The sequence below is a fragment of the Zonotrichia leucophrys genome, chromosome 2 (genome assembly GCF_028769735.1).
Source record: "Zonotrichia leucophrys gambelii isolate GWCS_2022_RI chromosome 2, RI_Zleu_2.0, whole genome shotgun sequence".
Taxonomy (NCBI): domain Eukaryota; kingdom Metazoa; phylum Chordata; class Aves; order Passeriformes; family Passerellidae; genus Zonotrichia; species Zonotrichia leucophrys.
Window position 1 is genome coordinate 135,574,254 of NC_088171.1, and position 234,125 is coordinate 135,808,378.

Consider the following 234,125-nt stretch of genomic DNA (forward strand, 5'->3'; position numbering starts at 1 on the left):
CTTGAAGTACAGGCACAAAGTACTCAGACATTTTCAGAAGTAAGCTCTTTACTCTTGACCTTAAGGATGCTTCAGGGTATCTATAAAAGCTGTCAAATGTAATAGGCCTGTTTGAATATTCTGATTGAGGGGTGTGGTTTTTGTTAGTAAGCCTTTTATGTCATTGTGGAACTCTTCCTCCTAGGCAAGGGCAGAATATTTTCCAGCATGAATTCTCCAATCTTCCTAACTTCCTAACTGTGTGCAAAGATTAGTAAGGGCTTTGATATGACAAACTAGAGGTAAATAAGGCAATTATACTTCATCCTTGTAAGAAAAACAGTGATTATTGTTGCACTAGGCTGCACTTCAGACTTTTTTGAAAAGAGTATCTGCATCATACCAAGGAGTTACTCTGAGTGGTGCCCACTGATATTTGCTATTTCACTGCTACTGCAGTAATAGTCATGGCTTATAATCCAACACATAAAGAGTTCAGTAATAATGAACAATGAAATGCCTTTTATTATCCTAGCTTGGAACTGCTAACCCAGAGCACACTGGTAACCATCTGGATCTAGAGACTTTGGCCCTCCGAGCAGTGGTGATTGTACATCCTCCCCAGATTGTCACAGGCACAGATCCTGGTCACTGTCATTGGAGGAGAACATGGTTTTGCCTGTGGAAAGTAGTTGAGAATATAAATAATTCTCTTTGGGTCTTCACATTTGCCTGGTGCTGGCTTGATGTCTTTCCCTCAATTCTAGTGATGCCAAGAAACTCTCTATATAGTCCACCAATCTAGACTTGCAAAATGTTTTTGATTTACTCAGAACTGAGATTAATGTAATGCTTGTGTTCAGGTGCATTCTCTGAAGACATGAATAATGAACCAGTTCACTACTGCACAACCCAGGTACAAAATGAAACAGACCTCATTTGTTAGTAGACGTTACTGGTTAATTTTAGTAAATATGCTCAACTGAAATGGAGAAATAAGGATTAAATGTATAATAATGAAGAATCACAGATCAGGAAATGCCTATGAGAAGTCTCAAGCCCATCAATCCTGGCAGCTTGTATAGTCAATCAGCATCTGCCAATTTCTCAAACACCCCATGTGGACAGAGGAAAGATTTCTCATCTATTCAAAATACAGATTCCTCCAGGACAGCACAACTGTAATAAAAGGAATATGACAAAAAATTAGAAGCCATTAAATTTAGTCCCATCTCAAACAGCAATGTCCTCTGAGGAGCTGTGGTTGTCAGTCCCAGGCCACTGTTCACATTGCTGCAGCCTTGCAGAGAGTACAGCACCCTATTCTCTACCTCACAGGACTGTGTTAAAGATGAATGATATGATTCTTGCAAACTGTTATTCATCAAAACAGCCACACAAGTGCTAAATGTTAGCTAACTACTCATTACAGGAACATCTTTATTGAAGGGGTAAATCTGGTCTATTCTGGGTGTCTCCATTACAGAACATCACCAACTTTTTTCATTATTTTCTTGCAGAGAAGTAGGTGGTAAGCAGCATGCTGGATGGAACAAACAGCAGATCAAGCACACACAACAACCTGAAATTTGAGTTAATACTTGTCAGTTTGTGTCCCTAAACACTGGTGTTTGTAAAGTTACTTTCACTATTCAATCTTCTTCCATGTGCTTCTGGCTGGGCATTCCAGCTTTAACCACATGTTTTTTGTAAAGGTTCTCTACAGAAATTACAGCAAAGTATTTTAAGGCATTAGACATGGAACATATTTTTCTAACCTTGCATCATTATACTGTTTTTGAGAGGGGCGATGAATCTAGTGTTTCAATTATAGGTCTTACACACACAATTGGGCAACAAGCCAACAATTTTCATCTGTGTATTCCAAGACCAATACCATTTGTTTAGCTATAAATTTGTTTAGCTATGCATTCAGAGATGCTGAATGCATTGTATTTTTACTTTTCTGAGCTCATTAAAGGTCTGACAATGTCTTTGACAATATCTTTGAGTATAATAAAATAATAAATTGCAATCTTGTAAAAAATACCAAAAAATATTTATTATGGTAAAATAACCGATAATATACCCAAGCCACAAAGAAATACAAAGAATTTCACTTCAATAGCTGGATGCATAGTCCATGAAGTCAAGCAATCCTTACCCAACACAATTTCTGAGAGTTTAAGCACTCTCATGTGGGCTAGCAATGATCTAACCAAGTCTCCTTGTTTCATCGTAGACAGACAACACCTTCATTAAGCCCTTCTGGATTTATCAGCTTTGACAGCAGTCTTTTGCTTTTGGCAATATTATGACTTTTCTTTTCTGGGTGGTAGTACACAGACTAAAATCTAATAACACTGGCTACTAAACATCCTGTCATACTGAAATACAGACATTCAGGATGTGCTTTTCCACAATAGGTTTATATTTTATATAGTCAGTCATGCTTATATACAGATCCCAATGGCAAGAGTGAAGATAAATATGAGCCATTTTGTATTACAAGAGTTCTGCTTGTTTTCAGAAAAATGATACATTAGAAACTGATGTCTTTGCTTCAACAGTCACCACTATAGCTTTTGTGCCTCCATGAAGGCAAGACTTCTTCCTGTGGAAGGAAACCTCCTTATGGATTACAGATAGAAGCTGTATTTTATATCATTCAAACAGAAAACAACTCTTAGCACTGACTCAGAAAGACTAAGATTTGCTAGACAGTCAAATATTCAGTGAGTCACTTCTATGGCAGAAGAACTGAAGCTTTCATTTCTGTAGTACAATGGGGAGGAAAGAGGAGTTCAACGGACCAGTGATACACTGTAGCAGAGAGAAATTTGTGCTGTGTAGGATGAAATGATTGCAAGACCTTCCTCTGCTTCCAAACTGCTGCTGGAAAGCTAAGTGTTCTAGCACAAAAGCCTAGCCTAACCAAGAATTTAAGCACATGAAGGATTTGAAGTTCATCACCAAAACCTTTGTTTCAGCTGGAGTGCTTATACTTTTACACTTTTTAGACACAGTTCAGGTAAATAACATCTTACTTAGTCCAGACATTGGAGGTTTTTTAAAATAGCAGTTGTCTGTTTTTAAAGTCGCATAAAGCTTTGCATTTGAAGAAACTATGCATTTATTTTAAAAATTAGTGTAACTTGGTCTTGTTACTGAATTAACTTACCAGATGTTCTTTGGGTGTGCTGGGGGAGACTTGGGAGAATCAAGGCTGAGCTTCTCTGTTTAGTCTATGGATGTCTCAGCAAGGCACTCTTTGTTCTCTGACAACTCTAGCAGATGGTAGAAACTGCCTGTCCTTTGTGAGACAGCATTAACCATACTTCTGAAAAGCCTTGGCATTGCTCATAGTCCTCCTTCTTCTCTGGTGCTTCCCTCTGTTATCCATGTGTTGGCAGTAAAAGGCAGGACGCATTTGCTGGCTCTCTGTGAAAAGAAAGATCTCCCATGCCCCTTCTCTTAGTCAGGGCTTGAACCCTTGCATATTTGCAGACTTTGAAAACTCTCTACACACAGAGTAAGATTCACACAGAAGAGACACAGCCATTCTTCCTCAAGTTTTTATGTTAACACGTGAATATTTGTAAACAATAAATAAAACAGCTCTGAAAACACTCCTGAGAATACTAAGGTTGCTTTTACTAGACAAAGGATTCTGGTTTTTTCACCAACCCATCTGCCTTCTTCAGAATTTACAGCACAATCTAGAGATTAAATCATCATCTATAAGCATGTAAATAAAATCAACATAACTTGGTGACATTTAATTGCAATGTGTTTGCTATATATAATAAGTAAACAGTCCTTCAGCAATTGCAGCGTCATTAAAGGAAAAGTATCTGTTCCAGAAAGTTTAAAAGATTGCTCTGAAATAATTGAAGACAATACTGTTTTTTTAAGATTTGTTTTTCTTTCTGTACTTACTACATGATATGTGATCTCTGAATGGTAATGCACTTTGGAATGGAAAAACCTCAACAGTTTAAGTTAGGCCTTTGGGAAGCATTAGCTAATTATAGTTTTTATAATCCACTTCATTTAGATCTAGTCTCCTGTTTGTAATAACTCAGATCATCCCCATCTTGCAACATCCCACACCATCACTTACTGGATACTCTTTTATTCTATAAATATACATGTCTGAACTCTCAATTTTATTAGTTTATCTTAACAAAGTGATAAGTTTTGGACTGTTGGCTGTTTCACTTTATTCACATGATGGTTTTCACCACAGATTAAAATTCAGAGAACAGCCATTATCTATGTATGTTCTAATCCAAATTAATGAACTATAAAAATCATTGCACTTCCATGTTCAAAATTCCTAAGGCAATGCTTACATCTCTGACTCATTCTTCTTGTCATTAATTCTGGACATATTCTCTATACAGCACAATCTAACATTCCTGAATCTGTTCATAGAAAATAAATAGAATAAACAGGAATTCAGTAGTCTTATCTAGTGTTCCAATATTTTTTATAGTGACAAATAAGTATTTTATAACATTCCAGTCACAGAACCATAAAAAGACTCAGATTAGAAGGGACCTGAGATAATTAGAAAGGACCTGAGTCCAACCTCCTGCAGAAATAACAACCTCAAAATATCTCACACGTATTTCAGAATTGCAATGTGTTTGTTATATATAAGTAGCTATATATAATATTATATATATACTGTTATATATAAGAAAATAGTTTCCATTATTTTTACTTTGCATAAGAGCTGCTTTCATAACTAATTCTTAAAATGCTTGCTAAAATTTGATTTCACTTACTGCTATAAAATTGGGAAAGAAGTAGAAGAACCAGTGTTTTCAGTAGTCTCTGGATGAAATACACTTTCAAACTGGTTGGCCATGTAAAAAGAAATGTGTAGGGATTAATGTATATGAACAATTAATGTATATTATATGCTGATGTTTAATAAGATATATGCTGATGTTTAATAAGAGTAAAACAGCGAGGGAAAATAACATATCTGAAGTCCAAAGTCTTGAATTAGACAAGATTAACCTTCCTGCAAGGACAGCAAGTTTTAGTGCAAAGACAACAATAACTTCACATGACCAACTAAAAAAACATTGCGAGCAGTACTTCTGTAAGAAAAACAGTGGACCCAAATTCAGTGGTTGCTGTATATGGCAGAGACCAATACAAAGATGAGAAAAAGAAGGGTCATCCTTCATATAAAATTAGTATCTCCATCAAAGTACAGAAGGATTAATGTAAAGGGCAGAAACAATTTGTTTCTGCCATAGATCAAAGCTACAATAACCTTGTTCTGTGTATACACATGAGAGGTACTCAAGGTGTACAAGTGAGGCAGCCACAAGCTAGAACTCTGATCTCACCAGGTTGTCCTATCATACATTTCATTTCTATCTTTCCACATCTTCCGATCCAGTCTGGTCCCATATTATTCTACACAGATACTTTCCTATAAATCCTCCATTTCTTGTTTGCATCTTACAGCCTCCTCTTCACTTTTTTTTTTTTTTTTGGTTAAGTTTCTAAAACACAGAAGCCAAAATATCTTTATTTAGATCTGTTTTCTTGTCACTTCAAAAAGCTGTCAAAGATTGATGTTATTGAGATCATCTGAGTGGTTTTAATCTTCCACTAAAGAAACACAAGGGTATAGTCCTTTCAAATAAGAGTGGGAATTTTTCAAGACACTGTTACTGGGAAGCATGAAATTGGGGTAAACTGCAAAGAAACAGACAGAATATTAATTCTTCACAAAGGCAAATTTTTTTTTTTTTTTTTTTAAGATTTTTTAACCATTTGTCCTGTCAGGAAAGGATGTTCTTCAGAGCAGAAGTGAAATGGTGGGGCGAGTCCTTCATGGTCTCCCACATTCCTGCTCTGTCAGCCTGCAATGGGATGGACAATGGCCAGGGAGATGGTAAGGGAGAGGGAGATTTTTTCAAGATTTCTTCTTTTCTGAATAGTTAGGAGCATGAATGTGCAGGAGTGTCATTATGCACCTGTCTCCATTCAGAAACACTTTTGCTTTCTGTCTGTTGTCAAACTGAGATCAACTCCTTGGCTGCTTGCCCCCATCTTAAGTCTGTTCACGTTGTTTCAGGTTTTCAAGGCCATCTCTGAGAAGAAAACAGATGAAAAAACTTACTTTAAACTGAAAGGAGGCCTGCAGCCTGCTCTGTTGACCTGGGACTCACACAATACACTCTGATGCTTTGGCAGTATACCAGAGTTTATTTTTTTGTACTTCTGTGAGAGGAGTAGGATAACTAGGTAGTACAAAGTGTGTTTTCATGGTAGCAGGGAGCATGGAATATGCTAAACTGCAGCAGAAACTCAGGGAAACTGGGCAAGCATGCCATATTTTTTGACATTTTGAGACACATCACAGTTTTACCAGAAATTTGCAAAAGCAGATGTTCATTTAAGAATAGAAAAAGATATCATGATTAATAGATTAAAAACAATTTATTCTGCCTCCTGTTTAGGAAGGGAAATCACAAAGATAGGGAGTAGGCATCACAAAGCTCACTCATATCCCAGTGGGATGCCAGCACTGTTGAAGATGGTTATGGAATATGTATGATTTCTTGCAAAAACCTTGTTCAATTTCTCCACAATTTTTATTAAATCTTGATCATTTCTTACATTCTCATACTTCAGTTTACACACTAGAATTTCCCAATTGGGATTCTTGTTAGTTGCACATCTATAAGAACTCTACACAGGGCTAAGGTGGAGGGGGTTTTAGTGCAGATACAGAAATGGAGTGTCTGTAGGTGACAGAGCTGTTCTAATGTCTCTGGGGTACTTGTGAGTTCTGTGACATTCCCAAAGCTATTTCTGGTTCTTAACAAATATGATTATTGGGTTTCATATGCAGTAGATTTCAAACATGCCCTAATGAAAAAGGAAAGGTACCCACAAGTCACATTGTGCCAGGCTGTCCATGCACCATCAAACAAGTGGATGCACTTATCATAGAAACATCAAATCACAGTGTTGGAAGGGAACCTTAAAGATCATCTACTTCCAATCCCTGTGCAATGAGCAGGGATATTTTCATCTAGATCATATTTCTCAGAGCTCTGTCCAACCTTAAGTTGAATCTTTCCAGGGATGGGGCATCCACCACCTCTCTGGGCATTCTGTGACAGTTTTTCAGCACTCTCTTTGTAAAGAACTTCTTCCGTTTGTCTCATCTGAATCCACCATCTTTTACCTATAACATTACCCATTGTCTTACTCCTACATGCCCTACAAAAGAGTTTATCCCCATCTTTCTTATAGGCCTCCTTAAAGTACTGAATAGCTGTAGTGAGGTCTCCCTGGAGCCATCTCTTCTCCAGGCTGAAAAAGCACAACTCTTTCAGCCTTTCTTCATAGGAGAGGTGTTCCAGCTCTCTACTCATTTTTGTGACTCCCCTGTGTTAGACTTGCTCCCACAGATCCATGTCCTCCATGTGCTGGTGTTCCTAGTGCTGTACTCCAGACTCCAGGTGGGATCTCACAAGGGCAGAGGGGTAAAATCACCTCCCTGCTGGCCAATCTGATGCAGCACAGGATATGGTTGGTTTTCCGGGCTGTAAGCGCACATTGCTGAGACATTTCCAGCTTCTCATCCACCAGCAGCCCTAAGCCTTTCTTGGCAAGGCTGCTCTCAGTCCTTCATACCCCAGTTTATATAATCCTAGGGTTTGGCCTGACTCAGGCACAGGACATTGCAGTTTGCCTTGTTGAACCTCTTGAGGTTTTTGTGGGCTGGCTTCTCAAGCTTGTCCAGGTCCCTCTGGGTGGCATTCCATCCCTCAGATGTGTTAACCCTACCAATCAGCTTGGTGCCGTTTGCAAACTTGTTGAGGGTGCACTTGATCCCTTAACCCATGTCACTGTTAAAAATCATGAAACTGTACTTGTCCCCATTTGGACCACCTGTTTTTTACTGACATCAGGATGTTGAATCCTTGACCATTGCCCTCTGGATGGTACCATAGTTCCACCAATTCCTCACTCAGCAAATAGCACACCCACCAAATCCATCTCTCTCCAATTGAGAGTCGGATGCTGTGGGGCACTGTCCCCAAGGCCTTATAGAAGTCCAGACAGGTGACATCCATGGCTCCCCCCTTGTCCACTGGTGTAGCCAACTCCATCACAGAAGGCCACTATGTTTGTCAGGTGAGACTTGCCCTTGGTGCAGCCATGCTGGAGGTTGTGATTCGCCTCTCTGTCCTCCATGCAGCAAAGCTGCCATGAAGGTCTGTTCCATTATACTCCCAGGTGGTGGGGCTGAAAAGACAGTTCCCAGGATCCTCCTTTATGCCCTTTAGGAAAATGGGTGTGATGTTTCCATTTTCCAGTCACTTAGGACTTCACTTGACTGCCATGATTTTTCATATATCATGGAGAGTGGCTTGGCAGCTACATCAGCCAATTCCCTCAGGACTCTGGGATTTATTTCAATATCCCATAGACTACTGTATGTTCAGGTTCCTCAAGTGGTCACAACCCTGATCTCTAACCATGAGAAGGATTTTACTCCTCTAGTTCCTGTCTTGCAGTTTGTATACTTCTACAACTTGCACTATGCTTGCGGAGTTTAATGTGGAACAAAACAAGAGAGAACACTGCCTGTGTAATAAAATCTTAGAATAGAAATCAGCTAAACTACCACTGTGATGCATAAATATGTTTATTTGCATAGGTACAAATCTGCATTTTACATTTGTAACAAAACTTTAATGCATTGCTTGTGAAGGTGTGTTTCCAGCAGTTCAGTAGCTCAAAGAGAAAAATAGTTTAGAATAGTAGCAAACAGTTGAAACTGAAATTATGATTTTCCCCCTTGTTCCATTGTTATTAAGACTTCTATTTGAGAAATTGTGAAAGAAGTACTGTATCCCTCACTGGCTCATAGATTTTATCCTTTGTGACTATCACCAATGTGGACAGTAAAATTAAAAGGTATGGCAAATTACAGGCAGAATAATCAGCCAGTAATATAGACAAATAAGCTTTGAGTGAGGTTTTAAGCAGTATTGGATAAAAAAAAGGTTCAACAATAAAAAAAAGAACAATAACCTTTCCAGTAACCACATATTTTTGGTTTTGTACTTTTGTTTTGATAGAAGAGTTAGTACTTTTTTCTACCCACTGTTTCAGAAGAAATCATGAATTTTAATGGTTTGTCACTGAGAAAAGAAAAAAAAATCCATCTCAAAATTTCTGTTGCTCCTGTTTTTCACTGATGAATCTCTCAGGTGACGAGAAACAAAAAATATTCTTATCCACCAGATGCAATTTGCAATAAAAACTGAGTTAAATATTCTGTGGCATTTTGACAAAAATTTTCATATCACAAAAATGTTTTGGACAACAAATTTACCCTATAAAAATAGTTATGTTAGAAGATGTTTTAGAACTGTTCCATTTTATCCATGTTTTAGGTCAAAAGTATTCAGACTGCAGCATATTGCTATTCCTTCACTGTGCTCAAGCCAACAGCAGAGGGCACAGCTCCCCACTGAAATTCTCCAAGCTGGAAATAGCGTGACTCTGCCTTACTCTGATTAAAATATATTCTCTCAGGAACAACGTTTTGATTAAAACAATGCAGTTTCAACAGTCAGTGACAACTCTGAAAGAAGGCATTTCTCTTGCTATTTATTCAACAGTCAGTTCTGTACAAAATAATGAGATTTAGTTAATGCCTAATGCAACTTCCAGAATAAATGCTGTCACAAATCACTGAAGTGTCATAGAATTATGGATTGGTTTGGAAAGAACTTTAAAGATCATCCAGTTCCAGCCCTTGGGACTGGTGGTCTTTAATACATGAGCATGGGCAGGGAACCTTCTACTAGACCAGGTTGCTCAGGGCCACATCCAACACTTGGTCTTGAACACTTCCAGACATTCAAAACCTTTTTGGATAACCTGTTCCAGTGCCTCACCACCCTGACAGTACTTCCTAATACCTAATACAAACCTACCCTCTCTTAGTTAACAGCCATTCCCTTTGTCCTGTCACCACACACCCTTGTAAAAAAGAACTAAAATTTTTGGAACTACAAAAATTGAATACATTTGGTTACCTTAGACAAATATCTGGTCCATGCATACAGTACCACAGATACAGCTCAAATAGATTCTCAAGCAATAGCAGTGACATATATATATATGTGTGTGTGTGTGTGTGTGTGTGTAGTTATGTATGTAAGTACATACATACCTGGCAAAACTCTGTTCAAACTCATCCGCAATTCCAGCTGAAGTGTGCAAATCATGAACATGTGTCATTCAAGCAACAATTTTCAGCAAACTTCTGACACACAAATATGATTTTCAACTTCAGGTCCAAAATGGATTCTTTTAAATGTGACAAACAACCAAGAAGGACAAGCCTGCTTGGTGAAAACCCCTAATGTAGGGAAGGTAAAATATACCAACATAACAGTCTATCTTTCTCTTTTGTAGGTTATATCTATAAATCTGTGAGTCTATTGCCACTTTATATGATGTTTTCATGTTAAGACACAAAGTTAAAAGGAAAAGACAAAAACATAAAACTACCCTGTCATTTCTAATATTGTTTAATGCTTTGTCAGTATAATATACTGCAAAATATTTTTTGTTATAATTTCCTGTCCACCTACAAATCTCTTCTGTTATCTAAACATACATATTAGTTGCAATTTAATATATTCCCTCAATTTGAGGTGCATGATGACAGCAATGAAGTTTTATTGTTATTTGCTTGAAAATATGGACTAATATTCCTGGTACCCAGTTACAAGAAAAGATTATGAATACTTCAGTATTTGGGCACAAGTTTATTCCTTGCTTCAGACTTTGGCTGTTCTTTTAATTGGGACAGGGAGTTACAGGCTGCAGTTCTATTTATTGTATATATATTGATGTGCTATATTTCACAACTTAAAATATGCTCAGTTAGCATTAAAAGCCTAAAACTATAGGCCATAGCAGATGAAATTCCCCAGTTAAGAAGACACTTTCCCTGACAGAGGCGCCAGGTTTGATCCTACCCACAATAGCCAGCTGTGCACACACAAAGTGAGCTGTATTCTGACATTAGCAAAGCCCAGTGCATGCAGCAGGTGTGGGGTAATATGAGACAACAGCTCTTCCATAACCATCAGGGCCCTATCTCACACCTTTATGCTGTAGACCAATGTTTACTATGACTTATTTTATTTTTAAGGCGATCCTTATCTCCTGCACCAGGATGGCCAGAGCTTCCTCAGATCAAGCAGTGACTGGTTGCTTGAAAGCACCCTCCTGTTTCACCCCAGAACTTTCATGACTTTGCAACTTTTCCGCACTGGTTACAATAGCTGTACGGGAAGACTGTCTAATACAATATTTAATTGTGACCAGACCATTGCAAATAACAGTATCTCAATTCTCTGTAAATGTTAAATAAAAAAGGTCACTACAAGAGCTAATGAAATATTTAGCAAGAATGTTTGCAGAGTTTTTTTCACAAATCAATACACTATTGAGATATGTAGTATCTGAAAATCAAAAAATGAAAAAAGAATTTCAATGTAAATATGATAATAGAATTAATATAATATTTTTCAGAAGAGCTTTCTGGGTTTTTTCCTGACTAGCATCCTTAAAATAAGACTATTTTTCATTCATTTCTATACTGTGTTAATTTTAAACTTCATACTCTCAAATAGCATCAGTAGGTGTCCTGCTGTGCATAAAATCAAACACATCTATAATGTTTTGCAGGTTCAGAGTTTTAGACATTAAAATTTTGCACACATTCACTCAGAAAGCCAGGGATCCACTTCTATTTATACTGTGAAGGCTTTGCCAAGGCTATCACATTTCATTAATCCCAGTTTCCTGGAAGGGTGCTAACAATTTCCCTGCAGAGGGGGGTAGCCTAAAATGTGTAGACAATAATCAGTGGTTGATGGAATACAGGGTTGTGATTTAAGAAGTGTATTAACATTCATTATCCTCAGCCTTTCTATGCCCTGTTCTGCTGGAACATTATTTGTGGTTTCTGTCTCAGCAATTTAGTCCCATAAGTTTTAATGTATTGGAAAAACATGACAACATCTGGACTACAAGAGCAGTGGAAGAATGCATAAGAGCCACAAAAATAAACTGCTTTAAAGCATACTATTTTAACTTAAATTTTTTTACAAATTGCTTCCATCCTTACGGCAATTTACAAAAACCTCTCCTTTTGGAAAAAAGATTTCAGTGCTCTTTGCGTTCAGGTATTTCCTCCTAGTGTGAAGTTGCTGTAGAAAAAGCCTTGAAATGAGTTTTGTCAGCTAGATAAGGGATCTGAAAGAGGTCGCCCAAATGGAAAGAGCTGTGCAACAAGCAGTAAGCTTTCAGCCATCCTTTCTAAGCTGCATTTCTTAGGACTTTCTTTTAAGTCAAAGTTAATTTCTTTGCCATCTGGAGAAAGGCTTATTGCACAGCCACACTGTAACTTCAAGAATTAAAAAAATTGAGAAGTCTATTCAAAAAAACACAGGGCTCTTTTTCTTTGAATCCTGGCTCTTGGACTTTGCATGAGGTCAAGAGATCCTTCATAACATTAAACTTACTCCCTGCATTCATACAGAAGAAAAATGAAAAGGAGTTGACAGACAGTTTTTTATTTAAAGTTCTAAAAATCAGAAAATCAGAATTAATTTTCTTTAATTAAGAAATACTTGTAATTAAATATTTTAACAACAGTGATAGGATCATGGCTAAAAGCTGAAGTGCACTTAAGGATGTGAAAGAGAAAACAGTAATGGCAGGAATCATAAGCCAGTTGTGTTGGGTTTCAAGAAGCAAAGCAGTTGTTGTGTCAGTCACACACAAGCTGCTGCATTAAACCAGTCTAGAATTACTTTGTAGCCAGGCTGATGTGACAGTGAAAAGGTCACAGTTCCGAAATCTTGGCTCCTCTTCCCAGAGATCATTTTACCAAATGTCTGCCATCCTCACCTCGTACAGAAAGAATATTTTTCATAGTCATAAAATTGACATTGATTATCTGATCAAGCAAAAGAAACTGTGACAATATTTCTAAATTAAATTCCCATTGCATCTGTATAACAAGATAATGTTTATATTTTCTTTGGTATTATTCCTAAAACTTCATTCCTTTCTCAGAAAAATCAAAATTACCTTGCCCCACTCTTCTGTATTCTTTGTCACTGAATTTCTTTATATTATATTCTCCATCTATCATGCTGTAATGCACCATCGGTTTCATACAAACCATAAATACATTTTCAAATCTCTCTGGGTTAGTCCCATCTAACTAGTCACTTTCTTTTCCAGTAGTTCAGCTGATAGTTCTTGACTGCAGGCAGAAGGTCTTTGATAACTACATATAACTCCATATATACAGTTATAGATAGATACATAACTATAGAACTTTGATAAGTCTATATAATTAGCTCACAGTAACAAACATAGTCTACAGATAACTGATGGCAGACAAGAAACTGAGGGATCTCTCTCGCCCTGCCATGAGTGTGAACAATTGCAGATGATTTGGTGCTCTAGCTCTCTTAGAAGTGAAGGAAATTTTCTCCTCTATTATTATCAGGAGCAATGATAATTGAAATCAGATCTGGCCAAAAGTCAAAATTTCTGTTCTGCAAGATGCACATTCTGTTTCAAAATAGCTGATATCATTTTAGTAATCTGACTTGGATCAGAGACTAAGCAGTTGAAGCTGTCTTTCAGCTGACATTTAGTGGTGTTAATTTTTCTTTGAACATTTTCTATTGTGATGAAACATAATTTCTGAACAACCCCCCAAAAAAAGAACAGAAAAATGCAATCCACCTATGACTGAGAGGTACCTGAAATTTGTCATATCCCTAATCATCACTGCAACAAGTTTTACAGGTTAGAACACAACTTGCACAATGGGGCCTGAAATTCCTGACGTCAGCTGCGGACATCTGCAAAGCCAGATATCAGTTGTTTCCCATTACTGAGAACGGCCTGTGAGAAAAACAGGAAAATGTCAACAGGTTCCAGTTTTGCAACTCAGGATGACAAGGCAAGTTTACATAATCTATGATAAATTTTATTTTATATAGAAATAATTACTCCATACACTCTGTTCAAATGTTTACAAATATGGATAATGCCACAACCACTTAACTACACTGCAACATTTATCAAGCATAAGGTCCCAAAAATGAAATCCTGCTTTGAAGTATGCATGAGACAGAGTTTAGCCAGGAAAAATACCATATGTGTTAGCAGAACCTACCTTTAAAACTGACAGGTATCAATCCCCAAAAGATTGCATTGAACTTACCCAGCAGTATAAAAATGGCATGAGATCATTCCCAAAACATCTGAAGCTGGTAGGACTTGGTAGGTTTTGGACCTTCTTTCTAATTAAGAGCATTGCTGGTTGTATTACTGTAGTATTTAATAATATATTGACCATTTTCTTTAACACAGATTGTTGTTTACCACCACTAAGAGCTACGCAGATTGACTATTTTTTAGTGATTTTTCAAAATCAGTATTCTAAAATCTTCAAATAAATTTCTTAAATCACTGGCATGGATTTAAAAAAAGGCTGAGCATCCACTGCTTTCTTTGTAGTCTTCATTTTTATATCATAATTATCCTTTGGGTTATTTAGTGTAAAGGTCTTTCGACAGTACATGAACAGTTAGAATGATTTGTATTTTAATTTGGCATCTAACTCACGTCTATTTTAATATTTGTACTGAATCAAAAAGTAAAGATTTTCTGTAAATAAAGATAAGGAAACCACACTGTTTCCTTATTACAACTCTATTACAACCTCTTATCATAGTTTCTCATGCCGTTCTGGAGTCATGTGAAATCAATAAAGGCTGGTTAGAAAATGCTAATATCTTTACTGTTTGAGCAGACATATAAAAACCATTACTTAAGCTAGAAATTCAGAACAAATTCAAATCAGAGATCTTTTCTTAACAATTTTCATTGGCACCAGTAGCATTTTTTAAAAGAGAACAGCACCTTGCAAGGAGAAAAAAAGGCAAGTTTGAGCTGCAGTTATCAAGGCAAGAATGGTAAAAGTAATCTTTAAAAGAAAACTAAATTTTTTAATGATATATTTATTTATTTTAATTGTAACAATAATAAGTTACATGGATTATATATCAAGTATCTTTATTATGTATACAGCTCTATGAGAAAGTGACATCGATTTAGTACTGGTACAGAATTAGAAGCAGAAAACTTCAATTACTTATTTTTCCTGGGACCTGAGCACTCAGACATGTTATACTCTATTGTCAGTGGAGACCTTCAGTCTCCTACAGATACTAAAACTAAATATGTTAAAGAAAAGATCTTCTGTGCATCACTTGGAAACCTTCCAGATGCAAAGAGATCATCGGTGTTGGAATTTCATTCCACATGAAATTTAAGGATAAAGACAACCCCTCCAGTTAGTAAAAAGGGGACCTGAAAAGGGGGATACAAGATTTCTTTTTTCATTCTCTTTTTAAAAAATTTATATAGAAAGACTATTTACTTTTCAGGAGTACTTCTATAGATTAGGAAATGCTTTCTAATTCTGTTACACTAGTTGGCAACACCTTTTAAATGTCAGAGAAGATCCAAATTATGTTCTTTAAGACTAGGACATGTTGGCAAGTGTTCTTGTGTCAATGGTAAAAGGTAATTTCCCAGTAGGAAACCTCCAGGATATTCACTGGTTTGGGGAGGGGAACATAGGAGGAGACTTTTTAAAGATAGTTACTCAATAGTGCCTTTTTTTTTTTAATCTACAGCTGGAGGTTTATACATATGCAAAAGTTACACTATTAACCCCTAAGAAAACACTCTGGACCAAGGGGTTTTTTTCCCTTTGGAGAGTCTTATTACCTTGATAGCAAAGGAGATTTCTTTCTGCAGATGTGTGATGTTGCAAATGCAACTCCAGCTACATATTTCTAAGCATCATGCACAATTACAGGTGCCTATCACTACAGTGGAGATCAATACACTTTTATGTGCTTGTAGGGAAGGAATTAATGGTAATAACCAATAAGCAATGTCAGTAACATCTGAGTACACCTGGGGCAGCTCTTACTCTAAATTCAGAAAACATCAAATACCTATAAATGTTACCTCTGTGAAGAAACAGACCTCTAAACCACTGTCATACTCTCTGGAGTAGAAGACGTATTCACATATATTTCACCTGAATTTGGAAACAGTGTCAAAGAGATTTTCAGATTTACTCTGACTGATGCACTCATATACATACCCAGAATTAAAACCTTCAATGACTTTGTCTTAACTGCATAAACTGTCAGGGTTTTTTTCTCTGGATACTTAAAAATAATCTCATGTAAAAAATGTGAATAGAGAGAAAACTGCTTGCACAGTATAAAAATCTTTGAAATCTATAACTTGGCTCTCAGAAAGACTTTATTGATTGATAAAGTTTTTACCATACTTCATGCAAGGCTGACTGGAGGACCCCTTTCTGGATCATAAATGTTGCAGCAGTTTCATTTCCATTCCAAACTAATGAGCAAGGCTCAGAGCACACAGTGGATGGAAGGAAATATGCTTCAGAGGCAATGAAAGAAAAGACAAAGTCAAGTTTTTAAGGTCTGTTCACATATATCGTCCATAGGGGGGAAAAAAAAAGCATTTTCAGATAGCTTTGGTAGTTATTTTATTTTCCAAAAGCAATACCATCCCTGCATGTGCATCGATGACCTTGCCAAAACAAATTGGGCTATGTTGACTGTGCTTATTAAGCTAAATTTAAATAATCTAATCCATATTTAAATAGTGAAATAGGGCTGTAAGGTACAGGTATAAAAGTAAATAACCTCTGGTAAATGTTTTAAAGGTCACTGTACAAGTACATTGAGCTTGATACTACATCATCTGCTTTTCAGAGAGCCTGACCACCCAATGCCCCACTATAACTGGAGCTGGAGCTCCTCAAAGCTACAAGCATGCTGATCACTGCAAGGTGGTTGTGTTTGTTGGTTTGGTCCTCCTGGCTTTTCAAGGAGAGCAAAAAAGAAGGCAACACAGAAGAAATTAATGAAGCAAAGAGGGGGGAAAAGTTATCTAGAAAGGGCTCCAGCAGCTGTTCCAGTACATTAAATGTATCTTCAGATAATGAAGCAAGGTCTGTTTTACAAAAATTTAAAACCATCTCTAAAATAACAGGTTTTGTTTTCCAGGGCTTTAAAGTCCTGCTAATAGTCATCAGCATACAGAAATTATTAATGTTCTTTCTATGTAATATTATCTTTGGCAGCTTTTTAGATTTTATGAACATTCCAACATGAGAAACTAAAGACATGGATTATACATTTTTTATCCAGGATTAGGAACACACAGCCAGGACCATCTCCCTTTTCTCTTGCCAGAGTGATCAAGTTATCTCACTTGATACAGCCAAGATAAGAAAGAGGTGTCCCCTTAGAATTGCTTTCAGTTGTAAAGAGATAGTGCACTTCAGCTGTGTATAAGCAGTGCATGATTAAGTGTTTAATAATTTGTTTTGAATCAATAGTTTAAAGTATGTTAAAACAATAAAGATATTAAGTTGAAAATATAGCAATTCTGATTTAAAATTAAATGGAATTAGAAACAAAAAGGGATTGAAATCAGAATGTTAAGATTTTGTCTATTACATGATAATTCCCATGTTCTGTTTCTATATTTTAGAATCTCCTTGTATTTTAAGAAGATTTTATATTTTCTCTTGTGATGTTGCTGAAACATTATACAAGCAATCCAGCACTAGTCTATTGCCATTACTAAGAATTGCTAAGCATATTCATAGGTGAGATTGCATTTAAAGAAATTCTTATGCTTTCCAAACTGAAAGTTCATATTCCACAGGAAAAAAAGGGGGGGAAAAAAAGCTCAAGATACAATAATACAATATACAACACTAGACTAAACACAATTCCTTTAAACTCTATGACATTCATGGCCATACCATCAATATTTTGCAGTAAATGGGACTATTGTGGGCAAATATGACACCATGTGTAGCAAAGTGGTTACACTCCTCAAAATGCTATTTATGTGCTACATTTTTAAAGGCATGCACTGCAAACTGTTAGCAGCAGAGTTAGAAAAATGTCTGTCTTTTGTAAGCTGTGTTTGTCCACATCTCTGTGTACTTACCCCTAAATCGTCTTCAGGAATCCCTGCAGTTCTGCCCACCCAAGGCAAAGCCTGAGTGAGTCCTGACAATGCCAGGGCAATTCAGCTGACCACCATAAATCTGCAAGCATTCACAAGCACATTCTCAGTTTCCTCAGACCCTAAGAGTGCAGAGTGGCTTTCTATTTCTCACTGATTGTGGCATTCCTTTGTAATAGAACCAGCAAAATTGATCCTGTTAATTGGTTTTTAGCTTTATCTCATTCACTGGAAGGCAGACAAGAATTTGAATGCAGCTGAGGCTTTCAACAAGCTGGATAGCTTGGCAATTGTCACTGTTTTCCTGGAGGCTGGTTACTGACATAATGAAAAAAAAAATCTTTCTCTTCCATTTCCTTATCAAAGCTGCAATGATGAGGACTAGAAAAAATACACCTTCGTGTTAAGCAGGTGGAGTTGATTGACTCTTATGCTGATACAGCAAATATTTCCACCTTTGCCCATGCTTCCAGATGGATGTTTTACCCAAATGCACATTTGAACCACATACCCCTCAAGAAGAGCTGTATTTTAAAACACGGATGCTAGTGAACTTGTGTTGTTTCATTTACTTTTGTAACAAGAAATGTTTACACCTTTCATGTTTGTTTTCCACCTTATTTACAACAATATGGACTTTCTCAGACAGACTCCACAAGAACAACATAAAGCATTAGGAAAGAAATTAGATTTCTAGTCAACACTGCTATGTAATTGATGTGTTTTTTGTTTGAAATGAAGTACCTGCCTTAAATTATGGCAGCAAACATCATGTGTTAGGGTTTTGCAGCATGTGTTGCTACAGACAGAACTGCTTCTTTTACATTTGCATGCCTCTGACTATATGGCCATGGTGTAAACATTTACAGGTCTTCACACTTCCCCTATAAACTACAGAGAAATTTCAAATTCCTGTTCCAAACATATTCAAAAGCTGAATTGTTTTAAATAGAAAATAGCACCTCTGCTGCAATAAGCTTCATGCAGTGAGCCATACTCACAGGACCACCTTTTCAGCTAACCAGTGTATGTAGCCAGCAACTGGATCACCAATGCCTTGGTCAGAGACTTGCTACCACAATGTAGTAGCACAGGTATATCAGAACCTGTGAAATTAATGAAATTATGTTATATCTGGTTGGCTTGTGTAGCATTGCTGCCCTGTGCCATTAGCTTGTTAAGCATGATGACAGAAGTCAATAATAACTTAATTCAATGTTATGCATTTGTAAAAAACACAATGGAATCATACTGTGCCCTGTCTTTATTCCATTCCAAAACAGGTACTATTTTATGAATGATTTTTCATATGAAACAGATTTTGAGATATCACAAGTAATTTACACCTGGAAAAAAAAGAAAAGGAGAGATCATTTAGTCTTATTCTCCAGGCTTGGAATTAAAGAAAAAAAATTGTTAATTGAAAATGCAGAAGAGAGAGCACAAACTGCAGATAAGCACATAGCAGCTGAAATGCAATAATTCAGCTTAGCCTTAGACCTCCACCTTGATGAAGGAATATTTCCCTTTTGTCAAAAAAAGTGTATTTTCCTAATAATATCAATCTCTGATGCAGAATCATGAACAAAATGGGAGCTCATCCATGAACATGGGAATGAGGAACTCAGTATTCATAAATATTCTCCACTTCTGTACTAATTAAGAGGCAGACAAGTAACATTCAGTCAGCTATTCCTGCAATCCTCATCCTATTACCTTATTAAGCAAAGCTAGTAAAATACCTCTTTCTGTTTGTAAGAAAACATAATAAAAACAGTTATGAAGAGACCCATAATTCTCTGGTAACTGATATCTTCTTTATGAGCAATCCTGAAACCACAGTGCTTTACTCTGTCTTGCAGCAGCATCATCCCTTTAACTGCCATGAACCAAAGAATGATCATTTTCACTCCTCTCAGTTCTTCAGAAAAAAAGCTGATGGTGCTTGTGGGAAAAATGAGAACAGGACACAGGTATATAATTTTGCCTGGTTTCAAAGCAATTACCTTCCTAATGATGGCAAAAAAATTAAACTTCACAAAGAGATCACAAGTGGAACGCCATTGACAAATGGGAACAAATTTGTTAGGCAGAACAGCAGCTTTCTATACAGAACCGTTTAATTTATAACCCCTTTAAAAATGTCTCTAACTGGCTATGTCCTGTAATTTCTCAGATTTAGAGTGGACCTGAGCTGCAGAGCTGTGGGTTCAATCATTTGAAAACCTTTGCATGCGTGCACAAGGGTGACAGGAAGTAGGTAGCTGCACCTACTGGTTTGTCTCAGGTTAATTTCCAACTTAAAGACTTCACCTTTCATCCTTAAGTGTAACTCCTTCAGAAATGACCTTTTATAAAATACAAGTGCAAACATTAGGTAGAAACAATTTTGAAAATCAAATAGACCTGATTATGACAAAGAAAATGAATAAGTGATTGACAGCCTAGGAAATAGTAAGGAAAAGGAAATGTCCTTAATTTGATCAAGAAAAGGCAAGCTAATTTCACAAAATGTCCAGACTTTGACTCACAGAGTAGAATATTTATGAGAATAAATCTCTTATTTATAAGAGATAAAGTCTCTTATCTTTACAGCAAAGAAGGATGATAAAATACAAACAGGATTGCAGTTTAGCTATCACTATATTGACATCTAATGGGACTTACTGGCAATATAAAAGAGTAAAAGAGATGGAAAGGAAGATTACCCAGTGTAGTAATTTGAATGGGAGAGGAGAGGAGAGGAGAGGAGAGGAGAGGAGAGGAGAGGAGAGGAGAGGAGAGGAGAGGAGAGGAGAGGAGAGGAGAGGAGAGGAGAGGAGAGGAGAGGAGAGGAGAGGAGAGGAGAGGAGAGGAGAGGAGAGGAGAGGAGAGGAGAGGAGAGGAGCTGGAAAAATACCACCAGGATTCCCAGTATATGACTCCCTGTGTTATAGTAATGCATTTTAGCTTCCTTGCAGGCCTTATTGAAGTTTTTCTGCATTAGCAGAAAGCTCAGAAAAAAACGTTGGGGTTTTTTTTTTTTTTTTTTTGACTGTTTAAGTCATTAAGTCTTTTGTAATGCTCTGAGGTAACCAAGTAAAAACTGCGGCCTGAAATGAGCACTCCCCTTACCACCAATGTATTGCCAGCTGATGATCCCCTTTCAGATATCCATTATCTTCATCTCCCATTTTTTCTTTGGAAAGTTACTGCTCAAATTTGACAAATCTGTAAAATCTAGAAGCTGGAACATCTTAGAATCATAGAATGGCCTGGGTTGGAAGGGATATTAAAGATCATCTATTTCCAAATCCCCTGCCATGGCCAGGGACACTTTCCACTAGACCAGGTTGCTTAGAGCCCCATGCAACATGGCCTTGAACACTTCCCAGGATATCCATTATGTCTCTGATACCCATTGAGTTGGGTGATGTGTAACTTCTGCTTAATTTTCTCATACACATACACACACCAGGGTGGAAATCTAAGACTGAGCTGAGAAAAGTCCTAGACCAGACATAGCAGGGCAGGGGAGTAGCATATATCTGCCAAAACTCTGTCACACAGCCATGGTGACCCAGGCCAGGCCCACAACACTGAATTCAGCCACAGCTGAGCCTGCAGGGCCCACCCTGTGGAGACCAGTGCTGACTTTGTCAGCACCAGGTGAGACAGTTTCCTAAGCACCATTTTTGACCCTTTGATCACAAAAGCATCAGCTACTCACAGAAAACCCGGCGGCACAAGGATGTGCCTTTCTGAGGCCATAGATGTGATGTGTGGTGGTGATTTGGCCTTATTGCCACGAAGGAATCTTATTGCCACTGGAGTCTTTGGCAAACTGCTCATTAGCCTCAGCTGAACAGGATAAAGAAGCAAATGGGGCCAAAAGATTGCAAAAGTCTGGCATGACTAATGCAATTAAATATTAGGTGAATTTGGGACATTCAGCATCCAGAGCAATGCTATAATATGAATCGCTAATGGTTGGAACTGCTGGTATTAGAGGACTTTTCCAATGTAAATGATTCTCTGACTCTAATATGAAAGATCAAGACATGCACTGCCAATACTTTTAGAAGTGGTACCTCAGAGGATATCTTCTCCTGCCCTGCTGTAAGCTCAATCCTTCAGCTGGAGGGTGTTAACCAGGAGACAGCTGAGGCCTGGGGCAATCTGGTCATCTGGGCTGTCCCTTGAAACCAAACTGCTTCCTCACGATAAGAAGATACTAACCCTTGGCACCCCTGCAACGTGACACCAGGAAATGTTTAGATTTACCCTTTAAAAATGTGTTAGGACAGATTTGGTAGTAGTGGCGCAAAAAGCTGTCAACAACTGATGTGATAGAACCACCCCTGTCTTATCAGGAGGTTCCCCATGAGGAAGAGCAAGGAGGGGACATCCACAGCCCTTTCTGTGCATGTGATCAGGCTTCCCTGCACTCCTCAGGGGAGGCCAGATCTGCACATCCCCTCTGTCCCTCACCAAACTGTGTGCTCTTGCATTGATCTGCGCCATTGTGAAGTGTGGTCTAACAGCCTCTCAAGATCCTTTATTCTTAATTATCTTCATGGAATTATCCAGGTTGTTTCTGCTACATATTTTGGAGTTATGGTCCCATGGATCCATTGTGTCTTCTGTCTGTAAAAATGCACATATTTAAGAGAAATGCCTGAAAACAGCCACCATCAGCTATTCTGAGTGCTTTTAGCCCTTGAACAAGTCCTGCAGGGTTAACGTTAAGGCAGGATTTCCCAAGGCTGTCAGCCAACAATCTGGTGCTTTGCATTTCTTTTACATATCTTGCAACAAACTTTGTAGCATGAATTCTTTTATTATTGGGTCAAGAGAGAGAAAGGTTCCAGGGATAGTCTCCAGACAGCTTTAGATAACTATTGCAAAGGAAAACTCCACCAAGACCTACAGAATTGTTTCCTATTTCACTCACTGTGCCCTGCTTCACCTCCTAGGTTCCCCTGGCATGAACGTTGCTGTCCTATCCTGTGATCTTTTAGTTCTACTTCCAAGCATTTGCTGTAGACATATTTCTTTCCTCAACTGACATTTTAACTCATTTGAGAATATCTGATTGATGAGAGAGAGGTGGAGAACAGATACTTGGCTCAAGCAGTTGCATGACCAGACCTTTATGTACAGGAGATCAAGCTCTAGTTATACTTCTGAAATCTCATTTCTGTGGTACTACAGCAAGTTGTGTCAGTTGTGAAAGGAACATAGCTGGAATTCAAATAAATTATTCAACAGTATTATAATTATAAAGGACTATATAATAAGACTTAATTGTATTAAAGGCTGTGACATATATTGTGCTCTTACTCATGTTCTTCTATGTATCTGCAAACATACAGGGATATAGTTATTCCAGCGAGAGGGTTAGACTAATAATAAGACTCAGCAGCTACTCCTGAGCTCTTGTTCTTAAAGGTTATGCCTTAAAAATCTCTAAACACCATAACAGAATTGATCCATAGGGCTGGAGCATCTGTTAATTCAGAGATCTTCTAGGTAGCCAGTACTTCAAGGAAATTAAAAGCTTCTTTTTAAATGGCTAAACAAGGAGTTAAGTATCCAGTTGAAAGTACTAACATAATGTGAATCCTGCAAAACTACAAAGAAAAGTGGTGAAAAGTTAGAAACAGAAAGGGATTTCTGCACAAGACTCCCATCCTAGACATGGCTCAGTCCCCTGGAGCAGACCTACCATTAAAATACAGCTTTCTAAAAGCACCTTTCAGTGCTCTCTCTAAAACCGGTATGTGACTTGTCCTGGCATATAGTCAACTCCCTCTAAATATCCAGTTTTCCATGCTGCAAACCTTTGCCCAAAGAGAAAGAAGAGGGGACTCAATTTCTAATCCTTGGTCTCACCCTCATGCTCCTGGCTCAGAGCACAGGAACAGCTGGTTCTAGTTTGACTGCATACCTCACAAAGACAGAGGGTAAACAGCATTCACATAAGTGCTGGCTTCTGTGACACAAAAGTCACAAAAATCTGAAATTTCTGATGAAAGACAGTATGGATGACCACATGCAAGACAACAGTGAATGGGACAAGCATTAACACACCATTTTGCAAACAAGGAAAGGCACAAGAAAACGTACAACAGGTTCCAGAAGATGCATTTTGGCACCTGTAATGAAAGTTAGGATGAATGCCAGTGGCTAAATTCAGTAGAGAACTCCAGAAAGGAGACACCAGGCTGTCTCTCTCATTTATGAGACATCTAAATACTGCTGTTGTGCAGGAATGCCATGCACTGCTCACACAGCAGCCAGCTTGTGGAGACCCAAGTGCCCAGACAGACTGGGGACAAGGTGTCACACAGCCACTCCAGGGGGATTTAGAAAGAGGAGAGGTGGTGGTGAAGTCCTGGGTCACACTGCTGTACATGGCACCCTAAGCACATGTCAGAAATGTTAGTTCCCAGAAATTTTAGTTAGTTAGTGCCCATACTAACAGCTGGAGAATGAAGGTTTTGGCCATGGTCAAGTGGAAGCTCCCCAGTGTGGTTTTGGCAAATGTCAGCAAGAGCACTCTGCAAGAGAGCCTAAATTCACTAAACCAAGTGAGATGATGGTTTCTAATAGATTGTATGGAATAAAATATGCAGAAAATTCAGCTGCACAAACTCAGGACATGTTATGGCCCTTATTTCCAGGACCAGAAAGTGAGTCCTGACTTTTTTTTTACAGGGTTCTATTTACCCTGAGAGGCACAGATAATAAGTTCCCTGCAAGGCACAGCAGACATGCTTGATTCTGCTCTGAAAAAGCCAGGAGTGTTGGTAGCTAGCACATTAATTCAAGAAGTAGGTGGCTCTTCCCTGCTGAGCCTGAGGCATCCCTGTTGCCCTTGCAAGAGCCTTGATGGGCAGCCTTTGAAACAGCTACACTGTTTATTAACAGGAACTGTTAAAACCCTGTCTTTTTGTCAGTCAAGACACTGATGTAACTTGGTAGTACTTACATGGTGTGATTTCATGCCTTGCTGTAAACTCAAAAAAAGTGTCAGCAAACAAAAATATGCAACTAATTATAGTTATTTTTAGCCATCTAGCATCTCTTTTGGTTAGTGCTTTTATTTTTGGCCTAAATAGCTTTTCCACAGCCAAATGAGTAACACTTAGTGCCAGTGAGAAGCATTAGCTCATGTGTGTTCCATGCCTACCACAGTGCTAGGGAAAAGTGCCAGGAACTGGAAGTGAAGCACATCTTAGTACTAAAAGATGTGCAGGCTGAAGTTGTCCCAGGCTGGGATGGCTACTGATTCTAAAGGGCTTTAAGCCATAAAAGAAAATTAGTTCACTATAGAAATAAATAAATAACAGTATGTAAAGCACAACTAAACTGGAATATACACTCTTCCGGAATATTCTTTCTTCCGGAAAACTAAATGGAGCTTTCTCTATTACAATAATAAGCTGTTCAGTCAGTCATGTTTTCCTCCTGCATGAAATACTGGATGCAAGATGCAAGAGACCTTAGTTGAGTTGTTTTGGTTTTTTTTTTAAATCTCAACCCAGTTCAGCAGGAACTTAGTGGGAATGCCTCTACAGGCACCTCTGAACAGTGCTGGGATGCAATGCACCAGTCACTAGGGAAAGCTAGTGCACAATCATGGGACTTCTGTATTATTAATGCAATATCCCTCCTAAGCAGCATGTTTACCCAAGTGCTGTTCAGCCCTGATATCCTGGGTGTTCCCACTTGGCCATGGCTGCACTGCAGGGGCAGATTGCTGGATTACATCCTGATTGCCATAACCCAGAGGAGGGGCCATGTAGGCTGTGTATACCCTCTGTATGCTGACACAAAGGAGGAAATCCAGAGCAGTATAAATGACAGATATGCAAATAAATTAAACAAAGAGATGCAGCCAAGGACACATTTGGCTTTCTGGGCTGTGGGTTCACATTGCCAGCTCACATCCAGCCTCTCATGGCCCTAAATCATTCTCGGCCAAGCCGCTCTTGATGTGTTCATCCCCAGCCTGTGTTGATACTAAAGGTATCAACCTGCCCTGACACAGGTGCAGCACCTTGCACTTGATCTTACTGAGCCTTGTGAGATTCCTATGGGCCCACTTCTTCAGCTTCTTCAGGTCCCTCTGGGTGGCATCCCATCCTACAGCTGTGTCAACAGCACCGCTCAGCTTGGTGTCATTCACAAACTTACCGAGGGTGCACTTGATGTCACTGTGTCATTGCTGGAGTCATTACTAAACAGTACTGGTCCCAGTATAGGCACTCAGGGACACCACTTGTCACCAATGTCCATCAGGAGATTCAGCCATTGACCAATACCCTCTGCATGATATGTGAGCTATTTTTCATCCACTGAACAGTCCACCCATCCCATCAATCCCTCTCCAATTTAGAGTGAAAGGTGTTGTGTGGGACTGTGTCAAAGGTACTACAGAAGTCCAGATAGACGACATCCATGGCTCCTCCCTAGTTCACTGATGTAGTCACTTCAACCTAGAAGAACACTACTTAGTGAGGCAGGATTTGCCCTTGGTGAAGCCATGCTGGGCATCTCAAATTGCCTCCCTGTCCTCCCTGTGCCTCAGAGGATTTCTTCCATGATCTTCCTAGAACAAAGGTGAGGCTGACAGGTCAGTAGTTCCTGGGGTGCTCCTTTCTACCCTTTTAAAAAATGGGTGCAATCTTTCATTTTTTCCAGACACCAGAGACTTCACCTGACTGATGTGACTTTTGAAATACCAAAAAGCTCTTTTAACACACATTTACATTCACATTTACAGTGTGCTTGTGTGAACCAAGGAGAGTGCCTAGAGTCCCTAAAGTGGTATTTAAATATCTCATAACTGAAAGAGACAGGTAGAGAAGCCCTTTCTGGAACCTCACGCAGAGAGTGAAGCAACAATGGTGCCATAGCTGAAATGAGCACCACCATTCATCTGACTCAGAAAACTGAAGCAGAATCTGGTTTAAATAACTGATCAGATTTTCCATATGAATCTTCACTGAACCTTTTTTAAAAAACCCCACAACTGGTTAATGATGATTACCTATGTTCAGCTGTATTTACTGTATGTATGAATTTGTCCTTGCCCAGAGCTTGCAGCCAGAATTTAAGGCACTGGCATAGTCTGCCCTGCTGCCCATGATTTGCCCAATGGCTATCCATGGGCTCAGGGATGTCCAGCAAAGCCAGATTGTGCCAGACCTACAGAGCCTGCTTGGTGTTGCTGATGTGGCTGTGCACCATCCAGGCTCTCTGCACACAAATGACTGATTTCTTTTTTTATTTTAATTCTTGGGGAAATTTCTGGCACGTGGCTTTAGGCATGTGTGAAACTATGTAACAGCAATTGCTTATAGGAAACAGGGGAGCATTTAAATGCATAGGTTCACCTAATTATGTTTGGGTTTTTTGAATCTGAGTATCTTTTGTTATGCAATTTTTTTTTTCACAATCTTTTTTAAGAAAGGAAGTAAATCACTATCAACAGAACATCCTTAATACATGAGTTATATTGCACACTCTTCTTTCACAGGCTGAGCCTTCAGGACAGCATGGGTCTCATTCAGAATGTGTGTCAGTGGGCAGGTGACCATTGCCTTACTCACAGTGACATCTATTGGCAAAAGCCATGTGCAAAGGGCCTCTTTTCCTATTAGAAGGCTTTTAGAGTACCTCTTTTATCTTTAGCATTTTTCTTTATCTTCTCCAAATCTCACCACTCAGTTTTTCCCAGTCAGTTCAGAATTTTAGATTACTTACTACAGCTTAGTCTGTTATCATTTTCTCTAACACAATATCCCTGTTCTCAATCAATCATTCATTTATTTCTGTCAGGGGAAGATTTTATATCATCAGCACCATTTGCCAGTTTATTAATGAAAACATAAACTATCAAAAAAGTTGAAGCTTCAACAGGCCAAAGGGAAAACATAAATCAAAAAAAATTCTCAGAAAAACACCAAGAATGACTGGGTTAACTTTTTTCCTCAAAATCACCACAGTGCTGCAAAGAAAGAAGAAACATTGAGGCCACATCTTTGTCTGTTGTACATATAACTGTAGAAAGGAAAAGAATGGAAGCAGTGTTGACATTTAAACAGCTGATACTTCATTCAAAATATTTACAAACCAGAGAAAGAAAAATAATTTAATCAGATATTCACAAAACATATATTTTTTTCTACCTGTTGCATGCAACCTGTATGATTTTCATCTGATGAATGAAACTGTCAATAGTATCTACAAATTATTCAAATTTATCTACCCAAGTATGTGGGTGAAATTTGATAAAATAGAAACAGACACAGAAATTGACAGTGCAGCATATCATCTCTGTTAATCAGAGGCCAAGAATCTTTGTTTTCACATCACAATCCAGTAGTCTCCTGTCAGAGACATTCCCTCTCCTCAAATTCTGCTGCACAGGAGAAGAGACACAGATCACACATGCAAATGTTTCACCACAGTAAAAACTTGTGCTTGGCATAAATGATGGAGAGGTTGATAGAAACAGGGAAAAACCCCATGAATTTAGAAACATTTTTGTTTAAGCATTTCAGTATTATCTCCTGTCTCACAAAAACAGCAGACACACAGAGAAGGTCCCCTGTCACTGAGTCAGCTACTTCACAAATAAGATACACAGAAATAACAGCATCTAAGAGATTAAATCACAGACCAAATCTCTGTATTGTGCATCTATAGCTAGAAAGCAAGATCAGATTGGGTGGGAGAACAAAAAAATGTAACAGGTAACAGCTAGGTCAGAAGCTAGTTGCAGTCCACTTAGTCACAGAGTGATAAGGGAAATTGTCACCATGGTTTTTTTAGACTAATTATTAGAGAGTAAAAGAAAGAAGCTACATCTCTTGAGCAAGATTCCTCTGGTATTCATACTTTCATACTGAGCTTACAACCTAAAGGTGCTCCAAGTTTTTCAATTATTTGCAGCTTTTAACATCTGAAGATTTATCTCATAATCTGTCCCTTGCCTATTTAAAGCTACAAGAATCTAAATCCAGAATTTCCTTTCCATTAAGTTTATAGAAACTGTATAACATACCTATTTAATTGATGTTATTTTATTCATATGCCATATTCCACTTTTTTCTTTTCTGTGATATTTATTATTTGATGACTTGGGGGTTTTTTTTCATCAAATTCATTCTTAGAATTCCTTTAGGTCACATTTCATGTCTGGAAGCAACTGAGAGACAAATCTCTAAACCAGCAGAGAAAACATAGGTATATAGCAAATGGGTGTATGGCATCAAACAGATGTCTGGTGTATCTTCAGCCCACTGTACTCCAGAAGGGAAGAGTGCTACTTCTCAGGTTTTTGTTTGACATAAAGAAAATTCCCAGCTGATGTTAAACATGTGCAACATTAAAAACATAATGAGAATGATGGCAAATGCTATTAGCATAACAGAGCAGACTGCTTCCCTCCTGTGCCAAAACCAGCAGAGCTGACCCCAGGGCTCTGCTGTGGCTTATTTAATTCTGAGAATAAGTTTATGGGTGATCAACCTTCCAGCAGTCCACAATTCTTGACAGCTACTATTTCCAGCAAATACACTCTATTTTTTTTTGGTCACTGAGCATTTCGTTCTTCTTAATATAAAGGCTCCAAGTGTGTCAGAGAGTTAAGAGTTGATCAAAGGGACATGTGGCTGCAGGGGTTTTGGGGGTGATGACATATTTCAGCCTCAGTTGCTGTAGAGGACAATGTGGAGTTCATACTTGAGATAAGATTCTCTGGGAGCACACTGAGTAGTCTGCTTGAGGTTCGTTGTAGCTTGGGCACACAGGAAATTAGTGACTGAGGTGCAACCAAGGGCTCAGAGCTGAGACTGTGTCCAAATTCTCACTTTACGGTTGTAGGGGATGGATAACCTGAGAAGCTGTTCCCAAAGGATTTCAGGTAACCTGAGAAGCCGTTCCCAAAGGATTTCAGGTAACTGAGCATTTCTACTCTTTTTCAGATGTCACCACTAACTTTCAGCTAGGCCAATCTAACATGAACATGGCATCTCCACAAAAGGGGAATTACTTGAACAATGACTTCCTCTAAGACTTATTAGCATAACTATAAAAATCATCAATAGTTCAAAAATGCACTATCAGAAACTTGAAGAATGGATTGCATGTCTTACCACTACCAAAAATATTTTATTTGGAACAAAAAGACATACCTAATACTACACTACCCAAAGACAGACTTCAAATGATGGGTGGCAATTTTTTCCAAACCCAAAGCTGCAGCTGTTAATTATAAAAGTATAGACTTCTCTGTAAAACTTTAGGTTCTTCAATAGAAAATACAAGACACATTCATAAAATCCATATTTTATTTTGATAAAACCCTTATAAATATAAAAGAATTAATCAACTCCACTGTTTACAATATGTAAGAAATATGTAAAACTTCTGTTTACAATAGGAAGAAGTAGTCTTATTCCTTTCTCTTCTGAGACCAACAAATCCTTTGTATCCTTCCTGCAATTTGTAAATACAGAATTTTTTCCACATTCTGTAGCTACTCACATAACAGGGAAACATATGAGATCCAATCTTAAGTCTAAAAAAGGGAGTGAAAACATACACTCTCACTTTTCTTTTTAGTGCTGCTAAATGCCTTTTTTTTTCTTCAATGGTCTGTTTGTGTTCTTTTCTTCAGAAAATATTCAAAAGGCATTGGGAGGCCTTGCAGAATATAATAGCTATATTCTGGGGAGGAGAAAACAAAGAATTCCACATATCTTCAACTAAGATAAAATACCTATATGTCTATATCTAATTTATTGTTCTAAAACAGCATATAAAGTCAATCCCAATTGTGATTTCCCTCATGTTTGTTCATCTAAGATCAAATGACCCATTGAGGTAAAAGGCAGAGCATATAAAACCTATTTAAAAATTAATTAAAGGAGAGCAGTTATGGAAGATGAATTTGTCAGAAGTACTACAGAGATTGGTGTTAGTTGCTGCCAGTAAAACCTCTAGCTGCCTCTTTCAGGTATCACTCACTGGATTTCACTATATAGTTCTCACAGTTTCAGAGTAAATCTAATTCTATCCTAAGCTACACCCTATGACATGTTCATTAATAAAAATATTTGGTGTAAAAACCCCAATTATATTCAGATAAAAAAGGGTCCTGAGAGAAACACTGGCTCAAGTCAACTTATAGAGACAGAAGTTTCAACATATAGCTACCGAGGGCTGAGCTTTTTATTAGATGGTGACTTGATTCCCATTTCTTTGGCTGTCTCTGACTATTCTCTTTGGTCTTGGAATATAAGTGCAACCACTGAAGTTCACCTATGACAGCAGAACATCAGCCAGCACCTTGACACATTCTATACCTGGCAGTACTGTGCTGCACAGTGAGAGGAGAGGTAAGCAGCATGTGGTTCACACTGCAGCGTGCAATGGTCTGCAACAACAGCTACCCCTGCCTCTTGATTTTAAGGGGCAAAAGTGTGATGCTACATGGATATAGTGTAATAATCCCTTATGTTTCACCAAGTGCAACAAACTGGATTTAGGCACAAACAGCTCCCTCTATGCCCTTCCACCTTCAGGACAATTTCATCTTGTGACATTGTGAAATTCAGGAATACCTAATCTACTGACATAATCTTGCAATATACAAAATCTTTACTATTTGCTTTTTAAAAAACTATCAATCAGTACATGATTACTGCTATGAAGCAGCCAGAATAACAGGATCATATAAATATCTGTCTTACTTAAATGCTGCTAGTCATTACTACTTTTTGTAGGAACGTAAATATGGTATTGCAGAAGTCAGCAATGAAATTACATCATCCTTGAAACTTTTTTTCCTTGAGAACTGCAATGTGAGGTTTATAAAGAAGCTAAATGTTATGTTAGAGACCAGAGGAATAATCCCAGAACATCCAAATTGTCAATGATACCAAGGATCATGTTCAGTAATTTGGTGGCAAAATTTGGGCAACTCCTTCACCATTTTTTTAGCAGTGACCTCTGTGTATGCAATGCTGATGGCTCAGTACTTCCAAGACAATGCACTCAAACCCAGTCAGACCTGCTAACATCAATGAACCTGTGACAATTCCAGACATACATGTGTGAGAAATGACTGCATGGAAACCACTGATAAAACAACACCTATTGGTTAAAAACAACTCACAAAAAGAAATTAAACATCACAAAGTATATTAACTATTAAAATGAATTTGGTCTTTGGTTTCAGAGGGAGCCTACTCTGGATTTACTCCTTCAATTCCTTCTGACTTCTCGTCCCCTCAGGGGCTGGGGAGGCCGGAAGTTTCTCAGCAAGCAGCAGGCGACCTCATCCTCAGCAGTGCTCAGGAGGCTGCGGAATTTGGCCAGCTGTAACCAAAAAACACATCAGGTTCAGCCGAAAACCCTCATGCAAATACTCATGAAAAAGCATGTAAATAATAAAGACACTTGTCACTTTTTTCCACCTGAAAGAACAGAACTGTATTTTATTAAGTCATGGGGAAATGGCAATTTCACCATTTCTATCCTTGTAAATGAATAGGGGGATTACTACTGAGAAAATATCCCAAAATACATGAAACCGTGCATAAGGATTACTTGTTTCCTTTATTCACACTTTGTCTTCCACAACCTGATCTAAACTAGGGGGTGTTTATACCTTTTTAGCTGGATTTCATAGTTTGGAGATTCTGAAATATTTTTTGCCAAAAGATAAGATTATGTTTCTTTATCATACAAACATTCTGTGTATGTTTCCTTCTTCAAAGAGGATATTCACAATTAACCTGGAATTGCAGGTGTGGTGCTACAGAAAGCTTCTGCCACTAGCACTTACTCAAACCAAAAGAGACTCTAAATTCTTTCCTTGTGAAGAACTTATTCATAACTTCCAGGACAATCACTTACTCATAACTCAGCATATGCTGATCTCAGCAGAAACCCCATCAGAGCTCCATGTCTAAACCTTGGAAAATCTGAGGATGATTTCTGACCTAAGTATAGAATTTTGTTTAATTCCTAATCTTTACAATAGTTACTATTTCTATATATCACTTTACTTCCCTCCTAGGTTACCAATGGTAGGACAGCACCAAAACCATTCCATTATAATACAGCATTTAGTCGTAATGGCACATTGCATCATAATGACATTAAGAGCAAAAAATATCAATTCTACCTGGCTTCACCCCATTCTGAAGCTAACGTTTGTATTCAGGGTCCTGTAAGTTTTTAAATAGCTTAAAAGCTATTTTAAATTTCTTTCAACCTGAAAAGTGCAACAAAAAGTCTGTAGTAAACTCTAAAGCCCTAAAGAAATCCAAACTTGAGGAATAAAATTAAATGGCAGAACAATATCCGTCAGGTGCTGACTGAACAATGACAATGGTGGACATTAGTGGAAACACTTTAGCTGCATGCATGTTTATATGACAAGAATATAGCAATTTCTACTTCAATACGTAAGATATAGCTAAAGTTTATGAAAAATTACTAACAAAGGATCACTATACTGGACACTTTCCCACACCATGTTCCTGAGCCTGTTACATGGCTGTTTGTATGCAGCATTTCACATTTTAGAATGTATTTATTACAGATTTGCCCAAATAGGAGGCTTTTAACCTGAGAAATGGCTTATCTTTGGAAAGTTGATACCTTAACACAAGTTTCCAATCCTAGATCCAAACAGTTGCAGCAAGCCTTACAAAACCAGAATGAGGGGAGTAAGGAAGAGATATAGGTGAGAAAAATACACACATTGAGCAAATAAATTCCTTCCAATCAGTTGTAAACAGAAATTTGAGGTTTCTCAACCAGCAACCCATTCAGGGAACTGTCTTAACACTTATAGCAAAGACTGAAGTCACCATTTCTGCTATGTGTTCTCTACTCAGAAATACTTTACACCTAAGAGGATCAGCCCGCTGGGTGTCACTGTTGCCAAGTTAAGATACAGCATGAAGCTTTTACAAGAATTGCAAACAGACCCTTTTTTGTGGAATCACAGCTTTCCTAAAACCCCAACTTATCACACAAGTATTCCCTCTACATAAATTCATCAAGTTTTATGTATTTAGAATGGAAGAAGACATTTACTACTTGTCTGCCAGATAAAAATGCCAAAGATGAGGTTTGAGCTGGATATAAAAATAATTAAATCAACTGGAATTCCAGAATTTCTAAGCATCATCTGAACTCTTTTTTTAGGTTCCATATGGATTATTTTTGTTTCTTAATTGTTAGTGTATGCAGATTGTTTTTAAAAATTAATAATAATAGCTGTTACAGCAAGAAAGGCAACTAGTCAGAAAAAATTTGATAGACAAATTTTGACTTTTGAAAATCTTGTAACATCTGCAGTGCCACCCATAATATTGGGTGGCATTTACAATTTCCATTCTTACAAAAGCAACACTCCTATAGCAGTGAAAAATCCAAAGATACCTGTTCAGAACAAACACTTATGGGCTCTCTCAGAACAATCCAGATGACACTCTCAAGAAGAGGTGGAACAGTGAGAGAGCCAAAGTAAGTCCAGTAGTCCAGGGACTTGGGAAGCAGACAGCTGGGATCAAAGTTTGTGAATAGTGCTTTTTTTCCCTGGAAAGAAATAAAAGAAAAATACCAGGGCAATATTATTTAAAAGCAAGAGGCCAAGGTAAATAATGCCAAAGGAGATAGAGCTTGTTCCACTATCAGGTGGGCTGGCAGCATCTTGGCTGATGACAGGAGGTCCTCATCACCGCCCTTCTGATGAGGTCTTACCTCAGAGACAGCTTTGCTGTGACTTTCCTTGATGCCAGCAGGACACCATGAGAGGTGTCATGTTAGAACAGGCTCCCCTAAGTTACAGATGACCATGAGATGGAAGTGGTGGGGAAAAGACAAAAGATGTTAGACTGTCAACATGGTCTCTGTGGGGCTGGCAGAGTAACCCCACAGGTTACTGCCACTTGCTTCCCTCCTCACTCCTCCAAGGAATTACTTCTGTTTCCCCCTGTACTGGACACCAGACCACAGATGTCTGTCTGAACATCATGTTGGGAGTCTGGCTAATTTCTCTTGCACAAGCAATAGGTTATTTCTCACCCTGTACCTCAGCAAAACAAGGAAGGAAGTATTTTCCTCATCTTTTTTATAGCTTTCCATAAAGTATGTTTTTCCCCTGTTACTATCTTCATAGCAACAGATATATCAGAGACTGGGTTCTGTGAGGAATTAGCTGTTTCCTCTGATCTTTTGCTGTGTAAAAACTATGTTTTGTCTACTTAGTTTCAACTTAAACAGAATGCACATAAACTGACTCAAATCAGGTATCAATCATTGGGGATAAGGAAACATGAAGATACAGGGAGTAGCAGCCAGGTTTCAAAAAATAAAAAACCTGACCAACAAAGCAACTACCAATATTAGCTAGTATTCTTTTAGAAGCACTTGCTCACCTTGATTCTGATGGTGTCCAAGCGGTCAGTAATCTTGTTCAGCTGAGGGTTGCATTCACCAATCTATTAACACCAAAGAAAAAACAAACACTGGAGCTCCAGAGAAAAGCAATAAAAATTAATAAAAAAGCAAATGCATAATGAAACTGCTTTATATAACTGGAGTGACTGAAAGATCTGATGCATCTTCTGTACAAGCCCGTGACTAGCTGGTCCTTAGAAATAATACTGGTCATAAAGAAGATTCACTCCCTTGCTAATAGTATTCTGGCTACTCATAGTAATTACTTCAGCCACAAAAGAATTACAAACTTTTCTCTACAGGGGTATAGAAATTATTTATCTTTCATGTTTTAATATGTGGGACATTAGAAGTTACAGACTGACATCAGAAATTTAAACTGCTTATAACATTGAAAACAATGTTCTTACGTGAGAACATTCCAAACTGAATTTGTGTGCTAAGAAATCCAGTGACACTTCCTTTGAGTCATTGTAATGCAAACTGGAAAGACGGAATTACTGAACTGCTGAAGCAGTTCTTTGCAACTGTGGCACGGAATGGCTCTCTGACTGTGCCAGCACCAGTACTAGCTGTTCTCAGGAAGCTCTGTCAGCCACCAGAAACCACAGAATTCACCAAAGCCCTGTCCTTTGCCATAGATTGTGAGAATTCCCCATCTGCTTCTTCATACAGAATTCAGTGAAGCTGTTGCACAAATCTAATCTTAGAACAGGGAGAGAAGGCAAAAAAGGTATAAAATAATTATTAGGAAATTCTCCAGTTTCTGGCTCTGCATTATTTAATTATTATTTTCTAGAAGAAATTATCAGCTCAGAAACATTAAAAAACCATTTAAATCAAGCTGTCCCCCTAAATGAACATGTTAGTCAAGAACAAGTTACTGGGATCCAAATGGGGGCAGCTGAATTAAGTTCCACATCTAATATTGTTTGGGCTTGCCCACTAGGCACACTGAAGAGTTTGACTGTCTTGAAAAATCTATTAAGCTGATATTTTTATTCTTAAAGGAAGTACAGCTTTCTATATTGGCAGGTAAACATTACGAAGGAAATAAATATAAAACAAGTTTCTCTTTAGTGATGCTTACACAAACCACCACTGTTATCTCTTTGGGCTTATAATGCAGATTTATTATGAGGGCTGAAGCATTCTCTTCTTACCTTCAGAAATACAGCCATAACTGCTAATCCATCTGACTGACAAGCTGCTTCAACAAAACTGGAATACTTCTCTGCATTCCAATGGACCACATGAAGCTGGAAAGCAAAAGACACAGACAGCATCAACGCTCACTGAACTTAAGTAGTGGCAAATAAATATTACAACTTTACTGGGTTTGACACTCTATTTCACTCTTTTGTATGCAGAATCATTCAGTGTTTTAAATGCAGATAATTAATGAAATCAGTAAATATGTAGTTCACACAAATGGCAAAAGCATTTCCAGTGGCTAAGATTATTAAAAATTTAGTAGCAATCGGCATACCACAGTGCCTGTCAAATTGCTGTTGGGTCCCCAGAGTTTGAACTGAGAAGTTAAGACAAAAAAAAAAGCGCCAATGATTATATAACTGGAAGTTTAAAATCTATTTTTAGTACAGCTGATTTTAAAAAGTGATTGGAATTCATGAGGATGTCATTATTATTTTACTCTTTTTCTTTAATCAAGCTTTCAGCAGCATTAATCATCCACATAAATAGCTAGAAAATAGGCAAATACACATAAAACTTGCACTGACCCCTTTTCCCTTGTTTAGCTTAAGGGAACATCAGCATTTCATTTTTGACACTTTTCAGAGGTTATTTTCTATGACTACTAGTAGTGATGCCCTTACAAGCAGCTTGATTATCTCAGATTTGAGCATTTGCATTTCCAACATGCATTATTCTGGAAGTGTCCCATAATATTTGCCTAAGAAGCTTAAACACCACCCAGCCAGGAGGGAAGAGGAAAAGCTTGTGATGTCTATTTCCATGCTACTTAGGTTTAAAAATTAGGTTTCCTAATTCCTGACCACTCTTCATTACGGGAGCTCCTGGTTCCCAAGAAGTTCCAGGTTGTTCCAGACTTGAGCAATGGTCTGGCTGCCAAACTGGAGAGAGCACACTCACACAGCACTTAGGTCTGACTGTTTCACAAACATTAATTACTTTCACGAATCCTCAATGGATTAGTAAATCTTATTACACATAATTTTTAGTTAAAGATGCTCAGAAGCATGGCATGAGACTGGCTTTTCTAAAATTGGTGACCATCTTTTCAGATTTTGAACTTCAAGAATGAGGAAAAGCAACTCATTGAATGACTTAAACTGGGACAAACCCATGAAAAAAAGGACTTCCTTTTGGAATACAGCATGTACAGGACAAGTAAAGTAAGAACAATTTAGGAAAACTGAAATCTGCTTTAAAAGATTTCCACATGAAGCAACATGGCTGCATGGCTGAAATATGGACCTAGAAGTATGAAGATTTTTATTCTAAATATCAATCCTTGCTTAACTTCTATAAGTTTTAATTTTCCATATCTATAAAATGGAACTCTTACTTGGTCTTACTTGACATCAATATTTTAAGCATTTGGGTTTTAAAGTGCTGAAACATTACTTGCAGCAAGTAAGGAATCCCACTGTCATCAATAATAATACGTGTACAGCTATGATGACACCCATGCTGTCTCACAGCTTTAGAAATCCTTGAAGGAAAGTTGCTACGATTATTATAATAATCACTAAGCCAGGAGGAGAACACAGTCCACTAAACCTTTCTCAAGTGCATTAATATCCTGGAGTTCAGTGTCTGCACTGCTCCCTATTATAAATTCACAAACCTATGTTGAACAACCTTTAAGCAATTACATTTTTTCATACACAAAAAGGAAACAGATACTCTCAGTCAGAAATTACCTTTATTGTGGATTTGGGAAAAAAAAAAAAAAAAACACCATCAAAAACAACCCAACAAAGAGCAAAAAGGAAAATTCCCACAGCTACTAAAAGCCCACTCCCTCATAGCTTTGCCAAAAAAAACCCCCAGAAGGTAACCCACCAAAAACCAGAGCCCCTAAACAGAGTGTGAAACACTTCTGGGTACAGACCCGTTCTCAATGGCTTGTGACTTCTCTAAGGAATGTATCCTGTCTTACCACCGTGGTGTCACCGCAGCTTGTGAAGAGACCTTGATCAGCCTGTATGTTGTCACAGAGAATGGAGCCATGGGTCTCTTCTGCTTCCTGGAGGGCTTAAGGGGCAAACCTTGCAGTCGTCTTTACCTGTACATGAATTCTTTCTTCAATTCAGTCGATGCTTTTTCTTCAAACCTTGCACATCTTCCTTACAAAGGTGAGCACTGAAAACATCTTCATGTCTCCTTCTCAGGTATTTTCTTTTGTGTGAACAATATTCAGAAGCCTTGGTTTTAATTCTGAGTTTCTTATCCCAAAGCCAAAGTGACATCTAGAGAGCTTCTTGTGGAGGGTTACCCAACCAACAGGTAACAGAAAGGCCTTTAGAATGGCTAGAAATTCAGAGATATTTTCTCCTTCCATTTGGTTTCTTAGATGGGAAACATGTATTTTCTCAGCTAGAAATTTGGGTTTGGTACTTAATGGTTTTAAAGCACCTCTATTAATTCTTTATATTCCATCTCACCTGGTTCCTGCGGAAAACATAAGCCTTTAAACACTGCAAATGTCACTTTTCCCCATTAGTGTTAGAAAATTGATTTTTTTTCCTGACCAGTATCTCTTATAGCATTTCCCGAAAAATCTGATCACACCACAGTGCATACATTACATTTATTTCTTCTGTAGTATTATGCCTTTTATTTGGCCATTTATTTTTATACTTTTTACTTTTTAACCCCAGAAAACTCTGACACTGTCTGAATCACATGTTTTTAAAGATCTCAGTCTCCTGAAAATATTCCATGGTACTTCCATTTGCAAAGAGGAATGTCATACTGAGAACTTCCTCCTGCAGATTACTCAAATACAAAGGAGACAGAGCAGGAGTGAATGCTCTATGCCAGAGCAGATGGTGCACTTCTCCCTTTGGCACCACCTCCACTGAAGCACAATCCCCACAGACAGCAGGCATCCCACAGATATTAAACCATGGTTCTCAAAGTCATAACCACCACATTGCTAAGACAAAATGCAACATTCCTATGTCTTGCATAAACTTTACAATACATAGGCCCCAAATCCAATAATTCTGTGGTTTGTCATTGAAGATGACTTTGAAAATATTCTCCAAGGAGGAAACAATGAAAGACAAAGTTTAAAATAACTCTTGAACATTAAGTCTCGCTCTTATCGAGCTCTTGTCTTCTGTACTCCTTTTTTAATCCTCTGCAAAGCTTTCAAAGAGGTTCTCCTTTGAGAAAGGACCAAACAAGCAACACTTCAGGAAGACCACTTTTCAATAAAATGAGGGGAAGATGAAAAGCAGGAAGAGGAAGGGCAACATTACTCTTGTAATGGAAAACTGGTCACAAGCTTAGAGGTACAGATGACTCCATGTAAAGCCTTACCTCTGCCGCATACTTCATCCCATCCACCGTGTGCTCAGAGCCAGCTTCATCATTGGACCCCCAGTGGAAGTGGATCTGGCGCAGCCTGTAGGTCCCGCTGAGTGGCCCCCCAGTCAGCACTAGAAAACCAAACAGAGGAAAAGGCTTCACTGAGAGAATGGAGTCTCTATCCATATCCTCTAACCTCACACCAGACTTCAGTCTTCGGACACTCCTCTGCTCGTGCTCATAAGTTGTCTCAGACGGCTTTCCATTTCTTGGAAGTGCTACAGAAACCCTCACCTGTCGAGGATATGACTATGAAAATTGCATTTATGGGCAGATTAGTGCGTTATGGCCCACTAAAGGGTATGCTGTTATTGTCAAGGTTGGATATTTCTCTGAGAATGGGAAAATACTTCTATTTTTCAACACTCAAGAGTTTCCTCTCTTGATTATATTCAGAAGAATCACTATGAAATTAATCTCAAAATATAGGTTTTATGAATAAGGAGCATGATCATAAAAAATTAATGTCAGCAGAATTTATTTTAATCTTTGAAATTTGGTGGAAAATAGGAGGAGCTTAAATTTTCAGGGCTCTTTCCTTCATTTGCAACTAGATGCAGTTATATCAGATTGAAGTCTGAGGAAAAGGAGTTTATATCAACATAAATAAAATTAAGCCAATGCTACATGTGCATTACACAACTGCAATATTACTGACAATTAGCCAGGGCTGGAAAGCATATCCTATGAGGAGCAGCTATGTACTTTGGGTTTTTCTAGTTTTGAGAAAAGGAGGCTGAGGGGTGTCCTCACTGCTCTTTGCTTCTGTGGAGGGCAAGCAGAGAGGGAGCTGCAGGTCTCTTGTCTCAAGTATCCAGTGACAGGACTCATGGGTAAGGCTCAAAGCTGTTCCAGGGAAGATTTAAACTGGATGCTAGGAAGCATTTCTTTACCATGATGATGGTCAAACACTGAAACAAGCTTCTTAGAAAGGCTGTCAAAGCCCCAGGCATATCAGAGTTTAAGAGGCATTTGGACAATGCCCTTAACAACATCCTTTAACTTTTGGTTAGCCCTGAACTGTTCAGGCAGTTGGACAACATGATCATTGAAGGTCCCTTCCAACTGAAAGAATTCTCTTCTCTTCTCTTCTCCTCTACTCTACTCTACTCTACTCTACTCTACTCTACTCTACTCTACTCTACTCTACTCTACTCTATTCTATTATTTCTATTTCTATTCTGTTCTGTTCTAATTCTATTCAAACTAACATGCATATGGGTGGGTTTTTCATTATTTTGCTTTTGCAACCACTCACAATTTTCTTGTCAGACTTAGAATCAAAATATCTCCTCACAGAGCCGGGAATGTGAATTACACCCAGAGACACTCCTTATTCACAACAAAACAAATCACTCCACTCGCCCAGCTCTGTATGTCCTCCAAGTGTTTGGGATTCAGTCTGGAATAGTTTACTGGCTCATTACAGAAATTTTAAGGGGAAATGAGGGGAGATTTAACCAGATGTATTTTAAATTAAGAGCAGAAGGGATGACAATAGCGATTTTTTCTCTTCTAGGTTTAGTGCAAAACCTACACTTTCTTAGGAACAAAATCAACCAAATAAAGATGAAAGAAGAATTTTTAAGTTGCCTATTTGCTAACACAAGTAGCTTGGATAATGAAAAAGAACTGGGACTGTTTATTCTGGGGAAAAATATTTAACTTCCTTAAAGCTTCAACTCAAAAAACATGCGTTTACATAGCCTATAAACTTAGCAAACAGAGGAGATGGGGCAGTGGCAGTTTAAAATTCTTTCTTTTAAGGACTGTAAACTTCAATGCAAATGATCCTAGAAAACTGTAAAGATCAGTGTTCTAACTGGCTGAGGAAAAACTATTATGTAGAAACGCACCAGCATGAAATATTTATGCTGAAAACTGTGGAAAATGGCCTGTTGATCTATTTGTGCCGCATCACACAGTGATGGTAAAACCATTTAATTTCAACAGTAATTAAGGAAGAGGGTACTCAGAAGTTTTTAAGGCAAATATCAGTGTCTTGAATTTTTAAAAATATTGGAAGAAGATCAATAGAGCAATTTCAAAGAATGGAGCTAATGTGGTACCAAACAGCATAAACAGACTTACACAAACAGTTACAGACTTCAAAGCCCAGTTCCAATGTTGACCAAAGTGAGGAAATAGTTCATACGGGAGTCAGTTAATAATGCATTAGAAGATGCTAATGTATTTAGTACCAATTAATTTGATTTTGTTTTCATGAAACCAACACATGGCAGGAGTTCTTACTTCACAGAGATGCCCCAGAAGCCAAATTTGGGCCCTAGAAAATTCAGTATTTTTTGAGCAATGACCTGAAAGAAAACAAAAACAATACTGATAAAGTTTGTCAGCGACAAATACTAGGGGAAATAGTGAATTACTCAGTTTATGTTTGTGGAAGAATCTGGTCCATGCATAGAAGAATGGAGTCTAGTGAAGGAGACTGGATATTCCATCTGTTAATTATCTGATCAACATCTGTCAGTGCTTTGACACAATATGAACTACATCCATGGAGATACAACCCGGGGAAAGCAGTGAGAGGAGGATCGCATTACCATTGCTTTGGTACCAGGAGAAGCCTAGAGAAACATTGCCCAGGCCCTGTCACTTCATGAAAGGAGTTAAGAGAGTGGAAGAGGTTCTTGGTGTATTCACATTCATTAACTTTTTTTTCTTTTAAACTCTGAGGGTAATTAACAATTAGAACAACTTACCAAAGGCTGTGGTAGGTTCAGCATCGCTGGAAAATTTGAAATCAAGATTGTGTATTTTTCTAAGAGAGGTGCTTTAGTTCACCAGCATCTGCTAGGCTCGAAGCAGAGATTAATTCTGGGAAGTTCTGCAGCATCTGACACAAGGTCAGACTGATCATTGATGGTCAGCTGGTGGCTTTCAGGCAACATCCAATGTTGACAGAAAGTTTAAACCTAAGACTGTTCAGGAAACAAAAACATGATGCTGTCTTCATCTATGTCTCTCCCTCTTGCCACTATGAGATAGTAAGTCCACAGGACTAGGGAGTCATCAAAAAATTAGTCTCTCTCTGGCTTTGATGCTTATGAAAGCACTATGGCCTTGAATCCTCAGCTAAGCCTCACACAGCCACAAAATTATTTTATTGCTTGAAGATTCTGCACTCCTACAGCTTGAAGAGGTGCACGCTACCTTGCCCAAAATCCAAGAGAAGGTTTCAAAGATGAAGACAGTAACATTACAAAGACTATAATACATCAGAGAACTTCTAAATAAGAATTATTGTTTGCAAAAAAAGAAGCTACATACTCCTGGAAAAGACTTGGGCAATAATACTTTTCAGAGAAGAAAAGGGGTTACTTGGGATCTATTTCACTTGTTCTGTATTCGCTCTTATTGTCATAAGAAGGCCGAGTATAGGTGATAAAAAGGGGAAAAACATATAACCAAACCTGCAGCTAAATTCACATAAGAGATTTGAGTGATTCAGTTGGAATGAACCTGTAATGAGACACAAAGGATTCATCTGCAGTGAGAAAGAGAGAGCAGCATTTGAAAAATTGTACACAACACTGTTCAAACAGGGAGCTGGCACGATCCAGCTGGTGCGGGTGGATCAAACCATTCCTGTAAGTAGGGAATCCCAACACTTTCTGAGAAACACAACCTCGAACTTGTGTCCAAATATGTTCCCACTCTGCATCATGCTGAAAGGCAGGGAAAAAGGGATCTCTCATCCAGAGAAGCAAAGCCTTACTGTTTATTAGGAGTTCACAACCAGCAGTGAGACGTGTCCAGGCTGTAGGCATTCTATTTAGGAATTGGTGGAGAAAGTTACAGTGCAAGAGTAAAGGAACAAACCTGATTTGTTTACGGTGTCATCAAACTCCACACTGGTGGAGTGCCCGTTGTTAAGGATGATTTTAGCAGAAGCTGGATCATAACTGGGATTTAGAGGACGGAGGGAGGGATCATACTTGGTTTCCTCAGTTTTGATGTCGATGGGTGACTGACGGTCTCCATTAGCGACAGGAAAAACCTCCTTCCAGTGGGCAGGCCCTGCAATGCATTGGAGGAGAAGTCTAAATTGCTGACAGCAACCTTATTGTTATGAAAGAAAACTCTACTTGAATTGTCCTCATCTGCATCTTTTAAATTCAAAAAGGATGCATCAGGAAAACACAGATAAAACATTCAGCTACTTTTGCTGCATCATATTGCAATAGCAGTTCTCCAGACCCCTCCATGTACCTTGCATGCACCTTTAAACAAGGCCACAGTATGTAGATAATTATTCCCAGGTAAGACTCAGCTATGCACAAGACACAACAAACGCTCACTCAAATCAGGCATCCTGTATCCAATGGGCACTATGCCCCAGTAAATTTTTGACATGCCATTTTTGCCAAATATCATGTCTCATTGTGTCTTCAAGGATTGCCTCTTTTCTAGGCAGAAATTTTTATGCCTTATTCATTTACTGCAAAAGACCTGAGAACACATCTTGCACCCATCACTCTGAATGAGATGGAGAGATGTCAAAAAATGCTGAGTGGTTCCTGGAGCCTGATGGCAGTGCCTGGAACCTAAACACACTGCTGCACCTCTGATCATCTCCTCCCAGCCCACCAACTGTGCACACCAGCTGTCACAAAGAAGAGAGACTGCCACCCTCTAATCATGAAGTGTCCATGCACACAGGCACACATACACACACACACTAGTTTAGCACTGCCAAAATCAAATAACAGGAACACTCAGGACAGTGGTGCCTGCATGAGGTTTGTGTTTCTACTGCCTTCAGCTGATGAGAGTAGATCTTCCAGACACAGAGCCATTGACCCAACTTAGGTAGAAATTATAGGACTAAAGAAACTGTTAATCAATACCAGTCATCTCAACCTTCCTCTCTCCAAGCAGGCTAAGCCAACTTTTCAGCCAAACCTGAAAAGTTAATAAATCAATAATATGGATATGAGAAAATAGCAAATAACATCCTAAAACAGTAAGAAAAGCTTCACTGATGTGTGAGTTATCTGTTGTTACCTACTAAGCATCAGAGAGTTCCCAATAATTCACAATTAGAGTATATGTGCCATTGTTTAACTATATTTGGATAAGAGGGTAAAGAAAAATATGAACATCCTGGAGAATATATTCTATAAAGACAGAAAATAAGGTTTAAGATGGAAAGGAGGGGACAGCAAGGGGAAAGAAGAAAGGAAAAACAGAAAGGTGAAAGTCTGCAGGGCAAACGATCTTTCAGTATTAAGAAGAACACAAAACTTGTTTTTCCCCCAGGCTTATAATGGGTAAAAAGCATAATAAATCAATTGAGAGACTGGATATATGAAATACTTAATATGAGCATCAGAACCTGGTCAAATAAAATCTGCATCACTGGAAATCCTCTTAACTAACTCCCTATACTGAAGATAACTGACCTCAGTGCAAAAATTGGGTTTGGGTCTTTCTGCATGGCTTAGCACTTAAATAAAAATGAAGACAAAAAAGGACGAAAATGTACGATGCAGTGGTTAACAGCCTAACATCAAAAGCTGTTAGGTATTTTTCTTTCCTTGACTTCAGTAGAAGCGAAACTCACAGGTGCTAAAAGCACCCATGCACCCCGGCAGTAAATCAAGGAGGAAGCGCCCACAGCGCCGGGGGCTGCAGCTCGCACAGCACCTGGGCAGAGAATGATTCGCCTCTGAGCAGCGCTGAAAAACAGAAGGGAAAAACTTTTAAAGAATAGCCTAAGACTTAAACCTCAGAAAAAAGGCCTTCAGTCCTGATTTTAAAAAAAGTACTTTTTTAAATTACTTCATTAACTAAACTCAATAAAGAAATAGATTGTAAGGCAGAAGATAAAAATCCTACTGGTTTGAAACATAACACTGTTTAAACTTAATTCCTCTCAGTTCACAAATGGTCATCAAAGCTATTCAATATCCTAACTACTTACAGTTTAGAATATAATTTTAATTGTGTTTTGATCCTAATACCCTGTAGTTAGGGATGCAACACAAAATTTTATTTGAAGAAGCCCTACTCCATAATTTATACCTCACTACCATGATTTGGAACTCCTAGAAAAAGTTTATTGCTACTTAATTTTAATAATTCTAACAATCCTTAACTGAGAAAAGCCAAAAATATATTTATGTGCTTAACTACTTGATCTCCTATTGCTCAGTCACAGAAAAAACTGTAGTTACTTTAATTAAATAATATGGATGACTTGTATTCAGAAATAATACAAAGTTGCCAAAAAGAGGACCCAAGGCTGTGATTCTGTCACTGCCTAATTATTTAACAGTAATACAATATTCAGTTCTAAAATGACATTATTGTTGGTTTGGCACTTGTTCTTGGCTCAGATGACCAAAATACTGGTTTGCTATGGTGATTAAACGTCAACCAGTAACCAAACTACCAGACATCTGACCTTTCAAAACATACAGGAAGGTATCAAGAAACTTCAGCCCATTTTATACCACTAGATTATATCAACAAGTATTACTTTCTATGTAATCTATTAGCAATCTAGTACAATTACCCTGCTTTTGTCCCTCTAGGAAAACTGTGACTCAATTCATTTCTACAGACCCCAGCCCAATGCAAACTTTGTGTATGACTGTTGTAAAAAAAAAGCCATTACTGTTGAAAGAGATACTCAAATACATGTCTATAATCAGATTTAAGCCAGCAGGGTCTCCAGGGTGAAAATTTTTTCTGAATTAGATGCCTCCATATTAAAATAATGTACACTTCAGTTTTCTAAATATGCACTTTCAGGGAGTATAACTCATTAATTCACCTCCTTTCATTTTTTCCTTTACTGAATGAAAGTGATTAATATATCAATTTTTGAACTTATGAAATACTCTCCTGCTGTTGGGAAAATGTTCTCTTGCTAGAGGCAATTTTCTAGTAGCTCTTAACAATCAAAGCTATTGTGACTGAGATTTATGACTAAAAACTGAACCATCTGCTCTGAAGATTTCATGCCTTTATTTTACACACCATTACCACAGGCAATGAATTGTCTGACACTTTTAGGTCAGACTATTGCTGCACATACCACTCACCAGCATTGCACACAGCCAATTCATGAAACAGGTCTCACAGGAAGGCAGTTAGGAATTTGGCAGGAAACAGAACTCATTATAGCACTCACAGTGCTGCATTTTTATCCAGTTAGAGCTAAATATTAAAAATTTCATCAACAGGACAACTTGAGACAAGCCTAGTGAACACACTACAGGATACAGCTGAATTCTAGTGAGCCTCTACATGTGCATAAATGGAGCACGTACAGGTGAAAAGAGGTTTGGGTTTGTTTTTTTTTTTCAGTTTGTTATTATATATAGAGAATTCATTTTTTTAGAATGGTCTGGCCTTGACAGGATCATATCCTCATTTTGTCGCAGACATATTTTATGAAAAATCCTTTTGCCAGGATCTTTTCTCCTGAGAAGCTGAGAAGCTTCAGCTTCTCCATGTTTTGCTGCTTTGGAATGTGATCTGGAGAGTTGTTTACCCAGCATGTAAAATTGTTTTTACTTGATGACCAATGACAGCCACTGTGTTGAGGCTGTGAGCAGTCCCAAGATTTTATTATCATTCCATTCCCTTTTCCTTGCTAGCCTTCTGATGAAATTCTTTCTTCTATTCTTTTAGTAGTGTTAATATATCATTTTCTTTTAATATATATCACATAATATATATAATAAAATTATAAATCAGCCTTCTGAAACATGGAGTCAAGATTCTTGTCTCTTCCCTCTTTCCCACCACATCATTTATTTCTAAAGAGAATCTATTGCCCAGTTTGTCAATCACAGAGTGTTTAAATTTATAAACTTAGGTTTGCAAGTAATACAATTGCATATTAGGTTACAGGAAGATAAGCTCAAACAAAAGCAATTAAAAATTCATTATGGGTAAAATTAAGCACTTTTTAAAAAGCAGATATTGAAATGACGTAATTATTCTCAGAAAAAACAGTATAAGGAGTTATGGCTCAACTGAATTATCTTAAAGGTCATTTGCAATCTAAATGATTCTATGAATTAATATCCCTTTTATTTAAAAAATGCCTCAGCATTACTGTAGTAACTAGATCAAGAGAAATTTTTGCTGTAACAGACAATACATGTAAATAATTACCATATATTTCATTAAATGAATAGTAAACAGAAGTCAATTGTTTTCCCACTGTGGTCCCTTTCAACTTTACTCATTCTTTGATTTGCCTTTTAACTAAAGATGTAAACAAAAAAGGACTCAAGGGGCAAGAATATTCCCATCCTGACAGGAACCTTGAGCAACAGTGAAAAGCATGCATGATACCACACTGAAGCCAGTCTTCAAGATTTCAGTATTATGCCTCTACGAATAAGCAACATCAAAACTGTGAGGTAAGAAGAGTGGCAAGAAAGCAAAGGCCAAGGTTTTCACAGAAATAAAATAATACCTTCATTTATTTCAGAAATAGGTGCATCAAAGTAACCAAAGTAATCAAAGTAAAGAGAACTTCTGCATTAGGGGTGTGTGTCAAGATACTGGTAGCACGGAGGCTGCAGATGTGGCTCCTGTGAGAAGCTGCTGAAGCTTTCCCCATGTCCAATAGGGCCAGTGCCAGCTGCTCCAGGATGGACCCACTGCTGGACAAGGCTGGGCGCATCAGGGACAGTGCTGGCACCCCTGGGTAACAGATTTAAGAAGGGGAAAGAGTTACTGTGCAACAGCAGCTGAAAGAGAGGAGTGAGAATATGGGAGAGAAACAGCTCTGCAGACACCACGAGGAAGGGGAGGACCCGGTCCCAGAGCCTGAGCAGATTCCCTGCACCATAGTGAAGAAAAGGCTGAGGCAGCTGTGCCCTGTATGGAGATGTACAGTGAAGCAGAGATCCACCTGCAGCCCATGGAGGGTCACAACTGGAGAAGGTGGATGTGTGTTGAAGGAAGTTTTGACCTCATGGACAGCCTACACTGGAACAGGCTCCTGGCAGGAGCCCATTGGAAGCCCAGGCTGGAGCAGGTTTGCTGGCAGGACTTGGGGTCCTCTGGAGAATCCACACTGGAGCAGTTTGTGAAAAACTACAGCCTGTGGGAAGCCCTCACACTGGAGAAATTAATGGAAGGCTGTTTCCATGGGTGGGACCCTATGCTGGAGCAGGGGCAGAGTGTGAGTGGTCCTGCTGCTGAAGAGCAGGGAGAGGCACAGACAACATGTGGTGAACTGACCACAGCTGGTGCAGGAGAGGACATAGAGAAATCCTGTGGAGTGAAGGAGTGAATTTGGGCCAGGGATAAAGGGAGGGCTGGAGGGAAGGTGTTTTATTTTCTCATTGCCTTGCTCTGATTTGATAAGCAACAAATAAAACTAATTCCCCCAAGTCAAGTCTGTTTTGCTTATGAAAGTAACTGGAGAGTTACTTAACCTCTGAGCCTTTCAGTCTATTTTCTCTGCCCTGTCCAGCTGAGGAGTGACACAGTGGCTTTGGTGGGCACCAGGTGTCCAGTCAGTGTCAATCCCTAAATCTTTTAATTCTTTACCTAACAGTGAGCCCATGTCCTAAAACATAGATATTCCATATATGCAGGCATGTATGTTTTAATACTTGCCCGTTTACTTTATGCACATAATGATTTATGTTGTGACTGTTGCAAGTAGCAATTGCGGAACTCAGAGTGAACACAGATGTCTTTTCAACTCTTCAGGCAGTCAACCACACTATATAACTGCACCACATTTAATTTATTTCGCTTTATTTCTGTCTGAATTGCAAAAAGTAATCTTAGTTTCAGAGAAACTATTTTCAGGGCGATGAAGGCAAACAATTTTCAAGAATCAGAGGAATTTCCTTCACTTGCTACTCAGTCAAGCAATAATAACAAGAAAAATCAGTAAAATAAATGTAATAGAAGACAAAAAGCTAAGAAATAAAACTGATGCTAGGGAAGAGCACTGAAGTGTTTGATATCCATGCCTCCCTCCTCTAATGTCCTGTGAAAGGTGTGGTGAAGGGCATGGACTCATGAGGAACTATCCACCCCACAACTGCTCTGGGGCTCCAAGAAAGGAGTGAAAGGCAAACTCCACCTCAAATATGTTTACCAGGCAGGCAGTAAATAGAGTTTTATAGGAGAGACAGGGCCCCAAGCATGGTCCAGGGCCACCCCGGTAGAAATTCTCGTCGCCTCCCCTCTCTATAAGATGAGAATAGCAAACAAGAAGAGACAGCATAAGGGAGGGAAAGTGGACTTCTTATCTGGGCAGTGCAGGTGAAGCTCAAAGCATAGAAACATATGGAGAAAAAAAAACTGAAAAACAAGACCCATTTACGTCTTCAGGGGAGGGGTAGGGTAGACTGCACAACAGCAGATAACACACCCAATCATTGCAACATCTCTGTGATCCACCACCACTACCCAGTTTTTCAGGAAAAGTACATCCATCCAGAAAAGATGGAACAAGAGGGCCAGGAAGGAGAGGTAGTACTTTCTACGCACAAACAGTATTCCAAAGTCTAAGTAATATGCACAAAGTCTTAGAATATGCACAAAGCATATTCTTATAGGCATTAGTATATGCAAATATATAGCTGTCTCACTTCACTGTCACAGCATTTCATTTCTTTGTGTACAGACAATATAAGATGCTCCACGTATTTTATGAGAGTTGAGCCTACAATTTACAAAAACACTTTTATTTCTACTTGCATGACTTGTGAGACTGTCTGCACACTGGAACAGCGTTTGCATGACTGAAGATGCAAAACAGAGCCAAGTATTTAAGCCTGCAGATGAGCCCATCTTGGGACTTCAAAGACTGACAAGATGAAGGAAACCACTGAACAACTAAAGTCCAAAAGCATCTCCTCTTAGGTGCATAGTTATATATTTAAATAACCCGGTCAAGTAACTAGGATTTCCCACCGTGTAGTAGAAGCAGAACAGAGCTGGAATCAGAAAAGCACCGCTGGAATAGCAGTTCCGATCAGTGCAGCTGTCAGCCACGTACTCGATCTGTGCACGCAACTGTTCAGCTGAAGGAGCGAACGAAATCCCAAGCGGGAACGCGGCAGACCGGACCCGAAGCCAAGCCCGGCCCGGCTCTGCAGGCGATGCCGCACGCATGGACACCTCTCAGCCGCCTGCCTTCCAGAAAGCCGAGACAAAAATCGGCTCGCTCTCACGCTGCAGAGCATTTCAGCTCACCTAGCTCTCCCGAGGGCGCTGGGCTGCTGAGCCCAGCGGCGGCAAGCGCTGCCCGCCGGGCCCCGCTGCCCGCCCCGACGGCCCCGGCTCGGCCCCGGCCGCTGTTCCCTACCGTTGTGCTCGTCGTATCCCCAGTGCAGCATGGCTCTGCTCTCCTGCCGGCACGGCACGGGACAGGACAGGACGGGCTGGGATGGGACGGGATGGGGCGGGAGAGGCGGCTGCGCCCGATTTGAAGGCGACGGGGCGGCGACGCCCCGATCCTCGGGCGCTGATAAGGAGACCTGCAGCGCTCCGGCCTCCTGGCCCGTCCGTGCCTGTTGTCGCCCCAAGCCCTTCGTCACCCAGGCTCTCCCCAGGCTCCCCCCAGCACCGTCGGGGTGGCCCGGGGGACGCAGTGCCATCTCTCAAGAGCCCGCTCCAACAGAGGGAAGGTGGCTCCACCAGCCCCCGTCCCGCCAGAGCACGAGTTGTGCGGCAGTGCCCATTACTGGGGTCACCCCCGCCACTCCCGAAAGTAAAGCCAGTCCGCGCCGCTGCATCCCCTCCCGATTTTCTCCCAGAGGTGTAAACCAAATTCCCTTTGGAATAGGTCGCAGGAAGATTTCACGTTTTCCGAAGTGGGGCCGTGAAGGCAGAAGGGTGTCCCACAACCCACTGGGAATTTACCGAAGCGCCGCGCGTGCCGGGAGCTGCCCGTGGGCAGGTGCTTGAGGCAACGCGGAGCTTTGGACTCAGCGCTTGGGCTGCGGGCGCGCGCCAAGGAGCTCCCAGCTTTCCCGTGCTGCAAAAGCTGGCTGCGAAGGCGCGGGAGAGGCAAGTAGGGCCGGGGCGAAGCTGACTCTGGGACCAGACAGGGACAGGGACAGGGACAGGGACAGCGCCACCCCGCCACTCCCGTTCCCCAGTGCGGCTCCACAGCGCCCACCTTAGGCGGCGCACGCCCCCTGGCGGCCCCTCGCGGCGCTGTGGGCCATTGGCGGCTTCCTGCGTCACAGCCCCGTGTGACGTCACCCGCCCGCGCGCCGCTGCCGCCGCCATGGGCAAGAACCGCGGCGGGGCCGCCAAGGCCGGCAGCGTGTTCCGCATCGCCCGCAGCGGCGTCCTCAAAGCCAAGGCCAAGGGCAAGGCGCGGCCCGTCACCTCCGGGCTGAAGCAGGTGAGTGCTGCGGCAGCGCCCCACCACGGGGAGGGCCCCTGTCCTGCTGCGGCGGCCGCGGGAGGCCTCGGCCCGGCGGGGATTCCTCCCCTTCGACCTCGGTGCGCGGCGCAGTAAGCGCTCGGAAGTGAATAAATCGAGCTGTTTTAGGGGCAGTGTGCGTCCGGGCACAAAACGGCAAAGTGCACGATTATCACCCGAAAATTAGGTTTGTATGTGGATGTCATCTGGAAAAAGAGGATCACAGGGAGTTCATTTGACTAATCCGCAGGCATATGCCACAGCAGGCATCGGGCTGTGCTTCAGGGGTGCCGTTTGGGAAGAGTCTGATAGTGTCGCGCCTTGGCCTCGGGAATGCGATGCTGAAGGGCGCATCCGCAGTTCAGCGAGTTCGCCTTCACCGGACTGCATTCACAGCGTCTCTGAGGGTGTAATTCAGGGTAGCGTTTAACAAAATGCCTTGATCCGAACCACTGGCCGTAGTTAGTACTACTAACAAGGGGAAGTCCTGCTCCTTTCCATCCCGTTCCTTGTCCCAGGAAGGGATCCCTGTGCCAGGCTCTGGGCTACATTCCCACAGCTCTCCTTGATGCTGGCTCAGGAACTCTACGCCCACTAGGTGACTCAACTCGCTAAATCAGCAGTAAAAGGCATTAAAAATACATTTTGCATTTTTATGTGCTGCGTTGGTGAGTTGAACAAAGTTAATTATGAATGAATGAATGCAGAGAGAAGCATTTTGGTGGGGAAGAACCAGAAAGGATGGAGCCTTTTCTGATCCAGTAGCTGTTTATTTGCCTCAGCTGTCAAGTAAAACTGTCAGTGAGATGCAGTGAACATAGCCAGGAGTGTGCATTGCTGGATGTTTTGCTCTTAATTCCTCTCTGCCCCTTTTTTGCCCCTTATATGGCTGTGGTGCTCTGTAGATGCTTCTGTACACCAGTTTAACATATTAAAGCAATAGAAGAACAAAGAAGCAAAAATAATGTTGTTATTTTGGTGTCTGTAGAAGAGCACAGCCCAGAGGAGAGAGAGAGAGAGTGGGTCATGGAGTAGGGAGCAGTGCAGGGGAAGAGGGATGGGGGTGATCTAAGCAAGAGTTTTCCTGTTGTGAGCACTGAGTCATTATATGTTTTCTTCTCAAAGCCTGCCTCCAGCCTGAGGTGTGTGTTCTGCAAGAGTTCACCTGTCCCTCTAGAAAAGCATCTGGTAATAGAAATAATAAAAGCAGATAGTGGCTTGTTTTCTCCATCTGATGCAGTTGCAGTCTGCTAGGGAAACACAAGTAAATGGCTTTTAAAAAAAAGGCCGTTTCAGATTTTCTCCTGCAAGCTCCACTTGACAAATTAATCTGGTGGACAGACAGGAACAAACTTTACAAAAAACAATTTCATGTTGCTGGCGTCACATCTCCTCTTAGTCTAGACTGTTCTGTATAATAAAGGGAGAAACAGGTTTAAAATCATATTCATGAAATGTCTGAGTTTCATAGTCTTGAAAAGCTTATTAGGAGTAAAATTTTATTCTGTATGTTTGAAGCTGCGTTCTTTAATGCATTAAGCCTTTGGGCTTAATGTGATTTACTTATCGTTAAGCAGTATAAGAAGATGCTCAGAAAAAAAGTTGCTAAAATGAATTTACTCATTAATAGCTATAAGCTCATTGTAACTGTTCAGACAACTTTTGATGTAGGTACCCATGCTAGCTATAGAGCCTTTTTCTGTGAACAAGTCCTGCCTGACTACTTGAGGATATCACCATTAAAACTGACTGGAACCTTCTAAAACCCCTGTGAAGCTGGAAGATGGTGACAAGCCCTGACTGAACACGTGGTCTTTGTACATCATATTACCAACAGTCCACCCACTCTGATCAGAGCTGGGAGCTGGGGCTGTATTTCTCCAGTCACTGTCCCAGTGAAAGTGTTCATCTGAGCAGGCCTGTTCTATCAGCCTCATTGCCCACTGCTTCTTATTACTGGTTTTTGTGGTCAGTGAGAATGGAATTGTTACTGTATAGGTGCTCTGAAATTATGGAGGCTTTGAAAGTAAAATGAATATGTGTAACCATTCACAGTTTGCTCCTGCCTGTTTAAATTGCTCAGAGATGAACTGTGGGGATGCCCATTGAACAGCAGTAGGTATGTTGAGATTTGGGGTTGCCTGAAGACCTATGAGCATGCTTCTGGATTGTTTGCAGTGTAATAGGTTATTACCTGGCTGTGATCCTGTTCCAAACTTTGGAAGCAACAGGTGCTAGGGCTCAGATCAGCTGAATCTTCCTTTGCTGCAGTAGTGGGAGTTTATGCCCTCTTGCATCCACCCTGCTCTTCTACCACAGACAGCTGTCCCCAGAGTGCAACACACATCCATATTCTAGCACTTCCTCTTTGAAAGTAAAATCTGTGATGAAATAACTTATAAAGGCAGACTTGGGCTAAAAGAGAGGCTGAGGTGCCCAGAGATGCACATTCCACTCTGCTACAGCTGCAGAGTTTCCTTCAATGCTGTGGCAAAACCTGGTAGACGTTGTTGGCCAGACCTACAGTATGAACAGTTAGGATGCAAGGTGTGATGATGAAGGTAAGCTACTGGAAGAAATTCAGCATACTAAAATAATTTACAAATTGTATTTGGTTTGAGGGGCTACAGACTTGGCTTCTCTAAAAAGCTGCCAGAAGCTTCCCTTATGTCTGAAAGGGCCAATGCCAGCTGGCTTCAGAATGGACATGCTGCTGGCCAAGGCAGAGCCCATCAGGTACTGGCAGTGCCTCTGGGTTGATGTAGTTCAGAAGCATACCTCCAGCAGCAGTCAGAATAGGGGAGTGAGAATTTTGTAAAGAAACAGCCCTGCAAACACCAAGGTCAGTGAAGAAGGAGTGGGAAGAGGTGCTCCAGGTATCTGAGCTGAGATTCCTCTGCAGCATTTGTTTGACAACAAATTAAATTCATTTTCCCCAAGTTCAGTTGAGTCTGTTCTGCCTGTGATGGCAACTGGTGAGTGATCTTTCTCTGCCCTTATCTCTACCCATGAGCCTTTCATTATATTTCATTATATTTCCTGTCCCCTGTCCAGCTGGAGAAGGCAGCAATGGAGTGGCTTTGGTGGGCACCTGGCATCCAGCCAGGGTCAGTTCACCAAAGAGAGGAAGGAAGGAATCCTTCCTGGGACTTCATTCCAGCTAAGAGGAGCTGAGGCTGGTGTAGCAGTATAGACTTTTGTTTTCTTTGTGTTCTCCTTCTGGATCACTATGGGCTCCCATTCCCGTAGAGCAAGTTTAACTCTTAATTTTGAATTTATTAGTACACAGCTAGATAGATGACCTAATGAAGTAACAGGTAAAACACACCAAAAAGCATGTAACACTGGCTGCATAATAATTGCACAAAAATGGGGCAGTTTCACATCAGTGGAATTTTTGCTAAAAATACTAACATATGTATTTTTTTCTCTCCCAGATAAACATTAAAAATGCTGAAAAAGTTAGCACAATAAATAAAGCATTTGCTGAAGTTCAGAAAGAAATCCGGCAGCTATCAAAAGGTACCACAGCAGAACCTCAGAACACTCAGCAGGTAAATTCCCTTTGTAAAAATCTGAACAGAAGGAAAAGAATGTGTGTTTAAAGCATTATAATGTGTCTCTTAGGCTGCAGGCAATAGCTCAGTTGGTCAGTGTGGTGCTGTGTTACAGGGCTTGCAAGGGTTCGTCAGGGGTGAAGAGACAGATGAGAATCTTGACTTCATGATCAGAAGGCTGGATTTATTAATTTATGATATATAATACATTAAAACTATACTAAAAGGAATAGAGAAGAAAGTTCAGAAGCTTGCCATCTAAGAATAGAATAGGAATGAATCAACAACAGAGCTCTCTCTGATCTGTCCCAGAGAGAGCTTGGCCCCCGATTGGCCCTTAATTGTAAACATGGAACATGGGCCAATCACAGGTGCACCTGTTGCATTCCACACCGGCAGATAACCATTGTTTACATTCTCTTTCTGGGGCCTCAGCTTCCCAGAAGAGGGAAAAATCCTAAAGAAAGGATTTTCCACAAAGGATGTCTGTGACAGTGCTGGTTATACCAAGGTGCTGAGTTCAACCCTTTTAATGGCCATTTACTTAAGAGTTGGACTTGATGATCCTTGTGGGTCCCTTCCACTTCAGAATATTCTGTGAATTCATGCAGTTGATTTAAAGCTAGAATCCCAATTTTATGAATTTCATTTGTGTGGCAATGCTGAAACCTAGTTAGCATGTTCAAATTCTACAAAACTACTAAAGTAGAGCGAGAAGAGGGTGGCAGCCATGCTGAAGCACACTTCAAAAGCATATTTTAAAATTACATTCTAGCCGATTTCTTACTGTTTTTTTAAGTTAGTCCCAACTCTATCCCCTTGATTTGAAACTTGTATCTCTACATGAATACACACAAGGAGGATGAACCTGGCTGTTCCCTACCTGAAGCTCCTGACAGTGCTTTGAAACAAACAGTTCTGCCTCTCTTTGTTCCTGATTCCTAAGCCTTGTATTACCTCATCAGAAGGACCCAACACCTGAAGCAGCAATTTCTGTAGTAGAGGTTTTGCCTGCAGCACTTGGGGTTCAAGACAGTATTTCTCTTGCCTTTGTCTAGTTTTTTTTTAATGCAGGCCTACCTGCAGTCTTGCACAAGAATTAATTCATATAAGTTTAATGCCTGACAGGTTCCTCCATGTAAACTCCTCCTGCTGATTGATGCTCTAGGCACAGTTTCAGGGAGAGAAAGCAGTCCTTCAGGATGAGATGCAGATGAATCCATCCTGCTGTTGGGGGAAGCTGGAGTTTGGAGAAGTGGACATGAGTTGTCAGTATGCCTGAGGTGATCAAGTTTCTGTACAGCTGGGAGCAACTAAACAAGTGTCAAATACCTCAAGGAGAGGCTGAGGGACAAAAGTGACAGTGCTGCCAGCACAGGATGAAGCCAAGCCAGGATTTCAAGGCTGTTGGAGCCAGTGGTCCTGTCTCTGCTGGCTTGTTATTTATTCCTCCAAGAATTCAGACTGTACTACTGCTCCTGTGCTAGTAGGGCTCTTCACCACTCAGGCTGTTACAGTATTTTCTCCAAAGTTGCAGAAGTGTTGAGAGCAGTTGTGTTCTAAAAGCTGAGCCTGTCTCAGTTGGGCTGTGTGTGTTACTGATACAACGCTCCCAAAGCACAAAGCATTTTCTGCTTACATATCAACTTCAGTGTATCCTGCAATCCCCCCAAAGTTATTGAAGTATAACTGCAAAATCAGCTGAAATTAAATATATAAAAATCTAATCTTCTGGCCAATGGATATTTATTTAGTCTGGTTTGGTTTTTTTTTTCCAAGCAGAATAAAAAGAAATTGTTTTCTGCTTTAAACTGAAACTCTTTTTTTTTCCAGGTTTCCACAAATCTGGAAGAGGAACCAGCAAATGTGGATGCTGCCACAAACCTGTTATCTCAGTTGTAATGCAAAATGGACAATGACGGGGTTGCAAGAAACGAAAGACCACAAATACTGATGGCTTTGTTTGCACAATTTTATTAAAAAAATCTTGTTAATATACAAGTATTGGCACACTTCAATACAAACTACAAACAGACCTTTCCTATCATCTAGGAAAGTGGAATGTCAGAAGTCAGTGTGAGAAACTTAAAGTGCTAAAACAGAAGGCACTTCACAAAATTGGTTCACTGAAACAGTTTAGCATAACTCAAGTTGATACCCTTCACTTTTCAACTTGGCAGTGAAAGCTTCAAAATTGTTTGAAAAGTTAAAAAATAGCTTCTTGGCAGTAAAGCTTCAAAGAAAATGCTGTTAACTGTGAGCAAGAAGACTAATCATTTTTTAAAAAATGATCAAAAAGTTATGAAGTATTTTCACTTTTCTTGCTAAAGAAAGCTCCAAACAGTTGGCTTAGACAGAAACACACTCAGGTGAAAAAGTGCCAGAATTTTTGATAAGAGCCCTTTTTTAATGTTCTTGAATTTGTTTTGTGAAGTAGTTAAAGGAAGCAAAAGGAAATATACTCCCAGAGTCAGTGAACTAAGAAGTTATACATTCATTATTCAAATACTTAGGTTATGAAGAAGTCTAGATTGTTACAGTTAGAGGTAGATAAGTAGTCTGGTTGACATAATATCTAATAATTTAGTATCTGCACATCAAAGAGATCACAGACTCCTTCATTATCATCCAGGTTAAAGTTGTAGTCATCTCCGGGAGTAGGAGAGAGTCGTAAGAGAGGAAAAACTGTAAAGCAGGAACAGTTTAGTTTAAATTAAAACACTTGGAAAATCAGCCCTATCACATTTCAGTATGTCTGTCACAAGGGTTAGTCTTAATAATTAAAATAATCTTGATAATCTGACAAGCTCACTGAGACACATACCATGAAAACCTGTACTGCATTCAAACCAAGGCAGTAAGTGATCTATCTGCCATTTTTGGCTTGGTATTTTAGGTCAGTTTGCTGAAGTGGAGTGATAGCTGTGGAATATGGGTTTAATTTCTTCTGCAATGGAGTTCCTGAGGAGCTTTTGAAAACTTTAACCATCAAGCCATAATTTATATTTCTTTATCTATATCCCTGCTCTAGAAGCACAGTCTCTTTCCATGTTAACCACATACTGGCACGTTCACAGAATCCCATCTTGCCCCTTGGCTCTTACAACCACATCTCTTTCTGGATGAGCCCAGAAGTGGTCTGCTTGAGGGGCAGATATTATTACAGGCCTTAAAGAATACAGGGCAAAAGGAGCAAAAGCAAGTTGAGTTGACCTCTTTGCCTGCCAAATCAGTGAGAGTGGCAGAGAGGTAGGAGCACATGAATTCTGTAGTAGCTGTGGTTCAGTGCTGCACTCATGGCCAAAGACGTGCAAGAACAGAAATGGGTGACACTTGTTCTGTTAGTGTACCTCAGATGGACATGTATCAGTCTGCATCCAGAAGTATATTCTGAAGTACTTATTCAAAGCACAAAGCTTTAGGCAGAATAGAATTAAACCAGATTTATATTTTAAGGCAGCACACTAGTCATCAGCTTGTTCTTTCTTTTTCCCTAAATTAAGTACTGGTGGGTTATTCATGCAAGTAAGTGCTTTTGGATTAAGGTTTTCCTGTTTTGTCTGTTAAATAAAACTTGCAGGGAATAGAAAGGGGAGCAAAGACGAGTGACAGAGGAGGCAACATGGGAAAGAAGTAGTTTCATACTGACTCTTGGCATCAGATTTAACAGATGCCTTCTAAGTGCTGTTCACACAAAAATCAGGCTGCTACTTGTGATTATTAGAAAAGATGCTACTTACCATCAGAAGACATGAGTTCATCAATAATATCTCCGCTGATATTTCCTGTGAAAGACAGGAGCACATGCTTTATGTATGTGGGATTTTTTAATATGTGTTTATAGCAGTCAAAACATTCTTTGCATTAAAACACTGAATTGACAAGTACACTATGGCTTGTGCAGTGTAGGAGCTGCAGAGAAAGTATGCCATGTACATGTAAAACATACTTATCTTTGTCTCCCTCAGTTTTTCCCCCAATACATTTTTCCGACTTAACTCTTTAAAACTCAAGAACTATATATATCATGGTGTACCATGAGGCTTATCTGGTGGCAAAGAAACTCAATTGTTCAAAATTAGTATGCTCCCCAGTGGCTTCATTAGAAGATAAAGAGAGACCTGGTTTTTTCCTCTGTGTAACTCACTGGTAATTTGGTCACAAAGAAGGGCTCAGGGAACCAGGGAAATCTTTAAACAGGAACTACTGCTTCCTACCTGCAGGCTCCTCCATCTTTGCAATGTCAAATGAGTTTGGCTTGAGAATGCAGTTGACATCCAGAGGCAGCAGGCTCTGGTAGTCACTGGAGCTGGCTGAGGCTTGGGCACTGTCTCCAGACAGGCTGGGATAGAGCTCTGGCTCCGGAAGGCTGGAATAAGGGGCGGCAGGGGCTGTGCTGTCCTGCTGGGCGCTGCCATCTACACGGACAGGAAAGCATGTTAAAGTCTGTTACAGTGAAACAACACGCAGCACCTGCCCCCAGCTTTGTCTTTTGAGGGAGAACATGGCCAATGTCTGAGATCACGTGAGAGGAGTCTTCCCCTTCTACAGTCACAGTCACAATTTAATTAATTGTCAATTAATTGAAGGTCAATTAAAGGTCAGTGAAGCTAATCAGGACCCCTCAGGAATGCAGTTGTAATACAGCATTTTCTTAAATCTTTTCCTATTACCTATTAATTTACTATTACTGTGAAAAAAGTACCTGATATTCAGGCAGCCTCTTGCTGTGGCTATGTGGAAGAAGGTAAGTGACCTTGTGGTACAATAGCTGGAACTGGTGCCTGCATTATCAATCTTATTAAACGGTACGCGTTCAAATCATATCTTCCTCCATCAAGAGGTTTGCAATTTTGCTTCATAATGCACTCTGGAGAAGCACCTCAGAATAATTAACAGGATTACATCCAAAACCTGTTCAGTGTAAGATGGTAAGGTGTGAGGGAAGCATCTCTTTCATCAGACAGAAGAGGTGTCTGTAACCTCCTGAGAGCTGTTACAAAGGCCCTGGAGTAGTTTTTTAATGGACAGCTGCTATCCTATGTAAATTCTTGATCTTTGTCTACCACCTTTCTTAACACTTTTTTTCCCTCCAGCTGCCTTCCTCCCCCACCCACCAGAGATAGGAAAACCCCGGGATCCACCTGATGGTGTGTCGGCAGCTGCTGCTGGTGGCAACTCCTGCCCTTGGTTCAGCTCACGTTGTTCTGGGGGATTTGGAGGAGCTGCAGCTGGTTTGAGTGGAGTCACTGGAGCTGCAGGCTGAGACGGGGGCTGTGCAAGGTCATCAGGTGGAGGAACTGGAAACACCGTGGGCTTGGAGGAGCTTGATTCTTTGTTTATAAGCAGCACATGGATAGGTCCTGAACTACTTTTAAGATTGATCTGGTATTTATTCTGTCCATTCTGTCCCTGTAAAAATGGTGTATTATGAAAGTTAGTGTTCTTTGAGAACTTGGAACTCTACAAAGTGATGAAGACTAAGATCAGCTGTTTTAGTCCTCAACAAAAAGAAAAAAACAACAAAATCCAACATCACAGCTGCTAACGTGGGTCCTGCAGAGAACCTTACCATTGCCTGAACTGATTCAGCAGAGATGGACAAAGACAGTACCACTGATCAGCTTCATGGCTCTAGCCTTGAATGCTTTTACTGATATTAAGACTGTGCTCAGCCTCGCTAAAAATAGCTTGTGAAACTTCTCAAGTGAATTTCAGCCTTCTATAAGCACAGTGGCTATCACGCTTCCTACCATGCTCTCTCCCAGCTATGTAAACACTATTTAAAATCAAGCACTGCAACAACAACAAAAAAAGTTAGAGATGGACAGAAGTAAGTAATTTGGCCTCCTACTTTAATCTTGCCAATTTAATCCTTTTGGCTAAAGTGAGATTGCAGTCTGTTTCTCTATCCAGTCTAGTACCATGAGACTAAATCTAAATTATATTAAAACTAAATCAAAAAGGCGTTTTTCATAAAGAGATCCATTTTAACAATATAACAGAGAAACCTGACACATAAAAGTCACTGAGTTCTCAAGAGAATTCATAACAACTATGCATTATTTTGAAAGCTGCAACATTTTAAAAGTAAGAGAGAAGAAGAAACCCACTTGTGTATTTTGGTTTTAATAGAAGGCAGGGTTACCATTAGTCTATCTAAGTGTACAAAACTCACTTTTCTCTGTCTGGCCTCCCTCTTCTCAACTTAAACAATGCTACTCCTTTCTCCCCTCCTCTTGGACATGGATAGAGATAAATCCTCTGCTCTGAAACAACTCTTCTTTGCCACTATTGCTCTAGAACACTTAGGTAAATGAGAAACCAGTACATACCATTTCAGGTCTAGGTACTTCTAATTGTGTACCACAAGGTGCTTGAATTGCTAGAAGTGTATCTCCTGGTTAAACAGCAATTTTAAAGAAAGTGTTAAGTGTATTTTTCTTAAGTCTTGTATAAGTATCCACTCAAATGAGATCTGGAAATTGTGTAAGGTCACCTAAAGTACTGTGTTATTCAGCATATGTAAACTTGTGGTAGGACATGTGCAGCCCCTCTAAGATCCAAGTACATTGCATAGTATAAATCAGGGAATTCCAACACTAAGATCATAGTTGTAAAAACCCTTTCTCACAACAGTGCAAGATTTACCATATTCTTTACCCATTTGTCTTCTAGTTGTATATATAACAAAAGGTGAAAATATTTAACTAGTTCCTTTTTTCACAGAACCAAAGAATCATTTAGGCTGGAAAAGACCTCCAAGATCATTGAGTCCAACCTTTGACTGATCACCACCTTGTCAACTAGACCACAGCACTAAGTGTCACGTCCAGTTGTTCCTTGAATACCTCCATGGATAGCGACTCCACCACCTTCCTGGGTAGCCTGATTCAATGCTTAATCAGCGTTTCTTGAAAAAATTTTTCCTGTTGTCCAACCTGAACCTCCCTGGTGCAACTTGAGGCCATATGCTCTTGTCCTATCACTGGTTGCCTGGGAGAAGAGACTGACCCCCACCTGGCTACAGCCTCCTTTCAGGTCCTTGTAGACAGTGATAAGGTCTCCCTTGAACCTCCTTTTCACCAGGGTAAACAACCCCAGCTCCCTCAGCCACTCCTCATACAACTTCAGCTAAACCAGCCCTCTGACCTAGCTCAGTTTATGACTTTGATGACTGGTGGTACTACAGAGATTTAACAAAAGGAAGAAGAGGTGTTAATGTTCATCTTCAGTGCCAGTACTTCCAAATATCTAAGCTCATGGCTTCCACAGCACATACAACTGGTATCCAACAGCTGTCTGTCACACTCACCTGTGGCTTACTATGCACATGAAAATGTGTTGGTTAAAATTAGGGGACCACACTGACATGCACAGCACTGGCACAATACTGCAGGTTACTTGCTTACCTGCACATGATTTCCTCTTTGTTCATAACTAATTTGGAGTAACACTTTTCTTTCTCTGCTTCCTAGGAAACACTTAGGTGAAGTACTATGTGAGCATTGTGCCAACTGCCTCCATGTTTTGTAATGACTAACACCTTTTCAGTAACAGGCCATTTTTGTTAAATTCTGCAGTAGTTTTCTAATCTTGTGTTTTTATTTTAAAGAAGTCTTCCTTGTGGCAAAGAAAAGACAGTTTTGAGCCTAGCTGGAGGCTGAACAACAATCTTCCCTTGGGTGCCCCAGGATCAGGAGATGATGTCAAGGGAAGTAACCTCTGCCAGCACTTCCCGGCAATTTCTTCCAACCACCTGTACAGGAATCCTTTAGATTTAGTAGCAATGTCCCATCATTGACCTTCTGCTGGCTTATTTATACACCATCACAAGCTCTGTCTGGCCACAGTTGCTACCAGAAAATGATGTAAAATTTAGATCTTCCTGGTTCTTCTGGAGGATTGGACCAACAAGTCCTGTCTCTGGTCCCATTAATGGCCCATGGCAAGCTGCTGAAAAGTATGAATACCAAAAAAGAAACCAAAAACCAGGACTCCAGCTGAGCTTCCATTCTATTCAATCTATGACTACAATTAGAAAATGCCAGAACTTGGTAGCCATGAATATTATAAGACTTCAACCTAGTAATGATCACTACTGAGTATTTCTTAATTCAAAATACTTGCAGGAAAAAAGCGAGTTAGTTAGCAAGTTATTTTTTAAGAAATCGCTCACTTTAGAAATACAGTCTAGCAGCAACTTACCATGGAAGCAGTTGCAGATATCTTCATGGGTGACATATGAAAATGTAATTTATGTCAAGGAACATTTTTCTTAAAACAATATAAAACTAGTATTTGTTGCCCTTCAGAAGTTAATCCAAACTAAGTCTAAACTATAGCATTATTACAGGTTAGAGGATTATTGTTAGAGGTGTAATCAAGGCATTATTTTTGACTTTCAGAATGGCTCATTACAAATAACAAGAGTTCTGTGTTTTAAAGAAAATATATCAGCAAATAAAATACAGAAAGAAAAATAGTTGTGTAGCTTGAACAAGAAAAGATTTTTCTGAAAAAGAAGAACATGTAAAATCTTGTTTTGAAGAATACCATTTACCTTGCTAATTTGACAACACAGAATTCAGGTACGTATCAGCATTTCCCAGAATCACACAAAAATACTGCTAGAGGGAACTTCAGAGCTCATCTACCATCCTCTGCCTCAGGGTAGGATCAATCCACTGTTCAGACATTCCAGACAGATGTTTGTCTTTCCTCTTCTGCAAAACCTCCAGTGACAGATATTCCACCACCTTCCTGGCAGATCAATTCCAGTGTCCGCTCTACCAGAAGTTTTTCCTCAACTATAACTTCAGTCTCCTTTGCTACATACAAAATCCATTTTACAGAAACAGTTTCTGAACAGAAACTCCAGTAATTTTTAAGTACTTATCAGTAGTATTATAGATAGGAAGGGCACTTTACTGCTGCCATTCTCAGGTGTCTGTTTTGCAAGACAGCTAGACACATGCTTACAAGCAATGCAGCTGCAACTCTCTGGTATTTATATACAGCATGGTTTTTTTTCAGTTTGAAACCCAACAAGCTTCAGGACTTTGTTAACTCCATTTATCTTTGGGTGATAGCTTAATCTTTTCAAAAGAATGAAGCAGCAAAAAAGATTAATGTAAAGCACTGGCAACAAAATATAAATTTAAGTTCTGGAAAGCAGTATCACTAATTTCAAGTAAGACACTAGGATTATGCTATTGACTTAATAGTTACTGCTGTACATATATATATATATATATATATATATATGCGCTAACTTATTTTCATGTTACCAATCACAGTCATGGAAGTTAAAAAGTCACATAAATAAGATTTATATCTTCTTTTGTTGAAGAAAAACCTGAAAAAAAAACTTGCCTTACTTTGCTAAATGTGTTACATTATGCTTTATACATTACCTACACTTTAACTGTTGCTTTCATTCTAGATCCAAAATGCACACAATTAATTTAAAAGGATATTGGTGGTTTGTAGAATCATCCATGACATTCTTGATACTTTGCTGAAGCCACAATTTCTGCTGATCCAATTCTTTTTCTTTTAGCTCTAAATCTTCAATTTCAGCTTCCAGATACCTCAGCCTGTCTATGACCTCTTTTGTATTGCAGCCAGCACCTACTCCTCTTGAAAAGGTACAAGGGTTCATGAAACCACAGGTAAAAATCTAATGCAAACATCCAATGATAATTTCTTAAGACTATTTTCAACATTTGGAAAATCTACTAATATTAAATATGAAGGAAATGAACATTTAACCTCCCAGTAGTGTTTTGACAGGAAAATGAAAATTCTTTAATTCAGATCAAATTTAGACTTTTCTTCTACAAAAACTTATCTTCTTTTGGAACTGTTTTGCAGGCCCTAGCTCCTTCCCCTAGAATTCTTATCTTGAGCTTTTACCTTCAGAGACCTAAGAGAAAACAGGCATGGACTGTGGTAGGGCAGGTAGGCAGAGACAGTGTGTCCTGACAGCTCTCCCAAATTCCTTCAGGGAGAATTTTTCAACTACAAGTGCTAGTTATTAAGTAGCACTACAAGATTTCTGAAAGATTCCCTTCTGTGTGCTTTAAATTTTATTTTATATATCACAGAAACAAGTTAAAGGGAAAACAAATACAGTTAATTTGCAAATTTATTGTACTTCTACAATATCACATGGTCATTGATTAGCAGTGTTAATTTTATGGTGTCGTATCTAGTCAGAAGAAGTAGAGTTAATTTTTGTTGCTCTTAAGTATGTGAAAATTTGCAGAACTGACATAACTTACTTCCACTGAATGCTGTTTTTTGACTTCTTCTCAATGAGATCAATCCCCTCCAGAACGTTGGTGATATCATAGATCCTTCTCTTCTGCCTCACAGCAAGCGTATCGGCAGCCTGTGGAGAGAACAATATCAGCAACTTGCATGCTGAGGGAAAGCCACTCCCTTGGAAAAATGCCATCTAATGTAATTTCAACAGGAGAAGGCTCCATTCTACAAGAGCCCAACACCAACAATGAGTTCTGAAGTTCAGCACCTGCAGGGAGTGCTACAAAGCACAGGCAGCAGTCCCCTGGCTGAAGGCCAACAGGCTATCCCCTAACGGAGAAGGGAGCTCGCAGGGGTGCAAAGACCACGGTCTGTATCTGGAACATATTCAGCTGCATGGAGGAGCCTGCCATGCTCTTTCTGGAGGGCAGGAAAGGGTATGGAAGGCAGGCAGCGACACCTTGCAGTGGGGCAAGGCTCTGAAGCTTGAAGGACATAATAAGTTTATCATTCCTTCCACTGACATTCAAGGTATTAGAGCCTTTGTTTGGATTCAGTGGTGCTAGGATACGAAACAGGGCTGTAATTTCACAAGGTGGCTGCAGGAGAGCTACAGTATTTAAGGCCAGCATTGTCCCTACACAAATGCCCCTTGCAGGGCACAAGGGCTCACTTGATGCCACACCGAGCACCGGCAGCCTGGTACAGCCGCCAGGGATGTTGCTGCTGCCACACAGCCAGCTGTGCAGGGCGTCTGAGGGCTGCCACACCTCACCCCTCTGAGCAAAGCAGCACCAGGCAGAGGCAACCACTTCATGCTTCACTTCCTTCTCTCCTTTTGTGTAACTGATGCAAGGAGTTAAGATAAAATAAAGCAAGTGAGCTACTCATGCCTTCCACAGCTGTAGTTACTTGGGACACTTAAATACAAACACTACATAGGATTGTATATATTAAACAAATAGAAGAAAAATAAAGAGAAGAGTAGGCCGACTTCTGAATTTGAACTAATGCAAAAACGCAAATAATTTCTGCTACAGGAACATAATGATTTATTTCAGTTTGTCCCAACAATCTATAAATGTATGGTTTTTGTAGGTATATGTGAAAGGTACAGCTTGAGACAGCCATAACCTGGAAGGAAAACGAAATTTCTTTGCTTAATAGTACAATTACCTTTTGCAACTGAAATAAAGTTGAAAGGATAAAAAGAAAGAACAGAGATTATCAAAAATACTCTTATAGCCATGAAGTTATTATAAACACTGCTCTTCCTCCTTGACAGTAATGTACCCACTAAACACTGTTTCCACTGACACCATTAGCAGCATTTATCTTTTGTATGGTCTTCTGTATAAGCCTTTTAAAAGATTTTCTTAACTAAAAACAAGATGCATGCAAACACATACTGCAGTTTAGTTCCCTCCAAGGAAGCAGGCTCTTTGATCACTTGTTTCAGTAGATATGCACCTGCTATCTTAATCTGCTACTTCTGCTGCATATGTACACACTGCTTCCAAGTGCATTTGTACACTCTGCTAGCAAGTGACAGAGTTAATGCCATTTGCACAATGCTGAATCAGCACCCCATACATCTCACAGCCTTCAGTTATTCTAGAGGCTGTTTACATTATTCAGTGCAAGGAATGGACAGCACACACATGCTATTCAACTTCCTGCTTTTTTCCCACTGCTCCACATATTTACCTAGAACTTAGTATATTACTCATGGCTTGAACAATGAAGAAACTGCTCTGGAGACAGATTTCATTACCTCTTGAAATTTTCCCAAGGGCCTGTCTACAAAATATAAATGCTTTACTAATCTGAATGTATTTTCAAACTGTACTGGTAGCGAAAGATACCAATGTACAAATCTGGAACTATGAAACCAAAGCTTAAGATATCAAAAAAAAAAAAAAAAGAAAAAAAAAAAGAAGTGACTTCTTCTGAGTGTCCAATTTCAAATTTCAAATGTTTCAAAGTTGAAGTAATTGTTCCACTCTAAATGCTACTGCATTTTGTATGCCCAAAGCACAGCTCCCATGCATGAACACCAGCAGCAGATTCACCACTACCAGCTCCAGATCCCCAGGACAGGGGCTCATGTCATAGGAAAATGAACAGCACAGTTACATAGGTATTTGACTTGACTATCCCTGTATACAATTCAATCACTTCTATGAAATTCAGCTACTTACAACAAGAGTTTCAACACAAGCTGGGGCCAGTTCCCAAGCTGAGAAATTTAATCCAGACATTCACTAGCTTTCTGGTACAGACCTTGTAATCTAATTATCTTTTAAAAATTTCACAGATATTTTCAAAAAGCAATTGAGAAGTTCCTCCTTGACATCCTAGCAGTTATCAGTGTGATACCATCTGCCAGGTACATGGATCGGAAATTAAGTTCAGTCTCCCAAAGAAACAATTCAGTAATAATTTAAATAATTAAAAGACCTTCCTGACACAAATCTGCTGTCAAAAAACATTGTTAAAACTCATATCTTCTTAGCCTGTGTCAAGAAAGGGACATCTGCAACAATGGCCCTGCTAACATGGGTGGACATAGCTTCCACATCCAGAGCTCTTTTATAAAATTCTTCTAATGTTAAGCTGCTGAACTCTATCCTTATTGCTCTAATATCTCCTCATATTTTGATTAAATATGCATTCAAGCCAAGTACTCATGAGTGCACAGACAGGTTCAGAGCTGGAATAAAGTATCTAAGCACAGAGCTATGGTTCTGCATACATTCCAGTCGTGCAGCTGCTGGAATACAGAAAACACACTGTACAGCACAGGTTCAGCTGCAGGCAGGCACACATACCCAGAAATAAGGAAGAAAGGCTAGGAAAACTGAGAGCTTGTAGCCCCCCCACCAACTCGTTTGCTCCCTGGGAGCTGACAAAAGGCAGCAGAAATCATCAGCTGTCCATGTGCTTCATTAGCCCTAGAGAGAGGAGGAACTCGATAGAGCACCACGGCAGAGTCCTTACTGAGAACGCTAACACAGCACAAGGGCCAGCATTGCCTGCTTGCTCTCTCCATGTGTCTGTCAAAGGAAAGAGGTCCTGCATCTTCTGAACTCTGCCTGTACCACAGGACAACATTTTCTCCCTAAGAGGGCTGTCAACAGTTTGGTGAAGAGTTTTAAATTGAATGATGCTCTTGCCAAATTGCATGTAGAAGTACTGAATGTCATTGCAACATAAAGACTAAGGGAATGTACAATCTAATAGACAGACTCTTTCTTCTTCTGTGGAGTACAGCAAGTGTAAGGCAGTTATTTGCTCCTGACCAGCACACTTCTAAAACAAGTAGATTTTAGTTTTATCTCATTATCAGAAACACTATTTAACCATCATTAAGCAGGAATGGTATGACAGAAACGAAGCCCACTTAAGAAATTAGGGCCCAAGTATTGTACAGTATGAACAGCATCCATTCAGGTAGCTTATCCCTTATTCACTCATCTTGCTCTTCTTCTCTCTTCCCTGCAATTCGTGGGTTGCTGCAGATAGAAATCTAGTTTTCTTTCCCTTCTGTATCACCCCGTCGCATTTTACACTTAATTCCATAACTAAATTTCTTTATGTAGGGCTATTCCATGGCAAGTATATCATTATTTTAGAACCGCTGTTGGATTTTAAAGTAAATACAAAATTCAAATTTCAAGTAAAGAAAATTCTCATTTTCATTCCCGCAATTTCTCAGATGCTACCAGTGTCCAGCACTAAAACATTTTCACAGCTTCCTCTTACACCCTGCTAAACTATAATTGTAGAGGTATTAAAAATCACTAGAAAATGTCCTATATAACAGATTTTCCTTCTCAATTGCTAAATCACAAAGCTGGAAATCCACCTGTTTTCAAATTTTATTTTCTTTCTAGTGATGGTTTTGCTACAGAAATACCAATCAGCAGCACAACATCAGACAGTCAATACCAGCCAGCAGGGAGACACTTAAAGGTGTCCACTGCATGAATAATTTCTTGGAATGCTCTGTTCCATTTCAAGGCTGTCCTGTTCTTCAGTTTCCTGAGCACACTGGCTTAACACAAACACACAAACTGGTCTTCATTTTTGCTGAGATATATGGCTTATTTAGGAGAAAACCAGTTTCAGAAATATAAGTTCTGACTCACTGCTTATGAAAGTACCAACAGTTTATGCACAACAAATTGTAACATTTAATTCAGAAACCAGTCTCCAATAGGTCCTGAGCAGAAATGCCTGTGATTGGCTGCAATGCCCACTTAACTCTTCTGCGGCTATCAACCCTTTCATTCCCTGTGAGCAGGTACCTTTCTCACTAAAGAGAACAAGAAGCATTGCTGCATCCCACTACACAGTCCAACTTTATTGTTCAAGTCAATTCTCTTTGGCACTTAAAGCCAAGCTTTTGGGCCTGATGTCTTTCAAACTGAAGTTCTGCTTCTCAGATTGACCTGGAGTATCTCTCAGGACTTGACAGACACTAAAGGAAGCTGCACAACAATCCCAAAGATCTAGACATCTTCATTCTGTTTTGCTAGATACAGACACAACTAATATTAAGGAGTTCATCGACCTGTCCAGACCACAGCATAACTAAATGAAGAATATAAAACCTATCAGTGTCCTTCCCTGTACACCCTTAAGTTTCATTAGCCAGAGTAACATCATCAAAGTACATCTGCTCTGAACAGGGATGCGCAAAAAAAGCTCTGAGAACACCATTCACCTCCTGGAGCCTATGCAGAGTAATCAAAAAATAGGTCAGTTTTCCAGAAAGGACTTCAAGCAGAGTACCAAGCCAGCCTCTTGCTGCACTTTGCTGAACACCTGAGCTGTTCACTGACGACCTTAACCACTTAGCCTAACACCTTTGCTTCAATGCACTGCACACCCGACAGCACAGAGGGCCCGAGCTCCAGGGAACTGGCAGGACACAGTGGCAAGGATTCCTCCTGCAACACTTTGCTCCAGACACTGCAGCCCAAGGCATGACTTGAAGGGCAGTAGGCTGGCTGCAGAGCTGGGTGACAATCATTTGTCACTCCTATGCCAATTCAGCATCTTTCATTTACACATAATAGAAAGCATAAGGCGGCTATGGTCTGTTTTTCAACGTGGTTTTCTCTTGCTTAAAGGAGGGGGGTGGGCCAGAAACAGGTTTAAACAGCAGCCCATACACTGAGTCAGTGCAGACAGCAACACAGGGCAGTCAAAGAAATCACAGTATTGTTAAGGCAGGAAGGGACCTCTGGAAATCATTTAGTCCAACCCCCACCAAGGCAGGGTCTCCCGGAGCAGGTGCACAGGAACTCATCCAGGTGGGTTCTCAATGTCTCCAGAGAGGGAGACTCCACGACCTCCCTGGGCAGCCTGTTCCAGTGCTCTGCCACCCTTAACATAGAGAAGTTCTTCCTCATGTTGAGGCGAAACTTCTGTGCTTTAGTTAATGGTCATTGCTCCTCGTCCTGTCACTGGGCACTATGAAAGAATCTGGCACCATCCTCTTGGCATGCACCAATAGGATATATATGTATATATATATATATATATATATATATATATATATGTATATATATATGCACTAATGAGACCTGTTCTCAGTGTTTTCTTTTCAGACAAAACGGGCCCAGCTCCCACAATCTCTTCTCATAAGAGATGCTCCAGACCCCACATCACCTTTGCAGCCCTCCACTGGACCCTCTGCAGTAGCTCCGTGTCTTTTTTCTACTGAAGAGCCCAGAACAGGGCATAGTAAATAAGACCGCTCTCAGCAAGTTAAACTTAACACACGGTGCCCCTTATATCCCTTTATAAAGAGCCGGAACGCGTGTTTTAGCCGACCGCGGCGGCTGTCAGCCATCACCGGGCACCCGCAGCCCGTCAGCGGCCGGGGGAGGCCCCACCACGCCGGGCGGGCGGCAGGGGGAGAAGGAAGGGAGGAAGGAAGGAGGGAGGGAGCGGGCGGTCCTGCCCGGCCCCAGCGCTGCGCCGCCCCGGCTGGGCCCGGCGGTGCCGCCGGCCGCCCCCCCCGCCCTCGCACCGCTTTGAGGTCCAGCACGCCGTCCTTGGCCTCCTGCAGCAGCGACACAAACTTGGTGGTCAGCAGCCCCAGGCTCTTCTCGTGGCGGCTGCTGCCGCCGCCCGCCGCCTCGGCTGCTGCGGCCATGCCGCCGGCGGGGCCACGTGTCGCGACCGCCGCAACGGCCCGAGCGGGAGCGCGGCCCCCGGCCCAGCGCGGCGGCGGGAGGGGCGGCCCGCAGGAAGTGACGGCGCCGCCGTTGCCTGGACACCGGCGCGGTCGGGCCGCGGGGCTGCGGCTGGGCCCGGCCCCCTCCGGCCGTAGCGGGGTGGGCGGCCCCGCGGCCTGCGAGAGAGGGACTGCAGCCTTTGGCTGCCTCGGGCTGCTCCCGGCTCTCGCTCAGGGCCCCCGGACGGGTAGCGCAGGCCTGGAGTCGGCCAGATACGTACCGCGAGTCTGCCTATCCCCGCCTCGATAGCTCCTTGTCCTCATTTCACCGTTTGCATTTGATATAAAAACACTTAGATTAATTGCAGACGCTGTTCTCACACCTCCCAGACCAGGTACAGGACACGCTGATGATCTGGCCAGGGGAACAGGGAATTTTGGATGCTTACCTAGCCCCTTCCACTGGTGTCCGTATATACTTGGCCTTAATTCAGGTACACCTCTTTCCCTCAATTACTGTCGAATAAAAGCAGAGAAGATTTAAAGTCTGTACTGTGTAAGAACTTCGGGGATGCACAAGAAGAGTAGACCCACAGCTACCATCACACACGGCAGTGGGGCACGGTACCCTGGGTGTGCCACGGCACGCATGAGCTGCACAGGCAATCCCATGTTCAGGGCAACATGTGCACGGTAACACACTGGTTATGGAACCACAGTCCTGCTGGTCTCAAGTAACCAAGGATTTCTTGATTCCATACTCACATTGATAGAAACAGATCATTCTCTAGTTGGAAAATGAAAACAAAATCTAGTAATGGAATTGATTTTAAATTGTCATGATTAATGCATGAGAGCTTTGCATCTGACAAGATCAGTATTCACATTTTGTTATATTTTTATTTAATTAAATTTATTTACTATTTATTTTATAAATTGTCTTTCATTTATGCTGGGTTGAAATTTATCCTTGTGATTAGGTAAATTTGGTGCAGCTTTCACCTGCCTCATGTCTTTATTTTATCATTTTGAAGGTAAAAATAATTTAAACACTTATTAAAAAGCTCTAAGGAAGCCATGTAAGCATAAAGAGGGAAACAATGCCAAAGATGGAGTAATCTGCAAGGGAAACAAATGCTCCAAGGACTACTAACACATGCATGTTCCCAAGTACTGTAATATGAAATTCCTGAGCCCAGAGCAAGGAATAGAAAGAATTCATGTTAAAACTATTAACAACTCCCTATGATGAAACAGAAAGTTTAAGAACAGCAATTTTGGAGTTAAAACTCAGAAGTGATGTTAAGAAATTGAATCAGGGCAAGAATAAGTTCTTTTAACTTCCTGGTGCATTCCAGGTATTCAATTACTTCACCCAAAGTGCTTGGTCAAATAATAAGCAAAGAAAAAGAAGTTCCCCAGGAAACACTTGATCAACATGCCAGAAAAGCACTCTGAAGTGGTGCACGATTTCTGCACCAATGATAACCATGAAAGTACAATTGAACAGCTTTCCAGGTGAGCATTTCCCTCACATATTGTGGATGAAGTATATAGAGCACAACAGTAAGAAATAATTCTTCTGTTTTTAGAAACTTATAGTTAGGATTTGTTCTTACACTCTGCTAACCGTTACCAGTATTTCTTAATTTTTACATATTATAAACCAATAGCACAGATTCCAATCAAACAGTCCTTAACAGCTCTCTTCTACCTTACCTGAGAATACCACAGTGCAGACACCCCATTATTGCTGATGGCTCACTCCTGGTGTTTTCATGGGTCAGGTGTGGAAACTCCATGCAGGGAGTAAGAGCTGAAGCAGGTGTCTGCTTTCTGTCCCTTCCACAAATTTTGAAGTTCACCCTTTTCTAAGATGCTGCAATCTCTAGCCAAGTCCCAGCCCTACACACCTCCCCCCATGCAAAGCAGAATGGGGGGTGTTTTCCCAGGCTCTTGCAGGCACCTCATTCTGTTGTCAGGCTGCCTTTTTTTAAATTTTGCTTTGCTACTGCTACTTCCATTTTTAAATCAGAGTTTGTTCCCGGATTTCAATGTTGTGCTTTGTTAAAGACTAGTCACTGATCATCAGGACGTTGTTTTCACTGCCATGGCTTCTGCTTTTAACTTGTGGCCATGTTTTCAAGGCCTTTGTCGTCCCTTAAGCTGCACCTCATAACAAGAAGTAGCTGGTATCAGCCTCTGGTTCACACAGCAAGCTTTCATTAACAAATTAACAACAAACCCAGCAGGCCTAACACAGTTACCCAAAGGCCAGGGCTTTTTACTAGCACTAAATAAAGTACTTTTAAAGGGCTGCTGTGCACCGAAATGCACCATCAGTTGCACTGTGCCAGTGCGCTAATGTGCTGAAGCTTGGGTTCTGAACGACTGATGGCAAAGTCAGCTTAGGGGCTGCTACGGTCACTGGAGCAACAGGACTCTGCTGCAGCTACAGCGAGGTGCAAGGGGAGAGGAAATAGCTCCACCTGGTGTACCAGCGTGTTCCCGTGATTTTACTGCTCATGGCTCCCTCCACTTCAGCAGCATGAAAATGCTTGAGGATGGGGTTGTACAGTAGCAGTTTAGGATCTTCTGGGAACAAGCAAATGAAGTAAACACCTGAGTACTGCAGAGATGGTAAAAACTCCACCATGAAATAAGTATAACAATATATTAACATAACCCTTATCTTTTGCTTCCTTAAGAAGCTCTTAGATTATCTCCTCTATTTCAAAAGCCTGGTAGGGAGCCTATTGTGGAGAAAACCAAACTACTCTGCCAAAAAAGCCACTCTAAAGTGCAGGAGTTGCACACTCTTCATCAGTGGCAAATTAGAGACGTTTTCAGGTACAAGAAAGATGGAGTCTATTTACAAGGGCATGTTGTGACTGGACAAGGGAGAATGGTTTTAAACTGAGAGACAGCAGATTGAGATTACCTGATAGGAAAAAAATCCTTACTGTGAAGGTGGTGAAGCACTGGAACAGGTTGTCCAAAAAGGCTGTGAATGCCCCATCTCTGGAAGTATTCAAGGCCAGGAAGGATGGGGCTCTGAGCAATCTGGTCTAGTGGAAGGTATCTATGCCCATGACAGGGATGTTGGAACTGGATGATCTTTAAGGTCCCTTTCAGAACAAGCCCGTCTGTGATTCAGTATTGTTGGTTCTCCCGTTACAAGAATCTTTACCTCACTGAAGCAAAGCTTCAAGCTTTTGGCTTAGAACTTTCCAAGTTTCTTTTCTCTTATTAAACATGCTAATTCCTAATTTCATATGATGCTTTTCATCTATACGTGTTTTGACCCATTTTGAAAGCAGTTAAAAATAAACCAAGGTTAGAAATAACTATTTATTATGAAAATAATGTAAAAACACTTGTTTGCTCCCTGAACTATTAAATATACAACAAAGACTTAATTCTCTAGAAAACAAGGACAAATGCATTGTAGTGGATGAAACTGCTTGTGTAATTGTTGGGGAATATGAAACAGTAACATACATTTTAATATAAATATTAATAATCCTCAAAGTCTTGTTGAATATCATTCAGTGCATTTGTAAGTCGTCGTATTTTATTTTCCATGGCTTTTTTATTGTTTGCCATTTCTTGCAGAAGCTCCCGCATTTCTTCTTCAACAGAGTAGACCTGAAAGAGCACACAGAGATGAAGTAGAATTCTTGCTTTTCTTAATACACCTAAACCCATATAATCTTGGCAATTTTTAACACTGATAAGCAATGCAAGAGTTACATGCTTATGTTTGAATATGCAATGCATTACTCTTGATACTGGATTCAGAAGCAGAATTTTTTCTTCAAAAAAATGTATTAATCTGCTAGGCGGTAGCAAGTACTGTATCAATACAGAAAACTTATTAAGGAAAAAAAGCATCAGCTGTCATGCTAAGGAAGAATGGAGTAGATGACAGAAACAGTAACAGTTAAGGTTGGCACAGGTGAGTTAAATGGATTATCTGGCATAGTCAACACTACTCTTGCCTGTATGGATAAGGAAATGTTTAGCTATTGATTCATAATAGCTGCATAGCATGGAGCTTTACTCTGCTTGAATATAAAACATTACAAAGGCACAAGTCTAGAGATTTTCTTGCTGTGCAAAGATTGAGTACTAAACCAGGACTGTTTCCATCCAGTCAGCCTGACAGATTCAAACAGGAGACTTCCAAGCACCACTCTTGTAGCAGCTGTAGAATAAAAATGCAAATACAATAAAAATGTATAAATTGAGTGTTACTTTTTCATTTGCTGCTTCAATTTGTTTTTCCTTTTCATTTTCCAGGTGCAAGAGTTCTTCCTGATGTGCTGCCAAAACTGACTCAAGTTTCTTTCTGAAGGCATTATCCATTTTATGAAGCTTTTCCATAGCAATCCTAAAAAAATTATTGGAAAAAAAAAATCACGGTCCTGCAAACAACTGAAGTATTTTGCTCTGTCCAGTTCTACCTTTGATAAGGTTTTAATAACATAAGCATGAATACAATTACATACTGGCATCAGAAGTGTCCTGTTTGTTCAAGTACAATTTCTAGCTTTATGCACTCTGGCATTCTCTAAGGAGAGACACTTAATCACCAGCAAAGGATATGAAGATTGGGGCTTGCTACTGTCAACATGGACAAGAACTCCATGTATTTTCAAATATCTCCTTCTGCTTTTGGTTCCCAAGAAGTGAATGAACTGTGTGATCCTGTGAACAGCCTGTGAGCCTGTGTCTCACAGAAATAGAAGTGTCTCCTTCACCACAAAGAAGCATTTCTTTAACTGCAAGCAAATTCTGCTTATAAGGGATAATTCTTAAATATGCAGGAACAAAATGCAAGGCAATTTTATACAATTAATTTACAAGAAAATTCTGAAACAAACCAGAATTATTTAGAACAAAAATGTCATTTTCACTATTGATCTCCTGCAAGTTTCAAACCCCAACACTACTGACTGTTTGAGGTGGTTTGTTTTGTTTGGCTTTTTTGTTATTGTTGTTTGTTGTTGATTTGTTGTGGTTCTGTTATTTTTTAATTTTTATGCAGTCTTATTAACTAGCTGGTATTTTTTCAAGAATAGTTGGGAGGAAGGAAGAAAAACATGAGAAGGGGGCCAAAGAATAAAGTGAAAATCATCAGTTTAGTAAACTTCTCCATCCTTCCAGAAGCATATGAAATAATTTTTCAGATTATGAGTACTAGTTCCTGTATCATCTCATATTTAACTATTAATTAATTTAAGAAATTGACAGTAAGAGGAACAAGAAAATAAATTTTTAATCTTGCTATTTGTATGGGAAAAGAATGATGGGTAATTTAGAAACAGTCTGTCACAGACTGAAACAGTGATTAACAGACACCAACTTGGGCAGGAGTGTTGATCTGCTGGAAGGCAGGAAGGCTCTACAGAAGGGATCAGGGCAGGTTGGATTGATGGGGCAAGGCCAATTGTATGAGGTCATTTTCAAAGAAAATGGAAATAATGATGTTCAGATGCCAAATGCTCTAACTGAATGCCGATTCCATTCCACCTCTACAGCAAGAATTCCTTCTAGGCCCAGTTTGTAACTGGGCTCACCAGGTAGTTAAAAAGGATTACATATTGTTTCACCCCATAATCAAGCACTTCGGCACAGTTATTAATAGTGCAACTCTACATAACTGAGTAGTCACAAAATAAATTATTAGTGTTTACCTTTGAGTTTGAAGACTTTTATTTCTCTCTTCAATCAGCTTCTTCTCTTTGAAATCAAAGTTCTCCTTCATTTGTTTAACCTGCATCTCCAGCTGGCTTAACAGCTCTCCTTTACCTTGCCACCTCTTTTTCAGTGCACTGAAAATAAAATGCACATACTTACAATGAATGTAAATACCACTTGTTAGGAAGGCAGAAGAGTTTCACATGCTTCCATTTTTCCTCATTTCTGTGGGTTTTAATAGCAAGCAAGAATAACTTCAGAGCAGTGTTGCATACAATGATCCCAAAGAATTATTGTGATATTTATGTATCACCTGTGTGCATTCTTAATGTCATCAAGTTCTACTTCTTTTTCTTCTAGCAGTTGCTTTAATTCCTCTTTTCTTTCATTTTGCCTTTCTAATTTTTTCATTAGGTTTTCACATTCAGCAGCTTTTTCATCCAACTGTATTTGAAGCAATTTCTGAGCTTCCCGATTTTCTTCATGGTGTTTTTTGATTTGTTTATCTTTTTCTTGTAAGCCCTTTAGAAGACAAATATTTTAGAACACACAAACTTCCTTAACTTTATTGTTACCCCTTAAGAGTATGTGTTTAGTCTATGATGGAATAAAGCAAAGAACATAAAAGTTTAGTCTTCTGAATCTATGAAAAACACTTAGTAAAGTGACAGTCAGTTACTTCATCTGAAAGAAGTCTGAATTTTAAAAAAAGTCATCAAAACATAAATCTGAAGTTGAAGGCAAGATAAGAAAAAAGTTATTTTGAACTCTTATTCTACATAAGAGTTGAATAAACAACTTATATGTAAGCTACTGAGCTCACAATCTGTGTAACAATTACTAATGCATCTAACTTTGGCATAACATGCTATAAAACTGATTATTAAGCTAAAGTTTTAAGTCTCGAAATGAGACAAATGGAATTATTGGGACAAAACATATTACTTCTGCTGCCAAAATACTATTTTACAAGAGCTAACTAAATAAAAAATATTTATGTTGTAAAATAAATGTGGAGCAAACTTTTAAAAACTATTTTTCCTTTTCTTTTAAACACTCAGAATTATGCTATCCTAGCTTCACCCCTCGCAAAATCATTATCAAGAATACACTGAAGCAAAGAGAAGAAAGTCTGTACATAAATATGGTTCAATGAGAGATTCAAAGTAATATCACTGTGCATCTATTTAATAAAAAGCCCTCTTCTGCTCTCAGTGAAATGAATTGCCACTGACAGCCTGATTGTCATTTGTGAGTCAGAAAACTCTAACTGCAGACCCAGCTTTTATCAAAGGGTTTGTCGTAGCTAAAATTAAGACTTGCAGTGAAAGTTAAGCACACAAATTGTCAGATTTACTTACTTCTTTTAGTCTCCTAATTGTTTCTGTCTGATCATCCATTATTTTGTTTTTAATTTTTATGGTATCACTGTCCTGTTCTTTTTGCTTTTTTAATGTGTCAATCTCATTTGTTAAAACTTCAATTTTTGCCTCCAGTCTCCCCCGATCTTGTGCAAGATGAGCTCCTGGACAAAACAGGATATTGATTTCAAGATGTGGAATGTTGGGAGATTGGGCTGGGCGAGGCAAAGGTAAGAACCTTACAAACCAAAGGTTTGACTGTTTTTCCCACTGGAAACACTGTAAGGATTTACTCTGTAGGTAGGTAACACTTAAGAGGAAATGCAGAACTGAAGGTCTGTGTTTTATCCTTTATGAAAACTTCTCTAAAAATAGTTGACAATAATTCTTACAGACCCCTAAAGACCACAAGGTGGTGCTGAATCACAGGAATAGAGAAAAATGCCCAAACATTTTTTCTTCTAGCATTTAACACTGTTTTAAGAGATATACTGAAATTTCCATATTAGATTTCCCTGCTAGACAAGAAGCATTACATAACATTATTTACAGATCCTTGTTTTTCTAGTTTCATGTTTAAAAGTTCTTTGTACAACTTCATGGCATTTTCACATTTTCAGGAAACAGATAAACTGTATTCACAGCTGACTCCCACAAGTGCCGTTACAGATCCTGTATCAGCCCATGTGCCACAGAACATTTATTGTTGCACATCATCTTTATAACTGGGTAAGATCAGGAAGGCATCCAAGGACCTTGTCATGATTAAAACTCTATTGGAGTGTTTATCTGAAACATAAGATATTGAACACCTTTTTTTTTCTCCTGCAAAAGAAAAAAAACCACTATTTTACCCTGTTCTGCCAACTCCTGCCCCCATATTTTTCTTTCCATTTTTAATCCATCAATCACAGATTCCTGGGCTGTCAGCTGGGAAACAAGTTTAGCATTTTCCTTTTTTAGAAGTTCAACTTGAACAGCCTTTTGTTTGTCCTCCTCAATCACAGTTTCAAGTTCTCCAGTTCGACACTGTACAAACAAACATTGGGAAAAGACAGTAAGATCATTTAAAACAATGCGCAAAATTTCAAATCAATACTAAGGGATTAGGAAAGTAATCCTTATATACACCAAATTAAGTTAACTGAGAAATATTCTGCTTGCATTCAGGGCTCTATCTGTACCTCATTCCAGTAGTGAAACACAAATGTTTTCTTCAGACAGACATCCTTCAGTCCCAGAAAACTGTAAAGCTGACTTCTAAATACCCACTCTAAAGTATTAATGTCATAATATAAAGCAGTTTAGAATTATAAATGCATAAGTCAGGAAAAGCAAAGTAAAGTAAAGATATTAAAAACTGAATCAGAAGAAGACAGAAGCTGCGACATACTTTCATTTCCAAAGATAAATATGTATCTTCAATTATCCCAGCCACATTTTGTTTTACAGATTACAGCTATTTAATATAGGTATTTTTCAATTTTATTCTTAAAAGCATCACTGACTGGCAGAATCATATTCTGTACAACAACAAAATGTTGGGGCACCCTAGCAACAACATGTAGAGGGGAGATTAGAAACAGCTGTGTAGGGGTTGTATTCCACACAAGTTTTAGCACAAAGCTGGACTGGATCACACAACCATTCAAAAGTTATGTCCTTTAAATTTAAAAACATTATTTACAGATAATAGTGCTAGAATATGTTATCACAAAACAACTGTGCCCACAGGATTTAAGATTAAAATCTGACAGTAGATAACAAATAATACTAATATTATACAACTAGGAGATACTAAGCTGCTAATAACTACATGGCATTATTTGTTCAATTACAGTTTTACTTCATATAAGTGACCAGTGCAGAAGCATGTTCCATTTCTTTGAATTTATAAGGGGTCAGGGCTATTAATGTAGCCCAACTGCTATGTAAAAACTTCTACTGCTCAAAGGGCAAGGAGTTCACTTTCCAAAACATGAGTGAGTTGACATTGTTCTATATGGGGAGCAGTGTTTGTGAGAAACAGAAGTGCAAGATGCAAGAATAAAGGCTGGTGTGCACTACTGCATTTAAGTGCAATAGGAAACCTGTGCCTTTTAGTTAATCATTAACTTTTATAGATGAAACATCACAAAAAATAATCTGGGTAATTGAAATGTTTTGAAACAAATACCTTTAGGTTTGCTGTAGCTTCTTCATTTGATTTTGTTAATTCTGCAATTTTTGCTTTCTGTTCTTCCACTAAATTTGTCAGGTCTTGGATCAGACTTGCCATGTCTTTTTCTCTTTGTTCCAACTCAAACAGGGCTTGTTTGTGTTCAACTAAATCAGCAGAAGCTTTTTCATACCCCTCTTTTACCTAAAATTTTAGAAAACAAGACTTGAAAAATGCTACTATTTGGAAAAAAAAGGTGCATATATAAACATAACTGACACTCGAATTTCAAGTGAAGACACAGAAATTCATCAACTCTATAGGAAATTAGTGATAGTCTGGAACCAGTTTTCTCCTGGTTTATTTGTGAACCTACAACTTGAAAAACTGGTTCTGCCCAGCTGAGTACTTGTAAAAAGACCCCCAACCCAACAAAACATAACAAAAACCTCCAAACAAACAACCAAAAAAAAACCCTAACACACAGAAAAAAAAATTATGGGTGGATGGGAAGCAGAGCAGAAAAAACATACTTGGGAGCTAAAAACAATGCCTTGATTTAATCTCATTGTTAAAAATGACATTAAAATCACAAAAGAAGGACAAAGTTAATTCAAGACTTTTCTTTCTTGCAACAGAAAGTTTTGAAGGGTAAAACCCCTGTCTTTTCCCAATTTCCCATTTATTTAAATCAAAGAAAACCAAGTTTAAGGTGAAGAATTTAATATTTTATTTAACATATGAAAAATGTAAATACTAGCCACAGAAATAAACTCCTTGAGGAATTTTGCAAGCAAGTTTTGAATTTGAGTTTCAAAATATATATCCAAAATTCAATTTTGAAAATTTACACAATAAGGAACTATATTACTAAATACACTTGTATATATATATTTAATGATAACCTTATCAAAACACAAACCAATAAAGAGGTTTTACTGTAATTGAATATATTCTAATTGAAGGTCAACATATTTTAAAAGAAATTACTAACATCAGACAGAAGGGATTCTTAAAATTTCTTTTGATTAAGTGATTAAGTTCTTCATATGAACAAAAATGTTGGGGTTTTTGAATGCTGACTTGGCATTTGCTGTCATTGTTCTAATCACTGATATTTCAAATCTTTCTACCAGTATTCTTGCATGAATCCTTGGAGCAAAGATCACAGGAATAAACAACCAACCCAACAAAACACCAAAAAACCACTCCCAGAATATCCACCCAAACCCAACACATTTAAGAGAACTACAACCCCACCTAGTGTGAGATAAAATGTTCTCTTAGTCTTACCTCTTTAAACCTTTTTGTTTCCATAGTTAAAGCTAAACGAAATTCATCTTCTAACTCTCTGTACTTCTGGTTTGACATGTTAATTTTCTCCTGCAATTCTCTAACACACTGTTCATGCCTCTGCTCCTCTTTAGCCATTTCTTTTGACAAAGCATCTTGAAATTCAGGTCCATTCAAAGCAACTCGGGTTCCAAGTTCTTTCCTGAAATTACCAAGCATACACTTGAGATATGAACTGCAGGATCTCACAATGCTGTTTTAATTCATTTCCTTGGTCTTACTGAACAAGGATAATGAATTACATAATAAATAAATACATAATAAAGGCTGTCATCTCACAGACAGCCTTCAGTCTTCTCTGACAATGGCCCTAGCATGAGGAAAATTCTGTTGATACTGTTAAAAACACCCAAAGGAATATCCTTACTTTTTAATTCAAACATTTGTAGAAATTATTCAATTGTGCTTTTGCTGTGATTTAGCACTTGTATGCTTTGCTGTTAACAAACATCTGGAAGTGACATTGGAATCAGGGAAAAAGCCCTGTACAGCCAGACACCCTGTTCTGCAGTCATTCCTTTCACCGTCACCCAACAACTGCTGCTATTCACTCAGACCCAAAACCTGCAAAGCAGCAGCAACAGCGACCTAAAAGGACAATGCTGAAAAAAATGTACCCTGTACTTCAATGCTACTCTGTTCATCTACTTTAAAGCAAAAGAAAAAAAATCCACTGTCCTTTTATCTTTTGGAGTTTTATGAGGTAATTATTTAAAAAGTTCTCAAAATAAAGCTGTAAGATTCTTCCTATCTAAACCTGCCATTTTCGTGGTGACAGTACATTTTCCCCTGTACAATTTAGCAAATTTAACTAGCTTATTTTATTAATAACCTCCCTTATATAATACTATATCTCATGGTATTCTTGATACAGTTTTTACACATATCTGATTGTATTAGCTGAACACCACAGAACTTAGCCTCAAGTATTCTCCAAAAAAGGGAAATTTTCAAAGAGGAAAACAGCCAGGCAAGTAACTCACATGCCACCCAACAAGCAAGGTTCTGCAGAGGCTGCAGAATACTTTGTGTTATTGTAGCATATGCAGCTCTTCAGTCAGTAATTCAAATATGATTTTATTTTTATCTGATTATTCCTGGATTACAGATCAAGTATTTAAAATAATGAATTTGGCCATATTGTAAGAGAAAAACCTTTCACATGAAAGGCTGGAAGTTGCCTACATGAACTTATGAGTCAGGAATCTACAAGATATTCCTAAATGAGCAAGCAAATGTGTAGGAAGACATCTACGTTTTCACAATGACCATCTCTCCCAGTAAACAAAAAACCCAAAACAAACCAAACCCGAACAGAAACGCATCCATACTTTAGAACACATTCAAAAAGCCATGCTGGCAACACAAACATCTCTACTAACTTGTGAAAAGAAAATAATGACCCCATACCTTTGCTCTTGCTCTCTTAATACAAGAAGCTCATGGAGTTGTTTTACCTTCTCCTTCTGTTGTCGGACAGATATTCGAAGTATCTGTACTTCTCTTTCATTTGCTGATGCTTTGAGCTCTGCTTCTTGCAACTGTTTCATCTATGTCATAAAGACAAGAGCAAGATCTTCTTGAAACTGTAATCTAATTGTCATGTTTTTTACTAGAACACAAAGAAACAGGTGCCTTCTAAGAGTTTTTGTTTGGGTGTTTTTGTTTGATTTTGTTTTGGTTTTTCTTAATATATTGTAACACTTGAAGAAATCTAAGATAAGATGTTTAAAATAAAGTCTTAACTTCCTACAACTCAAACAGCAACCTTGATAAAGAACCAATGGCATTTACTTAATTTGTAAAGAACTTCGAGGTGTCCTGCAGAAGTGGAAGAAGAAGGGCATTGGCAGAACAATTTCTGCAATTGGAAACTCTTTTATTGTAGTACTTGTATTAGTTTCAAACAAAACATTTTTAGATGTATTCAACATTAACTTCATTTTAACACTCCACTTTTGTCAAAAATCTCCATCTTTCTGATTTGTACAGTTTAGAGCTGCTGAACAGAGCTGCTTTCTAATGATTTTACAAAAAATGTAGAATTGGTACAAACAGCAGATGGCATACTCCACTTTTCCATTCGATGCAAGCTTTTATGTGTAATTCAATTTTATAGACTTAAGCCTTTTAAATATGAAACTCTTTTCTGATTCAACATGAAGAAAAAAAGTTATAAAAAAGGTTTTGATTACTCATTAAATGGTAATTCAAAATCAGGACAATTCAGAAGGCTAAGTTTTTATATTCTACATGTTAAGCCTTTTCATTAACAATTTAATGAGTAACTTTTAGACACATCACACTGTATTCCTTTGTTTTGTGGAAGAAGTGAAGGAATTCTCTCCTAAACTGAAGCACTTAAAAATGACAAGCAAGAACACATTTTGACAAAAATGTCAAGGAAATACAAGGGAATAGGGTACACATTTAGATGCATAGTAAACTTACTCATCTTGAATCTCTTCAAGAAGTCATCTAGTAATGCTGACTGAAGGTCTTAAATAATGGTGGCTACATGGAGTAACCATAATTTACCTCTGAAAGTAATTGCTGGGATATACAATGAGAAAGCTCTCTGGAATATTCTAGAATTTCTTAATCTTGGAATTGATAGAATAGGCCAAAGGTATATTAAATCTGAACATTCAAAAAGAGGATTTAGTTTTGAGAGTATCATGATTTATTCTTTGAAACATAATTATTAAGGAGTATTTGCTACAGGATCTTAAGGACAGGAAAAAAAGATCTTCCCTTAATAAAAACAATGTTACTACCACCAAAAGAGATGACTTATTTCTACAAACTCATCAAAAGAAAAATAAAAAGCCTCATACATCAATGAGGTGTTTCATCATTATGGGATAGAAAAAATCACACACACACTAAATTTAGTACATTTTAAACTGACAGGCAGACCCCTGATCTAAACTGAAGGTCATCTCTAGATTCCATTATAGCTCCAGGGTATCTACAGCTAAGGAAGAAATGGAAGAGCCACTCAAGTCCCCAACCAGGAGCCTAAAGTAGAGGGTGCTTGGATGGGTTTGTCAGGACACTTCCTGATTTTCATTCCTTCCAGGGAACCTAAACAACAACACTTCCTAAAGCACCACACTATCAGTTCAAAGACTTTTCAGGATGGATGTGTTAAGATTCATTTTCTCTAAATTAAGTGACATAGGAATGGACTAACATAGGAATATAAACAAACAAAAGGAGTATATATTGGAGGGCACTGAAAATTCAACAATTAATTTCTCACAAAGAAATAGTGGCAGCATCTGGTCCAGCATCTTGATCTTATATATTTGTATACTTAACAAAGAGCCTCTGACTACAAAAGCATCATTATCTTCTCCAGCTGTAAAAATAAAACAAATAAAATCCCAAACAAACACAAAACATCACACAAACTAACCAGAATCTTTCATGTTCTCAGCAATTACTGTTTTGCTCTGGTTGCAATTAAAAACATCTAATTCTTTAGGCCAGTGAAACAAACAGAACCACCATATTTCCATCCCAGTAGTAAGATGTCTGTTGATTTTAGCAACTTTAAAAACTTGTCTTTATCACTCTGTTTTCAGAAAATATCAACTCTTAGTGTTAAGTACATAGAACTTGCTCTCCTTTATCTTAAGGCCACCATAAAATTTATATTTAAAATTTGTATTTATAAAATACATCAATTGACAGTTAAAATGGATACCTGTTACTAACTACTACTATGCAGAAAAAAAAGCCCCAGGTTTTATTTTGGAAAACTCAGACTCAATGTTGGTAAAATCTAGTACTTCTTTGTATTCAGGACTATGGTAGCCACCCTGTTGCCACTGCATAATTCACTCATGAAAAATATTTACCTCTGCTGCTCGCTGCTGCAACCTTTGTGTCTCCATCTTGGATAGTGTTTCTTCTAAAGCTTGCATGGCCTTCTGATATTCTGCTTCTTTAGTTCTTGCCTGATTTAGCTCATTAGTAAGCCTTTCAGTTTCACCTTTCAACTGTTGGACATCTTCTTGCAGTCTTGCTTTGGCATCTCTCTCTTTCAATATCAATTCCTTTAACCTGAGAATAAACGCAGTGAAGTTGTATTATAAATGTTTTACTTGTAAGTTTCATGCCAAATACATTGAGAAAAAGGCATTCGTAGCTGTTGTAGCTACACATCTTGTATTTTACTGTGTTTTACTATTTATATCACTGTCATATAAAACTGTTTAGAGATATATACTATTAATAGAGTCATGTGTAGCATTATTATATGGAGATTCATTTTCAAAAACCTGAGAGAGAGACAACCTCATAGATGTATCTTTTAGGAAATGACATTCCAGTATTACATTTCTTTACAGGAACATAATAAGCCTCTTAGAGAAGATGGTATAAATGTAGATAGGTATAAAATAAAGGTAGGAAGTGAACCTAAAACAAAAAGGGAAAAAAGGGAAATATTCACAGTCAGTTATGGATGGTAACTCAGGAAGCACATGATTTAGTTCTTCCTAAAAGAAAATGAGGCTTTGATAAATACAATACAGTGAAGAAAAAGCCAAATGGAGCAGGCATCTCCAAGAAAAAGGAGATCTTTGGAAAAGAAAGGCTGCCACTCAGAACACACAAGGATGATGACATCTTCCTCTCTGACGATGGGCTAGGCCTGCCCTGCACAATTCATTGCCTATGGGCTAACTCTAGGCCTGCCAGAAACATTTTTGTTCTAATGTGCAGCGCAGAAAAAAGCAAAGAATGCTCTAGATGTATGTGGAAAGGGAGACTGGGACACAGAAGGCAGAAGTATGATATGGGACAGCTACTAGAGCTTGAACTGAAGGTATAGTTATGACACAGGTTGTTTGGAAAGTAATGGCTAGAAACACAGGAAAGTGGCATACTGATACTGTTCTGTGACAAGAACAGGAAGAAAGCTGCAGAAGAGAATTTCACTAGGTAATACTCAGAGAAATTTTAGCACTACTTCTTGATGCCTTATTTTCCAGTATCTTGTTTAAAGCTGTCCTTGTTTCTTAAGCCTACAAAATGAATTATTGGAAACTAAAAAAACCCACCATAACCAACTCTTAGACTATAGCATTATTTCCCTACCTGTCTCTAGTGAATAAAGCCATACTCTGAATATTCTTTTCTTCTTTTGCCTGCTTCTGTAGCTCACTGACATGCTCTAATAATTTCTTCTCTGCTTGCTCTGCTTTCCACCTCTTTTCTTTCTCTTGATCCAGTTCTTGAATCAGTGCCTTAGCAAGAATGTGATAAGCATCAACTTAATAGGAAACATTCAAACATAGCCAAAAATTATAAACAATATTTATAATTGTAGAAAAAGACGTTTTTTGTCTTTCTGGAATTCATGGATGACAGAAGAAAGTGCAAGTGACCAGTCCAAAAACTCCCATAAAAGTGAAATAAAACACATCTCCCAAGCTGGCACTACAAGAACTCCACTACTTTTGATAATACCTACATGCAATTATTTTCGTAACCTACGGTTTTAGTTTGACCAGGAGACATGTTTGGCTTCAGATGAAGATATATTTAACTGGAAATGATGCAAAACCTACTCGGTATGTTGATTCCTCTATGTGATTTGAATTACATTCTTCTACTTTTTCCATATTGCTCTGTCTTCCAGTTAGTATTTCAGCTTTTCTTCCCACTACTTTAAAATGAGAGTCATTCTCACTGGAGCATGAACACTTTGAGGAACTTTTCTTGTCTTCCCTATATGTAGAGCTGAAAGAGTAACAGTGGATTCAGACACTTTTAAATGAAAAAAAATTACAGTTTAGTGCAGCAGTTAAATACTAAAGAGTTCAAAACCATTTAGAAAATAATTTGCAATCAGACCACAGAAACAGCTAAATTCAAATATTCAGCTCTAAAAAGATACTTAGAACTAGCAGATGCTGCCTAAAACCATCTCATGACCACATAGTCACAAAATAACTTTAGAAGAGTAGAGTAGCTGTAGAGCTGCAGTGGCTGACTGAACAAATATATTCCAATTTGTATTGTCTTCTACTCATCACTTCTGATATTTACTGTACAAATCAAACTAATCACTATGGCATCCTCAGCTTCATCAAAAATATGTATTCTTGACCACTGTTCTGACATCATGAATCTTTTAATTACTCAGTTCCATCTGTGGAAAATTCTTTTGCCACCACAATTTAAAATAAAGACAGAAACATAAGCTGCTAGGATTTCAAAAGTGTTTAGGAATCTTCAGTTCAATTTCCTTCTCACCTGAAGAAAGAAACAGCTCATGTGGAGAAACAACTGAATGAAGCCTCAGTAGCTACTCATTTTCAGGGTACTATTAATTGACTTGATTTAATTTACTCAACCTACCACTTTCAGTGAAATGTTTCAATTTTCAGTGTTCATGTTGAAAATACTCAGTTTCATTAATTTTGGCTTTATATAGTAAACACTGAGATACCTGCCAGTATTTTTTTTCTTTAGATGACTTGCACGACCTTTTGTAGATAAGGCAGTTTTACGGTAAGTGGGGATCTTGCTTCCTTTGACCTTTCTGTTGTTCTCTTTTCCACTTTCATTGTCACTCTCAGAAGTTGGATCTGTGTCTCTCTTAGCTTTGAGAGCACTTGGAGCAGCTTCCTGTCTTGAACTATCAGATACCTAAGAAGAGATCAAAGTTTTAGGTACAAATTTTACAATTTTTGATTGGCTAACACTTATTCAGGTGCAATTTTTAAAAAAGTTCGTACAAAATAATTTTGACAAAAACTAAACAATTGCTTCCAGTTCTTTACCTTTACAATCCCTTCCCTCCTTGCTGAAATATTTTATTGTTTTAAAGCTGAAGTAAACCCAGGATGCTTGAGAACATATAGTTGTTGCCATTTGAAATACCTGAAGTTTGGTAAGATCCTTAGGCAGTTGGGGAAAAATGTGAAACCAACACAGCACTTAAAACCAAAAAAGCCTTGCAAACACCAGTACCAAACAAACCTGACAAACTTATGTTGTCTGTGTTAACAACAGAAACTAATACATGAGAAGCATATCAGACCAAGTTGACCTATTGGTGAAATTAATTTTCACCAACTGTATAATCCAGGCACTTTGGTGCACTTCATGTTTTACTCTGGTTCAGGTAGTACATGGATGGTTTCAGGATTTAAAAAAAAAAGCAACATAAAAATAATTTTCTAATACAACATGATCGGATAGCTCTGCTAGTCCCATACGCTATGGTTTTTATACTGTACGGAATGATTTAGGATTCATGATACAAAATGCAATCTTCAGTTTTAAAGACTAGTTTTTATTTTATTCCCAGCTTCTCACAATGATTAAGAACACATTAGCACAGTCAGCCCATAATACCAGTAGAAATGCTCTAGTCTGGTTAAGCAAATTTTTCATTACCAGAAAGGCACACCTTATCTTACAAACAAAACTTGCTGTGCAATCACAGAAATAAAAAAAAATCACCTTTTGCAGTATCTGTAAAATCTGATCTTCTATTTTTTTAATCCTCATTTCACTGCGTATTTTATCAAGCTGGGTCTTCTCAGGTTCAGAAGATGAGAGAAGCTCTGTGGAAGAGCTGGTGGCACCTTGAACTGGTACCCTTGAACGCTGCCGAAACTGAGCCAGCGCCTGGTCAATGTGTGGTGTCGCCAGCGGTAAGGGAACATTGCTCTATCAGAAGATAAGACAACTCTTGTAGCATTAGTATGTTGCATGCAATATAAAAATAGAATGTGTCAATTTTAAGACTAGTACACACAAACTATGGCACCTGATCTCGGGTGGAAGGGCACCCAGATGAAACCAAAGAGCCCAAAATGTCTTGTAAACACTGCAAATCCGAACGGTTTTCTTCTGCCAGGTCCACTGGTTCACCAGAAGTATTTCTTCCATCCAGAACTGTTAGCTGGGGCAATGACTGAAGAACAGTTTCTCTATAACCTTGAGAAAAAGACCACATTTAAATTGAAATCAACCTTCCAAGAAGACACCTGGTGTATTTTAGGTACCTCATCATCTTAAATGATTCATTGCATTTTTAAGGTAATAAAAAAGTGGTGCGTTATCTACAATTGTCTCACCTTTCCCCTCCCAAGGCTTTCAACAGACAACATTACAAATTAAATCAACTGGGAAGCTGCCTGCCTAGTCCTGATCTACACAGGGATTTCCCAGCCACCATCAGCACACTGCAATTGCACAGACAACCTTTCAACATCAGTCTACTGCACCCAAACAGTTGTACCAAGGGAAGGGTAGATAAATGCAATAGAGAAACAAGTTCTGAAAGGGCTTAAACAACTTCATCCTTTGTCAGTGAATGAAGTAAAGTGTTATGAAACCGTAAAGCACCAAAGTTAGCATTTTTAATTGATTAGACTTTGGGCTGCTGAACACTACAGTTTTGAAAGTGCCACCGAAGACATAGATATGAAGAGGTACGTAAACACTTGCAGAAGAAAACTAGTGGCATTTTCTAAGTTAATCAGATACCTTTAATAGTCCTGTTACTGTTTCTGTAGTGTCTCAATGTATTTGTAAAACATGATGAGTGCATTTAAAAACATTACTTAAAACCTTATTTGGCTTTCCTCAGTAACACCTGGTGTTTCTTTTTAACTGTACATACATTACACCTGTATCAGTTGTATGCTCATATGATTGCTATTTTGTATGGCTGTAATTCCTACTGTCCCACTCTTTCAAATTACATTTGAACTCTTGCAAAAGCATCAATCCTCCACTTCCACCTTCCTGTAAGAGACTTTCCTCTCTTATACACAAAGAAAAAAAAAAACCCTACACCAATATAAAATGCTACAATTTAACTTGTTTGAACTTAGACATTTTAATGAACCATAACATTTTAATGGCCTGAAAAACCTGCCCCTAAAGCAGAAGCTCAAATGCAACTGAAAGTGATGCATCCACATGCATTCTCTAACTTGCCTCAAAGCTGCCTAGTGAAACACCTGACACCTAATTGGATGACAATGCTAATTACTGCAGAGTATCCAGAGTCTGTCACTGCTAACCAAAGCAGGGGGAAAAGAAGGAAAAGCTAACTGGTACTCATCTTTCTCTTGCAGTCTCTAGCAGTAGCAGACTACCTATTTCCTGTGTCTGCCCTCTGCCTAAAAGTTCAGCATCTCTACATACATTCTTTGAGTTCTCTACCTTTCCGGCTTATAATATTAATACTATTGTTCTTTCATGAGACCACGTGGCTCAGAGCCCCATCCAACCTGTCCTTGAACACTTCCAGGGATGGGGTATCCACAGCCACTCTGGGCAACCTGCTCCAGTGCCTCACTACCCTTCGCAGTAAAGAATTTTTCCCTAATACTAATCTAAACGTACTCCAGTTTGAAGCCATTCCTCCTTGTCCTGTCACTACATGCCCTTGGAAAGAGTCTCTCTCCTTCCTTCTTTTAGACTCCTCTCAGGTACTGCAAAGACACAACTGGTCACCCTGAAACCTTCTCTTTACCAGGCTGAACAATCCCAATTCTCTCAGCCTCTCCTCACAGGAGAGGTGCTCCATCCCACTAATCATGCTGGTGGCCCTCCTCTGGGCTCACAGGTGAAAATGTTGAGCCTTATCAAAGCATACAATTTACAAGTTTGAGAACATGCTGTCAGGAAAAAAAGGATTTTTTTAAATGGAAAATGAATTCATTTTGACAGAATTTAGATTTCTGCAGGCTGGCCAGTTTTTGAATGAATTGGCAAGCCTCAGAAAACACCTCACAGCTTAAAGGAAATCACTGAGCTAATGAGCACAAATTATCTACATAAGATCAGATCCATACCTGCTATGTGACAAACTGGATTGGCTTTTCCATTTCTTTCCAGCGTGAGGTTTGTCAAACAGCGCAGCCCCTTTGTGCACTGCAGTAAGTGATTAATATTGCTTACACAGTTGCTGTGAAGGTCAATGTGGCTAATCTTATGTCTGGTTCCATGCAGGGAACGAAATCCTTCAGGAAAAAAAAACCCAAACAACCACGAAGTCATGTTTTCTGCTACAGTCCTAGACTATGAGGTTTAAAACAAACAGGATTGTGTTGAAAAATATTCAGTAAATAATATATCATAACTAGAAATGAGAGAACTACGCTTGCTCCATATTCCTTCTCCACATGTTAATAACCTATGCTACTCTACCACAGAGTACAACACTTAAACTACTTATGTGAGCTAACTTTAAAGAAACAGATTTATCTCTGACTGTTAAAAAGCATGTAAAAATAAACCTTTTCCTTCAAGTTTCATTTTATAACACAAGCTCAATAACAAAATTGTTACCAATGTTCTTTTGATTTTCCATTACAAGTTCTCTTGATTTTGTAGAATGAAATCATAAGAACAACTGACCATTTCAACAGAGATATATAAGAAAACTTCGATATCATATGGGAAGTTGCGTTTTCGTTCTATAAAAATGAAAGATATGAATACTTTGGAACTAAGTGAAATGTTTACTACTTTCTGAACAAGCTTGGCCTCACCAAACACAGAAGAATAAATTCCAGTTCAGAGCAATCTTTGGTGTTAAAAACTTTAAAGCTGAGAAGAGCAGCAATTGCCACCTGTATAGTATTATTCAGTGAACTGGCACTTGAAGTACTAGAAACTTCTCAAAATACACTTGGTCAAGTGTTTCAAAATTAAAGTGAGACAAATGCTTTGTATTGCACAGCACATGGCAACATCACTTACCAGAGAGATCATGTATGCGATTATATGACAAGTTCAGCATAGTTAAATTAAAGAGTTTTTCCAATCCTAAAAAAAATGAGGGGAAAAATAGAAACAGGAAGATTTTCAGAAAAATGTTCTGTTTTCATCAAATTCAAGACTTGCAAAGTGAACCTTTAAAGATCATAACTACAACTTATGACATTAATCTATAATCATATTACACAAAAAACAGGTTTTAATTCTAAGTAAAGGCATTTTGCTATGATAAGGCTTACGAAGACTACACATACTCATCTTAAAATTCACTTTATAAAATGGCTAGCATACTAACTCGGTATAACCTTAATTGTAAGCAAACATTCCAGAAGTAAACCTTAATGCAACTCTTAGAAAAACCTTCGTAACTTGCTAAATGGACAGAAATGAACACTGCAGACCCTCCACTTTGGTTAGCAGGTTGCAGGACAAGCTCAGGGTGCGCAGCTTAGCCAGGGAACCGAGCCCCTCGATGCGGCGGATCTGGTTTGATGACAGATCCAAGTGCTGCAGATTGCGGAGGTGGTCGAGCCCTTGGATCCTGGCGATGAGGTTACAGTGGGCGTTGAGCGTGTGCAGGTCCGAGCTCAGGGACACATCCCTCAGGCTGCGGAGAGAGGAGTCCACCGTCAGCCGGCAGCTCGGCCCTGCGCCGCGGCCTCCCCTCTCCCGGCCCCTCCGCACTCACCTCTTAACGCCCTTATCCATGAGGCTGAGCTCGCCGGGGATCCCTGCCATGCCGCCGGGCCCCCGCGCTGACTGCATCTCGCTTCGATGCTCCCTCGTCTCCCACGGCAGCGCTGCCCGCCTTAGGCCGGGACAAAACGCCTCACGGCCCCGCCTCACGGCCCCGCCGCCGCCGCGTCCGCTCCCGCCGCGGGCAGGCGCGGCCGCGGGAAGGCGGCGCTGCCGGAGCCCGCGGGGCAGCCGAGGACGAGCTTCGTGCTCCCACTGCGCTCCCTGCTGCTCTCCTGCCGCTTCCTGCCATGGGCCCAGGAAGGGGCCGGGTTTAGAGACTGGACTGCTTTGCTTTCTTCTCGAGGGGACACGGAGGGGGCGTTGGTGTTTTTTAGCGCTTAGGAGTGTCACAGAATCACAGAACATCCTGAGATGGAAGAAACGCACAGGGGTCATCGGCGGCCATCGCCAGGAGTCACACCGTGTGCCTGAGAGCGCTGTGCGACTCTCAGGCCTGGAACTGTGGCCACCTGCCTGGGGAGCCTGGTCCCGTGCCCAGCCACCAAAGGATAATGTCAGTGAGGTTTTCTGAGATTAGGCAGCTTTGTCAGGAATAAAAAAAATCCTTATTAAGATGCTGTTTGGGAGATTCTGTGAATGCTTTTCTTGTACTAGAAGTCATACGCTAGGATGATCAGTGAAAAAAGTTGCATCTGTACTTTAGGATTCCATTGAGTGTAACATTGATTTGTTCTAAGATAGTGATCCAAATCCAGCTGTACATGGCAGAATAACAGAGTTGGAAGATTGCTGGAAATCACATAATATGTATGCATTCACAGAGAAGGAGACTCAGAAAATAAAAAGAAATTACTTATTTTAACCATGTAAAACATATGCTATGCTGAATTTCCCAATCATGAATACTAGATTATTAATATTTTAATTATGAATTTTAATCGTGCATGGTAAATGCATACCTAAATACATACTACAATTTATGAAATCAATAAATGCAATTTAAAACGTATGCAAGTTTTAGTAAGTAGAGATGTGCTTCTTGTAGAACTACAGTTTTTGTAGTCTGTGTGAAAAATGCATGTATTATATGATTGGCTTTTCGCAAATATTAAAATGAATGTTATATGTGTTGTGTTAGAAAAAAATGCTGTATTAATTCTCTTAAGTACTGTGTTAAATATAGTTTTAGGTTATAAAAAGTGTTAAAATAAGAACTATGCTAGTGGGGTTGTTTCTAAAGAAAGGAATGAGGCACTCGCACCAAATGGCAGCCACAGGACATCTAAATCTTTCAGGGAAAAGAATTTATTGCCTTCTTATCAGAAGAAAATAACTTCTTCCCACCTTGAAGGTGCTGTTAGGATTAGAAGGAAGAAGTTGACAATGACCAGACAAAATCCTGTGTTTGAATGGAATTTATGCATCATGTATGAAGTGTATGAATATGCAACAGGCTATTGTTCTTAAAGGTTAATCCTTTGTTAGCAGGGGTCCTTTTTCAGGCTCATGATGCCCAGAAAAAGGTACCCAGACGTCCGTAACTCTTTGTCTTTTGTCTCATATTGTCTTAATTCAATTTGTCCAAATTGTTATTACTCTAATTGTGTTACTATTTTTTTTAACTATTTAATAACTGTTGAACTTTAAAAAATTTTAAAAACAAGTGATTGGCGTTTTTCACAGTCTGTAAGATGAAAGTAGTTGGAGAGTACTGCAGGGATTTGGAGAAAATGGAAGAATTTTCTTATGGTTAGAGGCTGCTCTGGGGCTGTAGATTCTGTCACTGACCATGCTGCAGAGCTTCTTTGTGGTGAGGAAACTCACTTTAGGTCATTGAAACAATTAAAAGAACAGTCTCTGCACATGCCTGTTTTAGCCATAGGATTCTTACATGATGGCATATTATATAAACTAATTTTCAGATGAATTTAATTTGTATTTGAGTGGAAATCCTGCTGTTCAAGACTGGTGTGAACCACTGTGTCTTTCAAGTTGGCCCCTGTAAAAGCATGAGTTTTGTTCACTGCACTGCTGAGCTTTGACCTGCAGGAGAAAACTGGTTCTGCCACTTAACTGACAGAAAGTAAAAACTTTGCAGTTATGAGTTTGGGCACTTACACAACCCTTAGGGTTCATGGTGAGCTTCTTTTCAGTTAGTTTTCTTCTTTCTGCCCATTTTTCTCTGCATCTTTAAAAAAAAATACATTTTGGTACAAAAGTAATTTGTTTATGGCATCTCCACATCTGATTGAAGAGAAGCTCCTAACACAAAATATGCAACAGATAAGTATGTAGAAAAATCAGCAGCCACACCTTAAAAGACACATGCCACACCAGTGGGAACTTCCAACCTTCTTCCTTCTGTTCCACAGCTCCCGTGCAGAAATGAAAATTATGATACAGCTTCTTTCCTTCCCTCACAGCAGTGTCTGAAGATTAATGCCATCTTAGGACATGTTTGAGTACCAGTCTATCAGTGTGTGCTCAGGAAAAAACTGGGAATAAAACTGGTAATTTTCTTTCTAGGGCAATGTTTAATGAGTGAAGCATAAACAAGCTCCAATATACCCAGTGACTGATGAGATTTTGGCAAAGCATACTGGTGATTATTGGTTATCACTGTCCCTTTTCTGAGTAGATGGTGGAAAAATAGTGGCAGGCTGTTCATCTAACATCCATGTCACTGTCAATAATATGTGGAAGGTTGATTTCTTTCCTCATGCTGCCATATCCTTCCTCTTTCCCTAAGGTTGATGTAGAAGTCACATTTACTCACCTCTGTGGTTGTCTCTGAAGATGTACATTAAACAAAATGAAATCTGTTGATGAAAATCATCTGAGAAATGAGCATTTGCCATGCATTAATTTTAATGTTGTTTTCTTTAAAAATACCTGCAGGCCTTAAAATTTCTGAAGTACATATTAAACCAACATGTACATGATTTGCCAGTGTTTCTTGAAGTATTTGGTTAATTATCTTCACACAGGAGACATCAAACCCAAAGTATGCTTTCTTTTCTGAATGATTAAGCCAAGCTTCCCATAACATTTCACTAGCAAGCAGGGCTATGACAGACTGCTAACAACAAAGTGAAATCTGCTGTGAAAAAAAAACCACAAAAAATGGGAAAAGAAGAAAACAAAGATGTGCAAAGAAAAGGAAAAGCCAAGATGCAACTCAAAAGAAATATAGGTTATTTTGATGGGGTAAGTTTTATTATAGGATCAATTGTTGGAGCAGGGATCTTCGTGTCTCCCACAGGGGTGTTAAAACATTCCTTACTCAATGTTGGCGTTGCATTAACGATCTGGACTGCGTCTGGGCTGGTTTCTCTGATGGGTGCCCTCTGCTATGCGGAGCTGGGAACCGCTCTGCCCTTCTCTGGAGGAGAGTACAGCCACATTAAAAGAGGCCTTGGATCCCTACCCGCCTTCGTGTTTATCTGGACAGCAACGTTCACCAAGCCAGCATCAAATGCTGCTCGAGCCTTGCTGTTTGCTGAATATGCCACACAGCCATTCTATGGCATTTGTCCTGCACCAGACGTGCTGAAGAAGTGCTTGGCCTTGGCCGTTCTCTGGTCCCTGGGGATTTTAAATGGCCTCAGCGTCAAAATGTCTGCGTGGGTGCAGACAGTTTTCACTCTGCTGAAGATGATGGCCTTGTCTGTGATTGCTGTTGGTGGCATAGTTCTCCTCGTTACCAGGCAAAAGGAGAGTCTGGCCAGGTTTGAGGACATGTTCAGCTCAGAGATCCCCAACGCCTCACAGATTGCCGAAGCCTTCTTCCAGGGGCTGTACGCGTACGGCGGCTGGTGGTCCCTCAACTACATGGCAGGTATTCTGTTCCTCTTCTTTAGATTTAGTCCTGCAGTTCTCATTCTTGTGTTCCTTAGCTTGTTTTGGGAGAACTTGTCTCTGCTTCAAGACCACAGGGTCCTTCTCATTTTACGTAAGTGTTTGTTTGGGCTGGTAGAAGAGGCGTTGTTCCTCTCCAGGGAAAATTTCTGCTTTTGTGCAGAATGAAGCTGACATTTTCAAGAAAGTACAAGAGAAATCATAATAGTTAATTTTTTTTTCATACATTAAATATTTGCATTTTGTCTTTCTCAGTGTTCATTTCAGTGTATTTTTAGGAAAGTATCAAGTTATCCATGCCAAACTACATGTGCATAGGTAATTTCTGTTTAAATATCTGTGCCTTATCTGAGGTTATGCAGCTGGTTTGAACATGGTCAAATTAATTTTGAGTTTTGTTAGAATGTAGTAATTTTATGGGATATATTTTCCTGGGAAAATAGACTTTTGAAGTCCAGTAGAGGGTAAAGAGAGGTCTGTGGAAGGTGGCATAGATTTTTTTTCATAGAATTTGTACTCCATTCTAAAATTCAAAAGGTTTTTGAATATCTGTTTACTTCCCTATTCTGTATCTGCTGACATATGGCAGTAATAAACTTTCGTTGAAGCTACAGAGATGATGTTCATTATGTTAGGTGTTCACATCACAAGTTAAATCAATAGAGTTTTATAGTATCATCAGGTTCATGGAATTGTATTGTAAGCAAGTGGATATTGCTGTTATATCTTTAACCATTTGTATCCATTGACCTCTGTCATGTAAAATATTAAATAAATGGAATGTATTAAATGCATACCACAAATTTCAGTGGGGAGGATAGTGTGAAAATTTGGTTAATGTTTAAAAACCTGACTGTTGTCTTTATAATCCAGGTACTCCAGCTTTAAAAATAGGCTGAAGTTAAAAATATATATATATGTAAAAATCAGTAAAGTGTGGTTTTGAAACCTTAGGTATTCCTTAAAGACAAGTACTTGGCTTTGTAAGCCTGAGAAAATGCAAGACTTCTGGTAAAATACAGATTTATTCTGAATGCCATACACTGGGCAGCACAGCTGTTTAGACAAATGTAACATATGCAATTGTTTCAAACTGACCTGAGTTTCCTATGCTTCAACAATACCTTCATTTCTGTGAGCTTCAACTGATGCATCAGGTGTCAGCTGGCTGTCAAGACTGCAATAAATAACAAAACAAATGGAAAGATAAATTTAAATTGGAAATTTTGGTGATTATTCTCTTCTGAGCTCAAAATTACTAAGTGTATTTTTTATATCTGAAATAAATCCCATATTTTCTGATAGTATCTGAATTTCACTATTCAGATGGTCCTTCAGTCTTGTCTTCATCCACTACAGCCAGCACAGGGATCATGGCTCAAGGCTTATGTCCTGAGCAGAAGATAGAAATCAAATGTAAAGCAGGAAGCAGATTTCTGTCTCCTAAAAAGAGTTTAAGTAAGCTGCACATTTCACTTTTCACTTCTTCCCTCTTATCAGTTATTTGCTGGTAATACTCAGGAACTTGTCTGTAAATGCTGAGGGAAGTGGGAAGTGGTGAGGGAACAAGAGGAAGGAGTGAAAGAAATTTAAACAAACCTTTCTGATTGAGATAAGGGTGATTGAGATTAAGCTTCTGGAAACCACCTCCATCTTTTGCTGGGACTGTGACATGCCCAAGAATGTGTGCCTGTGTCTGAGTTATACACCTGCCAAATTTGGCTTTTTTCTTGTTTGGTAAGACTAGTTCTAACCTATCAGGCTTAGCACTAAACAGTTTTCCTCCTCCATCTTTGCCCTGGAAAAGATGATAATAATCAAAATCCATCTGGGAATGGCCCCCTTTTAAAGCCACTGCATTACTGCTCTTATGTCTATACCTTTGGTTTTTTCTGTTACTTCTGATATAAAAGCAAAGAGAAAGGTTTTGGGTAGAAATATGCAAATATGCTCAGTAAGTTTAAGATCAGGATTCATGAGGTGACATGAGAATAAATAATGTGACTTAAGAGTCTCATGTTTAAGCTAGTGATTTTCAGGTAAGGCTACGTGAAAATTTTCTACCAAATCACTGTTCTAATGTAAGTCAAATATGTGATTAATCAAATCAAAGGGAAATTATCACTCATTTTTATCACTTTGTGAATCAATCGGCTCTTCATCCAGCCCTCCTTCCAAAATAGTTAAAAATAGCTAAGTAAAACAATATTGTTTAAGAATCTTTGATATTAACCTGTTCGAGAACCACTGTAGGACTTCACAAGCAGAGAATTTAGCAGCCATGATTAGGGATTGGGGCAGGATTTTGGCATCAGTTTGTCAAACTGCGCAGCTTCACCACTGAAAAACACTTGCAGAAGCTACACTGCTTGCTTCATTTGTTGTTTTAAATTGTATTTTTCAGAGGAGATGAAACGCCCCAGCAGAAATATCCCCTTAACTGTGATGACTGCTGTTCCTGCAGTAATTGTTTTTTATTTACTAGTGAACATCTCATATCTGACTGTTCTCACACCCAAGGAAATTGTCTCCTCAGGTATGTATTTCATATTTTTTTAATTAAAAAGAACTGGCCCATTGACATATCCATCTGATGTGTCAATGCCCTGGGTTACTTCTGCTCACCTAACTTCCCAGTCCAGAAATTTGGGTTCATTTTCCTTTAACAGAGAATTCTTCTTTAATTTTAGTGTATGACACAAATTGGATGCAGGCAGATTGTTGAAATTGTTGGCTTTGTCCTACACTGTCTAAAAAGAAATCAGAAGTGTATTAAAACCTGGAAAATAAGGTGAAAGTCAGGTCCCAAGTATAGAGATGAGCTTTGTTTTCCTTTGTTTTATAAAGAGATAGTTTTAATCCTATCTCTTCCTTCTTTCTCTATCTCATTGAGTCTCAGACTAAAGCCATCACTCTTGAGGAGGTGGACAAGTCTAACATGTTCAAGAGTATAGAAAAGACTATGGACATAAAAATGTAGCCATTTTGGGTGTGTATTATTCATGATAAATACTGTGACTTCTCAGAAGAGTCTATACAAAATCCAGTGCGTATAAACCCTTTCTCAGATCCTGTATCAATAAACTGGCCATGTAAGGCTCCAAAGGGAACTGTATTTCTCCAAGCAGCACATTTTAAATCCCACTGTAATGACACTGAGCTGTCAGACCCTGCCTACAGGCCTGACAAAAACCATACCTCATTTGAATGGATCAATCTTTTTTTTTTTTCCTATGATAAAAGCTCACTAATATAAATGAGAACAGTGTACCAATCACTCAGTAACCTCATATTGTCACTCAGCCACTGTCAGGCTGTCTGCTGGGAGAGGTGGATCATTTGTATGTTACAATGGAGGAGGCAGCAAATACCAGACTATCCATGAACTGCAGCTGCCAGCTGGCATGACCAGCTTCATGTATACCAGGGGAACTGTGTTTACCTATGCCAGCTCAGAAGATAACCTTAAAATTATAGCACTTTTTTAAACATTTCTTGTTCCTTCACTATTTTTTTTTTTGAGTTTTTGGGCACTGTTTTCTCCATCTCTAACTACTTCCTACACTGCAGAGGACACTGCAAGACCTATGTTCCTCATGGCATTTGATTATAGACCCACTAAATATTGTTCTCACTACAATATCAGCTGCAGCTAATCTCCAAGCAATATTGAATGTCTCTTGTTTAGAAACAATCTTTCACATTTCCCAGTTCCACCCAAAGCAAAATCTCATTAATAGCACATTTGTTGATTCATCTCTCACTGTAGATGTGCTCTTGTTGGCAGTTTCGTGTAACTGCAGATTGTGTTAGCACCATGGTTATGTCAGGGACCAAGGAGTTAATTTTCTTTCCTTGCCCAGGTGTCTGTGCTTGTGATGAAGGATGTGAGATGTGACTCACTCCTGCTGGGCAGTCCATGACTGTGGTATTGGCGCCAGCAGGTTTCCCTGGCTTGCTCTGGCAGGCAGCACTCCTTGCTGTCATCCTCCTAGGAAATATTTAGTTCCTGAATGAAATACCTTTAGGATTGGATTAGTGTGTGACTACTGCAATGAAAAAGCAGGCATTGCTGGTAAATAATAAGTGCTTCTTGTATTTTAAGTTTTGTTCCTGTTGAGTCTGTCACTTATTCAGAAGATGGTCTTTGTACTACACTAATTCTTTACTTTCTTGCAGTTGCTGTGGCAGTCACCTGGGCTGATCGAGTGATCCCCTCCGTTGCCTGGATCATTCCTCTCTCTGTTGCTGTCTCAATATTTGGTGCCCTCAACTGCAGCATGTTCACACTCGGTCGATTAAGCTATGCTGGAAGTCAGTCAGGACATTTACCTCTTTTAATATCCATGCTTAATGTCCACTCCTGTACGCCAGCACCAGCCATGATTTTTTCAACCACCATTGCATCCATTTTTATCATCCCCTCTGACCTTATTATGCTAACAAATTACTTTGGATTTTCTGCCTGGCTTATGACTGGATTGACTTGTGCAAGCCTGATTGTACTTCGATACCGGGAACCTCATCTACACCGACCATACAAAGTAAATGGATCTAAATTTAAAATATTTTTATATATTATTTTTTGAGTCCTGGGTAGCCTGAAAAAGTTATAGAAGAAGCTCAAATCTAAAGTGGATAGTCACAAAACTACAAATAATAATCTCAATGCCTCATTTGAGCCTCATTTGAAAATTTTGCTTCACTGTAAAAAGAAGAGAAACAAACAGATGGTCTCTGCCCCAGAAAAGGTGAACACATGAGATGGTTCTTTGCAGAATGGGGGAGATGTGCAAACAGTGTGGAACCATACCAGTGTGGAGCAATAACAAGAACAGTTTAGGACCCATTGCCCTTTAGTTCATTAAACTTCGATCTGCTCTCATCTTCCTTGACATAATCACAGGCATTAAAGATAGGTTGAATTTCTTCTTACTCCAGCAGTCAGAAAACTTGGGTTAGAAGTGCACGTTCATTGTGAAGGCTTCCAGGCACCCAGCCCTGAGTGTCTTATAGGAACCCGCATTATCATATGTGAAAAAAATGGATTCCCAATACTGCCTGTCTCTCCCCCTTGACAAAAGAAGAAGCCTAAACAAATATCTTTAAAAAGATTCCTCTCTTATAGGCAATTTGAGTCAGATGACTCTTGTCCTGGGTGAATTTATAGCAGCATGAGAGGTGGTACTGTACTGTGGCAAACACATTGTTACTCTAATGAATGAGGCAGAAAAGTCAAGTTGGTTCGTTTATTTCCTAACCCAATTTTTTTTCCTTTCTCTTACAGGTGTTTTTACCAGTTCCATTTATGATGGTGGCAATGTCTTTCTTCCTAGTTCTAGCTCCCATAGTCTGGTCTCCAAACATGCAATATGTTTACGCTTTCCTGTTTATGCTTGGAAGTCTCATTATTTATCTGCCTTTTATACATTTTAAATTGCGTTTTCCATTTCTTGATAAAATTACTTGCCACCTACAGCTCCTGTTAGAAGTCTGTCCTGCTGATGGACCTGCTGAGGGCAAATGTGAATAATGGCAGATATTTAATCTCAGTACAACTAAGAGCCAACAGAGGATTTTGTTTAACTGAGGCTATAAACAGTACAATTTAGATGTTGGTGTGATACATAGGTGTGCATGCATGCATATACATTTATAGATGTATTCACATATATTGCAAACATGCACATATATGTATGTATGGGCACAGAATCACAGAATGAACTAGGTTGGAAAAGACCTTTGACACCATCAAGTCCAACCTATGACCAAACACCTCCTCATCAAATAAATCATGGCATTAGTATAAGTTAATATGTATATGTTTGTTTGTATAAATACATAAATTTATATGTATACTATTTTAATACATGCAAAAGATTTCTCTTAAACTTGCAAAATCTGTAAAATGCTCTCTGCTGCTCCTGAAAACACAGTTAAAAGTTGCTTAGAGTCTTGCAAAAATGGAAATAAGACTCAATCACACAAACACAAATAATTGTCAGTATTATCATACAATAAGTGAATAAATACATAATAGCATAATTATAAAAATACACTCACACTTTGAACTAAATTGTCTGGATTATTCTTAGTTTGCAGTAGCTCATTGATTAGAACTTTTGGTTTTAAAGACTATATTTTCTTCATCTGCTACTTTTTTTGGCATTAATTTATTTTTAATAAAAGCCTTTGAAGACTATCATAAAGTTGACTGATCATTTTAAATAGCAAGAAAATTGGACATGGTGCCTCTTAGCTGTTTTAGAACAACACATAAAAATTCAAAGTGAAATCTTACAATGCATAAGGACAATAAAAATTATTTATCCTTTTCATCACAGAAATAAAAGCTAAAGATATGTAGATTCCTTTACTAAATAATTTACATCTTAGCATCAATATTACTTTATTCCTTGTTTTAGTTTTGGTGTTATTGAGAAGTAAAAGCTTTTTTTAGCCCCCTTCCCTCCATTTAAATTTTGTTTATGAAAACAAGATAACTGAATTCTTTTTTCTTCCCATAATTGGGCCATATAAAGTTCATGGAATATTTAATCTTAAAAATAAATTAAAAGTACATACAAACCATCATTTGGAGGTGATTATTAATATATGCTGCTATTTTTATAATTACAATAGAATTACAAATAGAAAGTGATTTTCCAAATCTGGCAATGAAAGATCAGCAACACAACCAGCAGATGGCCCCAGCTGAACATGATCTCTGGTCTGATGGATGTTGTATTGGTGAAACTGTCTGAAAGGGCACTGTATTATAACACAGTGGAATGAAAAAATCTTGCTACGATACTCGATTCTCTAATGTATAACAATTTTAGAAATCACAATGACAAATAAAGAATTCTTCATAGCTACCCAAAGTCTAGGGTGGCCATCAATAAAACCAGGAATCAACGGAGGGTTTAAGAGGATTTGACTTTGCACTGGAATGAGCCCCCAAATTAAAACAAATATATGTAGCAAGTGGCTTTTCTCAAGGTGATAATGGACACAGAATGAAAATTTGAAGAAAACATTATACCTTTTAACAAGCTCTATGAAGAGAAGTTCATACAAGTGAGGACTGCAATGTATACAGCTGAACTGGAGACTGGATCCTGCTGAATGCAAGAAAGAAAATCAATGTTTAATTTCACTTAATAGTGCTATTGGAAAAACATTTCTCTTGCTGTTTAAATTCAAAACTTCATGAGACTCACCAACATTGTAGCGGAGTTATATTTTAAGAACTGAATTGTAAATGGAAGAAATTATTGTACTGTGACTAAAGCATCCATCAGTGATTTGTAAATACAGGTGTGGCAATGCCACAGATTTTCAAATGAACTTTCAAGTAATTTATTTAAATCTATATTTTAATATGTAAAAGAAAAGTTGTAAGGAAAAAAAGTTTGTAACAATAATAATATATTATTGTACACCAAATTATTAGAAAAAGCAAGCATCGGGGGAAATTGCTCACTTGGGTGTGTTATTTCCATGTTATTTCTTATCTTCTTAAATAGATAGTTTGTCAACTATCTATTTAATTCCCTAATGAGTTGGGTACCCACTGATAACATATGTCAGGGTATGTTTGTGTAATTGGAGCATGTATTTGTTAATGATACAAACTTCAAATATAAAGGTTTAGCAGTTCCAGTCAATCAGGGAACTCAAAAATCCCAATGAAATTTAATATGAAATAAATTGCTTTATGTATCTTTCTGGAATATGATGTAGATAGGTTTTTTTTTAAACAAAAATCTAGGAAATGGCACATAAATGTACAAGATGAGAAGATTTAGAATAGATCAGAATTAAAAATGCCCATGCAAGTTTAAGCCCCTCTGCAAAGGCATCTTTCAATGGCCTTGCATTATTAGATCATAAACTGTTCTTTCTATATACCCTTACCTCATTTATTGGAATGAATGGATGGTGCCAAATAATTCACTATCATATTCTCCCCATTTCAGCATGTGATCTTGCATTTTGTTTATCACTCTATGCTCAAATGCTGCTCTTGACAGACATTATTGATATCTTACAGATTTTTCTATGGTGTTCCTCATGTCAGCACCTAGGCCCTTCACAAGCAGCCACTAATTTCTCTGGACTGTTATGAGCTGTGTCAGTGGTATCATCTTTGCTTGCTGAAAGTAAGTTAAGCTGATGTGTAGGTTGCACAAGAAATCAGTTTTGTGATGTTCCCTGAGATCCTTCAATTCACATCAAATACCTGGATGGAGAACCATTTATGGAGATTCAAGTCTAAGTATGGATGTTTATCTTAGGAGCAGGGCAAAGAGCCAGGGAATTGGTGAATATACACTATTCAGACACTATATACAGATTTCCATTTCCTTTCATTCCAGTTTTTAGATGGAAACAAAGGAGGCATGACCAAAATTGCTCACTAACTTTGGATTCTTAAGACAGGGTACCTTGGAACTGATTTTTCATAGTAAGTTCAGAATGCCTTTAGTCCCCTGGAACTAAGTTCCAAGAATACTATAAAAAGGAAAATAGGACAAATTATAACTGTTACTTTGGTTTAGATGAATAGCTGGTATCCTTTAGCTCAACTTCTGACTTAACTGTGAGTAGCTGCAATTCTTTTAAGACTTACAGTCTACTAAATGTTAAATTACAACTATGAGATTTTTTAAATTACACAAATTAAGCATGAGGATTTAAAGTTTGGTATAGAAAATGGGGAAAACAGAATTAATTTCAATTTTCAAAAATTGCATCTAAATTATTCCAATATGGCCATGGAATTTTATAGAGAAAGATGAATGTGTATTCTGGGCAATACTTAATTCCTAAAGTGCTACATCATTCATTACATCAAATTCCTCCTCTTCTACAGTAAATGAGGGATTGGCCACCTCACATTTAGCATCTTCTTCAACACAAATGTTGACTTATTCCCAGATCCAAGAGAGACAGGATTTTCTCAAAAAGAATGCTCGTATTAAATGACCCCTGTTGGAAAGGGACTCACACACCTGAGCTGAATTAGCATTATAAAAGCAATCCCAGATATGGTATTGCCCATCCCCTGAATTTGAGTCACTGATGTTCTCTTAATGCAGATTTTCTTTTGTCTGAGTGTTTCAGAATGCTAAATCACAAAGAGGCAAATATACTATTAAATGTATAAAGATTTCTTATTGTTGCTGGCTCATTCCACATCTCCAAGCAGTAAGCATAAAGGAATAGAATTCAAATTTATAACTCATGTTAGCTACTCTGGTCAAGAGCAAATCAATATTTTAACATTATAGCTTGTTTCAGTTTGTCTCAGCTGCTTTCCTACTTGAATATATCCCAGAAAATGCTATATGGAAGTTGACCTTTATTACTTGACTATATCAGACATTTATTCACATTTTTAATTTTTTTGTCTTTGACTTCATAATTCTTTTATGCTTATGCATGCTTGCATATTTCAGAACTTCAGCCTTACAACAATTAAATAATTTTTTATCAATATTGTACTGACTGGTCCATTTTGACATTTAATCTCCCTATATGTTTTTCTAGGTTTCTAACACAATATTTGTATGTATGTCTGCACTGCCATTTTTTTTTGGTCCTTTATCTTCTTAAAAAGACAATGTAAAATACAAAATTATTATCAATATTATTTAAAAAATTACTTGCAATTATACATCATGCTTATTCCACATGGGCTGACTGCGTTACAAAAAAAAAATCGCCCTGAGCCAAACCCCAGAAATTGTACAAAGAAAGAAAAACCCCAGCAATTACTTGTTTTATATTCCTTTTCATAGTTAATGTTAACTGTGATTCCAATAAAAAGATGATCAGCTAACACTGAACAGCTGTACATGATGTTTTGTGCTTTGATGTGGTGATATTTGATTGGAACCTCTAGGTCAATAGTGAAGGATGTATGAAGAGCTGCCTGTAGCTGTTAGGCCATGAGTTGTTCTGACCTTCCAACTTCTGCTCTTATGTTTGCTACATGCACTGTGGATATTGGTGAGGTTCCCTATATCTCAGTTTCCACATATGCCAAACCAGAAACAACTGTGTTTTACCAACTAACTGGTCAAAGAGCATTCACTTGTGGTGGTTTCCTCTGTATCACAGAAGTTATTCCTGTCATTGTCCTCTATGGCTTATTTCAAGTGATGGGGGATCCTGGGCATTCCCATTCTTACTGGCTTGATTTAGAGGGATAAGAGCTGTATCTGCTTCAGGAACTATTTTTACTTTGGAACAGGAAATGAAACATTTTAAATGAGCAGGTTTGAATAAGCTGTATCCTACAGGTTTAGAGGCACTGTTGAAGAGCTGGACTGTTACTGTCGATTTTCAGTAACTCTTGCTACACAGGGGAAATTTCAGGATTGCTTTGCAAAGGAAGGGTAACATGCTAATATTTAAACAGAATAAAAGAACCAGGAAATTATAGACTTGACAGTGTCACATAATTCCTTGGAAAAAGTAATGGAACAGATAACATGAAACTGAATTAATAATGAATTAAAAGTGAGTAGCAGAATTAATGCCAGTTCATTTGTATTTATGGAAAAAATTCCTATGAAACCAGTATCACTTTATGCTTTCTATAGTATGGGTTGGGATAAAAGGTGATTTTGAGGTCCACCAAAGCTGCAGACTTGACAAAGTAGTTAGACCACTACAAATCAATGTTTTGTTTGGCAAATTTAAAAGCGACTAGGGTTTTTCATCATCTTGCAAAGCTACTTAAATTAGCCCTATTAGCAAGGCTTTGTGCATAATATTGGCTAGGGATTTTCCCTGTCTTTTGACAACAGAAAAAGGTATTGTTCCTGGCAGCAAGGGATAAATGTGTTTGGGCTGAGACTTTCCAAGGTGCCACCACATGTACCGTGTGTCTTTAGTGTGAGGGTGGTGAGGCACTGGAACAGGCTGCCCTCAGAAGCTGTGAATGCCCTGTTGTAGGCCAGCTTGGATGGGCCACTTGGTCTAGTGAAAGGGGTCCCTGCTCATGACAGAGGGGTTGAAATCAAATGATCTTTAAAGGTTCTCACCAACCCAAACCTTTCCAAGATTCTGTAATTGCCAAGTTCTAGGCTGCAAGTGGGACTTTCCACAGTGGAGTCGCAGCAGGACTGGGTGTGGCCAAGGCTGGAACTTTGGTGAGGGGCTGTTGCTCAGCAACCTCACAGCCTTTCTGTCAACATTCCGCTGCAGTTGGCACACAGGGTCCCTCTCTTTCACTCTGCCTGCATGGGTATGTCCTGTCATTATTGTTAAAGTGCTAGTTTATATAAACTGTTGGCCTTTGTACTTTGCAGCCAAGCTCTTCTGAACCTGAGGTTTTTTTTGGCAACAGGTTCTTGAGGTTGTTTAAGACTTGAGAGTATGTTCAGAAGGATATATTTAGCAGGTGTTTCTTGTGTAAAGAATTTGAGCACAGCTAAGTTTTAATTGGCTGCTGGTGTCCTCATTTTGGGATTGCCTGTTGCAGAGAGATCACACCTGAGCCTCTGTTATGTGTAGGCTGGTTCTTGTGCTCCAAAACAGTGACTTTATGTTGTGACTGAGTAGATTTAACTTTTCCTCTAAATCAGTTTTTTTTGCATCAGAAGTATCTTGATGTTTAATTAATTTTTCTTTCATGCGTAAAACTAATTTTGTAATGCCAGGTCGAGTTAAGACATGGTGGAAAGTTGGATACAAAGTGAAGCAGTACTAGTGTTTCTGTCTGTGTGTCTGTATCTTAATTCCCTCTGTGAAGCCCACACTGACATTGTTTTCAGAAGGGCTTGCAAAGTGTAACAGCAATGAGATGTTTTTTCCACCATATACAATCATAGAAAATCAGTGTAAGACCTTAATTCCAGTTACAAGAAGAATAATCAATCTTAAGAGTTGAAGTCGATGGTCCTCGTCACTTCCTTCCAACACACTCTGTGAGTCTGCTGTCTGAGGAAGGCTGTGAAATAAAAATGACTTAATGCCGTCATGCAGACCAACCTAACTGTGATGACAAACTTCCATAATTTCTTTGTTATCTTAATATGACCTTCAGAATTAATTTTTAAATTGTTAAGTTAGATTTTTTTAATTGTGCTCAGCAAGAGGGGAAAATAGACCTGAAAATGGCGCATGTTTGCAAATGCTTAACCACTTGTTCCTAAATCTTTCTGTAAAAAAAAATAACTTTTGGACCTAATTTTATGTAGTGATGAAGAACTTGCCTGGAGGTCAAAGACTTGCTTTGTGCACGCTGTATTGAAACATCATATGATTATTTGTGCTGGTTTCAATGAAGTTTTTTGTACCTGGCTATCTTTGTTTTTGCACATCAATTCTATATCGTAGTACTTCAGAAGCAGTCTTGCAAAAAAGTGGATGACAGGGAAAAGATTTGTAGGGTATTTCATGTAGAGGAATTACTTAGTTGTATTTTTAATTTAGCTCAACAAACCTCTTCCAAAGCCCAGTTTAGTCTAGAAAACTATATATTTTTGCTCTCCAGTTATAGTTTAATACCTTACAGTCATGGCACATCTCTATGCTCTAAGGGTGAAGGAATATCTTCTTCAGAAGAAACTCAAAAATAGCAGTGAAATGCTGCAATACATGCCATAAACTATGCTTTCTGAATTGCCTTTTGACTTTTGAATGGACTCTGCTTATGAATAGCCATTTCAGGGCTTGAGATTTCACTTCAAATCCTACTAAAAACTGATGAGTGCTGTATCTATGTTTGGTTTTGTGTCAGCCTTGACTGTGAGCTCAAGTAGTCCTCTGCTGTGAGAGGAACTCATGTTAAAATTATATTCAGCAACCAAATTCCCTCTTAGTTTTCCTCAATTAAGTTAGTCCATTCTCGTTTTGAATGACAGGTGCTTTGTTTTTTGAACATCTTCATAGCCTGCTTTGATAGGTCTTTTTTGTTTAGATGTGAATTCCTTTATGTTTTCTTTGGTTTCTTTGTTTGTTTTTTAATGAAATCAGATTTTTCCACAGTACTTTGTTTATCATCTCCCAAATACCAGGATGATTTTTTTTTTTTTGCCTGCTAGGAATTGCTTTGTCTTAGATTCTGCTACACTCTTGGATTATTTACCTGGGATTAATTGATGCACAATTTTTTGCATCTGGTGAAGTGTTTAACTATCACATGTACTAAACCCTATTTTAGAGCAGAAATACTTATTGTTAATCCTGGGTACCAGAGAGATGCTCCCATTCTCTCCTCTTGTGCCTAATTCTAACTTTTGTGTATATAGAGTGCCTTGAAAATGTTACTATATAAATACCAAATATGCCCACAGGCTTTTTACATAATTCTGACTGATCTTTCTTGTTTCTCTGTATTAGGAAAGCCTCAATATGGAAAGAGCTAACAATGAAAATCCTGATGATCCAGGTAGCATTGCAGGCTATTTCTGCTTTAAATTTTCTTGACTACACTCTAGCCAAAAGCCTTGTCTTTAACAATTGAGATGGGCTGAACTACTTTTGTTTTTCATCTATTAAAGAATTTATGTTGCTTGCCATTACAAGCTCTAGGGCTGTACAGTAGTGAGCTTAGAACAGGTATTCAGAGGAAAAAGAAAATCCACTTGTTTTTCTGAAATGCTTATAAGATAAGAAGTTATGGACAGGTGGGAATGTGTCATATAGTGGGTTTTAAATACATCACATTTGCAACAGTACTTACACAACTTATCATTGTGTTGATGTGCAGTGGTTTCACCAGAAGGAAGTGAAGGAAGACAAGGTGATGGCCTGCGCCGCTCCTTCCGGCAGAGGAAAGCTGTTGAGCGCTACGAATCTCCCTTGGAAAGTAGGTGTGCTGGGCTGCCTTGGCTGGACACCTGTGCTCACCAACCCGCTCTATCACCCTCGCTTCTCAGCTGAACTGGGGAGAGAAAATCAGATGGAAGTCAATCTGTAGGGTAAAGCAGTTCACCAAAACAAAAGAATAAGGTTGTGCACAAAGAAAGAAAAAACAGAGGTTTTGTTTTCTACTTCCCGTCAGCAAGCGATGTCTGGCCGCTTCCCAGGAAGCAGGGCTTCAGCACGTGTAGTGATTGCTCCAGAACGCAAACATTTTAAAAAACAAATGCTCCTCCTTCCACCTAATTTTCTTAACTTTTATAGCTAAGCTCACATCATATGATATGGAAAATCCCTTTGGTTAATTTGGGTCAACTATCCCAGCTGTGTCCCCTCCCAGGATCTTGCCAGCCTACTGCTTGGGAGTGGAATGCTGGGGAGACAGCCCTGATGCAGTGCCGGCACTGCTCAGCAGTAGCCAAAACACCAGTGTGTTCAACACATTTCCAGCTACCAAGGCACAGCACAGCACTGTGAGAGCTGCTGGGGGGAAAATTAACTCTATCCCAGCCAGACCCAATACAGTATGTAGTACAATACTACATATTATACAGTTTCTCTTGAGAGCTAATTTCTTGTATGAAAGTGAGGGGTTGTTGATTTAGGTTTCCTTTTTATTTCTAAATGAAAATACATGCACACAACTTCTCTATATTTCTTACTTCATTCTGCCAGTAAATTTTATTGAATGCATGTATCCTGCGTGCATTCTGGTTTTTTTCTTGCAATTTGGTCTCCTTATTGTTGCTTTTCAGTTTAAAAAATTACCTATCTATGCTTAAAAAATAACAAAGAGATTTAATAGTCTTACTCTTGTGGTTTTCAACTTTTCTTAAAAATCAGGTGTCTTTTTATTTCTATTGTGCACTGATTAACCCACCCAATATCCCCTCCTTGAAACTTTCCTGAACTTAGAGATGGATAATACATGTCCCATTTTCTGCCTTTGACTATCCTGGTTTCCCTCAAACTTGTTTGTAACAAATTTGTAAGTTTTTTGCATTTAACAGATCTAAGAAAACGTAACGTAAGCTCATCCAACTATACTCCACCTGTCAAAGAGAGAGATTCAAGCAAAAAACCTAAAAGGTTGGTGTATGGTTTATGATAGTTCTCCTTTATAAGACTGCTGTTGATATGTGTTGTGCTGTTCATATGACTGAATAATACTTTCAAGGTTTTTTGGACTGGTGATAATTAGAGATTAATATAATTGCAGATTACTACTGTAGTAGTCTGAGGGTATAAGGAAAACACACACTGCAGGGGAGGCCATCCTTCGTACTAGTCCTTAGATTTTATTTGAAAATGCTGTATTTTTTGGTCACTGATGAGGTGGTAATGGGAGTTGTGGCTAAGATTGTGTAACTGAAATTTCATTTTTCTGGAATGGAAGCCATAATGTCCCTCTGAAAATCTTAGACTTGAAGAGTGCACAAATTAAGATTTAAGACTTAATCTTGAAGGGTACAATTTATTAAAACTGAGGACAGCTTACAAGGAGAGCCTGTATGGAAGTTTAAATGGATTTTTTATTCAATCACTCAAGAGAGTTCACATTTCTTTATAAAACTATCCTTAAACAAGAAAAATGCCTAATGAAATTCTAAATTATAAGTTGCAATACTCATATTTGTAAGTGCTAAGAGTTGTTAAAATAATTAGCTCAGTTTAAAGTTGTTTATTTAGTCGTGGCCATTAAACATAAAACTGTTGGAATGAATAACTATTTAGGAAGTTTATGCTCATTCATAAGGTCTTTTGGATTTACTTGGTATAATTAGAAAATCAAAAATTATCTAACTGCATCATAAATTAGGAAGCACTTTTTTCTTTTTCCTTAATTCAAATTAGGTCTCATTCAGCCAACTCTCAGAAAGATGAGCTCCGAATAAAGGGACCTCTGAATGATCACATAAAAACAGAAGCAACTCGGAAAGGCAACTTCAATGAAGTTCACAAGGATCACTTGAAAATTGGAGCGAGCCTGGCTGGTGTGGAGCAAATGCAAATAGATGGTTCAGTAAGTATTTTTACCTCATGGTGTCAGTGGGACATTTGCAGTATTTATGGAATCTTCCAGTAATGGGCTCTCTGCAGCTCCTTTGACTTACAGTTTTCTCTAAAGCAATTTCAAATTACCACTAACATTTTCTTTGTGCTGACATCTAATTTGTGATGGAACCTTATAGATATTGCAGCTTTCTTTAACATGTGTTCTGTTGGCTTCATCTTTAGGCACAATTTCATGGTGTGGGTGGTCTCTCTGACCACATTTCAGCTTTAAAAGAAATGGTCATTTTGCCGTTGCTTTATCCTGATGTCTTTGAGATATTGAAATTTAAGCCTCCAAGGTAAGAGACATCATTTAAAACTGTAAGTTGTTAACTCAGTTATTTTCAGGAGAATATCCAACTGGGGTATCAACATGTTTCTATGCTTCAAAGTTTTCAGCAGTGTTTACAATTCTTTCAGGCACTAATAAAAAGTAACTTCAAAGAAAGGATAGAATATAGCATATATGTATGTTCAGAGATTTACTGCGTCAAAACTAGTCTTTAAAAGGTGGAGTTGGAGATTTATTTTTTTTTTTAGAGTCTGGCATGCAAGTGGACGTGATCAGTTTGAGAATAGGAGGGCATTATCTGCTGCTAGTTGACTGTAATTTGTTTTGTGGAAGCCCAGTTTTGTCTTACACCAACTCTTTTTTTTTTCCTCAAGTATTTCAGGTATTAGTTTTGCAATTGATGGGACTTGCAGCTAGAACTTTGTTATTTTAGCTCAAACATAAAAAACACTGCAATCTAATCTGTGCCTGTTGTCATCTTATTGCAAAGCTCCCACACCTTCTCAGTGATTTCTCATGGGCAGGTCCTCATAACACTGACTCCTTTTTCTTCACAGCATAGCCAACAAACTGCAGCTCCCCTCACAGCACAACCAACAAACTCCAACATCTCCTCACCCAGCTAACCCACTCTTTTGTAGCACTCTCTTCTTATTGGACACAGCTGTGGCCTGTTAAGGGCAGGCCTGTTCCTAATCTTCGGTGATTACTACAGCTGCCACTCCTCAGGTGCGAGACTATCTTATGCACTATTTTCTTATATTCTATCCCTCCACTTTTCCCCCTTTTAATTACAAAGTTGCAACATCTCTGGAAAGATATGTTTTAGTAAATTGATATTATAACATATTCACATATCTCACTTAGGACTAATTGTATACAGATGTTCAGGCAACACATCACTAGGAACATATGTTTCTAAGTTCTGATTTAGTTTTGCTTTTCACAGTCTAGAGCTTCAACCTAAGGCTTTTCATAAACAAACGCTGTGTTTACTGTCTTTTGCAGGGCCCCTTGCAAAAGACAGTAAACCCAGTACAATCATCTTTTGCGTAACTTCCATTTAACTTTGGAATGCATCTCCGTGCTGACCTTGATTCATTACTCAAACTTACATTACATATTATCAGAAACTCTTATACTTACACTTCTAGAATATTGACAGTATCAATAGCTGTATACCTTCATAAGGCAACTCACAAGAATAAGCTAAAGGCTATATATATTAGGATAGTAACAAATCAACAGTTACATCATTTTATCAATAGCTATACAACTTGAACAACATCAATCCAGTATCTGTCAGGTGTACTTATGCTTATGGAATATAAACTTTTTCACTTATGCCTAATTGAAGATTAATAGCTGCAATTCACAAACAAAATGCACGTTTAATCAGCAAACAAATACACCATACTGAATGATAGAGCTACTCTGTCCCCAGTTCCAACTGCTGTTTTAATAATTCTCTTCTTCCTTTTACAGTTTCTTGTTGTATTAGTTGGTCACTGCAAGCCTCTCTTGCCCTGCTCTGTTTTCCATGTAGATGAAACAAACAATCTGTTCTTCACTTGATATGTTATTTCCCATTGTGTCCCCAGCAGCTCACCTGTGCTCCAAGTGTCAAAATCTGTCAGGTCTGGACCAGGCAGTCTCCCCTGATGCTCTCAGTGCTACGCTGGGCTCCATCTCTGGCTGCATCTCGCCCTACAGCCCAATCCCAAATGACATTGGGTTGCTGTGGAGATGGCCACTAAACAGTTTTAGGAGGCTTCTCTTACATATTGTCTGTGCAGCTCTGACTCTGCCTCTCAGAGCTTTATGCTGCTTTTGTTCCAGCGCTCATGCAGCAGCAACTGAGCAAACCTCCCCCTGTGCTCCTCAGGGGCCATGCTATTGCTGAGGCACCGGCTGCTGCTGCTGTGGCCAGGCCTTTTGCCACTTCTGTGGTGCCACTCCTGTGTCCTGCTGCACACACTGCCCTTCAGGGGGGACCTGGCACTGTCCAGGGTCCCCTCTGGACTGCAGCCATACCTTGGCAGGGGCCACAGGGCTTGCTCCAATGCACCAAACAAGCAGAGTGTGTAGCATCCACTCCTCATATCCAGCACTCTTCTTCTTGGGGGTAGTATCTCATACATTGTCCAGACTTCTAGGCTCCCAGGTCTGCCTGGCTATAGCTCATCTGGATTTTTAGCCTGTCAGGCTCTTGGTCTGCCTGACTCCACCATCTAATTTCTCTTAGGTCTGCAGTCATCTTCCTGAATCACCTTGGGATCACATTGTTTAATATTTAAGTCCTTTTTCCCAAACCACCACAGGATCACCTCCTTACTGCTCTCTCTACAGTTCTCTACCTGAATCACCACAGGATTATGTCAGAATCAAATCAGCCTCACCAACTGTTGTCATCTTATTGCAAAGCTCCCATACCTTCTTGGCGATTTCTCACATGCAGTTCCTCACAGCACTAACTCTTCTTCACAGCACAACCAACAAACTCCAGCTCCCTCCTCAACCAGCTAAACCACTCTTTTGTAGCACTCACTTCTTATGGGACACAGCTGTGGTCTATTAAGGGCAGGCCTGTTCCTTATCTTTGGTGATTAGTACAGCTGCAACTCCTCAGGTGTGAGACTACCTCCTGCACTATTTTCTTACATTGTATCCCTCCACATGTCCCCTTCTTACACAGCTAAGCCAGTTCTGTGTTATGAAGTGAAATTATTGGAGATTCATTGGCTTTATGTATCTTTGCTCATGGTATATTGAAATAGGACTTTAAATTATTTGCTTCCAGTGAATTTAAAAGTATAACAAACAAAAGAAAATCTGTGTTTTGCTTCTTTATTCGTTGAAATTCTTTTTGAAGCAGCAGTACATTGACTCTTCTAGTTGATGGAAATACAGAAATGCAGAATACCTTCCCATGTTTAGACTACTTCCTCTTCCTTAATCACCAGCAAAGGGAGACCAAATCCAGTAACTCAAAGCTTTTTGAGGGGGAATGAAATGCTTTGCTCTCAAATCTCGACTTTTATGAAAACAAGAATGAATATGCAGTTTATCTCTGAAAAAATGAACTGATGATTCCTAAGATAGCTGAGTCTCAGATTCTGCTAAAATTGGAAATTTGCTCTTGTTTTGCTTCACTCTACTACAACCATCTCTGTTGGTTTGTCAGAACTGGGATGCTACTGTCTTTTTGTACATCTGCATTATTCTCGTTATTAATTTTGTTTCCTTTGTCTTGCAGAATTGTGTAGAACACTTTTGACTTTTCTCACATTTCAGCTGTTACTAAAATATCCATGAAGTGTTCAACCTAGGAGTGCAGAGTTGTGTATTTTAGGGATGGGGGTTGAAATAAATACTTTGCCATTACATTTTTTCTTATGTGAATTTTTAAAAAAAATCTTTCTTTTAAATTGTAGAGGCTGTTTATTCTATGGTCCACCAGGTACTGGAAAGACCCTGGTTGCTCGTGCACTTGCTAATGAATGTAGCAGAGGTGACAGGAAAGTGACCTTTTTTATGAGAAGTGCTGCCGACTGCATGAGTAAATGGGTAGGAGAATCTGAACGACAGCTGCGTTTAGTGTTTGAGCAGGTAAGGTTGAAATATGCCATGTGTTCTGTTGGAATTGTAGCTAACTTTTTGTGGTCAAGAACTCACTCTTTTTCATGTTTTGTAATCTTCCACTGAAATGGGATTACCAGTGTTCCCTTTCTCATGGAGTCTCTTGAGATGTATTGAAAAGATTACTAAAGCAAACAAGAAAATCACCACCACCCTGAAAAACCCTTCACCATGTACACAACTCAGTCATAAAAATGGTCTCAAGAAGCAAGAGATGGTAGCTTTACATGACTGGGAAACAGATGCACATGTTCATTTAAATTAGTAATGGGAAGTCACTTCCAGAAACTTTGAGCCCTGTCCTCATGGTTGCCAAATAGCAGTAAAAAAATCTGGTATGATTTGTTTCCTGTCACCCAGTCTCAGTGGGTTGACAGGCTGCTGTTTTCTGTTGACAAGCTGCTGTTTCACATTAGGCTAATTAATAGAGATCCCTGATTAAAAAAATCTAGTTCCAGTGCCTTTCCAACCATAATGTCTTTCTTCTCTTTCAAGTAGTAATGTTGTCCTGATGTCCGTGTTCCTGTGTTTTATTTGTAGGCCTACCAGATGCGACCTTCAATTATTTTCTTTGATGAGATCGATGCTCTTGCTCCTGTACGGTCCAGCAAGCAAGATCAGGTTCACAGGTAGGACATGTTTGATCTTTGTGAAAAGACCACAACCTATTTATCTTGATGTGACACCTTCATTTTACCTGAAAACTAGTAATTCAGTGCTAGTGAATTTCAGATTATTTTTAAACAATAAATGGAAGCAATTCACTAAGCTTGATATCAGTTCAAGGTCTGTGTTACCTTACCTGTATTTTGCTGTACTAAAATAATTCTCTCACTGATCAGTGTCTTGTCAATAGAAACCTGTCGTTTTTGACTGATCACTGGAGAAGGTTATGTGGGACCCAAGAAAATTTACTAAACCAGTGAATGAAAATTATGTTTTTCTGTTAGCTCTGTTGTGGGGACACTTCTGACACTCATGGATGGCTTAGCCAGCAGAGGAGAGGTTGTGGTAATAGGAGCGACCAATAGACTGGATTCCATAGATCCTGCCTTACGAAGACCTGGGCGCTTTGAACGAGAATTCCGCTTCAACTTGCCAAACAAAGAGGTCAGAACTTCAAATCAGTCTTATGGGACAAAGTCCATCTTTGTACCAACCCCCTGTAACAAGGCAGCATTGTGGAGGAGTGCAAGTCTCCATCTGTAGTGTACAGCTTGGACACAAGAGGGATATCTGGAGACTTTCCATTGTACTGTGAAGGGCAAACCTGGTACTGAATATATATAGGAGTAAGATGATGTCAACAAGTAGTTACTTCTCTCTTGGACAAAGATATGAAGTACACTGCACAGGTGCAGCACTTTGAGTTCAGTGGCAATAGCTAAGCAATGAAGAAATTTGTTTTATAGCAACAAAAATATTGGGATGGGGATGTTTGAGGGAGAGATGGTGTACAAAATTGTAACCCTGCTTTTGTGTTTTTTCTCTGACTATCACTGGTATTTCTTGGCAATTTTTGGAGCAAAGATAAAAGGCTAGTTGTATTGAAGGCTAGCAAAAGTGCATGAAACACTGCATTTAGCACAAACCTTTGTATACAGTATGTATGTGCTTTCAGGAACAAGAGACAAGGTGCCATGAAACAGATCTAATACACAATTCCCTGCTGTGGAAGAATTCTAGAAGTGTGCCATAATTAATCTGTGAACCAGAATATACTTCACTGAAAGTCTTGCTCGGATCAGAGATGATAATGGGCCATGTTTGACATTTTCTGGATGAGTGACAGTAGTCTGAGTCATAGTTTTTGTTCTTGGTAGCAACTGTACCAATTTTAAATAGGACTGTTTTCTTTGAATCAACTGGCAGAAAAGCAAATTTGATGAACTACTGAAACCTCACTGTGAAATTTTGCTAAATTTCACTGTGAAATTTTGCTAGATTTGAGAGAATTTTCTTTGATGCAGAATGTCCATTTACAGATGAGGCTTTTACTACAATTTGTTCTTCAAAATCATTAGGTCTCATGCTTATAAAACTCACTTTTTATGGAAGATGCACCTGCCTTTTTTCTCCTACGAGAGTTCAATGTAAGAATTTAAGAATTATTAAATTTCCTGCTTGAAGAAACAGCGAATGTATTAATAACTGATGTTTAAAATACTTAGAAGTTTAGCAGACAAAAGTATTTGTGCTATTGTGAGAGGTTTGGGGGTTTTGTGTTGTGGTTGTTTTCTTAAGAGAAAACTTAAGGCAAACTAAATGCAACTATTTTGTTTCTAGGCAAGATTAGAAATTTTCAAAATTCACACACGAGACTGGACCCTGAAGCCGTCAGACAACATACTTGAAGACCTGGCTGAGAAATGTGTTGGTGAGTTTGAAAGCAGTGTGGGTGCTTTTTCCCTGGCCAGCGTTCAACCGCTCTGCCCCCAGCCTGTATCACTGCATGGGGCTGTGACAGAGGTGCAGGAGCTGGCACCTGGCTTTGCTGAACCTCTTGCTCATTGATCCAGCCTGTCCAGATCCCCCTGCAGAGCCTTCCTGCTCTCCAGCAGATCAACACTCCCACCCAGTGTAGTGTTGTCCACAATCTTACTGAGAGTGTACTCCCCTCATCCACATCATTGATAAAGATATTAAAAAGGACTGGACTCGGTACTGAGCCTTGGAGAATACCACTAGTGAACCCTCTGCCAACTGGATGTAGCATCATTCACCAACCCTCCTGGCCAGGCCATCCAGGCAGTTTTTAACCTATATAACACAAATATATGTAATATTTGGTTCTTGTTTTGTTTGTCAGGATTCTGTGGTGCTGATATTAAGGCCTTGTGTGTTGAAGCTGGGCTCTGTGCTTTGCGCCGCCGCTATCCACAGATACATGAAAGTGACAAAAGACTGAAGATAGATGCCAGATCGATTAAAGTAACAGCAAAGGATTTTGCCATGGCCATGCAGAAGATTGTTCCAGCATCACAGAGAGCTGGGGCTTCACCTGGGAGAGCACTACCATCTATTTCAAAGCCTCTGTTAGAAAACACCCTGGAAAGAATTTTACAAGCCTTGCAGAGACCATTTCCCCATGCAAAGCTTGCACTGAAGACTCAAGGTATTACAATAACATCTAATTGTTATACTTTGCATGTGCAGAGTGGGAGCTGTGTGTCAGTGGAGAGCTGTGAGTTCTCTACTGGAGCCCCCTATTACTGACAGTAGCTCACATCCCATTGTAATTTCAGAGATGGATCTAAGGTTTCACATATGAGGCACTTCTTTCCAAGTTGTAGCATCATAGAATGATTTGCATTGGAGGGACCTTAAAGGTAATCTAGTTCCAACCCCCCTGCCTTGGACAAGGACACCTTCCTCTAGACCAGGTTGCTCAGAGCTCCATCCAGCCTGGCTTTGAACCCATCCAAGAACTGGGCATCTATGACTTCTCTGGGCAACCTGTTTCAATGCCTCACCACTCTCAGAGTAAAGAATTTTTTGCGATTATCCAATCTAAACTACCTCTCTTTTAGTCTGAATACATTTCCCCTTGTCCTCCCAGCACATGCTCTTGTAAGGAGTCCTTCATCTTTCCTGTAGGTTCTCTTCAGGTACTGGAAATTCAAAAGTAGGTCAACCTGAAGCTTTGTCTTTTCCAGGTTAAACAAACCCAATTTTCCCAGTCTTTCCTCATAGGAAAGATACTCCATTGCTCTCATCATCTTGGTGGCCCTCCTGTGGACTTGCTCCAATAGGTCAATGTCCTTTCTTTGCTGGGACCCCAGAGCTGATGCAGCCCTCAGGTGGGGTCTCACCAGAGCAGAGGGCAGAATCTCCTCCCTTGGCCTCCTGCCCATACTGCTTTGGATGGAGGCAAGGACACAATTGCCTTTCTGGGTTGCAAGAGCACATTTCTGGGTCATGTCCAGCCTCTCAGCCACCAGCAGCCCTAAGTCATTCTTGGCAGGACTGCTCTTGATCTATTCATCCCCAGCTTGTGTTGATACTGGGAATTGCCCTGACTCAGGTGCAGCACCTTGAACTTGGATCTGTTGAACCTCATGAGATTCCCATTATTGCAGTTCTTGAGCTTGTCCAGGTCCTCTGTATGGCATCCCATCCTTCAGGTGTGTCAACTGCATCACTCAGCCTAGTGTCATCTGCAGATTTACTGAGGTTACACTCAATTCCCTTATCTATGTCAATAATGAAGATATTAAATAACATTAGTCCCAGTAGGCACCCCTGAGGGACACCACTTGTCATTGATGTCAACTGGAACTCCGAGCAATTGATTGCTACCTTCTGGATGTGACCATCCAACCACTTTCTTATCCGTTTAATAGTGCACTTATCCATCTGTCTCCAATTTAAAGAGAAGGACACTGTGGGGAATGATGAAAATGAAAACTTTACAGAAGTCCAGATAAATGACATCTGTAACCCTTTCTTTGTCCACTGATATAATCAATAGTTATTATAAATATAGTAAATAAATGCTTAAATGAGGGGAGAAGGGTTTTTCTGATACCTAACAACTACAGAAATTGTTCCTGATCATCTTCATTCTAAGGAAAAAACTTCCCAAGTGTTTGTCAATAGAGAGATAATACCTCATGCAAATCATAGGACATGGGACAGCTTTGCATAAGTTTGTGCAATGCCCTCAGATCTGTGGTAGGATGTACCCTTCAGATAATAGTATTCAAATAACAAAATGCAAGAGAAATGTTTTCCAGCACTGGTTTCAAAGGTGTATTAAAGCAAGAGCAAAATATGAACTATTCAGTAAAGATAACAAAATTCTCGTCTTTAAATACTGTTTTAGGGAGTTATGGGATTGACAGTGACGATGATGACTCACCATCAGTCTCTGAAAAGAAGCCTGAGAGCAAAAAGGCAGAATTCCGCACTTTGAGCCGGTACATGTTTGTCCTCTTTATGACATTTTTGAGATGGCTGCATCTGTAAAATGTTATGTAAATATTTGAGGGCTGCTAGATGAAGGAGTTAAGAGTGTGTGGAGGGGTGATCAATATTTGCAAGAATTCAACCATGAAGATCCAGCTGGGTACTAGATCAAACTGTTTTGACTATAGTGCCCTAACTTGTAAAACAGATCAGCCCAGCCTTCTTTTACTGAGTCAAACTGGTTCACAGACCATTAAAGCAAGCTGGTTTAATCCATAGTATTCCTTCAAAGACCCAAAAAATGCTCATTCTGTTCTTTTAGCTTAAAAAACCTCCATGGATTTATGTAGCCATCTTTTACCCTTCTACCTTCCAAGATGGTTGAACCAGTAGCAAATTATGTATCAGAAACAAAATCAAGAAATGGTTTGTTAAATCACTGGGAGAAAAATTTAAAGGATGCCTCCATTTTTTACCTTTACCCTACTGATTTTTTGTGATCTTTTGACATTTTAATTGTTGAAGTCGTGTAGTCCAATAGCTTTAAAAATGTAAAAATATTATTGTCAGATATTTTTCTCCCTTCCTATGGCTGTGCTGCCTGGGAAATATGACTTGCTGAGGTTGGTTAGGTTTCTAGGGTCTTTTACTTCAACAAGTAAAGGTACAATATCAATGTGGTGGGAAAATGCACAAACCTCTTCACAAGGGTATGTCATGCAAGTAAAGCAAGATGACTAGGAAATTAATGTCCAAGACAAAGTTGAAACAACTAGAATGACCGAATAAAATGAATATAAATCTTACACATATTTAGTGTAGTGCTGTAATTTAAGCAATCAAGTTATGTTCTTCTTCAGATACATATAATGTATTTCACTAACCACATTCGTTTTTTTCCTAGAAATGTGGTTTTGCCCCTTTCTTCCCACCATCTCCAGGAACTGTGGCCAAATTTTAGCTAAATTTGACAGGTGTAGAGAACTCAATTAAAGTCAAGACAAGCTGTGTATGGACAGTAAAGAGACCCAGAAAATGGCTGTGTATGGACAGTAAAGAGACTCAGACTGGTTTGAGCTGTAAGAATTGTTATTTTGCCCTGTTATCAGGTTACTGACCAGCTGTTTTGTGTGTGTTTGTCTGGACATTCCCCCTGTGGGATTTAAGAACTGTTACTTAACCCAGCCAAAGGAATAATAGACGTGCTGGGAACTGGCAGGATGTTTTAGCAGAGGAGTGATACCAGTTTTTGAGAAAATAGACTTTGATAAATAGACTGGTCTTCTTGATCACAGAATCACAGAGCAGCTTATTATTTAGTGGAACATGGAACAGATTTACCAAAAAAAAAAAAAAAAAGGAAAAGTATTTAACATCTCTGTGCATCTTCATCACACTTTTTTAAACTTGTTTTCTTCTTACTGTTGTAGAAATCCTTCTTACCAGCCAACATCTTTCAGGCCACGGTTCTTACTAGTTGAAGAGCCAGGATGTGGGCAGGCTTTTGATTTGGCACCTGCCATATTACACGCCCTGGAAAAGTTTCCAGCTTATACACTAGATCTACCCACCTTGTTTGTTAGCACCACATCACAGGAAGAAACATGTTCACAGGTATCTTTTTTTGCTGCTGTTGTTGTTCTCATAGGATTCTTGAACTGTATATAAACTAGTAACATAAGCACAAATCACTGTTAATGGAGTTGGCCTGATTTGAATGTGCTGTTATGTGTTTACTTTTGTCTGAAAATTCACTTTTCTTGTAGATGGAATGATACTGAATAAAGAGATTTTTACATAGCCATGTTTCATTTCTATTTGAAATGAAAGAGGATGTTGCTAGCAGCTTGGGAAGGTGGGAGGGCCTGCTAATAAGCCCCTCTTTGTGGCTGGTCTTGATGGGATCCAGAAAGTTGGTTTTGTTACTTCTTAGGTCTCTCTGCTCCCAGTAGCTGGCTCTGCATCAGCCTGATGGTGTCATGCACTTTTTGTAACCTTTTTTTTATTGTATTTGTAAGGCAGCCAAAGTTTTTGTGAAAATAAGTTTTTTTGAATATACAAATCCAGTCTGTACTACTGCAGTGAAATGCAATGAAAGCATTCCAATTAATGGAATGCTTAAATGTGCAAACTGATGTGTGTCCCTTAACTAGAAAAAAAATATAAGCAGATTACTGCAGTTTTGATTTTTTTAGTTTTAGGCGGGAATTCAATTTAATTACTTGGCATTGCTGTATTAAAATATGTTTATCTTTATTAGCAGCATTTTAGAGCTGTACAAGTCAGGACAGACTCATCATGTGACTGGATACTCGTTTGCCATACAGGAGGAGCAATTCCCTTTTTTTTATGTCATAGTTGCACCTATGGCTATGTAAATACCCTGACTGCTGCATGGATATATCACACATTTGTGACAGGGACTCCCTACATATTCTTACTCTGAAATGATGCATGGAGAAATTTGCCGTGTGAAAGCACTGTTGCCACTTCCCTCATGAAGTAGATTTGTGTCCTCTTCTGTGATTGAAGTGCCGTTTGTAGGCAGTGGTTTGTGGTCTTTCAAAGCACATCATCTGGTCTGGTGGATGCTTTGATAATGAGAGGAATGAGAGGCTCTGAGCGATTTAGCTCTTCGGGCAGGCTAAGGACTAGTGACCTCTTATATGTTTCAAATGTTCTTGAAATTATTATTTGTGACCAGTCTTATTTTACTGTGCTAGCCCTCATTTTTTCACATAGGTCTTTGTTCAGGCTGTGCTCCAGTCTAACATGGGTATGGGCAAATGAACTGAAATGGAAATGGTGCAGGCACAGTTATGTAGTGATTTTTCCAGGCTAACACATCTTGCTGAAGGATTAGTCTTGATTTTTCAGGCACATCATCACATCATCTGAGTTTTGAGGCTCTTTAGGAGTTACCTTACCCCTAAGTAGTTTTGAAATCTGATTCAGTTCTGTTTCTGTCTGCATAGCAATGTCTATGTTTGACTCAAAGTGAAAATGTTACCTTATTGTTAAGGAATTGTTCATTCATTGGTTTGTCTTGATGTCTTGGCTTTATGCACTCCTATTTCACAAGATAGTCTGACTGATACGTAGTTACTCAGTGGCCTGTTCTACATGATGCAATTTTCTTATCCAAGTTTTCATTTTACTAGTTGATAAGAGAAGCTCAAAGGACAGCACCAAGTATCATTTATATCCCACAAATCTCTTCGTGGTGGGAGGCTGTTGGACCTACACTGAAAGCTGGTTTTACAGGATTGCTGAATAACATTCCATACTTTGCTCCAGTTTTGCTCCTTGCAACATCTGATGTGCCACATGAAGATCTCCCTGAGGAGGTATTTCTGCCAATAATTTTCTTTCTTTGTTGCTCAGTTTCTTGCTAGTTTACAACTTCTTGAAATGCTGGAGTACTCTGCTGCTCTTAAGCCAATTTATGCTGTTATTACTCAGGCACCAGAACCTCTTAAAATTTTCTTAGAATAAAAAATGTTGAAAGCATTTGTCTAAAGTGTTTTCTGAGTGAAGAGATTGACTTTGACCCAACATTTTTTCCCTTCTCACACACTTGTGCTTACTAGACAGACATATAGATGCACTTCAGACAGCCAGTTCAGTAGCTTTGAGATGGTTTGGTGTGTATTTAGTGAAGAATACACAGTGCTTGAAAGATAGCTCGGAAGAAGATTGTTTTTCTGAAAACATTTTTACTGAAAAAGTGCTGTGGTCATACTGTTAGTGATAGAATGTAATTTCTAATTTAAATTATTTCACAAAAAATCAATTTCTTCATTTGGGTGGAAACTTGGCAAATTAAAAAGCTAAGGACAAACTTCTGTTTAAGCAACTTGGAAAACAATTTTTAGTTGTATTTCTTAATGAAATTAATTAAGAACACATGCTGTGTTTTCTAGAATCTGAGTGTTCTTTAAAGGAAGGTGTTTAAAATATTAATATGTTGCTCTGATTGTTTTGTATAAATAGCAAAGTTCTTATAAAATTATTAAGTATCTTCTAAAATAAGGTACTTAATAATAAGTAAATAAGATAAAAAAAAAAAACAAGAATCCCACATTACCAAAAGTTGTCACTTGTCTGCCAATCCCTGCCTCATCCCTCTATAACTGTCATAAATATTCAAGCTGAAGGACATCAAGCTGGGTAAATGTACAGTAAGCAGTATTTGGGGAGGTAAATGTCACCCCTTTCTGACTGGTTTATCATACTTCTTCTCATGGATCTTAAACTTGAGAAGGTTGATTAGAGAAGGTATTTTAGTCTGCAGTGCTATGGGAATCCAGCCTTTTAAGGCCAAGAAGTTGACTTTTAAAGCTTGTTTTATCTAGATGAGTATTCAGTGTAATTTAGAAATACACTCATCTGTTTGGAATAGAAAATAAAAAGTCTTTGTGTCCTTATATCTGAAATCTCTTTTCTTCTCATGGTCTAGATAAAAACATTGTTTAATACTAATCGTGAAGAAGTTTTCAATATCCCACGGCCTACCTGTGCTGAAAGGAGAGGGTTTTATGAGAACTTGATTATGAAGCAAGCAGCTGAACCCCCTACATCAAGAAACAATGCAGGTAAGGATTTTCTACCTATACAACTTTGTTGCTGTAAGTTAACAGCTAATACAGTATTTGCTTTGGTGATAATTCTCTATCAATCATTTTTCATGTACTTGCATTTGAGCACCATGAATTGACTAAAATTTTTCTCTGTTATTACAGAGAGGTACCCTATTTCAGGTACAGGATACTTAGGTGATACTCTCTTCCACATTAAGAGAAATCCTGACTTAAATTTACATTATTCCAGATTCACAGGCACACCCTTCTGCAAGATGTTCTCAGGTGGATGGGCAACCACAAGTATTGGACAAGAAAGCAATCAAAATTCTAAAACGAGGAGTGTTTGTAGATTACTCTGAGCTCAGAGTAAGTCTAACTTCAATTTTGTTAATACTGAAGTAGGACATTTTCTTTATGGTTGTGAATTAAGTCAGTTGTTAACCAATGCCAGTTCAAACAATTTACGAGAGGGATATATAGCTTGCGAAATAATTCAGCCTGTAAGGGACTATGACAATTGTTTCTGCAGCTGGTGTAAACTGCTGCTCTTGCCGTATTTTAGAAGATGGGGTTCTCATCCTAATTTTTAATGTAAAAGGGCTTGTTAGATTTTAATATAGCCCAATGACAACCTTCTATTACTGTTAGTTATTAATGCAGTTTTTATGATGGATTGTGGTAAGGTTGTTTTGTTTTTCTGTTTGTATGTTTTCATGTATTTGGAACCAGAAAAGGACCTTGATTTTTAGCAGTTATGGCTTTAAACCTAAAATTAGCCGGTTGACCTAAAGCACATCCTGGATAAAATAATAATACTCACTTTTGCAGAATTCTTTCAAAATCCAGTGTTAGAATTTTACGTTCTTACAGTTACAGAGTTATAAAGTTTTTATAATCCCCTATAGGAGAGGAGTTGTTATCCTAGGCTATAGCTGGGGAAAGGGTCAAAAGTGGGCCTAGCTGCAGGGGGTAAAAGAGGTTCCTTTGCTTGAACTGGAGAGGGTATAAAAGAAGGACCTGACTTTCAGGGAATATTGGTTGGGCGAAAATGGGGGAAGTTGCTGGCTGAACTCCTGGAGTTTGGTCAAAGCAGAGGAGGCCAGTGTTTATCTGTCTGAGAAAGGGAGTGTTGTTTGGATGTTTCCTCTGTATGGGGATAATATGACCAGAGTGGTATCTCCTCTGATGAAGGGGCTTATCCAAACAATTTCTGTCACATTTTTAAGCTGTGACATAGTTTGTAGAAGTGAAACTAGCATTCTAAGGCTGGTGTCCTAAGGAAGCAAATTTTAGGGGATTTTGTTGTTCACATCTGCCTGCATATGGAGAGAAACCACATAGGTTTTTCTAGAGTGAGAGTGCTGTGCTCCAAAGGTATTTCCAGCTGGAGAAAGGGTATGATATTTCAGCTTATATATATTTTTCAGCTGTGAGGAGAAAGCTACAGTCATGAAACATGTCTGTTTAGAAAACTTATTTCCTTAACATGAGTGTCACTGGAACTTGACACTTGTACCAGAGAACCTCATTGGAACTTTCCTGAAGTCATTAAGCTGCGTGAACCTCCAAAATATATCTGCTTGGTTTTGTATGGGATAGGATGTTTTTTATTATTTGTTTGGGTTTGTTAAGTTGGTTTGATTAGTGGCAGTTTCTGTTTGTTTATTTGCTTGGTAATAGGCATACAACTTGACGAAAAATAGAAAAGCATGCACTCACCTGCGTGGCAGCAATTAGAAGTCATTTCACTGGAGATGTTGGCTATGCACCGCTGTCATGTCCTACGTGTTGTGTTTGCAGCAACTGAAAGCTGTGTGGGTTTTGTGCCTCCTAGCTGCACGTTGGATAGAAGGAAGTTCAGGGAAATACTCAAATGTTGTCCTAGCTAATCTGAAAAGGGCTGAGTTAATGTCAAGCAGCTGTGAGGCAGTAATATTTTCATTTGATGCAGCTGCTTTCTTAAGCTGTATCTTCACAACCTCACACAACACAGAGTTACTGGACAGCAGTGGTGCCACTGGCTTGGTAGTGTTGCATTTCCACAGATTATCACATTCACATCTCCACAACAGAAGGAACTGTATGCCAGATTGGCAATTTGCTACAGGCGGTCGTTCTGCTAGTTCATCCACTTCTGAGTTGAAAGATAGGAGCTAGCTGCTGTTTGGCACAGTAACATCCAGCTAATGGGTAGGGGTGAGCACCTAAGGAGCTGTACCTGGAAGATCTGTAACTTGTCTTCCAAAGACATATTTTCCAGGGCCCTGTATTGCATTTCTAATGAAATACAACCATGGCTTCTCAGTTGCAGCTACTCTGTAACAAAGTGGATTGTGTCATTCCCCTCTTTTCTGGAGGCAGTTGATTGGCAGTTAGGATCATTGATGTCATAGATTGATGAGTAAGAAAATATTGTCTGAACTTTAAACCTTCCTTTTGTCTGAAGTGTGAGAAATTGTTTTCTCCAGTTAAATCTTGTGAGATATTTAATCAGCTCTCCAAAGTGCCACTTTTATTTCACAAGATACAAAAGTAGGACATACCTTGTCCTATTCTGAATTGTAGTTTCCACTTTTTTGTCTTCAGAAATTGTTGGATGCTGTCGTCACAGCAACTGAGAATGTCAGTATATCGAGCATGGCAAAACTATATTCTGTTCTTAGCATGTGCATTTATCAACAGCGGGAAAATCCAGACAAAACCAAATTAGTGGAGGTAATTGTTTTTGTCTTATAGCACTTTCTGTCACATGGTATTATGTATATGTATGTTATGCATATGTATGTGCTCACACTTATTTATCACTCTTTACTGCTTAGTTGCCTGTGTTACAAGACTTTCATTTCTGGATAGAAGACATCTACTCATATTGCAAACCCACTATTGAATTTTGCATAATTGTTGGTAATTTTGGTAGAAAAAGGCAATGGGTTCACCTACACAGGCCTCTGAAACCAATTTATCTGTCACTAGTCTTTCTGAAGAACTTTTCCAGCTCTATAAAGAAGATGGGGGGCTGTGAAAGGAGAGCACTTTTCTCAGTCTGCCACTTCCTATTTCTTCCCTTGCAGGCAGGCACATAGGGTAACACTTGGATAGCACTCATTCCATTCTTGAAAAGAAATTAAATATGAAACATTACAATAATTTCAGTATTTGCTGTAGGCTCAATAGACTTCCTTTTTAACTTGGCATGGCTCAAGCATCTTTAATATGATATGTGGGGAACTTTCTGCCTACAATGCTTTGATGCTACTGAGTCCAACTCTCTAATCTCCTCCACTGAGAGAGTATTTCCGAGTTGTGGAGCTCAGCAGAAATCTTCCACAGGCATCCATGGTCCCAGGCAGGCATTCTCAGTATTAAGTTGTTTTAGATAGATTGAGTATTCAGTCTTTAAGATCCTTGAATCCATTTGTCTTTCAGATGTTTATGCACGAAATTGTGAAAAATTATTTATTCTTCTAAGTCTGCCTCAAGAAAAAAAAAAAAGAGGAAGCTTCTTCTCTTTAGCCAAGGAGACCATTCCTGAAAAATGTGCCCTTCTCTCATCTAGCAAAATTATGTGTTTTAGTATCAGGAAGGATTTGTTTATGTTATACCAGGGCTTGTGGGCTTTTGTGACTGGACTTGACTTTTTTGTTCATTTTCTGTGTCTACTTTTAGCTTTAGTTCCAGCTTTCAGTAGTGGCTCTTCAGGAACTGTATTCTTTTTTATTATAGAAAGCACCTTGATAGAGATCCATTGTTCCTTGAGATAGATTCCTGCAGTTTCTCTGGCCTACTCTCTGCTTTGGGTGCCTAAGGACTTGTTTGAAGCTAGTGGGGCTAGAAAGGAATTGTGATGGTGGTAGCACATGTATTGGCTAAATATCACTAACACATATGTACAGATTCTTGATTCTTTTGATGAAGAAGTTATCAGGGTTCTCAGGCTTGTATTTGCACTGACTTCTAATTTGTCTTTTTTTTTCTGTTATTAGGAAATGAAGAAAGAAATTGCAGCCCTGAGTTGGCTGTGATACTTGGCGTCAGTGTACTTGACACACTGTAATATATGGCTCCCAAATAGATAAGTTATATTTAGCATGTCTCACTAATTGTAACAGCTATAGGAAAAAAGATGAGAAGAAAGAAGCCAAGTATGTAACTGACACCAGACATAACGGAGTGCTGAACCAGTGACACTTGGTGAAATGACCAATATAATGCCAGAGTATGAGGAACAAAACAAGCCAAGTTTATTCAACTAGGTAATTACAGAAGTAGATCATGCCCACTGGATTGAGAAAGGATGTGTCTGAAGAAGGGAAGGCATCAGCTGGAGAAAAGCGGGCACCAGCTTGAAAAAAGATGGAGCATGTGGGCTAATTAGCATATGAAGCAAGAGAATCATTCCACCAATAGAAGATTGAATATTAATGAATAGGAAGATTGTGTAATTGGGAGCCAATCAACATTAGTGTCTGGAAAGTTTTGATAATCAGTATGCCGGCTTTGTGGATTCACTGCCTACCACCCTTTTCTGCGCAGAACTGAAAATAAATCCAATACCTCTACTTTGTATGGCTCAGTCTTTTGCACACTGGGTGAAAGAACCTGTTTCAGGACAACAGTGTTTTCTTTTCAAGAGAACAGCATAGAATTCTTCTAAAGTGTTTTGATTCTGATTCCTGCTGTTGTCGCAAACCTTCCAAACATTTTTTATCGCTGGCAGACACTGGAACAGCTTATTTTTTTTCTTTGCTTCAAGTTTATTTCTAGTGAAGAGAAGCTGAGGGGCCAGGAGTAGGACACACTTGTGGCTCTGGCTGCCCTGTCACCTCATGGGATGGGTCAGGAGGCACCTGAGTGCCCAGGGTGCAGAAGCAGGCAGGCTGGGGTGGCACTGCCGCCTCGTAGGTAGCTGTGGTGCAGCCTCCTCCAGGAGTTCACCTCCTTTGATCCTCCTCCCTCAGTAGCTGATGCATCTGGATGTGCTGGTTTGCTGATTTGTTTGTTCTTCCTGTTTATTTTGATTCAGTTTCTTACCTGTGAAGTTATCTTACGAAGATAATCTTAGACACTGCTTTGGTCTTATTTTAATAATGGTCACACAGAGAGTGCCCGTATTTTGATGACAAAAAGGCATCAGGACCAGTGCGTAAGATAAAAATACATAACCTCTGATTGCATTTTAGCTGGCCTCAAGTACCTGTGAAATACTCTTTAGTCAAGTGTTTGTATGTTTTACTTTAGATGCTTTAAAAACAAAACTCTGTTTAGAAATCAGGACTCATTTGTGCTTAATTAAAACTCATAATCTAAACTGGTGAAAATGTTACTTAAACTATTTATAATCTTGGTCTAGCTTAGTAAAAAAGAGACAACTTACATGATTGTAAAGCATGTCATGTAGCCCATGCTTTCTGCATCTCAGTGTTGCTACTTCAATGACTGGATAATTCAACTTGCAGGAGTTCAGTATTTTTAACATAGCTTTCAAAAGCTAAAATTCTTATCTTTCCAAGTCAGGCTCTTCTTTCCAGACTGTCTTGCATTTCCATGGGAAACACAGACCAAATCCAAGTCAGAAATGGTCTGCCCTGCCTTGGAGTGAGGCTTGTCATGGACTCTGTTTCCTTCCCAAGGAACACTTCCAGGAGTTTCAGCTACATGGATTAGGTTTTTTTTTTTTTTATTTTCTTTATCCATCAGTTTCAAAACTACTGAACTAAGAAAGAAGAAATCATTGGAGTGGTGCATTGATTTTTTTGGTGGGTTTTTTTTCCTTGCAAAGGATTGGGGAATCTGCTTTAAAATTGCTGCTTTGGTTTTGCAGTCTAAGCCATGAGCAGACAGTGACAGTTTCTTTTGGAGAATGCCATGGGTGACAGTATCAAAGATTTTACTAATGTCCAAGTAGAAAATATCCACCGCCTTCCCCTCATCCACCAAGCAGGAACACCATGTTGTAAAAGGAGATCAAGCTCATCAGGCAGGCAGCACCTACCTTTCATAAACCCATAAACAACATCCTCTGGACCATGACCTTCCCTAGCACCAAGGTCAGACTGACAGGCCTGTAGCTTCTGGGATGCTCCTTCCAACCCTTCCTGTAGATGGATGTTATATTTGTCAGCTTCCAGTCAATTCCAGTTAATCAGGACTGCTGGTAAATGATTGAAAGTGGCTTGGCAAGTTCTTCTGCCTGCTCCCTCAGTACCCTTTGGTGTATCCCATTAGAGCCCATAGATTTATGGGTGTTTTAAGCAATGTAGCAGTTTACTAACCATTTTCTCCTGAATTATATAGACTGTATTCTGCTTCCAGTCCCCGTCTTCCAGGGTAAGGGGTGAGTACCCTGAAGTCTGCGATTTCTATGTTTCCTTTTGTGTCAAGTAAAGGATGGAGATTCTCCATAGCTCTCCTTTTGTTGCTGATATATTTGTAAACACATTTTCTCTTGCCTTTTATGGCCCTAGCAAAGTTGTACTTGAACTTTGGCCTATTAATTTTCTCCCTGAATAACTTCCTCACATCTTTGTAGTCCTTATGTACTTCTTCACACTTCTGTCCTCTTCATCATTGACTTATGTCTTAGTAGCATACCATGGAGAAGTAGAAGAATCTGGTCTGGTTTCTGCTGCTTTCAGCATGAGATTTAGTTTGGTGTACTTCTTATGAAACTTTGGATTCTAAACTGAACAAGCCCTGTCCCATGGCCATCAGAGATTTCCTCACATAGTAAATGCAAATAGTATCATCCACCTTGCAGAAACACCAATATGAACAAGATCAACAGCCATGAAAAGGTCTATCTTCGGTTCCCTTTGGGTTTCTGTGGGTAAATGCCATCCTTCTGAAAGCAATCTTTTAATGTTCATCTCAATACTCTCATAAATGGAAGAGATACAGGATCAAAACTCTCCTAATTAGACTTTACTCCCAGGACAAGGTGTTTTTCTGCTGCATTAAGGATATAGAAGTTTGGCAGAACACAAACAGCCTTGTGTCCCATCTGGTCTTCAGAGGGGCTGGGTATGGCTGGTCTTGAATTCTGATTAGAGTCAATATACATCGTTCACATAAATATGCTCTTGCTTCTTGTCCTAGGAATTTCTGTCTGACAACATTGAGTGTTTCAGGGAACACTGTGTAAGATCAATGTGAAAAACATGGCATCTGTTTTAGACTCTAGTTTTGACAAAAGCATGAAAATACTGAGGGAAAATGTCAGTTGATGTTTTACAATGTATTCTATTTGTATCTGTTCAATTCCTGTTCAATTTATGCAATGAAAAGAGAAAGCATGCACAATGAGACGTGTAATGGCAAATCTACAGCTAAAAGTCCACGGGGGAATATGAGTATGTTAATGTCAGTACCAGTGTCTCAAAACCAGAATAACTCTTCTTAGTAAACAGCTTCTTGCATAAAACCTATGTATTTCTTCGCAACTCCTTTGAGATCTCTCCTCCTCTTTGGTTACTGAGATGCTAGTTGTCCTATGGAGTATCAAGACCGTGGTTAGGAAATGTCTGTCCTTTGAGTACTGTGTGTATGGTATGGCAGCAGACTCAGAGTCTCCTTGGGGCCCACAGGCTTTTCTTTGCATGATGTACAACATCAGATTATAAACCTGGTAAACCTCCCCAGTCTTGGGGAAGTGTACAATGCAATGCAATGCAAGATTTGTGTACAACACTTTTAATTCAGCAATCCTTTTTTCTTTTCCTCTGTCCTCTTTCTTAATGTAGCCCTTTCGTAAAGCCAAAACTGGGTCCAAAAAAGGAAGGTTATAAAGATAAGTATTAGTAATCTCTTAGGTGTCCCTTTTAGTCTGGTTTCTGAGAAGGATTGCATTTGGTCACTTTGTCTATTTAACTTGGCTCCATAAACTTCGGAGCTCATCAGTTAAAATCAACTGAAGTTGTGAGGATACCACAAACATAATGAATTTCCTAGGAATTTCATGAAAAGATGTCGGTGCAAACAGGAGGGGATGCTATTGATTCATTTAATGGTTGGGAAGAATGTAGTGTGAATTCCTGCCTGCTCTTAGGCACTAGAGAATCTGTTCTTTAGCTCAGATTTATTTGTAACTTGGATTTTTTGGAGACTGCAGGACAAAGATTAATTGTAAATCATTCTTGAAGAATGAGGAAATATTGCAGTATTGTAACATATGGGAAAATTAATTTGTTCATAAGATGCACAAACCCACTGATGGGGGGAAGCCTGGAACCAAATTGCTGTGCTGAGTACACAAGCAGGCTTGGTGCCATGAGGCTGCTTGCTGGAAGCTGGGAAAATCCAGTAGCTCCAGGCAGCATCCTGCCAGTCTTGGGCTGAATGTGGAAATGGGCCTGAAATACCTTTTGAGTGTAGTAACTTAAGTTCTTCTTGTGCAATATAAATTGTTATTTACTGAGCTCACAATTAGTTTTATATTTGGGATTATGAGATCGAAGCCTAGCTGCACTTAAACTAACATGGTGATGTGTCTATTACTTTGTTGTTTCCACTTTTCCAGACAGAAGTAACTGGAATAAATTTGACCCCACATGGAACAGAAGTTGGATGTTTGTTGTCATCATGTGTCGCAGACATCTTTTATGGAAAATCCTTTCCTTAGGATTTTTCTTCCTGAGAATCTGGGAGGCCTCAGGAAAAAGATGTAAACAATGGTTATCTGCTGCTGTGGAATGCAGCAGGTGCATCTGTGATTGGCCCATGTTGGATGTTTGTAATTAATGGCCAATCATAGCCCAGCTGGCTCGGACAGAGAACCAAGCTGCAAACCTTTGTTATCATTCTTTGCTATTCTATTCTTAGCTAGCCTTCTGATGAAACCTTTTCTTCTATTCTTTTAGTATAGTTTTAATGTAATATATATCATAAGATAATACATCAAGCTTTCTGAAACATGGAATCAGATCCTTGTCTCTTCCCTCATCCAAGAAACCCTGTGAACACTGTCACAATCATGGCTTTCCAGTCTATTAAAAAGTTGCTGGACAAATTAGGCTTTTAAATAGGTAGTTTAAGCTTAAGTACTTTAAGTTGAATGCTGTGGTAATGACAATGACTTTCAATTCAGTATTTAAAGAAAAAAACTCCATCCACTGTACATACTTTTACATTTTGCTAGAGCAACATCAAATAAGGGGAAAAATATACTTTCTGTCTCAAAGACTTTATACTGCATTATACTTTAGTCGCCAGAACAGTGAAGACCAGAGCTTTCACAAAAGCTACAGGAAAAAATATATTCGGAAAACAGGAGAATAAGTTATTTCTCCCATTTCTCCTTAGTCCCTTTTTGCAACAAGTAAGTTGCAGACTTTGACATTATTTCCAACAGAAATTTCTGTTGAAGCTATTTCTGTTATGTTTAGACCTTTCTGTTCTGCTTCAGTTTTTTCCCCTGAATTATCTAATAATCTCAATTTGTGGTCTTGAGCTCATTCTAAGGGAAAAAAAATATGGCACTGTTTTGAATTTACTTTCAGAAGCTGCTGAAGGAAAAACACATCTGCCAAAATGTGAGTTTTATCATTTCACTCTTTTCTCATCTTTAGTTTATTCTTGCTGCAGTCGGTGGTTGGACTAGTTCAGCAGAACTGAAGTACAAGTACATGCAAAATATCAAAATGTCACCCAAATGTGGAAACATTCAGGACATGGAATTAGTGTCTTGAATTTTGTCTCCAGAAGAAGAAGCTTTCAAATTTGGTGTCAGAAATGGCATCTCCTCTGAGTGTTCATTTCCGTGCTCGCTATCTTATACTTGCTGCTTGATGAAGTTTGTTGTTCCACTAATGGACAGGCCTTAGTATGTGTTCTGATGTCTAAAAATGCATTTCTAAAAGTATTTCCTCTCTGAATTTGTCTCTCTTCACTTTCTGGATTGATTTTGCCTTTTTCCTTATTTTCTGTTACTGAATTTCTGTTCATCATATATATATTATTAGACCGACCAAGACATTTCAAAACCTGCTCTGGTCACAAGGGAAATCTTCACTAAAATTAAGGGGTTCAAAAGTGTGTTTAATGTGATTCTTTCTTCATTTTCTCTTAAGAGACCTCTGTCAGCATTCTCTGAGGACACTGAAACTGGAATTTGTTTCTGAAATGCAGTCACACAAAAGAAGTAATGCAGATATTTTATATGTGAAATTGGGAATTTTCATTTGGACTGCATAATCTAGATTCCAAGTTAGACCACTCCAAGGAGTGTCTAACCAAGTTAGTGTCACTCCAAGGAGTTATTTTCAGCCACTTGTTTGCCAAGGCTGCTAGCACCTGTTCCAAAGCAGTAATTCCCAGGAGACTTCTAAGTCCTGGAGACGACTTGCATTTCTTGTTCTTGATGGGTGATAGAAGTGATAGAAAAATTCCTGTTTCTTTTTTTTTAGTGCAGATTATTCAGTGTGCCTTGTAGCAGCTGGTATCAGGTTCATAACCTTAACTGGGACCTGGCTAAAGTGCATCCAGCCATTGATTATGTCACAGTATTTCTTCTAAAAATATTGATCATTTATTGCAGACATAAGAGTTAATTTTTGGAAAGGTATCTCACCATCATGTGGAGATGCCTGAAAAAATTTTAAATTACCTGTCACCAAGATTTCTGCATGGTCTATGGTTCCATTTAGCCATCTTCCACTGAAAGCCACACAAACAAGCACTTGAGGTAGGGGGTGTGAGCAGAAACCTTCAAATGCAAGAATATGTCTCAGATCACAGTTCCTTTAGTATCTGGTCCAGTGGAAGTATCTCCCTTCACCCATAGTTAACAAAACAGTCTTTGATTAAATTCTGAAAGTCCATCATCAGAGAAGTCCTTTAACAACTAGATGAGGGTGGAAGAGAAAGTTGCTTTCAAGCTCTACTGGGAACAGAGAAGCCTCCCTTTCCCTCTGGTATCTCTCTTCACTAGTAGGAAAGACCACTGATTTATGTATTGCTCTTGCAGCATTTAGTTGTGCTTTAGTCTAAGTGCTCTAGACACTTATTACACAGGTAAAAGACAGAGTTACTACTTCTCCAACCCCCCCATACCTTTCCAACCACTTTAGCTGAAATCTGAGTGGGTACTGCTACTTGCATCTTCCTTATCAGTGACTTTGAGGGACAGGCAGTGTTCATCTGCACCAAGATGGTAGTGGAGCCCTGTGAGAGGGGTTTTCCTCACACCAGTGAAAGGGTCAGGAACCAGCAGCTCCAGGTAAACACTGCCATCACCGTGGCTGATCCCGTCCACTGTGCATTTATTATAAGAAATGTAATTTTCCTGTTTGCACTACAACATCAGCTGAGGTGCTCTAGCAGGCTGACAAGTGGAAGGTTAATTCCTTCAGAGCCAGAAGGCTTTTATGCTCCAGACCCAAGCTGGAGTAAGGTGCATTATATACTGTATATGGTGAATTATATACTATATTATGAACTGCATACTAGCAGTACAAAACAGCGATCAGTGATCTGGCAGAGGAACAGGTAGAAATACACCTGCAGGTAGCTGCAGCATGATGCTAATCAGTGAATAGCTGTCTGTGAGATGATCTGAAACACATGAAAATTGAGAAGCTGGGAGATAGGCAGGGAAGCAGTATTCATCTTTGTCTGCTGAATTTCAATATAGCTTAAGAAATCTTCCTCAAATAAAAAGTCCTAATTTGAGCAAATTACAACTTTTAATTTAAAGTTGTACATACAACTTTAAATTAAAGTAGGACTATCATGAGGCTTGCAGCAATCCCAGTGAAAGCAATGGCTCCCATTAACATACCAGGGTTTTGTTTTTCTATGGGCATAAATCATATATAAGATTGAAGAGTCTTGTTTGAACTTCCATTTCATGTAAACATTAAAACATTTAAGAACACCCCACTACATTTCAACTCCTTGAAGATCCTTTGAGTGTGTTTTTCTTGTTTCCCAAAAACTCTTTTTAAATTTATTAAAATGCATCTCTTAAAACATTTTCACATGTTGAAAAGAAACACTTGTCCCTTTACATTGTATTGATCCAAATGACATTATTTAAAATTAATCACCAAAACTGATCCCTTGAAAATTTCCCTTAATGTATTTTTTGAGACTTTTCAGGTTTTTTCCTCTGATTGTACTTGGAGACAACATCTCTTCTTTCCAGTCTCTTTCTTTGTGCACTGAAAACCCTCGGTAACTGCTGCAGTGTTTTGTACTCTGCCACTGCTCTTGCACATCCTCATGCTACCAGTAGCTGCAGTAATCTACTCTTCTGGAAAAAAAAATGGGAGTTTTCAAGCATCCTAGATGTGTTCCCAAAAAAAGGCAACTGTGTGACAGCATAGGAGTCTCAGGATGAACTGAAAGTCTGTGATAAAACACACCAATCAATACAACTAGGAAATGGGAATGACTCTTTTTCTCTCATGGCCTCTCTTACTGTGTCAGCAGCCTGAGCTGGAATTGGAGAAGCAGATTTATCTGAGTTTTCCTTTGTCTCAGAATTTGGTGTCCTTTCATTCCCTTAAGTGTCCATCGCAGGTGCATCACACTGCTTCATTGCTGTAAAGCAGATGGAAGTCTGCTGCTAAGGGAGCAGACACTTGTGCCACAGTGGGCACAGCCTCTGGTAAAAAAGCTGAATGCACTAGTTTTGCATCATCCACTCCCTGTATCTACATACAGGGTATTTTAGAGAATAGAGTGAAACAGAAGCTCTGGTGTCGCTCTGATGGCCCTAGATCAATCCTAAAGCATCATCCCTGGGTGCCTGACAGTTGAGATCTCCCTTTACATTGGCTCAGCATGCAGACTGCACTTGCTTTTCTTCAGGAAACACTTGCAAACACTTTCTTATACTCACTATAGTCACTAAATTTATTTTTTTCTCCATCAAATTAATTTCTTTGATGATATCACCATTCCAGAGTGGTCATAAGTCCTTAATTAAGGTTCAGCCGGGGATCGATTTTGGCAGCCTTTAGTCCATGTTCCTGCACTTGAAGACATAAAGGAATTTTCAAAGCTTTTTACTTTAGATAATTTTTTTTTTTAAAACCCATGGCATGCCCCTCATATCTTCCCCTCCAAGTCATGTCTTCCTCCTTGACTTTTACCACAACAGTTGCAACATCTCTAAGCTTAGTTTTTAACTCCTTTGCTCCTTTGCTCTTCACGTCATTTCCTCACAGACTATTTCGTGAAGATGCTAAATCTCCCCAGTTTGTGGATTTTTTTGGGTGATTTTCAGTTTAATTTCACTTGATCCAATCTCCTTTCCAGAAAGTTTGTAAGCCTTTCTTTTCGGGTTTGCGAGATTCCGTTTCCCTTCCGGAAAGGAAATGAAATTTCCTTTTCAATGGGAACAAATACAGGAATATTTGGTGCATGTCCCTGCACTAGATGGCATGCCATGCCTTTTCATGGCTTTAACTCTAGGAAAGATTTTTCTTTCTCTTAGTTTTTGTTTTTTTTTTTCCTAAGTATCAAAGGCATGTCCCTCATATCTTCCCCTCCAACATGTGTCTTCCTTTTTGACATTTTTCCCTGCTTTTGCAACACCTGTGAGCATAGGTTTGGCATGTTTTGGTCTGTTACATTGCAATGCATTTACTCACACACCGTTTTATGAAGATAATAAATCTCCCAATTTTCTGTTTTTTTCAATTGCCTTTGATATTATTCTATCTAGTTCCAAAATGTTTCTAAGCCTTTCTTTTCGAGTTCGCAATCTTCTCATATTTTGCAGTTTCAATGGGGACCAAGAGAGGAATCCTTGGTGCATGTCCCTGCACTAGATGGCACACCAGGCCTTTTCATGCCTTTGACATTGACGAAGATCTTTGTGGGGTCTTTCGCTTTATTTCCTAATCATCCCTTGCATGTCCGTCATATCTTCCCCTCCAAATTCTGTTTTCCTCCTTGACTTTTTCCCCTGCTTTTGCGGCATATGTGAGCTTAGATTTTGCATATTTTAGTCTCTTTAAATGCACCTGATGGAATCCCGGTCCATTTTCTTGTAGTCTATAAATTTCCCAAATTTCCCACATTTGTTTTTTTTCTCCTCCAATTGCAATTCCTTGGACGAAATCTCCCACCCAGAGTGTTTGTAAGTCCTTCTTATTTGCTTTGGCCTTCAGCACGGATCAATTTAGGCAGGCTTTGCTGCATGTGCCTGCACTTCATCCATACGCTTTTGATGACTTTGTATTGAGCAAGATTAACTGATTTTTTTTTTTTTCCAAAAGTATCCATGCCATATCCCACATATCTTCCCCTCCAAGTTGTCTCTTCCTTCTTGACTTTTTCCCCTGCTTTTGCAACATCTGTGACCATTGTTTTGGCATGTTTTGGACATTTGAACTACACCTCATAGAATCCCATTCCATTGCATAGTAGTCACAAAATTTCCCACATTTGTTTTTTCTTCTCCTCCAATTGCAATTGCTTGAATGCAATCTCAACGGAATCTTGCGGTTTCACTGGGGACCAAGAGAGGAATCTTTGGTGCATGTCCCTGCACTGGATGGCATGCCATGCCTTTTCATGGCTTTGACTTTGAGCAAGATTTTTCTGATTTTTTTCTCTTTTTCCTTAGTATCAATGGCATGTCCCTCATATCTTGGCCTCCAAGTTCTGTCTTGCTCCTTGACTTTTTCCCGTGCTTTTGCAACTTCTGTCAGGTTAATTTGGGCATGTTTTGGTCCTTTGCACTTGACCTGATAGAATCCCGGTCCATTTTCTTGTAGTAACTAAATTTCCCAAATTTCCCACATTTGTTTTTTTTCTCCTCCAATTGCAATTGCTTGAATGCAATCTCCATTCCAGCGTGGTTGTAAGTCCTTCTTATTTGCTTTGGCCTTCAGCAGGGATGGATTTAGGCAGGCTTTGCTGCATGTGCCTACACTTGATGGCATATGCTTTTGACGGCATTGTTTTTGAGCAAGAGTATTAGGATTTTTTTCTGTTTTTCCGAATTATCCATGGCATGTCCCTCATATCTTCGCCTCCAAGTTCTGTCTTCCTCCTTGACTTTTTCCCCTGGTTTTGCAACATTTGTGAAGTTAATTTTTCCACTTTTTGCGCTTTTCTCTGAACCTTATAGAATCCCAGTCCGTTTTCTTGTTGTCACTGAATTTCCCAAATTTCCCACATTTGTTTTTTTTCTCCTCCAATTGCAATTGCTTGAAAGCAATCTCCATTCCAGCGTGGTTGTAAGTCCTTCTTATTTGCTTTGGCCTTCAGCAGGGATGGATTTAGGCAGGCTTTGCTGCATGTGCATGCACTTGTTGGCATATGCTTGTGATGGCTTTGACTTTGAGGGAGATTTTTCTGATTTCTTTTTTTTCCAAAGTATCCATGGCATGTCCCTCATATCTTGGCCTCCAAGTTCTGTCTTCCTCCTTGACTTTTTCCCGTGCTTTTGCAACTTCTGTCAGGTTAATTTGGGCATGTTTTGGTCCTTTGCACTTGACCTGATAGAATCCCGGTCCATTTTCTTGTAGTAACTAAATTTCCCAAATTTCCCACATTTGTTTTTTTTCTCCTCCAATTGCAATTGCTTGAATGCAATCTCCATTCCAGCGTGGTTGTAAGTCCTTCTTATTTGCTTTGGCCTTCTGCAGGGATGGATTTAGGCAGGCTTTGCTGCATGTGCCTGCACTTGATGGCATATGCTTTTGATGCCTATGTATTTGGCAAGTTAGTTTGATTTTTTTTTTTTCCCAAAGTGTCCATGGCATGTCCCTCATATCTTCCCCTCCAAGTTGTGTCTTCCTGTTTGGCTTTTTCCCTTGCTTCTGCAACACCTCTGCGCCTTGTTTTGGCATGTTTTGGTCCTTTGCACTGCAGCTCATTTCCACACCAACCATTTTTTGGAGACGCAAAATCTCTCAATTTTCTGGTTTTTTTCAATTGCATTTCATTTGACCCTATCTCCTTTCCAGAGTGTTTGTTAGCCTTTCTTTTCGGGTTCGCAAGATTCCGTTTCCCTTGCCGAAAGGAAATGGAATTTCCTTTCAGGAAGGGAAACGGAATCTTGTGGTTTCAATGGGGACCAAGAGAGGAATCTTTGGTGCATGTCCCTGCACTGGATGGCATGCCATGCCTTTTCATGGCTTTGACTTTGAGCAAGATTTTTCTGATTTTTTTTTGCTTTTCCGAATTATCCATGGCATGTCCCTCATATCTTCGCCTCCAAGTTCTGTCTTCCTCCTTGACATTTTCCCCTGGTTTTGCAACATTTGTGAGCTTAATTTTCCCACTTTTTGTGCTTTTCTCTGCACCTTATAGAATCCCAGTCCGTTTTCTTGTTGTCACTGAATTTCCCAAATTTCCCACATTTGTATTTTTTCTCCTCCAATTGCAATTGCTTGAATGCAATCTCCCATCCAGAGTGTTTGTAAGTCCTTCTTATTTGCTTTGGCCTTCAGCAGGGATGGATTTAGGCAGGCTTTGCTGCATGCGGATGCACTTGTTGGCATATGCTTGTGATGGCTTTGACTTTGAGGAAGATTTTTCTGATTTCTTTTTTTTCCAAAGTATCCATGGCATGTCCCTCATATCTTCCCTTCCAAGCTGTGTCTTCCTCCTTGACTTTTTCCCCTGCTTTTGTAACATCTGTGAGCTTAGTTTTGGCATGTTTTGGTTGTTTGCACTGCACCTGATAGAATCCCCTTCCATTTCCTAGTAGTCAATAAATTTCCCAAATTTCCCACATTTGTTTTTTTTCTCCTCCAATTGCAATTGCTTGAATGCAATCTCCCATCCAGAGTGTTTGTAAGTCCTTCTTATTTGCTTTGGCCTTCAGCAGGCTTTGCAGCATGTGCCTGCACTTGATGGCATATGCTTTTGATGGCTTTGTATTGGGCAAGATTATATTGTTTGTTTTTTTTTTTCCCAAATTGCCCATGGCATGTCCCTCATATCTTGGCCTCCAAGTTCTGTCTTCCTCCTTGACTTTTTCCCGTGCTTTTGCAACTTCTGTCAGGTTAATTTGGGCATGTTTTGGTCCTTTGCACTTGACCTGATAGAATCCCGGTCCATTTTCTTGTAGTAACTAAATTTCCCAAATTTCCCACATTTGTTTTTTTTCTCCTCCAATTGCAATTGCTTGAATGCAATCTCCATTCCAGCGTGGTTGTAAGTCCTTCTTATTTGCTTTGGCCTTCCGCAGGGATGGATTTAGGCAGGCTTTGCTGCATGTGCCTGCACTTGATGGCATATGCTTTTGATGGCTTTGTATTCGGCAAGTTAGTTTGATTTTTTTTTTTTCCCAAAGTATCCATGGCATGTGCCTCATATCTTCCCCTCCAAGTTGTGTCTTCCTGTTTGGCTTTTTCCCTTGCTTCTGCAACATCTCTGCACTTTGTTTTGGCATGGTTTGTTCCTTTGCACTGCAGCTCGTTTCCACACCAACGATTTTTTGAAGACACAAAATCTCTCGATTTTCTGGTTTTTTTCAATTGCATTTCATTTGATCCTGTCTCATTTCCCGGCGGTTTTTCGCCTTTCTATTCGGGTCCTGATGATTCTCTTTTCTTTCTTGAAAGGAAGTGAAATTTCCTATCCGGGAGGGAAACGGAATCTTGCGGTTTCACTGGGGACCAAGAGAGGAATCTTTGGTGCATGTCCCTGCACTGGATGGCATGCCATGCCTTTTTTATGGCTTTGACTTTGAGCAAGAGTGTTTTGACTTTTTCTTTTTTTGTAAAGTATCCATGGCACGTCCGTCATATCTTCCCTGCCAGGTTTGTCTTCCTACTTGACTTTTTCCCTGCTTTTGCAACATCTGTGAGGTTAGTTTGGGCATCTTTGGGTTCTTTTCTCCACACATTATACAATCCGTGTCCATTTTCATCTTGTCACAAAGTTTCAGAATTTCTTTTTTCTTCCTTTAATTTCACCTTATTTGATGATATCTCCATTCCAGTATGTTTGTAAATCCGTGTTTCCCCAGAGTGTACGTAAGTTCTTGTTTCCTTTTTCTGCCTTTAGGGGGTGACAATTTTGGCCAGTTTTGGTGCATGTACCTGCACCTTATAGCCTACAGGCCTTTTCATGTCTTTGTCGTTTGGTAAATTTTTTATGTTTCTTCTTTTTCTTTTGTATGTATCCCTGCCATTTCCCTCATAACTTCCCCTACAAGTTGTGTCTTCCTCCTTGACTTTCTCCCTGCTTGTGTGTCATCTGTGAGGTTAGTTTTTGCCTGTTTTTGTCCTCTGTACTGCACCGGATGCAATTCCGGTCCATTGTCTTGCAGCCACTAAATTTCACAATATTTTTTTCTTCCTGAAATTTAATTTACTTTGATGGTGTCTCCATTCCAGAATTTTCAGCATTCCTTCTTTTTTCTTTTGGCCTTCATCGCAGAAATAAAATTGAAGGAGAATTTCGGCAAGCTTTGTTTCATGCCCCTTCACTTGTTGGCATACAGGTGGTTTCATGGCTTTGGACTTTGGCAAATTCCATTTTTTTTTTTTTCATTGTCCGTTCCGTATCCCTGATATCTTCCCCTCCAAGTGAATTAATTGGTTTTTTAATTGATTTTTTTTTAATGTCTGCACTTAAGTTTTATGTAAATTTTACTTTGATTTCCTCTTGTGTGTTTGGATGCTGTCCCCTTCTGCTACAGGGTTCAGCAGAAACTCCTCTTGTAGCAAAGGCTGAGATGTCAGACACTGAGATGTGACTGACTGTGATGGAAGGGCATAGCAGAGAGAGAGCCATGACTGAAGTGTAGGGTAGTGTATAAATACCTCAAAGCACCCAGGAGCTACAATAGCTGCCATATTGTAAAGAGTGCTGTTAAACTCAGGTTTATGTGGAAACTCTCAGGCACTGCTGCATCTGTTCTTATCTGCCAGGTCTGCAGCAGCTGCTACTCCTTCTTATAATCCCATTTCTTTAATGGCAGTGACTCCTTGGCTGAAATGAGTACTTTTAATGGCAACTTTAAAACAGTAGCACCCAGAAAGCAGAAGTATCTTTTGAAACATGCAGGAAGTAATTATACATGAACATTTATATACAAAGATTACAGCTGAGCTGACAAATGTCTTTGGTCCTCTTGACTGTCAACAGACAATTCTGAAGCAAAAGGATCTTTGTGTGAGAGGCCACTTTGTATCTTTACTGAAAGCATGAGGAAAAAAAAAGAAGACATCTTTCTTGAGACATTTAATAACATCACATCATCATAGTCAGTTCTGCACGATACAAGTGTGCAGCAGCTTCTCTGAGAATTGGCTGGATCCCCAGGATGTTCTTTTCCATCAACCGTGCTAATTAAATATACAGCTGGGAAACTCCAAAAAAATTACCAGCAGTGAGACAATTGAATCAGCAGATGTTAAGTGGTGATTATTAGGGATGTCATTCAGTTGTTCACACATAGGTGTCTAACTTATTTTGAAGTATCCTACAATATTTAAGATGTCCTCTGGGACTTAATCTCTAGATGTAATTTTGAGGGGTCACAGACTTCCCTGAAGCTGCTCTCTGCTACAGAAGATTATCTCAAATATCCCAAAAGCATCTGCAATGGCACTTGACATTTATGTGTATGCAACAGAAGCCAGCCCCACATTTCTGAGCTCCGATTCCAATTAGGAAAGTAGAAGTAGATGCCATCATTCTGCTGTGATGTTTGTTCAGACTATCTGCTGGGAAAAGAGCACTGCATTAACCGCTGTGCCAGAGGTCATCTTTGCAATCACAGGCCCATTGTTAGGAGTTAATCATGATAACTACTGGAAAAGGGTATCATCAAAGAGCCTTTAAAATGTGGACAATATGATCCTAATCATGAAGTTTTTATTCCTGTATTACATGACTTCCTGGAGCTCTGCACATTAAGACAGTATTGTCTGTTTTCTGAGAAAGAAGCAGTAGTCAGCAAGAGTTAAGATCAATGGTTTTTGTGCCTTCATCTTCCAGCTTAAAATTTCTGAACCAGAAGAGATTTTTTTTTCTCTAACTATAGTAGATATGGTCCAGGGGATTTATATTTAAATTGAATGCTGAATATTATAAGGAATGTGAATCAATAACCCCCAGAAAATAATTTCTTAGGAGAATGAACAATGATACAATCATGAACAGTGGGAAATTAAACAAAAATGTAACACACAATAACACACATTTTATCATGAAAATCAAACATCAAGAGGGTACCTCAGCAGTCTTTTGTAAATGCGTCTTTTAAGCATTTAATAGACTATTTGCCTGATGGCGTGTAATAGAAAATGAAATATTGAATATTTTAATATTCAACAGGATCTTGTTTATTCTGTCAAAACAAACCAATCACACACACTTCCCAGCTGCAGTAACAAACAAAGGGTGCACAACATTATCTTCAGAAAGCACTTGAGCTGAAAATGCTTATAAAACAAAACAGACATTGAGAAAATGTAACATCAAGATCTTAAATACTTTCATGTTTCTTCCTTTCCAAGTTAAGCCATAAAAGCTAGTACATCCCATCTACAATTTTTAAATGAGTTTTAAGCAAATCTTATAGTGGTTCTAGAAATATTTTGCAGGCAAAGCAAGGCTGTTAGGGCACTTTGAGAAATTAAATGGGTTCCTGACCCTGCAAACTACTGAGCACTTCTGAGTGTAATCACTTAATATTTCCCAGGCTTTGCTCAACATCATGCTTAATTAAACTTTTGCTAATAAACCTGAAGCACTCAGTTTAGCCCCATAGCTCCATTGACAAAACAGTTGTTCAGTCAAGCCTGCATATGTATTTATTTTTAGTTGATGCATGCAGTGTTTGCATTCTACTTTATAAATAGAAGTTTAAATTACTTAATAATGTAAATGGAACTTATTTTGTTAAAGGGTATGTTTTATTTGGGTAGTTTGTTATATTTGAAAGGGAGATATTTCCCAAAAAACATATCCTTACTACATTCTTATGTACTGCATTTTAGGATTAAATGTTCATAAATTTAATTCATTAATTACAACTTTGTTCTTATTGAAAAAGCAGGGTTAAGAACATAAATTGTAAATTTAGCCATAGAAGAACAATATTTTTTCTCTCTGTGATGTTATTAAGAAACTTAGTAGGACATTATAGGACTCATCCCTGGCAGTGCTCAAGGCTGGTTCAACGGGACTCTGAGCAACCTGGTCTAGTGGAAGGTGACCCTGCCCATGGCAGGGAAATGGAACTAGATGATCTTTAAGGTCCCTTCCAACCCAAACCGTTCTATCATTCTATCACAGAACCTTTCCATACTGCATCCCTTCACTGCACCTGTCTGATAGATTCTTTTCTGTGGTCTACATTTATTTTTGCTTGTAATTTAAAATCATCAAAAATCAAACAAGAATTTTAAAACAAGTAACTTATCTTCATTTGTCTTCTTCTTTTTTTTTTAATAATTTGAACATACTATGTATTTTCCAGCTAAGATCTACTAATAGGCATCATATTGCGGGTTTTGCTTGGGTTTTCATTAAATTTTCTTGAAATTTTCCCAGAAGAGTTTTGCCTTGAGAAGGGCAGGTAAGAACAAGTATTCTCTGAGTCAGGCTTGAGTACAAACTGAAAAGTATTTCTGTTCATCACACATCCCACTGCAACATAAGGGGGAAAAATGCAGCACATCTTTACCAGATAGATGGAAAAATTGAGTGTTTTTCTGTTCAATAAGAGAAACTCTAAAACCTGAAGTGATAAACAAAATACAGAAAATAAAAATCTGCAGTCATTTACAGCTAGCAGTGAAGATAAGAGTTTGTGCGGTTCCAAGCCCAGCTATGGTTGGGAGGCTGTGCTCCAGCTGGTATGGGAGGGAGGAAAGTCATGGGGAGCTCACCCAGAGGCCCAAAGGAAACACCACTCCTTGGAGATGTCCTCTTTTGTCTCCATAACCTGTGAAGGACATGAAAGATGTGGCCCATCTGTATTAAGAATTGTACACAGCTTTTTTAAGAGTAGATGTGGTGTCATTTTATATTAAAATGAATTTTATTCCTTCATTAATGGTAACTTTTTCTTACTTTGCTCTCTTGCCTTGAGACTTTGTTAATTTGTGAACTAACATTTAATTGTAAAGCAGCATCCAATTCACCAGTTTCTCTCAAATATTAGGCTTGCTAAATAAGCACTGCTAATTCATGAAAAGCTAGTGATGGTAATCATGGTAAAGGGGCTCTCAGAAACAGACCAATAAAAATACAAAGAAGCAGGACCATCAAGATCTTCCATAACTGATTTTTGAGCTCAAAGAATAAAGTAGGACCAATGTCAACTATGCAGCAAAATAAGTAGAATAGGAAAGAAAATTAAATATATCCATAAATCACTGGTAAAGGCAAAACAGTCTGGTGGGTGTGGGCTGTCCTTTTGACCAGTGCTCCCCAGCTTGGCTGGCTTGGGTGCACGCAGCAGCAGCAGCAGCAGCAGCAAGAGCTGCTGGATGGGAGCATTTCCCTGGAGAGGAGTTCAGCTGTTCAGGCATGATGGAAATCACTGTTTGAAGTGGTCAGAATAGCTGACTATGCACTGCCATCTAGGGAGCAGTTTGTAGATGTCTTTAGGTAGAAGCACCTTAGGAATAGAAGCAAGAGGTTGCACATAAAAAGAGATTTTTCCTCTGGAAATCACCTGCAAATTCTGGAAAGAAATTATGATTACTATTTGACAAGTTCATACAAGAGGCAGTAGGAGACTTGTACTCAAAGTTCAAGTAGAGTTATAGTGACACAGGATGGGAAACCTTTGGGTATATGGCAGCATCTTTGTAGAAGAGGCATTACAATAATTTGTGCTACCTAAAGTACAGTGTCTGCTTCAACCCCTGCTCTTAAAAGTAAGCATTGCATTTTAATTGTGTGCTTATAAAACTTGAGTTTCAACAGTACTGGAAATTCAAAGCTCCATGGCCAATATGAGAGAGGATACCTAAGTGTAAAACAACAGCTGTTTTCCTAGAGGACATTCAGTTTTACAGTTATAGCTGCTCCCTTCTGAATATTTCAGAATTTTCCCGAGGATTTGCAAGTACAAAGGTTATGTAGCTATACATGAAACATTGTCTGTATGGCATAAATTAATTGTATCAATGATTCCTGTGACATCCTTTGACATTCTTTAATTGTCTCTTACATTAGTGGCTCCTTCTTAAAAATTAAGCTATAAATATTTATTTACGTACATGTTTGTAGAGAAATCCAATTGTTTAAAAATCACTCAGCCTCTCTGGAATATGAAAGATATTTTTATCTGCACTGTGAGTATACAAAGGGAATTACTGTATTGGCAGGTACTAATTCTTGTTTTGTAAGTAACACCTATAAGTGAAAAATAAAAGCCGCATCACTCACCAGTTAAAGACATTTAAAACGGGTGACCTATGAAAAGCTTTAATGACAATTTTATTGTAAAAGGTCAATAGTTCACTTTATTTGAAGAGTGATGTGGTCTAACTGTATTTATGTATGTGACACACATGATTTTTCACTTACACAAGCAGTCTAGCTCCAGTTACACACTGGGAAGAAAATAATTGCAACACTTGATTTCTCAGTCTGTCTTGCATTAGACAAACACTTTTGCAAAACATATTGTTTCTGTTTCTCCTGCCTCTAAAATTAAAATAATACTTACCTAAAACCATTAAAATTAGTATTTGATTCCCAGAATTATCTGAAATTATTAGAGCATTATTCTATAATTTGATAAGAAAAAGGAAACATCCATGCATTATAGCTAACAGCACAGAAGAAAGGAGTCAATTGCCTCTTCTTCCTAAACCGCAGACTATTCTAATTTTTTTATGTCCATGTTAGTACATCAAGTCATTGCAGAGACTGTCTCTGGTCTGAAGGCTAAGAGGAACCAAATTCAGATCTCATGTTATTCTCTGAACTACATTGGGGCAATTTTCTCAGAGATCCAGATCATGCTAAGGGAACTAGCTGACCATTAAACCAGTAATTCTGGGACAGCATTTGACACATCCCTAGCACTCTAATCATTAGTGAGAGTATGATCAGAAAATGGAGATAAAATGGAGAAAAACACTTTGAAAAACAGTCCTACTGCATGGCCTTTTAATTCCAAACTTCTTCCAGAATGTAATCTCATGGAAGTATGGCAGGCTACACCCACTCATATTTCAGATGCTCTTATGACACAATGTCTTTTTAATTCTTAAAGTTTTATTTTTATCTTCTATACAGACCTAAAATGCAGACAATTAAGTTCTGATGCACCTGAAGTGGATTATTGCATCATTGTGTGAATGAAATGCTTTCCATGGGACTAGTTGTGGAACCAGTTGTGTTCAATACCATACACAGGGTATTTGATCTTGAAAAAGATAACGAAAAGAATTTATCATTAGGGAAATATAACAGGAAAAATATGATAAATATTGCACTGGTTTAATGCTCCAATTAGCTTAACTGCTACTAGAATTTAATTAAATATTACATTGCTTGAAGATGTCCATGAATGGTTTGCAAATGTACATGTACAGAGGAATGGCACTAATTTGAGTGATTAAGGCTTAAAGATTTATTAGAGGATCTTGCAAGATCTATAGTAACCAAAATGAGATCACAGAAGAGAGTAAGTCTTACAAAAACACCTATCTTTTTAATGAAGCTATTACTGCTGATGCCAAGGTTCATCTTTTAATTTCTGGTTTCTTGCTTCATTCTACACTGTGATATTCATGCATCTCTTGAAATGTCTCACTTCCATGAATAATCTTACATTTCCCCTGGCACTTTGCAGGAAGCAAGGTGCTCTGTTTAAAATTCTGTGCCCTCTGAAGTGCATGAGAGTTTGACTCTAACTACTGTGGGATGTCTTGGAGCATATGCAGGACCATGTGCAGACAAACCGCAATTTAATTGGAAATTATACATTTCATAGCTTAATTGTCTACTTTTCATTCTTTCTTCCAAAATACAAAATTTCATTGCAGACATAATTTGAATGCCTTTGTCATGCTGAAGAGGGAAAGAATTAATTAAATCCTGGGTTGTCAGTCAAGTTGAGAACACAATATGGAAATCCCTGTTAAACAGAAGGCAAGTAGCTGTGCTCAAATTGTGATAGAGACTAATGTATCTTGTGAATCAAGATGCCATCTCCAATCTGTAACATAATGAAATGCACAGATTTTTCCCTGCCCCCATTCCCACTCTTTTTGCTCCAGCCTGAAGTGCACTCTGTAATGCATTATTAAGCCAAATTCTGACCCAGTTTCTTAATTATCTGTAAGCTACAGAGAACTTCTAGCAGAATATTAACTAAGGCAAGAGATGTAATACAGACAAATCCATGATGGCATTAGAGAGAATCATTAGCATTTTGCTAAGAAAATCCTTCATCTGTAATATTTAACTTAACCTAACATGCAGAATTTATATTTTAAAGTGGTTAAGCCACTAAAACAACCCAGGGGGGAAAAAAGAAAAGAAAAAAAAAAAAGAAAATTAAAAAAAGAAAATTAAATAAACGTATTTGGAGAAGCATTCCTGGATTCACAAACTCAAAATACTTATAGCATACTGAAACATTTCTGGGACAACAAGATTGTATTCACTGTTCTGAGTGGGTACCATGGACAGTTGTTACAACCTAATATAACAATGTGTGCCCTGCTATTTATTTTGGATGACCTGTAAAATGTAACCTGTTATGGCATATACATGTGTACCAAAATTTTGGGAGTACAGTCAGGATTCAGAACTGTCATAGATGACAGTTTGAACAAACCCTCTAAACACTTGGGTGCCTGGTTAGTATCAAGTAAGTAGCTGCAGTTTTATACCTCCCTGCACTGCTGCATATTAGTGCAATATGAAAAGTTTTCTTGGTGAAAATACAACCACAGATATACAAAATGAGAAACAAAGAACACATGGACCTCTTCCTATAAAGCTGCAGGAGTACATGATTTTGAAGACTTGCTATATCTCTGAAATAAAAGTGTTTGAGTGAATGAAAAACATACTGAAAGAGCAATTTATTTAGTGAGAACAATTTTTAATACAAAACATGTTGCAAAATTATTTGAGGAAAAATACTTTCCCCACCCCAGAATTGGATGATTTGTGGTATGTGCATATAGAAAGTCAAGCTTTGATTGTAAAATTTAGACAGCAGAGAAAGCCTGCAAAATAGATATATAATTTTGTGGAACAGGACGTATTCATTCAGTTCAAAGATCAAATAAAACCCATGCAGTCCCCTTAACATTGAATTGAAGAGTCACCTAACTGCAGAACATGGAATTTTTATATATGTTTTTAAAAATATTTCTTTCATGAATTCATCAATGAAAAAATCCTACTGTTTGAGAAACAATAAGAGTCAGTTAAATACAACGTTTTATTTGTAACAGTGTCAAATGCAGCTCATGGGGGAAGTTGGTTCTTTGCAAAACATCAGATGATTGGAAAGTGCTGATAAACTTCACGTACATTCAAGTACACTGCTTCAATTTGAAGTGTGCTTTTGCTACTGGAGAATCTGAATATATCATTCCTTATGCTAACGCTGTGAATTTCCCACTACAACCTGCCAAATATTCCTCTTCTGGGAATTAAGGCGTCCAAAATTTCTCCAAAGTTATGAATAGTAAGACTGAGGCACCTTTCCTTTACAGGTATGGAAAAAACCTCAAAATCAATATTTTGTACTCAAGCACCTAATCCAGCACACAAGCATTGAAACCAAAAGACCAATTTTTAAAGGCGGTTTTTGTAAAAGACCATGTTTTTCCATTTTCTTTCTAGACTAACCCATGTAATCAGTAAGGCCCAAGCATTCATACCAGACTATCCTATACAGAGCACAGACACCTTTTCTCATGCATTTGCAGTTCATTTGTGTTTGACTGTAATCAAGCCAGGATTTCATCACCTGTCCCTCAGCCCAAGGAGAGAGCAACTGTGACTGCCCATGCTCCAGGGACAAAGCTGGACACCAGGACAATGTTTATCAATGTCAGTATCTCATGGAAACCAACTGTGACACCCCAACCCACAGTGCTTGGCTCTTTCACCTCCTAAGTGCTTTGATCCAGCAGTGGACTGTGAGGAAATATGCATGGCCTCTTAGGCTGGAACCCATTCTGACTGATGCAGCCATGGCTGGACAGACCACCTGAAGGCCCTGATCTTGTCTCTGTTGGGCACAGAGAAGTCCATAGTGAAAACAAGCTGGTATCTATTGTTCACATCTTAGCATAATCACCAGTGCTATTATTGTTAAAGGAAAGAGAGCCCCCTCCCCTAAAAGCAAAATCATCTCTTTAGACACAGCAACATTCTGCTGCCTTGTGTCATGACACTCCATGGCTGTTGCTATGTGTCTCACAAAAATGTCCAGTAATAGGGGTTTTGTGCCTTCTCAGGCCTCCACTTCTTCCATCACTTCCATCACAATTGTTCGAGGGCCGGTGAGGATGAGGTTGCTTACTGTCCTGTAATCCACATGGAGAACATTGAGGCCATTGACAGACACGACAAATTGGCAAACCTGAGGAGAAAGCAAGCAGCAAAACGAGTTATGCATTAGACTTTATTTTGTTAGGTCAATTACACAGATGTACTATCAACTCCTGGGTAGACAAAACCTCCAGAACTCTTCACATCATCTCATTTGGTCCCCTTAAAAGCCCCCAGATTAGTTTCTTAGAACTAATCTGGCAAGTTAATTTTCCATAATTTGTTTTGAAACATTACTTCAACTTACAAATCAGTGGAATTCAACTTTCCAATCTTTTAACTTTTGAGATTCATCAATCATTTATCAATATCAATCATTTTTTTCTTACAGCAATGTTATTTTTTCTTGTATCAGTGATATTGTACAGTATCAATGCTGCTTTGCAAACAATATGGCATCCAGCTGAGGGGTCCCCAGCAGAGCAAGGACAACTGTTGGAGTAAGTCCAGAGGAGGCCAGAAAGATGGCTAGAAGGATGAAGCACTTCTTCGATAAGGAACTAAGGCTAAGGGAATTAGGTTTGTTCAGGCTGGAAAAGATGAGATTTCTGGGTGGCCTTATTGTGGCCTTCCAGTACCTAAAAGGAGCCTGCAAGGAAGACAGAGAGGGACTATTTTCACAAGGGCCTGGAGTAACAGGTCAAGGGGGAAAGGCTTTAAGATGGAACAGTTTGGATAAGATAAGATATCAGAAACAGTTTGGTTTGGATAAGATATCAGAAAGAAATGCTTTACTATGAGCGTGGTAAGGCACTGGCACAGGCTGATCAGAGAAGCTGTGGATGCCCCATCCCTGGAACTGTTTAAGGCCAGGTTGGACGGAGCTTTGAGCAACCTGGCCTTGTGAAAGGTGTCCCTGTTGACAGCAGCGGGAATGAATGAGATTGTCGTCAAGTTTCCTTCCAACTCAAATCATTCTATGATTCTATGAAGACAGCTCTGGCAATTGCAGTCTTTTATCTTTAGTTTGTCTTAAATGTTTTCCTAGAAATAATTTTAGTCAGCTCTTGGTAATCACCAAGAAAAAATATGAACCATGTTTCCAGGCTCAGGGCAAGGTCTGAATGATGACTTCACTAGATTCAGTGCCAAAACCTCCAACAGTGTAACATGAACCAAATGGATCCAAATTTTGAGAAATAATATCACAGAAGATGAAGTCAGTACTAGGACAGATTAAAATGTCACTTCCATGTGATTGGTTTTGATTTCCTTCATCAAGTATGGCTTATTAATAAATTTCAAATATGCTAGTATTTTGTTTGTAAAAGCTATAACAAATATTGGAGGTTTTGTATGATCATAGGATATTTTCAAGGAAAATATTCTTGATAGAAATATACTGACCAACATCACTATACATCTTAAAACACTTAAACAGAGAAAAAGTCACATCAACATTGTAAAAAATGCAGGAAAATAAAGATAATACTGATTCCTCAAGGATGTTAAGACTTCTCTGCATCTAATCATAACATTACAGTGTTTGGTAAAAAGGTCAAAAAATGTGTGTAGTGTCTAGATCTGTATTTTTAATGATAAAAATATGGAGCCTAAGTGAATAGTAATATTGTCCTATTGTTTCAATGGAAATAATACATTCACTAGAAGACTATTTTACCCATAAGTCCCCTTGAATCTGTAAGAAAGAAGCTATGAAACAAGTATCACCAGAATTTTTCATGCTTTATTTTATATGGACACTCTGGATCAATTGTGGGGTCAATTTTATGAGGTTCATCAAGGCAATGTCCTAGATCCTGCTCTTGGGTCACAACAACCCCCTGCAACACTGCAGGCTGGGGAATAGTGGCTGGAAAGCTGCCCCTTGGGAAAGGACCTGGGGGTGCTGGTCAGCAGTGACTGAACATGAGCCAGGGTGTGCCCAGGTGGCCAAGAAGGCCAATGGCATCCTGGCCTGGATCAGAAACAGTGTGGCCAGCAGGAGCAGGGCAGGGATTGTCCCTCTGTACTCAGCACTGGTGAGGCTGTACCTAAAATCCTGTGTCCAGTTCTGGACCTTTCACTAGAAAGACATTGAGGGGCTGGAGGGTGTCCAGAGAAGGGCAACAGAGCTGGGGAAGGGGCTGGAGCACAACTCAGGTGAGGAGCAGCTGAGGGAGCTGGGGGTGTTTGGCCTGGAGAAAAGGAGGCCCAGGGGAGACCTTGTCACTCTCTCCAACTCCCTGAGAGGAGGCTGCAGCCAGGTGGGGTTGGTCTCTTCTACCAGGTAACAAGGGACAGGACCAGAGCAAACAGCCCCAGGTTGAACCAGGGGAGCATTGGTGCCAGGGCTACTTGACACATTGGTGTTCGGTCATAGCTTTGACATGATGATCTCTGTGGTCTTTTCCAAACTATTTGATTCTGTGATATGAGAACAAATTTCTTCACAGAACAAGTGGTCAAACATTTGAACAGGCTGCCCAGGAAAGGGTTAGAACAACCATCCTTGCAAGTGCTAAAAGCCCTGTGTGGATGTGGCACCTGGGAACTTGGTTTAGTGGTGAACGCAGCAATGTCACGTTAATGGCTGGACTTGACGCTATTAGACCAACCCGTCTTTTCCAGCAGTAACAATTCTATCAGCCTATGATTTTTCACTTTCCTATTTAGGCAGAAGTACAAGACAGAAATGGATGTGGGAGAGGTGGGAAGCAGCTCTGGTGTCCTTCAATGCTAGCTCTAAAGCAGATTTTCTCACATGCCAAGTCACTTAACTTTTGTGTGCCAGCAACTTCCCTCTCAAAATGTGTGGTGAAACTCAATTTGTATTTCTGCAAAATGGACAGAATGTAGCTATCAATTTAAGAAAAATTATAGAGGAAGTGAACCCAATCCAAAAATGTAACGTTTCATTTAAAATGTCACCAATTACTTTAATCCCTGCTCCTTAGAGCCTCTGCAGAGGAAGAGTGGCAGCAGCAGCTCCTGAAGGGATGGTAAACTCTTGCACCTTACTCCTTTCCCTCAGAACTCCTCTGCAGAGCTGAAGATCGTGGAAGTAGCCTTACTGGCAGCCTAAATGATCACCAAAATATGGCAATCAGTGATACAACTCCCATGGCAATAATCTTTCCTGTATATGAATAGTTCAGCTGCAAGTAGCATTGGGAAAATGGTTTAGTTTTTGCATGCAGACAAAGCCTTCTAAATTTTAAGGATTTCTGTTGAAAAGGTAACCCGTCACCCTCTGCAATGTGTCCAATTAGTATTTAACTGGCATGTCTATTCAATTTAAAATGCAGATTATTGCAGTATCTGTAGGTTTCAACTTCCAGTGGTATTTCCTAATACTTTCTATGGCTTTCCAAGATTGTATCAAGTTTTACTGAATTATAGCTCTGGCTCTAAAATAATATTTGGGTTCATTTAAAACAGACCAACAGAAACAACACTGTGTCTTCTGGCTTAAAGCAATTTTTGGAAGTTGAATGGCTGATCTTTGTTTTACTGTTGCATATTCTCAGTCGTCTTGACTTACTGTAATCCCAATGCATGGGACTCATGTTTGGCCAGGTTCAATGGATAAATCTGCGTGCTGGATCATGGCAGTGGCATTCAGGTGTCTTTGGGGAACTCCCCTGCCAGAGGAACAGAGTTTCAGACCAGCCAGTGACCCACACCAGGGCTGCGATGGTGTAAATACAGATGGCACAGGCACAACGTGAACAGCAGTCTGGATGCCAAGGAGTGAATTTTTTGTGGAAGACAAGAGCTGACACGCCTGCATTCTCAGTGTGTTTGTTTTATCACATGCCTTTGGCAGCATGATTAACCAGCAATGTGTACAGCTGAGAACAGCCCCCTTCGTGCCCTCCTTTGCAGTGGATCCACATGGCTTATTAATTTCATCATTCCCAGTGGAGAGGATTAGATGCAAGAAGTCCACCCAGGCCAGATGAGAAGATAAATGCAGGGGGGAGGGCAATACACTGAAGAGCATATTCCCATCCTAAAACTGCAGGAAAAGACCCATGAGGAGCAGGAGATGGTAATAAAGAGCCAACTACCCTGGGGCTAGAAAGCTCTCTCCATAGTAATTGCTTGACCAGTGCTCCTGAGGGCTGAGTCTCTGCAAATTCCGGAGGAACTGGCTCTCTCAGGGATGAAGAAATGAGGAGCCATTTGCTGTGTCCTCCAGTCCTGGTGAGGAGAAAGAGGTTTGCACAGTCCTGAGCCCTTTGTTATGCTGACTGCCCTCAACTCAGTTTTCCTCTCCCCACCCTGATTTCCCATTCACTGCATCCAGCAAGGGGAAATGAAATGCAGTGCTGCTTTGTGCATTTTAGTCACTATCAATCCTGCCCCAAAAATGCTCATATTGTGTATTGCTCTACTGAAGTGAAAAAACAAGCAAGAGCAAGTGAGCACCCACTCACCAGCCCTGACTGGTGAGTCAATTCATATTTTATTATCGCAGGAATTTTCTTCAGGAGACTGATTTACAAAAATACAATGATTTAACATTACATTTATAAAAACATATTTCAAAAAGCTGTAAGTGCTCAGCTCATAGCTGCAGCTGTTAAGGGCTTTGTAACTACAAACATGTAAAGTATTTCTGTTGGTTTCCACATATCAGTAACTATAATAGATGATAAACTACAGTTAAAAGAGCCTCAAAGAACCTTTTATTGTTCATTTCCTCATTGCTCTCCAAGGAGCTTGACAAGAGATAACCATCCCTTTTCATCCCTCAGACTTCAAGAAATGACACAGCCCAGAATAAATTCCGACCATTTTGTTGGTCAGGATGTGGTGATCTAAAAACCACAGAACTAATAATAGTTAAATGAAGCAACACTCAAATGAAAAAAAACCCCTCCCTTAACTGATTTCAAATACTTAAGTATTACAGCAGTAAGCATTTATTGTTGAGTATTTCAATTTCCCGCCATTGGAAACAGCAGCTCATGGAAGCAGGAATAGCAGAAAAAGCACCTCTGTCTTTCTGTGGGTTTTCCATCATGTATACAGAAGGTTTAACCAAATCCAGGTGGCCCCCTATAAACTTCAAATTAGGGCTTACATTTTAACATTGCATTGAAAAAAGGATCTGGAAGCCTGTAGTTTAAAGAAGTTAGCAAAGATTCATCATGCCATTTATCATCGGACTGAAGATGGCAAGAAGGGGTGAGAATAATTTGTTACTGTGACATTTACTGGCAAAATCGGGATTGTGCTGTACTTGGAACTGTCCAACCCTTCCTCCCCCTCACTGGTAATTGCTCTTTCCTCCACGGCAATCTTTGGCTGCCTGCCCCTCCTCGGTCCTGCCAAGCTGCCCTGCAGATGTACATCCACACCCCTTGATTTTCCTGCTGGGACAGCTGCCTGCTGCCAAAGCAAGGCCCTGCCCTCGCAGGGGGCTGCCTGCACCCAGGCTGGACAGCTGAGCTGGTGTTGATCAGGAGCTGAGCTGAGGATGACTGTGGGATCCTTCTAAGGGATGTCAGAGGCTGGCTGCAGGCATGGGAGTGGAACTGTGCAACTGCCTTAAAGCCAATCATGAAACCAAAACATTGCATACCTGTCAGTAATTCTTTGTTAGTTCTGCCTCAGGATGACCTTCATATTTATAAATGCTACAGGAATGTTACAGGATAGGCAGCTAGCCTAGATCCTTGGATATTCAGATGCTGTTTGCACTGTGAGCTTTAGTTAGCTTTCCCTGCAGAGCCAAGCCTTGCTTGCTGGACTTTTTTGAGTGTAATATACTTAAAAATCCTTTAAAAATGTTCTTTTCTAGGCACACCTTTTAGAAGGGTGTTGTGAAAGTTTATAAAGAGCTGGAAATTCCTATTGCAGACTTTGACCTAAGTGATCATTGCTGTTTGGGACAGGCCTAAAATGACATTTTAATTTATAGATGCAGCGAGTCCAACTGTTCATCTCTGGTATAAAGCAAGTAACAGCCATGTGCAGTCAGCAGATAATATATCTCAAAACAGTAGGACAAGACCATGATTACATGGCTAGTTTAATTTGAGATAAATTTTGAAAAACCTGCCCAAATTAAGAGGAATACAACTGCCACCAGGCAGCCTGGCTGGGATGGCCAGGGACTGTCCTTTACTCCAGCAGCTGCTGGGGGGTGAGGTGCTCATTCTCAAAGGATTTATCATTTACATTTCAGTGCCAGCATCAGTGTCTGGAATTTACTCTGGTTTTTTTTTGTTTGTTTGTTTGTTTGTTTGTTTGACTGTGGGATTTTAGTGTTTTTTTTGGTGTTTAGTTTGTTAACTGCTCTTCAGGAAAATACACACAATACTAAAACTGCAGATCAAATAGGTACCAAAGCAATCAATGTTACCAAATAATGCAGGCTTGAAGTTCTCAGATTCAAAGCTAGATTATGCAATGACACAGCAAAGATAGTGGCAAAAATACAGTTTTGCAGCAGTACTGATACTTCACCTCATTCTCTAGGCAGCAATGGGAATATTCAGGGTCTAAAACTGCAAAACACAAAGTCTATGCCAGTGCACTCAAATCGTCTCCTTCAACAGCAACAAGGTAAACCAAACAAAAAGGTTTGATGGGCTGTTTGGTACTGATAGCAGCTCTGACATCAGCAATTAACAGCATAAAGAGATGTTGAAAATAGTGCCACCAATTAATTTCCACTGACAGTATGAATATTACTGTACACATGGCAACTGTATGAAGGAAAATATATAAAAATGCTGGAGAGAGTGTGAAATCCAGTCTTGCACTAATCTTTTCACTCTGGAGTAGCCAGGATTTCACTCCTGGACTCTGTGTGGATCCAAAACAGATTTCTAGCAGCTGACAGCACAAAGCAGGCCCATGTTCTGCAGCAAAGCACATCCCTTTGAGACCAAGGTAGTTCAGAAGTTCTTAGCACATTGCACAGAAACAAGTTGTGCTTGTTGGGAAAGCTGTGTCTGAAACGAGGCAGGCTCAGTCATCCAGCAGGAGACAGACTGGATTTAACCCCTTGCTCTGTTCATCATTTGTATCCACAGTGTTTTACATACACTTGGATAGTTTGGGACATGCTTCCTTGAGTACTATTTCTTCTTATCATCTGATGTGAAGTCAAAGTCACACAGATAATTCCCAGTCACACATGCATTCCCAAAATGCATGAAAAAAATGTATTGCTTTCTTTTCAGTTTCTTTAAAAAAAAAAAAAACCTTATTAGCATCAAGTAATAATTATTAATTAGGCAAATGTAGGAGTTATTTTCAACCTTGGAAAGTTGTTCAGTAATTTTCCTAAGAACAAAAAGAAAAGGTTCTAAGTATAACTTCTTTCAGAGCTATTCAAACAAAAGTGTATTTGGCTATTTTATGGAGTAGAATTCATACCAGAATTGACAATATAATTATTTAAAAAAGAAAAGTATATCTCAATGGTAATATTTTTGCTTTTCTTCTTACTAATGAAAATTAAAATTAAATCCATTACAGAGACAGCCTGCTCACATTTCTGTTATACAGACACCCTCAATAATTATAAATAAATGCTTTTTTCATGTCCTACTAATCCGGCAGGGACAAGGATCAGCTGGGACGCTTGAATAGCTCAAACTCATAATTGTTTCATTATTGAAACAATTCTGAAATTCACTGTGGTCTTCCAGAGGAAAGTCCTCCATATGTGGTTAGCAAACCCATCTGTTTTCAGTGTGCATGAGAGACCCACAAGATCCTGATTTCTATTAAATATCAGGCCATGCTCTCAATAAGAACCCTTCCTTATGGGCACCCATGAAATCAGGGCTGAAGGGTTAACATTTTGCAATTGTCAGTGACCTGGAGATGTCATCAGCAGGATACCCAACAAATCAAACTTTTCACACTTCAGATACTTTTGAAAGCTCTGGGCCAGTTCCAAAATTGAAAACATACTGGTTGATTCTGTGATAAGGCCACAGCTCTCACCTGGGAAGGTTACTAAACTCCTGAAACTGAGAAGGAAAGCACAAAGCAAAAATAAAAACAATGCAGCCTTTACCATTGCTTGTTTCAAGAGTCAATACAGCTGCTTTGGCTTTTCCTGTCTTGCTGACAGATTTCAGCAAAATTTGGGCAAGGCTTAGGTGCTACAAGAACATAACATCTGAAACACAGCTTTCCAGCTTTCTGCAAGGAGGAAGGGGACATCCAAGCTTCCAACATTGTAAAAGAAGAGGTAACTTTCCAATGGGATCCTTTCCCCCTTGCACGCCCCTTGCTCCTCTGCAGATGCTGGGAAACATTCCTCCCACTCTTGCCTCCCAGGCACCACTGCCCTCCAAGCAAACAGATGGAATTCAAGATGTCACTTTTTTAAATCTAATTTAAATATGAAATGTGAAGGAATTGAGAAATGAGTGAAAGTAAAAACTTCCATTTAAGGCTGTTATTTTGTCACAAAGGAACAAAAAACTACACCATTTGTAATTTTCATTGCTGTTACCAACTAGAAAGGAGCTATTTACAAGTGGAAAACCACACAGGTTTGCCTTGCCAGTTGTTAGATCTCTTGAATAAATCTTCCCAAACAATTACCACATCATCACCTTCTACCTCACATACCACATCATGGGTTTGTGTACAAGACCCTTAGTGACAACACCCTTAGTGACAATGAGGTTTTTGTCTCTTTACAGTGCAAAAAGATAATTTTACTTTTAAAAGAAATGTGGAAAAAAAGTGTTTGCTTATTAAAAGCTGGATCAGTAATCTGATTTGGGACCTCTGCTCAGAGAGAGGGATACACTCAACCTGAGTTGCCAAAGAATCTGTGGATTCAGATGTCAAACCCCTTTCAAAGGGGAGGAAGATCCATAGCAGAACTTGGTGCCTGCAGTCCCAAGAGATGCTCCTGTCCCTTTGTGCTGGCTCTGGGAGCAGCACACCAAAGCCAGACACCACTCCCTTTTCATCCTGTGCCAGTAAAAATAAATAAATGAAAGGACTCGTCTCCAGGCAAAGTAAGTTCCTTGATGCTCCTGACATGGATGCAGGAAGGAGGCAATAGACACATATCTGGTTGAAGGCAAAGGGAAAGAGGGAGATGAAAAGGAGGTGAAGACAGGATCAGCCTTCTTGGCAGAGTTTACACAGACCAGAAAACTAAAGTTTTCAGATAACTTAAAGTCTCAGTGAAATCAATGGCAAGATGGATGTTATGGTACCAAGAACAAGTGCAGAGAAATCTGATGCAGGAGAACAACAGTGGAGGAGAGAGAGCACAGAGCTCAGCTTCTTTTACACACTTACACAACCAGCCTTTATGTTGATACAGGATTTCTTCTGTTTTAATAGGTCACCCACAGCCATAAAGCAAAGGAATCCCCATGCTCAGCAGAGCCAGGCTACAGAGATGCTTGATGTGGTACCACAGAAGAGCCTAAGATCTAAGACTAACTTCTACTTAAAAGTAAACACAGGCAGCACTGAAATTTTTGCTCTCACTCTGCTAAGCTTTACACTGTCACAATGGAATGAGGAAAAGAGATGAAAATCAGAGGTCCTAAAAGTTATGTTTCTACTTAGATTTTTATCTTTGGTATTTTTTTAAAGAGTTCATGCAATCTTGATAGGATTAGTAAAGTTAAGCTGGAACCTCACAATTCACAACCAACTGCATGTTGCTGGAAGGTTAAAAAATCATACCATGGCCTTTCCTCCACAACTGAGGTTACTGGATGGAACAGAATAAATTGCAGATGTGTGTTCAGTTCTGTAAATATCTCCAGCGAAAGTGTAATTGGCTGTGCAGTGGGTGGTGTGGGAGTAGGCAAGTATCCAGGCTTTGCATTAAAAAGATGTTGTCTCTCGAGAGATGTGTTTCTTGTTCATTCTGTACAGCAGTGTGAAGCTGACCCAGTGTTCCATCAAGGGGCTAGAAACTGGGTATCTGCAGAGCACACTGCAACTCATAGCAGAGAAAATGAACTCCATTTACAGAATTAAAATATAACTTCATCATTCTTGTGCTCCATCTTGATCTGTGACTGCAGAGTGGTGTGGATGGTTTGCCTGAGCAAGGCTTCATTACACATTTTCATTACATATATATTACTTATTTCTTTCCATTTTAAAAAAGAGGCTGAATTTTTTATAGTATTCCAAACAAATTTGTCTCCAACTGAAAAAAACCCCAATGTGAATTAAACAACATAATTCTTAAACTGCATAATGCAAAAAAACCCCACATAATATAGTAATAGCTATTTTATAACATAATGGAGTAAGTCACATAATATAAAAAGTCAGATTATCAAGGGCTTCATCATTGGTTCAGACAGTCTCTCCCTTCCTTCCTCCCTTCCAAATGATGGGAATCTTTGGGAATTCAAATCCTTTTTTCTTCATCAGAAAGAGAATTAAATCACTGCTGAGCAAACTCCACAAACAGAGTGGACAAATTAGAGAAGGAAAAGAGCTGACCAAAGCGCCCATGAGAACAACTCTTGCTTTGGAGCATGAATCTCTTGGGCTGCCCAAGTCTCAGCTCTGCAAGTGGTGGAGTTTTGCTGACAGATCAACTGAGCAGGAATTATTCACAAAGGTAAATTAACGCTATCTGTACATATCTGGAGAGTAATAACATAAGAATATAATACCCTGAAACACAAACCATCCATAAATATGGAGTAGGGGAATATAGGTCACTGCTTTCCACGGCCCTAATTGGGAACTGGTGTGTAAAATCACTGACTTAATGTGAGTCCCAGTGAGAAATACCCACAGGTAAAGCTGGACCAGGCTGGGCCACATCAGGAAAGCACACCAGTGACTGCATGTCTAACTTTATAAGCATTTTTATTGTATAGTGCAATTTGATACCTACCACAGAACAGTTCTGAATATGATAAACAACTCAAATGGCTAAAGATGGCTCTGGGTAAAATACTGCATCCGTCTCAGAAGAACAGAGTCTAAGCTTAGAAATAATGTCTTTTAATGCTTGGGTTGACCTTTTGGTGTCTTTTTTTCTGGTATATCTGTAGCTAAACCATATTTGCTAAAACAAAATTGCACATAATGAATAAAGAAGTTTAAAACTATGTATCAGTTTACTTACATGGTCAAATATAATTATGCTGAACTGCAGTTCATTTAAGTCCCATATTGGATAAAAACAGTCATGAAGTGCAACCAAGGGAATTGCAGGGGCAGGCAGACTCATGCAAGGCACCCTCAGCACCCTCTGGTATCCAGCATGTTGTGAGCAGGAACAATCTGCGCTGTTTGAGACAAACAGCTGCTCTCTGTTTGCACAGACAAAAGTGCAATTGTTTTTCCATGTGTTTGGCTAGCTAAACAGAGCCTTGGCTTTAACGCAACATGCTTCCCAATTCATTCCCTTATACCATGAAAGGAAGCCACTTTGTGTCTTGAGCAGCAGCAAGCAAAGAGACGGAGAGAGAAGTGCAGGCAAGAGTCTTCAGGGCAGCAGCTGGGGAGCAGCAGCATCCTTGAAGTGCCCAGGGCAGAGAGCTGAGATAGCCTGGACTTGTAAAAATAACAGCATCTGAGGAACTCTCCAAGTAATCAACTGAAATGAGTATTGCAAGTAAACCAAGCAGTACAAAATGTTTTTCATCCTCAGCTGAGAGCAGAAGTAGTTCAAAATGATAGCTTTTTGCTGAACTAGCCTCTAATTCTATGTCTTTTTAACAGACACTTAGGATAAACTTTTCAAGATTTCAGGCATTCTGCTGATCAGTTTTTCAGATGACAGCAGTCTCTTTAGAGAGGCTGGGCTACCTGGGAGTGAGCTGCAATAGCCCATGACAGCTTGAGCATGGGGAGATCCCAGCTGCTCCATCAGGATCTTGCCATTCAATGGCCTATAGACCACACAGGAGCTTGGAAGTCATAGCAAAGCACAAGCACAGCCCTGTTCTACAGTGCTGCTGTCTCTCTTTCTGAATGGTTACAGCTGTAAGACTCCAGAAAAAAAACAGAAAACACTTTGATAAAGGCAAGATTTTCAGATATCTGGATTATCCTGTCATAAAACACCACTTACTTGAAAAGAATTTTTAAAACTATAAGTTCTTAAAATAATGTGACTAAATTTAGAAAATTCACTGATCTCCAATAATGAAGCTACAGATTTGGGTTTTTTTTTTGTATTTGTATTTCCTGTTGATGAGAATGTGCCAACATACAGACACAAGTACAGTGGGTCACTTGTTGCCCAAGACCATTTTAGGTGACAGGCCTACAAACAAGTTCAATTCTAAAGTCGACCACACCACTGTGAATGTGGAAAACAGAGCTCTGAAATATTATGAAACTTGCTGTACTCATTTAAGGTTTCAGTTGTTGTAAAGAGAAAAAAAGTTTTTTATCGCCCAGTAAAACTCTCTCTGTTAAAAGAGTCTTTAGGAAAAATCACACAGAGGCATTGGAAACCTAATACTTCTATGCAGGCCAAAATTTGGGTCTGGGATAAGCAAGTAAAACCTTATTAAACCTGTGTCCTGTAAGTTTGGCAGGGGGGAAGATGTTAAAGGAGAAATTTAGACTCAAAAAGTTGAACTCACTATTTTTATATTTCACCTGGGAATTCCCACTGTCTTAATTCCTTTCTCTATAGTGATCAGCATGGATCCTGTTGTTCAAAATCAGGTCTGACAATCATGAAAAGAATTTTTCTCTGTTTTCTTTTGTGTGTGCAGTTTGCAGCTCACATCCTGCTGGCGTGATGTTTGCGTCAATGTTCCCAACTGCATGGTGGGGGGTCTTTCCCCTCATATCTCAGTGTGTGACTTTTCACACGCCAAGTTTTGATTTCTTCATCATAGAGGAGTTCCAGATAGTCACTGCAAGCACCTGGTCTCTAGCACAAGATAAAGGTGGCTGATTTTTTAGTCAGTTTTACATCCACTGGCTCAGAAAAACAGAGGCTCATGATCCACTGAAGCAAGCACAGTCCCAGACCCAGCTGGTGCTGGCTGTGCACTCTGGGGCTTGTGCACAAGGGTGGGGTTCACTTAACCTTCCAAACTGCTTCAGAAGTTCTGCAGCCTCAGAAGAGATTTCTTCAAAATAAACTTATACAACTCTGTGGACAAAGGAGCAAGGCAAACCAAGGAAACAAGCAGAAAAAAACGGAGATCCACCAAAAAAAGTAGGAATGTAGGATGAAATTCTGACATGTCAGACGATAACAGGAGCTTTATTATGGCCTTAAAAGAATAAAATTTCACAATGAAGAGCCTACTGATTTATTATTGAAAAATGGAGCAAAACAGGAGAATTTTTGTAAAGATCAGCAGAGACTGGAATGTGGTAACATTGGAAATAGAAAGTGTCTGCAGAGTAGTTACAACCTGGGCAGGGGTGGCAGGGTGGGATGTCACAACGAAAATATCTGGAGTCAACACAAACACAAATTTCAGGAGAGGGAGAAGGATGGCTTAGAAAGATGAGAGCTGTACAAACTGATGTTTGAAACCTGGGGAGCTGTAACTTTGCTGCATGGGAGTCACTGGGCCCAGTCTGCAAAATCTCTGCTCTGAGACTGGAAAACCTGGATCTTATGCTGTGAACCACACCTCCCATAAGGAAACAAAGAAACTTTAGCAAACTTATCTGTACAGGTGCCAAAACAGATCTACTCATCAAATGTTTTGGTTATTTTTGAGAATATGTCAGATTTTCTGAAATTTTCCATCTCTATTTAAACCCAAACCACTTTACAAAAATTCTGGTGGGAAATGGTCAGTATTGCACAGAGGGTTTGTGACAGGAAAAGAGAATCCAAATCCAAACTGTGGCTTCCTTGTGGCCACCATGGAGCAGGTTCACCAGTGGAACAGTGTCTCCAAGAGTCTCCCGACACAGAGTTCAACAGTAACAGGGCTTCCAACACAGAGAAGGAATAAAATGGACAGAGTAGCTGGTGCAGTGAAGGAGCAGAAGAGAGAGATCTAATCCTGCACTGGGATTCCCAATACTGAGGAAAAAGTTTCCATTATTTCAATCAACCTAAAGACACTGTGCTAATGCAAAGGATGGTCAAGGACATAAAGACTCTGTTGTTGCACTTCATTGCACTTGTAGTAGCCTGCAATGAAAGCAAAGTAGAAATTTGCCAAGCCTTGTCTCCTTCTGGCAAGTAAACAAAGTTCTGGCAGTGACACACAATGCAGCTTTCAAAACCACCTTCTTCTTCAGTTAGAGAAGCCTCTACTTTGGTGAGAGGGCTGAATTCACAGAACTCCCAGACAAGAGGATGTGCCATGCAGTTTTCTGCCAAGTCCTCATAGAACTATATTACTGGGATAATTTTCATGGCATTAATCCCAGTACAGTAAGAGTAACATGGTTCTAGGATAGGTCCAACATATGTGCAACTGGTAAAAGGATTCACTCTAAAAATCTGGGAACTGTTTACTGAGTTTAATTGAATACACACAGGGAAAGTGGAAACCTTGGGACAGTTAGGGAGGCATCAATTCAGTTCATCAGCAAACTACATTAGCAAATGATGACCACAGACTAAAAGGAGAAGGCATACACAGAACAGGAACACCCAGGCACAGATTCATTCACTGATCAGGAAAGTATGCTGAGTGCTATACATGTTAAAAAGTTGTCAAGCACAACCAGTCAAGAAGTCATTTTTGATGGCAGAGCTTATTATTTTCACATTCACAAATATTTGACCTCTTCCAACTTCTGTTGAATCATTATGCTACTGACTAGCATAGCCTTACTGATTTTTTCTTTAGGGTCTTTTAGAAAGATTTCCACTAAGGATTAAATAAATAATAATGAAAACGCTATCCAAACTGTTAATCAAAGTGTTCTACATTATGTTCACCATTGCTATGCTTTTAACATGTCCTAATGTCCTGGTCCTGCACTTGAGGAGGAACACCCCCAGGCAGTACAGGGTGGGGGCCAACCTGCTGGGAAGCAGTTCTGCAGGGAAGGACTCGGGGGTCCTGGTGGACAACAAACTGTCCATGAGCCAGCAGCATGTCCTTGTGGCCAAGAAGGCCAGTGGTATCCTGGGCTGCATTAGGAAAAGCATTGGCAGCAGGTCAAGGGAGGTGATCCTGCCTCTTTACTCTGCCCTAGTGAGGCACATCTGGAGTTCTGTGTACAGTTCTGGGCTCCTCAGTACAAGACAGACATGGAAAAAATGGATTGGGTCCAGCAGAGGGCTACAAAGTCAGTCAAGGGTCTGGAGAATGCCTCTTGCAATGAAAGGTTGAGGGAGCTGAGCTAAGCCTCAAGAAGAGATGACTGATGAAACTCATTAATGTCTAGCTAAAAGGTGGGTACCAAGAGGATGGGCCAGGCTCTCGGGAGTGGCTCCAAGCAATAGGACAAGAGGCAAAAACGGAAGTAGAAAAAGGCCTGCTTGAACACAAGGAAGGAAAACTGAAGCACAAGAAGTTCCACTTGGACACAAGGAAGGACTTTACTTTGTAGTGATCATGCACTGGAACAGACTGACCAGGGAGGCTGTGGAATCCCCTTTACTGGATGGGCCCAGTCCTGTGCAGTGTGCTCTAGGATGACCCTGCTTGAGATGGGAGATTACACCAGGTGACACACTGTGGTCCCTTCCAACATGACCCATTCTTTGATACTGTAATGTAACAACCACTCTTCTCAAGCATGATCTCAATGATGTTTGAGGCTAATGCTACCTGACTCGATTTACTCTCCAATCTCTGTGATGGATAATAGCAGATAAAATCGGAGGTCCTGGTTACTGCTGCATAAAGTGAAAGACAGAGTCAAAATAACTTTGAATTTTCTTTGGTTTTGCACAACCAGACTGATTTTGTGGTAAATCAAATTTTCTTAAAATTAGATTTTTCTGAAGTCATAGATGCTTAAATACAGCTTCCACAATTCTGTGGAGAAGAATGGACCTTTATATTATAGTTTATAATATTTCAGTTATCAGTCATATAGTTTATATATCAGAAAATGAGGCACTTACAGAGATGTGTTTGAAGCTTATATATACATTTATATTCAAGCCCTACAGCAATGGCATTCATTGTGGGGAGTGCTAGTGCATGTTTAGCTCTGCTGCTTCTCTATTTATGGACAAGCTATGAAAGCAGTTTGTCAGCAACTACTTCTGAGTGTTCACATTACCAAATACATCCATTCTCAACTCACTCTAATGTAATTATTGAATTCGGCAGCGAGCTGATAATACAGCTAAAGGAAAATCCCAACCTGCCTCAGTGTTTTCATGCTATAATTGAAAACAGATGGCAACTTGTGTAATTTATGCCTTTCTACAATCAGTAACATGTTGGTATCAGATAAGAATTCTAAGATTGAATTGCATCTGCTTCAACACCATATGCTAGTGCACAGCATAAATATTTATCCAAGCCTATTCCATCTCCTCATTTAAAGCTCAATTCCACAAAAAAATGAAAGTACCCTTCAGACAGCTTCAATTAGCACTGAAGCATCCCTGGAGTGCTTTGAAGGGCCAGAGGCCCAGCATCAAACACTGAGGTATCTTCTCCTCCCAAAACTTCACAGAGAGGGTTAAATGGAGGCATGTACCTTGTGCCTTATTGATAAAATATAAATCCCAGTTTTCAAGCTCCCTCTAGGGTGCCTTTAGGAGTTACAAAGAGGTTTCTCACCTACAATATCCACGCTTCTCTCTTTCCCACTATCCTGTAAAAGCTGGAAATTGGACTTTGGATACTTTTTTCCTGGGGGAAGGGTTTTTTTTAGGATTTTTAGACTGATTTATCTTGCTTGCCAAACAGGATTATGCAATCCTCATGTTTGTGGTCAGGTTGGCAAGGACAATCTAACGGGTTTTGTGTTTCTCTGTAGTTTGAGGTACATTCAACTTCATGAGAATCTCCCTGTTCAAATTTCTTCCAATTGGAATATAAGGCATTGGCAAGTCCTCTGACATCACATGGTTTTGGGCTGGATACTTATAATGTGTGCCTTTTAGTCTTCCATGTTATGGTACAAATCTGTAATATGCTGTTCTTGTGGCAGTACTTGAATCCTTTGGAGCTATCAGATAGTACAGATAGTCCTTTGACTGCATGAAATGGGCTTGATGACCCTGATGAAGTGACATCCATTGGCTTCTTGACACAGTGGCAATTCAATTACACTTGAGAGTTGGTTCTTATTCTGCTAGTGAAATCATTTGAGAAACTGGACCTGAAATAATCATTTGTGAATGAAGACAACAAATGCACAGGCAGAAAATTTATAAAGCTGATCTCCCCCCTGTGCCAGCTTTTAGAGATCAGGAGAGCAGAACCATGCTGAAAGGGTCCTGGCTGCACATTACAGTTCCCAAGCTGAGTTCCAAACAGAAGGTGTTGGTACCAGCAGCAACATGTGGTCCTTCAAACTCCCTGCTGCTGACTCCCTGCTGCTGAAATGAAGAACTAGGCTTGAAAAGCTTAAGCAGCCACTGGCAATTTGTATGATTTGAGGACCTTAGATGTCACAGCTATAAATAGTAATTTGCTAAGAATCAGTTTAAGGTATCAGATAGCTTTCTATTAACAGTTTGAGTAGGGCACTGATTTCTCCAGCCAGTGGTAAGAACAGATGATCAGCAAAATGAATGATTAATTTGTCTCTCTCACAAGCCTCATACTTAGCTAGGTCTGCTTGTTCCATCACACTCTCTTGCAGTTATGTCATACTAAATAGCAATGTGATGCATAATTTAAGTCACTAGTTTGAAGTCAAGTTGTAACTTTTCAAATAATACTTGCACCTTAAAAACAGAAATGAAGTTACAGAATAAATCACTAAAAAAAGAGAAAAAGAGTTTTACTGACAATAGCTGACAACATTAAGCAGTGTAATCTGCAGAGAACCAGATTTTTCAGCCAGTCAATAATGAATATTAAAGCAACCTGGGAACTTCAAAATCCTGCTGTTCCTGTCTGCACTGCTGATGATAGAAGACAGCTAAACATAGCTGCAAATAACTTAGAATAATGCACCACAACACTGACTCCTTTCATAGCCTTTTGTCGCCTCCAGCTCCCACTTGTTAATGCACTTGCAGCAACCACTCTCCTCACAACTGTCACAGGCAAACACACCTCAGCAAACTGGGCCCAAAAATACTTTAATAAAGCTAATTGACTAGACATTTATTGAATTATTTTCTCAGCTTCACCCCTGAAACTTCAGACTGTGAGTGGTAATCCTATTTACCAGCCCCAGAACAGGTATCAAATCCTAAAGCTTATAGCCTCTCACACATCTTCTGCAGATCATGCTGGTAGGGATTTTGCTAGAACTAAATTGTCTGAAAATTCTCTCAGAAGAGGATGTCACACATAAGGAGATGGCAAGTGGTGCCACACTGAGGTGCACGTGTGTGGCAGGGCCCATGTGTCCCAGTGCCATGCCCAGGCACAGCCACTGCGAGCAGCCAGAGCTCTGTCCCCAGCTCATTGAGCTTTCTGCTTAGACTCCCAACTCACAGCACTTTGGAGCAGGCCAAGAGTCCAGACAAGCTCAAACTGAAAGCAAGCCACCACTAAGTCCAGCAGGAAGGCTGAGCCTGCAATGTTTACTGCTTTCTGTGATACATGGTAGAATTTTAAATGCACAAACCAAGGTCGTACAATGACACCATGGGCAGCAGTGCTCTCTCAATAGTATGTCCAGCATAATGCAAAGACAGGAAAACAGTGCTCTCCGAAGCAGACAAGTGCAAAATCACAAGCTTTACAAATAAAGACGCTCTAAAAAACAATTACAGTGGATACATCTCCTTAGGAGGAAAATCCCTGCTGCTACTGCCAAGAACTTTTCTACAAACTGCAACGCCAAGGCTTGGCTCTTCTTCAAATTCTTGCCCTTTTCATCATAGCCAACTTTCCTTGTTAGTGCTTCTTTGGTGTAGCACTCTTCTTGCAGACAAAAGCTCTTGCACCAGCCCACCAGAAGTTACCATGCCCAGCCTGTTTTCAAAGTGCCCTTCCTGCAGCTTCCACACAGGGGAATGTTTAATTTCAAGGAGCTGTCATCTAAAGCCTGTCATTTGATTTCTTTAAATTTGACAGATTGAGGAGTTCTGTAAACAGATGGATTAAGTGACATAGATTTTTTTAAAATTTCAGATACTGCACTATGATTTACATACTTATTGCTATGGGAACATCTAACAAAAGCCCTTATTTCAAAGAAAAACGCCATCTCTTCACTAGGCTAAAGGTAATCATCATTTCCAAAAATGGGGCAACAATTTTTCTGTCTAAAGAAGAGCTTATCTAATATACAGCTATAAATTTTTATGCGCAATTCTGCTCTGAAAAACCATTTCATGTAAAGATAACAGCTTAGAAAACAATAAGATCTGTCCTTGTGTAAAATCAAGGCAATATATCCCAGTTTTACAACATGACATGTTCGTCTCAGGACAGTGAACTGTTGGTGTTCTTCAGTCTTGAATGGTTCAGGTAGACCTCTGCAACCCCATGGGATTACACATATGACACCACAGTGTTACTTTTACAACTCAGGTTTCAGAATTGCTCCACTGTACTGCTAGTTTCTATATTTAGAGAATAAAAGCTTCTGTAAAATACTAGGGTCCCAAGTTCAGGATCTAGAATATACACATGAAGTAATAAATTATTTTTAAATTTAGACCCTTTACATTTTAGGCAGGATCATTATTTGAAAATAACACTCTTCATATAAAAAAATGTAACTGTATTTTATGTTTGTGTTGTATAAAACATATTAAAAAACTTCCAGCTCCCTCGGAACTCAAGCTTCTTTGCCAGCAGGATGTGTCTGGGTGCTGCATGTACCAACAAGCTCTGCAGCTGCCATTCCCTGTCCCAGGGATTTTGCCTACCTGTTCTAAAAAAAAGTTTCAAAGACAGTATGTTCTTGGAATTTCCATTAAAATAAAGAATCAGCAGCCAGAGAGCAGAAACCCCTGTCCTGCACTTGCTAAGGAGGGTTCCATGGCAGGTCTGGCACTGTGCAGCGGGCAGGATGTGCACCCCTGGAGCTGTGGCCTCCAGCTTGGTGGTGTGGATAAAGTGGGGTACATGTGGAATACACCTGAAACCTTCATCTGTGTTGCTGCTATAATATAAAGCATGGCATAAATGGCTAGTTTAATCTTTCTGGCCATTGGAGCAGGTGCAGTAGCTAACTTAATTTTCTTGCTTTTATCTGTACTTAACATAATACTATGTCTTTATTTTTCTCTTTGCACAAGGCAGAGATTAATTCACAGATATATGCAGATGTGATCCAAGCCCACAGGTAAGTCAATGGGCTCTGCATTGCAGTGCAAAAGCTAAAAGTGGAATGTATATTTATTGATTCTTCAATTACTTATGAAGCTATTTCAGCTCTTTATGAAAGTATCCATTGTTCTTTCCAAATTGTCTTGAATCTTAACTGCTTTACACTGAACAATAGGCTATGCTAGCTTTACTTTTACTAGGTGTCTGACTTTGCCTGTTCCTATAAATGCAAAGTCCACAAGGTGCATAACACCAGTCATGTAAATTGTGAAGAGGGAAGCTAAAATTGTGCCGAGTTGAAAAAAACATTGCAATAAAAAAAAGTCCATTAAAAAATAACACCACCACCACCAAAACCAGACAATCACATGAATGAAAACCCACCTCAAAAAGGGAAAAGTTCAAGAGAACAACTTGGAAAGATAATTGAGTCTCATATGAAAGAGACTTCAAGAACCTCAAGGACAGAAAAAAATAAATAGGAGGGGGTTTAAAGACAACAGAATTCACTGCGCACAAATGCCTGAAACTAAGGCACTCAACACTGGAAAAAAAAGCACCTCTCCCTCCCCTAATACAGGCAGCCCAAGACCTTCACTGGGCAGCACAAATTTCCCTGGGAAATCATCCCATTTTGAGAACCCACCTTCATCCCAGCCGCGGCCGCTGGCCCACTTGGGTCCACAGCCTGGATGTGGCAGGGTTTGCTGCCCCGCACCACAAAGCCCCAGCCCACGGCATCACCGACGATCTGGAAAGAAGAAAGGACATCATCACTTTCAAACAGCTCCATGAAATTCAAGGGGGCAACTTCTAAATGGTCCAAGATGTCATTTCAACATCTCTGTACTTCCAACACATAGTAGAGTACAGGCTGCTATGTCACTCATAGGAAAGGCTCTACCTGAGTGATTCCTCTTGCTTTTACTGAAGTTTCTTTGTTGAACTTGGAGACTGTAAAAGCAATGCTCCCAATGACTAGGTTCAAGAATATTTTTAACGAAGGGCTCCAAAAATGTATGTTACTCAAATTTTCTGTCCCATCATGTAGAAAGACCCTGCTAGAAAAGTTCGGTTTGGGTAGGTGATCCAGTCCTGCAGAGCAGGAGCACCAGGCCCAGATGAGTTTGTGTAATACAAATCTTATTGGCTTTATGTAATTTTATACTCCTTTTAAGTATCACACTGGCATAAAGACAGAATAAGCAAGTGCTGAATCAGACCTGAAATTTGTGGAAGTACTGATAATGGAGTTTGGGATTTTGAAGTATAAATCTCAGCAAAAACAAATAAGCTCTAATTATCCCACCAGAAAATGTCTGTTTGGATTGCCTGTATGCATATAACATGCAGAAAATAAAGAAAAACACTGGAGACATACCGTAAAAGTTTTTCTAACATATGGGGCTCCAGGCATCAAGAGCTCATCAGCAGTCACAGGTCTCTTTAATACTGTGGAGGTACAGAAATGAATATTCAATAAAAACACTCCTCTGGAATCTCTCCTGATAAATCAGATACATTGCTGGGATACATCTTTTTGGCCCCACTTCCCATACATGCTTTCCATTCTTCCAGACTTTCTTGAAAGCAGTAAGAGAACCAAGGAAAAGCCCACAGAATAACACTGAGTAAAAATGCTGAGAACTTTGGAAAACTGGGGCATTTAGCCAATGGACTTTGTTGTCTGCAATCAAAATTCCCTAAACACTATCACAAAACTCAGAAGTGGCTTTTCCTGTGTCCAGTGTTTAAACAAGTGACCCACCTTCCTGGTACAGAACAGCTTTCCTTCACAGCTCACTGTGTGCTTGTTGGGTGCTCTCTGCTATTTCATCTGAGTTGGGTTTGAATCACAGAATTGAACAGCAAGAAAATCCTGCTTGAGTGAGGAATTATCTCAAGAGACTTCTGCAACAGACCTACTACTCCTATCTTATCCAGGGACAGACAAGGTAACCTACAGGTGTCTGGGATTTTAAATGAAAGGAAATACCAGTAAGTTTCTGCAGGTCCCCATTGCCTTCCCATGTAATGGCATAATTTTCCTCCAAACAAATTAAATTTGAAGTTCTGCCAGATCAAATCAATACCATCCTGTGTACCACTTCTTATCTGTCCATAAATGCTTCAAAGACAAAGCACAACATAAAGACATATTCTCTTCCCCCCATTTGCCTGTTTCACCCTTAATATTATGGCTGTTTTTCTTTTACTGATAAATAATTTTGACGGTGTCTGTCTTTTCAGTCACAAGTGGGAGACAAAATCTCTCACAGATGGTATTTGAAGATGTTCTTGAGTTTCTTAATGACATTCATGGGAGCAGGGAGAATTCTAGCAGACAAACCAATATCTTTGTTTTTTTTTTTAACCTTCCCATGCATTTTGATGAGCTGCCATTTAGCTAGTGCTGCACTTCATAGAGCATGTCTGGTCAATGTGAAAAAACTGAATGATTGTGCTCATTCGACAAGTCAGAATCTGATAAATCATCCATGTATGGCTCTCTTATGTGCCTCTCTTCATTATACCTCCAGAATTTTTTTTTGTTTGATGATTGTTTTTTCTACATGATTGGTCAAGTCATGACCTGGGTGTTTTTTAAGTGCTCGCCTGCAAGCAAGCTCGTCTGACAACAACTACACCTCTGCCTTGTGTTTATCAGCACGTAGTTCAGCAACACGCTCTGGGTCTGGTTAGCAGGAAGCTATTTGTGAACAAAGTCTCCTTATAGTGAGCAGAGGATTAAGAATTCCTTGTAACACTTACATCTGACAGCCTTATGTTAACCTATGCAAGCTGATGTGTGGATCTGTACTTGTGCTCTGGGAGAAATAACCCTACATTGCCAGTAATTCTCTAATTCTTAAAAATCAGTCTGTTTATAAGCCCACTGCTGTCTTCTTTCAAATATGAGTCTGTTAAAGCTATTCACAGTTTGAAAACTAGTCCTAGGGGAAAGTTTCTTCTAAAAAATTCATACAAGAGCAACGTCAGCCTATTCTTTTTCTTCCAGTATTGTGCAATCAGCTGCATTAAAATAAACTTGTTCTCACTACTCATGGGCTGACACTTCATATAAAATCAGAACCATAAATGAACAGAATAGTTGGCATACTTTAGATAACACACACATTTATGGATAGCACATGAATGTTATTTTATCTGTCCCAGAAAATTTTCCAGGATGTAATTAATGTACTGGGGACAAAGAGCTCCCCATACAAAAGCTACCAGAACATTTCTGCAAATTATACCTGAGAGATATTCTGCCAAAACATGATACTGTAGCACCCTTTATCTAGGGGCAAGCCCCTGCACGAAGGGGTGAGCATACTGGAAGGTGGTGCTGAGCACCCAAAAATAACACATTCCGAGGATGCAATGGCCACTAGAACTGACAGCATCTCCTCTGCTGGGCAGCAGGTCTGCTGGAGGGGTTATGGCTTCTGAGCATATAATCCTACTGAGTCCTTCCAATTATTTTAGTTCAGAGCTTCATACTGAATTCCCAGCAGAGCTTAAGCAGAGGGAAGGAAATGTGTTAAAAGAAACGAGAGGGAAAATATCCTTCCCTTTCTGATGGCCACTCTGCCCAGCAGGAATGAAATGCACTTTAGTTCACTCATCTCCAGAGTAAATGGTCGATGTTCTGAACAGCATTCACCTTGTGCTTGAGGCACTCTCCTGTAACCACTTCAAATGCCAGCATCCCTCTGAAAGCAAAGATTACACATATCCACTGAAGCCCTACCCTGCTGTACAGTACTCCCCTCACACCACTGGCAGGGACTTGGTGAATTTGAAAAAATAAGGAACTAAAGGGGCAGCAGGGACCCTGTTTGATATTCAGGGCTATTTCTGAAGGAAACAGAGAGGCTGAAACAATATCTGTCTTGGTCTGTTTTTCCCTTCCCAGATGTACAGTAAGAAACAATTTTAAGTGAACTGTGGAAGAATGGGTGTGTTTAACCTTCCGGCGTGGGATAGGAAATCCTTTCAAAAGGAAAATAAGCTTCAATGCTATTTCTACCTTCTGAAACAGATGAGTGTAAGACTTAAAACAAATTAAAATGTTCAAATTGTCTCTGACAGGCTGAAACAATGCGGTCTCAGTTTTTTTTAGAGCCTGCTGTTTTCTGAGGGGTGTTATTCCATAGCAGCTCAAGCAGTCACTGGATAGTTAAACTCTCCTCTGACTTGCACCAAAGGAATGTCTCTAGGAGATTTGAATTGGTTCAGAGCTTGGCAGTGAAGAGGCAAATCTAGGCCTCTGACTGCACGTAGTCCTAAGAGATAAACTGCAGCTCAAACCACAATTATAGACTTGACACAGAGATTACTGGAGGCAGACATCTGGCTTGTGTTCAACAGGACTTCAGGCTAGAAGATGATAATAGTTCCCTCTGGCCTACAAAACCTGTGACACTGTGAATTTTTAATGTGTTCTTGGAAACAGAGGCTTAGGCGTGATGATAGGCATTCTTCACGTCGCCTTCTCCCCACAGAGATGTCGCACCCTGGCTGCTGTGCATGGTAAACCATGCTGGTGCTCACCAGATTTGGGGTTGCAGAGCACAGGGGGACTGCTGCTGAGCGTGGGGCTGCTGCTGAAGTACCCACTGCTGCCACAGCTGCTCATGCTGCTCCTCCGCACTGCCGACACGATCTTTATCTCCTTGGTGGGACTCACTGCAAGAGAGAAAGGGAGATGGTACGAATTATTAGGCCATTTCACTGTTTCTTTAAAAAACCAAAACCAGCAGCAAGCCATACTTACACTGACAACACTGGGAATGGGTTAGTGTGTCCTACATTGTTAGGACTACTACATGAGAGTAATACTATAACTAACAGTATGGCTGAACTGTTCTCATTGCAGTGTCTTCTAAAGGGCATTCCCATATAGGGAACTACATTTTTCCAGTTTTTCTTTCCATTCTTTCAGTTCTTACTAAATATTGCTGTACATAAATGCTGCGGGGCCCCTTCCCCTCACTTTTAATCTTCTTGAAAACTCCCCATAGAATGTGTGACAAGTTATTTTGAGTCTGGAGGACTTTAATCAGTTCAGTTTGAACATGGACCCCAAATTTTGTTCAGCATCTGAAATGCTGTTGATACAGATACATCCCCGGGAGCTGTAGGTTTGGTAAAATGAGTGAATGGACAATCCCTGTGAACAGGGACATATAATACTCAGCCCTGCTTTTTTTTTAACACTGAAATCCTTTGTCCAAAACCAATTTTTTAATACTCCATGGAGTCACTCTACCGGCAGCAGTGTAATTAATGAGTCACCTGAGAGAAAACTGGTGTGTTTCCTGTTGTCATGGTTCTGCTTGCGCAGGCAAAAGGGGCTGTCATGGCTCTCTGGCATCAGGCGAGATTTCTCAGTGAGGAGCTCCATTAATCGCCGCCGCCGGCGGAAATTCATTCTGCACTGGTAGAGCAAGTTGCTGTCCATAAAATGGTGTTTGTTGGACACTAGGGAAAGAGATGTATACAAAGTCTATGCGTGGTAGGCATAGAAAGAAATCCAAGCCTACCCATGTGCAACTTGTGCACTACAGACCTTGCTGCAAGGATGCAATGCTCCGAGCTCTCCTCTTCCCCTGTGCAGCCTCAGAAAGGGAAGGAAGGTGGCCAGCTTCACACAGGTGGCTTCAATATACACCCTTTACAGCAGCAATAGCAAACTAGGAACTGTAGTGGCAAATGCTGAGAAGAATCTTTTACATTACTTTGATTAATGATATGCACTTTCTATTGCCCAGTGGAAATAAAAGTACCTCTCTGAGACAGGTTGCATAACGGCCCATCTCCGTGCATGATTCCTCTGTAAGCCTTGCTGCTGCTGGCCCCATAGACAGAATCAGCTCCTTACAACAAGTTTTGTGTAAATTCATCAGTAAATTCATTTATGTCAAGTTTTGTGTAAATTCATCAGTCTAGGGCAAACCCCAGAGCTCTGTCCAACTACCTTGTCCAGAGCTACAGGGCAGCAAAGAATCAAGACCTGAGTATTTCCTCTGTCTTGTTCACCACAGACACTGTGTCCCAGACATTTCCTGCAGGCCACTTCCCTGCTTTGCACGGATACACAAGGTTTGGGAACAGGCACCTAGCCAAAAGTAATTTCTTACATAATGAAGAAAAATCGTAATTGCAACCTGTGTTGACACAGAGAGCAAACCCCAGGCTGCTGGTGTCAGAGCAGGAATACCAAGCCTACTCTCAGAGTGCAACATCACTATAACATCTACGTCTTCACTGCCACCAACACTGTGATGAAAAATGCAGCAGTTGGATGGAGCTCTGTGCCAGGTCCTGAAAGCGCTTTGACTCCTGCAGGTCTTGATTGCAGGAAATCTCTCTGGAGTACTCTGCATGTAAAATAGCTGCAGTAGGTGTTTGGCAGCAATTTTCTCCATTTTTACCCAGCTTCTCTGATCACATTCTGCAGAAATAATTTCCCACAGTTGACCTTTTCAATGAAGAATCCAGATTCTGGATTTTCCTTGTTTATAAATTGCATTTCTTGCAATACTGAATTGTAAGAACTGGTGGGCAATAGATATTAATGTTTAAAGTGTAAAGAACAACACAGGAGTGCACTGAGGTCAGTCAAGTCTATGATTACTTGTCTCAGTCACTTGGCCTCCTACTGCAGACACAGAACTTTTGCCTTGCTCTTTGCTCTGCCCAATACATGGGGTCCAAAAACCAGCAGAGTCCAAGGTGCTACACAAAAACCAGAGTCTGGAGCCCTGCTGGCTGCTTTCCTTTCATTCACATCTCCAACACAGTCTTCCTTGATCTCATCCCTTCTGAACACTCCCTATGCATCAGGTTACCCTCCATGAAACTACAGAACTACACGACACATGACAACCTTCCAAAATAGGCTGTATTTACACATAAACTGCCAGTAAGCCATTTGATGTTTGTGAGCTCCAAGAGGAAAGAGTCCAGCCCAGTGATCTCCAGGGATGTCAAGTCACCCAGACATTAAGTAAGACACCAGTCCTAGAAATGATCCTCAGGGCACTGTCCCTAATGTGGATGCAGAAACTGCCTTATGAGGTCAGACCATCTTGCAAAGAAGCGTGTCCCAGGCCTGCCTGGGTCACTGTCAGAGACACCACTGCCTCCACAAGTGGACTTCTACCTTTGGGACAAGGAATAATCAGCACACAAGAACGTTCTGAACAGCACATGCTGGTGCCCAAGCTGCCACACAGGCCACTGCCCCACTCACATGGCATAGGCTGTAAGGCATCCCTTAGATTGCCTGGCTCTGTCAAAGATCTTTGGAAGATAAACTCGGGATTTGGAATGGAAATTTGGGAATTCCCTTTGGCATCTGGGCTCAGGATTTGGGATTTGAGATTGGGGATTTGTGCATTCCCTACAGGCTTTGGAATCGGGAATTCCATTCAGGACCGGGACTGTTGATTTGGGATCTGTGATTTGGGAATTCCCTTTGAGATTTGGGCTCGGGACTTGGGCTTTGGGATCAGGATTTGGGATTCAGGCTTGGGATGTGGGCTCAGGAATTCCCTTTGAGACTCAGGATCCAGGCTCAGGATTTGGGCTCAGAAGCAGGATTTGGATTTGGGATTTTTTTGATTTGGGAATTTCTTCAGGATTTGAGATTGGGAATTTACCCAATCTCTGGGTAAATTCCCAATCTCTGGGAAGCTGACAACAATGGCAAGGCGTGTGGGGCACTCCCAGCACTTGGGAATTCCCTTTGGGATTTGGGCTCAGGATTTGGGTTTAGGGATTAGGATCAGGGATCGGGATTTGTGATTACCTACTTGGGGAAACTGATGACTATGGCAAGGTGTGCGTGGCACTCCTAGCACTGTTCCTGCACCCACTCAGCCATGCCAGCAAGAAATAGTAACAATTTCCAGAAAAATATTTCCATTCCAGGGAATCTGCCCCACATGGGAACACTGCAAGAACAACCCAAATGTGGTTTCTTTGAGAATTTTATCTGGAAAAAATGACCCAAATGATGGGATTTTTATCATCAAAAATGCTCCAAATGATGATTTTTTGGAGAATTTTGTCCCTAGAAATGTCCCAAACGTCAGGAATTTGGAAAATTTGTCCCAGAGAATCCAGCAAATGTTGAGATTTGGTATTTTTCTCACAAAGAATCCAGCAAAAATTAGGAATTTAGGATTTTTCTCCCCAAAAATTCCCTCAGTTTGGGATTTTTATCCTCAAATTCCCTCCAAATGTTAGAATTTAGGGATTCTTCTCCCTCAAATATTGGGATTTTTAAATTATTTCCCCAAAAAAAGACACAAATGTTGGGAATTCAGAGTTTTTCTTCCAAAATCCCTTGGCTTTTGTCTGCTTCCTTTTGATGCTGAATCTGTTGGGTCCTCAGGGATGCAAAATGACTTTGTTAAGTCAAATTTAGCATCACAAGTACCTCGTTACTGTGTTCTGACACATTAATTATTGCAGGCACACACTACTGCTGTGCTCCCCGTTTTGGATACATATCATATGCAATACTATTAAACAGCACTTACTAACAATCAGTATTTTTGAAGAACGGAAGTAGAGGAGGAGAGATCTGGCAATCTGCCTACATCCCCCAAAGGATTTGCTATCAGAGGCAGAGTTAGTGTGTAGGTGTTTGCAGCTACCAGTTTCATTTTAAGATCATTGACATAAGTAAAAGTAGCAATATCTATCAATATCTTACCACATTATTAGAATAACCTAATTTAAAGGCAAAAAAAATTCTTGAGGCCATCACAAACTCAGTCTTAATAACGCAAGCTCTATTTATTCAGCACTACTGCAATTCATAATCTTAAATGAAAGAGGACTTCACAAATGCTTCCTTGGAAATAGAGCTGCTGTGGCCAACCATTCACAATGTAAGAAATATCAGTAGGGTTTCTGAGTCAGGTTAAATATTATGACACCACCATTTTTAATAAAAATTATTCTGTTGTTTGTATCATTAACTGAAGTGCTCTGCCAGTACTCAGAAATTATGATAATCAGAGATAAACACACACTCGTGCTGCAGACATTGTAAGCACTCTGAAATTCAAGAATTACTGACCATGAAACTAGATAATGTAAACATTTTTATGCCATGATATTGAACACATTTTAGAATAACAATACTTGTTTTGAATTAAATATTGTAATATTTATACAATTAAACTAGCAAGGCTTAGGTTTTCCACTGAAGTAATTAATCTCTGCTGCAATTATTTCAGTCCATAGAAGGGTAAATTTTTATACAATAGATGAGTGCAAGTGGAAAAGCTAAGTCCAGTGACTGTCTGTTGCAGAAGATTTGCATATGACTTACACAACAAAGGATTTGTAGCTAAAATGGTTAGGACAAGTAGCATCAGTATAGAATTTGGCATGCTCCTTGACTTTCATATTTTAACCTCCTCATTTCTAAGGATAGTTCACATATCATGTGCTTCTAACATCATGAAATTTTTTACATATTTAAAAATAAGCTAAAAATATAAATAGGAGCAATATAGCTCAGACTGTCTCCTTGTGCATACATCATCAAATAAAATCACCAAAATTATTACTGTGTCTCATGGGGCATTTTTTTTTTTTTTTTGTTAAATCATCTGAGTTATTAATGATTTGTGATTAAATGTCCAGGCTGTGACTCTGCCTAAGGATGAGTGTATATGGAAAGGTGTGGAACAAGGAATTTCCACCCCATGGATCAAAAGGAAGAAGTTGAGGAGGGGAAGGCAGACGTGTGTGCTGGCTGCCTCTGAAAGCACTCCTCAGGTGCAGTGGCTGCAAGGGCCAGGAGAAGTGAAACATGCCCAAATCAGAGTTCTGGGAATGCTGGATGCAGAGCACTCACAGTGATTGGGTTTGTCACACTGGCAGCTGCCGGGTGAGAGGTGCAGGTGCAGTCACGGGTGCTCAGCAGCACACACTGTGCTGCAAGCAGCAGAGAAAAGTGGGAGTGACTGATTTCCAAACCAATGGCACAGTGTGAGAGGGTTGCACAGACTTGCCCAGAAGCAGTTTCTTTAAAGGTAATTTAGAGGTTGTTACCTCTGGGTGTTGACTCAGAGGCAGTAGCAGATAAACTTGTGGCAGCTGACAGGGCTCTTGCTCCAGGTACCTCTCATGAAAGTTGCTGTTCTAGAAAAGGATTAACATTACTACTCCTGAATTAGTTCACTGCCCTTCATAGTGCAGCACAGAAAAGCAAACTGGCACCATTTCAGTTTGTCTTTAACAGCCAAGCCATGGCTGATGAGTGTCAGGACCCCTACATTATGAGGGTGATGCAAAGAACAAGGTGGGGTGGCGTCATGTTTCTTGCTCCGGTTTAATTCAGGGCTGTTCAGGTGGCAACGTTCATGTTACAGTGTGCACCTTATGCAACAGAAAGAAATGCACCGAAGAGAGCAATGTAAAAATATGGCAACTAGAAACCTCCAAAACCATCCAACTACACAAGAGCATTTATTGTCCTCGAAGGAAAGGCACCAATACTAACATATACTCATCAATGTCAAACTTTGGATGTAGGGTCATAACCCACCAGTCTAACCTCTCACATACACAGGCCACAAAATTTCTCCCAGAAAAAGAATTTAACAATTATCTTTTAATATTACAAAAAATTTAGTCTACTCATGCTTTAAAGCATTTATTGACCACTTTATTCTTCCTTTTACAAGCTATTCGAGTCTTCAGTCACTTGCCCTGACAGAAAATAAAATTTCAACTCAAAGCTGAGTTTGCTTAACCTTAGCTGCCAATCCCTGGATTTTGTCACGCCTTCATTAGAAAGTTATGCATGATCTGGTCAAAAATCTTAGCAAAGAAATTTATGAAGAGATGAAGCCAACTCTCAAACATATCTTTTATCAGCTAAATCAATGCTACCCCCTAAATTCTGACCTTTTTTAGCCCTGCTGGAGTCCTCTTTGGAACTTCTTTATCTTTCCTAAAAATCCACATATCAGAACTGCATGCCCACAATTACAGCCTCACTCTCCTTTTCTTACTGGGTATTGTTCTTTTTGTACATCTCAGGCCAACCATTATTACTGCACTGTACTGCACAAATAGCATAAAACGGGAGTAATTTGTGCCCTGCACAGCACAGCTCCACAGCAAGGAGTGAAGACTTTATTCTCATTTCCTAGATGCATTGCATTGTAGTTATACTATTAGCTATAAAAAAAAAAAAATCTCTTTTGATGTACTGACAATATAATTAATTCAGTTCAATTAATTGTTTACTGTCTCATATATCCTTACAGTTTGCAAATTTCATTTGCAAGGATTTTAGCTAACTGGTCATTCACCATTTATGTGACTGTTAAGATGAGAAAAATCAGAATATTTATTTTGGATTTCCTCTGTTTGGGAGCATTTAATGTTGCAGCTTTGGTGCTTCTACTTCCTGGCTGCTTCACAGTTTCTGTTCAGATACATAAAATATAAATAGTAACATCCATGCAAATCTTCTTTCAGCTTCTGATTCTGACATAAAATCCCAGGATCTGCATGGAGCTCAAACAACCTTTTCTTTTCCACTTTTTCAAGGAGGCTGATGCACAGCAGAGATAGAAATATTAGCTTTACACTGATTACATAGGACCGGGGGAGCTTTAGAAAGTACAAAAGCCTATTTTAATAAATGGTATGACTCATGCCTGAAAAATCAGGCCATTTTCATAACTGGCTTTTCCCCCAAATCCCTCCCACCACTTCAATTCCCCATGATTTTTAGCGCTGATAATCTGTGTACATCTCCACCGTGGTGATTAATGCTTTCTCCCAGCTGAGAGCTGCAGCCCCAGCAGGACACATCCAGTGAGGGACTCCAGCTGCTCTGCACGTCCCCACAAACAGCACTGCCACCAAGCAGGCTCCTGGCTGGAGCCAGGGAAAGGCTGCTCCATGCTGAGGGAGCAGTGGGAAGGAGATCAAAGTAATGAGGAGCCAGATGAGCAGCTTTTCTCAAGAGAGCAGAGGGACACATTGAAGTGTGCGCTTGTTTGTGTGACAGTGTGCCTGTGCTAGGGTTAAGAGGAAGAGGCTATAAACACGAGCAGAGAGTATGGATTTTTCAGTGGGGATATGTCATATCTTTCTCCACTTAAACACAAAAGCAGCACTGATCTCTTTCCAGCAGTCCACAACACATTTCCAAGTCTTTGCACAAGGCAGCAGCCCCCGTCTATTCAAAAGTACACTTTATCTTTTTAACAAGGTAGTTTGCTCTATTAAAATAATGTGAAATGCAGTTTGAAGTTGCAGGAGATCATTCTAGACTTTCACTATTACTGGCTGCAATAGTCTGTGCCTTCATACAGCCAGTCACAGATGACCATATCAGTTTTGACCTCTAGAGTGGCAGGATATTACCCCAAAAGAGCAACATCATGCCAAGAACAAATGCAGGATGATGAGACATACACTGACAGGCTGCAGGGGCTGGCAGGGGCTCGGGGGTTATCTGAAGGAGAGCACAGGTGGAGCTGCTTCCACCTGCACCCAAAGTGTGCCCAGGGAAGGGTCTGGCTCCCCCTTCATGTAATTTTGCTTTCTCTCTCCCCTCTCCAAAGCAGAACCAGTGTTTAAAAGGGAAGGAAACAAATCACCACATAAAATACAAGTTCCTTAAAAAAATTTCTCTCTATGGATAGCACACAGCTTGCTGAGCCAGCCTCCTCTGTGCCTCGGGCCTTTGGCCAGCATAGTTTTGGTCCCTTGCCAGGGAAACAGTGGAAGTGTGTGTCCACTTTGGCTTTCACAAAGCAACGGTGAGTCCATGGGCTTGGCAAACAGCGACACTGCTGAGAGCTGCAGGGCGGCCGGGCAGTTCAGCCAGGCCCAGTGCCCACCCAGCCACAGTTCAGCCAGTCCCCAGCCCCCAGTGCCCACCTCTGCCACAGTTCAGCCAGGCCCAGTGCCCACCTCTGCCACAGTTCAGCCAGCCCCCAGCCCCCAGTGCCCACCCAGCCACAGTTCAGCCAGGCCCAGTGCCCACCCAGCCACAGTTCAGCCGGCCCCCAGCCCCCAGTGCCCACCTCTGCCACAGTTCAGCCAGGCCCAGTGCCCACCCAGCCACAGTTCAGCCAGGCCCCCAGTGCCCACCTCTGCCACAGTTCAGCCAGCCCCCAGCCCCCAGTGCCCACCCAGCCACAGTTCAGCCAGCCCCCAGTGCCCACCTCTGCCACAGTTCAGCCAGGCCCAGTGCCCACCTCTGCCACAGCTCAGCCAGCCCCAGTGCCCACCTCTGCCACAGCCCCCAGCCACCCCTGGGCTGCCCCTCTCCCACTGCCCCGACACATGTGTGCCTGGAGGAGAGTAACTGGCACTTTATTCAGCACTGGACAATGCTTTTCCCACTCCACTCAAAGCCTTCCTGTTTTTCTGCTAATCTGGCACTGCAAATGCATTTTAATCATGGCACCTATTCAGATTAGTTTCCTTTTACACATTGATGAATTCCACCTGCTTGGATCTCCCACAAATCCAGGGAGAGAGACTACAGATGTTCAGTGAGCACAGGACCCTGGATTGGGTCTTGGATTCCCTGCACTGTATAAACACAACATTTGCATTTCCACCTTTTATGAATGCTTATATGCTACACAGACCATAGATAAGCCCACCTGTGCATGTATTCAACCATCACATTAAACTCTTGGCAGTGCAGCTGTAGTAAATAGTGTTTTTTCTTATTTGGATTACAAGGAATTCACTTTGAAAAGACAATGGATCTAAGCTTGAACAGCTCTTGTTTCCACTGATCCTCTTGTATAAAACTGCAAGGCAGATTCTGGCCCTGCAATACAAAAACCAGAGAGCTGTTCCAGCTCATCCTACTAAGGGTGAAGTCAGTCCAGAAATAAATAGGTCCTGGAACTGTAAGCAAGTCCAGAAAAAAAAGCTGTGCTATAACTGCAGCTCTCTGAGCTATAACTAGGGAGGGATTTCAATGAACTGTAGCATATTTATGTAGTCCAAAGAAAGTCTAGACAGCTTTTATACTGTCTTTAAAGCACCAGGATTATAGTAAACTGTCAAAAAGTTCCTTGGGAACTGAAATTCAGAGTATCCTGTTTTTATTGAGGGAGTATGTTCTGATCAGTGCATTAACATGTTATTTCTGCTGCCTTAAATTAGGTATGCAGATACGTGTTTCTATACACATTTTGTCTTTCCAGCCAGTTTGCCATCTATTTGCAGTATATTTTCAAATACACATTACTTACTCTAGCATGAAAAGCCAGTGTTGAATCACACACATTTAGCAGTCTTTTTGGTTTGTATATGAGGATTTATCATCTTTAATTTAGTAAGTTTACAGAACATAGCCAACTGCTTTTCTTTGCTTCCAAATAAAGTATGGAAAGTACAGTCTGTGGCAAGGGAAGCAGAAGATGAAAAGGCCCATCTGGGTATCTCTCCTTTTTTTTTTTTTGCAGCTGTTAATAACTGAAACCCATTCTCTGTCAGAAAAACAAAATTCAATAGTTAATATGAAAAGAATTTTTCATATGTTATTTACATAAAGCATGTGGCTCTTTCAAAAACCAAATCCATTCCTGCTGTAGATAAAGACAACTGCAAGAGCACAATGAGAAGCTGACATACTAAGGATCTCGGGGTTTATACAATTACATACAAAGTTCTTATTCTTTGACTTCTTAGAGGGGCAAAATAATGAAAAATATGCAAAGTGGTCTCCAGATTTAGCATAAGCAGCTGAATTACTGTGGGTGAGGTTACAGTTCCCTACAGATGGGAACTGCCACACAACTGAGTGCTTCTGCCTGGCATCAGCACAAGGGCAACAGGATTTAAAAAAACAAAGTTGTGTTGCAGGACATCATAGACTAACTGAAGGCTTATGTTTTACTGATATAAATCAAGGCATCATCTGTAAAAATGTGATGTTTTATAATTTTTATCATAATGAAAGCTTGCACATATCCAAGAGCTGATGTGATTCAGGTTTTAGATTAACTAAAAAAATGTTTTAAAAAATATATGTGTTGATTTTGGAGAAGAAAGCATATGATCAATTAAGTCAAGGATTTATGGTATGCTTCAATGATACCTGCAAGCTTCTATCTGCAGTTGATATTTCCAAGAAAGGGGTTCAAAAGAGAAATCTTGAATTAAGGAAGAGTACATTTCACATACATGGCAAGTTTTCACTTTGCAAGTGAACCATAATCAGCTAATCATAACCAGTTGGACATCTAAGGTAAATATAGCAGCACATACTTCATTATTCACAGCAATTTTAGAAGAGAAGGAAAGCTTTTCAACAAAAGCAAGAGATAATATTTTGTTAGATATTTAATCCACATCCACAATTACAACAAACTTTCAATTGCATCATGTGTCTTGATGTTTAAAACAAAATGCACTGATCATCTTCAGAAAGAAAAATCTGCTGTATAAAGGTATAGAGTCCTTACAAAGAATAGGGACAATTAAATATAGATATAAGACTTTCTGCAGAGACAGGGACACAGCATGTGTCAACATTTACTGCTCTCACTAAGTCACTACAAAGTGATGGTTTTCATGTCAGAAAGTAATTTGCACAGTGGAGTCTGCAGATAAAAGATTAACTCTTGAAAGGAGATAAGCACCTGCTTCTGTGCTAAGCCAGCAGAACACATCTACCTTGAACCCCCCAAGTCTGATCTAGCGAAATTACCTCAGTAAAACTTTATAAAGTTGAAAGGTATTTTAAAGGAGGGTGGAGGCCAAAGATGCCAATACCATGTCTAAGACATGTTACCACATATTTCTTACCATCAAAAAATCCTAGCACTGACAAAATCATATAATCATTTCGGTTGGAAAACACCTTTAAGATCATGAAGCTCAACCATTCACCTGACACTGCCAAGTTCACCACTAACCCACGTCCCTAAGTGTCACATCTACACATATTTTAAATTCCTCCAGGGATGGTGACTTCATCACTTCCTTGGGCAGTTCCAATTCAAGACAACCCTTTCAGAGATGAAATTTTTCCTAAAACCCAACTTAAACTTGCCCTGGTGCAACCTGAGGTCTTTTCCTCTTGCCCTGTCACTTGTTTTCTGGCAGAAGAGACCAACCCTATCTGGCTGCAGCCTCCCTTCAGGGAGTTGGAGAGAGTGACAAGGTCTCCCCGGGGCCTCCTTTTCTCCAGGCCAAACACCCCCAGCTTCCTCAGCTGCTCCTCACCTGAGTTGTGCTCCAGACCCTTCTCCAGCTCTGTTGCCCTTCTCTGGACACACTCCAGCCCCTCAATGTCCTTCTTCAAGTGAGGAGCCCAGAACTGGGCACAGGATTCCAGATGTGGCCTCACCAGTGCCGAGTACAGGGGGGGACTGGCCTGGTCCTGCAGGCCAGGATGCCATTGACCTTCTTGGCCATCTGGGCTCAGCTTCTTTTCCAATGGGCACCTTTCCAGTCAGTCATCTCCAAGCCTGGAGTTCTGGATGGGGTTCCTTGCATAGGGTTGTTGTGACCACAAGCAGAACCCAGCCCTTGGCCTTGTTGAATCTCACATGACTGGCCTTGGGCCACCACTCCAGACTGTCCAGATCCCTCTGTAGAGCCCTCCTACCTTCCAGAAGATCAATACTCTTAATCAACTTGGTGTCATCCATAAAGTCACTTTTGCTGCCCTTGATCCCTTGATAAAGATCTCCTTAACAAAGATGATTAAGAGGGCTGACCCCAATAATGAGTCCTGGCCCCAATACTGAGCCCTGGGCAATACTCCAGGCCTGTCAATCCAGCCAATTTTTGCCCTGTGAAGAGTGCTCCCATCCACACCATGGGAATACAGTTTCTGCAGAACATCACAGGAAACCCTACCAAAGGCTTTACTGAAGTCCAGGTAGGCCTTGGGTTCCAAAGAAGATAGCTTCTAGGCTGTCATCTCTAAAACAGATTCTTAGACCCCTCAGTCATTCAGGAGAGCAGAGCCCCACCAGACCTATTCTGCTGCTGGTCTGAGTCTGGGAATCCACATCCCAACCCCCTGGAGCAGAGTGGACAGCCACTGCAAAATGCTTCTTGCTTAACTGTGCTGTGGTCACTGCTCAGGGAACATGCTGGGGGCATGTCAGGGAAGAAATCACACCAAGCACATGGACTTGAAGGTCAGCAGCAGCTTGGGAAACCACAACTACAAAAGAGACAGAACGTGATGTGGCATGAGAAGATGAGTTTAGCTGCTCAGGCCCCCATTTCTCACAGGCTCAACTGGCAGCACACATGGTACCATCTGTGGTACAAGGCAATCCCTGTGTGTTTACATCCCATAGTATGTTGAAAAGTATTAATAAATGAGCTATGATTTGGTTGCTGCCATGTAAGAAATGCAAATATTCATCTTGCAAGTTGTAGGTGCTATCCTAAGACAGGTTTCTCTTAACAGTATTAACCAGATTAAAATTTAACTTATTTAAGACTGGAGATTCCAGACTTGAAAAGTTTCTGCAAGGCAGGCAGATGTTTCTGCATCCCTTAAGCTTTCATACCCAATGAGTCCTTGGAGGAGGACAGGAAGACTCTGCCTGTCATTTCAGCAGTACTCTGCTGTTGTGGCTACAGGTGCAGGGTAAGTTCTTCCGAAAGGGCTATAAGCAACTATGACCAAAAATGACTCCATAAAGAGCTCTCTGAATACCCTCTTTTGTCCTTGGACATCTCAGTATCTCTGTTTTTCAGATGAGAAAGGGCTGTGACTATGAGTGGGGTGCTGACACTGTCCTCCGCCTCCTCAGACCATCCTTGCTTTGGCCCTATCAACCTGGCAGCTGGCAGAGAAATTCTCCTGATGCATGTGAATTTTGACCACAGTAGCTAATCTGTCCCACCATGCTCATATGAAGAAGAACTAAGAAACATCCAGTCTCCTGGAGAAAAATTTTATCTATTAACATTACCAAGCTCTACATACCTCACCAGATGGGTTTTTCTACAGCTGAGAAAAGTGTTCTGCACACCTTTTGTCCCAGCCTTTATGTGCATCACCAAACTTATAACTCTTCCCACAGTCTTTATTTCTATATCCTGGATGAAGGCCATCAGTGCTCACAAATGCCAGGTAACTACTGGCAACTACAATCCTAACATTAGCCTTCAAAAAATGCAAAATGCACAATTCCCTGCTACTTATGGGGGCTTTATTCCATATTACATGGGATACCAATACACAGCAAAGAAATCTGGGTCCTATTTGTGAAATGGTGGTAATGGTGTTTTGTGGGTTGTGATTTCACAGATTCACGGAATATTCTGAGTTGGAAGGGACCCACAAGAATCATTGAGTCCAACTCTTAAGTGAATGGCCCATATGGGGATCAAACCCACAACTTTGCATTATCAGCACCGTGCTTCAATCAATGGAGCAAATCTCAGAGATTGGTGTGGGCCAGTGAGATTTTGGCAGGAAGCAATTCAGCACTTAAATATATTTCATCATTTTCATGCATGGCGGGTGAAATACGTATAGTTACATATGTCCAAAGAGATCAGGAGGATTATTTTAAAGCTGAGAATTTGATGCTTTTGCAGCATTTATACAATTCCTCTTAAACCACTGTTTTCCTTTCAAAATTAGCGTCAGTGTTTGTTTCCTGTGTGAAACCTGGTTGGTGTCTGACCAATTAAAGTGAAGAAAAATGTGTCAGGAAGCCATTTTGAATACAGTGCCTCAGCTGCAGAATACAGCTTCTCTGAGTAATTGAAATGAAAGTCAGTATTAGAAAAAAGACATTGCGTAATTCAGTTGTGGCTGGAAAATTACTACTGAGATTGGCAACTTGATGCAACTCTTTCTATTACTTTAGGTGGGGTAAGAAATACTTCATAAGAATAATACAGCAAGTTTTATTTTATTCCATATTGTGGATATCAAGCAATACTGCTAGAAAAAGATTGCCTTTAGGATAGGAAATGTTTTATTCTCCACTGCTGTTCAGTGAAGAGTCTTTCTGCTGGTTCTGCCAACAAGGATGTCAATTAGTGTCCAGTAACATTTTGGTATTGCTGATGAGAGACAAAACAAAGGAAACACAATATGGTGAAATGAATTTATGGTACTAAGCCACAGAAAAATAGCTTTTTTTTTTTTTTTTAATAGGATCTAGAACTCTGTAAGATACGGTGTGGGGAGAGAATACTTGTCCTGCTGTTTTACAGTTTATATACCTAATTCTGAACCAGAAGTTCTCATTTTGAGCTCCCTTCTCAGAGGAAGCCAGCATTACAAAAATCTTCAATGTGCACAGATCACATCCAGTTGCTAAGATGAACCCCAAACCAGCTCCATGTTAATTCTGCCAGTACTTTCATAAATATTCCTAACACTATCTAGACAAATGGCTGCAGTGAAATGAATGAAATCTCCTTCTGCAAAGGAGAAAGTGTGCACAAAGGATGTTCACTCATAGAAGACAAAATCTCAAGGACACCATTCAGTTTTACATTACTCCCAACATCCCCATCAAGTCCTTGTGAAATCCCCACTCAGTTATGTTTGTTTTATTAAAAACTGGGTGAGGAAGATGACAGTACCTTGCAGAAATGACCTGGTGACAAGTGAGAAGACCACTTCCTCAGCAGCCAACTAATTCCCAGAACCCTGTCTTTACTTCATGAGTTTCAAATCTTTTTCTAAGGGGGAGCTTTGCACATGCTCTTGCCTACAAGAAAATGGTGGGCAGGGGATAAACCTGCAGAATGGCCAGGGCTATCCCTAGAGGAGCAGGGCCAGTGTCACTCAGGAATGACCCCTGAAACCTGGCTTGACAGGGGCAAAATTATTTCCCTGCAAATGTGCCCTGCTGAGCATTTGCCTTAGTTAATGAAACAATAGTTGATCTGCAAGAAAAGCCACATCCTGCCTTTCTTAGCTCTGCAGAGATCTCAGTATCTAAGAAAACCACCTTTGTAGCAAATGTTAACTCCTGACTTTATTTTCTCTGCAAAAAAACATCTTTATCAGCATAAATCTCACTTTTTTTTTTTTTTTTAACTTTTTTTCTAAGCGTCCTGGTTTGGGACCCCAGGACAGTAAAGAAAATTTACCACATATGTAATACACAGAAAATGTTCAGGTAAAAATAGGAATGAAATCATGGCTGCTGTAAAGAGGAGGGGTAGCATACCTTTCCTGTCCATCAAGTTCTGAGCAGTTGGCACCCCATAAATCATAGGAAGCACAGGAGTAATTATAGAACTGGAAGTTGATCACTGTAAACATTCAGAAGTAGCTTCTAATAATTGCAAGTTAACGTGAACATGATGAGAACCATGACAGAATTGTGCAGGGCACTTACATGCCCATTTTGCTCTATTCATTAAAACCAGGTTTTCTCGTGAAGTAACAAGCAATATAGTCAATCCAGCACCTTTGTACTAACAGCCTGCTGGTATCATCTGTTTGCTCTCTGTCACAATTAGGTTTAATGCAACAACACTTTGACCACCATGAATGATTATTTTCCCATTGTGCACTAAGTAATGTAGGTAACAACTTCTGCCATTCTGTTGTCATCTCCTGGCACCCCTTCATTGCTCCAGAGCTACTGCCACTTCTATGGTAGGAAATGCCTGGTCACAGAAGGGCAACGTGCATTGAGAACAGATAATAACAACATGTAAAATGGGGCCAGGTGTGTTAATTTCTTCATCCTTGTGGCAGTAGAGAGAGAAAATTCTGTCTCCTCCACCCTTAACAGAAAGAGCTTCTTGGTGAAGCTGTATTTGCCAGACACGTTAATACTGGTCCACAAAGAAATATTTGTTTCCTGCCTCAAAGAAGTTATACCACCAGGACAAATACAGTAACACTTCAACCAAAAGTGACGTCCTCCTTCCTGCCCAAACATACTAGAACAACTCTGCTACATGCCCAAGAGGAAAAGCTGCTTTTCTAGCATCAGACTATGCTCTGGTCTGCCTACAAGTAGGGAGATACACAGATCCTGAAATTTTTATCCTGCATACACAAATTAGCTTATGGTTATAATCCCTATTTGATCCTTACAAACCTATTTATCTCAATTATATACATTGCAGAAGGCAAGTTCTACAGGTTAATTACTACAAGTGTAGGAGTGTCGGAACCCAGGACATGCCTCTGGCTGTCCTGGATGGCTCGAGCCCCTGCCTAGGGAGCTCAGAGACCTTGGCACAGAGCCCAGGACACCTGTGACTTTGATTTTGACCCATGGAGCAAATTACCACCTTTATATGAAGAATTACAAGTCAAGAGAGTTTAAGTAGAATAAGTTCATTTGTCAAGGGGTAAATATAGATTTTTGGGGTATTAGAATGGGGGCTCAGGGTCCCAAGATGGGAGGAATTTGGGCATGCTTTGTCCTTCTTTTTTCTTCTCCCTAGCCTCCATGTTCTGGGTGATGTTGGCACTTTTGGATTGGTTTAAGGTAGAAACTCACTGTCTAACATAGGTGATAGGTATTGGGAAGTTATGGTAAATATTGTACACATAGTTTTTAGTATAAAAAGATAACACCACCTTGAGGGCGGGTAGTGTGCCTCAACCCAACTGGCCAGACAGATCTGCGGCGGGTCAGAGAAAGAATATTATAGATAAGAAATAATAAACAACCTTGAGGACAAGAACAGAAAAATCTTGACTATTTATCCAACTGCCAGGCTGAGAAAAAGAGGCTTGTACGTATCTCAGGGTCACTCTGACCAGCAGAGACTCTGAGATAGGAGCACTGATTTTCATCCACATCCTTAAGCTGTCATTACACAGTTTCAAATTCCTGCCATATTCTGCATTTGAGAAAGCATTTTCAGAATACAATGCTCTTTTGAGAAAGCCATACATCTACTAAATAAAGTTACTTAGACTCCAATCTGAAATGATTTAGAACCTAAACATATGGTGATCAGAAAGACAAGGGCCCCTCTATCACTGTCATATTTTATGAAAAATCCCTTCGCCAGGATTTTTCACCTGAGAAGCTGAGAAGCCTCAGAAAAGAAATGTAAACAATAATTATCTGATTGTTTGAAATGTGGTTTGGAGGTTGCTTACCAACAGGTGCACCTTTGATTGGTTTAATGTGAATTGTTTTAACTTAATGAGCAATCCCAGTCCAGCCGTGTCGGGACTCTGGTCAGTCACGAATTTTTATTATTCATTCTTTGCTAGACATCTTCTGATGTCTCCTTTCTCTTTCTTTAGTATAGTTTTAGTATATAATTTTCAGTTAATACAAAATAATATCATAAAATAACAAATCAGCCTGTCGCATACATCTTTTCATTAAAAATCTTCCCTTAAGATTTTTTCTTCCTGAGAAGCTGAGAGGCCTCAGGAACAAAATGTAAACAATGGTTATCTGCTGCTGTGGAATGCAGCAGGTGCATCTGTGATTGGTCTCATGTGCTTGTTTGCAATTAATGGCGAACCACAGCAGAGCTGGCTTGGACAGAGAGTCTGAGGCAGCTGCCTTTGTTACCTTTCTTTTCTATTCTTAGCTTAGTTACCCTTCTGAGATGAAACTTTTCCTTCTATTATTTTTAGTAGAGTTTTAATGTAATGTACATCATAAAATAATAAATCAAGCCTTCTGAACATGGAGTCAACATTCTCGTCTCTTCCTTCACCTGAAAACCCCTGTGAACACCGTCACAATCAGCCTTCTAAGAACTTGGAGTCAATTCTCATCTCTCACTTCGTCCTGGGGACCCTCACAACACCCCTCTGTGTGATTTGAGCGGAAGGCAGTGCTGCAGCGAGCGCAGTTTCCCTGCCGGGCAGGGTTTCTCACCGTGCTGGATGATGCCGTGCTCCAGCAGCCTGCGGCCGAGCTGCTCCGCCTCGCTGCGCGTCGCCGCCTCGCCCTCCTGCACCAGCCACTCCACGAACTCCGACGCCACAAAGCTCCGCTCGTACTTCACTCCTTCCTCCTCCCTGGCTTGCAGAAGGCTGTTTTCAGAACTCATCAGCCTGGTGTGGTGGGGGGGAAAATCAGTTCTTCAGAAAAGCAGTTCCAGATCTATTCTGGCAAATCTCATTTATATCAAGCAAATGCATATGAAGCTTTCACTGACTTACTAAAGCTTTCCTCAAGCTATCAGTCTACTTAGGAAGTGAATGAAAACTGCTTAGTAAAGAAATTTAGGCTTTATATCCCTGTGTGAAGTTAATGCTTTCTTGTTTTTTCCCCTCAAAGAAAATTAGATTTTTGGGTTTTTCATTTCCCTATTTTGTGTTTAACATTCCCTAAAAGTTACTGCATAATCAGCTTTGAAAACAAAATTAGCCTAAAAGCACCAGAATGTAACTAATGTGTTCAAAGCTTCTTAATTAATATTTACAGTTAGCAGGACTATGCCCCAAAGTCATTTATATGACTTTGAAAATTCTCTCCATAAGCTCTAAAACAGCTGCAGGAAAATTCAAGAGAAGGACAAAAGGTAGTTCCGTCGATTGGGGGCAGATAAATATTGTGCAACCAACATTTGATGATGCAGCTGCAGTCAGCGAGTTGCACATGAACCTGAACACGTTTTAACATCTGAGGCTCACAGTTCTCTGTGCCTCAGCTGGCTCTGTGTAACACCAGTCAGAGGAACATCATGAGATGTCCCAAATTCTCCTAGCAACTGGCATGTGAGTAGCTGAAGGATACTAATAAAACTCTTCTCTATTCAAGATACCTATGCAAATGATACAGTCTTAAAAAAAAAAAAAAAAAAAAGCCTCACTATTTTGTTAATGCAAAAGCCAGTTTTAAAGAAGAAATGAGAATCATTTCTTTGTAATACAGAATTCCACTTTTTGGGGAGAGACTGAGCACCACAGCATCCTTATTAACCTAATATTTTTCATAACTACATTATTTATTGTAGGCTGATGATAGGACTAGTGGTAAGACTTTCAGAGTAATAGTTCAAGAACTGTTTTTTCCATGTAAGAGTAACAGGTCCCCTCCCTTCAACAACTATTTTGAAATAAGGGCACATCTGAACTACAACAGTCATGTTCTGGAAGTGCTGAATCTTTGCCCTTCTGATGAAGGAATTGAAATTCAAATAAATCCATACAAAGCCATCTGCTTCTTAAACTGACAGCATATCCAGATATTATAGAATATAACTTCATCTCCTTTGGAAAGCATCAGAAAAATCAGTGCCATAGGAACACAGAGAGTTTCATTTGAAATTACAGTGAAGAGGTTTGACACGGTCCAACCTCTGTTATTTCATCTAAATGACTCTTCTCTTGACTTTAATGAGCACTAACCTGAGGCCTGAACCTACAGGATCTGACCACCAGGTAGCAGATCATCAAACCAGGCCAAGGCTGCTCAGCTACAGCTGTGTGTCAGTGGTAGCACAAGGAGCTGCTCGTTTGGATGGTGTGTCATTGCCAGAACCTCTGAGCTGAGTAAGAACTGAGAAAGCCACATTAGCTGAAGACAACGTATTGACTCCAGAATTCTTGCAGGCTTCATTATGTTTTAATATTTTAATTTACAAGCATTCTGTTCCACACCATTTTGTCCCACACTCACCACATCTAATACAGACCTACTGTGCTCCAAGGGACTATCCTTAAATGTGTCTCGTTCACCAGGCTTTTCCCCCCACAGAAAAGAAATGCAAACCCAAGGCTTGTGTCTTTTTGTACCATCTGCTGCATGGCTACCCAGAAGTGGTTACCCAGGCTCTTCAGTCAGCAAATAAAAAATCCTTAGGATTACGTTAATTGTTCTTTGATGAGTCTATAATTAGTTGACTGCCTCATTGAAATCACAGATAGAAAGGTCCTTGAAAAGGCAGTGCTAATGGTTAGATTTTTACAGAGACACAAAAGAAATCTGGAAAAATATCAAGTGGAAAAACACTCAGTTTGACATTTCACACCCTTCTGCATAAGCCCAGAATAGCACTGCAAAGGATTTGGACTTGTGAACAAACAGACACGACAAATTGCCAGGTTAAGAAGCCCAGACACAGCAATCCATGGACTTACGTCACTCACTGAAGTAAATCACTGTAACTCCATGGCTGTCAACAAAACTGTACCAATTTACATCAATCAAAAGCCTGGCCTTTCATTAGGCAGACCTGGAAACTTCCTTTTATTCTTCCATTTTTCCCTTGTTGCAAAAAAACACGAGGCTGTAAATGCCAAAACGTATTATTTGCTAAAACTGGTGTTGTCCTGCATTAAAGGAATGCATTTATCCAAACACCAATATTCAAACTCCTTTTCAAAGGACATCTTTAACCTTGTTTTTATCAAAATAACTATACCAGAGGATAAAAGCAACTCAACCACTGATGAGTTAAACTGAAAGTGATTCCAAGAATGCAGTCTCAAAATTATCTGAAAGATTTCCTGAAATTAAAACCATAAATCTGCACTTCTTTCACTGTGAAATCTGGTTCAAAAATCTCAGTTGATGTCAGCATCATGAAATGACTTATAGCTCCTGTACATGACTGCACCAGAAACAACAATCTTGTGTGTGTCTGACCAAACCCTACTGAGAATTGCAAACATCATAAAAATAAGATGCCTGCAACAACTTGATTTTTTTTTAAAGCTACAAAAGGTCCATGCTGGATTTATAAAAGATTTGCAGGGAGAGTTTTGTTGAACAGGAAACATGTTTATCTCATTCAACCTATCTGGGCAGTCCTGTAGAGCTTGAAAGCTGACACCAACCTTAGATCTTATAAACTATTCAACAATTTCAGACAAGACTGTAGGAAATCCAGTAATTTTTATCTCTAGTTATAAACCTGAACCTCAAAGCTTATTCACAGACAGGATTATCAAAGTTTGCAACAATGTGCAGGGAATCTGAACTGGTTCATGATTTTCAGTGCAAATAAAGGGAGAATACAATCAGAGACTGATTTTAAATCTTCCAGTCCCACAGGTACAGCCACTGAGGATGCCCACAGTGGGTGAAGGGGGTCAAGCACAAGAAAGGAAAGTTCAGGTTCCAAGGAGCTTTGTGGTCATGCAGAAGACAGATGGGAAAGAGAGCTCCTTAACAGAGGGACAGTCCTGATGTTCCCATGTCTCAGGGCAGAGAACAAGGCATTTACCCAAAACAGCTGTCTGAAGGTAAGGAACCTGCCTAAGATATCCGTGCATCAACCTGTTGATCCTCCTAAAGCATTTGGTTCATTTTACCCACTGAGGGTACAAATTTGCCTGGACTGGTATTGGGTAATATCTAAAATTTTGGCAAGCACAAACTGCTTTGTCTTCTGAACCTAGTGGTACTCCAGCCCCAATCAGAGAGTGGAAAAGAGCAGAAAAAAATTATAATGTCTGTCTTAAACTAGCAAAGCCTAGTGAAGATCAGCAAACTCTACAAAATTAGACACAGATTTTCAAAATGTGTTGGACAGATTTCCTTTGGCATAGCTGCATTTCTCTTGCAATCAGGCCCATAGGCATTTTGATAAACAAGTTGAATATGCTGGTAAATGACTTAATGTTTGTGCATGAATACTTTTCTCTGGTTGCTGCCATTTAGTAATTATTTTAATAGCACTGAATTAATATTTTCTTTCTCAAGACTATCAGCAAACTGATACAACAGATATATTACACAATCACACATTTCACTGCAGAGCTATTCCTGACTTTCAGCATTAGATTTTGAGTTCAGAGTGCATCCAGTGAAATTGTGGTGTTGCTAATAAAAGTGCATAGGCAAGGGAACTAACAAAAGCTGAAATCTCTGTACAGGGGATTTGCTAAAATAAACAAAGTGAAGCCCAGATAGCCCAGGTATGCCTTCTTATCCCCCATGAATACAAAATACTTCCGATGATCCATGGAGAATTTTGACTACCTTTGACTCATACTGGTTTTGAAATGACAGGTATTTTAAATTTATACTATATTGAGCACTCAGGGCTGTTTTTAAAAGTTTCTGAACCCTTCAAATATGTTGCCTAGGAGCAAGCACCTCACAAGGATGCAGTTATATTCAGATACTCCTTTGCCAGGTAGGTGCTCCTTTGCCAAGATAGGAAAACTCTCTACAGTTATGAATGTTTTCCTTCTACTACAGAGTTAGACAAACTGGATCACAGACATTGGTTTGGGGATATTTCTCCATTCAGAGAAATGGTGATGGAAGCAGAGTTCTTTCTACTATGGCTCCTTACATTCACAAGATTGATACCAGCCTTGCCAACAAAATATTATTTTTCTTATGGATAATTGAAATAGAAATATAGACTAAAAAAAGAACTGTATACACTCTAATCTGCTTTTCAGACTATGGGTCAGGCTTGTAGACACTGCATGTTTACAGAGTCTAAAGAGCAAATGCTGAGCTTAGTAAGACACAGAAGAGTTTGAAGGTAGCTGATTCATCTCACCTGTCCCAGTGCATAGAATGGAGGATTTTCTCCAGTGATACATTTTATTCTGTCTTGTACAATTTATTACATTTTCCCTTTAAATAGTCACAGTCACTCTGCCTTGGGGAATTCTATATGATGGGTGTACACCACTCACAAAAGGAGTGGCATTTGCAAGTATTTGTTTATATTTTGGGTTCACTGTTCTTCCACCAAACTGATCTTCAGAGCCAGCTAACCTTGAAAATAATATTTATTATCAGCTTTTAAACTTGTGAGCTTCCTGAATTCTTTCTTAGAAGGAAACAAATTTCCTTCATCAAGAAAACACAGCATCTCTTCTGGCTGCTGCACACTTCTGCTCCAAGCAAAAAGAAGAGTGGGTGGTATTCAGTCTAGCGCAATACTTCAAGCTTTTTGGTAAATAACACATCACAACTTTTGCATTAATTTGTAGCATATGCCAATATCCATTTTCTTCTCTCTGCTTGAAAGTACCATGTCAGAATCTCTACATCCTGAATAAAAATGTCTTTAATTTAATATTAGGAAGTATGGTTATGATACCTAGTTACTTGATGGAAGTAATCCAGTGGGATATTTAGTATCTCAGTAAAATAATCTGTTTAAATTAGGTAATCAGATGCTCTTGGTTGGGTTAATGGTTTTTTGAAATTGCTTTTAACATAACTTTTCTGATGTTGAAACTTTGCAGACTGGAACACTGAAGATTCATCTCACCTATGATTTAAAAGCATACCTCCCTGTGAAGATATGGAGTCTCCACAGACATGCAGCTGCTTGTTCAATGAAGTTTTAGGAATTATAATTATGCTTTTACATATAAAATATTTCTGTAATTATCTGAATCATTTTGACAAATAATTCTGTAATTATTTTTACAGAATAGATTTCAAGGGCTTCAATTCACATTGAATTCTCATATAGGATGTATTTACAAGCTGGGGCTCAGATTTTAAATAAAATGCCTCAAGTGAATATGGTAGAAAAGCAAAAGAAAAATAAGAGAGGGAAGGACGCCCAACTGAAGTAATGGAATTTCCCAGACCCATTCCTGCATGCATTGAAAGCCTCTGATGCTTCAAAAATAAATTAACAGATATCATTTGCCTCACGTGGCACTATTATCAACATATTAGGAATACTGAATGCAACATACTTTTCATACAGTCTTTGTCCTCTCATGAACACCTTCACCTCGTTGTCCAGTGGAAACGTCCCGTCATCTTTCCTGAAGCGGTAGAACAGTTTGACATCCTTGAATTCTTTATGCTCATCACAGACTGAAACATAAAATAATTAAACAAAAAAAAAATTTCACATACTTGGTAAGTAGCTGAGGATCCATTTAGCAGGTACCACTGCTAAGCTTCAAAGCAAGCATGTGCTGTCTCAGCACACAGCTTCACTCCATTCTAATGAAAGGCTGAAGAAAACATTGAGACTAACCAAATTTCTTGGTAAGGGGGAGAAGTGTCCATCAGTTTTGTGAGTATTATTGCAAACATTAAGAGCAAAAAAGCATCCCTCCACTACATACCCAGAAAACCTTCTGATGAAAACAATCTGTTGTCCTGTTCATTTAAAAGGCCGCCAGACTAGAATGCCCACTAATTTAAGGTTTGCCAAACTTTAAGTTATTCCTATCAGTTAGCAGTGCTGTAGGAAACCTGAGACTTCCTAAAGAAACAGTTAAAACCAAAGCCTTCTGCCTTCTTAAAACTGTCTCAATTGCTTTGCCATGCCAGCTAGCAAATGGTAGGTACAACATGAACACACCAAGAAATGCCAGATTAGGTTTGTAGAACCCCAGCTGATCATGGGCTCCTGTAAATGCAGAACAGAGCCCCATCAAGGGCATAAACCTATGGGAAAGCTATCCCAAACAAGATGCTCCTAGCACAGCTGTCAACCCACATACATGGGGAACCTTCTGCACCACAGAAGCAGGAACTGGTGTCCCTTCACTTGACAGGGCACTTGAAAGAATGTTCTAAGCATCCTGCAGAACCTGACAGAATCTCTCTGAATTTACCTGCCCAAGCTCACTTCATAAAGTATTTTATTAGAGTGTAATACATGAACATTTTCAAGAAATGCTTGTTACATTTCTAATATCTAGACACACGTATATATAAAATTTCTTCTACAGTTTTCAGTTGGATGGTAGGGCAGAAAAAGCTTTCAACAAGCATTCAGCAATAAAATATCTATTGCTCAATTAAATTAAGTCACTCAGGCATCCACACAACTCTTCACTGACATTTTCTCAATAGAGGATTAAATAGACAGATTTGAATATCCTATAATTACTTTATTCTTTAACTATCTACCGTGAGTCCCAGTTTCCATAACAACCTAGAATTTTCATTTAATAGCTGAGCAGAAGCTGTAGAAGTGGCACTCATTCAGTATGTGCATTTCTGACTTTAATTAAGGTGTTGTTCATGTACTACTGACAGCAGCAGCATTGCTGCACATACAGTGACCTCTGCATAAAGTCAACATTCGACTGTTCATAGTCACTCAGTTTTCTCTTTAAAAAGAAACAAATGGTACATTTGCCATTATGAAGTGGGTAATACTAAAGGCTTGAAATGGAGGCCTTGGATCTTCTTTGCTCATGTGCTTCCCAGCCTCTTTGTGCCCCCAAAAGGTAACTAAATGCTACCAGTGAATTGGAAGTCTTTTCATCAGCATGAATTGTTATTCAAGAAGCTGAAAGGAACAGATCTCAAATAGACAACAAGTTTAGGAGAAAATTAATCAGGGCACAGCCAGACCACTAACTTTCTTGCAGCTGTACCAGCACTAATGTTTGTGCAGCTGCTGTGAGGGCCAGGGCCAGGGAACTAATCCACGTGAGAAAAATGATTTTTTTTTTTGCTGGCTGATTTTTCAGATGGGTTTTTCAGCTGGAGAACTGTGCTCTTAGGAGCAGGGAAATGAGAGCTGCAGGAAAGGGGGGACATGATCCAGCTGGGGCTGCTCTGGAGACACATCACAGTCTCCAATAAGTTTCCCCCTGCCATGAGGAACATCACTCCACACCTCTTCAGGCTCTCATCTCCTTCAGGACACAGGTGACCTTGTACAGCAGCACAGTTCAAGAGATGCTCCATACCTGGCAGGGAAAGGATCCTACCTGTCCTACACTTGGCTGAAGAGCAGGACTGGGATTTCCCTTTGTCTCACAGCAGTCAATAAATTGAGCTTAGAACTTTTCAGCAGGTAATACTGCACTTACCATGGTGGATAATGCTGTGATCCAGTAATTTCTGCACCAGTTTAATGGCTGTCTCCCTGTCAGAGGCCTCTTTGTGGTCGATCAGCCAGTCAATCAGCTCTTTGGCAACGAAGCAGTTCGGGTACGTTTTGAGGTGGTGTCGCCGATCCTTGATGACCTTTTCCTCGTGCAGTCGGAGCCTGGGGGTCAAATCACCATGTAAGGATCATTTGCAAAGAGCCTCTGTGGCACCAAGAGTGGGATGAGAGCAGAGCAGTGGCACCCACGCCCTGCTCACAGGATGGGATTTGCAGGTGTTGGGCAGAAAAGTCACACATCCAGTGCTGGCATCTCACAACCAGGGAACCCACAGCACCCATTTGTTACAACTTTAAACCCCATAATTGGAAAAACTTGTTTTCTGCTCAGTGGAAAAGTTTATAAAACTCAAGAACAGCACAGCATATTTACTCCATTAAAATACTTCCCGTAGGTCAATTAAACTGTCAATAATTTGGAATTAATTTTCCCACATTACCACTAATGTGTTCCATATTATTTTATGGTATTCCTGCTGTAGATTTTTTTAAAATCTCATTAGTTTTTGCAGGTGTAGCTTCTTGCTTGGTTGCATAACTGCATTTTGCCTCCAACTGCACAACAAGGATAGCACTTGTGATTTAAAATTCAGGTGTGAAGCTGCTCCAACACAGTGTAATCTATCATTAAAAAGTTGCCTCCTACTCCAAATAAAGGAAACTGATTTCTCGCTTAGGCATCTGTTCACAAATGCTCTCTGCAAAATCTCCCTCATCATCCTGAAAGCAAGTTGGTTGAGGTGCTTGGGTCAGAATGCAAGATCCTGATTAAAGTAATACCGTGAAGTTTTAGGGTTCTGCATCTTTATGTTTAGTCATTTTTTCCCAAATAAACAAAATAAGCAACATTAGCAATAAATTAGCAGATAGAAATTTTAAAGTTGTTTGAAGTTTTATGCTTTCTTTTTCCATTTTAATGAATCATATCAGAAAATCTGGTTTTGTAATGCCTATACGACAGTTCTGAGGAAAGTGCAGAAATGATAATGCTTGGGCTCCTATCAAAACCAGAAACATTGCTGTTCATTTCCAAGTGGCCAGTGTCCTACCTTGTAAACACTCTCACTGACTGCAGAGTCCTGACTAATGCTGTAATAACTGTAGGAGGTACAAGGGTAATAGCACAGGAAGGTGTTGACATGAGCCTCAAGAAGCACAGAGCAGGAGTACGAGAAATTTTCCTCTCAATAAAATTCCAGTATGAAACAATAATTTCTCTTTAAAATCATAAAAAGGGAAAATATTTGGCTGAAATCAATGAAGGAAATTTATTAGGGCATCAGACAAGATTTATGTAGGCTTCTACCTAAAAATAGTAGCAAAGCAATGCTTTGTTCTGCAGCATTTAGCCTTGAAGTACACTTGAATTGCCAATCTGGGATATGAATTCAAAGCCAGATTTGCAAACATCATTTATAAAAAAGCAAGACTTTTATATTAAAAATACTGTTAAATCAGATTAGTATTCTGGAAAGAAATGCTGATAAATATCCCACAGATTGTGAAATTCTCTGAGCTAAAATACTTTTGCTTAAAGCATATTTTCCAGATGTGCTCTAACAGCTGTCACTATGCTTAGAAAGAAAAGCATTCACAGTTTTAATTATAAAACATGCAATTATCAGTATGTCTGATGGAGCTTTACAATTAAAATACATTCCAGTTTCTGTTAATGTTCATCTGGTTTTATGTCACACCTGCAAGAACAAAACTAGAAAAAGAGTGTATCACACAAAGGCAGACAGGCCAATCCAGCTTTCAGTCAGCAGTGTAAGTCTGAATGGATGGAGGTCATCTGGCACAAGAGGAAAAGCCCCTTCTACAAAATTCTTTGTCCACATGTTGCATAGGAGCGTAGGACTGGGCTGACATTTCACAAACATGCCAGTAGCCAAGAGCCTCAGAAATTAGTGTTTACATCTTAAATTCCAGCTGCAGGCTCTCCTGCAGTTGGTGGGCTTAATAAGTATTTCAATTCCTCTGTCATATCAAAAGACACAGGTTCCCACTACAATCTTTTGCCTCACTCAGAAAAAGGGTCCCTCTCTACACCTTTTTGTCTATATTTATAAAACTCATAGGCATTTCATTATCTGAATTATTTCCACTCTCTTGCTCAAGTGGATCCAAATTTGCTAAGAGGATACAAAATCATTAAGTCAAAGAAAACATGACCACATAACCCTTAACAAACCTGAATTTCCACATGAATGTGTGAATTTCCTCTGCAGTCTATGCCAATTATGTCCATACTGGCTTATGTCCAGGCTTATTTTTTTGGAATAACACAAAAGGAATTCAGATTTTCTCTCTGGTGGTGTACACTGTTTTCTTTGTCAAGGCTCCCTCACTTCTACAAATCTGCTAAGGAGAAATTCTACAAATCTGTGGAGGAGAAATAGCTCAATAAATTGACACTGTACATAGTTTAAATTACAAATATAGAAGCCTCAGGTAAAGTTATTGAGTATATATTGCAGTGTGCTAATCAAAGGTTCAGGTAGGAATTAAAAAAATGTGTCTGTGCTCAGAGGTGTTTTTCGGAAGCCAAGTCAAATGGAATAAAAAGGAATAAAATGTACCAGTGCATACAATTATACACTGGAACCAATACTCAAGTGAAGTGGTAAATTCTTTATCCCTTGGCACTGAGAAGCAGGCTTCTTACCCAAAGTCCTTGATGTTTTCCCTTTAAGTAATGTTAATCACTTTCTGTCAGCTAGTCTGCGTGATGACTGGAAAACACCTAACTTAGTATCAAACACATTTTTCTAACTAGAAGAAGTTTTTCTCAAGAGCTGTTCAAAAGAATTAGCTGACTGACAAACCCTGACCAGTTTGAGAGGAGAAGGGGGAGAAGACAGGCAAACAACAACGGGTGATAGGGGGACACCTTGATTCAACAAGCCTTTGAAATACTGACCCACTTTCTGCAACTTAATAGCTTAACACCAGAAACCAATTTTGTGTGTACTATTACCTCACCCATATATAATTCCATATATTATTCAAGATCACCTGCCAGATTTTGCATGTGAGGCCACAGTCTGCCCTACCTGAGGAAAACATCGTGAGATCCAGAGCATTTGAGCAATTGCCTGTGAAGCTCAACAGGCATATGCAAGCCTTTAATATTTACAAATTTATATCCATGGCCCTTACTCATGCTTACAACAAATAAAGGCTGTATTTGCAAGCATGCATGCCAGAATAGTTTTCTTGGGGGCTTGTCTAAACAGGATTTGCTCCTAACTGACAATATGTAGGGACTCTTGCTGCAAACACAAGTGTCTTCCTCCTACACAGCATGGAACAAGGTAACTTGGAACACACTGCTCCTGCTTTGCAATAAATGTGTTCAGAGCTTTCTGGAACAATGTTATTTGTTCAGATGCCACTAGGCAGTTTCATGATAATGGAAACATCTAAATTTTTGCCCAGAAATGAAGAATGACACACTAACTTGGGATGAAATTGCTCTTGCAGCTACATGAAACTTGCATTTTGGCTTTCACCAGTGGGGGCATTTTTATTTCCACCAGAGGCATTATGCATTCTGAAGTTCCTTGCCTCTTTTCTGAACCAGTGGGGAAGGATTTATGAGACAGTGCCTGCACAATTAGCTTTCCTTTCCAACCCCAGAAAAGGCCAACATGCTGGATGAATACATATCATTAACTGAAACACAGTCCAAATATCTCACCCAGCTACTTCCCCCTATTAAGTCTAGTAGCTTGTGCTTGGCTAACATAGATCTTACAATGCATTATCCAATCTTGAGTTCTACAAGTGAAAAAAACCCAAAAACTTCCTGCTCTCCCAGGTAATTTTATGAATAATTAATCTGCCAGTTCCTACATCCTATATGGTCCCTATGCTTGTCCTAGCAGGGCTCAAAAATGTCCAAGGAACAGGTCCCTGGCACTCTAAATAAACAACATGGTATGAGTACTTTCATAATGTGCTCCACCCTTTCATCTCTTTCAGCCTTCCTGAGACAATCACACACATGAAATGCACATATAATAGAACCATGGAATCGCAGACACACAAACAGTTTGGGCTGAAAAGGACCTTTGAAGGTCATCTAGTCCAACATGAGCAGGGACATCTTCCATTATATCAACTTGCTCCAAACCCCTCTACACTGACCTTGAATGTTTCCAGGGATGGGGTATCAGCCACCTCTCTGAGCAACCTGTTCCACGATTTCACCACTGTCATTGGGAAAAATTTCTTCCTTATATCTAGTCTGAATTTACCTCTTCTAATTTAAACCATTACCCCTGTCCTATTGCAACAAGCCCTACTAAAAAGTTGATCCCCGTCATTCTTCTAAGCCCCTTTTAAATACTGAAAGGCCACAATAAGGTCTCTTCCCCAGGCTGCACAGCCCCAACACTCTCAGTCTGTGTTTCTGTTTTTACAGTGGGTGCTCTATCTCTTTAATCATCTTCAGGGTTCTTCCCTGGACCGGCTCCAACAGGTCCACGTCCTTCCTGTGCTGAGGACCCCACAGATGGACACAGCACTCCAAGAGGGGTCCCACCAGATGGGAGCAGAGGGGCAGAACCAATTCCCCCAAACTGCTGCCCACAATGCTTTGGATGAAACAATGTGTTTTTTAATGGAAGAACAAAACACCTATTTTAAGTGAGGAGATCACTTAAAATAGAAATCCCTATCAGAATTTACTAATTATTGAACAATACACACTGATGATGTAATTAGTCACAGCACAATGCATGTCCTGCCTCAGCATGCTCAACTGCTGCTGAGGAGTTCTGGCATGCTCATGGGTTACTGCTGGTGTGTTACACCTTGCATAGCACCCTTGGCTGCAGTGATTATCCCAGACTGAGCACTGTCAGGCAGCATTCATTGAACTACTACAATTTTATCAAATTCGGGTAAACTGAACAAAACTGTATTAGATCCCTTGAAAATAAGCAGCTATATGCAGAGAGGCAAAGCCCTGCACGTGGTTTCTGCCATCTTAAAATTCCTTCATACGTTTCATGTATATAGGAAACTTCTGTAAGAGAAGGATTTACTTATTTCCAAGGAAAACTAGTCATGATGTCCTTTGTGAGAAACATACATGGACAAAAGAAGCATCTTGCCAAAGATCAGGACAATTCATGGTGGCCAAAGAGCACAGATTTTTCACACCTCTTCTCAAGGGACATCTGACATTCTCCACTGGTAGGTAGAATTGCTCCTTTCTGTTTGAAATAGAACAGTTTTGTATTCTCACAGAGGTCACAAAGTTTGGTGTTGCTAACATAAGCATATAACCTGTTGACAGGATGGTAGATAGGCATCTTACTAAAAAATTACATTTTCCAAAGCATCTCAGTGACTTAGAAGCAGAAGTCCCACTGAACTTCAAAACTTACAAGTCAGTTACACACCTGATTCTGAACAAAATAAATGAGTATATGGTGGCATTTGTGTATATACACACACCCAGGAAAAAACTACTTAAAATGTCCTTTATACTAAACTTTTGCTTCTGCACTGTCAGCAAAAAAATAAAATAGGTCAGTGAGGATATGAACTTTGTACACAGAAGCAATCCTGAAGGTACTCTGTGAATGCAGTGTGTGTTGCTGGGACAAGCATTTCCAGCTGGGCTTGCCAAGTCTCAGCTGAAGTGTCAGCGTTTCACTGCTGCCTGTTCCTCTTTCTATTTATGCTTCAGCTCTGCAATCACTTCATTCTGTTACTTGATATTCACAGGAGCTAAATTACCCTTTAAAACATGGGGTCTTACTGGAAATAGGATGAAGATATTTCTGGTTTTGGTAGCTGTAGCAGAGCAGGAATTCTGCCATTTCAAATACCTTAGGAAAGAGTGTTTTCAAAGCAGCTCCTGATAGCAGTTCACATCACTGTGATAAGCTCCCCTTTTTTGCCCACAGCCATGTATGCAGTCAAAGTGAGAAGATGCCAGAACACAGAGCCATAAACCATCTCTTGGTGCACTGCAGAGGAAATCCTAAAGCTTCCAAAGAAATGACAGTTCACCAGTGTCCCTGTGGCTTTAAATAAAATATTGTGGCTGCCTCTTTTATGAAGTCTTTTTTAATACATTCAGAAAGTACTAAGGCCACTAAGCTTGCAACCAAAGGTGCACAAGGACATCGCCAATGCTCATAATATCTTACTAAGACTGTCAGGGATCAAAGCAAACTCTGGGGAACAGACACAGGCATTGCTCACGGTCTGGGGTGAAATCAACATTATGTCTCTCAGAGACTCTCTTTCAGCCCACAAATTCAGGCCAGAAATTCAGAGCCACAGCCTTCAGAGTACCCCAGACTGAAGAAGAAATTAAATCTGTGTATTTGTATTGATCTGTCATAAAACTAGAGATCCCTTGTAAAACCTACAGAAGCTGTGAAGTGACTAATCTCCCTGCCTGCCAAGACATTTCACTTGTATTTCACTTTAAAGTAAAATGTGTTCAAACATTAATATTATATCTAACTGCCTGTGCACTTGAACCTTGAGAGAAAGTCTTGCTGGAAAGCATAAAACTGGGGTTTATAAATAGGAAAACACAGAATACAGGCAAGTTTTTTTTCACCTGTCCCTAGTCTTACAAGGAAAGCAGAAGACTGCCTGTCTCAGTCAGGCTGCTCACTTTTGGGGCTGAAGCTGTCACAACTCAGCAAATCACAGCCCTCCCTCTCTAAATGGAAGTCAGACATAACTGTGCTTCTCACTCAGTTATGGATGAGCTGGGATGCACCACAGGACAAATGCATGCAGGCCAAACTCTATGGGATAGTACTGTGTGGATGGATCCCCAAAAGAACTGATGTACTTTTCACTCAAAACCAAGCCATCTTTGCTAATATCAATCAACTAGATTTTGTATCCACATTAATTTTCTGTGTCTCCATTGCATGGATATTCTTAGGCTTATTAAATCAATGTGTACTGTGAGGATTAATTTTTGCAAGGATGTTTCCCCAAATCTAAACTGAAGTCCACCAAAATTTCAAAGTACAGACCAGAAAACATAGCAGAACTGTTATTACAGACATCCTATGACTGGATTAACATGGTTATAAGCTCACCAGCTCCTGTTGACTTATGCAAAAATGCCTCTCAATAAAGGAATTATTTTATGGATAGCAAACTCAAGAAGATGCAGTAAGTCTCAAGGGAGGCCAGTGAAAATCAATTAAATTTGCGTCAGGGAATGCAGGCCTGTTATCTCAGTAACATGGCTGGAAAAAGAGAATGTTCCTTTGAAATGCTAAATGGGCTAAACAGGGAAAATACAAGTCAGAGAGCCCAAATTCTACTGCTACAGATATTTCTTCTAGCACTGCCATTCAGGAACCTGAAGAGACAGAACCAGCAGCTGGGAAAGAGGAGGCTCAGCTACAGGCCTGCATCACTGGAGTCAAGAAGAGGGGCTGCCCCAAGGACACAAGCAGCTGTGGGTACCAGAAAGCCCTGCTGTGTGACAACTCCTCACCTGGATGCACCTTGCATGCCATGGGGGTAGGGGAACCAAAAACGTTACAGGCTGAGCAAGGCTGACACCTCTTTTACCCAGAGGGCAAAGCTGACTTTAACCTTGGCAGGCACTTGCACTGTGAGCAGAAAGTTTCAGAGCACCTGAGAAACAAGAACACCCATCTCTCAGCACGTTTGGGGAAAAGCAAATCTGTAATGCCCAGAATGCAGCAGTACTGAACAAGCCTGGAGTGCAAACAGCAAAAGGGCTTGTCATGTGCCAGAGATAACAAATCCATGGGAGAACTGAAATCAGTCAAGTGCCTAATCTTGAGCGCAGTTTGGTATTTCTCCCACCCTGTCAATAAGTGACAAATATAGTTTTGCTGGGACATTATATGGGTAACTCTGAGCTCAAAGTCCTTCCAGGAATGGCCGCCTTTAGCCTGAGAACCACAGACCTGCAGGAGATTTTCTCCCTGATATTCTGCACTTCTCAGAGGAGCACCAACTGTTTGGACTTCTTTCAGTGGTCCTTGGCAACCCTACTGAAGGCAAGAATAAAAAACGTGCCTTCATCATTAATAAAGTGTCATACTGCAGTAATATCTCAGTTGCTTTTCACAATTGTTTTCCATCTCACAAAACTCTTATCCAAGTACTGTGCTGAATCATGACTGTTGTTAAACATAAATATCCAGTAACTAACAGGTAAGATAATGAGTAATAAAATGCTTTGTGTTACGTACAATTGTTAACAAACTTGATTTTGTACTCTACTCAAAATTTTTTATTCACTTCCAACAAATATGTAGGTCCATCTTGAAATAAATACAGATGCAATATTATTTAAATACACAATATGTTTCATTAAAACCATCAAACTTTGTTTATATGTTCACATTCTAGATTAATAGCTTCCTGTCTTTCATGTTTATTATAACTGCATTTCTAGGATTTATTTTTATTTTGAAGGAAGCTGTGACAGCAGTAAGTGTAAAAGTATTCACTACAAAAGGCACTTTGCATTGAATTTCTTTAAATTAAAAAAAAAATCTATCATGTTTTGACACTGATACATGCTTTTTTACCTCCTCCAGCTCACAATACCACAATATGCAGGATGCTGCACTGGCCAAAGACATGATTCAAGAGAGTTCTTTCCCCTGACTTCCAGAAGTCTATTGAAATACAGTGGTTGACCACTAAACTTTAAAACAAAGCTGGAAAACTGCTGCAGATTTTTAAACACTGAAGGTAATGATCCATTTCACTGGATTGCCTTGGGGCAATTAAATTTTAGAGGATGACCTTCACAGTTCATAACTAGACACGGAGGAACAGGTAAAACTATAAAATGTAACAACAAAATGCTCTGCTGAAAACTGGGAACTCAGAGTCTAAAAGCAACAGAGTAAGATATAGCTGAATATGCAGTAGTGAAACTTTTACTGGGTAAAGGTTGGGACCATGCAGAAATCAAGGGAAACCTCACATTCTACTAACAGAGATGTTTCCAGACATTATGGGAAATTCAGTTGTTTATGTCATTGTACCTGTTACTACAGAACATCTCATTCGTGACATCTCATTCAAGAATGATCAGCTCAAAGAGATCCAATGTAGCTCTACTCTGGTATGAGAAATGATGAGCCAGTCTCATGAGCAGAGAGAAAAAGATACTGGATTGGAAGTCTGGCCTTACCTAGATAAAAAGTGAGAAGGGCAGAATTGCTGTCTATAGTATTTCAGGTGAGTTGAAAGCAGAGAGCAAGAAAAGCTGTTTAAGTAATGTTGAGGGATCCTAATGAAAGAATTAGACAAAGTTTTGGAGAAAAGATTTCTAATTCTCACTTAAGGCAATAATAATAATAATAATAATAATAATAATAATAATAATAATAATAATAATAATAATAATAATAATAAATATATCAAAGGATTATGTATTGTAATATTCTTCAGATGACCTTCCAGTCCTGTGATTTATAATTACATGATTTACATTGCTATCTCCAAACAACCTTGGCAATACTGTAAGGTGGAAGAATATCAGAGGATGAACTTTGAATGCACTGTACCAGGATTCAGACTTTTTAAAGTCTGGTTCATGTCAGCAGCAAAAAAGGAAAATTCAAATGCTGCCTATATTCAGACACTTGCTGTTTATATCAAAGCTTTTACTACAAGTGTATATGCAGATATACAGACATTCTTTGTGTGTTTGCCAAAGCTCAGGAGCTGTAAGTATGAGAGATGACCCCATTTTGTGAACATGTTTCCTTGTTTTTGCCACAGGATGTTCTCTGGTTTCCATTTTTACTGTGCAAGCATCCAATAGTCCTTACCTGGCTGATTGGAAGGATGAGGATTAAACTGGCCAGCCAAGACCAAACTAGTGGCATGTTCTCCTCCAGCATCTGAAGGAAACTGTGCAACCTTTGTGGCATACAACTGTGTCAGGACAGAGCTGGGGATCTGCTGTGAGGAAACCCCATCAGCTGGGTAGCAGCATGCATAGAGACCAAGGGTCTGCTCGGCTTCATTGCTTAATCAAAGTGTAGAAGCCAGGAGCAACTGCAATGGCTGAGGATCCTTCTGCCAGCTGCACAGATCAGCTCTGCATTTTACCCTTGGCTGAAGTCTCTACATGTCTGAACTCAGTTGGCTTTCCTGCCGCCTCGTGCAACATTCACTCATCCTCTTGAGATCCAAATCACCAGGTTTGCAGGGACCTCCAGCTTCTAACCTGAGATCCTGTGAAGTTACTGCAAAGAACATGTCTATATAGTCATAGTCAGCTTGGTCTTCTTAGCCTGGAATTTGTCTAATTTGATGTAGTGGCACATATTTATTTTACTTATTGAAATAATATAGAGTATGTAATTATGAAAGTGAATAAATCAAAATAGGTTAGAAGTCTAAATCAAATGGTTTTACAGCCTTTTAGAGTTCCCTTAAGTTGTCTTGTCTTTGAGAGTAAAGTATAAGCCAGTATGACCTTTCCAGTCAGCTGGAGGCAACAAAGCAGCATAATCCTAATTAACATTCTACTCATTTATACATTTTCTTCTTACAGAAAATCATGTAACATTCAATAAAGTCTCACTGCCAAAAGAAAAAGAAAAAATAAACCATCATGTGCAGATGAAAAAATGAAAAATGTCTCAGAAATCTACTGACTGCCCCAGACTACACTGAGTTCCAAATGAATGCACGCCAATGGTAACAATTATTTTACTCAACAATTTTGCAATATAACACTACTGCATTTATTTTTTAAACACAGAAAGGATTCCTCTCTGACATAAATGTTTTAATGGCAAAAAATCATCCTATCTGCTTTAAATCTCTATCTAGGTCATGTAAACACATGACAGCAAGAATTACGGTATGTGAATTTAAGGGGATTATTTAATGGGATGAAGTTGCTCACTGCCTAAATTCTGGTAGGCTAATGAAGAACTTCATCATTAGTAAAAATCTATTATTAAAAATCATAGTTAAATACTGAAACTATTTAAAATATTTTCCTTTTGCAAAAGTCTAGCCTGGGGATTGTTTTGTTTGATTAGCTCAGCATTTTTCTACATCTCATATATTATGATATGGACAGATACACAGCTGTGGCACAACCACTCTTTATGAATAGTTCCTTCTGTCAGAATGCTATCAAATCATGAGCTTTTGACAAGGCCTAATCAAACAAGGATCTTGTCTTGTTTGATTAGGCCTTGTCAAAAGCTCACAAATATATAAGCTTTGAAAGGATTAATATTACAGAAGCATTTTTCCTTAAGACTAAATGGAAGTTTTCTTTTAAAGTAATAAATAAATCCCTAAGGAGTCCAGAGAAGTTCTGCTGCTCCACTGAACAGCTTGCTCCCATTGCTGGGCCATGTGTTTGCCATTTCTCCTTGTAAGCAATATTCTCTCTCCACACATGCAGAAAGCTCAGTGAACAGGTATTTATGTGATCTGACAATAAATTCAAAATGTGACTTCTTACTGCTTTAATAACTCGGACCACGCATCCTGACCCTTATTCACCATGTAACAGCATCAGCTTTACACACTCATCAGCCCCAGTGGAATGCTGCTGGATTTAGATTACAACAACATGGTTATGTTTACAGCATACTCCAAAATTAGTCTTGGGCCTCAACTAGAATCCAAAACACATGTTGCACAGACAGTTAGACTTTAGATGGGCAACAGGACAAGAGGAGCCGAGTGGTTCAGGCCTGCACGGTGCCTTTACACAAACTCAGATATTCACCTATCATCAGTCTAATGGCCCAACACTGTGTGTTAATCATCCTCAAGATGATTCATCCCCTCAAGACCAGCCCCGACATCACCTGCACAAAGAAAGGAAGATCTGTTAGAGCTTGGCTATGGTTGCTCCTCAGATGGTTTGAACAAGCACAGTTGGGCCGACAGACCACAGGCACTTCTTGCAGCTACCCAGGCAGGTGGAGCATGCATAGAGCACGTGCCAAGGTTTAGTCCCTTATTTGTTCTGGCTATCAAAGCACAGTACAGTGTTCATTAAGTCTTAATTTGAATGTAACCAAAACCATTTGAATGAGAGAATCACAGAATCATAGAAATGTTTATGTTCGAAAATACTTTTAAGATCGAGTCCAACCCTTAAGCCTGGCATGTCCACTACTAAACCCTAAGTGGGTTTAGGTCCCTAGGTGCCATACCTTTTAAATTCCTCCAGGGATGATGACTCCACAACTTCCCTGGGCAGCCTGTTAGAGTGCTTGACAATCACTTCAGTGAAGAAATTTTGCATAACGTTCAAATCTAAACCTGCTCTCGTTCAACCTGAGGCCATTACTTCTTGTCCTACAGCTTGTTACCTGGGAGAAGACCAACCCACCCCAGCTACAGGCTCCTTTCAGGGAGTTGTAGGGAGTGACAAGGTCCCCTCTGAGCCTCCTTTTCTCCAGGCCAAACACCCCCAGCACCCTCAGCTGCTCCTCACCTGAGTTGTGCTCCAGACCCTTCCCCAGCTCTGCCGCCCTTCTCTGGACACCCTCCAGCCTCTCAATGTCCTTCTTGTGGTGAAAGGCCCAGAACTGGGCACAGCTCTCGTGGTGTGGCCTCACCAGTGCTGAGTACAGAGGGACAATCCCTGCCCTGCTCCTGCTGGCCACACTGTTTCTGATCCAGGCCAGGATGCCATTGGCCTTCTTGGCCACCTGGGCACACACTAGCTCATGTTCAGCAGCTCTTGACCAGCATCCCCAGGTCCTTTTCCAAGGGCAGCTTTCCAGCCACTCAACTCCAACTGGAGCCTTGTATGGGGTTGTGAACAAAATGCAGGACCTGACACTTGGCCTTGTTGTATCTCATAAAACTGGCCTCAGCCCACTGATCCATCTAGTCCAAACATCTCTGTAAAGCCCTCCTGCCCTCCAGCAGATGAACACTCCCACACAACTTCATATCATTTGCAAAGCTGCTGGGGGTGCCCTAGATCCCCTCATCCAGATTGTAGATAAAGATATACAACATTTCAGTCCATATGTAAGTAGGCTGTGCGGATATGAACTGCTGAAATTGCAAAAGGTTTGTGGCCACTGAAGACATGAAACCATTGATCAAGTGGCCAACGCCTTTCTGTGCCTTTTCCTACAAGTTTTTCATTTTCTGAGAGGGAATACTGATATGTCACATAAAAAGATCTGCTGTGTAATTTTCAGCCTGCAAGCAAAATTTCACAATTTCCACTCCACTGGAACTTTTCCTTTGCCACTATATGTTTAAATAAATTCTTCTTTCCATTTTTATTGTGCTGAACAGTTTCGGGATGCCAGTTAAGAATCCTTTCTTTCTCCTTTGGCCCTATAATGTCTTTCCCAAGAGTACTATTGTTACTGGCCCCATCGAAACTCAGATGTTCCATATCCATCAGAAGAGCAAGCAACACAGGGTATAAACATATTTTGTATGAAATTATGTAGGAAATACTGTTTCAGCTGGTGTTGATTTACAGATTCAACCCCAAAAAGTAATATGAAGTTAGTAATACATTAGTTTGGAGCAGCTCTAGCCGCTTGTAGCCCAAAAAAGTGAATGCTAGCAATTATCCTTCAACCACTGGTGTTTGATTCATTACAGTAGGCCCAAAGCATAGCACATGGAAAAACCACCACTTTGTAGAAAACTAAAGAGATTGGATTTTCCCCCATGAGGAAATATTTTTAAAGGACCTAGGCCTTGCAACATTGTGATAAAGCACAATGGCATATAGAGAAAGAAAACATCTCATTATTTTGTGTGTGTTGAAAGAAATATATTTTTATTTTATTATTATTTATTTATATTATTTATATTATTATTTTTAAATAGGTGGAATAATGGTAGGATACATGCTTGATATAATCATGCCTTTGACTGCAGGACAGACTACCAGATGAGATGTGCCCCTCCAAGGGAAGAAAATGTTAATAGTTCAAATACCTTCCTCCCTCAGCATGTGAATGAAAATCCTCTTTCCACAAGCAAAGTTGGAGCTGCAGGGCTATGCACAGAAACCTGTGCACACAAATGAACTCCCAAACTGGTCCCTTGTGCACAGTGAGGGGATCTGACAGTGTCATGCAGGCAGTGACAAAGAGGAGCAGGTGGCTGACCCTGAGATTACTGTTCCTCCTGTAATGCCAACATGGCACAGCCAGCAGCATTTCTGGCACCATGACCTACTGCCCTTACAGCACATATTACTCTCTACTGTCTCAAATCTTTTCCCTATTCTCACTCTTGAAGGATTGCTATAAAACCAGCATGTCCCAAATATGTGCTCTTTGGTTTCTGTACCCCAAGTTCTTGAGGCATGAATCTACAGATCGCAAACAACTTGGAAATCTTGGTGGTGAGGAGAGTTGTGATGTTGGCATTTGATGAATCTCATGTGATCTGAGGTAAAATCCTAGCCTAACTTAGAACATTGAGATCAAGGGAGTCAGGCTGTCACCTTCACATCTTCCTAAAAATCTCAGTTGAAACAGAGAGATTTCAAAAGTTCTTGGGAGTCATTTGGAAATTGATACATTTCTCACCCTTAAATTTGCTTGAAAAGCTGGACAATGTGAGAGCAGTGGTACAAACTAAGGCAGCTGATTTTGCCCTGGAGTAGGTTAGGAGGCATTCTTAGAAGCCCTCCCACCAGTGTCACTGAGTGGATAATTTTCTCTGGTTACCAGCAATAACAAAAAGCTGATAATATCAGCCACCACAACTTCAAGAAGACAACACACTATGCCTTCATAAAATATTCAGTTGGAAGGGATCTCTGGAGGTCATCTGGTCCATTCTATACTGAAAGCATAACCAGTTAGTACAAGTTGCTCAGGGTCATGTCCAGGCAAGATTTTAATATTTCAGAGCTTCTCTGGACTCCTATTCCATTTTTTTACTTACCCTCACAGACAATAATTCTTTCTAAATATCTCATTAGAAAGTCCCTTGCAAATTTTGACTACTGCCTCTTGTACCATCCCTGTGCACTTTGGAAAATTCTCTCCCCCTTTCCCTACATCATCTGATATTAGTAGTTGCAACCAGAAGAATCCCCCAGGCCTTTTCTTCTCTAGGCTGAGCAGATCCATCCCTCAGCACCTCCTTGTATGTCACATGCCCTGGCTCAACCCCAGCCTGAGAGCCAGCTCTCCTTGGGGCTTGAGTCTTGTAAGAAGACAACTTTTTGCAGTCTGTTTTAGAGTAGCATAATTTTGCCTAAATTAAAGATAAATAAATAAAGCTTATTAAAATAAAATAAAGCTTTTAATAAACTTTGCTTTATTTCTTCTGTTCAGTGTGTTTTTAAGAACCCATTTTCATCCCTTGTCTAATTAGACATGTAGTAACGTGATACCAATGACTCCTATTATGGACCCATTTTTCTTGTCACTTATTAAGCTCATTTAATCTCGCCTATTTCTACCATTTGTCAAAAGACTTGAAAAGTGTGAGTTTGTTTAATATGCTAAGAGTTTTGAAAATAATGTCCAATGCAAGTCTTTAAGTTTCCAGACATACTCAAAATGGTATTTGTACAATCTCTTTTGGGATTTATATATGATAATGCTACTTTGAACTTCTTCCCGTGACAATTTCCCTCTGTTTGCACTGAACAACCAGCAAAATAGCAGTTTAAGCTAAGTTACTTTTTCTACATCTTAGTAAAATAAATTAATTTCAACTAGAGGAAAGTGTAAGTTAATTATATCCTGAGCATCAGGAAACAATTAACAGCTTTCTATTACATTGCCCTAATTTCTAAGCTATACAATTATATGCTACTGCAGAAAAGGATGTATGATTATCAAGAAAAGGATCTTTTCAGAAAAAAATGAAAGGAAATTGTTCCACTGCTGACAATCAGTGCTATAAATAATGCCTAGCTAATATCTTTTCAGAAGTAATTTCCATTATTTGCAATCCTAACTTTGAGTGATGTGTCGGCTGTGTATTGTCAGATTCTCCTTCCAGAGAGGATGAGCATAAATGTTGGACTGATTCCTCAGATAAACCCCCAAAAATTCAGCTTCCTGTGAATATTTTGCAATACTCATTGGAATTAAATCAAAAATCATTGTTTTGCTAAACATATTGTAATTATCTCTTGCATTCGCTTTGCCTCCTAAACCAGGGCCAAGACTGGCTTTTACAAACACAGAGGGACAGGCAGGCCTGCTTCAAACAGCCACAATGCCTTGAAGATACAAGTCACAATGTAAAGAGAAACAGACACGACATATAAACATTTCTTTTTACCTGCCAATAAACCCATTTGGCCCAATACACAGGTAAGGGGTGCAGACACAGAGCCAGTGGGTTGTGCAGCTGTTCAGCTGGACACCAACAGAAACACCACAGAAAAACACCCCACAGTACTTAATGTGAGAAGCAAGGGAGCAAACCCACACAAACATCCCTAACACAAAGTCAAAGACTACTGTGCTGGATGGCCACTGTACTGCTGGGGGTGGGAGAATCTTCCCAAACCAGGTACAGCATATAAGATTCGTACAGGATAAATATCATAGTGCTGCATGAGCAGAACTTTGGTCTCTGCAGACTCCTTGTGCAATGTCCCTTTCAGAACAGCTATACCACTCCCCCAAAAAGTTTAAGTTCTGTTTCAAGCTCTCCTTCCCTATTATTTTCCACCTCAAGTCTTCTATGCACTGTCCTCAACAAACATGATCTTTGGATCTTATCTATCATTACAGCTTGGAAATATAGCTGCCACAGCTCTTGAGAAGAGTAACAGTGTCTGTCTCCCTGATTCCTTCCACTGCCTTCTCTTCTGTCACACCAAACACAGCATTACCATACTTGACTTTGAATCTCCCATCTTTGCTATCACCATCTCTTAGGTGTGTTGGCTTTTACTCTGATCAGCCATTTAGTAAGTTTGTTGTTTGATTTTTTACCTTCAAGTGAGCATCTCTGTGTTTGCTGCCTTAATAGAGAAGGCATCCTCACCCAAACAGCCACAGACCCATTTGGATGGAGTCACCCAAATATTGTCTAGCATTGCTATGATCTCTGCCAAAAGCCTGATGTGTAAACAAGGGTTGAGCAGGGTAAGAACGGGGGTGAGAAGGGGCTCCTGGACTGGCAGGACTGTACTTTTAACTTCAAGAACTGATTCCCTGACAAGGCAATCTCACTGTGGAGTCCCCATCCCCTGACCTCAGGCCAGCTGATCTTACCCCTTACACCGTCATTGGCACTAATTTAACAGGATGACACCCTGGCTGAGCCCCCCAGACTGTTCACCATGGGCTCAGACATGCACCAGTGCATGTCTGGCTGGTGTTGATTTTGGCATGCAGCAGAAGCCCCAGCCCAAGGGAATTGGGCTGCTCCTTTCTGCAGCAGTAGCCAGACACATTGAATCAATAGTCCTGCAAAACCCACAGCGTAACCTTCCCCTGGCTCCTCACAGAAACCAGAAAACTCATCTGCCTGCAAATCCCTGTGACACAGATGTGGTAGCCCATGATCCAACCACACAATTGCAAAGAAATAGAGAATTACAGCCTTGTGATGTGGAAATGTGCTTCCATATTCGCTCTGAATTAGCAAGTGCAAACAGAAACGTTTTTTAATTATTTGCAACTGCACCTTAGAGGTCTGAACGCATTTACTAGATTGAGGCACTGCTAAGATGAAAACTCTGAAAACTGCAAAAGGCTGATAATTAAGGCCAGGGTTGCTTTCTAAAGTAGTGCTGTCACACTGGTGATAAGCTGGTCATGCAAATTGCAGTGTACAAATTTCAAAACACATGAAGTGTCAGTATTTCAATGTCCATTCACATACAATACTGTGGCAAGAGTGCAGAAGTAATGATAAAAGCCTTGAAATAAAAAAAAACATTGCCAAACTTAGTCTCTGTTCCTGTCCAATAACAGTATATACATTGGGCATTTTAAACTCAACACCATTTTTACAATGTCTTCTACCGGACTCTGAAATTTTTTCATGGGAATCCAGCAAATTAAACCCTGAGGGGGAGGTCAAGCAAACTCAGCAGTGGCTGCTGCCACCATTCCCTCTCCCTGTACTTGACCATGTGTTTCCACTGCCTCCTTCTTCCCAGTGTTGGCACTGGTCTGACTTCACACTGAACCTGTTTAGAAAGTTAATTTTTTCTTATTTGGCTTCAGCTGCTTCAGTTCCCTGAACTTCTGATCCCAGACAAACACTAGTGCGAAGTGCAAGGGAAGTGATAAGAGCGGGGCAGCAGCAGCCTGCAGCTGGATCTGCTCTATCAGTAAACCACAGCCTCAAACCATGCGTATTCCAGTGACAAGGGGGAAGCCAGCACCCATTTCTTCCCCTGAACTTCTTCAGAGAAAGCTTTTTTGTGGTCATGTGGTAAGTTGGTTTGTAAAACTGACCCAACTGAAATACCAGCCTTCCAAAAGCTCTGCTGATCACTCCCCCAGTGCAGGTCGCTACACGGTGATGGTCCAGAGGTGCTTAAGCCAGTCCAAATGACTGGGAAACACAGAGAGGGAACTGGACTGCAAGAACACCTACTTAATTCCAGTGGTTTATGCATTAAAATTGTTTAAAATATATCTCCACACTTGGGAGTTATTTTTCTCTATGCTTTCAGGATGCCACTCTTGGGCTCAAGGTCTGACCTACCAAACCAGAAATCCCAGAGTCCTGACAGAATCCCACCTTGGTGGCTTCACACAGACCATCCCTCAGTGTCCAGAACCCACCACTGCTGCAAGACACTACAACTGCAGGCAAGATTTGTGTTGGAAGGGCTTTGTTTTTCCTCAGAGCATACAGCAGCTACCCCTGATGGGACCTGATAAACAGTTCAAATTCCTAGGCAGCACCGCTACACAAACAGTAAATTAGAATGACAAGTGATAGGAAGAGTTCTCTGTCATGGTGCCAGCCTATGGCCACTGCTCCCACAGAAGCAGGGTTCATGTAATAAATGCAAACCTAGATTGATCTTGGCACATTCATTCCACCTTCCCTGCATGACCATCAACATTGGAACAAGTTTCTTTCACTTTTTCATAGGCAACTCCTCTAACATAAAATAAATAAAAAATATTCTTGCACATGCCATACACATCAAATCGCCTGCCAATCTCTGCTAACCTGAGACAAAAGTTAATGATTGACTCCATCTGGAATGGAATACATAAAATATACAGCACAAACCACTCATACAACATTTGCCTTCTTATGTACACAGTGAAAGAACGATCACTATTTGCACATGCGTTGTTAACTACTTGATCTCTGAGCTGCACTTGAGGAAAGCTGCTGAGGGCAACAACTGAATTATTAAAAGGCACAGCTACAAGGAAAGAAATAAGGAAACAAAGCCTTATATCTTCATTTCTAGAAATATTGAATAGCCCAGATTTTACTGAAGGACATGAGAAATTGAAATTCCTGGCCCAGAAATCTCATACATATATATATATACAGATGGGGTTTGTCATTAGAATTAGTACCAACAGGCAAGATTGAAACACATGAAGGGGTGAATAAAGAATCAAAGACTCTAGAAAAATAAACATATAAATCTGAGAAACACTTTTTAAAAAAAACATTAAATAATTTATAGTATATACACATAATAATTTATAGTATATATACGTAATAAAAATATGTAATTGAAATTGTTGTGATAGAGTTAGTGGGAAACCTGATTTCAGAACACTTCATTTTGCAGCTTTACCAACCTTCACTTTGACATCTTTTCTTTCAATGTATCACTCTGGTGAAACCTTACAAAGAAAAATGACAAATTTTTGGTTGCTTGATTCTGGAAAATAAATTGATGGAAGTGAAATTATTTGTACAGAGAGTTCTGAAGGAGTCTGCTCCACAGAGATCTGATGATGTAATCTCTGTGTTCTATCCATGCTGAAGAAATGAGCATACAAGGGTCTTCTCAAGTGAGACAACTGAAAACTACTTTTTCAGGGTTGGTTTTAAACCAAATCAGCTCCTGGGAAATGCAACCACTGGTGAAGAACTAAGGAAGTGGCAAGCAAAATGTTCAGGGGGTAGAAAAACAATCATTCCCTGAGGAGGAAGTACAAAATTAGGCAGATTACAAAATCTCATTTTAAGAGATTCTGTCAGTTCTTCAAATGGCATAGATGTTAGTTTAACATCTAGGAATGTGACTTGAGAATAAGTGACCTCTAGACAAGTATATATCTCAAATCCTTTTAGAGTCTAAGTTCACAACAGAGTCTTAACACACTTTCAAACACAGTGATGGCATTTAATAAATTCTGTAACTGCACAGTTTATATAATCCTGTATCACAGCAATACATTAACACTAAGGGTCTTTTGGTATCATTGTTCTAGAAACTATCACTGTTTTGTGCCATGGGCTCTCTGCACCTTACAGTGCTAATGAACTTTTCAATCCTACCACCATGAAAAAAAATGTTGATTCTTTATTGCTTAGAATAAGAAAAAAGCTATGAACCTGTAGGTGCTGCCACCCTTCACAAGTTAATGACTCTGAAAGTTATGCACTCCAGTATGGCTTCTGAAAGCGATAAGGTTCCTGAAGTAAAACCTTTGGAAGACCAGTGAAACTGGCTTTGTCTTACAGCTTCAAAATATGTAGCTGTTTATCATGTAGAACCTTTAACTCTGTGAATCAAAAATTCCTACACCAACTTTGACAAAAAGGGAAATAAATTTCTGTTTAAACTTTTGTCTTTTCCAAAACAAAAGAAAAATCTCTAAGAAACATGCTTCATATTTCTCCAAGTAGAAATATGATGCTGATTATAAAAACTATTCTATCAAAATCACTGCCTCATCTAGAGAAGTGTATAAATAAAACATATTTATTTACCCAACTATTTAACAGAAATGTGGATAGGGAAAGATGTAGTTTCTTCTGAAAACTGATGATAGAGATCCAAAAGTCTGCAGAGACGTTAAATGTCATTGAAGTTACACTTACTACAGAGAACTGTACACCATATACAATGGCAATAATGGGTGTTTAAATATTGCTGCTCAGTCAACTGAAGCCTGAGGATTCCTGAATTACTAGGCACATTTACTGCAAGAAATGAGGGAGTCTTGGGAGATACATAAGATTTTGGCGACAGTCTGGCATCAAGGAAACAATTAGCAGATGAGGAGATTTCAGACACCCTTACCTCGGAAGACAGTCAACAAGCATCTATATCAAAACATGCCCATTGAAACTGCTTTTGGTTGCCAGAGGGAAAAATCAGCTCTATCCAAGTCAGTGCTCAAACCCAGACATAATACTTTAATCCTTACTGCTGAAATGGGCACAACCTGTTGCCTTCAACTGTGAGAGAAATCAGCTTGGAATTGCTCTGCTTCTGATAAAATTCTTAACAACTTCAGTAGTGACGTTATTAAGCTTCCAGGAATGACTATCAATGTGACACCTCCCTTCAGGCACTCCCAGCAAGGCCAGGGAAGCTCAGGGACATTCACTTGCCCAGGGTGTACCAGGCAGGGATGTAGCAGGGTGGAGGCCTCCAAGGGCTCTCTGAAGGCCCTGTGATCCTCTCAAACATTTTAAGGGCAGTGCTGTTGCAACCTTCTGAGAAGAGAGAGCTCACCACTGAACAGCTGTGGGTCTCTGCAGCAGAACAAAGGGACAAGCTGAGATTTTGGGTGGCTGGAGCTGTCACAGCCAGAGTCTGCAGTTTGTCCCTTCAGGACCACTGGTGCCAAAGCTTACAGCTGGGTCATGCCCAGCCCAGCTTTCCCCTTCTCTTGCCAATCTCTTGCATGGCAACAGAAGCTGCCAAAGGGTCTGTGCTGGTGTGTCACACTGCTGAAATCTTCAGCTTTCCTTCACAGCTGTCAGCTTCATAATTTAAAGGCTCACCAAGAGCCAAACTTCTAAGTCCTCACTTTAAAAGATTTGTTTCTATTAAGCAAAAGTAAGAGTTAGGTATTTGCTCAGACAGCTACTGGATATAGAGGCAAAGGACACTACAGGATGTAAAAATTTACCATGTTATCTAACATACAGCTCAACATACAGCTCTTATTTCTTTTTCCATAAATCACCCTACCCATGGGCCAGGATTTACATCAAGCCTATGCCAGCAGCCAAGATCCTGGGCGCCAGCTGACATTGCACACATCAGAGCAGAGGCTCCTGATCTTGCAAAGGCAAAACACACATCACAAGCAACCAAGAGACAGGAACAAGGAGAAGGAAAAAACTCTTTGTCCTGCTCCTTTCCCTCCCCCAGCCACTGTGCACTTGTCTCAGGAGTGGAAGAGGACACTCCTTCCCACCAAGAGGGCTTCCATTCCCACCACAGGCACTGCCAGGGTGCAAAGCCAGGCTTGCCAAGGTGCTGCTCAGACAGCTTTGACCCTCACTGCATCAGATCCCTGCCAGAGAAGGACAGACATGCAACAGCCCATGGGAGTGAGAGCTGTGAGGCAACACGTGAGGCCAGAGCAAGACAGGCACTAGGAACTCCGCAAGGAATTTAAATCAAGCAGCTCTGGTAAGTATTTGAGTTTAGACACACGTGCTGTTTGGTCTAGTACAAGAGTGCTTTAAATACCTCCATTTGGTTGAGTTTGTGTAAGTAATACCGTGCTCACAGTTTCATTTTACACTTTTACTCCTCAGTTATGTGCTCATCTTGCATGCACTTTCACCCAAATACACACATAATCACCTGTCTGGCTGCATCAATCCCACTGGGGAATCTTGCAGTTGTAAGCATCACTAAGAATAGAGTACAGTATGCTGCCTTGAGCGCACGTGTGCTGGTTTTCTGTCATCTGTTTGCCTGCCCCAAAGGCTGCTGATATAAACTGTCTTTGATCCTGAAAGCACTCCACATTTTCATTTTGCATTAACAATTATATGCTTATCTTGGACAGGAAAAGGGAAACTTTAAATGCAGGGTTGGCTAAAACTTGTCTGCCAGCCAGTCTTCTATCACTTATTTGTGGCTTTTACTGCCTGGAAAACTGAAGAATACAAGTCCTTTGCACAGAATATCCAAACAGAGAAACAGAATTAAGTTAAGAAAAAACTGGGGGGAAGCAGACAATTTTGGGTGCAGTTTCACAGTACAGTTCCAGCTGACCCAATAGCTCTCTGCTATCCAAATGGAAATCTTCTGTCTTCTCTACCACAGCCACTTGTTCCTCCTGGCTACACATTCCTAACACCTATTTTCTGTAGCTTCTGGAAGTCAGCAGATGAGAAAATCAACCTACACACCAAATCACCATACTGGATCTGTTTTCAAGAAGTCTGAGAAGTTACCTGAGCAGGCAAAAAGAGGAGGTGGGACTACACTGCTGGGTAGAAGGAAAGGGGCAGGAAGAAGAGTGGATCTCCCTGCTCAGCAGCAGCCAGACATTATGCACACTGACTTGCTCAGGAACTCCCAGTCCAAGCAGATCTAAACCACTTCTTATACAGTCATGAAGGAATGTCCACAGGTAACTTCACAGGATGGGCAATAGTTACTTTGTATCTGCAAATCATCTTTGACTGCGTTTCAATACCATAATAAATAAAATGACAAGTGTAACTCTTGATAACAACACAGATGAGCTGATTCTAGGAGCCAGACTTGATAAAATTCGTCAGTTTCTCCTTTGGGAAAGATTGCAAAGTTTTGCTTTTACATTTAACTGTGATGTATACAGTAAGATTAATGTGATCCTTATAGAAATTTTGTATTAGCCTGAAATCTTCAACTTCTAGTAACATAAATTAGGAACAACAGAATTCTGATCTGACACTTGGATGCTCAACTCTGCAACAAATCCACCATGCAGGACCAGTGCCAGTGTACTCTGTCACCCTAAAGGCTACTTCAAAGCAGAATCTCAGATTTGGAGGAGGCACTGGTGTGTACTGCAGCCAAATCACCAAAATAACATTTACTTGCCAAAGAGCAGTATCACTGGTGTGCATCACAAAGTGGCACTTCTCCTTGCTCTGTGGATGCAAACAGTAACAGTGTCTGTACTAGCAGCAATGATGGCATCTGCCAAAGCAGAGAACATATCTAACACTTTTCAGAGTTTGTCTGGCATCTGAGAAAAAATTTTAAAAAATTCAAGAAAAACTACTGAGAAAATATTTTTACTATCCCCTTCTAGTTACTTATATAACACATTATAGTGAGATTTTTCTTCCTGAATCACAAGATGGTCCATCACCAAACCGACATTATTAAAATTACTTTTTCTGCTCTGTACTGTATAGGTACAGCTGGCACACATAGCCAGCATACACCACAGAATTAAAAATTAACTGAGTCAGGCATTTTTGTTCAAAGCTCCTGTGCTGCTCACAACTCCAGTCACACAGCACTGTTAATTGCTGCTGGCACTGACAGTAGGGATCCCCATCCATCTGCTGGGACCAGCTGATGCAAAATAAAAACAGTCCCTTGGAGCGAGGCGCAGCTCTGCGGGGTCAGTGCCCGGCGCCGCTGCCAGCGCCGGCCGGGCTGTGCGGGAGCGCTGCCCTGCGCTCGCCCTGGCTCTCCATGGGGCGCTGAGACACTTCACCTCTTATGGTTTCTTTGGGGGTTTTATCGTTAAAGACGCCGCTCTCCTGCAGCGTTTGATGCCTTTAGTGACGCAGCAGCCTCTCCCCAGCCGCCTCCTGCTCCACGCAGGGGAGCGGAGGTGCCGCGGCAGAGCCCCCCGTGCGGTGCTTCCCCTCCCCGGGCTCGCAGCGCCGCTGCGGCCCCTCGTCCTCGTCGCTGCTGGAAGCGAGGCCGGAGCCCGGGGCCGCGATGGAAGCAGGGCAGGTGCTCCGGTGCAAAGAAAGTCCGCGGGGAGAGACCCTCGCCCTGTGCCTCCCAAACCTCCCCCTCCCGCCGTCAGCGGGGTTGCTGCTGATTCCGGGTAAAGCGGGGAGGAAGACACCGCTTACCGGAGCTGCTCGCCGGTGAGCAGGACCTCGGCCATGTGCTCCAGCTCCGCCGCTTTCTGCTGCATGCTGCTCATGCCCTCCTCCATCGCTGCCGGCCTGCGGGCGCAGCACCGCCGGGTGAGGGGGACCGGCACTCGCCGCCCCCGGCCGCGCTGCCCCCGCCGGCAGCTCCGGGGCGCCTCCCGCCCGGCTCCGGAGCTCTCCGGGGGTGGCGGGCAGCGACAGCCACCTCCTGCCGCTCCGGCTCACCTGAGCGCCTCAGGTCACTTTTCCCCTCGGCAGGCTCAGATCCCTCCCGCCGCTTCCCGTGTTATTGTGTCACTGGCAGGCGGAGAAACACATGGCTGCAGCCGCCGCGCCGCAGCCGGGCTCGCCGAGGCAGCAGCGGCCCCCCCCGGCTGTCACACGGCAGGGTCGGCGCTGCCCCCGCGGGAAGGGGCCGGCTCCCCGCCGGGGGCTGCGAGCCAAGCGGCTGCTGCCGCTGCCCGCCCCGCCAGCCCCGGCCCGGGAGGCGCAAAGCGGCCGCGCACCGGGGAGCGCAGCGCTCCCCGCCCGGGGCTCCTTCCCGCGGGTGCGAAGTCCCGCGTCCTCCCTTCAGCGCGGGGCTGCTCGGAGGAGCAGTGAGCTCGGGAAAAGCCGATCCGGCTGCGCGGGAGGAGATGCGACCGCTGCCCGCTCAGGTAGTGCGGGCTGCGCCTTGGCAGCGATCCTTGGCGATGCAGCGCGGGGCGGGTAGTAGGAAGGGAGCGGTGATCTGGGGTTTCAACCTCAAAAACTGTTACTGCCCTCCTGCTGCCCACATTTCCGCTTATCTGCCACCCAGGCGTTATTTTCAAACCCTGGTCCCCTGCTCACATCAACTCTTTGTCTCCAGGAGACAGAGGATGCAGAATTCTTGCGGCCAGAGGAACATTTTGTCTTGGAAACGGGAAATAAATTGCAGGGTCACGAATACTGTCAACATTTTTGATGGGGGGGAAAAAATCGCCCTTTTCTTTAAAAAAGTCCAGGAGGAGGCATCTTCTGCAATGGTCCAAGCATGATTTTCATTTGCAAACACATGCAATACCTTGATTGCCTACTCATTGCCTTTATATCTATCTGAACATACTGTTTGTGCATGGAAATTGTTTCTGCTAAAGCACTTCCAATACTGTCATCGATTCAGAACCAAAATAATAGAACCACAAGTAAAACTAAGAAGGAATCAAGTGAACCTAGTAGTAATGAGAGTGCAGACAATGGGAAGAAGGTGTTGATTGCATTACCCATATTAGAATTGTGGCATTTATTACTAAAGGTGGCTTTGGATGTAAAAGAATGAACTTGGAACCAAGGAGAAAAACACTTGGAAAAGAAATCTACATAGGGTTACTAAGCAGACAGCAGCCACATCCAGCTCAGGAAATTCTCTGTTCTAAAAATAATGGTCTCACAAGGCAAGCACTTGTGTGACATTTCGTATGTGCTTTCCCTGCTGCTCCCTACTGTTTATAGCCACTGAGATGAACACAGGACTAGATGGACCTTTGGCTCAGTCCAGTAGAGTCCTTCTAATGAGCACCTTTGTGGGTCTCAAAAAGCATGACAGGTCCATAAGTGGCAAAGGGAGAAAAACACAATCTGCCTTCATTTAATTTAGGCCAGACAGAGGAACATCTTAGGACTGTAAGCACTACAGCCTGAGGTTATTTTCTGTAAATTTGGAAGACATGCATTTAATCTGAATACTTGCAAACGGCCTCTAATTCCACTCATACTGCAAACATACAAAGTACAGATTCACAGAGCTGGAAACAAAAAGAGAATTGAAACCACTGTCTCATCTGACCTTATCTTTAAGACAAAGAATGTACACAGCAATTTTTATCAAGCACTTTATCACATGACTGAAGGAAAAACAATTTCAAGAGAATGTACATTGCAGACCATTTCTGGGTAAATCCTTGGCTCTATCACTTGAGTTTGGCTGATTTCATCCATTCACTGCTGTTAAAAGGAGATACACTGTTCCTCCAGGCTCTGGCAACACAATCTGCAATGTGTCTTATGTTAGTTTTCCCACTTTTAGGTCCTCTGCTTGTTGCAATTCAATTCACTAAACAGGCCAAAGAGGAACTTTCTTCTGAGCTAGTAAGCAGAGCTGTGCAGTTGGCTGCAGGGTGCAATGAGTGCCAGAGCTGACACCAAGGTAGAGTGGGCCTTTGCAGCTTGAAACAGGAACAGGAGAGGAGGAAGAGGGAGAAGAAGCTGTCTTCATGCAGTGACAAAGTGTCATGACAGGGTGCTTGTGGAACTGCAGCCTGAAATCCATATCCTTCCCTGTGCAGTTTTGCAACTTGCAAAATGCAGGCCAGTGCAAATTCCTGTACTGGATTATTTAATGATTATAGAATTTCGTGTTGGCTTTTGCACGCTGATATCCCATTTGTAATTTGTTCCACATGTTCACACTGAAATTTCTTACAGTTACAGTTATCCTCAGAGGAAGGAATTGGCTATCAGTCACTCCAAGCCTGCCATTCCCCAAAAAAGGGTAATGACACAACCTTGAAGGGTCACATTGCAGGCAAGAGCCAGTAAAAAGCTACACAAAATAATCTGGTGGGATTTTTAATCTACAGACTGCTATAGAACATAAGGTCTAACAAAAAATGTAGGCTGCATTGACCCTTCCTCCCAAGGGAGAGGTCATGAAGACTAAAATGCTCCTCTAAGAGGTGGGACAGCATGTGCAGCGTTTGAAATCCTAACAGCAAGACAGAGAGAGGCATCCCTCTGAGACAACCCCTGGTAAGTAGATAGATTTATTTTTCTTCAGGTATAGGATCAAT

At 39.9% G+C, this 234,125-nt stretch overlaps 7 protein-coding genes and 1 long non-coding RNA gene across 12 annotated transcripts; 3 read left to right on the forward strand and 5 right to left on the reverse strand.

Annotated features, from left to right (window-relative positions):
- Positions 1–31,309: 31,309 nt before the first annotated feature.
- On the reverse strand, positions 31,310–51,672 carry LOC135444619 (carbonic anhydrase 13-like). Of its 2 annotated transcripts, XM_064706563.1 has the most exons (8): positions 51,563–51,672; positions 44,083–44,280; positions 42,331–42,366; positions 40,192–40,310; positions 36,819–36,914; positions 35,634–35,696; positions 34,636–34,791; positions 31,310–32,556 (listed from the first exon to the last, which is right to left on the reverse strand). In XM_064706563.1, exons 1-8 carry the CDS (start codon positions 51,591–51,593, stop codon positions 32,443–32,445), a joined length of 813 nt encoding a protein of 270 aa, XP_064562633.1. In that variant the 5' UTR covers positions 51,594–51,672; the 3' UTR covers positions 31,310–32,442. The 2 variants fall into 2 exon arrangements, with proteins under 2 accessions (XP_064562633.1, XP_064562632.1); XM_064706562.1 differs by lacking the exon at positions 42,331–42,366.
- Positions 51,673–52,449: 777 nt separating this feature from the next.
- Positions 52,450–58,188, forward strand: RBIS (ribosomal biogenesis factor). Its single transcript, XM_064706564.1, has 3 exons — positions 52,450–52,609; positions 56,068–56,184; positions 58,021–58,188. Exons 1-3 carry the CDS (start codon positions 52,490–52,492, stop codon positions 58,087–58,089), a joined length of 306 nt encoding a protein of 101 aa, XP_064562634.1. The 5' UTR covers positions 52,450–52,489; the 3' UTR covers positions 58,090–58,188.
- E2F5 (E2F transcription factor 5) lies at positions 58,142–74,740 on the reverse strand. 2 transcript variants are annotated; one of them, XM_064706561.1, is made up of 10 exons: positions 74,366–74,740; positions 73,096–73,162; positions 66,474–66,583; positions 65,667–65,828; positions 64,396–64,439; positions 62,523–62,587; positions 61,332–61,599; positions 60,405–60,605; positions 59,928–59,972; positions 58,142–58,872 (listed from the first exon to the last, which is right to left on the reverse strand). In XM_064706561.1, the coding sequence occupies exons 4-10, from the start codon at positions 65,687–65,689 to the stop codon at positions 58,763–58,765; spliced, it is 756 nt and encodes a 251-aa protein (XP_064562631.1). In that variant the 5' UTR covers positions 65,690–65,828; positions 66,474–66,583; positions 73,096–73,162; positions 74,366–74,740; the 3' UTR covers positions 58,142–58,762. The 2 variants fall into 2 exon arrangements, with proteins under 2 accessions (XP_064562631.1, XP_064562630.1); XM_064706560.1 differs by lacking the exons at positions 73,096–73,162; positions 74,366–74,740 and adding an exon at positions 72,500–72,686.
- Positions 74,741–76,034: 1,294 nt separating this feature from the next.
- Positions 76,035–94,858, reverse strand: LRRCC1 (leucine rich repeat and coiled-coil centrosomal protein 1). Its single transcript, XM_064706565.1, has 19 exons — positions 94,674–94,858; positions 94,387–94,592; positions 93,968–94,033; positions 93,058–93,225; positions 91,017–91,186; positions 90,707–90,916; positions 89,688–89,887; positions 88,804–88,975; positions 88,331–88,479; positions 87,088–87,292; positions 84,632–84,771; positions 83,162–83,363; positions 81,887–82,072; positions 80,565–80,739; positions 79,711–79,874; positions 78,663–78,871; positions 78,346–78,483; positions 76,904–77,039; positions 76,035–76,294 (listed from the first exon to the last, which is right to left on the reverse strand). The coding sequence occupies exons 1-19, from the start codon at positions 94,748–94,750 to the stop codon at positions 76,163–76,165; spliced, it is 3,105 nt and encodes a 1,034-aa protein (XP_064562635.1). The 5' UTR covers positions 94,751–94,858; the 3' UTR covers positions 76,035–76,162.
- A 2,949-nt stretch (positions 94,859–97,807) lies between these two features.
- Positions 97,808–104,084, forward strand: SLC7A13 (solute carrier family 7 member 13). The gene is made up of 4 exons (XM_064703598.1): positions 97,808–98,522; positions 100,947–101,078; positions 102,722–103,086; positions 103,830–104,084. The coding sequence occupies exons 1-4, from the start codon at positions 97,808–97,810 to the stop codon at positions 104,073–104,075; spliced, it is 1,458 nt and encodes a 485-aa protein (XP_064559668.1). The 3' UTR covers positions 104,076–104,084.
- On the reverse strand, positions 97,892–105,666 carry LOC135443379 (uncharacterized). Its single transcript, XR_010438985.1, has 3 exons — positions 105,588–105,666; positions 99,641–99,719; positions 97,892–98,712 (listed from the first exon to the last, which is right to left on the reverse strand). It is a non-coding gene; the product is annotated as an uncharacterized LOC135443379 (long non-coding RNA).
- Positions 105,667–109,669: 4,003 nt separating this feature from the next.
- Positions 109,670–132,589, forward strand: LOC135443377 (ATPase family AAA domain-containing protein 2-like). Of its 2 annotated transcripts, none has more exons than XM_064703596.1 (18): positions 109,670–109,802; positions 111,902–111,950; positions 112,272–112,370; positions 113,434–113,512; positions 114,278–114,446; positions 114,662–114,777; positions 118,205–118,379; positions 118,950–119,038; positions 119,360–119,519; positions 120,696–120,786; positions 121,219–121,524; positions 123,235–123,328; positions 124,748–124,931; positions 126,479–126,664; positions 127,777–127,912; positions 128,148–128,266; positions 130,487–130,615; positions 131,884–132,589. In XM_064703596.1, the coding sequence occupies exons 2-18, from the start codon at positions 111,914–111,916 to the stop codon at positions 131,920–131,922; spliced, it is 2,208 nt and encodes a 735-aa protein (XP_064559666.1). In that variant the 5' UTR covers positions 109,670–109,802; positions 111,902–111,913; the 3' UTR covers positions 131,923–132,589. The 2 variants fall into 2 exon arrangements, with proteins under 2 accessions (XP_064559666.1, XP_064559667.1); XM_064703597.1 differs by lacking the exon at positions 109,670–109,802 and adding an exon at positions 110,052–110,067.
- A 21,633-nt stretch (positions 132,590–154,222) lies between these two features.
- DEPTOR (DEP domain containing MTOR interacting protein) lies at positions 154,223–231,653 on the reverse strand. 2 transcript variants are annotated; one of them, XM_064706567.1, is made up of 10 exons: positions 231,541–231,653; positions 231,292–231,387; positions 206,276–206,454; positions 204,188–204,311; positions 198,435–198,613; positions 180,901–181,086; positions 180,157–180,291; positions 176,978–177,048; positions 176,243–176,347; positions 155,134–155,393 (listed from the first exon to the last, which is right to left on the reverse strand). In XM_064706567.1, exons 2-10 carry the CDS (start codon positions 231,375–231,377, stop codon positions 155,265–155,267), a joined length of 1,194 nt encoding a protein of 397 aa, XP_064562637.1. In that variant the 5' UTR covers positions 231,378–231,387; positions 231,541–231,653; the 3' UTR covers positions 155,134–155,264. The 2 variants fall into 2 exon arrangements, with proteins under 2 accessions (XP_064562636.1, XP_064562637.1); XM_064706566.1 differs by lacking the exon at positions 231,541–231,653 and having other exon boundaries at positions 154,223–155,393; positions 231,292–231,518.
- Between the last annotated feature and the right edge of the window lie 2,472 nt (positions 231,654–234,125).

Coding starts and splice junctions, on each gene's coding strand:
- E2F5 (XM_064706560.1), bottom strand. CDS start 72,625: ATGGCCGCAGCAGCCGAGGCGGCGGGCGGCGGCAGCAGCCGCCACGAG. Junction 66,584..72,499: donor GCGTGCTGGACCTCAAAGCG/GTGCGAGGGCGG, acceptor TTCTCTCCACAG/GCTGCCGATACGCTTGCTGT. Junction 58,873..59,927: donor TGAACTCATGTCTTCTGATG/GTAAGTAGCATC, acceptor CCTGCTTTACAG/TTTTTCCTCTCTTACGACTC.
- LOC135444619 (XM_064706563.1), bottom strand. CDS start 51,593: ATGCTGCACTGGGGATACGACGAGCACAACG. Junction 36,915..40,191: donor GGATGAAGTATGCGGCAGAG/GTAAGGCTTTAC, acceptor TTTGCTTTCCAG/CTTCATGTGGTCCATTGGAA. Junction 34,792..35,633: donor TGGACACCATCAGAATCAAG/GTGAGCAAGTGC, acceptor ATTTCTTTCCAG/GGAAAAAAAGCACTATTCAC.
- LOC135443377 (XM_064703596.1), top strand. CDS start 111,914: ATGGAAAGAGCTAACAATGAAAATCCTGATGATCCAG. Junction 121,525..123,234: donor GCTTGCACTGAAGACTCAAG/GTATTACAATAA, acceptor ATACTGTTTTAG/GGAGTTATGGGATTGACAGT. Junction 126,665..127,776: donor ATGAAGATCTCCCTGAGGAG/GTATTTCTGCCA, acceptor CTCATGGTCTAG/ATAAAAACATTGTTTAATAC.
- DEPTOR (XM_064706566.1), bottom strand. CDS start 231,377: ATGGAGGAGGGCATGAGCAGCATGCAGCAGAAAGCGGCGGAGCTGGAG. Junction 177,049..180,156: donor GCTCTGCAACCCCAAATCTG/GTGAGCACCAGC, acceptor GTACCTCCACAG/TATTAAAGAGACCTGTGACT. Junction 155,394..176,242: donor CGGCCGCGGCTGGGATGAAG/GTGGGTTCTCAA, acceptor CTTTCTCCTCAG/GTTTGCCAATTTGTCGTGTC.
- RBIS (XM_064706564.1), top strand. CDS start 52,490: ATGGGCAAGAACCGCGGCGGGGCCGCCAAGGCCGGCAGCGTGTTCCGC. Junction 52,610..56,067: donor TCACCTCCGGGCTGAAGCAG/GTGAGTGCTGCG, acceptor TTTCTCTCCCAG/ATAAACATTAAAAATGCTGA. Junction 56,185..58,020: donor AACCTCAGAACACTCAGCAG/GTAAATTCCCTT, acceptor TTTTTTTTCCAG/GTTTCCACAAATCTGGAAGA.
- SLC7A13 (XM_064703598.1), top strand. CDS start 97,808: ATGGGAAAAGAAGAAAACAAAGATGTGCAAAGAAAAGGAAAAGCCAAG. Junction 98,523..100,946: donor GTCCCTCAACTACATGGCAG/GTATTCTGTTCC, acceptor TGTATTTTTCAG/AGGAGATGAAACGCCCCAGC. Junction 103,087..103,829: donor ATCTACACCGACCATACAAA/GTAAATGGATCT, acceptor TTTCTCTTACAG/GTGTTTTTACCAGTTCCATT.
- LRRCC1 (XM_064706565.1), bottom strand. CDS start 94,750: ATGCAGTCAGCGCGGGGGCCCGGCGGCATGGCAGGGATCCCCGGCGAG. Junction 90,917..91,016: donor GCCCTTCCACCCGAGATCAG/GTGCCATAGTTT, acceptor ATCTTCTGATAG/AGCAATGTTCCCTTACCGCT. Junction 79,875..80,564: donor GCAGGAGTTGGCAGAACAGG/GTAAAATAGTGG, acceptor TGTTTTGTCCAG/GAGCTCATCTTGCACAAGAT.